The sequence below is a fragment of the Cnephaeus nilssonii genome (assembly GCF_951640355.1).
Source record: "Cnephaeus nilssonii genome assembly, chromosome: 5".
Classification (NCBI taxonomy): domain Eukaryota; kingdom Metazoa; phylum Chordata; class Mammalia; order Chiroptera; family Vespertilionidae; genus Cnephaeus; species Cnephaeus nilssonii.
The window spans coordinates 86,073,254-86,361,611 of NC_137076.1; the positions used below are offsets into that span (position 1 = coordinate 86,073,254).

Consider the following 288,358-nt stretch of genomic DNA (forward strand, 5'->3'; position numbering starts at 1 on the left):
CCACTGAGCCACGCCCGCCGGGCTATTATTTTATTTTTTTCTCATGTCAGATGGCTAATGTGCTGAAGTCCTAACAAGGTTTATAGGAGGCTCATCTCACACAAGATCATCATGCTTATGAACTACAAAAGGATCATGTCTGTCTCTTTTTTAGTATCAGAAAACTTGCATTTGTTAGGTGAAAACAGCTGCTGTAACAAACAACCCTCCAAATGCATAAAGGCTCCAATACAAGAGACATTTATTCGTTGCCCTTACAAAACCCATAATAAATGCTCCTGGTTGGTGAGTTCCACAGGGCGATACGGGTGTCTAGGTTTCTCCATTCCAGAGCCCTGCTACCTTCAACACATCGCTGCTCAGATTTCTATTCTTTTGGCATCAAGCCAGGGGAAGGAGACAGAGCATGGAGGATGAGAGCCGGGAGATTTTTATGAACCAAGCACATCTGACCACAAGCAGCCTGGGAAAGGTATTCTGGCGGTAGGTCCCAGAAGGAGAGGATATGGGTCTGATGATGCCTGGCAGTTTCTGCCCCTGAGCCATGTGGAACTCTATTCTCTTCTGGAAACAAAACTAGTCTCCATCATTTTGACATGTTAGTAAACATGTTTGATGAAACACAGAACAGGAAGGCATCTATCAAATAGATTTTTGGCAGCTTTACATGCAATGAGACTAGGAGGACAAGCAGAGGTCAAGGTTCATAAGGACCCAAAGGAGGAAAGGGGGAAAAAGAAAAGCAGTGTACCTGTATCACTGGCCTAGGGTGTTAGGTTGCATTAACCATGTCTATTTATAAATCCTTCATGTTCAATGCACTCAACAAAGAATCCATACTTTGGCATTGTTTCCTGTGAGAAATGAAGTAGGAAGGATGTGATTTCACAGATAGGGAAAATGGGATTTCAGAAAGGTTGAAGTCATGCAGTAAGGAATTTAGGGCAATTATGTGAACTTCCTTGTTCATTTGATGTCATTGCTAAACACCGCATTTGGGGTTTGAGGGTGGGTTATGCTTGATGCTCCCACCTCCCTCTTTCCCCCTATCGCTTAACCCCCCCTCCACGCTCTTTGCTGCAAAAGCTGGCTGGATTGGCCTCCAAAAAGGTTTATGAGACAGAATTGACATTTTCCCATTGTTTTCCAAAACTATTTCTATTTGGAGCCTGCTGGTAAACTGACCAATTGTGTTACCATTAAGTGATATTTTCTGTCTTTTCCATTTCTATTTTTACTCTCAGATCATGAGTCTCTGGTTTACAGACATTCACTCTTCCTCAAATTATTAGAGGCTGGGGCAATAAGCAGAAGCAAACAGAAAATGACATGTGTTTTTGCTTATAGGTGCTGGAATTTTCCCCGCACTCAATTTATTGACTGTTTATAATGGTAGGGAAAACAAAGGGATAATTTTAAGATTTAAACTACATGTTGGTAAGAACAAGTATTACTGATGGATATTAATCTAATATAAACAGGCATCCCTTTACCTATATACATTCCGATGTGGGAAATATTTCTCCATATTAAATGGAAAACGGAGAAATCTGTGATAGGTTTCTTTGTGATGAAGAAAGATTAGCCATCTAGGAATTAACAAATCACTCTGCTGATAAGCATTTATTTTTTATTTTTATTTCAAAAGCAATTAGCTAAGAAGTTAAATATTGGTTAAAAAGGGAAAAATTTGAAGTCAGTGCCACAGTTAGCACTGTGGCTCCTGCACCTTAAAATAGTGTGATACTGAGCAAGTTGTTTAACCTCTTTGCATCTCATTTTTCTCATCTGTAAAATGGGAATAATAATAGTCATCATTGTCGGTATCACCGTTACCTCTCAGGTTATTTGAATGATTATGAGTTACTAAATATAAATGCTTCGCACAGGAGCCTGGCACAAATTGCCTACTCTTTAATAGGAAAAGTGATATCCTCACTAATAGATTCTAATCTTGTATAATTCATCATCCCTCACTCCCCAACATCTACATACACATATAACAAACACACAGAAGGCAACAATACAGGTATGTTAGTGTTTGGTGTATATCCAACCATGCTTTTATCTCTATACACATATACATGTACATGTGCATATTCATATATTATTTATATGCCTTTTACTTAATAAAAATTAAAATGAGATCTAATTAGAAATCTTGTTCTATAACTTGATTTTTTCCTCCACTTCATAATTTTTAGCCTTTATTCTATTATAATTATCTATTTTTAAATTTTTTTCTCAGGATTCCATTGTATAAATGTTCCATTTACTTAACCAGTCTTCTACTGAAAGACATTTGGGTTATTTTTAAATGTTCACTTTACCACATAAAATAGTAAAAGTCCCAATTTTGATATATTCAAGGAAATGTAATGAAGCAGAAGTCATAGATGCCAATCTCTGTCAAGGTCATTTGTTGTTATTTTAAGGGTGTGGACACTGGCACTCAATGGCAATAGTACTTGTTCAAAGTCACATATCTAATAAGTACTGACATGAGACTCAAACCCAAGTCCCCCCATATCTTTCAGGACAACAAGTAGGGGTGAGTTATTGGGAAAGGTACTGGTTTTGGGAGTATTTTGATCTTAGGAACTAGGGGTCAGAGATGGTATGTGACTCACCCAGGATCACACAGCTAGCAAGTGACAGATGACCAAGATTCTCTCCTTGACCAAACTCTAGCCAGGCTCCCCTGAGCCCTCTTCTTGACTAGGCTTAAACCTTTGTCTTTAAAGACTTTAATAAAACACCAAAATAGTTTCTAACAGCTCAAGGCCACATCCTTAGGATGACCCTAAGCTCCCTTAAAGTGCCTGCCTAAGAAAACTAAAGGTTTCCATTTTTCACTTCCCTGACTCAGGTTGAGCTCCCTGCTCAATCCCCTGCCTGTTCCCTATTCTCATATGAAAACATTCAGTCACGTCTGTACAATTCAAAGTTCAGTTCAGTTCATGCTGGACTCTTTTCCCATTGCAATGATTAATCCTTACCACTTTAACTCCTGTCTGGCTTTGTTTACCTTTAACATGGAACAGGGCTGTTCTAGAACCCAGATCGCCCTTTCTAATCATGAGCTCTTCAGTGAATCCCAGGATTTTACCTTTGAGGGAATTAAAAGCAACCCAGAACACTGCTGTAATGCTGACTAAGTCCAGTGACTCGGGTTGCTGGGAAGCTCTTTGTTTTCTCTTTTTCCTCTCTGGAAAGTGAAAGCTTATCCCTGTGACTGATAGTTTCTATCCCTCTTGGCAGCAAAAACAGAAAAGATCATGGGCAGCTTTTACTGTGTTTGCTGTGACACCTATCTAAATATATCCTCCATGGTCTGCCAGGTTTCCTGGATTTTCCACATTAGCTCAACCTTTTAGGTGTCAGAGGCTCTTTATCATAGGCACTCATTAGGTCTTCTAAAAAACATAAATGGCCCCAGACGGTTTGCTCAGTGGTTGGAGAATCAGCCTACAGACTGAAGGGTCCCGAGTTCAATTCCCGTCAAGGACACGTACCTCGGTTGCAGGTTTGATTCTGGCCCCCGAAGGGAGTGTGTGCAGGAGGCAACCAATCCATGTGTCTCTTTCACATCGATGTTTCTCTGTCTATCTCCCTCCCTTCCACTCACTCTAAAAATCAATGGAGAAAATATCCTCGGGGGGGCGGAGGGGGGGATTAACAAACAAAACAAAAACCCCATAAGTGTATAACATTAGTTTTGGGGCAGCAGGATGGGAAGGAAATGGGCAGAGGGGAATTACTTTTGATGGAGAAGAAGAAAGGAATGTGAATTTTTTGATTGAATGAGAAGGAATGTCATGGGCAGCCGAAGTTGTGGATTACTTGTTTAGGTAAAGGGATTGTCAAATGACAAAGGAGGTTTCTCTCTGTATATCAGGCTTACTGAGATATAATCCACACACCATGGAAATTACCCATTTAAAGTATACAATTCAATGGTTTTTAGTATTTCACAGAGTTGTGCAACCATCACCACAATAAATTTTAGGCCATTTTCGTCATGCCAAAGAGACCATTTTACCCATCAGCATTTACTCCCCATTTTCCCCAACCCCTTCCAGCCTTGGGCAACCACGAATCTCCTCTCTGTTTCTACAGATTTGCAGGAAAGGAGGTTTTGTTTGTTTTACCATTTGACCATTTTTAAGTGTACAGTTCAATAGCATTGAGCACAATCACACTGTTGTGCAATCATCATGACCATCCATCTCCAAAACTTTTTCCCTCTAAAATTGACATTCTATCCCCATCTATAATAATGATAATAATAAAAGCGTAATATGCTAATTAGACCAGATGTCCTTCCGGACTAAGCCGGGGATGCGAGGATCAAGCCCCTTGCATGAATTTTGTGCATCAGGCCTCTAGTTGAACAATAATTTCCACTCTCCCTCCCCCACAGCCCCTGAAAACTACCATTCTATTTTTTGTTTCTGTGAATTTGACTACTCTAGGTACATCATGTAAGTGGGATCATATAAAATCTGTTCTTTTGTGACTGGCTTATTTCACTTAGCATCATGTTTCAAGTTTTATTTATGTTGTAGCATGTATCAGAATTTCTCTCCTTTTTAAGGTTGGATAATATTCCACTGTATGTATACGCTACATTCTGTTTATTTCTTCATCTGTCAATACACACTTGGGTTGCTTTCATCTTTTGCTTTTGTGAGTAAAGCTATGAATATGGGATCCACTTTCAATTCTTGTGGGTACATAACCAGAAGTGGAATTGTTGGATTATATGATAATTCTATGCTCAGTTTTGTTTGTTTGTTTTGTGTGTTTTTTAAATATATCTTTATTAATTTCAGAGAGGAAGGGAGAGGGAAAGAGAAATAGAAACATCAATGATGAGAGAGAATCATTGATTGGCTGCCTCCTGCATGTCCCCCACTGGGGATCAAGCATGCAACCCAGGCATGTGCCCTTGACTGGAACTGAACCCAGTACCCTTCAGTCTGCAGGCCGACACTCTATCCACAAAGCCAAACCAGCCAGGACTATGCTCAGATTTTTTAGGAACTGCTGTACTTTTTTCCCCAAAGGCTGCACCATTTTACAATCCTACCAGCAATGCACAAGGGTTCCAATTTCTCTACATCCTCATCCTTACTAACATTTATGGTCTGTGTGTTTTTTTTTTTAATAATAGCCATCCTAATGGGTGTGAGGTGGTATCTCATTATGGTTTTAGTTTGCATTTCCCTAGTGACTAGTGATAGTGATGCTCTTTTCATTGTGCTTATTGGCGATTCCTATATCTTTGGAGAAATGACTATTTGATAGAGTGTTGGGGTGGGATGAGGGTGACTGCAGGTTGGGTGGTCAAAAAATTCTCTAAGGAGAATTTAAGCTGAGGCCTGAATGACGATAAAAAGGCATCAACCCTGAAACAATCAGAGGAAACTATTCCAGAGTAAGAGAAAATGCGAAGGCCAGAAGTAGGGATGGGCTTGGCATGATTAAGGAATGGAAATAAGGCCAGTGATTCTGGAGAGGAAGAGCCAGGTTGGGCATGGGCCAGGTCTTACAGGACCCAGCAGGCATTGTAAGGCCTTTGAACCTAATCTGTGTACCAGGAGAGTCACAGAAGGGTTTTGAGCAGGAGAGTGAACTCATTGATTAAAATTTTTAATAGATCATTCTGACTGCTGTGTCAAAAATAGACCGTGCAGGGCAGGAGTAAAATCACCAGACCAGTTCAGAAGCTCTTGACGATGTCATCCAGGTTGAACTTGAGAACGGCTTGGTTCAGGCTGGGGCAGTAGAGACAGAAGAGGGGAAGTTTGGGATTCAGTGTTGGAGGTGGACCTGAAGGTTGCTTTGATTGTGATGAGATGACTGCAGGGGCCTTGGACAAAAATGCCACGATCAGACAAGAAAGAGTTCTATAAGGCAAAGAGACCCTTCCCTCCTCAAATGGCTTCTGGGGGACACTGACAAATAATGATGAAGATGTGGCTTTGAAAGAGATCAAGAACTTGAAACACTATGCAAAGGCATCACAATTCTGAGGGCAATGAGGAGTAATTAAAGGTTTTTAAAACAAAACAGTGATGGGAACCAAACTGTGCTCTTAGATCTTATCACCCCTGGGTCAATTCATAGACTTAACAATAGGAAGAAGAGTCCCAACAACAGTGCGTGTGAGCATGTGCGTGTGTGTACACATGTGTGGTTAAGCAGGGAAAGTGAGAGCAATTTGAACAGTAAAGCCAGCAGACTTCTTGAGAGGTTAATTTACTTCTCTGTTTATGGATATTGCTATGGTGATGCAAGAAAGCTAGCCAAGAGGACAGAGAACAGTTGACTCTCTCTGCACTTAATAATCTGATTTTATGTAAGACATTGAGAAAGAATGCAATAACTCAGGGCTTTTGCTGCGAGCATTAAAAGAAACCAGATGAGGCTGAGCTCACATCCTCCCTAGCCACACCAGTGCCCCTCCTCGGGGGCAGGGTTTCAGGCCCAGCTGTCCTGGCACTACCCTGCCTGACATTTGGAGGAACTCGCCCTGCATGTTGCCCCCTCTCTCCCTGTTGCTCCTTCAAACCGCAATGTTGCAAGCACTCCACAAAGTGAAATAAAACCAAGGAAATAGAAAAGGAATTCTGCCTATAAAAGGGGTTTGCAAAAGGAGGCTGGGTTCATTGGTGGGTGGAAGCTTCTCCCTGCTGGATAGTTAGCCAATACGGCCCTGCGCATGGGTCTCAGAGAAGCTGTAGATTTTTATTTAGATTTGGATTTTTCCACTTTCTTTCAGGAAGTCAGTGTTTGGAAGCTGGTGGTCAAAGTATCTCTCCCCCCTCCCCCGCCCCCAATTAGAAACATATTCTTTCTGTTGTTGTTTAGGACCAAAAAAAACATCAAGTTTTCACTTTTCTCCGTATCAGCATAAGGTTGTCTCTCTACGTGGATTTTTTAAATATGAGCTATAAAAAAATGAAAAGAGACCTCTCATCATTCTGAGTTCTAAACCCTGGGCATCCTTGATTTTTTTTAGTAATACCTTTACTCATTCCACAATTTTTGAGCACCTGCCATGAACCAGACGCTTAGTAGGAGTAAGAATACTGTATAGAGATGAGTACATGGCTCCTTCTCTAACTACCGCAATATCAGTATTGAGAATGATGGCCGGTATCTTTTACTCTTTGCTATGTACATGCCATTGTGGTAAGTCTGTTCCATGCATTGCCCCACTCTAACCTCCCAGCAATCATACAAAGTCTTAGTATTATCCTAATTGCTTAGATGAGGAAGCTGGGGCATTATTGCCTGGCATGGAAGCTCATTGATAATTGGGCATTATGTGTGGTATGATTTGAGGAGCAACAAGAAAGGCCACTGGCATTCCAAAAGACCAGAGACTAGATACCTAGTTCCTTAGTGTTAACAGTGAGATAAGAATTATCAGTCATCAGACTGGTGCAGCCACAGTGGAAAACAGTATGGAGTTTCCTCAAAAAATTAAAAATGAAGTCCTATTTGACCCAGTAATCCCACTTCTAGGAATAGATCCCAAGAATCAGAAACACCAATCAGAAAGAATATATGCACCCCTATGTTCATAGCAGCACAATTTACAATAGTTAAGATTTGGAAACAGCCCAAGCGCCCATCAGCAGATGAGTGGATTAAAAACCTGTGGTACATCTACACAATGGAATACTATGCTGCTATAAAAAAGAAAGAACTCTTATCATTTGCAACAGCATGGATGGAACTGGAGAGCATTATGCTAAGTGAAATAAGCCAGTCGGAGAAAGATAAATACCACATGATCTCATTCACTTGTGGAATATAATGAACAACATAAACTGATGAACAAAAATAGACCCAGAGACAGAGAAGCATCGAACAGACTGTACAACCTATGAGGGAAGGTGGGAGGGGAGGGGTGGGGGGTGGGGAAAGGGAAGACATTAACCAAAGTACTTGTATGCATGCATATAAGCATAACCAAAAGACACAGACAGTAGGGGGGTGGGGACATGTGCTGGTGGGGCAGGAGCGGGGAGGGGAAGCGGCCGGGGAGAGGTCAATGGGGGAAAAAGGAGACATATGTAATACTCTCAACAATAAAGAATTTAAATTAAAGAAATAAATAAAAAATAAAATTAAAAAAAAATATCAGTCTTTAGTATCTTCAACCAAATACCTCTCTAAAATCTTTTCCAGTTGCAATGTTGTGATTTATAAGAAAAACATATATTTGGTCATTCAGATAACCAAAATATAATTTTCATATAAATTTGATCTTTCTCCTGGATCACAGCCCAAAACTCTAAGTGTTGAGAGTGATAATTGTGTCTTTTGTTATACTAATAAGGTAACTTCTGGAAAGCACTAAAGGATGGGGGCTGGTTGCCAAAGGATTCAATCAAGTGATTTTAGAGGGCTGCAATTTTCAGTCCTACCCCCTGACCTTCAGGGAAGATAGAGGGGCTGGAGACTGAGCTCAATCACCAATGATCCATCAGTTAATCAATCATGTCTTTGTAATAAAGCCTCCATGAAAACCCAAAAGGACAATGTTTGAAGAGCTTCCTGGTTGGTGAATGTGGAGATTCAGCGAGTGTTGCACCTGATAGGGAAGCCTCCTATCCTTTCCCCATACCTTGCCCTATGCCTCTCTTCCGTCTGTCTTGTTCCTGAGTTATGTCCCTTTTATAATAAACCAGTGATCTAGTGAATAAATGGGTTTCCTGAGTTCTTTTAGCTGCTCTAGCCATTAATCAAACCAAGGAGAGGTCATGGGGACCTCTGATCTATAGCCCGTCAGTCAGAAGCACAGGGAACAACCAGGGCTTGAGGCTGACATCTGAAGCGTGTATGTGGGCAGCGGGCTCCTGTAGGGGTGAAGCCTTAACCTGTGGGACCTGAAGCTGTCTCTGCGTAGGTAGTGTCAGAACTGAGCTGAGTTGTTAGAACACTCAGCTGGTGTCTAGAGCATTGCTTGGGGTGTGGGGCAAACCCCTTTCCCACATTAAAATTGGTACCAGTGCTATTGGTGGAAGTGGAGTTCTTGGGATGCTGCGAGGAAAAGAATTTCCTGTGGCCCCCACGGGAGGATGGGGTTTCGTGGAAAGCTTTATTGACAGTGTAAAATTAAGGGGTTACCCTCCAAGGTCCCACCTCGTCTGTCTTGCCATGGAAGAAGTCCAACCATGTCTTCAGCAGGGCCAGATACCATCAGAGCCAGAGACTCTTTGCTGCTATGGCTGAGCAATGTGGGTGGTTTGTGTTCTGTTTCTTTTCTGTTTCTTTGGGGTGGAGGGGTGGGGGGGTGGGGGGAGGGTGTTGCCTCTGTTTATAAAATATTATCTATCTTAATATTTGTTGTTGTTGTTGTTGTTGTTAAAGTGCCCAGAATGTTTCAGACCCTCAGTGTACATGAATTATGACCAACATGAGGTCTGATTATTCACACGTTGGGGAGAAGAGCAGGCTCTTGTAACCTACACAGGGCTGCCCCCTGGGGGCCAGGAGAACGAGCCCCTTCCTGCAGGGAGTGGAGTCTGGCCTTTTAAAATGCTCGGGAGAGTTCCCTTCATGCTTGGTTGGTATCCCAGAAAACTTCAGTAATGGCATTCTATTGGGCTCTTTCATGCCAATTCATGGTTTCTCTGTGCATTAGTTTTGTTGTTGTTGTTTTTTAATCTCTTAGCTGGCTAGATTCAGTGATTGCCAAAAGACTAACTTTAAGAAATTAATAGGTGTTTCTTAAAGAAAGCTAATAAAGAAGAAAAGGACAAAATTGCCCATAATCTCATCACCAGAGAGAACATTTTCATTAAAAACCCTTCATCTTTATTCGCTGTGTGGATATACATGCCTATTTGCATAAAAATTTATTTTAAAATGGAATTATTCTAAACAAACTGCTTTGTAGCTTACTTTGTAATGCCATATGGTATCTTAGCGGCATAGGATTTTCAAATTTCACGCAGAACTTTTCTTTTTTATATCCCGAGTAATGCTATAGCTAGAAATGAATGCTCTCAGTTTGGAGTAGGTGGTAAGGTGGAATGAATGCCAGCCATTCAAACGGAAATGTGCGTATGAATCACCTGGGGATTGTGTGAAAATGCAGATTCCGATTCAGGAGGTCTGGAGTAGGACTTGAGATTCTGCATTTGCACTGGACTCTTTTATGCCGATTCATGTTTGTTTCTGTGCGTTACTTTTCTTACCCCTTAGCTGCACTGCTGCAGTTCTAACACGATCCCTGGGATGTTGCCATCTGTGGCCCACACTTTGAGAAACACACAAGTGTGGTGGAAAGAACCCCAATCTAGGAGTCAAAAACATGTCTCCGATTTTGGCCATGGATTTGGCCGAATTTTTAAACCTCTTACCTTTAGTTTTCTTGTATAAAGAAGGGATCGTAGCAATCTTTAAATGCTTAGCATAAAATATGAATTTATTGTTGGAATCATGATGTGTGTGTGTATAGTTATATGGGAGTGTAGTTGATTCGAAATCAGATAGATATCATAGAAAAGCTAGATGAGGGGAGAAGCAGAACGCTTATTTCATATCTCCTATTCCCCCTCCCACGTCACCAAAAGAATAAATCTGCTACCAATATAGAAAAGAATGTTTATTGAATGACTTTGGTGCTTAAAGAAGTCCTAGGCACTGGATTTAGAGAATGTTACAGAAACAAGACAACAGGCCCCCAATGGAGTCACTTATGCTAAGCCCTGCACCACCAAACCAAGAGGTACTTACAGTTTTGGCTCTCTCAGAAATGGAATCTCACAGTCAATCAGGAACCTCCCATCAGCATGAGTCCGGTAATCTGCCTGAGAGACCCAGGGTCTCTCTGGCCCCCTAAAGACAGGAACCTGCCATAACCAGCATGCCTTTTGTCTGATACTAACTTCCCTGTTCTCACGCCCTTCTGGCTATAAAAATCTTACATTTTGTACAGCTCCTCAGAGATCCTTCTATCTGCTGGATTGGACGCTGCCCTATTTGAATAAATTTTTGCTCAAATAAATTCTTATAAATTTTAATATGCCTCAGTTGATCTTTTAACAAGAGATAAATGGATCCATGTTGCCTTTTCAAAGTACTTAATAAAAAGGGACCTATGCCCTGGTCAGTGTGGCTTGAATGGTTGAGTGTCCATCCTCACATGCACCAAAAGGTTGTCAGTTAGATTCCCAGTCTGGGCATATACCTGGTTGCAGGCTCAATCCCCATTAGAGGACATGCAAGAGGCAGTCGATCAATGTATCTCTCTCATATAGTTGTTCCTCTTTCTCTCTCTCTCTCTCTCTCTCTCCCCCTCTCTCTCTCCCTTCCTCTCTCTTTCTCAAATCAATAAAAACATATTTAAGAAATAAAAGGGACCTATAACTCAATGTGACCGGATCCCCTAGCACAGCCTCTGTTCACCCATTACCAGCTTGAAGTTGATTCAATTCTTTTACAAATATACTAACATCTCAAATAGATGTCCAAAGTTCACAAAACCCACCTTTTCTATTTCTGTTTTTTTTTTTTCCTGTTTTCTCTGTCTAGGTGCCAGACATGTTCTTTCTCTCCCCCAAATCTCCTTTTCTATGGCCTTCCCATCTTGCAGGCTTCAATTTCTTTTCCCTCCCAGATCGTCCCCTCTGGACCCTCCACATTCCTTTCCTTAGGATGCTCTTGGCTGCTCTAGTTTGTATCTTCACATGCATTTCTCTGCTCACCAAAGGCCCCTCCCCAGGAGTCTGGTGGGACCTTTTGTTTTTTGTTTTTCTTGATACGATCATTATCACTTGAATTTTATTTTTGCATGGGTTCAAGAGCAGAGGAGTATAGCTAGACTTTCGCATTTCTCTTTTCAGACAAGGAACTTGCCAGCTATATTATCTTGTAACTCCTGATAATACTTTTTTTTTTTTTTAACAACAATAGACTTAATCACAGCTTGGCCTTCCTTACAAAGTTAGGAGCAAAGGGAGCATGGTTGTCCTGGGAGAAAGTATAACTGTACAACCAGGGGGTCCAGGCTGCCTGGCACTACTTGAGCCAATTAAGCAGAGACAGGGTTGAGTCATATATGAGCGTTTATTCCAATAATGCCGGCAGTGTGGGAGAGCGGCAGGTCATCCACAACAATCTGCTCTGCCTCTCCCTGTAAGCCAGCTGCTTATATTGGGTGATCACCAAAAATTAAGCAGTTCACATTCTTTAGATTGGCAAATACACTTACACTTTTGAGAGACATATTTCTTATTAAAAAAAACAAAAACATTCACTAACAGTTTCAGGTGTGTTTTCTAGCCTTTCTGTGATAAAAGGTCAAAAGTAGGCAAACTCAGATTAATTAATATTTCAGTATACATTTATTTCAAAATACCTAGATACTTAATAATTTCTACTAGTTAAACCAGCAGGACTCCAAAGTTTTAAGTTACCAAGGACTTTACTATTTTTTTTCTTTTCTTTACAAAGTGGGAGTGGCCCTGTCCAAGGGCACTTCCGCAGCTCGGGCTCTTCTGGGAGAGAAGCTTGGGGGTTTAGAAGGTTTATTTCCCATAATTGTCTTTCTGAGTAGACTGTAACAACATGGAATCTTGCATATAAGGAGAGATCTTATCCTATTTCAAAACAGAAACAAAAGCAACCCCTAAAGTAAATAGATGAGTACTCCCAAAAGGAGGGACTGGGACATGAGCCTTAGAATCTTAGCCTTGGGAGAAATCGGAGCCCAGCAAAGCATGTCATGGCCACATCCGGGTGGCTTTCTTCTTCCTTTCTTCCTCTTAGCCAAGCAGAGCTGAATAGATGGGCTCTTGGCAAGCTCATCATATCTATTATGTTCTGATCATTATTCAAACAAATAGTATTCCCTGGGGTCCAAGTCAGAGGTTACAGGACACAGGGAAGGCTTTTTATCAGTTGGCTGGAGTGTTCCTCCCATTTCACAAGTCTTCTGTGTTCCCTGAGGACCCCTCAAGTGTGGAAAGCTCACAAAGGAGTAGATGGACCTGGCCTTTGTCTGGGAAGGGACAGCCAGCCAGTCCCCTTTGCCCCTTTGCAGATGTCTTGACTCCTTTGGCTATTATCTATTCCTCGCAAATAAATTAAAAATCCTATCTAATAATAGACAAATATGCAAATTGACCCCATCTTCGCTATGCCCAAGCCACGCCCACCAGCCAAGCCACGCCCACCAGCCAATAAGGACGAATATGCAAATTACCCCAACAAAGATGGCAGCTAATTTGCATATCAAGACAGCATATAAAGAAGCCAAGAGCTGCAGAAGGGAGCAAAGCTGCGGAGAAGCAAGCAACCCCAGGGGAGGAGAAGGGAGGAGCGGAGGCGGGGCCGGGGAGAAGGAAGGAGAGCGGGCTGGCGGAGAAGGGAGAAAAGCAGGGGGGCTGGCGGAGAACGTGGGCCGGGGGACAAGGGAGGAGAGCAGGCAGGGCAGGGTAGAGTGCAGCAGGAAACCCTATTGCAGGATTTTTCCTGCAACGGGAACGCTAGTAAATAAATAAAAGCCTGATGAAATACACTGTTAAGCACTGGGGGCCAAAGTAGGAGTCACGTGCAGGTTTTTCACAAGGTCAAGTGTGATACAGTATCGAGGAGGGACATCAGGGGAGGTGCTGGTATTTCCACAACAGAGGGGGATAGGTGCCGAAAGACACTGGCTCTGCAGAGTGTGCCTCGGATTCCAGGAATTACCCACGTGATGTTGAAAAATGTCCTAACCTGGCAAGATTTAAATTCTTCATCTGTAAATGGGGAGAATAATTAATAGTGTTTTCATAGCATGGACTGTAGGGTTAAGTGGAATACTGTGTGCAACATGTTTATGGGCACATTTTGAGCTTTTATTAAACTCTTGCTTTTACAATTAGAGTTGGGGATAGATTTATGGAGGGAGGTGGTCTTGGGTCTTGGAAGGGAGAAAAATTACAGAAAGCTTCAGGCTGGAGTCCAGGGATTCATGGGTTTTGGAGATTAAAGGCACCTGAAATTTATCTTTTCACTCTAGGGTGCAGTTGGTAAAAATTTTACAAATCTGAAAGGTCTTAAGTAAGCTACACTGGTTTAACACATACACATTTGATTATAATTTCCCAAATCACATTCCCACAGAATAATAGGAATTTTTTTGAAACTGCCTCTCCAAACCTGGTTAAAAAAAAAAGGGGGGGGGGTGGTCCTTCGCTTGAATATATTTTAAAAGCTCAGACTACTTGGAAATTCCTAATAAACATTAGGAAAAAGGCTCGGAGCAGGTCCACATGAAAATAACATAATCCAGTGTTAACCAAATAAATGTGAATTTGAAACATTGGTTGTTTCTACTGCCGCTGCTGTTTGGAGTGAGGAAGCGGAAGTGTGTACATTTGATTGACATCTGAAGAACAGAGGCCCCTAGGACTTGCACTGGGGGATGGGCTTTCTGATTATTCCCAAGAATGGAGTTGGCTGGAAACTGGCTCACCCAGATGTGTGCTGTCAGCTCAAGTGTTTGCATCAGGGTGTTCAGTCCATCAAAAAAAAAAAAAATGTTCTTTGCAACAATTATGGTGACACCAGGCCTTGCTCTAAAGTAATGGCTCTAAAGGGCTGTAATTCTGAAGACTAAAACGTTGAATGTCTTAGCAGGTAGAAACAGGCAACCTTATCTCAGTGGGAAATAGTTTATGAAGAAATTCGGACCTCCCAGCAAAGTATGCCTGGCTTTTAATTAGCTGAGTTTCCACGATGTTTTCATTATCAACTTGTTTCTAAAAACTTAAGAAGCTTTACTCATCGAAGTTCTTTCCTACTGTGATATACAGATTATGTGAAAGGACAGAGCATTGGGAAAGATTGATGCCAGAAGACAATTCCAGCATGTCAGCAGGGCTGAATCATCTGGGAATGGCTAAAGGCATTTTCCCCAAACCTGAAAAGGATGCATAAATTGATTGCTTGCTGCCAGACAGCTGAGGGCATCTCATTCTACATGTTATTGCCTCCTGTTGGCCAAACACCTGAACAGCCGAAGGCAATTCCTCATTCTGACAATGGATTCTGTACCAAACCCTACCCTTTGATGTGTATATCTCCACCTTGCCTTAGGACAAATTGTGTTAATAAAAAGCAAGGGGTCCTGAGACAAGGAGAACTTAGCTCCTTTAGCCAAGCTCCTCTGGACCCCAAAATGCCTTTCAAAATTATGTTTCATCTCTGGACTCTTACTTAATTTATGCACAGCACCTTCTCCAAATTTCTGAACCCTTCTAGATGCTGGATGAAGACCACCGGCATTAGACTGAGAATGTAGATATTGGGGGGAAGGGTAGGGTAAGAAAGGAAGAGAGAATGGAAAAGCTATGGTCTTTCAATTTGAGTCTATGTAGACGCAATATGTAGATTGATATTATGCCAAACAAATAAGCCAGTCAGAGAAAGACAAGTGTCACATGATCTCACTCATACAAGAAATCTAATGAACAAAATAAACTGATGAACAAAATAGATCCAGAGACATAGAAGCATGGAACAGATTGAAGAATCTCAGAGAGAAGGAAGGGGGTGGGTGGGTGGGAAGAGATTAACCAAAGAATTTATATGCATATATGAATAACCCATAGTCACAGGCAACAGTGGTGAAGGTCTAGGGGTTAGGGGCGGGGGTGGAGTGGAGTAGAGTCAATGGGGAAACAAAAAGGGACATCTGTAATACTTTCAACAATAAAAATAAATTAAAAAATATATTATTCTTATAGTTAATCAGCAGCCATGTTTTAGATCTATCTAGATATATAGTTTGGGTTATGGGGGAGTGGAGAAGCCTGAAAGATAACTGATGGCATTTGCAATTTTCTTTTATGTAATTAACAAGCTACATAAATAGCCTGAAATCGCTTATGCTGAGCTTTTATGAATTATTTAGCATCTCATAGGTTGCTGGCACTGAATCCTGAGAATTTCCTGATTCTGAGCTTTTTTTGAGTCTGAACCCACCCGATGCACTGTGTCTTTGGAAAATCTCTTTACCTCATGTATTCCTTCCTTTCTTCCTCTGGAAATTGAGAATAATAAATGTGTTTCTGGGTTTTTATGAAGTAATATACTGAAGTCATTCCCATAACAGAGTTTTCACCAGCATATAGTAAAATAAAAAAATAAAAATAATATCAGCGTAATGATTGCTAATTGAATTTTAAAATGCAGGTAAGCTCTTTTGTTTTTTTAAAAAAATCCTTTATTTTATAAAATTTCTTTTTTAAGTTTCTCCCCATTCCCCCCCCTCCTCCCTCCATTTTACTGATAGTTCATGAAATCCCAAAGTCCCAGAAGTGATGAGCTGGTGCATAGAAACACTGGACCCCATACAGATATGAGTCAGTGTTCCTATGAATTTTGTTTTCTGTATGAAGTTACTCTCTGTCTAGCAGTAAAGAGAGAACACTTCAGATATAACTATTTTTGGACCAGCACCTCTCAAAAACAGTGTTTTTGAGGGGTTGCCTTAGAGATGTCATCGGAGCCCATGGAACCGAAGTGAGCTGCTCACAAGAGCATGGACCTCCTGGCTGCAGCCTCTGGCATTGGCCTTCCACAGACAGCAGCAGCCAGCAGGACGGGGAGAGAGCCGTGGGCTTTCTTACCCGATGTCTCTGGCCTCATCACAATGCCAATGCGCCCGATGGCCTCTTCGTCATTGCTTGGCATTTTCTGTGCCTCTTGCTTCTTCTCTCCTCTCTTCATGTTAATTGCTACAGGTATCATGCTGAGTATTTTAAATACTTTATTATCACATTTCTTTTTATTTTATTTTTTATTTTTCTTGATTTCAGAGAGGAAGGAAGAGGGAGAGGTAGAAACATCAATGATGAGAGAGAATCATTGATCGGCTGCCTCCTGCATGTCCCCTACTGGGGATCAAGCCCACAACTCGGCATGTGCCCTGACTGGGAATTGAACCATCACCTCCTGGTTCATAGGTCGATGAACGACCTATATGGACGAGAGGAAATACAGTTCCATGGCTCTGGGTGATTGCAGGGGAGAGGAGAGGAGAAGAAAGAGGCAGAAAATACATCACAATCCTCGAAGTCAACTTTTCTTCTTTCCAGTTGTACCTTTACTTAGTTTGTTTGCCCTCCTTCTGTTCTCCAGAGAATATAATATAGCCTCACTCGGGTTAAATATGCAGGATTTTTGCATCAGACAAACAGGGGCTGAAATCCTAGGTCCTTTGTTACTTCCTACCTATTTGATCTCTTCAAATTTCAGTTTCTTCTTCTGCAAAATTGGGATAACAATGATGTCTACCTCAATGGATTGTTCTAAGTATTACGTAATACAAATACATGCTTAGCACCATGCCATAACATGTTAAAATACTATTATTATTCCTTTCCCTACCCAATATACAAACTTACCTGTCCTGTATTCCATTGCCTTGGGTCCTGCTCTGTCAAATGAGATCATCTGCTAATATGATTTTTAAAAAATACCCCACTAACTACCTAGTAGGTTTGAGATGTTTTTCTTTTGGGGAAGTAAGAAAGATTTCAATTACTTTATACTTTAATTATGTGGGTGTATTACAAACTATATTAAATTACTTTCACTATTTTGGCATTTTAAGGGTTATTAATATGTGATAGAAAGGGCAAAAGTCCAGGAGTCTACAAAACTCCCTGGCCTTTTCACTTGCTCCCTGTGACTGTGAGCACGTGGCTTCCTTTCTGTAAGCCTTAATGTCACCGCTTGTCAAATGGGGCCAAAACACCAGTCAGGACTGCTGAACAGAGTTGCTGTGACATTCAAAGGAGGTCAAAACTGAGCATAGCTTTTAAAATTATAAAGTTTACTACATCTGCAAGACAATTGTATTATTTCATTGCAATACACAGCAAATTGAACTCTATGACAAATATCAAATATCATGAAGGTTGTACTATGGTTGGGAGAGCATGGGCAAAGTTTTAGCAAGGAAACAAAGCATGGAGTCCAATATAGAAAGCAAAGTTTTTCACCAAGGTTCTAAGATGTTTTGAAGGGTTAATGCTCAGTGTTTTTTGGCTTTCTTTCCTGAAACCTTAGTGGGCTGGCTTGCTCAATGCTTTCTTCCTCAGTGGTATGATCTTTGAGAACAGGAAATAGATTAACTTGACTTATAATTTCAAGGGCCTTAATTTTGGGGACAAAGAAATGGTTCGTTCAGAAATTCAATACTTCTGTGTATGTGTGTGTGTGTGTGTGTGTGTGTGTGTGTGTGTGTGTGTGTGGTAACAGCAAACTTATTTGGAGTTCACTGATTCTTACTGTTTAGCATCAGTGTTGTTTTTTTTCTTAAATTAAAAACACTTTTTTTGCAATTACAGTTTACATTCAGTATTATTTTGTATTAATTTCTGGTGTGCAACATAACGGTTAGGCAATCATAGACGTTATAAAGTGTTCCCATCATTATTTCCAGTACCCACCTGATATCGTACAAAGTTATTATAATATTGTTAACTATATTCCCTATGCTGTACTTTAGATCCCCATGACTATTTTGTAATTACCCATCCTTTCACCTTTTTCACCTAGTCCCCCAAACCCCCATCAAGTCCTTTTGTTAAATCCAAGTATAATTAAATTATTGACATGTATTTAAGAATAGGGTCTCTTATAGGACTCCATTTCCCTAAAAGTAGCCTCAACCTTTCCCCTTCCTGTATGTTTTCACAGAAAGATGTCTAGGATGATGTCCACCTAATGATGGACTAAGTCACTGGCTACTGGTAACTGAACTCAATCTCCAGCGCCTCTCCCCTCCCCTAGGAGAGGGGTGGGGGTCGGACTGAAAGTTCTAAACCTACAATCACATGGTTGGTTTTCCTGGTGACGGGCCCCTACACTTGCGGGGAGAGGGGTTCAAAAGTCACTTCCTTGATGTAACAAAACACACCTTTATCACTCTCGTCACTTAGGAAATTCCAAGGGTTTGGGAAGCTGTGAGCCAGAAACTGGCTGAAGACCAAATAGCTTATAAATCACAATAGGACACACAAGTCACTTACACAAGCCATCCTCATTCATACACGGGCACACATGGTGGCCGTTCAATAAATATTTGTGGAAAATGAAGGAATAAAGTTGAATGAATAAACAAATAATGTTTAAGGTCTCATCCAGGTCTTAAAAAATGACTCTCGTGGTGTACACAAATTAAAAAAAGTAGTTTATGCTCAAGTGAAAAGTTATTAGTAATGTCTGAATCAGCAATTTTCAACCAGTAAGCTGCAAGAATTTTTAAAATATGCAATACCTGATTATTTAATCAGGGGCACCGACCTTTTTCCCTTTAGATTATCAAATAAAAAAACAGCAGTGTGGTGGCTGCCAGAGGGAGGGGGGTGAGGGAAGAAAGGGGTCCCAATATGAGGTGACAGGAGATTTGACTTTGGGTGGTGGGCACATGGTCTTATATACAGATTTTGTAAATTAGTAATCCACACATGAAACCAATATGTTCATGTTGAGTAATGTCACCCTAATAAAATTAAAAAAAAATTTAAATGACAACAGCCAACACAACAATAGCCATCAGTATGACTGAATCAAAATTATACCTTTTTTTTTTGTCAGATGGGCAAATATATATTTTTGTGGTGGGCGCAGAATTTTAGTAATTAGTTTGTGCGCCATGAGATGAAAATGGTTGAAAATCGCTTGCTTGTGTCCAAGTCCTTGAGCACAAAAGTTCCCGATAGCGACGCCATGTGGTGAAAATCTGGTACTGCAACAATCATTGCTCCGGCTTCCCAGCAGTGCCTGGTGTTGGCATTTTGCCTGGGTTTGCCCTGCCACTTGTTTGCTCCTCCTCTACCACCCATCAACCCTAACCTGAGCAGGAAGACTCTTTCTTGGTCCTCTACATAAATCACTGCTTATTCACTGAGCAGCACAATGCTCTGGCTGATACATTTTGCTTGGCTTTGTCAGAGTGCCAGGAGCCAGGAAGGACTGTGAAGGCAGGGGTATCTCCGGTAAGAAGCTCAGGACCGTTCTTTCATACTCTATGTCCTTACAGTTATATTAACTTCTGCACCATACCCCATATTCCTACTAATAAAGGAACCGAAAACATAACCAATAATAAAAAAGTGATGTGTGAAGTCCTTTTATCGAACCCTTACGTACACATTAAAATTTTTTGTACTAATTTTGCTACGTATCTCATTTACTTCATACAACAGCCCAACAAGGGGACTGAACTTTCAAACAGTTCAGTTACTCACTCCATGACACGAACTTAGTGGCAGAGACAGGACTGGGACCCGGACTGCCTGTCTCTTATATACATGTTGCCTCTCATAACAGAGTAGAAAGAAAAATAGGTCAGAAAAAGAAAAGGCACACATAATTGGGTGCCTGCTTTCCTCCCATCAGTGATTAAAATAAAACTGAAGCCCCCGGCTTGTTTTGAACTGGGCTTCCCCATACCATACCCTATGTAACTGGGGCATCCAGCACTGAGAAGCAGGGATCCGTTGTCAATTGGAACGAAAAAAAAATGCTCTTCGTGGTTAAGAATGGCAGACTTGTGGGAAAAAGCTTATCTAGCCAACATTTTGTACAAACAACATGAAGTTATTGCTGTTTTCATTCTTGTACTCCTTGGGAGGTAAATGTTTTATAAGGGAAAAAACCCCTACTTTTCTCTAGAAATTCCTTTGAGAAACATAATATGTTTGGCAAAGATATTTAAAGCATAACGCTTATTAAAAAATTCAAGTGCATTCACAGTCAGAGAAACTCTAGACACAATAACATACCGTCCCCTGTCTGTTCTCTGGGGAGGACTTGCTTTGGAGGTAGACAATTAGGGAGTGAATTAATGAACTGCCTTGACCCCTTCTGTCTGGTGTCTGAGGGAGTCTGGAATATTTGCGTTAACTTAAAAAAAACAACATTCAAACCTGTAAAGAATTTTTGTGAGTTTATTTGAGCCTAACTGTCCACAACTGCCAACATACTGGGATAATGCCCCGGAGAATGGCAATTTTTCACCTTGTTTTATACATTACCATTAAAGGAGGAAGTGCTAGTGGTTTACAATAAATCATTGGTGATAGATTAGGGAGGCAGGAGAAAGCAAGGTGGGGGAGGGGAACCTCTGGGATTGGATAAAAAGTAATATGATAGCCCTAGCCCAGTGGTTGGCAAACTGCAGACTCGTGAGCCACATTCGGCTCTTTGGCCCCTTGAGTGTGGCTCTTCCACAAAATACCACGGCCTGGGCGATTCTATTTTGAAGAAGTGGCGTTAGAAGAAGTTTTAGTTTAAAAAATTTGGCTCTCAAAAGAAATTTCAATCGTTGTACTGTTGATATTTGGCTCTGTTGACTAATGAGTTTGCCGACCACTGCCCTAGCCAGTTTGGCTGGGTGGATAGAGGGTCAGCCTTCGGACTGAAGGGTCCTGGGCTCGATTCCGGTCAAGGGCATGTACCTTGGTTGCAGGCACACCCCCAGTAGGGTGTGTGTAGGAGGCAGCTGATAGGTGTTTCTTTCTCAGAAATGTTTCTAGCTGTCTACCCCTCTCCCTTCCTCTCTGTAAAAAAAATCAATAAAATATATTTTTTAAAAAGTAATATGATAGACACATACTTCTTTTAAATGGGTACAGGATAGTTAACAGTCAACAATTAACATAATAACAATAACAATGAAAGAATCTGTGGTCTCAGGCACATTTGGTTGTGCCCTGAGGGGTCCAGAAAAAGGGAAGTTACAGGTTATCTGGACATTTCATAGGTGTGTTATCTTAGATGCAAAAAGACAATAGGCTCAGTAAAGATGGAAGTTGATCTTTGTCAGGGAAGATTCTGGCCTAGGATGTGACTATCCACCATAGACTGCTTTTTAATTTAAAAAGTTTGATTTCAGACCATCCTTTGTGGATACTTTAGGCCTCTTGAGTCTGCAAGGCTACCACACAGGCCTTCCCAGAGTTAGTCGGGTTAGCATGTGGCCCCTTCCGCCCACATTTGGAAACTGTGTAATTGGTCTCCTCGTTTCCTGGGGCTTTCCTTTGTGTTTGCAAATGAATCTGCTGCCTGGGTGAGGGCAATACCGGCCTCCCTGAAAGAAGAGGCCGCAAAAATCGAGGTGGTGGAAAACCAAGCCAGGGGAGTGGCCAAGCCAGTGCTCCTATGTAGGTTACTGCTTTCTCATGAAGCGAGCCAGAGGAACACAAAAACAAGGGACACAAACCACGCCATCAAATCAGTTTGGGGTCCTCCTTGAGCTGACACTTATCCTGGACTTCTGCACAAATGCTCCCCTCCTGTGGTCAGAGAGCAGAATACAGGGGAGTGGAGACTACCAGGAGGATACAGAAGCCAGTAGGGATTGTGTTCATTTTTTTAAACTGATTTTTTGGGGGGTGACATTGGTTTGCACAACTATATAGGTTTCACGTGTCCAACTCAACAGAACATCATCTGCACACGGCATCATCGCCTGTCGCCCAAAGTCTCTTTCCAACCCATGCCCACCGACTGCCCACCCCCTTCCCTCTGACTCTCACCACTCTGTTGTCTGTGGCTAATGTATTATAAATGCAGTTTTGGGCATATATTTTCTGAAGAGCTTTTGATTTATGGGATAAAACTCTCCTTGAAAAGAAGAAAGGAAGGGAAGAGAAAGAAATAATAAAACAAACAAAAACCCAGAAACAACAACAAAATAACTTTCAAAATAAGTCCCCACTTCCACCCTCACAGAGCCTTCCTTCTTTTATCATCCAATCAAGAAGGGACTCCTCCCTCCACAGTCCAATACATAAGCAACAGAATTAGAATAATTTAGTGAGACTCTGAGGGTACTAGGAACTGTGCTAGATGCTGAACATGGCACAATCTCCGCCCTTAAAACAGCTCAGATTTAACTGGGGGTATAAGTGGGAGCGTACAGAAAAGTAATTTTCATAAGCACGGCAAATGACAAGGTAGGCGCACACAGAATGCTTTGGGAGAGCTAAGGATGTTTTGTCCAACTCCTGAAGAAGATTATGGCTAAGCTGAGCCTTCATTATGAGTACGGGTTTTCAGGACATAAATGGGCATGCTCAGAAGAGAGCCTGTACCTTATTTTCTAGAGGTGGGAGAGATACAATAGTGGCCCGGTGTTGGCTGCAGTGTCGTACCCCACTCCCAAGTCCCATGTTTGTTAGGTGTTTAATTCCATAAGCATTTGAGAGTTAACCTCAGGTAGATGTGGGAAACCAAGGAGGAGTTTTAAAGATGAAGATACCCTGGTTTGATCTACACATTAAATCAAACTGGGAGAAACATGATGCTCCTGATCTAATGATGGATTACGTCCCAATAAACCATGGTAAGTTGAAAATGCTGTAAGTAAAAAACGCATTTTCTACATACACATAACCTAGCAAACATCATAGCTTAGCCTAGCCCAGTGGTCGGCAAACTCATTAGTCAACAGAGCCAAATATCAACAGTACAACGATTGAAATTTCTTTTGAGAGCCAAATTTTTTCAACTTAAACTATATAGGTAGGTACATTGATATGAACTTAATTAGGGTACATGGTATTTTGTGGAAGAGCCACACTCAAGGGGCCAAAGAGCCGCATGTGGCTCGCGAGCCGCGGTTTGCCGACCACTGGCCTAGCCTACCTTAAACGTGCTCAGAACACGTACACTAGCCTACGGTTGGGCAAAAGCATCTCACACAAAGCCTCTTTTATAATAGCGCTGAGCACCTTGGGTCCCTGTGGAAAACCGTGCTGGAAGTGGAAAACAGAGGTTGTGTGGGTACTCACCATCAGCAAACAGCCGAAAGCACCCGGGCACACAGATGGGCAGGCAGGAGGGGATGTAAAAATACCAGGCCATGTCCAAACCACGCTGGCAACTCAGCACCCCGCAGAGGATGGGCTGTTTACCCTCGTGCTCACCTGGCTGACTGCGAGCTTAGGTCCAGCATCGCTAGCCTGGGGAAAAGGTCAAAGTCAAAACTCAAAGAACGATTTCTACTGAATTTATATCACTTTGGTACCATCGTAAGGTCAAACAATCGTAAGTCAAACCGGCGTTAAGTCAGGGCCCGGCTGTAGTTAAAGGGCACAACTGGGAGCAGTCTGTTTCATTAGGAAGCGGCTGGAAGAGTCCAGGTGAAAAGTGCTTAGTAAAGTGATGGGGTGGAGGACAGGCTGGAGAGCACAGATCAATAGCACCTGGAAGGACTGGATGGGGAGGGAGGGAGGGAAAGGCAGGAGAGGATGAAGCCAGGGATCCCTTATCATTCCGTCTGGCATCTGCCACCGAGTTGGGGACCACAGGAGCAGGTGGGGAAGGAAAGATGAGCTCAGGATAGTTAGTGCTTTGCGCTATCCTGACGGCTTTTACCATCCTGTTTTGATTTCTATTTCGTTGTTTCTGGGCTATATCTGTCTAATTTTACTTTAAGTTCATTGAGAGCAAGGAACACATTTTGTCTCGACATCTCTTAGGGTGCCCTTTGAGAAAGCATTCTTAACAAATTGTTAAAACTGTCCTCGTAAATATAAATGTGTACGTGCCAAAGTTTTATATACTTATAATTAAAACAGCCAGTAGAAGGACTGAGCTGATTTAAGGAGGATTTAAAGAATGGGGGGAAAATATGTTGAAATGAAGGCAATATGTTAGAAACAAAGGTGGTTGATTTGTATACAGGACAAAAATCTAATAGTTGGGTTTTTCTTTTTTTTAATCAAAGAAAAAAACAATACATCACATCTTATCAATTTTCTGTAAGCTAGCCTCTGACTTTACAGGGCTGTGAAACAGCTGGCTGTCATCAATTGTTATACTTCCCCAGAGTCAAATGACTTCCCAGTTGACCTATTAGAAAGCACTCGGGCCCTGGCCCGTGTGACTCAGTTCCTTGAACATTGTCCCATGCACTAAGAGGTCATCAGTTTGATTGCCCATCAGGGCACATGCCTGGGTTTCAGGCCTGATCCCCAGTGCAGGCGGCAACTGATCAATGTTTTGCTCTCACATCAATGTTTCTCTCTCCCTCTCCCTTCCTCTCACTCTAAAATTAATAAAAACTTATTTTTTTTAAAGTGGAATTATAAAGATACAGACACACTCATCGTTTTGCCTTATTTCCAAGCTTTAAATATTTTCCTACACACTTTCCGATAGTATCTCTAAGAATACTTAATGTGCATTTTTAAAATATTGAATTTATATCCAGTGGCTGTACAGAAATAGATTTAAGGTGGTCTAACCTCAAGGCAAAATTAAAGCAAGTTAAAGGTAAAACAATAAAATCAATAAGATAAAAAGCAAATAGAAAAAATTGATAAGATGCCATCATTACATTTTAGATTTGTTCATGCATTTCTAGGTGGTCAGCACAAAGTCATTTACACAGTAAATTATTTATCTTATTTATCTCTTATCATAAAGGAAGAAACATCCAGTTCTGAGGCGGTTAATATTTTGTTTTGTGTTTCCTCCTCCTCCTAAATGATAAAAAAAGGGGTCATATGGAGTTCCACATAAATGACAGATGTTGTGGGCCTTGTTCTCGGTATTTTTAAACTAATCACAGGCAAAGATTATCAATGACTATTTGTTCTGGGTTATTTGATCAAAACCAAAGACTTATAAGTGCATCTGCATGCAAAGAAAAACGCATTTGTTATAAACAGGTTTTTATTTGGAGCATTTTCAGTGGGAAAAATGCCTTCACCATTCACCTTCACATTTCATATGAAACTACAAAGTTGCTTAAATCAAGTAAGCATTCTTCATTGGCCACTTGGCACACAGTTTTACGACATTTAATTAAAGATGTATCCTTCCTCTTTAAGGGGTAGGTCAGCACTTCATTACACACCTGTAGGGCTGTGACTGCCCTGGCTCCCCTGTGGGTCCCAGGCAGAGCTGTGTCCTGAGCCCGTAGGAGGAAGCCCTCTGTGTGAGCTTTGTATGGAGCTTCTGGGTGGTCGCGGTCTCCCTGGCACTGTGGTAGGAAGTGTCCCCCACTCCCTTTTTGCGTCTCCAGAAGTCACAGAGGTCCTTTCCTCTGGAGCTAGAAGGAGTCAGTGGAGTTGTTGACATGATGGCATATTTGGGTTTTATACCAGAATTGGAGTTCATAACAGAGCTTTTCATTAATAAAATCAGACAATCCGTAACAATAACAGCCTATTTCATGGTAGAGTGATAGACGTGGTACCTTCCTCAGAGAGACGCAGTCGGTGGTAAATCTTCATCCAATAAGACACCCTCAGGGCCAGCACCATGTCTCACTCTTCTCTGTTTTAAAGATTTGGCCTGGCATGACGATGGTTCCTACAAATGGGTAACAGGACATTGTAATGAACCGATGAGCGACACTTTTTGCTAAAGATAAGAGGTTACAACTGAAAAAACAAGCAAAGATCCTTCTTTGCATGGATCTTTCAAGCCCACCCCCAGATACTATAATTATATTTAATAGTCTTAAGAGTGACTTACAGAATTGTGCCGTATTGGTCTTAATTTGTTACCTGGGTTGTTTCCCTCATTAAGGTCTTTGAGAGGAGACCCAGATGTTCCAGGCCATAGGAATGGGCACATACATAATGGATGCTCACGTGACATGTACTGGTTAACTTATTACAGCTAGAGGCTCTATAAGGTAGAGAAAAAAAAAGGTAGGTGGATAAAGGAAAAGAAGTCATCTCTAGAATAAGGATGGCAAATAGCTGGCAAGATCCTTTCCCAAACTATCCTCAGCGTAGGCATGCTAATGATCAGAGTTCTCTCCTTCTGAGTGTAAATTCTGCCTTGGGCTCCTCACCACAGTGCCCCCAGCAGTTCTAAAAAAAATTTCAGAGTGGAGCCATAGCTGGTTTGGCTCAGTGGATAGAGTGTCGGCCTGTGGACTGAAGGGTCCAGGGTTTGATTCCAGTCAAGGGCACATGCCCGGGTTGCAGGCTCAATCCCCAGTGGGGGGCGTGCAGAAGCAGCCAATCAATGATTCTCTCTCATCATTGATGTTTCCATCTCTCTCTCCCTCTCCCTTCCTCTCTGAAAGCAATAAAAATATATTTAAAAAAAATTCAGAGTGGAAACATGAGGAGAAACCCATTTACTACCTTCATGTGGAGCCTGTCCCCTGACATTATACTGATAGCCCTGACTTGCCTCTCACCCTGTTTTTCAAAAGTAGGTAAGAGTTCAGTTAAACACAAAACAGAAACCTATGAACAATGCCAGATAAAGTTTTTAAAAATGCAGCTTGTTTTATTTTTATAGAAACTAAAACACCAGAGCTCATCAATTCCTATATTAAATACACAAATTATAAAATAACCATTCATAAAACTTTACATACAATAAGCTGATTCCGATCTCTATGGTAATACATACAATACATGTATATCTTCAGTGGCTGCAGAGGATCACTCTGGTGAAACCCAGTCCATTTATATTTTTCTTCTGTTAGTAAACAAGCACTGGAGCGATATATGGAGTCATGCTAATGCGATGGAGAGAAGGAACCCCGGTTGAGGCAGTTGATTGTAGGAAAGCTCTGAGAAATTGGCCCCCTGGCTACATGTATACAGTAGACACCTGGGGAGTTGTGTATTCAAATACACTGGCTCTATACTTGAGTTCCCACAGAATTGGATCTTGAAGGTTAAAACATGCACGGACCCTTCTGCAACTGGGGTTTTTAACTGATAAACCTATGAGACTTTTGGCTCATATGAGTGCTGTAGATTGTGTTGGGCGTACTGTTGCTCTTCCCAGAAAACCATCGGCATCACAAGGCTGGTTTATGGGCCTGTGTAAAAAGAACCAACAAGTAGATCTTTGTCTCAGTCAACAGCAGGGAATAGTAATGAAAAGGTGGGGAGGAGGGAGGGAAGCAGGTAAAGAGAGGAAGAGCACAGACAGCAGATGCCAAACGAAAACATGGGTTACCCAGACGCAGGGGGGAAACCCTTCCTTAACTCCTCAACCCCAGGACAGAAGCACACACGTAGGAAGCACTCACACCATCATACTATGTACAGAATATATATGTGCATATATGTACATCACATATTTATAAAAGTGTTTGGATTTTGACCTGCCTCATTATTATGGTTAATGGGGAGGGGAGGGGAGGCACATTTTGTGAGATGCCAATCAGTGATTGCTGTTATTGGGGGACGTTGTGGATCTGCTTTTGGGAAATTACAACATCCACAATTTAGCAAGTTTGTGGAATCGTGAGTGTAGGCAAAGTTGGACTCAACGTTGTTTATCTATAGCACTCCCACCCTACAGAAGTTTGATGTAACAAGGATGGGAATATAAGCACGGGCACAGAGACCTCAATGCAAAAACACAAAGACAGAAGAAAGGGAACCTTGCGCCATCAACCACTTGTACTTCGGAGTTTGGTGTTGAATACAGCAAGTTATCATCCTTATTACTGCAGCATGGCCCCTTGAACTATATCTTCTGTCATTTTGATTAAACATTGGACTCAACAATACTAAACTGCCAAACTAAAGGTGGCAAAGGAAAGTGAATCTTGCCCTGCCCAGTCCTCAAATGGAATCACAGAGGATCAACGCCAACCTTCTATTATGTCTGAATCCTCTTTCCAATACGCCTGGAATTCATTCTCAAGACAATATGTTACATGGAAATGACAAGGCAGTTGAACAGAATGGAAGCTTTCATCCCTCAAGACCTTGTGACCTGCTTTTCTTCCTTTAGAAAGGCCTGGCCCATTCTGGAAGCATTAACTCATTACACACACAGTCATCTAGGACTCGCTTTGATTACTGATCTTTCAAAAGGTACATTATTCAATATAGTAGGCAAATATATATATTTTCTGTGCCACTCTTTGACAGATTGAAAAAAATGCAATCAAATATTTAAAAAATAAACTGTCTATGCTTTCCAACTATTTTCATGTAACATAACACACATGATCCAATTATTTGAACACCAACACAAAACTGATGGATAGTGTGTTTTACAGTTCCCATAAAGACCCAGGCAGGTTTAAAAGACTTGCTTCACTTTCAAACAATAATCTTATGAATTACATTGAGGACATTGAACGTATATAAATTACACAGTGGTTTTACAAAAAAAAGTTGACAATAGTAGGCAAAAAGGAACAAGTTTGCCCGAGATGTATTTTAAACTGAAAACACAGTAAGTTGAAATGAAATATTGTAGCAAAAATTATTTGACAAACCTTGATTTCCTCTATTCCTAGTGGAGAACGAATGCCCCCTTTCTGCTTCAGCGGTGACCTATGAGCCCTCTGTGTCACCTCTATCCTCCTGAAGACCCCGTCACCTGTGTGAAATTATTTGTGAGGGGAAGAAAAATCAAGCGAAATGTATTCTCCCTTCCCTAAAATCTCACTATTGGCAATAATTTCACTTATATGGCGTAGGGCAGTGGTCGGCAAACTCATTAGTCAACAGAGCCAAATATCAACAGTACAACGATTGAAATTTCTTTTGAGAGCCAAATTTTTTAAACTTAAACTATATAGGTAGGTACATTGTTATGAACTTAATTAGGGTACTCTTAAGCTGGCCTTTGCTAAAAACTCAAGGGGCCAAAGAGCCGCATGTGGCTCGCGAGCCGCAGTTTGCCGACCACTGGCATAGGGTAAAGGGGATCTTATACTTATTTTTAACAGATTCTAGTGTTTCCAAAAATAAAAATTGGGTGGCATTAAAAAAAGTTGGTCAATTTAGTAATAGATGCTTTGCAGTATTATAGCCAAATATAGTCTTCCATTCCCCCCCCCTTTACCGTAAAATTTTTCCTGTCTTGAATAACTGTGCTAAATTTGGACTTTTATTTTATCTCAAACTAGTGTTTACTATTGTTGGTTATCTTTATTTTCCAAGAGATGAATATTTTAAGAAAAATTAAGTAAATGGGCCCTGAAGAATGCTGTTCTGATGGCTAACCCATCGGCCCGATGTGGTGGGACAGTAAAGATGCAGAAATTAAAGATCCGAGTGGGGATTGTCTGTTCTTTGTAAGGAGTAGGGCCACAGTAAGCCTCTCCTCTATTAATAAGACACTCTCTTTTCTGAACATCATTTACTAGGGCAGCATTCATTTAGATATGATCCATTTCCATGGATCTATGAGTGACTATATCCGACAGTTACAATTTTGCTATTTTTTCTTGTAATTGTGGAAATGGATAACAGAGAGGTGTACCTATAAAAATATTGGACCTTATCCGATAATAATTGTGAGGATCATGAGTAAGACTAGGCAAAAATATCACCTTTTAGCCTACAATATAGAGAAATTTGCTAATTTCCTGGATCTGAAGCAACATATTCCCTAACCACATCTAAAACTGCTTAGATGTCATTGCTCTTGCATGATTTGTGTGTGTGTGTGATGCCATGATTTATAGCAGATAGCATATATGACCAAACCACATTATTTTTACAAATGTTTCTAATCATTTAAACCATAGCCAGTACTCAGAAGTAAAATTTAAACTACAAATTTCTTAGTGGGGAAAGCAAGATGAAGAGAAGGAAAGTAGATTTGCTGGAGGAGATGGAGTATGAATTTGCTCAGATGGATCCTGGAATGGCAATGAAGACAGTGAAAGAGAAAAGTTGAAGATACGGGAGAGTAATTTATCCTCTCCCATACGTTTTGAGGTTTGAAAGGGTTTGGTCACAGCCTGGAGGGCACCCTCTTTCACACTGTCTGCACAACAAATGTACTATTCAGATTTAATCTGGAACCCACCCAATTGAACAAATAACTCAGCAGGACAGTTATTTATATATTCCCAGTAGGACACATCACAGGACCTTCCCCCCAAATGGGAGGGGTGATCCGATTAATTATGTGATGCTATCAGTTCACTCCAAGCCTTTTTATGGCTGGCCCTCCTATGAGAAAGTGAGTTTTATATCCTGCCCTGCATCAGCAATGAGGAGAGCTAGGAGATCCTCATCACTGGAATGGCACACACTTCTCTCTTGCTCAATAACAGCATGAGATGATCTATTTCCTATGGGTTATTACAGACCCTGGCTCTGATCTCTCAGTCCTTATTGCTAGTAATGCCCCAGGTGGTTTGATGGGAAGGCTTCAGTGCTGCAGTATGTAGATCCAACCCAACCCAAGCACTATGTTGTTACACAGGGGACTCTCTTTCACAACAATACAAGAAAGTCAAATAGTATTAGCAGTCAGAATAATTACAAAGCACTTTGTGCTACTTTAAGCACCTCTTGTTCCAGAATTGCAAAAAAGAAACTTCATGAAAAAGCTTTTTAACCTCATTTTGCAGATGAGGAAACTGAGGCACAGAGAGGTTAAGTGACTGGGCCAACGATACCTGTGTCAGCAGTCGGTATAAAAACAAAAAGCGGACCCCAGCATTGCAGCTTTTCTTATACACTCTTCAGTGACTTGCTGGCTTTGAAAATGCCAGTGCTAAAACTGAAGAATAAGATACTGAACCCACGTGTGGGAGGACTTGGGAAGTATTTCATAGAAAGAGTTTCTGGCTCCCTATACACATTCTCTAGTCATGGGAGCTCTAGCCCTGTAAATAACACCTTGACGATTTGAAAAATTGAGGCTGTTTTGTTATCTACAGTAAATGAGGTGTAAAATTAGCTTTTCGGGAACATTTATTTGCTCTCACACCTGAATCCAAGACTCGGTATTACTTAATTTAGGAAAAGAACCAGTCTTTTAATTGTCTCTGGTAGAAAACAAACCTTATCCGTAACATAATGTTACTTCTATGTAAAAAAGTTAGAGCTATCTTGTTGCCATCAGCAATCTGGGAAAAACAAACAATGTTATCCATTTAAATGACAAGAGATCCAAGTCCTGGAGGCGTATCAGGACATTTTTTAAAAAAATCATAATTTAGATTTATATTCACATCCCTGTGGCAAACTCAAAAGTTGTTAGAAGTTTACTTATCGTCTCTATGGTGGTTTTACTGAAATCATGTGACATTTATTTGCAGGCAATTCTAAGCAGCCATTTGAAAAACCAGTGTTTTGGAAACGGGAAGATTCAGAGATGGTCTCTGGCCCATGTTCCCTATAGATATTATCAATAGAACTAAGTCAGGGAGCTAGTGACTTAGAGCATCGTCTTCTTCATTTTCAATATGAATGAAATCAGTCTCTTGTTCCTGGAGCAAGACAGATGTGACAGGAGGTCAAGGGAGCATCAAATCTGCTTCTGTGTCTGATGTCCCATTCGCCGGGGTCCTTCGCCTTGGCCGCCAGGGCAGTTGGGGTCACTGTGAGCCACGACTCCTCTCTCAGCTGTGGGGTGCACTCCACCTTTGGCAGAAAAACCAACCGGAGAGCGCTTTCCTTCCCACTCACATGGCAGAGGTCTCTGTTCCTGAGTTTTAAACAATAATAAAGACAGAAAAGCAAATCCCTGTAGTAAGAAACCAGACTTTTCAAATGAAACATTTTATTGTAAATAGCTCCTCATAGGTATTCCTCGTGCTTCATTCCCACCCACCCTAGTTTTTATTGTTTGTTTTGATGTTTTTTAAAATGATGTTTATTTCAGGACTAGTGTTTCCATGGGGTGTGGTGTTACATTAAAATGACCCCCCTGCACAGCAGGGGTAGAATGGTTCTTTGTAACTTTGGTTCCATGCCCAAGACACATCTTTGTGTGATCTGCTGAATCTGTTTCCATTGCTGATTTGTTTTTTGTCTTCACAATATATGTTTATAGTTCTTTTCTTCTGGCTTGACATATACACGTTTCATTAAATGCAGCATATATTGTAGATTTTTCACCAGGGTCATGTAGGAACTGTCAAGTAAGAAACCTTGAATAATGGCTTTAAAATACATAGTTGTAGTCCTGGCTACAGGGTAGTTCTTAGCTTTTGATCTCTCTCTCACTGCTGTAAACATTTCTGCCATCTTTGAAGGTTTAGAAGCATTTGTCTTTCTGGGGTCTTATCCGTGTTTTCGGTTACTCTGTAAGACAGAGGGAATATTCTTTAATCACCATTTCTGTCAATAGCTGAAACAGAAGAAAAAAACAAACAAAATGCTTTTAAGAAAAAAAAAAATCATTCTTTACCACCTCTTTGAGTTGTATGATCTTGTGCAAGTTACATAAAGAAGGTATCTAAGCTTAATTACATTAATTTTAAATGAGAAAATAGACTATCTATGTCAAAGGTTGTTGCAACATAATGGATCTAAAGCAATGAACAGTTCTTGCCTCACAGTAAGTGGCCTGAAACATTAGGTATCATTATTACCTTTTCCTCCGGGCCTTCCAAGATGAGGCCTGAAGATACTCAATTGAATCATCTTGCCCCAAATATTAACTTAAGATATTATTTTAAAAGCAGTTCTGGCCTGGACAGTGTGGCTCAGTGGTTGAGTATCAACTTCTGAACCCAGAGATCACCAGGTTGAAACCCAGTCAGGGCACCTGCCCGGGTTGTGGGCTGGATCCCCAGGAGGGGGCCACAGGAGGCAGCCAGTCAATGACTCTCTCTCATCATTGATGTTTCTATTTCTCTATCCCTCTCCCTTCCTCTCTGAAATCAATAAAAACTTTTTATAAAAAGCAGGTCTGTGCCTTTCAGAGACTTCATTTGATGTCACACTTCCTCCCCAACAACTGTATCCAGTGGCAGCCTCCGCTCTAAGGTCCTGACCTGAGGATTCCCCATGGAGTTTGTCACCCAGGTTTCTTGGTTGATCCATGATATGTCCCTGAAAAGGTACTTCCCTGGGCTATGCCAGTCAGGACTCCTGGCCCTGTTCCTTTTTAAATCCATGTGCCTGGGTTTCACTTGAGTAGAAGTTTAGGACATAGTGTTTTCCTTCAAGAAAAGCTGGAAATGGCGCAGAGGATGTGCTATTATGTGCTGTGTAAGGTCATGGCTTTCAGCGTCTGAATGACATGGACGGAGAAAATGGGATTCCCATGTTCTCACTGTATGGCTGTCCAAGGACAAGTTATTTAATTTCTCTAAGCCTTAACGTCCCCATCTACATAATGAAGATACTAATTCTGTAGCGGGATTTTACTGGCGCCCAGGAATGGTGACCAAGATCTGAAGTGGTGGCACAGGAGGCACTTAGTACTCCAAGGGCACTTCCGGCGCCCCATTCAGAGGCAAATTAAAGGTTCAGAGAAACTCCCACCATACGTGAGAGCCAGAAGTATTTGGAATTCCTATTTGCAGAGCCACTTGGTCTGCTCCAAAAGGCCAGATTCAACTGGGATAAAGGAGGGATAGAGCCCCAGAGGAGAACCAGGAGTTAGGAAGTGCAGTGGTTGAGGTGAGAGCACACTGTGGCAGGCAGGGAGTACCAAAAGGCACAGTGAGAGATTGGCGGTACTTGGAGACTCATGTTCTACCGTTCAAGTACAGAGCAATGCTCATCTTCCCTTGTCTATCTGTGCAGAGTACTGGAGGGGGATGATGGGCAGAGACGGGAGCAATAGCTTCCCCCCAGCAAGAAGCTGTGACTGGGACCACCATGGTGGCATCCGGAGTGGCAGTGGGCGAGCTGGGGCCTCCATCAGTCAGGGAACAGTGCAGTGGGCATGTTCTGCACAGCTTCTGAGGAACTCAGACCTATGTCCCCCTCGTGATCAGTCTTCCATCACCTCCCTTCAAAACCACATTGAGACCTGGTCAGTAATATCCAGAGGAGCGGCACTGACCACCATTGGAATGGAGAGGCATGTCCCCCTGCCCTGCTTCCTCTTCCCTGCCCTCCGGAGGAGCTGAGCCTTGAGGAGGGAAGGGGAAGAGCCAGACCAGGCTCCCTCCCCCGTTCCCCACCTCTGGGCATAGGGAAGAAGTGAGATTAAGCAGAGGCAGAGACAGAATTTTTAATCTGAGCTAGAATTCTTAAGAACTGAAAGGGACTAAAAATCTTGGGAACCAACCTAAGATTTAACGAAAGAGAGAAATAAAACAAAAGTCGAGTTTAAGCTATGTTTTGAGAAAAAATAGATTATCTTCATATTTACATCCCACTGTGATGAGAGTTCTAAACAACTGGTTACAGCTATAATATTCCCATATTCTCTGGTAAATAAGAAAACTGACCTCAGTGTATATAAAAGATACTGCAAGGTGTGTGTGTGTGTGTGTGTGTGTGTGTGTGTGTGTGTGTGTGTATGTATAGTGTATGTGTGCTTGTATACTTAAAATATGTATGTAAGTACAAAAGTCTTTCACTTGCAAACTTTCAACTTACACACTTTCAGAGATAAATCCTAAATTCTGTTTCAAATCGCACATGTATAATTTCTGTCTTCATGTCTGTCATGAAAATCCATTTGGGCAAAACTATGTTGGTTTAAAAAAAATGGATTTTCCCAGGCTGGGTGGCTCAGTTGGTTGGAGTGTTGTCCTATACACCAAAAGGTTTGGGATTTGATCTCTCAGTCAGGGCATGTACAGGAGGCAACCAATTGATTTCTCTCTCATATTGATATTTCTCTCTCTCTCTCCCTTCCTCTCTCTAAAATCAATAAACATATCCTCAGGTGAGGATTTAAAATAATCATAATAAAACAAATAGACTTAAAGGCAGTCTCCCAAAATGTAAAATTACTGTAAATTGAGTAACTTCAAGGCTGTACACTCTAAACTACTCAGCTGTTCTCCTGTGCATACTTTATACCACCCAGATACACTGCTACATTAATTTGCTATATTGTTATTAATACTGTTTTTTTATTCAACAGATAATTACTAAGTGTCAATTAAGGTCTACTCGGGAGGAAAAGCAATTCAAATCTTGTACAGCTCTCAAGGGATTACAAGGTATAGAGGGCCTTGTAATTTCAAAACCCAATTAGTAGGGAGTACCACACAAATCGCGGAGGATGCCTCTGGTTGCTGATATACATGAACATAAATGATGCTCAGAATGTGAGAGAAATGCCCTCTTTCATTTGTGAGGCAGTAGTATGGTGGTTAAAAGTGGTCTCTAGAAGGAGGCTGTCCAGGTACAAATCCTAGGCCTGAGAATTGTACTAGTAGCTGTGTGGACTTGGGAAAGTTAAAAGCTACAACTGGTAAAAAAAAATAAAACAAAAAATAACAACTAAAGCAACTAATTATGAGAATCAAATGAGATGATGGAAGTAGAAGTGCCTTGAATATCATGAAATTCTGCACATTTGGGGCAATTTTGCTGTTATCACCTGGTTTATAGGGGGTTTTGTGCAGATTTGTGTATCTGTTGCTTAACACAGTGCCTGCCACATAAGTGTTAGCCATGATTGATGTCCATGTGCAAACCTACTCTTTTCCTACCTACTATTTATTTACGAAGTTGGACTTTTCTTTCCTAACCCCCCATGTAGTACTTGTGTCTCATGAACTTTATTTGCCTGTTTATTTATTGTTCTTTGGGGGAGGGCTGCTTGTTTTTTTTTGACGCTCTGAATGTCTTGATCCTTTTTTAAAGAATCTCACCCATTTTACTTGAGATATTCTCATTCAACTTGAGAGACTCAACCCTCCTCTTTATGTGCTGCAAGGCTACCAGCCTTCATGTCAGATGAAGGATATTTGTCTGTCTGTAAAGAAAATATTTTGGATGGAATCAAGCCAGAGAGTTGGTTATAGGAAGACATAACTTTCTGGGCATATCTGCCTAACTCCTCCCTTGTGCATGCCGAAGCCCTTCTGCTTGTGTGTTCTGCCTGCAGGTCACCGAGTTGATTGATACCCATGGAAAAAGGAAGTGTCTCTCTTGCACTTACAGAAAAGGTTAAATAACATGAGGTCCAGGAAAGATCCTTGACTAACATAACTTAATAGGATAACCAAAGCTGTCACAGACCGTGATAAATGTATTGAGAATAGCAGCTAGCTTTTTCTCATTTTTAAGTGATGGTATTGAGATTTGTGGTCTCCATACCTGGGTGGATATCAGAATCACCTGATGTGTTTGTTAAAAGTATAGATCAACCCTTGCTCTCTATCTCTCCCACTATCTACCCAGGAATCTGCTTCATTAAGTTAAGTCACAGGAAGACCATGGGATCTTTATTTTAAATGGCATTGGGAATCACTGTCTAAGATTACTTAGACCTGGACTTGATTTAGCAACAATAAGACTATTCTATTTTTTTTCCTTCTAAATTGACATTGACAATAATCTTATTTGAAAACCCAAGATCCAATTTTACTTTCCTGCTTTCCTGAGTTTTGATGAAGACAGATGGGAAGAAAGGGTTTTAAAAAATCAATCATTTATTAGCTTGTTAGGATTCACAGATATCAGAATTTTCAAACTGGAAAAGAAACTGAAAATATATTTCTTCATTTTGAAGATATGGAAGCAACTCTCTATGTAATGATTATGATGAGAATACTGAGATCCATAGACATCGTGACTTCCCAAAGCAAAATTCTTAATTAGAAAAAAAAAAAATCTTGATTCTCGTTATACTTCTCCAATAAACACCCAACTGGATTGGATCTGTTTCTCATTTTATGGCATTTAAGCTACTCAAACCATGTGTATTTTTTAAACATGGGCCTAATAACTACAAGTATATACCTATGAGAACCACATTTTGAGAATTAAATGGAATCTTACCTTTAAGAGGCACCTTGACATCAAGGCCATAGAATAAAGGCAAGAGAGAAGAACAAGAATAGAAACAGAAACTGCAGAAGAAAAAGAAGAAGATTACGTAAATCTGAATTTCTGTAGTGCTATTCACGTAGTACAAACCTCAGCTTTTCCACATCGTCTGATCACTTCTCACATAACAGCAAATTCCTTTTGTTTCAAAAAACATACCTTTTATTTGTCTACTGGCAAAGCAACACAATGAATAACTAACTGGTGTTCAGCTAACATCGACTCATACATTTTAGAATTCTGAGAGGGTCTTACAGATAATTGGTGTAAGCCCTTAATTGTATAAGTTCAGAAAAAAAGCACAGATCATTTCATCAATAGACTAATTTCATGGCATAGTGAAGTTTAGAGCATGGACCTCCCAAGTCTTAATCTATTTATTATATGTTATTGTCTCATTTTTAATGCATGGAAGATTATTTTAAAAACACAAAATATGATCAGAGCATACACTTAATCACTCAATGCTGTCATTGATTGGTTAGTGTGTTAGGTTTGAGGACTAAGGCTCATTTGGAAGAATAGTAATATGTAGGGTAAATATAAGACCAATTAGCCACAGTGTGATACCCCAGAGAGGGAAATGGGATACTATCAGTAATTACACCAAGGCAACAGGTATAAACTGGGTCTGTCCTGCACCAGTGGGTCTGTGTGGCCATCCTATTGGTGTGACATCTTCCTATACATCAGTGGACACTTTGAATAATGAATATTCGATGCTGTTCCAGCCTTCATGCTTCTGAGATAGATCTCACTTTACCTGACCTACAGAAGTTAAATGAAGCCTGATTTGTTTATCTTCAGCAAGAATCTTCACTAGAGAAGCACATACCTGATGGACCAACAGATCTTATGTAGCACTAGTATATAACCAGCTCTATACTAATTATAAAAGGTCACAGTGAGGTCAGTTTTTTCCAATACTGATTTCTTTAGTGATTTACTCTTACAGAGGCAGGAAGTCTTTGCCTTGTCTTCAGTCTCCAGGAGCATTCTGTTGCACATGGCTTCCTGTATGGCATGTGCAGCATCCTCATATTATGGACATGTTATTTGCATATTTCCTTTAATGCCACTGGTTAGAAGGCTCTTGCTTCACTATGGCAAAATTACATGACCAAGTTGCAAACATGGTGCTAAGAGCCATGTATCAGTGACTATTCTGTTAGTCTAAAATGCAGAAATGGTCCTTTTTATTTCATTCCTTGAAGGTGGAGAGGGGTATGGTGGCACCTGTAGCAGGAGAGGATGGAGAAGGAGAGGAATGGGAGGCTTCCACTATTCCCAGGAGGTCAAATATCGGCACTGCCTCTTGGGCATGAAGGAGGAGATGCCCAACCACTCAGCCTGTAATGAGATTCTTAGTCTATGCAGTGTGGTGCGCAGACCTCCGGTCCTGATTAGCCATGGAGTGATTATACAATCTTGGGAAAGTTGTTTAATCTCTGAGTTATTGTTTTATTAAGGGGATCATTATTTTCGCTGTGTCTGAATCACAGAATAATTATGAGAATCAAATGAGATGATGGAAATGAAAGTGTTTGAATATGGTGAAAGCTGCACATTTTGGGCAATTTTGCTGTTTGCTGTTATCACCTGATTTATATTAATGGTGTGCATGGGAATTAGAAACAAAGAAAGGATATTTTATGTACCTTGAGAAAGTGTTCGAGTATTCCAAGGAAAAGAGTGGAGAGTATCTCTGACTTAAGTGATCTTTAGCATTTTTACTAGGCTTGTAGATGAGTAGAACTGAGGTTGGGTGAATAGAAGAATAGAAGGTGCTCATCTCTCATTCAAACTCTAATCAGAAACAAACTGGATTATTTTTGAAATGACTTAATTTACTCCTATATGTGGAACATGTTGCTTTGATAACTAAATAATCCACATTTTCTGTTAAGTATATTATCTCATTATCATAAACTAGTGACCCGGTGCACGGATTCATGCACATTGAAAGGATATTAATTGGAAGGTGACTGGCGGGGTGGGACTGGGTGAGACAGGCCGGACACACCCTGGAGCCAACCTCCTGCAGTCCCTCCCCAGCCGGCTGCACCTGGGGTGGCGCCGTGGCTTGAAGGACATCTGTGGAGTGAGTGGGGTCCCTCTGGCAGGTGGGGTACCTTGGACTGGCCTGCGAGGATTGGGCCGAAACTGGCTCTCCAACATCCCCCAAAGGGTCCCGGAGTACGAGAGGGCACTCTGCAAAGTTGCTGTTGTACAGGTTGTGGAACCCAAACACAAGTGTGCAATAAATCAGATTCGGGGCCTATAGTGCCCCAGCAACAACATAACCCACGGCCGAAGGTGGAATCGCGTGGCCCCATTAGGAACTGGGCTCCCTTTTCTCTGGTTTCGGAATGCGTCACCCGTGCTCATCATATCTACTGGCTGGTTGGACGGTCGCTTAGCCTTTTATATATATAGATGTTTAGGAAGGTCAGATCCATAAAATGAAAAGCTCACATGGAATTCTGAACTAAACATAATCTTAATCTCCCTCCTCCCAACATTTCTATGGGGTTTATTAAGAGAATGGCCACCGGGGTGACATTAGTAGATTAAAAAAAAAAAATCCTGTGTTTGTTTTCCTCAGTTGAATGGGAACCGAACTGAAGTTTCTGGGGCAGAACGATCTTAGCTGTGACTTTGTCCTTGAGCCAGCCCCAGGGCTGTTTAAGGATTAGCAGAGAATGACTAGAGCCAAGAACTCGCCAGCCAATAATGTGGAAACTGGAAGACATCGCGTGCCCTTTGACAACCAGGGAAGCTGTAGGGAAATCCTGCCTTTTGTGGGTCTTCTTGCCAAAAACTTGGGAAATTAGATTAAGTCCTTGTTTAACTTTGCCTCATTCAATCCTGGAGAACTAAATAGCACACTTCTGAAATGGGGAAAATTCAAATTTAAAATTTTGTAGAAGTATACTTTACATTTGGTAATTTAAAAAATTTATACTTTCAAATTTGACTTTCTTAGTGTTTTCACATGTTCACATAGTGACCTAATTGGTTCCTCATGGAGAGGAGGTGAATGCAAGTGTTATCATCCCTATTCTATAGACATGGCTTAGACACAGGGGGTCTTACCCAACGTCAAGTAAGTACGTGAAGACCGGCCTACAAAAGAATCCAGGTGGCTGATGGTCTGGCTAATGGCTCCCCACAAGCTCCATCTGAACTCACATATGTGGACAACTACAGAAGCAACTTAGGTTGAACCAAATTCAAACCATTGTCTCAGAAATGCCACATGGTTTGCTATTTTCTTCTTGGGTGACTATGGAAGATACAGCAAAGCATTATATTATTTTGCAACATAGGGATCAGGCAGCTACTTCCAGTCCATCAGATTGCAACTCCGGGAAAACCTCTTGCCATCTTCGCTGTGTTCCTCAGCAGGCGCTCCTGGCATCACCGGCAGGGTAAGTTTTTGTTGTGCCGGACTGTTTAATGCACTGCAGAGCTTGTTTAGCATCCCTGAATGAGTGCCCCTTCTCCCATCACACACACATCTGCAAATGTCCTCTTTAAGAAAGACTATGCTTTAACCCCCCAAAAGTGCTGGCTCGCTTGGAAGAAGCAGTGAGTTTTCCAGATCACTGGGGGAAATGACACGAGGAAGTGACAGGAGGGCATGATTATCATATGTCAATCTACATCTATGAATTTATTTTTGAAGTGAAACTGCAGTATCAGGAACAAAGGGCTTCTTATGAATAATAATGGGATTTTTTAAAAGGTGCTAAAATATTTTTGAAAGAAAGCAGAATAACAAAACTCAAAAGAAACGTTTGAAAAGGAAATAAAGATGAAGAAGGGGAAACTGAGGAAAGAAAACACTTACAGAAAAGAATGGGAGTCAACACAAAAGGCTAAGTACCGAGGGCAGCACCTACGCTGGGATCCCGGGGCCTGACTCAAGGTGAGGCCCACGTCTACACACCTGCCTACGCAAGGTACACAGTAACCGAGACGAAAGAAAGAACACACACAGTGAGTGAAACTGGTATTCATTTCTGATTATAAAGTAAAATTAAAATAGATGTTGACCTTAACACCTACCTTTTCCTCTAAGTCCTTTATCTGTCTTTTCTGGATGTCTGTTTTATCTTCTAAGTCACGGATTCTCTGCAGAAAGAAGAAAAAGGAAAAGCATTAGTGGGCATTAAGTTGAACAAAAAGATTGTTCACCGACCTAAAACAGTCAACTTTCTATAAACACATTAGCAATAGTATTAGCAGCTGGAAATATCACATATACATTTTCTCCTACCCATTGCTGCATTTTCAAAATCACCTGCACCTGTGGTGGGAATGATTTGCTAACCCTCTCTACTGGGTCTACCCTGCAGACCCTTTCCTTGTGAGAGATGTAGTCCCCACCCCATTGTCCTCGGGCTTGGCCGTGGGACCGGTGTTGGCGGGTGGGATGTGACTTGTGGAATGCTGCATCCTAGCAGAGACAGTGTGAATCAGAACTAGTGAACAAGAAACAAACATCATTATGAACCATTTGGATTAAGATTTTTTGGTTGGCTGCTACTACAGTTAAAACTGGATAAAGCTAACACAAATGCAAACAAGCCCATTGGTTTTTGCCAACCTTTCTTTTCAACCTTATTTTAACTCTGTTCCTGGGTGGAATTTCCTCACAAAACATGATTGGCCAGTTCTCATAATACACAGTAGAGATTACACTTCCATAAACATTTCAAGGAGGGAACTGACAAATCAGGGGAAAAGCAAACATAAGAAAAATAACACAACTAATCCTGAAGACAATAAAGTTCCAGGACTATTTTTGAATCTGTCTGGCAACTAGACAAATGGCTTCAGTGTTCCCTGTCACCTGGGGGAGTCTGTTAGCCACAAAGCTCCCGGCTGCACCTGAGGTGTGCTAAGTGTCAAGTTGCCCACACACTGTTCTTACTGATGTTATCAAATAACCCCTGTTCCTTTTCCACTCACCTTGATCTCTGATGACCACATGATTCCTTCTTCTTGGATAGCCCATCTGGGTTTTGTGCCAGCTGCTTGTTACAGCTTCTGAGTGCCAAATACTACATAGCCTGGCACTTCCAATTCTGAAATTCTTGTGGAATCTGCCTTTGACCTTTTCCTCACCTTCTAAGCTAAGACATAAACTAAGAGTTGGATGAAGAATTTGGGCTATAAATGAATATTGGGTGTCTATTTTGAACCTCGCTGGTGTAGATGAATCACAAACCACGCACAACTCAAGCTGCATAAGTCAGTTAGGAAAGTGGTTACGCACAGTGGCCTTGGAGTCCGGCGGACCTGGGCTGCAATTCTGGTTCTGTTGCTTACTATCTGTGTCATCTTGGGCAAACCATTCAAGTGCTCTCGTTTCAGAATCACTCTCTCTTAAATTGGGATATTAAGGATATCCACCTTCGTGGGCTCTTTTGTAGATTAAATGAAATGATGTAAGTAGAGCCCTTAGTTTACTTGCTGACACACAGCAAGTGCCAGGAAGCAAGTGGCATCTTCCAAGCGTTGTTGCTCTTGCTGTTTGTTCTGGGAATAAAGGGAAAGGCCCCTGTGTTCTTCCACCCCATTCAGATTGTGTGATCGGACTAGGTATGGGCTGGGCTGAATAACGGGAGGAAAGCATTATTCCTGATCTGGAGAAAGCCCGGCCTTCCCGCATACCAGGGAGAATCATGGATGAGAGTCAAAGGGTATTTCATGACAAAGCAGTTGCAGAAATAGTAGTAAAATGCAGTGCTTCTACAATGCCAATTTTCTTAAGATGGAATCATTGCAAAACAGTCCTCCCTTATCTAAACGTAGGTAGGAAACAAAAGTGACTTACTTTACTCTGAAAATAGCGCCTCACGCCTGGGCTTCTCCACACCCATACCCAGCACTGTGTACTTGGTACTGAGTCCCATTTGCTTAGTACCAACCCTACGCGGAAGTCACTCATCCTCACCTGGTGGGCTTGCTGCAAGAGCTCCATTCTCTCCTGAAGGATCTGACAGTCATATTCTCGGCTCTTCCTCAGCATCTGCCGCCGTAGCTTCTCTACCGCAGTCCTCAGCTCCTCTTGCTGTTTCTCACTCAGCAGTTCACCGAACTTGATAACAGTTTCTTGCTGCAGAGCATTGTACAAAGTAGCTTCTAGTTCCTGGATTCTCTGGCAAATAAAATGAGAAAAGTCTAACGTTGGAATTGAGCATTTTCTATGTGGTGTGTGAGTGAACACATATGTGTGTGTATGGGAAGAGATGTGTTATGTTAGTCTTACAGGATCATAGCAATAAAATGCATTTCATAGTTTATCCAGACTAACCACCCATATAATAATCCCCTTTATAAGAGTCCATAAGAATCATTCATCCAACATGTTAACTTCTTAGATGATGAGAAATATGTTATTTTTCTTGGATAACTTTCATTTTTTAAAAGTTCTTACTTTGTTATAATAACTGTACATTCTTCTATTCTGAAATGTAGCTGAAAATAAGTTTCTTTTCTCTTCCATTTGACAGCCCTTCAAATATTTAAAGACATCTATTATAGTGGCCATACTTTTAGAAATAAGCATTGAAAAGTGGTCAAAGTTGGAATAAAATACTTGAAATTAGAGGTAAATTTAATGCACAAAATGCCACGACTCTTTCACATGACAGACCTCAGTACCTGAAGATGGCTTTATAATCCCCATATTTCTTCTTAAAATAAAAATCAGGAAATATGATCTAAAAATGGCCTGGAGTCTCTGGAATTGGTCTGTTTTTAAAATATATATTTTTATTGGTTTCAGAGAGGAAGGGAGAGGGAGAGAGAGGTAGGAACATCACTAATGAGAGAGAATCATTGATTGGCTGCTTCTTGCACGATCCAATCCGGGAGATCGAGCCTGCAACCCGAACATGTGCCCTGACTAGGAATCGAACCGTGCCCTCCGGGTTCATGGATCAACACTTACCTACTGAGCCACACCACCTGGGCAAGTCTTCTCTTGTTTTAGATGAAGAGTCTACTCTTCCTTACATCCCAGTGTGTGTGTGTTTTTTTTTTTTTTTTTTTTTTTTTAGAAACATGTTTCAGACACAGTTGCCAAAATCTACAGTCTTGTTCCCTGTGACTTTGACAGAGGTAAACAGACATGCCCTGGTGAGGGATGTTTTCCTAACTCTTGTCATAGATTATGCAGATCTCATCTTTTTAAAGTTAAATACTGTTGTCTGAATGAGTATACACAGCTTAATTTTTTTTTACAATTTTATTTATTTATTTATTTATTTATTTATTTATTTATTTTTAATTTCCTCGTTGTTCCCATGCTTTCGGCACAGAGTCATCCACATGAAGAATAACCCTGTTTCCTAAGCTGGGGTTTAGTTTCAGCTCACCACTGGAATGCACCAGCCAACAGACAGCTTAATTTTTTTATGTACAGGTAGAGGAGGCAAGGATAAAGGGTGGGAAGAGATAGGAAGAATCGTTTCCTTCTTTATTCTCTAGTGACCAACTCATTCTCTCCTTTCCCCATCAAGTAATGCTCAGAACCTCTTCTTCATCTTGGAGGGGGAATACCAATTCATCTTTGTTATGAGCAGAAACTAAGTGCTTCACTCTTTTCCCAAAAGTGACGCGGGCTGCTTCCAGGAAAGCATTAGAAAAACCTCTACAAGCAACTCCCTGAAATGTTCCTCTTCTAAGTTTGCTCTTTTTCTCTTGAGTCATTGTTGTGAATTAATGATGGGGGGTTTGCATGTGGACAGGAGAAATGCAAGCTCTAGTCCAATATTAGGAATTGCTTGTTATGACTTTTGTACAGGGGAGTGGGTCAAGTGTGCTCCTCGCTCAGCATGACCTGTGGGAGAGAAGGTCCAGCCGATTTACTGATGCAGCTTTGCTTGTGGTGGCTGGATTATGGTAGTTAAGGCCACAATGTCTGCAGTCAGATCTAAACACTACCTACTTACCAGTTTGGGCAGATTCCTTTCACTCGCTAAGCCTTCATGTCCTCATATGTAATAGAGGAATAATATCACCTATAACTCTTGGGGTTGTTATGGGAAATAAGTGAATTAAAAATGTATATAACAAACATTAAAGACTTTATTACTCTATCACTAAATTAGGCTCCCCATTGGATTTAATTCATTTTCTCTTTAATCTACACTGCCATGCAGTCTGTCTTTCATTAAAATACTAGTGACCCGGTGCACAAAATTCGTGCACATTAAAAGGGAATTAATTAGAGGAAATAATTTAATATTGCCATTTGCCCTTTCTCTATAATAGAAGTGTCAGAGATGAAAGAAAATTAGTAAAATGTATATGAAAACCTTCCTCTTGTCAGAGTCTGGGGCTCACCACGGGACCCAGAGTCAAGTCCCTGCCCACCCACATGCACCTCAAAATTGCGTGAGACCCAGACCTGGCCCAGCACCGGGAGTGGGGTGCAGCCTCAGGTCCCCTGTTAAGCCCTGCTGGGCAGGAGCACAGCCTGAGTTCCACCAACCCAGTACTGGGGATGCACCTTGAAGTCCCCCATCAAGCCCCGCCAGGTGGGGCGCACGGCCTGAGGTCCCCCAGCTTGGCGCTGGGGTGGGGGGAGCAGCCTGAGGTCCCCTAGCCCAGCACCAGGACTGGAAGTGCACCTTGAGGTCCCCTGTCAAGCCGTGCTGGGTGGGGGGTGTGACCTGAGGTCCCCTGTCAAGCCCTGCCAGGTGGGGGGCATGGCCTGAGATCCCCTGTCAAACCCTGCCGGGTGGGGGGCACAGCCTGAGGTCCCCTGTCAAGCCCCACAGGGGCATGGGAGGGCATAGCCTCAGGTCCCTGCTGATTGCTCATTAAGGCTCCTTATGGGAACTTGGCCTCAGCTGTGGGTGCAGCCAACTTTGTGACAGAGTGATGGTCAATTAGCATATTCCCTCTTTATTAGATAGGATTATATAATGATATACATTTAATTTAAAAAATTAAGGTAAAATTAAATATTTATTAAGTATTATAAGGATATTATAACAAAAAGAGCTAGAGATATATTTTCTAAAATAAGAACTGGAAACCACTGAATAAATAAACCATTGCACACTGTGGTCTATTCAAGTATGTGGCATGAAAAATTAAATTGGATGTTTCCCTCCATAGTATTTGATATAAACCCTCTGGGTCTCTTGACTCCTTGCTGTACCTACCATATATGCTTGGTCCAGAGCTTGTTTTCTGTAGTCTAGTTCTTCCTCCAGATAGCCTTTGATTTTGCAGAATTGTTCCTATAAAAAAGGGCCATGTTGATAAATAGAGTCAGCTTAGTTAACCAGAAAGTGATATATAATCATATTGATCAGTGTTTTCTCTAATTCCATCACAAGACAAATCACCAGTATTTGTAAGGTCATCGATTTTGTCTGTTAGGGAAATAGTTCAACTTTCAGCGTCTCACACAGACAATGTGAAAATCAATGGAAAGAAGCACAAAAGACATAATGAACAATGCTTTAAAGGGTTTTTATGCCAATCCAAGAGTATAGATTTTGATAAGATAAATGTTCACTAATAAGTATATCTGTGCAAATATATTATGATAGTGTATTTTTGTAAGGATGTTATGAAATGTAATATAGCAGAGTTGGATAATGAAAAACTCATGCGATGTCATCTGTGTGTGATTAGCAAACACAAAGATAGATAAGAATTCAGAGAGTGGTGGCAATCCCACCCACCACCACAATGCTACTTAATGGGTGTCTGTTCCTGAGGCAGAGCCAGCAAGAACTGGTGATAAATCTAATGTTCCCTTGCAGTCCTCAGCTTCTGTGTGCCTCTCAGATTGTGCACATTTTCCCATTAGTATTTAAAAATATATCTTTGTGTATAATACAGCCCCAAGTACAGTCAGTTATTTCTTTGTGTATATGACTGCCTTCGGTAACATAACCACCTGCAAGACTCATTTTGCTGGTGACTGTCCTGAATACCTCTGAGCTCCAATGCCTAGAACGTGTAATTAATATTTGTGCATTTAAAGAGTTTTCAAGGGTATTTTCAATATAAACAGTTCTTGGAGACTTCTGGGAACTTCCACAGTGTGTACCCAAAATAATGGGAAGGCTACAAACTTTCATCACTGCCAAATAAAACTGGTAGAAAACAATCATTTCCCATTTGCCTGTTCATTTCCCATTTTCCTTTAATTTTATGATACCTCATCTTTGTACTCACCATGTCACTCTCCAATTCCATCATTTTCTGGTGCAGGGCAGCTTCTGCTCCTTCAATTTGCTGGATCCACTGAATAAGACAAAAGTGTTCAACATGACTCCTTGGTATGGTGTACTAGTATATGGTGCTCTCTACTGAGGTGCTTAGTCAGTTCCCCTTATATCTCAGGAAACAGACTAAGTACTGAAATGAAAACTTGGTGCATTTTATCTCTTAGTTCAGAAATAAGACTATAGTTTTCCATTCATTCATTCATTCATTCATTCATTCAACAAATGTATTCATTGATATCTACTATGTGCCAGGCAATGTGCTAGCTGTGATGGTAACCAACACATTTTTTTGCCCAGCAACACATTCTTGCCCACATGGAGAACACCATTGCAGGCTTTCTTGGGAAGTGACAATTGTACTGGAATCTGAACAATGTGTCAAAGGTGATTAGGCAAAAATGAGGGGCAATTTCCAACCAGAAGGGATGTCCAATTCTCCATGGTTGGAGGGAGCATGATGAAAAAAAAGAATGCCAAGTGAGACTGGAGAATTAGCAATTTTTTAATATATAAAATAGTACAGCTAAGTATTAAATAATCATTTTTGTTGAATAGAGACATTTTAAAGCACATAAAAAGAACTTAGAAAATTTTCTTAACACTTAAAACACATAATTCTGTTATGTGACATTGATGTTAGCATTGATCAATTCCCTGAATAAATTTGGATTTTGAATATTACGGTGTGAACCTACCACACATATAACTTAAAAGAACAAGTTCTTATAATGTGTCTCTACCAAGTTAAATATCAGCTTATCCCTTCAGGAGGTAATGGGGCATAATAATTAAGTCTGTAGATCTAGAAGCACACTACTTTGGGTATAAATCCCAATTCTAGCTCTTCATGGTTCTGTGGGCTTGAAAGGCTACCTGATTTCTCTAAGCCTCAACTTCCTTATCTGTAATATGAGATCAATAATAATGTGAAGATTAAAAGATGTATTTCATGTAACTAAGGAGAGCAAATCGCAGATATCATTTCACATGTAAATTCCTCAATATGTATCCCTAACAGATAAGGCCTTTTTTAATTAAAAAGAAAAAAAAAAGCATAACCACAAGGCCATTTCCACATTTTGCAAAATTAACATTAATTCCTTTTGTTGTCTGATACCTGGTTCATATTAAAATTTCCCCAACTGTCAGCAAAATGTCCTTTTTATTATGCTTGGTTTGCTTGAATTAGGATGCTGAAAAAGATCATTTCACTATTTCTTTTCTTTTTCCTAATCCTCACCCGAGGATATTTTTTCACTGATTTTTAAAGAGAGTGGAAGAGAGACAGAAAGACAGAGAGAAATATTGATAAGAGAGAAACACATTGATTGGTTGCCTCCTGTACACGCCCTGACCAGGGCCTGCAACCTGCAACCGGAATCAAACCCGGGGTCCTTGAGTCCGCAGGTCGACGCTCTTTCCACTAAGCCAAACCAGCTAGGGCAATTTCTTAAGTACCTTTTTATTTTATAGCCATTTTTAAAAACGTCTTTGTTTTGTTTGAGTAAGTTGACAGGCTCATTTGATTTGTAGAATTCCCTCATTTCAGATTGTAGTAAGCTGATTGCTTGCTCTTGGTTTCATTTAATTTATAACAAGCTTTATATGCAGTTAGGAATTAAGGAAGCATCTCCAGGGACGTATATAGTTCTCATTAGACCCAACCAAGTATACATGACTCTCAACTATGCGCTGATTTTCAAGGCACCCTGAAGACAGCCAGTTATCAGACTTATCTACCTGCTCTTTCCTCTTCTTTCACTCTTCCTACCATTGACCAGGTTTAGACACAAGGGGGCAGAGCACACTCTCAGGCTGGGCTTTCTGAAGGAGCCTGCAGTGAGCCACTACCAGGTCACAGAATCCTTTGGAAACAATTTGCATGTACACACCCAAGGAAAAGCCCATAAAAAGAGCCACATTCCAATTTACCGCCTCTCAATTGTTAACACCACAAGCCCAAAAATGGCATTACTTATGCTAAAGCCCATGATACCAAACCTAAACTTAACATCTGACCTAATTGCAGTTGTGACCTTTACCGGGAATATAATCTCAGTCAACCAGTCTGGGATTCTCTGGACATCAATGAGGTCATCTGTCCCTGGAGCGCTTCTCTCTTCCCCATAGGCTCAAGAGGCAACCTGCATGATAAAACCTTTCCCTGCCTCCCCCGCAAAAAAGATGTCCTGGCCTAAAAACACTGGTTTATTTTCTTTTGTTAATAGCTCCCTAGCCCCACCTTTCTTCCTATAAAAGCTTTCCATTTTGCACAACCTCTAAGAACACTGTTGTAGTTGCTAGACGGGATGCTGCCCAATCCACGAATCGCTTAAAAAGCCAAGGAGATTTTCAAATTTAAGAAAGTGCCATATGATTTCACTCATATGTGGAATCTAATGAACAAAATAAACTAACAGACAAAGTAGAAACTCATAAGTAGAGAACAGACTGACAGTTGTCAGAGGGGAAGGGAGCTGGGGGACTGGATGAAAAAGGTGAAGGGATTAAGCAAAAACAAAACAAAACATAACAAACAAAAAGAAACCATCATAGACACAGACAACACTATGGTGATTACCAGAGGGAAAGGAGGGTGGGAGGGAGTTGCCAGAGAGTAAATGGGGGTAAATGGTGACAGAAGGAGATTTGAGTTGTGGTGGTAAACACACAATGCAATATACAGATGATGTATTAGAGAATTGTACACCTGAAACCTATATAATTTTATTGATCAATGTCACCGCAATAAATTAAATAAAAAAATATTCAAATATACTCGGTTGAATTTCGTTCTAACAAAACCCTTCTTTATCAGTTTCCCATCTTGGTAAGGATTGCTTGAATAATGTAATTTAGAAGGTTTTCCGTTTTCAAAGAATTCTATTTTTAAGAGACTTCAAAGCAAGAATTATCTATCCACCACCCCAAATCAGTGTGTAGACTTTTTTTGGTGTGTGTTTTCATTCTATTTGAGCTGTCTCATCCTGAAAAATAAAATCTTTATTAGGTATTCAATAACCCTCCCCTACTTTTTAGGTGTTAAGGCAGGCACGGAGATGATTTGAAAGTCAGTACAATTTATTACCTTCTCTGCCAGGGACAGCACAGTGCTGGCCTGAATTATGGCCACTTGTTCTTCATTTCTTAAATTCTGTGAAAAAGACAGAAAAAAAATAAGCTGAAGACACTTCAGATATTTACATTTTCAGAAAATATTGCCTAAGTGCTTGCCACAGACACAAATTCATGGAACCTTAACATATGTTCTATTTAGTAATAATTCTTAACAAAGAGTTCATTGAAAACCTATAAAAAGTATATTGTGAATTTCTTATACCTCTCAAATACTGACTTGATTTTGTTTCACTATAAGAATCTTCATTAATAGTCATGTTATGAGAAAAGCATAAACCAAAATGAAATAAAGAGTAATCTCTGCATGGCAGTTTCATGCGATTTCATTGATAATGTTCTCTCCTTCGACAACTGTTTAAGGGGAAAAATGGTGTAACTCCTCAACCTACATGTATCATTCATCTAATATCTCCAAGAATAGTCCTCCCACTGAATTAATATGCCTGGACCCTGCCTGGAAGGTGTTTTTGAAAAGAAAAAGGACTATAGCTTCCAGGTCCATTTTTATGTGGCTGCCACCAACCCTACTATTTAGCACCATTTGCAACTGCATGACTGATTAATTTCACGTTGGATGCCTCCAAGCAACAGTCAGAAGGCAATCAGCTTTAACCACTGCAGATGTGGTTGGCATTCAAATCAGAAACCTGCTCATGAAAAGCATTTTACCAGTTCCCATTTCTGTCACTACCTTTCAGAGATCCTTACAATCCTTTAGCCAAGTTGTCTGATAAACTGTTGATTCTCTCTGGAGAGCTACATCTTTCAGTGCACATGGCCTCCCACCTGCTATTATTTCACACGTGACACATTGGCAAGGAATTCTTGCCTCTTGTTAGGAAAATTCATATCTTTCCTGCACTTATTTAATTCATACTTACCCCATTGTCACCCAAGATATCAAGCTGCTTGATGAGATCAGGGATGTTCACATCCTGCAAAATCAAGGAGATACACTCAAGTCAAAGACACAAATGTGGTTTACCATTCTTCCAGTCCCCCAAGCCTAATATAGAGAAGACATTTTAACCCTGTAATTCCTTGGGTTTTCAATCAGGCACGCCTGGTTTTAAATTTCCACTGTGCTTCTTACAAGCTGTGTGAACTTTGGAAAACTACTTAACAGTTCATTCTCAATTTCGCCAATTACAAAATGAAGGTAAAAAATACCTCCTTCATAGGCTGATCTTGAGGAGAAACAGATTATGTACAAAAGAGTCCAGAATATAGTGAAGGCTTGCATTAGCTGATTAACTTTTTTAAAATAGTTGTCCATTTTTTTCAGTCATGGTAGACTTCAGATATAAAGAAAAATAATAGGTAGTAAATATAAATAATGAGCCAACTTCATTCTAATTAATGGAATTCTGACTTGGTTGAGATTTTGACTGCCACATAAACTATAATGCAGTTCCTTTTTTTTCATTGAGCTTTAATTTCATCTTTTGGAAACAGCTGATTTTTACTATAATCCTGACATCAGATTAAAGCAAGTAAACTACATTTGGATATAAATGACATCCATTGGATTATGTTGTTTATGATTTATCGAAAGAAAAAAGTATCCAAGGAAAAGATGAAGCAAAGTACTTTCATTTAATTAGAGCTGAATAAAAAATTACTTTGCTTTACAAATTTTCATGTAGCCCAGGAAGGCCAGAGTTTAAACATTGTGAAAGTGGTTTAAGATGGAAGTCAAGGAAGCACAATTTTACTACCTCATCCCCTCCACCTACCCCACACTTTTTACCTCATTAGTACCACTTTCTCCTCTATGTTCAAATGCAGTATAGCAGATCCTACCACAGGGGAAAGTCTAGCTCATTCTCATAGGCAGAGAGAAGGCAACTAACGCAGGATATTTGGCAGCTCAAAGTGGGAGCAGGAAGGGCCATGCAGAAGGTAAGGAGAGGCCAGGAATAGCGGGGGCTTCCCAGCTTCACTTCTGGAATAGATATTTGCCATGTGATTTCATTACATTGAAGGACAATATTGATCCCAGGAGATGGAGCCATCTCCATTCAACCTTAATATTATTTTCAATGTATTCCAATATCACTACAGATAGAAGTATATTTTGTCAAATTGAGCACAATATGTTATAAACTTTCAAAAGAGAAATCTTCCCTTAATTAAACATACCTAAAGAGATGCTGACCTAGACAATTTCAAGGTCTCTTTTAATGCTGAAATTCCAAGATTATGAATTCCACAGCACTTACAGCCAACATCACAACAGAGGGACTCAACAAGTACATTTTTACCCACATACTTGAAATATGTTTATTGAAGTACTGAATTCATTGGATATTTCCTCTAGATAATTAAAGGTCATTATATTAATATTTTGAATTCATATTCTTTATGTTACTCCGTTCTAAATAATCATGGCTTCCTTGTTCTTTGTTGTTATATTTCACACATCTGTCACACATTTATTTTATGTTCTGCTGATTTTCCAATGGACATGACTACTTTCAATTGTTACCCAGTTTGTATCAAAATGACATCCAGTGACTGAAAGACAAAAGTCATGAGCAAACCCCTTTTCCAATTCACAGTTTTTCTACTTTCTTACAAACATAAAACATCAAATATCTGCCTACCTTGACACCTTCTTTCATACAGTAGATCTGGAGAGCACTCACACCATCTGAGAATGGGTGAATTTGTAGATTAAATGGAGGGGACCGTCTCTCTCTTTCCTTGAAATACAGTGGAGAATATATGGGCATTAAAAAAAAAGTAACAACTGATTAAACACTAAACCAGTTGTCTGCTATTTCAGCAGTGTATCAATATGACATTTGGCAAAAAAAGAAAAAAAGAAAAAAAAGAACTCAAGATGTTCATGATTAAATTTAATGGAAAGAACTGATTCGTCAACAAAGGTATGGAAGGGAATTTATAGATGGTGTCATCCTATCTTGCAAATTTTTTTTATCAGGGTAATGTGGGAAGTGGAGTTGCAATTCAAACTATCTGAATATTTAGAGCTTTCAGGTATCACAAAGAGTTATCTTTTAACCATGAAGTTTTATGGCAGCTAACAGACTTTTGCATATTCAATCCACTCAAGCTTTATGATTAAGATACTGTATATGGGCTACCAAAGACAATTCTTTTTCATTGAAGTATACTGACTGCTAACTCTATCCGGACCTAATTTGAAAGAACCTCAAGAAGAAATTTTTGGCAGAATAAGAGAAATAAAATATGAATGTTTCTTATCCTTTACATTTCAACATACATTCAACCAGATCCTAAGCCAGATTCTGCATGATACAATCAAAATCTTACTTGATTGATATGTTTTACTTAAAAAACAAAAACAACTCTGAAATTTGGTCAGATTAACCAAAGTATTTCCCAAAACAAGTTACCTTGCTTCTTAGCTTTTGGCATAAATGCATTATAGACTAAAAAAGTTGACTGATAAATTCAAATGTATAATGATAAAATAATTTTGCATATAGTACATTTTGAAATATAATTCTTAAGGTGACCTTTTTGGAGTCAGAATTAAATGAAGGATGGAAATTATTATTTAAAAGCAATGAATCATTGATGAAGTTTGAAATCGATTCTTTAAATTATTTAAAATCTATTCATTAGTCTTGTTCATCAAGGCATTAATAGTGCTGAAATAATACAGTATCAGGGCAGACATCCTGAATTGCATCAATGCTTTACCTCTCACTAATCACAGGACTTGGGCGACGGATTCAACCGTACTTGCCTCATCTATAAAACCTTGATTGTGGTTGTGAGGTCCAATGAGAGTATGCAGCTGAAATGCTTAATTCAGTACCTCACACAAAGCATGTGCTCCGTGTGTGTTAGCTGTTATGATTATTATCATCATTATGATCATCATTTCCTTACTTCTAGCTCTAGGTTTCGAAACTCCAGCAGTTCATTCTGGTCTCTGGCATCCTGCAGTTCCTGTTGTAACCGGTGATTTTCTGCCTCCTGCTTTTCTATCTAATAAAGTAAATCCTCAAGTTAGGAGAACATTGCCAATACAACTTTACAAAGCAAGCATAGACAGCATTCATTTACTCAGTGAATAAATCATCTAGAAAAAAAAATCCCAAGTAGATGTGACTATGGCAAGTATTTGGCTTTCCTTCTAGTTATCCTTCAGTTGAGTTTTTCAGGTCATAGAGGAAAACACCGGAGGACACCTCCATTCATTGAGATAAAGTCTAGAGACCCTATGAGTAGTGGATCTGAGGGTACTCATTATGGCCTTGTTGGGGATCCCAGAAGTAGATTTAATGGGGTAAATAATGGAAACCTATACCTCTTATTTCTGGAGTTACAAGTTGTCAGGAAAATAATTTTGAAAAAACATCTCTGATCATAGATAAACTTTGCTGAATTCTAGTTACCTTCAGAGTAAAGCCAAACTTCTCAATATGGAATTTAAAAACCTTGATATTCTGGTTACCAGGTAGCTTTCCAGTTTTAAATGTTACCACTCTCATCTCAACACATTCACACACTCACATGAACACATACACACTAGAATCCAGAAACCCAGATCTACCCCATGGACTGACTACTTCAGGGGCTGTCTTTGCTCATCTGTCTGCCTAAGAGGGGTCCCCCCACTTCTTTTCTAGGTGAGGAAATTCCACACTTCCTTGAACACCAAGCTCCAACATCTCCTACTGTAAGAGCTTCCATGTCTACCCATTCAGAAATAATAACTCCTCCTCTGTCCTGAGGAAGCATGGAATTAAGTTGGCTGTGTATGAACATGACTCACCCTATAGACAGGGTCCATGTCTACAAGGAATCAACAAATTTCATGATCTGCAAAGGGGTATGGGCTGCCTTTGATATTAGCTATGCGGGTAGACATTACTCACAGTAATTATTTAAAACCTTAAAGTTAAAAATAAAAAATAAAAAAAAACAGGGGCTTTTCAGCATAGGATGGATTTTATTTTCCCAAGTATACATACTTGAAGTAGGATGCTTTGCTTTATTGTTGTTTCAGTTCTGTTTCACTCTTAAAAATCTGAGCTCAACATTCTGCTTTTAGCCCAGAGAAATCAAGACCAAATGAAAACAGACAGAAGACATAATGGAAATTATTTTTTAGATGATAAAAAGATGTAACAGCATATTACTGAGCATCTCTGAGACCACTAAAGTCCTCTTTTTCTCATAGCCTCATGATATACAAAATTTAGAGGAAAATAAAGATGGCAAAATAGTGAGCTGCATGACATTAATTCAAGTCAATTCAAGTTTTTTACACTAGATTGTTGTGGTCAAGTAAATTTTTGAAAGTTTTTGAAGTTGACTTAGATCACAAAAATATTCTACTTTCTAGCATCTTGGATTGGGATTAGAGATGGGATATTTGGGGAAATTCCTGGTTCTGGTGTTTAGTGCTAGCAAGTAGATAATTGGTTTGTAGGTTGTAATTCACAGACCAGAGCCAATGTGTAATGAGGTTTCTTTGTAGGGACCCTTAACCTTTCTGAGAGTATGAGTTCTCAGTCCTGAAATACTCACCTACTTTGTATCTATCAGTCCTGTCTCTAATCATGCAGAAAGTGAGATAGGATGTCCTAACTCTGCCAGGCCAGAGGGGAAGGAGGACAAGTATCTTCTTTCCTTTCTCTGTGGTTAATTTCTATTATTTGTCAAAGCTAGTAAATATTGGCAGAAAGTATTCTAAGATAACTGCTATATAATTTTGGGTAGACCTACAGAATTATTTCCCTTATTCCAATGGGCTTTCAAATTCTGTTTTTGTCAAGAAAAATATAAAGGATTATGTTGCAATTTTTAAATTATATTCCTGGAAAGTGAATACCAAAGGAAAAGCCACCTTTCAACTTAAAATGATCAGTTATATTTCATTGCCCCCGATCAAAATAACCTATCAATTGGGACTAAACCAGCCTTTTGCATCTTGATTTGTTGAACAAAATCCTGGACATGAAATTTTGTGCTTTCGAGGAATCATTTCCAAAGTTCTTTTATTTAAAAAAATGAACAGCCAAGTTGAGCAAAAAAGACTAAAAGTGAAAACTGCCTGTGATAGGCTGCAGCACAGTATTGGAGTCATAACCGGTCACTTCCTTGCACAAAATAACAAGTCCTATTCACAGTGTGCTTTTTGTAGATGGACAACCATATAGGATGTGTGCACGTGTGGGGGTGTGTGTGTGTATATATATATATGTATGTACAGCATATATACAGTATATATATATATATATAGTTAACACATCAATAGGTGTCAAGGATCACATCCTTTTGCGTCGGCGCAATGCCCAGCACAGAGCCATGCACACGTGCCACTCCACTGATGGTGATGGCGGTGACAGGGATGCAGTCGAGCACGCAGCAGAGGAGAATACAGCGCCGAGAAGCCACCCCTTCCCTTGGCCCCTGTGCCACTCCTGAGAGGACCCCTGCTGCTCCTGGATCTCTCATCATTGTCTCCTCTGCCCCACTAGGGTATTGCGCCCAACATACCTTTTCTAAAAGCTCCTGGTTTCTCTTAATGAAAAGTTGTTTATCTTCTACCCAGTGTGAATCCTGTTTGACAAAGAATATCGCGCAGTCAGCATTTCAGAGTGGCACGAAAGAGCCCGTGTTGTCAAACCACTTTGCCAGAGCTGTCTTCTTTTCACCCAGTTTGTTTGCCTGCCAACCACTGGTAAATGACACCCACCCCTGCCAGCTCCTTATTCAAAGACACTGGGGCCAAAGTTGCCAGGAAAATTTAACCCCCTTTTCATTGTCACTCACTACCTCTACCTTTTTCAGTCTGAATAATCCAGGACCAGCCTTTTGGGGACTCAGAAGTGACCACACAGGCAAAAAGTGACAAGGGTCAGAATGCACACAGGCTAGATACATATGGATGGAAAACATTAAAATGCAGAACCATAAATGTAGCATAGAGGCAACGAATGCAGCTGCAGGGGTGGGTCTTTGTCTTAGCAGTTTATGACCACTCTAGGCTATCGGTACAGGGCTTCTCTTCCTCTGGCATTCTCCCTCTTGCCCAGCCTCATTCGCTGGTGTAGCTGGGTTCACGCTCTGGCCAGAAAAACACCAGGGACAGAAACATAGCGCTGAACATTCTGACACGTTTGAGAAAGGTCACTGTGGAGAGCCAAGCCGTGTCCTGGGTGTGGCCCATGCACAAGGGTGATCTAGAGGAAGGTCAGATCGAATTGCCAGCAACCAAATGCCTACCTGCCCTTTCTGAGCCAGGGTCGCTTCCAGATCTTCAATTTTGGCTTTATACCTTAGCACCTCTGCTTGGAGCTGTTCTTGAGCCTAGTGAAATAAAAAATCCAGAACTTAGTAAGTAAAATGGTAATTCAATATTTTTCTTCCCCTCATCTTCCTTGATTAGAACTCAACAAGGAAAAAAAGAAGAAGGATATTCTATGACCAAAGAATCCCTTAAAACTATTTTTATGATTCTAATTCTTGCTTAAGACTTTCAGTGGCTCCTTTTGCTATTGGGTAAAATTCAAGCTCTTTAGGATTTGAGATTTCCTGTTATATTTCCAATCTTTTCACACTGTTCAGGAACACTACAGTCCACCCCTTACTTGCTGGTGATCTCCCTGTCTCCTAAATATGCTTTGTGAGTCTCCAACTTGCTCTCATTTGAAAAGCCTTCTCCCATTTTGCCTCTCCAAAATCTTTCCATTCATTCATAGCCATCTTTGTGACCTAAATCTAAATCCAATTATTTATGTATGTATGTTTCCATGTATTTGTCAAGTATTACGTGTATTAATAGTTTTCATCACTGATCTTTTAAGGAATAACCCTACTTCATTTAGTGTAGTAATTTATTTTTAGATACTCTTGTATTTTCTCTGTTTATGATTCCATTTTCTGCAAAAATTAGGTTTTGTTTTTTCTGAACATACATATATTTTTCTCTTCTCTTATGATCTGCATAAATTCTTTGTTACAAAGGTGAATAAAGTCAGGAATGGTAGGTATTCTTTCCTTATTCCTTATTGTGAGGAGAATATTTATTTGGACTGTTAAATGTTATATTTACCTTTATCAGGTTAAAAAAATGCCAAGCTTAATTTTGCTAAGAATTATTTTAACTTTGAATGGGTGTTGAGTATACTCTATCTTTTTTTCTTGCATCGAAATAATTTTATCTTTTGTTTTCATTGATACTATTTCATCTATATTATATTGTCTATTTTTTTTATTTCTACTTCTTTGAATTTACTGTGCTGCTCTTTTTCCAACATCTTGATTCATTTTAGACTATTTTGCTTTGAATGTTGTGTTTTTTATTTTATTTTATTCTAATAGCCAGAGATAAAGCTAAACCTTTATTTAGATGGGAAAGTGAGGTAAGAGAAAGACAATTAATTTCTATATGACCAGCTCTCCAAAACACAAGGCATATGCTATTATTTTAATTGGCAATACTATATTGGTAAGAGTGCTTAATAAATGCTGATAATGAAAAGCACAACTATTATAGTTATAGGACATAAATATGAAGGCGCACACATATACCCCTTTCTGATGATTGCTTTTTTGTAAACATGTTTACTCTATATATGTATGTGCATGTATATATGTCACCACTTAAAAATATATAACTATAATATCTATTCTTTCCCACTAAGCAATTAACAGTAGGTCCTACAGCACCCCTCAGCATACTCTACCAGTGGTCGGCAAACAGCAGCTCGTGAGCCACATGCAGCTCTTTGGCCCCTTGAGTGTGGCTTTTCCACAAAATACCACGGCCTGGGCAAGTCTATTTTGAAGAAGTGGCATTAGAAGAAGTTTAAGTTTAAAAAATTTGGCTCTCAAAAGAAATTTCAATCGTTGTACTGTTGATATTTGGCTCTGTTGACTAATGAGTTTGCCGACCACTGCTCCTGACCAAGGGTGGGGAACATCCAGCCCACAGGACATATAAGGCCCATGGTTTAGCCTTCCCAAGGCATTAGGGTTGAGTTCATTAAATGTTTGACCAGATATATAGCAGGCTAATTTCTAAGTTGATGATTTTGTATGGCCCAGAAATTATGTTATAAATATCCAAATGGGCCCTTGGCAGAAAAAGGGCCTGCTCCAGACCCTCTAAATAGGAAGGAGGATAAAACCACTGAGGGATCACACTCCTTTTTGCCCCTTGTTAATCTATGGGGCAGTTATGACATGGTGGTTCTAACTCTGAACTCAGAAAGACTAGGTTCATATCCTAGCTGTAATCTAAGCTACATATTCTCATTTTAATTGAGCTAACTAAGCTACATTTAACTCTTCCTAAGATATTATTTCTACTCTTATAAAAAGAAGATAACAAAAGCATTTAATGCATAGGGCTATTTTAGGATTACATGATATAAATGTATATAACATGCTCAGCACAATGCCTGGAACACAACAAGCACTAAATAAGTGTTAAATGTTAGTATTGTGTGTGTTTATTTTTATATTTTTGAAATAGGCTTATGAGAGGCAGTTGTAAAAAATGAAAGGAACATCTGATCCAGTAAGACTTGAGTTGGAATCTCAGTTTCCCACATATTACCTGTGTGATCTTGGGCAATTCAATGAACCTCTCTCAGCCTCAAATTCCTCTTTTACAAAATACCTGCCTTTGGGAGCTGTCACAGGGATTAAATGAGATATTGGAAGAGGAAATTCTTGGTAGGCTGTCAATGTAATGCTGTGTACTTATTAACTAAGAAAAGAAACTGGCTAACCATTGCTTTTGAAAGATAAAAGCGGTGGTGTGTGTGTTTTTTTCTCAAGCAAGAAACTGAAAAAATGGATTATCAACATTCAATATTGTCTAGTTTTGAAAATGTAAGTTTTCAAATAGCAAGATACTCAACTATCTAAAAGAAACAAAAGCATCGATCCAGGCTGGTTCTAATGCCTCTAGATCCAAGGCTTGTTGACATAAAAGATACAACAGTTCAAAAGCCGCTGAGGAGAGGAAGGCACATGGAAAGCTACCCTATTGATATTTTTATGTCCGTGATTCTTTGAAGCTGCAAGGGCTGCGTAAAAAGCCAGTTCCGAGTACTCTCCGAGACATTCACTAACCTTGGCCTCCCTTTCAGCGTCGATGATGCCTCCAGTCTGCTCCTGCAGGAGGGCATATGCTCTTTGGAGGGCCTGGTACTCTTTTGTTAGTTGGCGAAATCGTAGCTCAGATTCTTCAGCTGCTAAACTCTTGAGGTAGAAAAATAAAAAAGCCAAAGAATAATTATGCTATGTTTAGGTTCTGTGTCCAATGTGAAATATTAACCTCTGTCTACTTAAAAAAAATTACCTTTACTGTTGAAAGTATTACAGATGTCCCTCCCCCACCCGCATTGACACCATCCGCCTCAATCCTGCCCCTCCCCAGGCCTTCCCTGTACTATTGTCTGCTCATGTGCTATGCATATAAGTTCAGAAGTTAAAGGTTTGTTTGATTTTGAATTCTGTGTGACTTATTCTTAATTCTAAAGTATGTGGATGGACAAAAATACTGTAGTACTTTAGGAGAGGGTGTTGGGGGCTGGGTCAAAAGGTGAAGGGATTAAGAACTACAAATTGGTGGTTACAAAATAGTCACAGGAATATAAAGTACAGCGTAGGGAATATAGTGAATAATATTGTAATAACTATGTATGGTGCCAGGTAGGTACTGGAACTATCGGGGCGACACTTTGTAAAGCATATGGTTGTCTAACTACTATGCTGTACACCTGAAACCAATACAAAATAATATTGAAAATAAATTGTAATTGAAAAATAAAATTTAAAAATATACTGTAATACTTTCAAGATGGATACCACAGAAATGCTTTACTACTTATTTTAATAAGAGAAGCATTTGTTTATACATTTCTAATTATTACCTCTTTGGGCTTGGGTTAACAGTCAATATTGGACCCAAATGAGAAGAATGTGTACCCTGATTATGGGTCCAAATTTGAAAAATGATATTCATAGTTTTAGTCTCACTTGTTTTCAATACATTCATATCCAACAACTTCTTCCCCAGATAAATTATGAAAAACATAGTTTTACAGCTTAAGATCTCAGACTTTAGAGCACAATACAATCACAAGGGAGTTCTGGGAAAAATGCAGATTTGGGGGTTCCACTCTATAGATCCTGGGTCAGGAGCTGTGTGGTAGGGTCTAGGTGTTTTCATTGTAATTGAACTCCTTAGATGGTTCTGATGAAGGTGGTTGACAGTGCACACTGTTTAACAGTGTCTCAGATTATATCTACAAGCTTGTTCCTTGGTTCACAGGTTCCCTCGCTGAAGAATTCGGGACAGTAACTTTTATTTTGAAAGAGGTCTTCAAGTTACAGAGCTGAACTTTAGAGAATCTTGTAAAAGGGCTACATGACACAAGTGAACTATTTTCTAAGAGGTATCAAAATCAAGTGTGCTCTCAAAATTGGTCTGAAGTCTTATTTCACTATTATGAAATCATTTTGTGCTGTTCAAAAAGGAGATAAAGAAGTGAAATGCTTTCTCTCCCCCTTAAAAGAAAGATTTGGTGACATTATCACCAAAGGCTAGAGAAAGGCTTACTTCATCTAAGTCATCATCGGGAGTAGCTGGTGTTCGGTCTGTTCGGAATGAGGCCATGGATGATGTCTCTGAGTCCATGGAGTCATCGTCATAACCAATAAATGGGTCCAAAACAGGCCTCTAATGGAGGGAAAGTACATATTTACTGACACAGGTAAAAGAGGGAAAAGTTGACACATTATTAAAGCACTGTCAACTGGCATACGTGCAAATGATTATAAACGACATGGATCCTTTAATGCTTCCTTGATGAAATAAAAATATGGAGATGACCATAATAATTCCAATGAATGTTTGTCCTATATTATTCAATTTCTGTTATTTTTTTGGAAAACTCACTAACATTGGCTCTCTTCATAGAAACATCGTAGCCTCTTTTATAGTACATTGTATACCATGGTGAGTTTATGTCATTTACTCCTTTCAGTATTTAAAACTAATCAAGGGACTCTGAAAGGCCAGGTATCTCTGTGAAGAGGATGATCAAATTGAAGTCTTATCACCTCATTCCATAACCAAATGAAATGATGTCCCCAATAAAACCAAAAATCAAACAGACAAATTAAACAAGACTTTGTGATTTTATCTGTATTATAAAAACCCAGTGGCCCTAACACCGTAAAGACCAAAGACCGGCACGGGTGGGCGGGGCTGTGCGCTTGGCGAGGCACACTCTGGTGGGTGCAGCTGCGCGATTTCGCGCGCTGAGCTTCTAGTTATTTAATAAGAGGCTACACAGATATTGGTGAATTGGGAAAATCATTACCCATAATACTGTGCAAGTAAATAATGAAAATAGATTAATCAGTGATAGGGTAGGTAACAGATGCTAATATTCAGTGAGGGACATCCAATCCTATGTGTCACTTGTACGTTCCTGGAGTATGACTCCAACTTGTCAGATAACCCTTTCTATGTCAAGCCTTCTGGCTTCCTAACTCAGAGAAAGTCATACTAAAGCAAACCTTTCCAGGTTAAAATGTCTTGGACTTCTGAAAACTGTCAAGAGAAGAGATTTTCTTCTAGTAAATAAAGCCCATGGTTTGAATTTCTCAGGAACATCTGACTTATCACATCTTTGCAGGAAGATTCCTTGGCAAGCCTCACTTCTCTGGCTGTGGCAAAGCCTGCTAACCTAGTTTTCTCATTACCTTAATTGGCTTGGAACTTCTTCTATGCTTTCTTCTGCGGATGAGCTTTTCTCGGTCCTGGAAAACAGACCAAGGACTTTTCAGACCTTGAATTGGTACATTTTTCCTTATAGGTTTTGTTGTTGTTTGCTTTGATTTGCTTTGCAAAGACAGAGTTGTTTTTCCCAGAGACATTACATATTTCTATTTAAGGTAAGATTATATTGCCCGACTGGTGTGGCTTAGTGGTTGAGCAGCAAACCATAAACCAGGAGGTCACAGTGCTATTCCTAGTCAGGGCACATGCCTGGGTTGTAAGCTTGATCCCCAGTGGGGGGCATGTGGGAGGCAACCAATCCATGATTCTCTCTCATCATTGATGTTTCTATCCCTCCCTCCCTCTCCATTCCTCTTTCTGAAAAAAAAAAAAAAAAAAGAGATTATGTTGTATAAAATTTAGGAACATTTGGGTTTGAAGCTTGAATGTTTTAAAAGTAAGGATACTCTACAACTTGTCCTAATAATCTATGTAGATCTGAGAGCCTCACAATGAGGAAGCACACTGTGTTTCTAATCAGAATCCTTTGTTTTACACTCGCTAATCAAATAGCTCTGAAAATAGTTACTCATATTCTCCCAAAGCACAATGCTGCAGTTTTCTCAAACCCAAGATTACTTTCAATTTAAATGTTGAAAAAATATCATTTCACAACAAAGGAAAGCCTATTCTTTCTTTCAATCACTTGACAGGCATAGAAAACTACCTTAGACTATTCTTGGATCCTTGTTCTCACCCACAGCCTCTGGAGATGGGAACAGTGTCTTGGTTGAAATCATTTAGTGCAGTGATTTTCAACCTTATTCATCTCATGGCATATATAAACTAATTACTAAAATTCTATGGCACTAAAAAATATATATATTGCCGATAAGACAAAAATAAAAAAGTATAATATTGATTCATTCACACCGGATGGCTATTGTTGTGTTGGCTGTTGTCATATTTTTATTTGACAATCTTAGAGGAAAGAAATCAGTGTCCCTAGTCAGGTATTGCATGTTTCGAAAATTCTTGCAGCACACTGGTTAAAAAATCACTGATCTAGTGGCTTTTGAAGGGTGGGGGAGGTTCTCATTGGAATTTTCGGGGAAGCGAAAGTATATCTAGAGATAATGATTTCTTGATTCATTCTTGTGAATAGAGATATCCTGGGAATTTGGTGTTCATCTACTAAGTACTTCAGGTATTTACTGTACAAATTCAAAGGTAGGTGAAGTAAGAGTCTGCTTGACATGCCTCAATGTGTCCAAATTCTGTAAGAAACTTTTAGCTTAAACTCAGGATACTTAAAACCAAACAAATCCCTCAAGCCCTCGACTAGTGAGCCTGTGAGATTTATATGTTATGAAGGGTGTGGAAGTGAAGGGAGAGGCATAGCATCTCAGAAGGCCATGTTTGATAAATAAGCTGGTTTAAGTCATTGGTGTTAACCTTTCTGATTTCTCACTTTTATGTGTAAAAATATTTTGATCATGCAACTTCAATACATCTGAAACTTTAAAAATGTATGCTTAGATTACCCTCCTAATAGAGTATATGCATTATAACATTTACTCAGCATAGAACATTTTAAAAGGGTAAACCACAAGTAATCATATACAAAAGTTATAATCTTTTCTTCCTTGGGCTCTACATCACCTTCCTCACCCTATTGGGAGACTATTGCCTAAAACCCCCCATCACTAGCTCCTCAGGACCTTGGCTTGGACCTGAAGTGAGAGTGACCAGAGGTGTCATTCACAACCTAAAGACAGAGAGTCAGAGAGGAAACCCAAAGGCATTAAAGGTCTTAATCCACATCTGTTGGTAACACGGATTTAGCCAGATGCAAATGGGAGTAATACTTGCTCTACCTGCTTCACCAGGAGTCATGGTCAGAAGATCTGGACTGCAATTTCAGCTCTCTCGCTACTTATGATGTGGCTGCTCAACAAATATTTATTAAACTGCAACTATGTGCTGGACACTGAATTAGGAGTTGGGAAACAAGAAGCATATAGTCCTGTTATTATTGTACGTGAAATATTTAACCTGTAGGTCTCAGAATCTTACTGGAGGCAATTATAAGATATACCCACATGTCCTACCTACTCACAGTACAATGCATTTGAAAGTTTGCAGCTATTATTTGCGTTACCAAATTAGTTAACAAACCAATTTATTATAATTACTGGTGATCAGATTATAATTAAGAAGGTATAAAACAGTTCAATAATATAAAGTATTTTTGGAATAGAGTCTATTGAACCTGTTTACATATTAAACACATGAACTTGGGCCTCTGGGGCTAATCCAAAATCATTAAGCGCTTCCAGTGTATGGTGGTGTCTTGGCGACCTGTCCTTGGGAACAGCTTAGGGTTCATCGATTGATCAAGACCTACCCTGGTGAGCTCATCAATAATGTTCTGTTGCTCAATGACCTGAAGTTTGAGAAACTCTGTCTCTTGTTCTTCATTAGCTTGATCGAGGTCATTCAGAGATTTTAATTTTTTCAAGGGTGGATGGGTTGTTATTTTTTCTCTCTGGATTGGAAAAGAGGAATGTACAGGTGGAGACTTTAAAAAACCCAAAAGTTAGTGATTAACATAAAACATCTATAGAAACTTTATGAGGCTCCAGCTAAATTTGAAAATTGCCCAGCTTCAATACACACACATCCCACCTAAAACTCTCAGGTACACTTTATCTGCTATAATCAGTCAAAATCATTGGCAATGTCTGGAGGTCTGGATAGCTGTAGTGAACGTCTGTGAAGGAGTGCACTGGCATATGACTTGTCCATGCATAATACAAAAGATGGCATCTATCCCCCCCACGATCGTGAAAGCTCTGAGAAGATGAGGGTACCACTGCACAGTTCTGTGAAGGGCACATTAGTGAAATTCTTGGAAGGAGGTGTCTGGCTGAGGAGCTCTATTGAAACTGCTTCTCTGTTTCAGACCTTTTGCAGAGTGTGTGCAGATTCCTGGAAGCACTCCCACTGTTCTGCAAATTTAGAAACTCTGTAAAGTCCAGAGCCAGCAACCATCTTTTGCCTTTTTTTCCCCTTAAAGTTTCCTTGCTTACATAAGAAAAACATCTGAGCTTTTATAAATAGCATTGTATTTAAAAAACAAAGCTGAGAGAGAGCAATAAGCCAGGTGACTGGGTAAGCTGAGAAAGGAAGCTGCGGTTTTAGAGTCTGGGACACCCACCATTTCGGAATTTTCCTTGGTAACGGCTTTCAGCTTCTCCTCCATGCGTTGCAGAGACAGCATCAGCTCATCGTTTCTCTTGGCGAGGCACTTGTTCCTTTCCAGGAGAGGTTTACACTGTTTTTCAGTTTCCCGCACGCGCTTTAACTGAGGAGGCACAAGTTAGTTTCCTTGAATGGCATTTCATCACCTTCTTCATAACCCTCCAACAGTCTATGATCTTAAAGGTGGTGCTGCCGAGATTCTGCCTTTGGAAATGTTCAGGAAGAGGACTTGCACACCTGTTCCCCTAGACTCCTCTAGCCGAGGTACCCTGCCCTGCTCAGCCCCAGCCCACCCTGCTCCCGCCCTGGGCCTCATTGGCGGGAAGAATCACACACACAGTCACTAAGTAGTACAACCAGGACCCAATCCAAGCCTGGTTGTCCCCAAAGCCCATTCTTTCCATCAGAGAGCTTGCCAAGTCTCCTGACTCACACTAAAGCTGTTTATTTTTAGGACAGTTTTATTGAGAAAAACAAAACAAACAAAACGTATTTCTGACACTCTATTGATATTTGTGTTTAAGAATAACCAATTCTCACCAAGCCTTGGTAAAGTATGGCTGTGCTGTTACCTAGCCACAGTAAACTGTGACCATACTCTGGTTGGCCTCTTAATCTAAGGCAGGGTTTTTCAACCTCTGCACTCTAGACATTTGGGGCCAGATTTTACTTCTGTTGTGACAAGCTGTTCTGTGGATTGTAGGATGTTTAGCAGCATCCCCGGCCTCTGCCCACTAGATGCCAGTAGTTCCCTCCCAGTTGTGACAACCAAAAATGTCTCCAGATGTTGTCCAAATCGCCTCTAGTTGAAAAATACTGGTTTAAGTTTGTAAATGTTGGCATAGGGTCATCATGAACAGTCTCCCCTTTTCCTCTCAAAACTCCCATTTGGATGACATATTTTATGGTCACCCTATACATAATATATTTCCATGTCAAAGTTCTCATGATTACTTCATTCATTTCATACTAATGGTTCTGCATGTGAGTATGCATTGGGGGCGGGGGTACCAAAATAAGGAACGGGGAGGGATGCATCAGAAATAGCTGAAAGGCTGTTTAAAGTACTCACTCTTGTTTATGAGAACCCACCATTTGGGGAATTGGTGGGATAGGAGACTTAGCTACCTATGAATACTTTAAAAAGCTCTAGTGATTCTAAAGCAATACCCCCCAACTCTGTCCTAATCGCCCTTTGAAAACTCCCATCTTATATCAAAGGCCAAAGCTGAATGTATATTTCCTGATAGAAGTCAGCGTAGTGGGTAACTTCAGAAGGAGTCACAAGAAGCAGAGGTCTGAGATACTGGTAATCTTCCCCTTACTCATCTGGGTGGGGTTATATGGGTATCTCACTTTGCGCATAGTTATTGAATTTACCTTTATTATTTGTGGATTTTTCTCTATTGTTATACATCCATAACATCATATATACTTCTATCACATAATGCTTAACCCAAAAATAAAACATTCTGATTAGTACTCACCAATTCATTTCGTTCATCTCCAAGCAAGGTATTCCTGTCTTCTAATTTTCTTATCGTGGCATTCAATTCAGCCATTCTCTTTTGATTTCTCCGCAAATCCTACATATGAAAGTTAAAATGGGTAATTTGTCAACAACACTATTCACAAAATTTTGGAATACAGTTTATAATAGTAATAGGTTTATGTCTTTTCATCTGGCTTATGAGGTGAGAGTAAAATGATCTCTTATTCAGAGAAGAGCAAATATTTACCCTTTTTGAACCCTCAATATTTACCACTTGGGTTTAAGACCAAGCCTAGTAGAAACTGCAGATGACTTTTATGTGGCAGCTACTCCCTGGAGCTTTGACTCCTGGCAGAGGGAGAGGTAGATGTCTGGATCAGCTTATTAAATCTGTGAGATGACGATTATGTTGTGATTACATGAGGTTCAAGGAGCATTCTTCTGTTGTGGCTACATATTGCTTCCCAGGCTTAGACAGTATCCTGCTATGAAACTTAACCAAAGAGCTCGGCTGGCATGGCTCAGTGGTTGAGCGTTGACCTATGACTCAGAAGGTCACTGTTGGATTCCCGGTAGGGGCATATGCCGGGTTTGAGGGCTTGATCCCCAGTGTGGGGCCTGCAGGAGGCAGCTGATCAATGGTTCTCTGTTATCATTGATGTTTCTATCTCTTTCTCTCCCTTCCTTTTTGAAATCAATTAAAAAAAGATATACTTTAAAAAAGAAACTTAGCCAAAACGGGGATAGAGTATCAGGTAGAAATGGGGTTTGTAAATTCCTGCATATTCCTGGAGAAGGTCTGAGTGAGAAGGTTGGTGCATGACCTTCACGCGTAGAAAGAAACAGACTATAGGATAGCCATTGCTGGTATATTTTGCTCAGGGAAACTGGCTTCCTAACTGGCATAATTGTCATGGATCAGCTTACACACAGCAGTCATGGCCTAATTCTATTCTCTAGAGTCCATAGGACCATTATCATCATACTCTTGCAATGCCATTATCGTCTTACATTTTGATAGTGCTGTATTGTTGACAAGGCAGTTTCACACTCACTATATCCCTAGATTCACAGTATCCTAGAGGATTCAGCGGAACAGGTAAGATTCAGGGAGGTCTAACTTGTTCAAGATCTCATGGCTAGTATCAATAAATCAATACCCAATATGTATTAAATGCTAACCATGTGCCAGATACTGTGTTCAACATTTTACATATCACGCCTACTAAACCTCAGACCAGCCTATGGATACCACTATTGCCTCTCTTTCACAGATGAAGAAACTCTACTAAGGTCACATTGTAAATGGCAGATCCAGGATTCGAACTAAAAGGTCTGACTCTAGAGCCCATTCTCTTGCTAATTATGCTACATTCCATGCAGGTGTCAATGATACAACAAAAACTTACATCTGCTAAATCCAATTCAGCAGTCTTTTTCACCACCTACTGGGGTATAGATATCCTGAATACCCACTCATAAATTATTCATTACTTGGTTCTAAGTACTACTTTGGAACCTGTCTCTGTTCCTAAATAATTCATTTTCATCTTTTTTGCAGCTAAATAATTTGAAAGGTATAAGGTATGAAAGTCAATTATATACAAGCTGATTTCTGTTGCTGCACTGCTGAAAATAATGTCTCATATAAAATGACGAACATCCACAGAAATAAGTGGCAAGTTCAATCAGACTGGAAGCATTCAGAGGATGATATAAATGCTTTAGCCTTTTATAGTTACACATTTTGACCCTGTAGATGATAACCATCTTTACCAATTTCCAACCCAATTGTTCACACAAGGGAAAATTACCAGTCTTGGCACGAGGCAAAGCATTTTCATCTAATTTATGATTCTTTATAATAGGCTGGAGTTTGAACAGATATTGATGGCTAGAAAAATTCTATGAAGGATTTTAAAAGATCTGTAATTCTCTTGTGATCTGCTAATGCAGTGTACACCACTTTGTTGTCTATGAGTTTAGAAAACCGTGTTCCCAAGGTACTAGCTGGTTTTATAGTAGGAGATGGAATTGATTTCTTTGTAGTAAACAGGAAAAGAGCTTAAGTGAAAAGTAAAACTTGGGAGCTAAATAAAAGATGACTCCTGTGTTCGTAACTTCAACTTGAACAGACTTACAGGGCTGCTGCAGTGCTCGGAGCCATCTCCTGCTCTCCCTGGGATTTCTCGTTTCGGGCTGCTCATGTTACACTCAGCTTCCTTGACCAGAAAGAGTTGCTCATCCAAAGCCTCCTTCTGCAGTTGGAGTTTCTGTACATAGCCTGTTTGAGTCTCCAGTTCCTTTTCCAGGGAAAAGATGATCCTGTCCTTGGCTTTGATTTCATCCATCTGAATTAAATGACACCCAGGACATTTTATTTAACAATGCTGTAATGAAATGCATTTTTACAATAGCTTTGAGTTGAACTTCTTTCTGCTGATTGCTACAGAACAAAGTCATGAGTATAACTAGTGTATTAAATTCATGAATAAGTCAATGCTGTGTAATGAAGGACTATCCTAGGCTAGTTAGGTATCAAAGAGAGTCTTTTTTTCTCTCTCTAGTATGTTCTGTGTAGATGCCTTGACTCAATATATTGTTTGAAATGGTTTGGGTTGGTTGAATATGGAAAGAAAAGGCTCACTTTAAAGTGGGGCATTAGTGTTCATAAAGACTGATGCTAAATATTCCACTTCAGTGTTTCCCAGAACAATATTGGATGTCACCTCCTCTTTGGGGGAATAACCTTTGAGTTCAGTTCAAATAGCAGTAGCCACTAGGAGTAGGTCATTTTATAATTGGAGAAGCTACAGACGTCCTAGGAGACTAGTCATTTCCAAAGGTCAGTATGTTTGCATCCAGGTTGTGAATCTGCAGTGAGGTCATTCCATGGTTCGTGTTGTCTAGCTCTTCCATTCCTACCCATGTTTCAGAGCGGCCAATTCTTAGCAACCATTTTACCCTTCCTGTCAGAAAGCCATGGTTGGAACAAGAATAGGGATGGAAAGTACCTGGTTTTATTAGCATTTCTTTCCCTCCTACTCCTGTGGGATATATTTATTGATCCTAACACTCATTTCTGCTAAGTCTGCGCATGGCCTCAGAAATATTTCTCAACTAAAGGCCTATAAACATTTGATACCAATTGTTCAGAGTTCCATTGGACGGAATGTTTTTGCCAGGCCTGGATGAGGGCAAGTGAAGTGAATTTCTGTAAATAAATTTTGAAGAAAGCATAGCTATCGAGTGAAACCTTTCTCCTCATTTCATTATATCCAGTGTGAATATTCAAAATGGAGATAGACAAAAGACATTTAATACAAACAACATTATACCATTATACTCTTCTCTTTAGAAAGATGTCTCCTTATAATAACAAATCACTCTGTATAAATCTTTCTTTGCTTTGCTCCTCAGACAAAAAAAAAAAAAAAAAAAGGACAGAAACTGTGTTATATACTCACGTATTTCCCACATGTAAATATCTCTGAGCTATTGTTTCAAAGACATGTGATTGCTTTTAGATTAATTTTGGGCTAAATTCCAAGTTACCAGATGATCCTGTGATATTGTCTGGTAGCTTGGTGAGAAATTGAACTGTCCTGTTAATTTGGAAATAAAAGCATGGTCTTTAGTTTCTATCTCCTGTAGAAGATTGACTGCAATGCTATTCTTTACTGAGCAGCACATTCATTTGCCAGACCTGTCACCTATGGTGTTATTTACAGTTTACCACAGTTCCAGATATGCATACCCCTAGCGGGTTCTGATGTATCATACCCAATTTGCTGGGAAAGTACCCCATTACCGCTCATATCATCATCCTCATCACCACCACCATCACAACTGAAATGTATTGATCTTTTACCACATTCAAGGCACTAAACTCAGAGCTTTACATACCTTATCTCATTTTATTAACAATCCTTTTATGTAGGTTCAGCTATCACCATTTTAGAGATGATGACTGTGTACCAAAGGGTTAATGTGGTTATAGTCATGTGGCTAATTGGTGAGGCCTGATTTTACATTCTATCTTCTGACTTTAGAGCCCACTCTATTAGATTCTATACTATACTGACTCCAAGATTATTTCCAGCATTTCCCCAGTGGTTTCCTGCAGGATATTCAGTAATTAGTGTGAGAAGGCTTTATTGTATAATAGTTATAAGAATAGACTGTGGTCTCAGAACACCAGAATTTTCCATAGTTCCGTTCTTAGTTGGGATGGAAATTTATATATGTGTGTGTGTGTGTGTGTGTATATATATATATATATATATATATATATATATATATATATATATATAATTACTTCCGTTTCTCTCCCCTCTGGTTCCAAAAATGGAGCTGGGGGTGAGGACAGGAATGGGATAAGAAGATAAACATGAAAAATGCATCTGTATGATTGAAAAAAGTTTACCATGTTATTTGGTTTATACCCAATTTTTGAATGATTCTTCAGGTAGCTTAGATTTTACAGTTATTAAGAGGAATTCACATCTACTTCATCAGTGTGCTGGTGAAAGAAACATCATAGAGAAAACAACACATCAGCAAGTGGATGTACTTGTAGATTTTACACTGAAAACCATCAACAAACAAAAATATTTAGTGTAAAGCTTTCTTCCCATTTACCTACCTGCTGACTCCAGAGTTCACAGATCTGATTCTTTATCATCAGCCACTGTTGTTTCAAAAATCAAAGGCAGGGCAGAGACCAGTATTTCTATACTGTGTTTGCTCTCCTTTGTCAACCAGTGAAATAGAATGAATTGCAGGTAAAGAATTCGAAAAGTGTAGCAAAGGTAACATTTTACAGTCACAATGTATTGCAGTACAAAGAAAATTACATGTTTAGTTTTTTTTTTAATGTCCTATGGTAACCACATTTTACTTAAAATTGAAATCCTCAAGATACCATCCAAGGAACATAATTAGAATTCTTGGAAAGAATTGCTTAGAATTGGGAGACACAAGAGGGAAAGTATAATTTTTCCCAAGAAAGTACTGTTCTTAGAGAAGTATAAAGTACATTCTAACAGGTGATATTTAATTTGATAAGATATAACTAATGCTAAACATTCCGAGTATATGCATGTAAATGTATCTTCTAAAATATTAGAAAAAGTCATCCTAGGATATTATAGCTTTCACACAATAATGATATTTGTTTTATTATTATTTTTTTTTGACATAGTGAGAGACCAATGGCTTTGGTCATATCTATTAAAAAGAAAGACCAAACTCTATAGGGGTTGAAGTAGGTCTTTGAACTTGGTAATAGCAAAGTTAGGAATAAGCTACTTAGGATTGACATCCAATTTAAAAATTATAGTGACCCCTGCTTATCTGGGGGGAAATCTATTTTAAACAGGACTGGGAATTTTATAGCTCTACCTACTCCTTTCAGGCACAGTTCCTAGAGAGAAGACTGGTGAATCACTCCGGATGTTCCCAGCAGCTGCCTTGTTTGAGACGTCTTGAGAGCCATAGACACTCTCCTTACCCCTGTGAACATTTTCACAAACGGGAAACACACGACAGCAGGCTGATTTTGGAAGCGTTCATAATTCAGAATACTTTTATAGACATCCAAGAAAACATGAGTCATCGAATAGATATTTTCCGTGTGTATTGGGCTGGAAGAATCCAGTTTTTTTATGAGAAAGGTGATCCAAAATCTTTTACATTTTTGACTGTGTCTGTCTGTCTGTCTGTCTGCCTACTACCTACCTGCTTATCGACCTACCTTGTATTTTGGATAGAACACGAGACAAAAGGTGGGCACTGTTTATAATCCACTCATAAGAAACGCCTGATAAAGCAAACCCCTGGCCCCCTGGCCCCCGGAACGAGAATGGTTCTGCACGCAGTTACTAACCAGCCTCCGGATATCCCGCTCGGACTCCCACTTGATCTTGGAGATGGCTTCCTGGTGGGACTGATGCTCACTCCTCAGGTCCCCGGCCTTGATTTTATCCGCTTGGATCATGTTGCTTAAAGCCTCGTCCACCTGCTTCTTGGCCGTTTTCAGGTCCGCAATTTCCTGCAGGAGCTTCACGCGCTCCGCATCGAACAGTTTCCGGGCCTCCTCCCGGGCCTCCATGGTGAGCGCTGTCCTTACTTTGTCGCTGCTGCCGTCCCGGAGAGCGCACAGCGCCGACTTGAGCCTCTGGATCTCCCCGTCCCGCACCTTCACTGTCCTGGCCATCTCCTGCTCGTGCTGCTTGATGAGGTTCTCCCTCACGGCCTGCAGCTCCTTCATCTTCTCCTCGTGGAGCTTGGCTTTGAGCTCGGTCACCAGGACGGTGTGCTTGCGCTGCTCCAGCTCGCGGATCCGCTTCACTTCTTGCGTCTTCTCTCTTTCCAGCTTCGATACCTAAAGGCGAGAGGATAAGAGAGATGAGCCTCAAAGGAAAGGGTGTGCTCCTAGGCAGGATTTCCAGGTTAGGGCCCTGGGATCTCTTAGCTCTTTTCAAATTCCAGGAGGGAAGGGGACCACGAGCTTTAACGCTGGGGATACAGTGTGTAAAAGGAGCAGATACCTAAGGATGCTAAGGATGCTTCTGTTACTTTGTTCAGACAAAGATGTGATGTGCTGGGGCCTTTCTGTTTGATGTGTGGTCTGCAGACAAGTAGCACGGGCATCACCCAGAAGCCTGTCAGAAACTGGGGCTGACTCTGGGGCTCGTCCCAGATCTACGAATTGGAACGTGCATTGCAACAAATCCCCAGGTGAGGGGCATACACAGGTAAATGGGGGAGCGGTGCTACAGTGGTTTCACCTCGGTAGAGAGGAGTTCAAAACGGACACCCAGAGAGCTTTTCGGACTACGCATCCCTAGCGAGGTGCGACTGATCGATGTCGGTGTCTCAAGATAGTTCATAGTTCATTATGATCAGACTGATAAATGGTGCCTAAATTATGACATATTTTCCATGTTTCTTTATTCTTTGGAAGAGAGGATGCTGCTACTAAGGGGGAAGGGAAGAATGAAGATGCGAGATAAAACCTCCACCTCCCCTTTCTTATTTAGCTACTTGGTTCCATCCCCAAACTTTATATGCACACACCACGCAAAAAACTCCGTAGATGTCTCTCTGCACGCTTCTCTATCCCCACTGTTACTTCCCTCTCTTCCTCCCCGCCTAAGCCAACTCTCCACGTAGTTTAATAAAGTATTTTTTCATCTTTTCACCTTTCAGGTGTTCTGATTTTTAAAAATCTGTGTTTTGCTAAATTTCAATAATAATAAATCATATAGGTCTCCTCATAGATCAGCAATGGCACTACCTTCATCCGGCTTTGAATCCGGCTCTGATTCAATGGATCAGAATGGAGCAATGGTTTTTGCAGCTTGAAAAAGCCTCGTGGCTCCTGTTGTACCGTTCTTTTCCTCCACCTCATCTCTGCTGCCTGTCTTTGTTCCTTTTTGTCTCTGTCGTGTGCATGGGCACACACACACACACACACACACACACACACACACACACCGTAACCTGGAAAAGGGGAGAATCAGGCAGCCTCAGGAGTAATATCTAGTTGAGTGATATTGCGTCTCTGCCATTTGTAGAATTGGAAGGTGTCATAAAATAATTGCTAAGAGGCTTTTCAGCTGAAAAATGTTAAGATTCAAACTCCTTACCGAATGATAACGTAAACCATTCAGTAAGGAGCCTGAGATTTACTTACCTTCACAGTTGACCTACCTTTAACTAGAGCAGAATTTTCTAAGTCCACATGACATTTTATGAACGTTATGTATATATTCTTCCAGCCTGCTCCCGTCCTCTCTCCGCAGGCCCTCACCACCCCATTGTCTGTGTCCACGGGTTATATGAACATTACATTTTAAAGGCAAAGCAATTATTCCCATGTTGGTTATTCTAAAAGAACTCAGGGCACTTGGAGACTCGGCGAAATTAGCAGCCAGGCATCCTCAAATGACTGTCCTTAGATCTCACCTCCAGCTTAGACCTAGGTCCCTTCCCGGATGCCTCTTAGATGCTCTAGAGCGGGAGTGTCCAGTGTGGTGGCCACTAGCCACATTGAGCACTTGGAACATCGCAAGTCTGCAGTAAGACTTGGTCTAAGTGTAAAATACACACTGGATTTTAAAAACAGTGTGAGGTAAAATATTTCATGAACAATTTTTATATTGATTACGTATCAAAATTTTAATATTTGGAGCAAAATAGGTTAAATTAAGTCTATTATTAAAACTAATTCTTTGTACTTTCAAAGTTTTGGTTATAAGAAATTTTAAAATCATACATATGACTGGCATTGTGGCTTGCATTATATTTCTCTCAGACAGCCCTGCTCTAAGGATCTCTGGAGGTTCATTTAATGAGCCCAGCTTTCCCCACACTGCTGGGGATTCTCTCTGAGTAAAGCCTAGTTATGGTCTGACTTACGTGGCTGCTCAGAAATCACCCAGGGCTCCTTTACACTGTGGAATAAGCTCCTAACACTTAGCCTCGCCTTTCAGGCTCAGGAGATTTGGCTAGGCTTCCAGCTCTGGTGTCTTCGTCTCCAGGTACGGAGGAGCACGCTATTTTCAGCACATGCCCTGCCTCTCTGTACCCATGTGCCTCCAGTTTCCTCTTCCTGACTGCCTTTCCCTCCTTTGGGGATCCTCTCATTCACATGGCTCAGCTAGATGTCCCCTCTGTGGTCATGCTACGGTGATCACCCAGGACAAAGCTCATTTCTCCAGCCTTTGTCTTCTCAGTGTACTTAAAAAAAAAATGATTTGAGAGAGAGAGGAAGGGAGAGGAGAGAGAGAGAAACATTGATATGAGAGAGAAACATCAATAGGCTGCCCCCTGCACGCCCCCGAGGATCGAGCAACCAGGGCATGTACCCTGACCAGGAATCAAAGGGGTGACCTTTTGGTGCATGGGATAATGCTCAACCAACTGAGCCACACTAGCCAGGGCTCAATGTACTTTGTTAATACCTCCTTACTTGTCCTGTCCAAATGTTTACTTATGCTGTGCATTTTTGTACACTTGTCTGTCCTCACCACATTCTCTCCTTCCCTACCCAGACTGGAAACTCCTAGAAGGCTGCCAATGAGCCTTGTTCATCTTTGTCTACACAGCAGCTGCCAGGCAACACATAAGAAGAAGCCAAAACGAATGTGTGGGAATAAAGAATGTATACCAATATGTTTCCTTGGCTAGCCATCTAATCAGAAGCAAGAATAATATACCCTGTATATAGTTTAGAGAAACAGGCTTCTAGGGTTACCCAGAGTAACCCCTTACCCATCCCTTCCCTATATAAAACAAGAACAAAACAAAAACAGCCCTAATGGATAAGAATTCCTACTTGCCCTCTGACGTTTCTCTCAGTCCTCCAGTAAGGACAACCTAAATTTTCCTCCCCATTTTTTAAGAATGAACTGAAATGGATATCTTCTAGCTCACAAGTAGGCAAACTATAGCCAAATGGGCCAAATCTCTCCTGCCCCCTGTTTTTGTGAATAAAGTTTTATTGGAACATAGCCATGCCTATTCATTTACAAGTTGCCTGTGGCTGCTTTCAGGCTATAGTAGAGTTGAGCAGTCTTAGAGATTACCCACAAAACCTAAGGCATTTACTATTTGGCCTTTACAGAAAAAGTTTGTTAATTCTTCTTTTACATGGAAAAGGAATTTCTTTGAAAAGGGGTCCTCGTTTTTCACTGATTTCCATCTAGGCCCTTGAGAATGTTAAGTTTAGCTCAAATAATAGGAAACTAGTTATTTTCCATTTCAGCAGGATGTTTTTACATTAGGCATTTGAAATAACATCATGATCACAAGGGCTGGTAACACGTTACTAAAGGAAATTTTAGCAATTCTTCCTAGAATAATGAAAAACTATAGTAAAATGGACAAAGAGTAAGGAATTCTGGGTTTGCATTTCAATTCCACCATCTGCTGTCTCTTAAGAAAGTTGTTTTATCCTCCTGAGGATCTTTTACTATACTTAAGAATACCTATGGAATGGTTATTTTTAGGGTTAAATTAGATAAGACATAGGAAAGTGGCTTGATCTATAAAGTACTATGAAATGTAAGGTATTATTATTGGATATAAGAGGAGATACTTATAATCTAAAATTACTTAAGTCAAATTCTCTATAGATACCTTAGATTGTATCACATTGCAATTCATTTCTCTCTAATTATAAACACCAATCTTTCATGTATAGACTGTAGAGATGAATAATAAAAACATGAAATTACAGGTACATGAAAAATACAGGGTTGGCAAAAGTAGGTTTACAGTTGTGAGTAGGAGAAACACAGTTTATTCTTGTATTATTATTTATTTATTATTGTATTATTTATCTTAGTATTATTGTTGTTATTTTAAATCCTTACTTATGATTTATCATTTAGGCTGGTAATTTAACCTACTTTTGCCCACCTCTGTGTATTCTAGCTTGAAAACAAAAACAAATACAAACACTGGCCTTTTTTTTTTTTGGTTACTCTTCACCTGAGGATATTTTTTCATTGATTTTTAGGGTAAGTGGGAGAGAGAAGGAAAGACAGAGAGAGAAACATCAATGTGAGAGAAACACATCGATTGATCGCCTCCTGCAGGAGCCCTGACCAGGGCCTGGGCCAGGGAGGAGCTTGCAACCAAGGTACGTGCCCTTGACCAGAACTGAACCTGGGACCCTTTGGTCCACAGGCCGATGCTCTATCCGCTGAGCCAAACCAGCTAGGGCAAAACACTGGTCTTCTTATTGGTCACTTAAATGAATCCACAGAATCAAAACAAAATTCAAAGGCATTGAATTATATTTGGTATTTTTATGTTAACTTATTTTGGTTGTCATGGAAACTGGAGTTTTTTGCAGGATTTCTAGGTATGACTTTTTTAAAGCTTGAGAGAAGTGTTTCACTATGAACGAAATACAAAGATGTGACTGACATTTAGATAAAAAGAGCTAATAAAATTTTGTAGTAAAATCGTTTTCTGAGCCCTAGTTGGTTTGGCTCAGTGGATAGAGCATCGGCCTGCAGACTGAAGGGTCCGGGTCTGATTCTGGTCAAGGGCACATGCCTGGGTTGTGGGCTCGATCCCCAGTAGGGGGCGTGCAGGAGGCAGCCAATCAATGATTCTCTCTCATTGATATTTCTCTCTCTCCCTCTCCCTTCCTCTCTGAAATCACTAAAAAAAAAATTAAATAAAAAAATCATTTTCTGAAAAATTTTGCAGCCCATATTGCACACCTCCTACTGGGGATCGAGTCTGCAACCCAGGCATGTGCCCTGCCCTGGAATTGAACTGTGACCTCCTAGTTCAGAGGTGGACGTAGATGTTAATATCTTGATGTAAGTTGTAAGAATGAGTATACAGAAAGATCAAGAATTATTCCTATGTAACAATGAAAAAGTATAAGATAATAATGCTTTGAAATGAAAAAAATTTACTTAGTGGAAAAAGAATCACTTTTGATTAGTGGAAATGTTTTATGGAGAACAATTTCAGCTGGATTACATAATAGCATTTAGTCAGGCACCTTTGAAAAGGCTTTACGCAATTCAGTACATTTAACCTCCTGGGCAGCTCTGTGATGTAGGTCGTGTCTGTTTCGTGTGAATTTCAGGTGAGAAAAGTGAGAAACAGTCTCCATCCACATAAGTGCATGTAAAGAGGGTTGATGACAGCCCAGTGTGGGTCAGGGGTCAGGTCTAGGTCAGAGGCCAGATCCCCGGTTTGCTCTGAAACCTTGGTCAAGCTGCCTCATCGCTCAGCCTCAGTGTTCTTGTTTGTAAACCGGGATTGGTGCTATCGTTCTCATATAGTTCTGAGGAATGATTTAGATAAGGTATCAACATACTTTGGAAAGGCTGGGAGTTTCTGACGACCTCACACAGCCACACACATATTTTCCTCTTCTGTCCCAATTCTAGTCTGGCCTTTGCCAAATGCCAGTGTAAATTCTGCCAAGATCAAGGTGGCAGTGATGTGAGCTCTCATGTGACCTTAGACATCAAGGATTAAAAATTGGACAGTCCCGTCAAAGGCAAGGAGGGTTGAGAGGTTATCAAGGCAAGACAAGCTAACAAAGGCTTTGGTTCGCATGATCTGCATCAGATGTTGCTGGAGGTCTAAACTCACAGTAGGCTGGAGGGGATTTTCCTGGGCGCTAAGTAAATCTCAAACAGCAGACGCCAAGAAGGGAAAAGCGGCAGCAGGTGCTTCTCAGGGAGATTTTATACAACCTGGGAAGCACAGGGGGTTCTATTTGTTCATGTCCTGATTTTAGCCACGTAGGCTTCCTGAAAACAAAACTAAAGATAGAAAAAGCAAGAAATACGGCACCCCAAATTTGGGCCCTGAACCTGGAGGCTCTAAAGCAGTCCCCGGAGGACAGAGAAGGCTGCAGATTTTCTGAGAGTGCACCAGCAGCCACAGAGCACCGAATCACGCCTGAGGGAAGCCTGGGTTCCCATTTAGGCCCCTGCACTCACATGTTACTGGGAACAAACGAGTTAAAGGGTTTCTTCCTCAGTGAAATCAGAATAGTCATTGCAGCCCTTTGGCCAGGCTCCCCTTGAGGATGCAAATGCTTTGCAGTCTGAAGGGCTATTCCAACAGTGGAAACTCCTGTTTGCAGCTGACACCCCCCTGACCCTGCACCCCAGGCCTGTTGCTCTCCCCACTGTGCCTTCATCCCATTGACATTTACAGAACACATTGCATAGAGAGCAGAGTCAGACATGCACATGTAATTACTATTATTATTATTTTTTGTAAATCGATCAAAATTATTTCTATTTTTGTAAGATCAGCAAAAAATAGATTTTGTGGTGTGGCACAGAATTTTAGGGATGAGTATGCATGTGCCATGAAATGAAAAAAATTAAAAATCACCGAGATGATGAATTAAAACACCTCACATGCTTGACACAAACTAACTGCTCAAAAACTAACACATGGAGATACATCCTTATGAAATAGACACCACTATGATCCCATCTGATAGATGAGGAAAGGAAAACACCGAGGGATTTCATAGTCTGCTCAGGGCCACTCAGGTGCCGAGTGAAAGGGCTGGGGTTATGTCAGGAGAAAATGCGTTTATTACAGTGTGTGACAGACAGTGAACATTCAGTAAAGTATAGCTATTTCTCTTATCAGCCCTAAGCATTTATGACTCTGCTCTCTACACACTGTGTTCTGTAAATGTCAATGGAATGACCCGTCTTTCCGGAAATACAAGTCATGCCCCATCGCCCCAAAGGTTTCCACTCTCTAGTCTATTCCCCAGGAGCCAAACTGCCATTTTATCATCATAGCCTCGGAACCAAACAGAGAGTGAGCGTTCCCATCTCCACGCTGTTCATATGCTCTCTCTTCACACCTGGGCCTTGGAAACACAAGCCTATTTATTTTAATAAAACTGCTTTATGACTTGTTTGCCCCCGAAATTCCCTTTGTTCTTCGGGGAAGGCTGCTGACAGGCGGGGAGGCTTTGCGTTAGCCCCAGTGCTGGGACTGTAATTAACTGCCAAGGAGCGGGAGACGGGGAGGCAGCCTGCAGAGGGGAGGATAAGGCAGTGCCTTTATTCAGGAGGCTGGCTTCCAGTCTTGTCAGAGAGCAAGGGGAGATTACGCTGACCTTCTCGATTTAGACACCAGTGCCAGGTCCTGGATAAACAGGCAGCCCTGTCCAGGCTCAGGTTACCCCTTTTAAAAGACTTGAATGTGTAGAAAATTGGCAGCAGCGGGGGCCCCCAGGGCCTCTGCTTCTCTGAAATCTCCTGAGTTTGTTCTCTGTAAGTCAGTGGCTGTCTACGGTTACCAGTCTCCAGGCCAACGCGCCTCCTCCTGTGAATGTCTTTCTGTCATCCTGTCCTGATTACAATTAAAGGAGTCTGCTCTCTTGAAATGTGACGTTGCCCCAGGGAAAGTTAAAGCCAATGGGATGTTCTCAGACTGTCAGAGGAGGAACAGCAGAGTGGAGTGTTTGTCAACAGGAAGGCGGAGAACGGCCTGCGTGGGGATTGCCTGCACTGTTTGTTACAATTGGAAATCGTGGTCCTCACTCCACCTATTTCATCAGAGTCCTGCGAATGTGGGCCCAGGGACTTCAATTTTTATTAAGTTCCCCGAGGTTATTCTAAGGCACAGTGAAGCTTGAGAGACAAAGATATGGAGAAATTGATGCAGTCATCTGAATTACAGATGGAGACACTGAGACACTTAAATTTGTCCCGGAGGAGAGATAAAGAAAATGCCTTGGTCTTCTGACTCGCAAACAGTTTTTTTTAAAAAAACAACAACATCATGTTCTTTGTACCTTCATGGGAACTAAAATATTTCCTTCACAAACTTTACACTGGAGTTTGTTTATCCAAGGTTAAGGTTTTGCCGAGATAGGAGGCAAAGGGCTTTGGGCGACCTAATATTTATTATGGCTGGCACCAGGAGAAATAGGTTTGGAGGAAAATAATTAAAATTTCATAGTAATGTCAAGGAAGAAGAGAGAGAAAACAGAATGAGGGTATTTGTTGGTTTGTGATCTACAGTTTGATCAAGAACATTTTCTGCTAAGCAAAGAATTATCTAGAGAAGGTAACGTAGTGCGGACATGGTTGTGCCCAGTTCGCAGGGAGCAGACATGCCTCAATGCATGTTGAAAATAAAATGCTCTCCTACCCATGACCCTGTGATATCCACACAGCTCTGGTGAGATAAGTGTTAGCAAATCCATTTATGGGATTCAGAGAAGTAAAGAGACATTCCTAAGTCCAGTTAGTAACCGATTCAGTGTAGACCATATTAGAGACAATATTACTATTAACCACTTTTTGAGAGTTTACTATGTGCCTGGCAGCTCTCTGAGCACTAGACATTAACTTTCCCATTTAACCCTCATAATCACTTTATGTACTTGTCTAACTTAAACCTCATCACAGCTCAAATCACCCTTCATTCATTCCTCAACTCATTAAAAAAACAGATGTTGAGCTTTTCCATTCTGGACATTTATTTGGGCTCTAGGGATACAAAGGTAAATTAAGTCTTTGATTTTGTAGAGATCACACTTGACTCAGGAAAGATAAGCATGAAACAAGAACATAAATAAATATATAATTTTGTATGAAACAAGTCAAGAATAGCCCGGCTATGGGGGAGAAACTGGGCATTTATTTAAGCAATAAGTAAATATATAACTTTCTGTGAAATGAATCAAGAATAGCCAGACTCTGGGGAGTAACTGGGCATGTCCTGTGTTAGAGACTGTGGTCAGATGCAGCTGACACCTGAGGGAGGTGAGGATGGAGCCTGGCGCTGACCGGGGGAGATGAACAAGAACAAAGGCCCTGAATGTGATCGGTATCTCTCTTGATTCTTCCAAGAGGTTGGAGCAGAGTGAACCAAGGGGAGGGATGTGGGAACTGAGTCAGAGAGAGCTACAGGAAATATCCTGTAGTTGGTAGGAAAAACTTTGATTCTGAGAGGCAGAGGGAGCCACTGAAGGGTTCTGAGTTATAAGATGTGGTATATTTTAGAAAGATTGCTCTAAATACCACAGGGGGAATACCCTATAGAGGGCAAGAGTAGGACTTGCCCAAGTCAACAACTATTAAGTGTCGAGGGGAGGTAGGGGTGGTTGGGGTCATTGTCTCAGTGTTTATTGTCTGGTTTCCTGAACCAGGCAGAGATCGGTCTCATGACCATGTTACTGTCACCTTCTGTGTATCCCTTGCTCAATCCCCTTCTGTCACACACAAGAAACCCTCCATGTGTACAGAAAGGCAATTGGCCGAAAGGAGCCCACTGAGGGGGGCCAGTAGGCAGAGCTGGGCCAGAGCCACTCCGCAGGCTGTGACCTCAGGACCTCACTCACCTTGGACTTCTCTTGGTGCAGCTCTATCTGGATGTCTGTGAGCTTGGTCCTGAGGTCTTCATTGGCAGCTTGAAGGGCGACGATGAGCGCCTCGGGCTTCTCGCCCTTATTTCGCCCTTTCTTGGACATTGTTCCTTTCTAAATGGAGTCTGTTGGTTTGTAATTCCTCTCACACGGGTGCTGCCATGTTCCTGTTTCTTATCCCGGAGTGCGATGTTTCAGCATCTACTGCGTGGTGGTCCTTGGTAAGGTCTCCTTAGCCGCTGCCCTGGACGCCCTGGGAAGAGACAGCCGTTACTGCTGTGGCAGAGACCGGGGCGGGTGCCTGACCGTCACTCTCAGCCTGAGCTGCCTCTCTGAGTCTCCTCGTGAGGGTTCTTGTCTCCACGATCTCCCATTCACTCTGCACATGAATTTCCAGCGATCTTTCCAAAGGGCCAGCCTGATCATGCCAGTGCTCTGCTTAAAATCCTTCAAAGACCCGTGACTCTATCTTTCCCGTCTCAGAGTGCTCTTTAGGTCTAACTCTGCCATTCTCCTCGCCTCACCACCTCCATTTTACTCACTTATATTCTAACCATAAGGAATGTCTTTTCATTTGCTCATTCTTGCTCCCTTCCCATAGGACTTTTCCTATTCTATTTTCTCTTCTCCATCCTCTGCCCAGCCTCCTCACGTGGTCCTCCCTTATGTCCTCATCCGCACACCCTGCCACACACACAGTGTAGGTTGACTGGCGTTTAGGACTCTCAGGTCTCAGCTTCCACATCAGTTCCTCCTGGAAACACCCCCTAGGTTTATTACATGCCCTTCTTGTTTAATTGTGGTCACCACCATGAAACTGTAAACTTGGTGAGGACAGAAATGTGTTGTTCTTACTTACTACTTGCTTCTCAGTATCCATCATAAGTCCTGGTACATACCAGGTATTTAATTAGTGTTTGTAAAAGGAAGTCACCTATGTGAATACCCCATGATCACCCCATAAAGAGCCCCAACTTTAAGATGTCTCTATAAAGACCTAGAATTATACAATAAATAAATAAACTGTGAGAAGTGAGGCTTAATTATACTGGGTTAATTGGGTCAATCACATTCATTCAGTCAATATTGTTAGAGTTCCTTCTATCTGCTATGCTAGGCACAACATGTTGAAATTGAAATAAGAGTCTCAAGGCCAAAAATACAACAACACACACACACACACCTCAACAAAACCTCTATAGTATCTATTTATCTATCCATCTATATCATCATCATCATCATCATCATCATCATCTATTTGATAACTGCCTTTAAAAAATAAACCAGTTGTCTCAGAGTATAGATAAGGTTTCTCCTTGGAATGGGATAAGGAAGGCTCCCTGAAGAAGGCTGCACTGGCCTGGAACTTCAGGAGTGAGTAGTATGTTAACAGATGGAGAAACAGGTGAAGCATCCTGGGTGAAAGAAATGGCAGGTGCTGAGCTACAGCAAATAGAAAGCACAGTAACTATTTTGTGGTTCAAATGGGGGCTTGATTAATTACAACCTAAGATATGATTTATGGGCACTAATGTTGAAAAGGTTGCCTGGAAATGACAGATTGCGGGAGACCTGGGATGCCAACCTTAGAATTTTGGAATCATTTTTTTTCCCCAATAAGCAATGGGGACTCTGTTGAAGTTCTGGGCAGGTGGATGGCATAACAGAGCAGTGCTTTGGTGTGGTTATTCTAGTGGCAGAGTGGGCAGAGAATGGAGGGAGGGAGCTGCCTATTAAACTTGCTAAGGTGGAGAATGATGAAGGCTTAATCAGAACAGTAGCAAGAGGAGAGAAATAAAGAGGGATGGTCTTGATTTACACATGCTTAAATGTTTCACAGGAACAAAGGAGGTTAGAAAAATATCAATACTAACCTATCAAAGTCAATGGAAAAACATGACAGGGTACTAGAGAAAGTTTCCCAGAAAATTGAGTATTACGTACATAGATGTGCTTCAGTCCAGGACTAAGGGGAATTCCTACTGATCACACATATGTTCGGCAGCTGCTTCTCTCTCAAGACCCCTGGTATTCAGCCTTGAGGACCATGCTGGTATCCTGGGCTTCCTGCCACCCACCCCCTGCACACTAGGGCCTTGCCTTTTGGATGTGTCCCCAGGGAAAGGGGAGAGGGAAGAGATAAGGGATAGAGAGAATAAGCCTGTCTCCAGTAGGCATGGAACTGTCCACCACTATCCCACCCTAAATTAGATGCTGGAGTTGTCCTTTGTGCTTGTTTTGCAAGTGTTGCCAAATCATTAAAGTGCATGCCTGGGAGACTTCTAAGAGGCATCATTCTTTGCTTTTAGAATTAAAATGAATTCAACAAGCATTATTGCAAATTTGTACGACAAACCCCACTTGACACAAAGATAAATAAGATAGCACTTAACTTCAAGCAGGTACCGAGTGAGGAAACCCACATGTCCATGTTCAACAGGTTTCTCGTCCTCTAGTTGGTCTCTAGATGCTACTGGTCTCCAGAGCTTCCTCAAAGTTATCTCCACTGTCCCCTATAAAGTCATGACTCTCAGGTTTATATCCATAGTCCTGACCATTCCCCAAACCGCAGGCTCACATATTCAACTGCTTACTTACCAAATCTACTTGAATATCTGACTGCATTTCAAACCTAACGTAACTAATATAGATGTCTTTATTAATTACCCCTCAGAACCTTATCCTCTCCAGGTTTTCCAGTATCAACAAATGGCACCACCCCAGGCCCAGGCATTCCAGATTTAAGCTTAGAAATAATCATTTCTCCTTTTCTCCCTCATTTATCCGGGCCACCAGGAAGTCCAGTTTGTTTTACCTATAAAATATGACGTACTTTGGTCAACTTCTCTCAAACCCCACACAGGGAAAAACATCAGTCACTTTATAGCCTTATAGTTAGTGTTCCTGAATCAAAAATGAGCTCTTCTGTTTGAGACAGAAGAGGGATGGCGGAGGACAGAGCTTGAGAAAAACTTGGAGTCACAAATTTGCCTATTTAGAGAAAGTTGTGAACTGGGAGAAGACAGCCAGAGGTTAGACTGCACAGGTTCCTGTATGATCCATCATTAGACTTAATTGATGATAACTGAATTTTATTATGTAGACATGAAGAAACATCGCAGCATTTGAATACAAGTGTAACAATAAAAGCTTATGGTGACTGAGTGCTATGAACCTGCCATTAGACTAAGCACTTAACATACTGCTTTCATTTGATGCTCACTAAAAAATGTGGGGAAATGATTCACAGGAAGATTAAGTAAGTTGCCTAAGATGACTGAGTTGCTATGTGGTGAGGCCCAGATTCAAATCCAGGCAGCCTGAGAGAGGCTGGGACCCAAGCTATTATCCTCTGGGCTGCACTACCTCATATTTGCATTTTAGAAGAGAACTCTGGCAATGTGGTGGAAGTGAAGGTAGTAGAGAGAGCGTATGGAGACAGGACATCAGTAATGGTCCAGGCAAGAAGTAACGCAGCCCTGAACCGGACCATGGCCACAGGGATGAACCGGAGGTGGCAACTCTACCACATGGAGATTTTGATGGAATCATGTCCTACTTTTACACATTATTACTGGTTTTAACCAGGGTCCTGTTCCAGTCTAAATAAGTACCAGCTCTCTGGTATTTCTTGCAGCAAAATATGTACAAGACAACTTTACATTTTAATGTATAATTCTTTTTTAAAGAATATAATAGTATGTCCTGACTTCATGTATTTCTTGGTCTGTGAATTAGTGTTAAATTAGTCCCATAAGGGCTGAGGAAAAGAAATTGGTTTTAAAAATGAAAACATGTTCAGGAGAGAAAAAAGCATCCCAGACAGTTACTGGTAGCATCGACTTATGGATATCGCAAAGTGAGCAGCTGCTTGTGAGTGTGGTCCTACACACCCCTCGGGTGGAGGGGAGCTTTCCAAAGTCTCTTCCAGTGTTGATGGGTGCCCAGCAACCTTATGATTCTCATATGTCATTTCACTACAATGCGCCGTCACCTTGGGCTGCCTTTTTTAATTTTTTTTTAATCTTTGGACAGCTTTCACTTATATCACAATTATGTCACACTTTCAAAGTTCATAATTCAGTGGTTTTTAGGATATTCACAAGGTTGTACAACTATCACCGCAATCAATTTTATAACTTTCCATCACCTCAGAAAGAAAGCCTATATCTATTAGCAGTCATTCCTTATTCCCCATCAAACCCTCCCAGTCCTAGGCTTCCAGCCTATAAAAAGAGAAAGCATCCTGGAAAGCAGAGACGGAGCTCATTGGTAAATGCTGTAGCTGAGAGTGCACGGACAAAGAGGAAGACTTGATGGAGAAGGTGACATGTGAGCTGAGCCTGAAGATGCTGCCCACCTGGCTGGGTTCTTACTCAGTGCAGGAACAATGCAAAGTACACTAAACTTTAGGAAGGCTAACCTATTGAACGACTCCAATGAACCCTTTCGGATATTTACTCTTCTTTCAGACAGGGAAATTGAAGATCAGAGAGGTTAGCTAAGTTGAAAAAACTTACACAGCTATGAAGCGGCAGAGCTGCAACTCAAATACGTCAGCCTCTAAGCTTCTTGACTACAACTCTCTTGAAGGAAGGGCAGGATTCAGCTCTGGTTGGCGGTAGTGTAATGAGATGGCAAAGCATGAAAATGCCAGCTGGGGGTCTATACAATGGTGGGATGTAGTCGTTAAGAGAATGGAATCTGAAATCGGAAAGACTGGCTTTGAATTAAACTTCCTAGCTGTATATTCTTGAGAAATTAAAATCTCTAAGCTTGTGTTTTTTTACTATAAAATGTGGAAAGGAATATGTTTATCTCATTGTGCCCTCATGAGGAATAAATAAGTCAAAGTGTGTCCAATGATTGGTAAATTATCATTAACAATATCATGGTTGTTATTTTTCTATGGCCCAATTATTTACTAAAAGCCATCTTAGATTTTAAAGGAGGAAAAATATTTATTACCCATTAGTGTTAATAAAAAGACAGGCCAAGAAAAGCTCAGAGATCCCTGGAAAGACTAAAGGAATTCATGCTTATGCTTTGGGGGAAATGGGACCAGCACTGACACAATCAGTTACCCAGGAGTCTTGGCTTTGTAGCTGGTTCTGCCCTAAGCTATAAGCTGAATAAAGCCATTATTAACCTTAGTGTTTCCAATAAGGTTGTTGCCTCTGAGATATGATTTGAAAAGCAACTGTAATATAAAATAGGTGGAGTTCATATGTATGAAGCTAAAGGCTACAAACACTTCTCCACAATTAATATTTGGATATGTGCACTCTACCAGAGTCTGTTCATTTAAGCCCTTCCCCCCTTCATTTCCAAAGATGATGCTTTAGACTCAGAAGGTGTTATTGTTTAAATGGAATGAATTAAACTTACTTTAGTCCTGGTAACCTGTGGACCATGTTGTCACTTCTTAAACGCTTCTTTGTGCAGGAAAAATGCCTCACTGTGCATTTATTAACTTGACAAAGCAATTTAATATAGAGGAGGGGGCTCCTGTGTAAGCCAGTCCAACCATGGAGTTCTAATTTCCCTATATAAAAATAATGTGGTGGTGTGGCTATGGAGTCTAAGGGCTTTGAACCCCTTACATATCTGTTAGAAGAAAATGAATCTGAAAGGCTGACATTCAGCATGGTAGTAATTATGCATCTTCAGGATTGTATTTATCAGGCTCGTATGTCCTTTTATGTTTGTTTGTCTCTCTTTTATTCTGTTGAATACCCTCTTTATCACTTAGTAATAATAGCAACCATTATAAATTATTTAAAGTCAACACGTTATATTTTTTCATATGAAATAATGCTATTATTCTTGATGGATTTGTTTTTAGATCTCAGGATTAAAACTTCACATTATATCTCATACAGTCTGCAGTAAGAGAGAGCTCTCGGCACACATACAAGAAACATCTAACTTCTTTAAGGGGGGTTGTCAGGAAGGCTTGGAGATGTCTAAGTTGAGACCCAAAGCAGGTTGGTTTCACCCAGAATTGATCTATTCTGGAAACCCTTGACTTTGATCACACATTTTATTGTTTAGCTTCCATTTCTCTCCCTCAACTCCCTAACTCTGTCCTATTCATTTTTTAAGGACCATATCCAATGTCATCTCATATAATTTTCCTTTATACCTCTTCACCATACCCTGATGCTAAAATAAGTTATTCCCTCACTTTGGTTTCCATTTTCAATCTGAAGGCACTTCTTACAATATTCATTATTCATTTTTAAATGCATTAATTTATCAATTCACAGATATTGATGAAACATCTGGAGGGCAGAGGATGTCTGTGTGAAACAAGAGACAGGGTCCCTGTCCTTCCCAGAGGAAGAATCAGCAATTTGATATAGTGTGGTAATTGGACATATCATAGGCTGTAAGAATCCTAAGGGTCTTGGTGGGTTAGGAAAGACACCTTAGGAACAGTAATATACTAGTATATATCTCAAAGCTCTGTAAGATTAGGAGGAATCAGCCGGCAAAGGGTTGGAGGGGGACCAAGGAACGTTCTAGGTCAACAGAATATTGAGTGTGAAAGTCTAGAAGCCAAAGAGAATATGAAGGATGCTCTGGAGAAAAATACAGACAAGAGTTTGGTGAGGAAATGAAAAAGTGGTAAGAGAAGAGCTAGCAGAGGCAGACAGGGAGCAGCTGGTAGAGACCAGTATACACTATGTTCATCCCCATAGAAGTGTGTAGGAGAGGGGAGTGACTAGATCACATTTTGGTTTTAGTAATAGTCCTGTGGCAACAGAGAATGGAATGGACTAAAGGGATAAACACAGATGTAGAAAGTACAGTTAGGAGGCTGTGGCTATGTTCATTTATATTATAATTATTCTTTAGGTGAATGACTGAATGCCAGTTAAGAGTAAAACCTTGTGTTGATTCCTCTTTGTACTCAGAGTATCTATCACAATGACCACCATGAAGTTCAATTTAATGAACATTGATCCTGATCCAAGGAAAATACTGAGATTGAGAAAATTTTTTCACAATGCCTTCACAATGTCCAGATCATTTTAATAAGGTTTATTATGGAAGTTCCCTTTACTTTGAGGGAGCCCTTGAATGACAGTTTTGATTTCAGGCAAAAGTTAAAGCTTGGTGTAACAATTTAACAAACAATAAAGTGAAATGAATTTTTATTTAAGCCATGTGTTGAGATTTCATAATCCTTGCTGCTATCCTTCATATTCCCAAGCTTAATTTCACTCCTTCACACTAAGTTATCTTGCATTGTACTCTTTTAGCAAAATAAATCTCACGGTGGTACATATTCTTATTTGCATTGTCCTTTCTTTTTGGATTCAAATTATTTTACAGCTGCTGTAGAATGAGAGTACCAACTTCATTGGAAATAGGGGAAGGGGAATCTCAAACACAGCGGAAAATAGTTATGTATTCAAGGTCAGACAGAGCAAGAAAAGCGAATCAGAGCCCTTGCCTCAAGTAGGCATTTGCTCTGTATGTACAGTTATTGAAAGCAAACCGACACATAAATACCCAAAGCATTTGAAGGAGTCATCTTCAGATAATTATATTTATAAGTGACACCAAGATTTTCTATTTTAGGTTAAGTGAAGCATGTATAACCTATTCTGTTGTTTCTTTAGTGACTGTTTTCAACGACGTTGAATTAAAAAAGGAAAACTTTTATAAAGGCATCTTTGCAGTGTCAAACATGAGCAGAAATTTCTATAAATAGGACATGCATAACATGTACCTGCTATTTTTTATGTACCTGCTATTTTTAAAAGGCAGAACACTTTCTGTATTAAGATTTACTCTGATCAATATTATTTAAGTAAAAGTACATAAAGTTTGAATAAAACAACTTTTAGATACACAATATGGTTCTATTACAAAGAAATGCATTTAATTTTCTACATGCTACTAAAAAGAAACTGGCTATCAATATTTCCCTATGTTATAATATGATGCAATATAATAAATTATAGGACAATATAGATTATTCCATTTTTTAACATTTACAATTCTGTTTTGAGTTTTGTCCCAGAGGCCAATGTTTAACCACCACCACCACCCACCACCCCCAGTTGATGGGATCTTTGAAGCAAGACTAACTTCTGTTAGTCAACCTAATCCCAATGTGAACCCTAAACTATAGGAAAATCATTTCAAAAACTGGATCAGCTATCTCTTGAACCATAATTATGTGCAAGGTTTTATGTTATAGTGGAAGATGATGCAGTATACACTGAGTGGCCAGATTATTATGATCTCTGAACGCATAATAATCTGGCCACTCAGTATATATATATTAGAGGCCCGGTGCATGAATTCGTGCAAGGGTGGAGTCTGGCCAGCCTGGCCAAGGGGATGGCCGGCCTGCCTGCTGGTCAAACTCCTGGTTGAGGGGACAATTTGCATATTAGCCTTTTATTATATAGGATATATACATTGAGTGGCCAGATTATTATGCGTTCAGAGATCATAATAATCTGGCTACTCAGTGTATATCTACCAAACAAGGCTGCATATACTATGTGCCAAAGGGGTGGGGAGACACACATACACATCAACCAGAGGAAGAGTAGCATGAGGGCAAGGACTGTGTCTCTCTGGCTCGTTGTTGACTCTCAGTGCCTAGTACAGTGCCAGGCATAAAACTGACTCTGAATAAACAAATTACTTCACAAAAAAAGAGGGGGCCTCGTGTTTAGGGCCAGGACAATAAAAGATGAACAGGAGGAATCAAGGAAAGGCATGTAGGTAGGACAAGTGGAAGGTACGTGTGAGGAATAAATTGTTGATCACAAGCCCAGTGTGGGAGGTTCACTGTAGGAAACCAATGGATGTACAGAAAAATAAGGTAAGGATAAACTATGCATGTCTTGAGTATCTCGATGATGAATTTACATCTTATTTGATAATTACTGTGAGTATGATAAGCATTTTTAAGAGAAGAGGCATAATACAATTTTAAAAATAAATATTAATCTTGAAGATATGCGTAGGGTGGAATGAAACAGAAAGAACTAGAGGTTAGAGGTCCAGATAGGCATCCATTGTCAATGTTCATATGTAAATACATGAAGTTTGGATTACGATGTAGAGTAGAAGGACTTTTTCTTTTCTAGGCTAAAGGAACTCTTATTCATCTCACCATCATCATCTTCTTCATCATCACTCAACATCATCTTGTTACTGAGCACTTAATATGTGCTGAGCACTGCATAAGGCAGCAATTTATGTCCATCCTTCCATTTAAAACTATGAGATATATGCAGGTAGTATTCCCTATTTATACACGAGAGAACTGAGTTGATAGGAGGTCAATTCTTTTACTCAAAGACACAGAGCCAGGTAAATGGCAGAGTCAAATGTGGTTTAGTCTGAAGCTTCTTATGGACTTAAACCCCAACTCTTCTCTCCAGCTGGTCTGTGATGTGTGAAGAATCCACATAATGTGCTGATTGTTGGGAAATAGGAAAGAGAGAAGAAAAGTTTGAAAATGACACCCAACCTTTGTGCATGGGACACTGGAAGGATGTGGGTACCATCAAAAAACTCACTTACTAGTAGATGAAAGGAGTCATATGTGTGCTTAGAAATAACAAGAGCTAATATTTTCAGGGTGATAAATTTAAGCCAGGAACAAATATATATATATATATATATATATATATATATATATATATATATATATATATATAATATATATATATATATTATATATATATATATATATATATATATATATATATAGTTCAAGCAATTTGTTAAAAACTTATCTTTGATATGTATAATATGCGATTTAACCCACATCATCATAAATATTACAGATAAGGAAAAAGAAGCCCTCAAGAGAAATATGGATCGTGCCTTACAGTAGGTACGTAAAAATAAAAATGTTTGTTGAGGTAAATGAATGGAGCCAAGTGAAATTTTCATTGGAAAGAATCAAGAACACCTTAACCCCACAAAATATTAATGCTGTTCTCCCAAATTATAGAAGGTATAATTCACCACTGACTTAATCATAATGTTATTTTATCCCATATTAAACTCTGTGCTATATTAATAGTACCTAAGTATTCAGAAATATAAGCAATATGCTTTCAAGTATAAGCAATTTACATATGCAGAACATAATTTTATCCTGTTTTTGTTTTGTTTTTTATTATCTCTTGGAACAGAAACCAGGAATTACAAATTTTCATTTAAGGTTTTAAATATTTCTATAAATGGTTTTGTTAGGAAAAGCAGTCTCAAAGGCTCTATTTTTTCCCCTCACAGGACCGTAAAGGGGGATTCTGAGAGCTAGTCTTTCCTCTTTGCATAGTAAGCAATCTTGGATATTCCAAAGCTCTGGGGTCCTGGCCTGTAATATTCTAGATCATAATAGCATGTGTATATATAATTATACTTCATCCACTTACTTACCTCACACTGTGACAGATGAATGCTACCACTACTGCTAATCGTCCTCATTATCATCATTGACCATTTACTCCTGCTGGCCACTGTGCTAAACTACTTCCAAGCATTATCTTTTTAATGCTCTGAGATGCATGTGAAAAGTCATCTAGCCCAGTATGGAATGTATGATTTATGAGTCCCCTCTACAACTCTCCCCACTGGGAAAGACTGACATGTAAATAATGAGCTGTAGGCCTGAGGATGTAATGAGAGCTGAAACAGAGAAGCAAACCAGGCAGGACTGGGGCACAGAGGAGGAGAGCCACTTCCCTAGGGGGATGGGGACCGCTGCCAACAGAAGGGACTGCTGAGCTGAGTCTTGAAAGATAAGAGAGGATTTGTCTTGTGGTTGAGGAAATAGGCATAATTGAATAATTATTGTATGAGAAGATTTGGTAGGAATTATGGGTGTACCCATACTCTTAATTAAATGGAGTTGGGGATAGGATGGAGGAAGAGGAAGAGAAGGAGGAAGAGGAAAGGAGGAGGAGGAGGAGGAGGAGGAGGAGGGGGAGGAGGAGGAGAGAATTTAGAAAGGGTTCATTTTTATATCTGCTATTAAGCTCATTTGTATTCTTACACTTTATGTAAAACATTAAATTTGGGAGAGAAGGGTTCCATATTCTGAACGGCACAGTGGAAAAAAACTGTTTAATAATAACTATTAAAATATTTCTATATGTCCAACACAGTAGCTACCATTGCACATATGTTATCTCATTTTCTCATTATATAAGAGAAGAAATTAAAACACTGAAAATTGCCCAATGTCTATGAGCTGTTCTCTGATTCAAATGTTTCTTGAGAACCTATGATGTGTCTGTCAAAATTTAAATTGGGTCAGCCTGATTCACAAATATTTGTTTTAACCATTACGGCAGTTGTCTCTCCAGGCAAAAAATAAATAAATAAAAAATAAAATTATATATATATATATATATATATATATATATATATATATATCATATCTATTATTATCTTGAAAACTCTCAGATGACTAAAAAACAAGTCCTGGTCTATAGAAATCAGAGTGTAAGGCGACGAAACACATTTCTTGTCCAGAGCATGACAAAGATTTAGCACAAGGCAGTGTATCATTATTGAAGCAATGCACTGAGTGCTGAGAGTTAATCACTTGCACTGATAAATCCCATTTTTCAGGGCACTTATGATCTAGCAGTTAACATTTTTCCTGTATGATATAGGGTAAGACAAGGGATTACTTTACTCTTGCAAAACAGTATGCACAAAATAGCTATTAAGTCTTAAATGATCACATGAGACAGATTAATGAAATAAGATGGGATTTGAAGCCTAAATTTAGGGCTGTGCTTGAAACACTTCTTATAGTGCTGACCTGGTTGCTTCATACAGAGTCTGACAAAATGCTAATCATGAATATTTCCCTTGATTTCTCTGAGATGGGGTAATAGAGGCCTAATGAACACAGATGATTGTTGACCTTGGGCCCAGAGCTGGTAAGCAATGGAGCAAGGACTTAATCCAAGCTGTATGACTGTAGAGACCATTATCTTCACTCCTTCACTACATACCTCCCTTGGGATGGTGGTGAAAATTACATGGAATAATAAAGGTTTTAGCAGGGTGTGTATCAAATAAGTGCTCTCTTTTAAAATCAGTTTCTTGGACAAATAGGTATTGAACACTCAATTGCTGCCACTGTTCTTGGTATTAAATAAAATAAAACATATATCTCTGCTTGTGGCACTAATCTGTTAGTTGGAAGAGACACAATGAGCATGATGAACAAGCAACCAAGTAAATACGTACTATGCTGCATGATCACAAAGTACTCTGGGGAAATGGTAATAGAGCACAGAGGTGACAGGAAGTGTCCAGGTGGGATTGCGATTTGAGATAAGGAAAAGCCTAACCAAGTCATGTTACTTGGCTCAAGGCTGGAAGGGAGTGCGCCATGCAGATGCCTGGAGGACACATTCCAGGCGTGCAGGGCAAGTACAAGAGCTCTACAGTGAGCACAGACATGAGTTCCAGGAACTGCCGGAAGCCAGCAGCCCAGGGCTGGAGGGAGTGAGTAGCTAGGACAGCAGCCAAGTTGAGGGCAAACATTAATGGAAGGGCAGCGTGTGCTGACCATGCTGTGCTTTTTAGGCCATTATACATCAGCTTGGGCTTTTACTCAGAGTGAAGTCCCACTGGGAGTTTTGACAGGAGGTGCCCTGATCTGAGGCTTCAGCATTTCACTGCAATGGGGACAGGAGAAGAATTTGCATAAGACTGGAAGAAAGGAGACTAGTTTGGAGGCCACTGCAAAACTCCAGCTTAGAGATGGTGCTGGCTTGGGCCAGGGTGGGAGCTGTGGAGGTGGTAAGAGGAACCAGATATAAGTTGCTATTAATCTTTTCAAATTGGTCTTTGGCCAAAATTACAACCAGTCAATTGTTGAGTTGAGATGTGCTATACTGTGTATCCCTGATAGTATTAAGCTCCCACTCTAAGAAAGGCATTATGCCAGGCACTGCCAATGGGAGAGATGACAATGACTATTCCTGCCCCCTTGAGAGCTTAATTCTAGTAAGAGATCAATACCTCATAACTACGCATGGAGGCAGAATGTAGTCATATGCATTCATCCAGTGAATATTTTTGGGGTGCAGTTTTAGGTTCTGGAGCTAGAGCTGTGGATACACAAGACAAAAATTCCTGCTTTCCTGGAGTTTATATTCAAGTAGTCAGGGGAAAGATAGCCAGATAAATATATAAATGATATAGCATCTTAAAAGGTAATAATGAGCGACTTCATAAAGATCAAACCCATACCTGCCCAACTCTGTAGTATTGAAAAACGAGGAACAATGCGAGATCCGCATAAAAGAAAGTGGTGTAATAAAGTGGCATGTCCAGGCTACAAATTAGTATGCAATAGTTAAACATACCTAAGTAGATCTGATGAACCAATGAGACTAGTTACACGTCAAGACATATTAGTCAAAAGAGCAAGATGATTAAATGAAGTACAAAGTATAATATCTCTCTCACACACACAATTCTATGTGTACATATATGTCCATAAGGCCATAATATATTTTGGAAAGATATATTGGGTGGCAGGTTCCACCTCATTCAGGGATCAAAAAGGCTGCCTAGACGTTTCACATCATTTGCTCCAAACCCTCTGGGGAATGTTAGCTCCAACACCTCCCATCTCAACCATAGACCAGTCTGCAGGTCATTCGCCACAGCAGTGCGGCTGTGTCATCCTGTATCATAAGCCTCACCTTGAGGACAGCTCCAACAATGACATACTGTGCTCTGTCTCTGGAAAAGCTGAAACCCTTAGAGCGGACAGGATTGGTCCTGGGTTAAAACAAGATTTCTTCAGTTTCTCTCCCATCTCCCAGGGCCTTCTTAGAAGTTTGGGGGTGACTGGAGGCCCCATTCTGGACTCCTTTCTCCTCCTCTTTTATCATCTTCTTCTTGCCCAGGGCTTCACTCCATTCAGCCTTCTCAAGTTCAGTAAGTGTGATACACTCCCCTGCCAATATGCTCGCAGATAAGGTTTGTGTTTACAGACTCGCCCATCCCCCTGAAACCTAAGCTTGATTTCAAAAAGAGGTTTAGGGCCCTAGCGGGGTTGGCTCAGTGAACAGAGTGTCGGCCCATGGACTGAAGGGTCCTGGGATGGATTCTGGTCAAGGGCACATACCTCGGTTGCAGGCTTGATTCCTGGCCCTGGTTGGGGCACATGCGGGAGGCAACTAATCGATGTGTGTCTCTCACATCGATGTTTCTCTCTCTCTCTCTCTCTCTCTCTCTCTCTCTCTCTCTCTCTCTCTCTCTCTCCCTCTCCCTTCCACTCTCTCTAAAAATCAATGGAAAAATAGCCTCAGGAGAGGATTAACAACAACAAAAATTCTATATAATAAAAGGCTAATATGCAAATAGACTGAACGATGGAACAACCGAAAAACAGGTCACTATGATGTGCGCTGACCACCAGGGGGCATGTGCAGAACATGGCGGGTGTTGGCAATGACGGGATGGTGGAGCAGGTGAGCGAGGGCGCCTGTCGCTGTCATTGGGGTGAGCCTCTGGTGGTTACTGAAAATTCTTTGGTTACTGAAAGTTCTTTGCTCCCGTACGCCGCAGTCCCATCCAGCGCTCGCACCCACTGCCCATGCCGGGCGCCGGTCCCGATCACTCGGCGCCATCAACAGGTGTGAGCAGCGTCTGCTGGTCCTGATTGCCCCTGAGGGCTTCTCCACCTCCCCATGCTCCTGAGGGGTGATCGGGGCAGCAACCACCACTCGCACCCACTGACTGCGCTGGCCCTGCTTGCACCTGCTGATGGTGCTGAGCGATTGGGGCCAGTGCCAGCAGTGGTGCGAGTGGGGCCTGCGCCATGTGGGAACAGCTGCGGTGGGAGCCAGGCTGCTGGCAGACAGGGGACCAGGGGCTGTAGTGGGAGGGGCTGAGACCTGCTCCTGTGCCTACCACAGCCTCGGGGCCCACAGTTCCTTTCAAGGTGCACGAATTAGTGCACTGGACCCCTAGTAAATAAATAAAAATGGGTTTAGGAGCCACAAGCATTGCCTGAGACTGTATATGGGAAATTCACTGTTACCCATAAGCCACTATACATAAATTCAGTTGTTAAAATGATTAATAGGAACTCTCCCACATTCTCCACTGTATGCAGATGAAATGTTAATGTTATTATGGACCTTCTCACCTCCTCCATGGTATACAGATTGGGAAATGCTATTAATATTAATCTCCCTCCTTCTGTCACTGGGAAAGCATTTGCATGAGCTGTGCTAGGCTTGGAAGGCCAAGGATTATTAATCTTCTCTATTCCTAGTACCATCTAACATTCTTACTCCTTATTTTACTACGTGTACTGGTTAATAATGCGGGTTTTTTTCACTAGATGGAGTTACACATATGTTGATATATATACGATTTAATATGTATGTTATTCTGTTATATTGACAGAAAGCTTCAAAACTTCATATGTTGCCCTAACTGGTTTGGCTCAGTGGATAGAGCGTTGGCCTGCGGACTGAAGGGTCCCAGGTTCGATTCCAGTCAAGGGCATGTACCTTGGTTGTGGGCACATCCCCAGTTAGGGGGTGTGCAGGAGGCAGCTGATAGATGTATCTCTCTCATCGATGTTTCTAACTCTCTATCCCTCTCCCTTCCTCTCTGTAAAAAATCAATAAACTATATTTTAAAAAAAACCTTCATATGTCAAATTTTCTGAAGGTGTTAATATCATAGATATTTTTATGCTTAAAAATGTCGAATTTCGTGCCAAAAAAGAGCATTTGTGGGAAGTTTTAAGTCATGACTTTATTTTGAAGAAAAAGTTCGGGAAGCTTATGGTGAACATGCTCCATCTCAAGATACTTGTGAACGCTGTTAAACGCTTTAAAAATGATGATTTCGATGTGAAAGACAAAGAATGTCCAGGTCAACCGAAAAAGTTTGAAGGCCAACAATTACAAGCATTATTGGATGAAGATGCGTGTCAAACTCAAAAACAATTTGCAGAAGGATTAAACATTGCTCAGCAAACAATTTCCGATCATTTATAAGCAATGGGAAAGATTTTAAAGGAAGGAAAATGGGTGCCACATCAACTGAACGAAAAGACAAATGGAAAACCGAAAAGTCATCAGTAAAATGTTGCTTCAACGGCATGAAAGAAAGTCTTTTTTGCATTGAATTGTGACTGGCGATGAAAAGTGGATTTATTTTGAGAATCCCAAACGCACAAAATCATGGGTTGATCCAGGTCAACCATCAACATCGACTGCAAGGCCAAATCGATTCAGAAAGAAGACAATGCTCTGTGTTTGGTGAGATCAGGAAGGTGTGGTGTGTTATGCGCTTCTAAAACCAGGTGAAACCGTTAATACTGATAGCTACTGACAACAAATAATCATTTTGAACCATGCTTTGATTGTGAAACAACTAAATGTGCCAGAAGACATGGCAAAGTAATTTTGCTTCATGATAATACACCATCACATACTTCAAAAAAAGTTAAAGACACCTTAAAAGATCTTGCCTGGGAAGTATTAACCCACCCGCCGTAGTCACCAGACCTTGCTCCTTCAGATTACCACTTGTTCTGATAGATGACACACGAACTTTCTGAGCAGCACTTCAAAACATACGAAGAAGTGGAAAACTGGGTCTCTGAATGATTTGCCTCAAAACAAGAAAAGTTCTATTGGGATGGTATCCACAAATTACCTGAAAGATGTGGGAAATGTGTAGCTAGCGATGGACGTTACTTTAAATAAAGCACTTTTGATGTTTCTCTTGAAATTACTGTGTTTTCTTTGATTACAAAATCCGCCATTATTAACTGGTACACCTAGTATAAGTTTACGAAGCGCTGGGACATGCTTTATCTCATTTAATATTCAAAATGAAACTGAGGCAGATGCTGCTCCCCCCACTTTGCAGATGAGAAAATGGGCTCAGAAGCGAAAAGTCACTTACCCAAGTTGTTGTTAGAAAGCTGGGATGTAACTAACCTAAGTCATCTTCTTCCAGACCCTGCTCATGTTTCACAACCCACGATTTGGCCCTGAAGGAAGCTTTAGCACATACACTTTCTTCCCCATAGGAAAGTGTCTCCCCTCTTTCTACTCAAGGGCACATGGCAGTGCTGGTTGACTAGAGATGCAGAAGGAGCACCTGAATTGGACTTAATCGTTTCGTGCTTGTTCACACCTTGTGTGAGGGGAGTCTATGTGGGAGCTATGTGCCACACCAGGAGGAACATGTTCTTGAGTCTCCTCGCTCCTATATTTCACTGCGTATGTCTGTCTCTGTGTCCCTCTAAGTCATCAGATACAATGCTCCCTCCTGCCTCAGGGCCTTGACATATCCCATTCCCTTTGCAGGGTCCTCTCATTCTAGTTTACATCTCAGCTCACATGTACTTGACTCAACGAAGGTGCTGTAGGTTGAGTTGTGTTCCCTAAAAATGTGGTCAAGTCCTAACTCGCAGCACCTTTGAATGTAACCTTATTTGGAAATAGAGTTTTTGTAGAGATAAACAAGTTGAGGTCATATTGGATTCGGGTTAGCCCTAATCCAACGACCAGTGTCCATTTAAGAAAAGGAAACTTTACACACAAACAAACAGATACACAGGAGAGAATGGCACATGAGGCTGGAGATAAAGACTGAAGTGATGCCTCTATAAGACAAGGAACACCAAAGACTGGCAGCAACCGCCAGAAGCTAGGAGAGAGGCATGGAAGAGTCTCTTCAGAGCCCCCAGAAAGAGCCCGTGCTGTTGACACCTGGATTTCAGACTTCTGGCTTCCAGAATGAAGAGAGAATAAATTTCTGCTGTTTTAAGATACCCAGTTTGTGGTAATTTGTTGCAGCAGCCCTAGCAAGCTAATACAGAGCCTTCCTGGTTTTTCCAGGACAGGACAAGTTCTTCTAGTACATGTTTTCATAGCATCATCAATTTTTTTCCTAAATAGCATTGTATCACACCTGTGGTAATATGTTTGCCTGGTTTTTTGTTAGTTTTTATCAATCCTTATCCCCATCATTAAAATGAAAGCCCTATAAAAACAGAGATAGTGTTGGGTTTTGTTCATCATAGTGACTAGTATAAAAACAGTAAAGAATGCAATAAATACTTTTTAAATGAAAGCAAGAGTGAATGAATGAATGGATGGATGGATGAATAGTAAGAAGAGAGCTTAGCACTTGTAATTTTGGCCTTAGGGTTAGGGGTATGGAAAAAGGGTCCATCTGAAAGCAAAACAAACATCTTCCTTTCCTCTTTCCTTTCTTGTTCTTTCTCTCTCTCATTCCCTCATTCTGCCCCTCTCTTTCATTCTCTCGCCTTTGTCAAGTTCGAGTCAGAGCATTTGTCTTTTTAAAAGTCTGTGGGGAATGGTAAGATTTATAAAACAGTTCATAACATCAGGAAAAACTGTCAACACCTACACTGATGATAAGTACTATAAAACTGTGAAAAATGAAAATAAATAATTTCTTTCTATAAGTGAGAGAATTTGGATGTTGTTTATCATTGTCTTCTTATCAAACAGCACAATAATTATTTGTACCATCAATTTTGCATAGAATCCAAAATAGTAGACAATTTTTATTTCATACAAACAGTAAAGATCATACTTTTTCTGTCTTTGGAATTAGCTATTTATAAGCATATTCATATACTCTTACATTTTAAAAATTACAGAAAAATAATGTTGCATAATGGTTACGGGCAAGATTCAAGACTTAAAGATCAGCTCTAACCACTTACTGTTTGACCTTGGACATATTACCTAACTCCTCTCTGGCCAGCTTTTAATTTCTGTCTCACGGGGTTGTCATTTGGATGGAATAAGCGAAATATGCAAGAGGAATTGGCACCTAGTAAAACTCAATACTTTTTAGCATTATTATTGCTATTAGACATATGATTTTGGAAGAGACCATGGTGAGTAGTCATTGAGATAATCTCATCTATCTATGTTGTAAGTACAAATTACAAGTCATTTTTCTGTTTCATCTTTCAGAATTAGAAAGCAATGAACAGCAAAGGGAGGTGAGTAATGGTGGAGTTAGGGATGGCAAAGGGATTTTGCAAACACATTTCTTTGAAACAAAAAATTCTGAAAGCTTAATTAATCTTTTTTATTTTTGGCAAGGGAGTAGGGAGCATTAAAAGTGTCAAAAAATAAATTAAAGTGCCCTATTTCCATTTTTTGAAGGCATTAATTTATTTTTATGGTAATTTTTTAAATTCAAGTTTTTGCACTTTAGTTACAGTCCTGTCGAGTCAAAATGTCAAAGGATTATTAAAAACTCAGGTTAACAGAATGGTTTAAAGACTCAGAATTACAATTAATTTGGGGGTTGAACTTGTGATCAGACAAATCAGATTTTAGGAGAAAATCAAATCCATTATGCATATCTGTGATGTTTGCTCCTTCTCAAAGAAATAATTCCTCCTAACAACAATTTCAGTAACTTCTTTGTTGAATTTTGTGGCCAATTCATATATTTAAATTCTTGAACAGAACAGCCACGCTAGAACTTCGTTGTTCTCTTGGTGTCAAATAGGATCACCGTCTTTCCATCTCAGATTTAAGGTTGAATTTGCTGGCAGTGGCTCCTACCTGCACTGGAAAAGTACTGAGGTTTAAAAAATTTCTTTAAGGTTCTATTTGGGCTAGAGAAGATAAAGTTCATTTTCCAGGGATGCCAGCAGCTTGCTATTTTTTTCTGGGTGTTTCCTATCTTGTCTTTGTGGCAAATTTGGGGATCACAGTCATATTAGGGGCAGCTAAAATAGAAACGGAGCTCCTTGATTGGCTGGCTACACCACAAGCAGGCATCACCCCAGGCCACAATGTCCTGAGATGGAGAGGCCATACAGGAGAACGAGCCACCCCAAGATTCCTACAGTTCCTATGACTGTCTTGTGAAAAGGATAGGAACATGCTTGTCAAAGCCAGTTTGTCATCCTCCCTCCCTCCCTCCCTCCCTCCCTCCCTCCCTCCCTCCCTCCCTCCCTCCCTTCATCCTAGAGGCTGGCAATTTCCACCTGCAGCTTCTACAGCCTGATGTGTGACTTGCCTCCCAGGCCTCCCTGAATGTGCCTTCCTGTTACGCCTCCTTGTGAGATTCTTTCCCGAACCTTTATCTCTTACTATTGCTCAGATTCATTCCTCTTTGTTGTTGTGAGCCAGAGTTCCACTTTGAAAAAAATACACTGAGGATGGGAACTACTGTCAAATGGAGAAAATAAAACACAGAGAACTAAGCGGTTCTGACAGGCATAGAAGTTAAATTTTACATCTCTTGTTCTTTTGACCAAAGTAATGTGGCTCAGAGCTTATCAAATTGTGACACATTCTGTGTTTGTTCAAGGGTCTACATTGGAGGCTGAGTAACTGGATGGCACAGGATCAGAGAAGCACATGCAAGCCAGCCAATTTGTTTTCTAAGTGACCGTTCTTAGATGCAGAATGAGGATTTTTCTCTCCTTATTCTAAAATTTAAACTGCGAGTAAGTATTCATGATCAAGTCAGAGTCGAACCAAGCTGAGGACATAAGTATTAAAACTCAGGATTCTTGTGGAGTGATAGTTGTACTAAATTTGGCAGTTTATAGATAGCTACCAATCCAACTAAATTACGTGCTCTTTAACACAAGCTTAAACAAAGAAAAAACAATAAATTGGCTGAGAGGATAAAGAAGGTAAAGCAAAATGGCACCAATTGAAGTTTGGTTTCCTCCCATACCCACACCACAAGGTAGAAGATGCTCAAGGAAGCACTTTCTTTCCTCAGACTCAAGGTGATGGACTTTATGATGGCTTCGCTCCACCTGCTGCTTGGCTGCAGTTACCATATTTCCTCTCTAGGGAGAGTCAGATGATGGGATTTCTCCTTATGGCATTATCTCATGAAAATAGCAGGGCTTAAACTACAGCAGCCCCAGCCTATGCCCTGGAACCAGATCTTTCTGTTGTTCTCTAACTTCTGACCATCAAAGGAAGGCTTGCTTCTCTCTTTTCTTCCCCTAACGTTACATGTTATAGAAATGGAGTTGTATCTTTGCGTGTGTGTGTGTGTGTGTGTGTGTGTGTGTGTGTGTGAGAGAGAGAGAGAGAGAGAGAGAGAGAGAGAGAGAGAGAGAGATTAGATAGCCAGAGACTTCCCCCCTCATTTATACTCATTTATTGCATACTGACTGATAGGCATTAAGGATTAATATTTGGCATTCTTGCTTGACTTGTTCAAGGGTCTACATTGGAGACATAAGTTATATAAGCAAAACATTATGTTGAATTATACATACTTCTATTATATTATACATTTTAAAGCCACAAAAGATGCCATATTTAAAATCTGAATATAAATATTATGATATTTGCTTCCATTTGGAAGGAGAGACAAAAACAAAACTATGTTCTACGAAGGGCTTCCCAATATACAGGTTGCTACCTGTCTTACTTTCCTTATCTCAACAAAGTTAGGTAATCACAAAAAAGAATGTTAAGGTATGTCCCTTTGGAGGTTGGACAAAAGTTAGTAAGCAGATACCAAATGCCAGGTATGCTCAAGATTCTGTTCTATGTGTATGAGGCTTACTGAGACTGACATGTTTCTGTCACTTGTGAAAGGACAACTACTGTCAAATACACTTGGGAAAATTTGAAATGGATAAAATTTGTTTGCAATAGAATAGGAGTTTCACAGGAAAGAACTTCCGAGATGAAGAGGATACCCAGGGAAATGCTTGCTCCAAATCCCATAGTCATTGAATGGTAGACCCCAGGCTCACACCCAGGTCTCCCACACTTTCTTTTCTCAAGAAGAGAAGGTGCTGGATTTCCCTTTCTCTCCTTGCTTCCCCCTACTGGGGACTTTCCTGCTAAACAGGACAACATCAGAGGAGGAGCAAGGTAAAAGGAAGACAACCAGGAGGGCTGGTTCATTCTCCCAGAGGACTAAATTATCCATTTATAGCCAATCAGCTTCTCCATGGGAGACCAACTGGAATCTCTGATAACAAATCAGCATGATCATATACTCAATAGTGAATTCTGGTGGAGGTCCCCCTTCCTTAACTTCTAAATATCTTTAGCTATCAATAATCATTTGTATTTGATATTGCTAGTAGTTCTTTTCTGTTATCAAAAGTTTAAAACAGAAAAGTTGGTAGAAGAGGTTATAGTGAGGATGAACAGTGATGGGAGGTGATTTGGGGTGGTGAATACACAATATAATATATAGATGATGTATTGTAGAATTTTACACCTGAAACCTATATAATTTTATTAACCAATATCATACCAATAAACTCAATAAAAAAGAAAAATTACATTTATTTTTCAATTATAGTTGACTATATATATATATATATATATATATATATATATATATATATGCCTACGTGACTGGCCAACCGTTCGACCAGTAGCTATGACATGCACTGACCACCAGGGGGCAGACACTCAACACACAGGCATGGAAACATGGAACAGAATGATGAATCTCAGAGGAAAGGGAGGAGAGGGGAGGGCAGGAAGAGATTAACCAAAGATCTTATATGCATACTAGAGGCCCAGTGCACAGATTTGTGCACCAGTGGGGTCCCTCAGCCTGGCCTGCTAGTATTTGGCCAAAACCGGCAGTCCAACATCCCCTGAGGGGTCCTGGATTGCGAGAGGGCACAGGTCAGGCCAAGGGACCCCACCGGTGCACAAATTTGTGCACAGGGCCTCTAGTATTATATGTTTCATGTGTACAACATAGTGATTAGACATTTCTATACCTTATGAAGTGACCACCCTGATAAATCTTGTACCCATCTGATACTATACATAGTTACAACAATATTATTGATTAAATTCCCTATGGTGTACTTTACATCCCTGTAAATATTTTTATAACTGGCAATTTGTATTTCTAAATCCCTTTCACCTCTTTCAGCCATCCCTCCAAACCCACTCCTATCTGGCAACCTTCAATTTGTTCTCTGTATCTATGAGTTGGTTTCTCTTTTGCTTTTTTATTTGTTTTGCTTTTTAGATTCATATCAGTGAAATTTCTAATAGATTTTACATGTAAGTGGAGTCATGTGGTATTTTTCTTTCTCTGTCTGACTCGTTTCACTTGTATTGCTGGCTATTCTGACTTTGAGAAAGGCACTGGTTGGAGTGAGGAGGCTTCCCTGAGGAAGCAGCATTGCAGGGTGACTGAGGCAGTCAGGGGCCTGGTGGAGGTGTTTGTTCACTTTTCTGAAGGATGCAGCATTTACTGGAGGGAGTAGAGAAAGAAAATAGCACTAACAACATAGCAGAGTGTGAATAACAAGGTGCAGGCGAACATCTGCACACAAATCAGTTGGGATATTTTTATCTTGTCAGCTGCTATCCTCAGGATGCGTGAAATCTCTTTGGAATCTGCTCACTGGTGCTGCAAGAGGGAGTCTTCTTTCTTCTCAAGGATAACTGCCCTCTTATTTCTTGATTCCTTGGGATGCCTTCTGCAACAGATAAGCCCGTTGTGAATGTATGCAATGACTTGTCTTGCTCAAGTTGGGTTTGAACCCCAGAGCTCTAACCTTTTCAGCACCTTGAGCAGTGGATTACTGGACCAGAAAAGAATTCTAGGAGTGCTTAACTCAGAGACAGTAAATGGTCACTTGTTACATAAAGAATATACACTGAGTGGCCAGATTATTATGATTTCTGAATGCATAATAATATGGCCACTTAGTGTATATCTTATATAATAAAAGGCTAATATGCAAATTGTCCCCTCGACCAGGAGTTCGACCAGCAGTCAGGCTGGCCAACCGCCATGTCCCCTCCCCATGGCCAGGCTGGCCAGACCCCACTCATGCACAAATTCATGCACCGGGCCTCATATATATATATATATATATATATATATATATATATATATATATATATATATACTGAGTGGCCAGATTATTATGCATTCAGAGATCATAATAATCTGGCCACTCAGTGTATGTGAGGTGCTGCATGACCCTTGGCAAAACCTTTTCCATTTTCGGCTTCACCTTCCAGGTCTGCAAAGTGAGGGAGTTGTAGTGAGTGAAATCTAAGGTCAATTCTCGGGCAGCAATGCTCTGACCCTCTAGCCAAAGGATAACGTGTAGAATTGGGAGGCTGGTCACTCAGTGTGACACAAAGCACTCAAAGAGCACAGAAGCTCAACATTATACATAAATAGAGTCAATTTAAAATGACAATTCTATGTTTTGCATATCAGAAAGCCTGATTTAAGTACACGGCTTTGGCATGGATGTGGGGAACACTCCTGTACTGCAGGGGAGTATAAACTAGCACAGCCTTCCCGCAGGGCAATCTGGCACCATATTTAACAACTGAAAACGCACACAGCCTTCTTGTAAGGCATGTGAACATGTTTACATGGAAAGCTAAACCTTTATACAGGCATTGTGATTTAATACATATTGGTTAATCTGAGGTGCCAGGCACTGTGCTAAGCCAAGCTATAGAGTCCCAGGAAGGGCAGAAATGGACTGTGTGCTCATTCCAGGTGTCCATGTGAGATGTGCAACCAGTATTGATAAATGCAGTGTTTCCCAAACTCCAGGTATTTGCATACCACCCTCACAATTTTCACTGTATGCGCATGCCAACTTTAATATTATTTAATTAATTTTTCTCTAAATCAACTCATTTCCCCCCCCTTAAAGTCCACCTCATTTAGCCTCAATCTAAGCAGACATATGTGTAGAACCAACATTTTGGTGTGCTAGTAATATTTTTCTAGTTTATGCTACAATAATACATCACTGCTGGGAAAAATCCATCCACGTCCCATCTAACATCCCACTTTGGGAAATTCTGGCTTAATGCCAGATGGTGGCAGAGTGACAGTGTCCCCCTCCCGTGCCCCATAAGATTTTCTCACTCCATTTTCATAATGCTATTGCTCACTGATGTGCAATGAGTAGCTACCAGTGTTTCACTAGCATTGGTATGTCCTCCCTGGTGACATATCCCACACCAAAACACACAGGCATCCATTTTCCATCATGCACTCTCCTTCCAAATGTTTGGCTCAGATTGTTGATATGATATGTAACAGTGGGTTTGTGATTCTGAAGCTGTAATGAGTCAGTGCTTGAAATCAGGTCAGAAATAGTAAGAGTCTTAGTAGCAAAATGAACTGAACAAGAGGTGGGGAAGGAGCCATGATGTGAACTGAATGCTTCCACAGGACAGAACTCAGGCTGGTTTGATGCAGGCTACATGGACTGGTCTAAGGAAAGTCAGAAAAAAGCTTCAGTCGGGGATGATTTCTGAGCAATGTTTCCTAAGAGTATAAGTCAGAAAGAAGGGAGATTTAAATTTATATTGTATACATATCAACAAATATTTCTTTTTTTAAAAAAATTTCCTTAGGAGACACTCTTGGAAGTGTGCAATTATTGAGAAGGAGATTATGAAAATATTTTACACATTTAGATACAAATGGCAAAATTCTAACAAACTAGGCTTCAAATGACAATAGAAAGATAGTGTCAACTTGAAAACAGTAAGACAAACAAATAAAAAAACAAATAAAATGAGTGTGGCCCAAAGAAGGATTCATATTTCCCTCAGCAGTGGGTGGCAGACATTGATTCTCAAACATTGAAGAGAAATAGTATCACCTGAGGAGTTTGTTAAAAATACAGAAGTTAGGTGGGCTCCCCTCCATAAATTCTGAATTAGGACCCTGAGGTGAGGACTGAGAATTTCCATTTGGGGCAAGCTCTCAGAGATTATGATGCACAGTGCAGGTCAAAACACTGACTTAATTGACAGCTAGTCAATTAATGTGGGCGGAGGAAGAGTTGGAATTATGATTGTCTACACATATTTTCAGTATTAGTTTAATAATCCATCTACAGAATAAATACCTCTTAAAACTAATTTTTCATTCAGGTTAACTTCTACTTCTTCTATTCTAATATAAACTCCCTTCTCCAGCCTTTCAATGTTCCTGAAATTGAGGGGCTTCTTAAAATTGACATATTATTTTTATCTGAAAAGGCATTAAGTCAATGTTACAAAAATATAATGAACTGTGCCTTAAAACATTACAACATTCACGAGTGGCCTCAAAGGTTCATGACATGTGGCCCTTTGTAATAGTGCAAATTTCTGGGTTTGAATTGTGAGTACTCTCAAACTAGTGTGTGGCTGAGGTGATTCCTGCTGTGTGAGCCCAGCAAATTGCCCAACAAGACAGCCTTACAAGACAGCCTTACTCTTCAGAAATGCAAGGACTGTCCCTAATTAGTAAAGCAAACACTACCACCGCAACAACACATTTTGTTTCCTTGTGAAAATCATCCCCCAATACAGCCAGTGGTCGATGCTGGTGATGGATGTAGAAAGGAAACCCTATTGCAGGATTTTTCCTGCAACGGTAACGCTAGTTTTTAATATAAAAAGAGGTATTTTGAATAAATCAGGAGTTGAACTGTGGCAGCAAATGAGATCGATTCAATGAGTCATACAAATAGTTTGAACTCATGGAGCTGTCCAGTGTCTAAGTGACATTTTATAACTGTATTATGAAAACTTAATTATATTATGGGAGTTAAGAAGATGTCAGATATTTGCTGAGACTTTTAGGGTCTAACATTATAAAATTGCTATATACACTTACATGTATTTGTGCATAAAAATAGACACACAAGTGAAATAAATCAGAGAAAGACAAATATTGTATGATCTCACTTATACAGGATGAAGTAAAAGTGGGTTTAGCGTTCTGAGTACTCAAAACACAGTTTATTCTTATATTATTATTTATTCATTATTGTATTATTTCCCATACAAACACCTGTAAATCTACTTTAGTCCCACCCTATCCATGGAATCTAAAAAAAAAAAAAAAAGAAAGAAAGAAAGAAAGCTCATAGAAACAGAGATAAGATTTGTGTTTACCAGAAACAGAGGTTACAGGGTAGCGGATTTGGGTAAAATTGGTCAAAACATACAAACTTCCAGTTACAAGTTTTGTGGATATAATGTAGTGCATGGTGACTATAGTTAGCAAGACTGTATTGTATATTTGAAAGTTGCTAAGAGAGTAGATCTTAAAAGCTCTCATCACAGGGAAAAAAATTTTTGCAACTGTTTGAAGTGATAAATGTTAACTACACTTATTGTGATAATCATTTCACAATATCAAATCATTATGTTGTACACCTTAATCTTATACAATTTTATATCAGTAAAACTATAAAAAAATGTCAAAAATTGTACATTGAAATGAAATACACATATACAACCCTTGAAAATATTTATATACACATCTACATTTATATATACTCACATGCCTATAATTACACATCCTATCTAATAAAGGGGGAATATGCTAATTGACCCTCACGCCATCACAAACATGGTGGCACCCACAGCCAATAAGGAGGGAATATGCTAATTGACTGCCACACCCTCAAAGATGGCAGTGCCCACAGCCACAAGATGGCAGCGCCCAGTTCCCTCAGCCCCGCTGGGGTGGCAGGTGCGGCAAGGCCGGACCTGCCCCCAGGTGGGCCCGGCCACTCTGTGTGCCTGCCTCTGGAGTCCCCTAGTCCCCTCAGCCCCCTAGCCACCCAAGGCCGCCCGAGGCTCAGGTAACCAGGGCCGGCCAAGGCTTGCACTGCCGGCAGTGGCAGCAGCAGAGGTGTGATGGGGCATTGCCTTCCCCTGATTGCCGGGTCACCTCCCACCCCTGAGGGCTTCCGGACTGTGAGAGGGGGCAGGCCGGGCTGAGGGACACCCCCCTCCAGTGCATGGATTTTCATGCACCTGGCCTCTAGTATATAAATATTTCTATACATGTGCACATGGATCTATAAGCATTGCTCCCTAGATATGTATACACACACACACACACACACACACACACACACACACACACACACTGATGTATATATTATGCATTTCAAGATACTTTAAAAGTATTTTCTGTGGTCTATCCCACAAACTAAACAAGTTGCATCTTAATGGCTTACCTCTGAAATCAATTTAAAGTAAATGGGAGTTGAAAATACTGTTCTATTCTTTCTCCTTTTGTTCTCCTGCTTGTACTTTTTTAAAGGTCCGGTTGCACTCTGCCTTGCATTTTATTCAACAATGTGTATGTATCATCTCTTCATTGTACTACAAATTATTTAAAGGCAATGATATTCTACTAGTCTTTGCATCCTTCTGTGTTTAATAGAGTGATCTGCATATAACAGAGGCTTAATAAAATCGAAGGAGTACTAAATGAATAAGTGAGGCAGGAGACATAAGCTCCATTCTGAGTTCTTACCAATGACCTTCATAAACTTGGGCCAGTCAGTTAATTTCCTTGAAACCTAGTTTACTCGTCCTTACAACAACAGGCTTGGTTTAGTTATGCCCCAAGGAATCTTGGAGATTTTTTTGTTTCACATATTAAAAGTTTTCCAAAATATGAATGCTTTATAACATTATGGTTATATATGAGTGTGTGTGTGTATTCTTATGTGACACACAATTTTATCATCTGTTCTGTCAACTGCATTATCTATAAAGTAAGAAAAGTCAAATAAAATACCTAAAATCACAAGGTGTGCATTGTATGTACAGTGGAGTGTCAAAAAGTAAAAAACACAACATATGATCTTTTGCAACTGGCTCATTTCACTAAAAAGTAAAACATCCCAGAACCGAGAACCGAGAAGGAGAGGAAGTAGGTATTGTCATCTTTATTTTACAGACCAGGACACTCCGTGTCTGTAAAATAAAGATGACAATACCTACTTCCTCTCCTTCTCGGGGTTGCTGTGCAGTCGACTAAGATAGTATATGTGAAAGCAGTGTATGTAGTGCGGTACAAATGAAGGCTGTAGTTTTATCCCTCAGTACCAATGTTTTAATGGTATTCCACTATAATTATGGCACAATTATTTTAAAATACTCCAAGGCTCTGCTAAAAAGAAACATAAAAATAAAATGATAGATGTGATGGGAAACAGCTTTGAAAACTTAATTACATTATGCAAATGTAAGGTAATATTTTATATCTTGATGCAGATTTCTGAACCAGTTATAGGAACACATTCCAAGTAGTAAAATGTCTAGGTAACAAATGAATGTCCCTGAACAGAGAAAAATAAAAATCTTTATACTATTTATTTAAGGCAAAAGTTCTCGGCTCTTACATCTTCCTGAAAATTGTTTGTGAATGTTGAAAAGATAGCATGTTAAATGGTAAAATTCTGTAACAATAGAGACATGAATGGATCTACCTTAAAAAATGTTGTCTTATAGTCATAATGAGGTAATTGCCAATTTACAAGAGTGATGATAAAATGGTATATGCTTTTTATTTACTCATTTATTAGTTCATTCAACAAGTATTTATTTTGCATTGGGTATGATGTTTGGAAATAGAGACTCAGTAGTGAATAAAAACTATAGGTTTCTTTCTTTCCCAGACTTTTCAATCAGAAAAGAAAAATAAAAGTTAAAAAACATGGAAACAGGGTGGCATACTGGTGAGAATGCAGACAGTTTAAAGAGACAGATACCTATGGACTCTGGGGGCAAATGTTATTAAGCCTTGGTTTCCTCAGGGATAAACATGGAATAGTACTATCACTAATCTCATGAGTCTTTTAGAAGATTAAATGAAACCATGGACATAAATCACAGTGTGTGATGCATAGTAAATTCTTATTAAATGGTAGACTTGAAGGTGTTGCTAAAGATTTCTTTACCAGCTATGCAACTTCAAACTACTCCAAGTAGGCTTTATGTCATATTAGAACATTCTAAGAGAGCCTTGCTTTATTCATAATTTAGATCTCAAAAATGTATGCCATGTTGCTTTTAGAGAAATAAAGTGTGACAATGGTCAGATTTTGTGGATAGTCCCTTCTAAAATCACGTGAAATTTGTTGTAAGAGTGGGCATACAGGCCAGAAAACAAATTTTGGAGTCCTTCCACTAATAATACATTCACAGGGCTTCATTCTCATCTCTTTGTGTGGCTCTCTCACACTATAAAATTGCATTGCCAATATCAGTTAGTGGAGGGGGGAGGGGACATTTTAAAACTAGGAATTGGATGTTTCACTTGGTTGCTCCCTCATCCATCTTAATTTAGACACCATAACCTCACGGCACCCAGCACCCACCCCTCCAATGATGGAAATAATGCCCATGCCCATGAATGTTTAAAAGCAAGAAACAGAAGAGCATCCATTTCAGCTTCAAACACAGAGACATCCCAGTCTCCTTCTCAAGTAAAACCCTAAGCAATAACCCTTTTAAGAATTAAGGATTGAAATAATAATACTCATTGTTATGCTGAGTTCATAAATCTAAGTAATTCTAGTTAGACAGGGTTCCTTTAAGGGATATAGCTAACATTTTAAAAATGTGTGTATGACAGGAGGCAGTCGGAATAAAAGGAATTGTCAAAACTGGAAGTCTTCAAAAATAAACCACATCCTGAATATTAATATGTTGCACAAACTTAATTTGTTGCATTTTACATTTAAGATAGTTCTAGCCAAGAATAATATAATGTAGCTGGCTCAGATTTGTTTTCATTTCAAGGATTGTAGAATTAGCATATTTTTATTATACTAATACAAAATTGCTTAACATTTGTTTAATTTTTTGAGTTTACAAACCAAGATGCTTTTTTATAAGTGTGAGACTTCATTAATATCAAAGTTCTATTTTTTACATGACGCTTTTTTTTTTTTATTTCAGAGAGGACGGGAGAATGAGAAAGTGATAGAAACATCAATGATGACAAAGAATCATTGATCGGCTGCCTCATGTACCCCCCTACTGGGGATTGAACTCACAACCCGGACATGTGACCCGACCAGAATCAAACCCAGGACCCTTCAGTCCACAGGCCAACACTCTATCCACTGAGCCAAACCAGCTAGGGCTACATGACACATTTTTAACAAACAGCAATAATATTAGAAAAAAAATCATAATTTTTTTTTTAATATTCCCTAAGTACCATATACTATTCTTAGGTTTTACATCCATCAATTCACTTAAAATAGTCTTTTAAAAAAGCAGGTAATCCTTTTTATAATTATGAGGAAATTATTGGTAGGAAAAATGGTAAATTTTTAAATACATTGGGGATTCTACTTAGTTAAGAGCAGACTAGATAACTAAGCAAACTAAAACCAACAGACAATTTAAAAGCCTGGAAAAAAATCCCCAAAATTTAAAAGCATTAAATAGCAACCAAGATTATAAAGAATCATCAGGCTGATATTTGGGGAGAAATAGAAACCTAGGGCCAAGAACACAGAGCACTCAGAGGCTTTGGTCTGGTGGTATCTGCTGATCCAAGGAAGATGGCTTAAATGCTGAACTAAGTTTTTGATAGACTAATGAGGTTAGCAGAAAAAAGTTGAAGTCCAAGTAAACTGTTCTTGCTTTAAGCTGGGACCTCAGAGTGCTGCATCGGAAAAGAAAATATGAGGCAAAAGTAAATGAATATCCATAAAAACTGTGATTCATCTGTTTGACCCAGAACATCTCAAACCCTAAATTTACATTAAGGTAATCCCAGATTGCTATTGTCCACAGGAGCCTGGGGAAGGCAAAAAGAAAATGACTTGCAGGGGCTCAAATGATTTATACTAACAATTATTGAAATACCATGTTCAGCACACACTCAAAAATGACCAAATACACGAGGAGACAAAATAGCACACATAAGAACCAGCAGAGACAACAGAAACATTCAAAGAATTCAAATACTGTAATTATCAGAAAGGTCCTGTAAAACAATTACACTTACTTAATTCAAGGAGATAAAAATCAAGCCTGAAATTTTGAAAGGCAAACTGAAAATATAAAAAAACAAATATAATAGATTTAAGAACAAAATTTGAATTATAAGAGTGAAAAAAAGTAGCAACCAAAATTAAAAATCAACAGATGATTTCATTGACAGTTTAAGTGCAATAGAAGAGAGAACCAGTGAATGAAAGTCAGGTCAAAAGCATGGAGACATCCAAAGATGCAAACGACCAAGATATGAAAGAAGACACAGAGGCTTTATATGACAGTCTGGCATATGTTCAACAGAGCCATGGAAAGATCCAAGAGACAGAATGGGGCAGGGCAATGTTTAAAGAGATAATGGCTAATTTTTTTTCCAGAATTTCTAAAACAATTCATAGATTCAAGTGGTTTAGTACATACTGGCAAGAATTCAAATTTTAAAAAATCTTAAAAATTGTAGACAGCTTGCCTAAAGAAAAAACAAAACAAACACTAGAGTTATTCCAATTGCTGACTTCTCAATAGCAACATGAGAAGCAGTAGACAGTGGAATTGTATTTTCAATGTTAATAGAAAGTAATGGCTAATTGGAATCCTGTATCCATTGAAAATATCCTTTAAGAATAAAGATAGATAGACATTACTGCAAAAATATTTAAAGGGTATTCTTCAGGCAGAAGAAAAATAATACAGAAAGGAATAGGAACAGGATAAAAATCTGGACAAATCTAAATGAGCACTAACTATTTAAAAGTAGGAGTATTTCACCGAAACCAGTTTGGCTCAGTGGATAGAGCATCGGCCTGCGGACTCAAGGGTCCCAGGTCAAGGGCATGTACCTTGGTTGCGGGCACATCCCCAGTAGGGGGTGTGCAAGAGGCAGCTGATCGATGTTTCTAACGATCCCTCTCTCTTCCTCTCTGTAAAAAATTGATAAAATATATTTTTAAAAAAATAAAAAAAATAAAAGTAGGAGTATTTCTTGTGAGGTATATAATTAAAATTCACCAAAATAAAAGCACATAATTTTATAATTCAAGAAGAGTAAATAAAGTTTTAAGGACTTGTAGGAAGCTAGATATATGGATTAAAGTTAGAATGACTAACTCAAGAATATAATTACTAGGGTTAACACTAAACAAATTTTAAAAAGGAGTCTCTAACTTCTAAATTAATAAAAAAGAAATGTCTTGATTATAATTTTCTTATCAACATAAAAGCAATAAGAGGCAAAAAACCTATATAGAAAAGTATTTGACATTTCAAATTTTTAAAGCCAGTGAACTGAATATTTGTAAAATCATTTATAGCTATAACATTTTTAAAAAATCAACTAATTGCTGTTTGTACTCTCTATCCAACTTTGCTGCAAATGACGAATCTTAGTATTTTGTTTCTGGTTGTAGTTCTCACCCTGACGGTTTTATAAATACCTGTGCAATCTTTAAAAGCTGCTGTTATAAATCTTTAAAATCTGCTATAACAGATTTCAGGTTAGGCTGCTTGCTCTTTTTATTTTTACTGTATTTTTAAAAATATTTTTTTATTGATTTCAGAGAGAAAGGGAGAGGGAGAGAGAGATAGAAACATCAATGATCAGAGAGAACCATTGATCAGCTGCCTCCTGCACTCCCCACACTGGGAAACGAGCCACAGCCTGGCATGTGCCCTGACTAGGAATCCAACCGTGACCTACTGGTTCATAGTTCGACACTCAACCACTAAGCCAGGCCAGCTGGGCTGCTTGCTCTTTTTGATTATTTCTCCCTTCCCTTCTCTACCTTTCTCTTCCCTTTTATCTCTCCCCTCTCTCCCTACCCACCTTACATTTTTTTTATTGTGTTTTGTGGTTCCTTGTGTAAGAAGTGGCTGTTTCCCGACAATTCCTCATAATGGTTTCCCAATTTTCTAACTCTCTGATGATTTCCATTAATGATCAGCTCCAGCAAAGTATAGCTAATAAAAGGGTAACATGGGACAATGTTAGTCATAACAAAAAATGTAATATTTTTGTTACATTACAAGTGAAATGATGAAACTAAATCATCTGATGCTGAAGATGTCAAGTTTGGTGTTTTGTCTAATAAAATAAACGTGCAATTTACTGCTCTGTTGATGCCATGACAACTAATTTTTTCAAAGAATTATCTACTTAAAAATTGAAAGTGGAATATAGGAGAGTTCATTTTTATTTGCATCTTTCTTTTCTTTTCTTTCTTCCCGCTACCCCATTTCATGTCATTTATTGCAGGAGAGATTGTACTACATTAACATAGTTACCCAGCATTAGCAAAACATTTGTGGGATAGGAAAAATAATATTATGCAATTAATTACATATTGAGTTTTGGAAAATGTAACCATGCATCATTAACACAGTATTGAACTGAAAGGAAATAGTGGGAATTTTAGAATATCATCAATAAATTTTACATTTTGATAGGGTAGTCTTTCTAAGCTACTTGGATTTTATGCCTTGTTACTCTCATTTTAATATCAGACTTAGAGAAAAACAATATCATACATTATACATAATCAAAAACACAAAGTCCAGATATATGTGTATTTTATAAGCATGATGATTTGCATGACATGTAATATACTAGCTATACATTCTATACTCTTGCAAAAATACTGTGTTTTAATACCCACTTCCTAGCTTAGATAAATCTTTAAAAAACAAAAAGTTTCATTTCCCACACTTAATCTGGGAAGAGAAAATTTCATCTTTAGAGGATAAAATATAGTTAAACTAAACAAATTAGCAACCTCCCACATATGTTAACTAGAAGACTTTTAAAACTAGCCTGGAGACCATATGAAATAACTCTCCTCAAAATAGGAAACGCTCCCCAATATAGGAAACATTTGTGTGATTAAAAAAACAAAAACTTTTCAAAGAGGGTTGAGGAAGAGTTTAACACAATGACCCTGTACATTCTAGGTGGTGTGTTCTAGTACAATGTCCCCTTTGGGTTAGTAACATTGACTTTGGATAATACCCTGGGATGAAGGTTGCTTTCTATTGTTGTCTTTTTAAAGAACATCTTTTCTTTCATACTGTGTGTTCAGTCATAGGCAATTTTTTAAAACAGGTAAAAATTGATCCAAATATAGTAAAAAGCTGATACTCCTTAATATTCACCAGATGATTCTCTCTACTCTTCCATGCCTTTTGATGTAGTTATTTTTAGCAACAACAGCTCTGCCTGTATCTCATTTATTATGCAGCCTGTATAAACCATCATTGTGCATTACAGAAAGAACAGCACATGGCTTAAAAAGTACTCATTTTTTTCTTATCCACCAGCTATCATAAATAGTTGTCTTTTCACAGTAGCCTGGGGCTAGCAACCCCAAACACCTCAGCTCTTTAAAAAATATAATGAATGGTCTAAAACCCAAAAGAAGAGAGGCATAACATATTTGGAAGACACTGTGTTGAAATGATCTTATAATTTCCCACATGTCAAAGGGTCTTCAATCAAATTCAACTCACTATCTAGAAGATACTATCCTATATAATAAAGATGTAATATGTAAATGGTCGTTACGCTGTAAAGCGTAACGACCAACCGCATAACAACCAGATCATAGATCAGCAAGAGGGTGGGGCAGCAAGCTACAAGTGGGCAGCGGAGAGCTACAGGAGGGGGCAGGGAAGCAAGCTATGAGGGCGGACGGCGGGTAGGGGGGAAGGGGAGCTACAGGAGGGCAGGGCAGTGGGTGGAGAGCTACTGGAGGGTGGCAGCGAGCTCCTGGTGAGCTACTGGCGCACAGATTCATGCACAGGGCTACTAGTTTATTATAATAAAAGCCTAATATGCTAAGTGTCCTACAGTTCAACCAGTTGCTATGATGCACACTGATGACCAGGGGAAGATGCTCTGACTGGTAGGTTAGCTTGCTGCTGGGGTCCGGCCAATGGGGACTGGGTAAGATGGGCCAGAAATGCCCTGGAGCCCTCCTGCAGTCCCTCCCCAGCCTCGATCATGCACCGGTGGGGTCACTCGGCCTGGCCTGTGCCTTCTTGAAATCCGGGATCCCTTGGGGAATGTCAGATTCATGCGCCAGGCATCTAGTCCTACCTAAAAAAAAAGAGTAATATGCAAATCGACTGCACCTTCGCTACATCCAAGCCACGCCCACCGGCCAATCAGGGCGAGTATGCAAATTAACCCAACAAAGATGGCGGTTAATATGCATACATAGGAGCCCTGAGTGGACCCCCTGCCCCGGATTGCAGGGAGCTGGGGTCTGCTCCAGCCCCAGGCCGAAAGCCTCTGGTGGAGGCTTTCGGCCTGGTGCCGGAGCAGACCTCTTGCAATCAATTGCAGGGAGCTGGGGGTTGCTTCGGCCTGGTGCAGGAGTGGACCCCCTGTGATTGATCGCAGGGAGCGGGTGTCCGCTCCGGCACCAGGCCGAAAGCCTCTGCCGGAGCAGACCCCCTGCAATCAATCGCAGGGAGCTGGGGGTTGCTTCGGCCTGGTGTAGGAGTGGACCTCCTGTGATCGATTGCAGGGAGCTGGGTGTCCGCTAAAGCACCAGGCCGAAAGCATCCGGTGGAGGCTTTTGGCCTGGTGCTGGAGCAGACCCCCTGCTATCAATCGCAGGGAGCTGGGGGTTGCTTTGGCCTGGTGCACAAGCGGACCCCCTGCAATCAATTGCAGGGAGCTGGGGGTTGCTTCGGCCTGGTGCACCAGCAGACCCTCTGCAATCGATCACAGGGAGCTGGGTGTCCGCTCCAGCACCAGGCAGAAAGCCTCCGGCAGAGGCTTTTGGCCTGGTGCCGTAGCAGACCCTCTGCAATCGATCGCAGGGAGCTGGGGGTTGCTTTGGCCTGGTGCAAGAGCAGACCCCCTGCAATCGATTGCCTGGGCAGGAGCTGAGGGTCTGCTTTCGGCCTGGGCAGGAGTGGACCCCCTGCGATTGATCGCAGGGAGCGGAGGGTCCACTCCTGCCCAAGAGGCTTTCGGTCTGGGCAGGCCTGGGCAGGGACTGAGCCGGTGATCAGAGGGAGCTGGAGGGGCCTGCCCAGGCCTAAAGTTTCGGCCAGAGGCTTTAGGCCTGGGCAGGGCCCAGCCCTCGATTGGTGTGAACTATAGAGGAAACACTTTTTCTGACTGCACTTTGGGTAAGCTTCCTGTATGCCACTGGTAATATTCTTAGTAACTTGGGTAATAAGAATCCAAAATGGTGATCTAGGGTTTTTCCACCACACTTCTGGAGAAAAAAATGAAGGTCCACTGCTGGAGGGCTAAGAAATGTCATATCCTGCCCTAGCTGGTTTGACTCAGTGGATAATGCCTTGGCCTGCAGACAGCAGGGCCTGGGTTCGATTCTGATCAAGGGCATATACCTAGGTTGCCGGCTCCTCCCTGGCCGGGGCCCAGATCAGGGCTCATGTAGGAGGCAACCAATCTAAGTGTTCCTCTCACTTTGATGTTCCTCTCTGTCTTTCTCTTTCTTTTCCACATTCTCTAAAAGTCAATGGAAACATATCCTCAGGTGAGGATAAAAAATAAAGAAAGAAATGCATATCCTATGAAAGACACATCTTGAAAATGCCAAAGAAAGTTGTCATTTTTTTCTTGGTGAAGGGACTGGAGTCCGTGTTGATGAAAACACCTTGGTGGCTGCAGTGACTGGCAGTGGCTGCAGCAGCAGGGTGATGGGGCTGGTGCCTTCCCCTGATCAGCCCGGTTGCCTCCCACAAAGGGAGGCCAGACTGCAGCTTAGGCCCGCTCCCTGTGGGGCGCAGGCCTAAGCCATCAGTAGGACATCCCCTGAGGGCTCCCAGTATGTGAGAGGGGGCAGGTTGGGCTGAGGGACCCCCGACCCTCAGTGCATGAATTTTGTGCACTGGGCCCTTAGTTTATTATAAAGAAAAACAATCCACTTCATCAGATACTTAAGTGAGGACTTACTTTGTGGCAGGCTCACTGAAAAATGATCAGATTACAAAAACAAGTAAATTAGTTCTTTATTCATAATTCTCTGATTCTTTTGAACACTTACTACTAGTATATTTTACACACTGAGCTAGGTCCTGAGGATAAAAGACATTTGACCTACAATTCAGTTTTGTGTTGTTGTTTTTAAATGTCTGAGTGCTTACAGTGCAAGGTAGTTTTCTTTTACTAATATGCCATACACTCATCAATGAAGGCCCAGGTAAAAATGACAAACTTACATTTTCTAGCACCATTATTTTTGTCATCTTCCTCTTATTTATTATCACACCTGCAGCTTGGTATAATAAGACAAGGTGTTGTATAGCAGACTCTTACTATGTCTTTCTTGCTCCCCAATAACAATAACAACAATAAATAGAATAACATTTAATGTGCTGTGTATTTCTTATGCGCCCAGAATTGGGCTAGGTCTTTATAGACATCAACTCTTTAAATTCATCTCAAATACTCTATCAGATAAGAAATTGAGATTTGGAGTGATTTACTAACTCTCTTGAGCCAACCAAGCTAGTAAGAGGCTCAGTTCAAACTCAAACTCAGATATGTTACATGGAATGATGATAGAGAAGAAAGATCTTCCTGTACTTGCTCCATATTCATAAAGTCTTCATAAGTCTGGGCAGTTTGAACTGATTTTTAAAGGAGTTGGATCAGTAGTTTTCTTTTCCTTGTTAATCACTGTCCAGATATAGATTAGATGGATGGATGGATAGATAGATAGATAGATGATAGATACATACATACATACATACATACATACATACATACATACATAGCTCTCCTGTATAAGTCAGGGTTTTCCTGATGCATGACATTGGCTTGGCCAACACATTTAACCTTCCCAAGTTTGTTTTCTCATCTATAAAGTCTAATTCCATCCTTGCCTAGCTTAACTCCTCCCATCTTTCATGAGGACCGAGTGAGAGGATGTTGAGACAGCATTTAGGAAACTGAAAGGATGCTCAAGTGTCATCAATAAAAACTGGGGGGAGAGGGAGTATAGAGGACAGAAAAATCACCAAGTGTTACGTTCTCTAAAGTGTTATAATTTCCAAAGGCTAAGACAGGGTTAGATACTGTCAAATAAAAAGCTTTGTTCTATGAAATATTTATTCCCTGGAACCGTTTGCCAGCCAGCACAGCAGAGCAAACATGAAGGTTTGTCCTTACAGAGGAAGTAGTAGAGTGCAGTGGTCAGGGAAGCTGACTTCAAGGTCAGCTGTGCCTGGTTTGAAATAGGCTTGGCCATTTCATTATCTACAAGACCACAGAAGTGGTTTAACATTCCTAAGTCTCATTTTCCTATCTACAAAATAGGAATAATAACAGCGATCTGAAATACGCTTTAAAAAATTAAAAATAATGTATGCAAAGTGCATGGCATTGTGTTTGGCATCATGCCCGGCAAATAAAAATGCTCAATAAATGGTCTCTGCGCAGTGATATGCTGGGTGATTTCCTACCAGTGCACTTGTACTTGTTGTTTTTTTAACTGTAGGTTAAGCCTATGTGATTTCAGGCCATTTTAGGTTAATAAAGAATACAAGCAGAGAGAGGGGATAGGAAGAATTAAAGCAAGTTTGTTAGACAGGAACAAAGTGAATAAACAGGAAATGAGGGTCAGTGTCCAAGGCCAGATGAACAGAGACAATGGGATTATTGGTTTGAGCCCTGGCTTGGTAGCTTAGTTGGTTAGAGCGTTGTCCTGATACACCAAGGTTATGCGTTTGATCCGTGGTAAGGACACATACAAGAAACATCCAATGAATGCATAAATAAGTGGAACAACAAATCAATATTTCTCTCTCTCTCAAACCGATAAATTTAAAAAAATCACAATATTTTTTTAAAAACCAACAATATTGGTTCTATTTTGAATGGAAGGATGTTCAAGGAGGCCTCGAGGATCTAGTTTGACAGTAAAAGGAATTGCATAGAATTTTTAGGAAAAGACATCATTAAAGATGAAGAAAATCCTTTGGGGGATATCAGATGGTTTAGCCTTCTGAGAAAAGCAATGATACTATTCCAGTCTGCTCAGGACAGACATGCGTCACACCCGCTCTTCTGGTGTAACCATGAACAGTGCTCTAAAAGTATCCAGGTCCAGACAACGAATTCCACACAGTCCCCCTATTTCTGAGGCCTCACAATAAAGGGGACTCTTCGGAGGGCTTCTGGATGAGGCTTTCATGGGAGTTGTGGAAGCAGCAGATCCTTAGGACCACGCTGTTTGCTTCAGAGGTTTTGTACTGTATCCCCAAGTCCTGGTCACGTTATGGTTATGTTTACCGAGAAAAAACAGCTTCAGATGTAGAGTTCCAGAGAACACAGCAATGCTCTCCTCTTTTTATTTTTTATTTTTTTTAATCTAGATTATTTTCCTCCAAATTACTCGCAACAATGGTTTTAAAATATAGGTCACCTAGATTTCAAAACTATTTTGTTTTGAGCCATCTGGGGCGGAGGCTGATTTGGAAATGAGCCGCTCTTGGTATCAGGGCAGAAACCCGGCGTAACACATTTATTTGCACATCTGCCATTGTGGCAGCATTGTTCCGGGTACTTGGTATTCAGAAGATGTAGCAAGAATTTGAACCTTGCAGAAACAAACGACTCAGCATTTCAATTAGGATCAGTGCATTGTGCATACAAAGGATCACTACAGAAAATCTTGGAACATGGTTGGAGTACGTGGGTTTGCAAAACTAAATATCACTGAGCAGTTGCAAGCTAAATTATACGTGCAGGGGTGATCTCTTCCCCTGTCCCTGAGTTTGCTCTAAGAAAGGTGGTTAATACAAAATCGTGATTTGCCCCTCTAAATTCCTACCATCTTCATTTTCTAGCCAATGTCTAATAAATTGTTTTCAGCACATTTAATTGACTCAGTATAAAGCACCGATGAAATGGCATCTAGGAATGCAGAGCATGTGACTCCATGTATTTCCATTCATACCCAATATAACTATAAAAAAGATTAGTGGCTTCATTTGGAATCACTGCCATTTTTGTGCCCTTCTCCCATCTTGCTGTAGTAATTCTTAATGTTCTCATTCAGCATGTGTTTGTGGGGCCCCTAGCATTCTATTCGTAGCTGCTATTATCAACACAGAAAAAAGAGATGGCTCCATCGCTTCTAAGAAGTGGAGTATGTGAGAATTTAGATATGACTATTTCCCCCTGTCTGAATTGGTCGTGGATACAGGAGAAAACATAGGGCTTGCTCTGATCTTTTAAATAATAATAATAATAATAATAATAATAATAATAATAGTAATAACATACTAGCACCACTACTACCACTGCTGCTCATAATAATGACAAATTCTTATTGAACATTTACTAGGTGCTGAAGCCTTTACCTGCATCATGTCATTAATCCTCACAAAAACCTGATGAGGTCAGTACTATCACTCCTGCAGAGTAAGGAAACTAAGGCTCAGAGAGGTTGGGTACGTTGCACCATGTCACAGAGCTGGTACTTTTTCATGAGATCAGGATTGAAACCCAGATCTGTCTGACCTCTGAAATGTGCTCTTATCTCAGGCGATGGCATTTCTCTTTCACAGTATGAAGTTCTGACATATCCAACACCATCCTGCCATTATGATCTTTCAATGTTTTATTAGAATCCTTCTGTCTTGCCAACACCTTCAAGGGAATATCTAAAATTAAAATCTTTAAGATGCTTACAGAGTTTAAAATTGATAGAGATCGCTTGTGTGAAACTGTTACTCATAATTAAATCATGGTTTAGGTGAGGATTTTTAAAATCCATTAATCTCTGAGCATCTTAAGAGGAGAGATGGTATCAATCATTTCATTTCCATTGATGATCACAATAGTTGACAGGTAGATGTCACCGTGTAATGCTTATAGAATGAATGCAAATAAAATAGAAAAAAACAACAACAACCTTTACTCATGATCATATCATTCACTTTAGTTGTGAGAGCAGATCAGCCACAGAAAAACTGAAATGGGCACCTTCAGTCCATGCTGGGCTCTGTATTTGACAAAGAAGGGAAGGAACAAAGGAGAATTATCTGCCGTTACCTTTATGCCATTACCTCTATGCCGTTACTGCACTACATCAGTGTTGCTGGTATTTTCCATTCAGTTCCATATGCCCTTTCGTATTCCTATTTATTCCTGATATAGTTTCCATCCTTCCACTGCTGTTTCAGCATCTTTGTAGGTAAGGCTATTGACAAATTGATTTTGGGGTAAGATTTACAAACTACATGCAGATCATAACAAACTGCTAATAAACTGCTTTCTCTTTCTAATGAGTGTGAACACAGAGCCTGATTTATCCTCTGTGTGAAGGGAGGGGCTGGAGGGGGCACCCTGAGGCCCTTTGCAGACATCTACATGAGATGAAAATTCTCTACTGAAGGAAACACAGCAAAATCCGCCTCCCAGACAGCCTTCCCACTCGTTTGCAAGGCTCCATGCAGAGGGTCAGAGTGGGAATTCCTGCAAATGGATTTCTGCGGTTCTGCATATGCTGGGTCAGCACTCAAAATAAGGGCTCCCCCAAGATCCTTGCTATTCAGGTGTCTCTATTTTAAGGTATTTCTCATCTGCCAGACCTCAGGTTGAGTGCTGGCTCTGCCAACAATGTCACTTTGGTCAAATTACTGCAACTGCTTTAGTTTCCTTACTTGAAAAAAGTGGGTGGTACGAAGCTCACATCAACAATTTACAGAATATGAAAGTGATTTTCAAACAGTAAAGCTGCCTCCAATGTTGCTTGCTATTATTACTGGGATCATCTTTCAAATATTTCTACCAACTTAATTCCCATGTTTAATGATTACCTTTCATTAATAATTGGCCATCTCGGAATTCTGTTAGGGTGGTACTAAATGTTTTTAGCTATTGTACTTTCTAGCAATCATTGCTGATTGTCACTCAATGTAGGTACCATTTCTATGAAATAATGAAGTTAGCACGTGGACTAGAATGAGTACTGGTTTAGCAGTCAGGAGTTTCATAGTTCTGGTCTCAGTCTGTAGTCCAACTTATTACTATTTTGGGTGAGTCATCTCCTCCTTGAGCCTCAGGCAGATTAAATGAGGCAATTCCTATAAACTAATGCTCCTTCCCACTTCTTCTTCCTTAACCTGGCTTAAGAAAGAAATATAATACAAGTCTCAAGAGATGAGGTTTGCCCCAGCCGGTTTGGCTCAGTGGATGGAGTGTCGGCCTGTGGACTGAGGGGTCCCGGGTTTGATTTCGGTGAAGGGCATGTGCCTTGGTTGCAGGCACATCCCCAATGAGGGGTGTGCAGGAGGCAGCTGATCAATGTTTCTCTCTCATTGGTGTTTCTGGCTCTCTGTTCCTCTCCTTTCCTCTCTGTAGAAAATCAATGGAATATGTTTGAAGAAAAAAAAAGATGAGGTTTTCTAGTTCATTTAATTTCCTGATTAAAATTAAAATTTTGTTTCAGTCATTGCAAAAGATAAATCTATTTAATTTAAAGAACATTAGTGGCAACAGGGTATCTTAGAGTTCACTTAATCAAAACCCTGTATTTTCTTTTTTAATTTTATTAATACGTTTTTATTGATTTTTAGAGAGAGAGGAAGGGAGACAGATAGATAGAAACATCAATGAGAGAGAAACATCAACGGGCACGCCCCCTACCTGGTCATGTACCCCAATCCGGGCATGTGCCCCAACCAAAAATTGAACCAATGACCTCTTGATTCATGGGTCAACACTCAATCACTGAGCCAAACCAGTTAGGAAAAACCCTGGATCTTAAAGATATACGGTGTGGAATAGGATGTTGAATCTTTTATTCAGATTTTGTGTGAGCCCTGTATTGTTTCTGGACATATTCAGGTAACTGGTAGCAATTTAGGAAATTTAAGGTCAATTTTTCACACATATCTGCTGTGTATTACTATTTCCTAACTGAGTTCCCCAGGGAAAAGAAAACTTTACTAGAAGAGACACTATGGCTGAAAGGGAGAGATGTGAGGTATAAGACCATATAAGTGTTCATTTACCTTTCTTACTACAGAAATAGACATTTGTCCTATTAGGTAAGATATTTGCTGAGTATCCGACATCAGTCCCAGCAATCTCTATTTAAAAACACAAAAATGGAGGGGGAAAAATTCAGAATATTTCCAGAAACAGTCATTGCAATAACTAATTCTGAATGTTATGTTTAATTTTGATATATTTGATGTAAGCATCATCTGATCTTGTAGAATGAAAATATTTCCCACATAAATGTCAAAACATCTCCTAATAAAATTAATTATAGAGCTGCAGCATATGATTACCACTAAATTTTTTAGTTGTGCCTTGTTCTAGCCCAGCTATAACTCAGCTCTTTCGGTGTTATAAATCAGTATTATAAGTAAAGAAGGATTTCAATTTTCATTTTTTACATTTAAGTACTGTTTTCCCAGAGGCAGGGAGAAATGAAGAAGAAATCCCTAATATATAGCACTGAGATTTTAATTTCCCTTAACTGCAATGGTGACGATATACATTTGGAATTGAAGTCCTCAAAGGTTGAAAATGTTACAGCTTTTTCCATCATTCTTCTACTTTTGTTATCTTTAAGGTATATATTCTGACCAAGAATGCATTTAAGCTTTAATAGACTTCTAGGTATAGCTAGTTAAAGTACCATCCAGGGATTTGTTCAAATAGCTGCTGACTGATTTTGAGATTCTTGCTCATGAAATATGTTCATTCTTCTATTGGAAAATAACATTCTCATTAAAAGTAGTCAGGATTCTTTTTTTTTTTTATTGATTTCAGAGAGGAAGGGAGAGGGAGAGAGATAGAAATATCAGTGATGAGAGAGAATCATTGATTGGCTGCCTCCTTCAGATCCCCTACTGGGGATGAAACCTGCAATCCATCTATGTGCCCTTCACAGGAATCAAACCAGGGAGCCTTCAGTCTGTAGGCCGATGCTCTATCCACTGAGCCAAACCGGCTAGGGCTGTAGTCAGGATTCTTGATGGATTAATTTGAGTGACTTAAATGTCTTAGTTGATACAAGTATCTTATTGAGCACATACATATACAGATATACTTTTTACAAAACACTAATATAATGGGTTTAAGTAGTTTCTATTTTATAAGAAAATTCGAGGTATGGAAATTCAATACATAGGTCAGGCAGATGATTACTTAATAGTGAACACTGAAATTTGAATTTCCTTTATAGAACTGTTAGATTCATAATGACAAGTGTGTTAGTAAATATGAGGTGGATCATTAAGAGCTTAGGCTTTAGAGGGAGAAAATCTTAGAATCAACTGTTGGCTCTGCCACTTATCAGATGTGTGACCTTGAGCCCGTTACTTTGCTAAGTTTTACTCTTCACCTTGGAAAAGGAATGATGAGTGTCCACTACCCTACATGACTGTCTTTAGGATTTAATGTGATCATGAGATGATCACGAGTAAAAGAGTGCTAATGTTAAAATTATAACCAAGGCCAAGGATATAATAGATGCTGAAAACCAAAGAGATATGCCAGATCAAAATATAAGTTTCCAGTGTATATCCTGAGAACCAGTTTAATGACTCTTGAATCTCCACCCAAAGATTTTAAACAAGTTGTAGGATATTTGTTAGAGGGTAAAGAGGAGAAGGGTTTCATTTAGCTGATTTTGGAAAAGAGACTTCAGAAGAGGGTATATCACACCTGCTCCTTAATCCTCAAGGGGAAGGGATCCTGTCCTCTCCACAGAAGCCTCATGAGGGCCTTTAACGTGTGACCTGGGTTTCCCGGAACCTTAAGAGGCAATGGACTTGAGCCTGACTTCCACCATGGAATTGGGACAGTGGATGAGACTTCATCCTGCAACCAAATTCCCTCTAAGGGCAGGACAGAGAATATGTGAGTTTACCCTCAAATTTAAGCCATATGGAAGGAGAAGCTGGCTAGGGCCACTTTCACTCATCCAAAGAGTACCAACTGGAAGGGGCAATGGGACTCTATCCATGAGGGTCCACGTGGAGTGTGCTCCCCAACTACCAGCAGCGGCGTGAGGTGGTTGCCAAAGGAGGAACACTGCCCGGTTCATGAGAGTAACTGCTCCAGGGGCCCACACAATATCTACACAAAGAACCCAGAAAAGTGTCTACAGGATGAAAGAGTCAACTTTGAACTCTTTTCTCCTGTGAAAAGAAGAAGAAAGGTCCATGGGAGAAGACAGCATGAAGTCATCGTGAAACAGTACCAGTTCAAGAAATAACTACTCCTCTATTCTCTTTTTCCAATGCTCCAACCACGGAGAGGGAGTTGGTAGGTGAGAAAAAGACAAGGACACACCCCGCGCGCGCGTGTGCGCACACACACACACACACACACACACACACACACACACACACACTGCAAGAGGCTAGCCTCCGTTGTGGGTGGGGGGAAATCCAGCCTTAAATCAAATTCAGAGTTGTGATCATCCTCTGGGATGAGATAGTCTCATTTTGAGACTACCTGTAATTTAAAGAGAACACAGGGCTTTTTCTCTTACCTAAGATGAACCACAAAAGTCATAGCCCTGCCTTTCCTATCCAGGGTCATAGAAAGACCATGCCTAGTATGTAAATTTTAAAGGGAGCAATGAAAAATAAAAATAAGTGTTTTATTGTGTTCCATGAGCTGTACTTGTTCCAAGGACAACTGACTATTGGATATAAAAGCTCACCTCCTCATTTTTGTTGTTCTTATTTGCTAGATACCCGACCCGTATCCATACAACTGTATGGTGCTGTCTTGAGTCACATGTCTAACCTGCTTTCCAGGCTTTAGCATGTTTGTTATGCATGCTTTATAAGGCAAATATATAAAAGTAGAAATGTAGGTAGCACTAAGTTCTAAGGCCTAATTATATAATCAGAATGCATGATACACATTAATTACACAGATATAAAAAAAGAAATTGAGAACTGATTGCCATTACATATATATGCTTATTTTACATACATACATATTTTTGCATATATATTATCAGTGCTTTACGAAGCCAGATTAAACATTACTGGGGAAGGGGAGGGGTTAGGGTGGTAACCATGGCAGCTGTGACAAGAGGGTATGGTCATAGTCTTACTTCTAAAGGACAAGCCAATTTCATAAAAGTTCTTTTTTTTCTGCAAGGTACTAAGAACCTTCCCAGGCTAGAACCTGGTAGTCTCAATGAATCTTCCCTACAATACCAAGTCTTTCCCACTGGTGTTCAGCATATCTGCATTTCTCAAAACTTTTGGACAACTTAGAAGTAGTATGGGATGGTTGCAATAATCCCAAAATCTTTACAGGTTTTTCTCACATCTTCCAGGTATCCCTGGCAAAATGAAAAGGGCTAAAGCTAGAGCTCTGATATCAGCCTTTATCTCCACAACCAACCTTAGCACACTGTTTAGTACTTAGTATGTGATCAATAAATGACAGTTGGGGGAAGAAGTGTCTCAGCATTACTGCAACCCATCTTCTTTAAAGAAATATATTTTAATTGATTTTTACAGAGAGGAAGGGAGAGGGATAGTCAGAACATCGATGAGAGAGAAACATCAATCAGCTGCCTCCTGCACGTTCCCTACTGGGGATCAAGCCCACAACCAAGGTACATGCCCTTGACCAGAATCGAACCCAGGACCCTTCAGTCCGCGGGCTGACGCTCTATCCACTGAGCCAAACTGGTTAGGGTGCTGCAACCAATCTTGAAGCGAAAACCTCATATATAAACTTGGTGAAGAGGAACATTGTCTGTAAAATGAGCTGTGGGTTCCTTTTATGTAAGGAGGAATTTTAATATAATCATAAATCATTAGAGTTGGAAGGCCCAATGAGATGATTTTTTGCAGCCCTTTACGGTACCCTAGACAACTAACACTTCACATAGGACAGACGTCTTAGGAGGAGTTGATCAGTACAGAACACCCTGTCCATTAAGGCCTGGAAGAGGATTACAGCTATATCCTGCTGCAAAAAAAACCCAACTAACTAAAACACAAACTTGTTCATAAGCTAAATTAGGTATTAGGATATCACTACATAAAATAATATCATAAACCTTACCTGCATACTAAAATAATTTCAGTACTTCTCTAAATATAAATTTAAAAAATATTGCACAGGGTATGTTTAAAATAATTCTGATAACTGATTGCAAAAAAATTATCAGATATATGATTTTTAAAAGATATACCAATTCCAGTTTCAGAATGTGAACGCCAAAATTCTACTTTAGAGAGTAGAATTGTGGGTGGTATTTATTACGTATCCATTCCTTTGACTTTTATTACTTTACTAGAGGTCCCTCGGCCTGGCCTGAGCCCTCTCGCAATCCAGGACCCCTCAGGGGATGTTGGACTGATGGTTTTGGCCTGATCCCCCCAGGCCAGGCTGAGGGACCCCACCGGTGCATGAATCCATGCACCAGGCATATAAGATTTTTGGTTAATCTCTTCCCACCCTCCCACTCCCCCCTTCCCTCTGAGATTCATCAGTCTGTTCCAGGTTTCCATGCCTGTGCATTGAGTGTCTGCCCCCTGGTGGTCAGTGCACATCATAGCTACCAGTTGAACAGTCAAACGGTCACTTAGGCTTTTATATATATAGATTTCTAAAATGAAGAACATGACTTATTTGATATATAAGGAGGTAAAAGTTATATAAGTTTATATCTTTTCCTAGAAGCTAGGAAGTTTGCTCATTTTCCTGATTAATTCACCAGAAAATGAAGAAATGTTTGTTTTATTTTCTTATCATCTATAGAATTTGGTAATATATTTATTATTTGGGGAAAGAAAATACTTATTCAGAAAACAAATAGAGATGGGCAATAATTATTCTAGACATGAAGTAAAGGAAAATAATTTTCCTTCAGCAATGCATAAGAAGGTTTTTCTTCTTAGTTTCAGGGAAAGTCTGTGAACTATAATTAAATATTGAATTACTGCTACTAGTTTAGAATCAGTGGTCGGTATGTTCGGTACCTGAGCTTGAAATGTGAGTATGTGCATCAGAAAACATACAGCAGTTAAGATGAGCTCCATTTGCTCCTGGAGGTCATCTAACCTTAGAAATGAAGGTGACATTAGAATTAATGCTGACCAAATTATAAGGTTCAGCTCAAAATTTCATTTGAACACACATGTGTGTGCACATTCAAACACACAGGCACACACTATTAAAAGACAACAGCTTTGCCACAACTGAACCACACTGCCAAACAGGGTATTGTTACTTTGGCATTGCATTATCTGTGACCTTCATCTCTTAAGCCATGTGGATCATATATTTTATACTATTGTATTGTGTTTTTATACTCTTGTATTTAGTACATTTTTATGGGAATTTGGTGGGATGGCAACATGTTTCTTAATGCTAACTAGAGACACCTTGATCTGTCATAAAGCAGGGCCAGTCAATACTGAACTACTGGCTCAAAAGTGCTTATTACTAGTATACCCTGGTGCTTGTTTATGCAATGCAACTAAGGTTCAGAGCAGTGCCCTCTCAACCTTGGCCTCCCGGGATCATGCCCTCTAAGATCTTGCTCAGCCACAGTAAGCTGACTAGCATATGTCAACTTATTCTTGAGCTTATTCTTGCTGTGATAAGAAGCAAGTTTGTTTTCATTCATTCATTCATTTATTAAAAATATTTATTGAGCATTTACTATATGCTAGATGTGGAGTGGACAACCAATAAAGTTTGGCTCTCATGGAACTTACAGTCTTTTGAGGGAAGACAGACAATAACAAAAGAAGAAGAAGTATGCAGTATGGCAGGTAACTAAGAAGAAAAAGTAAAGCAGGGTAAGGGAGAGAGAGATGGGGCTTATTTATACAGCATGGTCAAGAAAGTGCATTGCTGTGCTCCATACATTCTTGTTGCATAAGTACACAATCCTACATTTGTTCAATTAGTTGGTCCTTCAAGAAATAATGACCCCCCTCCCCAAGGCATTTTCTTTTAACTTATTGAGCCGTTAATAAGCCCTATAATACTTTCCTTTTAGTAGCAAATTAATTATTGAAATATAAATATTAATGCCTTAGAAAAACGTCTAGCACAATGTTTGGCATAAAGTAAGTCTATTACAAGGCTTGCTGACTTACAGCATTGATAACCTGAAATAGGACTGGATTTTTATTCTCCCTCTAGAATTTTACACACTATCCTAATCCTCAATGTTTGGCTTTTTCTCTGTGAGAAAACCCTTCAAATAATAATCATAATCATAATTGACCTTATTGAGTGTTTACTGTGATAAATAAATGAATTGCTGTGTTAATCCTTCAGATTATTTTGTGAATCCTCACACTGACACGAGGAGGGACTTATTTGTTGATCCTTTTTCTATGGCTCAGAGAGGTTAGGTGAATTGCTCTGCATCACACAGCTTGAAGGAGGTATGACAGACTTGGAGCCAAGGCTATCTCATTTGAGCTGAGCCAGCATTCTTCATCACTCACACAGTCTAAATATACCTTATATTATCCATTTAATTTATAATACTTTTCATGTAGTAGGCAGTTTGATCTGTTGTAGATACAAAAATTGCTTGATGGCACTTAAATAATAGTACTTGAGTCAGTGGAGGAGAAATCCTTTTTGTTTTTTTCAAAAAAAAAAAAAGGAATCTGTGTATCTCTCACAATAAAGTGCAGGCATTTGACTTTGATCTCAAAGAAAACTTATAGCTCAGATATTGTTAAAATATCTTCTGTTCACTGGTGGGATGAAGTCCAGGTTGAGCACCAGAGAAAACTGGGTTAGCAGATCTTTTTTTTTTTTTTTTTTACAAGGGGGTGGGGCCATGTGGACAGGTGAACGTGAGAGTAGGCACGTGAATGGGTGAGGACACGTGAACACACGGGATGGTCACATAAGGATGGCAGAGGGGCTACGTTAAGGTAAGGTGACCAGAAGTCCCACTTTTGGCGGGACAGTCCCGATGTTTAACAATTTGTCCCGCGTCCCACGGCGTTTTAAAAAAGTCCCGATTTTTGGAAAGAATGCACGACAAACTAGGGAACGGCAGGAGAACGGGAAGGGAATATACGGTTTTCGGTGGCCATGTGGCTATTTAGCCAGGATATGAGTTTTATATTATTTTTGTTAATTTTATAATGTTAAACTTTAATAATAACAAATAATTGTTGAGAACTGATTATCGAGAACTGCTTATCAAAGTTCGCATTGTTGATCAGTTGTTAGAATTCGACCACCATTGTTTGGACTTAATGAACAATGGCATTTTTTGGGATTGGCAACGATGAAAACATTTTGTAACTGTCTCTCAGACGATACACATAGTACTGTGTGCTAGTAAGCTAGTTAAACAAGTGATGTCATTACAAATCAGCTATTCAGATAATTTAGGTAAGTAATTTATTTATTTATTTCATAAATACATAAATTTTCTTGAATTTAGCAGACAGTACTCGTATTATTTATATTTTATTGTGGCGGCAAAAAGTCTAGCGCCAGCCTTGAAAGTGACACTTACGACTTACGTTACGGCAAATTCAGAGGAAAAATAATACAAGTTAGTATTATTATTTAGAAAGAAATATAGGATTAAAATTAAAATAATTTTTAAAATATAGTTACTTTATAACAATCAAATTAATTTAATCCTATCCTATTTTATTGTTCATAAACTAACAATAAAATATGTTCATGTAATTATGTACCTACTTACCGTGTTTTTAAGCAATATGTATATAATAATTTATAATATAATTTTAAATTTTTTTTTTTAGATTTTTAACATAATGAGTAAGAAAAGAGGATGCAAATTCAACGATGATCTAAGAAGTGAATTTCCTTTTATTAAAAAAAACAAAAGCGATTACAATATAGACCAAATTTTTAATCAAGACCCCCTCCCCTCCCCGGTCAATGGTGTCCCGCTTTACCAATGTTAAAATCTGGTCACCTTACGTTAAGGTGGAGGCTGATATTGAAGGGATGCGGCCAGGAGCCCCCAGAAGCTGAAGAGGCAGGAAGGACCCTCCCCTGGAGCCCTCGGAGGGTCAGATTCTGGCCCCAGAACGGGGAGAGCACGTGATCCTGTTTGTTTAGGCCAGTCTGTGGTCATTGGATCAGCATCCCCAGGAAGTAGATCCCTTCTTGCCCCTCCTTTTGGGGCTTTGACCGGGTTCTGGGAACAGCTGGGCCCTGTGCTCTGGCAGGGGAGACCCCCCTAGACCTCTCACTGCAGGGCTCACAGGGAGATCCATCCCTGTGTCTGTGCCTCGGCCCTGTCTCCTGCTCCCCCCGCCCCGCCCCGCCCCCGGACCTCCTGGGTGGTGATAGTGCAGTGGGCACACCAGGGCAGGCTGCTTGGTGCGAAGTGCAGGCTACATGGCTCAGGGACTCCTCGCCACCTTGCTGAGCCCCCAGCTGCAGGATGATGCAGGGCACTCCCCAGCCCTGCCCTTACCTCCCAGGCCTTCCCCCTAAAGAGTCCAGCCTGGGCCTCGGCTTCCTGGAGCACCTGGGTTGACAGGTACCTACAAGCAAGTTGTCGTGCCCATATTCTAGATGACAAAACTGAGGCTCTGAGAGGGGGAGTAGAGGTCCCTACTCCCAGTCCACCTTCCCCTCAACTCAGCCCACCTCACCAGCAGATTATCTTTATTGTCTCTCCATTATCCTAGAAAATAATTCATGGATAAGCTACCTGATTGAACAGTCTCATGCTTCTCTCAGTAGTTCAGAATGTGCTATAGAACCTAATAACCTAAGGAATCTAGAGGATGTGTCTTCCTTCTCTTGTTTTTGATCTAGGGTATTACATTTGAATTGGCTCTGATTTCCTTGTGAAATCTTCAGAGCTACCAGAAGGCTCTGGGAACCCTTAACCTCATAGTGGTGTGCTTTTCCAAAAGGCTCAGCCTTAAAAAATAGAACTAAAAAGTATGCTCCTCTGTGGAGGTTGGCATTCTTCCAAGGTTGATCATAGCATGAATTCAATATTCCTTCCCTGCCATATCAAACCATTTCTTCTTTCTTTTTTTCTTTCTTTCTCTCTTTCTCTTTCTCCTCCCTCCCTCCCTCCCTCCCTTCCTTCCTTCCTTCCTTCCTTCCTTCCTTCCTTCCTTCCTTCCTTCCTTCCTTCCTCTCCCTGCCCCCTTCTCTATTTATTCCCTCCCTCCCTTTCATCTTTTTTTTTAAAGCAAGTTGTCTCATTTGTTTTTCAAAGAAAAAACCCACAAATAAATGAAATAAATGAGCCAACAGAGGGAACTGGCCTGTCTCTAAATGTATCTGCAAATATCAAGGAGAGGACCTAGGATGGCTAATGAAAATTTTTACCAACTATGGTTGGTAAAGAAAAATAAGTCTCCCCCAACTTGTCATGTCATGTTTTGCATGATAGAGGACACTATGTTTATGATAAGGAGTTCCCAGGTTCCAACCTGACCCTTTGTATGACAGTATTAGGAACATGCTAAAATTCTCAAAAATTCACTGGAGAAACATAATTTTTATAAATAAATTATCAAAAACTCTCAAAGGTCAATGTATTAAAAAAATAAATATTTAAACAATTCCCCCAAAGTTATCTTAAATAATAAAAGGCTTATATGCAAATCGACTGAATGGTGGAACGACCGGTTGCTATGATGTGCACTGACCACCAGGGGGCAGGCGCTCAATGTAGGAGCCAGGCTCATGGCCGCCAAGCACAGCAGCAGTGGTGGCAGGAACCTCTCCCACATACGCAGCAGTGCTAAGGGTGTCTGGGAGCAGGCCTAAGCCATCAGTTGGACACCCCCTGAGGGCTCCCAGACTGCGAGAGGGTGCAGGCCGAGCTGAGGGATCCCCTCCTCCCAGTGCACAAACCTAGTTCAACGGGCCTCTAGTATATTATAAACCTATTAAACAGCATTGCATCAATGCTGTTTCAATGAAAAAGATGTAAGACAAAATAACCGTGCTCCTCACAAAAATAAAATAATTACAGTATTATATAATACTAGAGGCCCAGTGCACAAAATTTGTGCACAGGTGGGGTCCCTAGTGGCTGCTGGCTGCTGGCTGGGGTGCCTCCCTTGCCCTGGCTGCCTGCTGCTGCCAGCCAGGGAGACCTCCCTTCCCCCTGCCACTGTCAGTGCCACCCCTGGTCAAACTCCCAGTCGAGAGGACAATTTGCATAATAGGCTTTTATTATATAGGATTAATCACAGTTCATTAAAGCCATAGGTCTTGCAATAGGACAAAAATTTTAGACTTTTACGGTGGATGTTTTCAATCCTGTCAAGGTGTCTCTGTGACTGTAAACAGAGCCCCATGTGGACATAGCATCAAAGTTTAAATATGAGATTCTCTTTGGAAATGAGTTTTGCCCTCAGCCCCTATTATAGGCCCATTGAGTGATTCCTGAACAGAAGATTCTATAGGAAAACACAAACAAGTCTTGGGGGATGAAACTGAGATTTACAATAACAAATACCAATAACCTGAAAACAGCCCATCAGTAAAATATTTGCCAGTGCTGGAAAACGAAGACTAAAATTGTCTTAAAATAATTTGGATAACTCAAGACCTATTATTTTAGATTTGCAAACTTGTAGATTTTGTTATATTCTGCCAGATTAACCACTTCTTGCTTTAATAAACAGAGATGACCAAGAGTAACCAAGTCTTGGCTTGCTTGCAGTCTCTGCATCCATCATCACTATATTGACTAGGGACTGCCATTGCTGCAGCTAAGTTATTCCTTCAGTGTCCACCCAGGAGGACAAAAACACCATCCTTCCCTCATTGCTCCAGATCACCATGGAGGGTTCAGCTCTTATGTGTAATTGTTATGGCCTTTTGTATTCTCCACTTTTATTGTTAACGATTATATTTCTCCCATCAGCTATTGAGCCTGCAAATAATAGACTCTCCTCTGCCTTTTACTTTTCTTTTTTCCCTGTGAGTTTAAAGATTAAAGGACCAACTTTGTTGGCTGTGTCTAAAAATAAAACACAAACATCAATCTGTGAACTCTAAACCTGTGCTCTTATTTTCAGTAACACAGGTAAACTAGTTGTCTTTGTTTTTAACCTGGTGAGTTTCCTGACTGAGGTTTGAACAATAATAGCAACAACGTTTACTGAATACCTACTGGGTGCAAGCACAATACACAACACTAATTAATTATCTCATTAACTAGAATCCCGGTGCATAAAATTCATGCACAGATAGGGTCCCTAGGCCTGGCCATAGGTGATCAGGGCCAATCAGGTTCCCGCCTTCTCCTTCCCTCGCCACCCACACACTGCCACCATGCAGTTCCCCGCCTCCCGGCCTCCCCGCCTCCTCCTTCCCTCGTTCCCTCAGCACCCTGCCGCTGCTGCTGGTCACCTGCCATGTTCTGCGCCAAATCCCTGGTGGTCAGCGCACATCATAGCGAGCGATTGAACTCCCAGTCTGCCTGTAGAACTCCCAAGGGGTCAATTTGCATATTAGCCTTTTATTATATAGGATTATCACAGCAGACTTAGTAACCAGAGACTACCTTTATCCTCATTTTATAGAGGAAGAAATGTTCATTAGAGAAATTTATTTAGTCACCCAGCTTGTAAGTGACAGAGTTAGGCCTCAAACCCTAACTCTGATCTAAAACAATATCCTGCCTTACTTTTAGTTGAAATTATTCCCAACTCCACTGTTCTCTTTCTGTATCACTGGGTACTTTATGAGTTGTGCTTATGTTGGACACCACCGCCAATTTGTCAATCACCTGAAAAGCAGGACCCTGCCCCATTCATATTGCCTACCTAATAGTACCTTCCAAGTAGTAGATGCCTAATAAATGTAGGGCTGAACTTCATATTGGAATTTGGATCATAAAGAATCAAATGTTGCATAGAAAATATCTTGCATACATGCTGGCACTTTAAGTTATGATGACAAAGGGCTTGAGTCCAGTCCCACTAAGAATGACTAATAAATGAGAAACAACTTTACATTAGTTAAGAGGTTCAGCTTGAAATTGGATTGAGCTGGAATCAAGCCCCAGTTTTATCTATAAATAAAATATAAGAATAAAACCTCCCTGTTAGGGTTTTTGATGGGATTCAATGAAAATATTCATAAAAGCTACTTAGCATTATGACTCCTATGTGGTAAGCACTCAGTAAAGTTTGCTTGATAAATACAAACTAACTATTTTTTTAAAATTCAAATGATTAAAGAATATTCTTTGATCACTCAAGCAATTGCTCTTTTACCCAGATCTAAAGTCTTCCTCAGGAAAGATCACAAATATTGTGAAATAAACTTGAGTGAAGATGAAGGAACAGGAAATAAGTGACTCTCTAGGAGCTCTGAAAGGGCCATGCCTGTGAGAATCAGCAGGAAGAAGGACCCTTTTGTGGTAAACAGCTTCCTTCTCAACCCAAGAGACCCAATCCCCAGAGGGTGCCTTTGTGTTGTTACTGTGTGTGAAAAAGGCCCCACGGTGAGGGATTTCCTTTGTTCTCCAGTCACACTGACAGAGTAAATTTCACATGTAGTAATCACTTATTTGAAATCTCTGATCTCCAATTTATTAAGAGTTGCAAGATTGACACTGGCTGTAAGGTATTAGAGCTGACAAGATAAAAACAGTAAGCACACAGAATTCCCAAGGAAGGTATCACTCATGTTGTAGGTAATTACAAATACATGTATTTCCACTTTAATCAATAAAGAAGTAAATATTGCCCGGCTGGCATGGCTCAGTGGTTGAGCATCGACCTATGAACCAGGAGGCTGCGGTTTGATTCCCTGTCAGGGCACATGCCCAGGTTGTGGACTCCATCCTCAGTGGGGGTCTTGCAGGAGGCAGCCGATCAATGGTTCTCTCTCATCATTGATGTTTCTATTTTTCTCTCCCTCTCCCTTTCTCTCTGAAGTCAATAATATATATATATATATATATATATATATATATATATATATATATATATATATATATTTATTTAAAAATAAAGAAGTCTATATTACTGCAGTTCTTGAAGGGTCCTGACTGTTATGGACTGATCTGTGTTCCATAGGTGAAAGCCCAAACCCCCAACTGACTGCATTTGGAGGTATGGCCTTTAAGGAGGTAATAAAGGTTAAATGAGGTCATTTGGATGGGGCCTGAATCCAACAGAACCAGTATCCTCTTAAAAAGAGGAAGAAACACCAGAGCTCTCTCTCAACATGCACAGAAGAAACACCAGGTGAGGGCAAAGGGTCCTAGGCAGACAAAGACCAGCCACACAGCAGAAATCAGTGTAAACTTAGCAATGATACTGGCTCTTTGTTACATGGATTATATTCTTTTTCCTTCTGAAATTTAAATTCTTTCTCGTTTAAGAAGGTGAAGAAGGTGGCCTTTTACAAATCAGGAAGAAAGGTCTCACCAGAAACTAACTCTGTTGGTGCCTTGATGTTGGACTTCCAGCCTCTGGAATTATGAGAAAGTGAATTTTCTGTTGGGTAAGCCCCCCAGTATGCAGCATTCCATTATGGCAGCTGGAGCAGACTAATAATAACAGTAATGTTTATATTAAATGATTTCCTGTCCTCCTATAACAATAATGGTTATTTTTTTCAATAAAGAGTAAGGACAGCTTATCAAACAAAGAGCTTTTCAAGTCAAGGAAATCCCTTTGGGAGATGTAGTTAGGATCTTCTGGCCTTTATACTTCAGACAAAAAGAGAAAAATATTAACACCCCACACATAACACTTGTTTTGTAAAGTATCTCTTTATTAGGGATCTTTTCTCTAAGTACCTCCCTCTAGACATCGAGCATGGGCAAAGGGTCCTAGGCAGACAAAGACCAGCCACACAGCAGAAATCAGTGTAAACTTAGCAATGATACTGGCTCTTTGTTACATTGATTGTACTCTTTTTCCTTCTGAAATTTAAATTCTTTCTTGTTGAAAGGGATTTACAATTGCATCCTTTTAGACCAGCCCCAGTTGTCCATTGTGGATCAAGGAGAGAACGAAGCTGGGGCCTGCACTGACTGATAAGGCTCCAGTGGCCTTTAAAGGCTGCAGGCTTAAAGTGCTGCTGTGATTCACACTGATCGAGAGCATTTACTTAGTTTTCATTGTAAAAAGTCTGTTTGTAAGGCCTGCTCTGTGACGGGTACTGAGCTTACAAACTAGCATGTAAATATAGACCACCATCCAAAATGAACCAAATTAATAAATATTTTCTGATGATGGTAAATACTGAAAATATAATAAAAGATAGTAATGGATGACTTTTAATAGTCATGAGAGGTGAATCTGAATTGTGGTCAGGCCATGCTAAAATCTGGGAGGAGAATTCGGGGACTTGGTGCAATGACCTATGGCAGGAATTAGCTGGGTGTGTTTGAAAGTCAGAATGAAGGATGGCGTGGCTGGGGTAAAAAGGGGCGCTAGAGCAAGAGGGCCATGCAGAACATGATCAGGAGAACTGAGGATGTACTCTTCGTGCTTTGAGATATCTTTGCAGAGGTTTACATTAAGTGAGTCTAACTACAATAATGACCCAAGGCCGAATCCAGCATGTAACCTATTTCTGTAAATAATGTTTGAATGGGGCACAGCCATGCCCAGCAGTTTAAGTATTGTCCATGACTGCTTTTGTGCTCTAAGAGGAAAATTGAGTGGTTGTGACAGATTGTATGGCCCACAACAGCTAAAATATTTACTATCTGGCCCTTTGCAGAAAAGTAAAGGAGTGGAAGCAAGGGGCTGGGGCTGTGCAGTCATCCAATGGAGAGGTGATGGTGGCTCGGACCAGAGTGGTAGGTAGCAGTATAGAGGTGGGAGGAAGACAGGTCTCCGCATGCTTTCTAAGAAGAGAAGACAGAATTTGCTGATGGATTAAACATGGTGGGGATAGAGGAAAGGATAGAAAGGAATCAGAGAATATTCCTAGCATTTTGGCTTGAACAACTGAGTGAATAACAAGGTCATATGCTGAGACAGAGAATTCTGGGAAGCAGCAGCTCTATGGGAACAGTGAGAATGAAGAGCTGTTGAGGAGCCCTGGCCAATGTGGCTCAGTTGGTCAGGTGTAATCCTGTCACCAGGTTGCCGGTTCAGTCAAGGGCACATACCCGGGTTGCGGGCTCGATCCCTGACTGGGGCCAAGGAGGCAGCCAATCAATGTTGTGCTTTTATATCAATGTTTCTCTCTCTCCCTCTCCTTTCCTCTCTTTATAAAAATCAAAATCAATAAACTATTCTTTTTTTTTAAAAAAAAAAAGAGCTATTGGGGAATGTTTAGTTTGAAATATCTTTTAATAAAGACTGTCTGGCTCTAGCTGGTTTGGCTAAGTGGATAGAGTGTCAGCCCACGGACTGAAGGGTCTCGGGTTTGATTCTGGTCAAGGGCATGTACCTCAGTTGCAGGCTTGATCCCTAACCCTGGTCTGGGTGCATGCAAGAGACAACCAATCGATGTGTCTCTGTCATATTGATGTTTCTCTCTGTGTGTCTGTCCCTCTCCCTTCCACTCTCTCTAAAAATCAATGGAAAAATATCCGAGGGTGAGGATTAACAATAAAAATAGCCTGTCTGTTGCTTTTCCTTTCAGTTCAGGGCAGTGATTCTCAAAAGAACCCAATGACTTTTTCTCCCTCCTTGTTCCATAACACAAACAAAAGCCACGTAGAATGCTAACTGACATTTCCCTGGATGCTAAACCGTACATATACTCGAGAGGAAGGACCCATGCCTGTATTGCTCACGATTATATCTCCATGCCTAGCCTAGTACCTGGTACACAGTAGGAGCTTAATAAATACAGATTTTCAAAGAGAACTACAGAAACAGGTAGCAACCATTTACTGAGAACTTACTATAACACCAGGAACTTGGTGAGGCACTTCATATGGATTACAGTATTGAATCCTTACAAAAGCCCAACAAGCGAGTTGCTGCTATAGCAGTTCTACAGATTTGGAAACTGAGGTTTAGAGCAAGGGATCAAAAGCACAAATGCCCGTCCTACTGAGCTGAGGCAGGAAACATAAATGGCGAAGGGGAATACAGGGCAACAGCCTTCCTCAGTGGGCAATTGCTTCTTGGCTGACGGTGAGCCTTAGTCTGCAAAAAAGCAGCCATCCAATATTGCCAGGTCTGATTTTTCAAGAGAAGCTGGAAATCTGTCCAATTGATTTTATAAATATAAAACCTCTGAATTAAAAAAAAAAAAGACTTTGTCCTAGAGCAAACATTAGAGAATCCAATCATTGCAGGCATTTCTCATACTGTCCTTTGCAGACTTACCACCTTTTTAGTGGGGAAAACACTAATCAACTCCTTAGTAAATATTATTGGTGAATCTGGTGTAACTCCCTGTCCCTGTGTGCTCAACCAACTGTCTTTTTTGTTGAAGATGTTTCTTAGAATAGCTAAGGGTTGCATTAGGCACTTGCTTTTTGTGTCTAGAACACGTAGCCATTCTCTAATGTTTGAACATCTGCTTGATGACTAGAGTGAAACCCCAAATCATATTGTCCATGTGGCTAATGAATTCATATAGTCCTCCTAATGCAATGATACAACTACGCTGACCTCACTGTGCCAACAAACTCTGAGGTTTTAGAATTAAAGATATCAAATGCTTTATTTTTTTTTAAGATTCATTTCTTGGTTTTTGGAGACTGGATATCATTTTGATGGTTCCCACTGAAGTTAATTTCATAACAATGGGAGATTAGAAAATGCCATCACTGGCTTACTGTTTCAATTTTAAGTTCAATAACCTCTAAATAGTATAATGAGGAGGGAAATGGAATGTTTAAAGAATCAAAGAAATTCAATTGGTGAGCAATTACTGAATGGCTGTTATATGCCAGGACCTGTGCTAGGTCCCAGGATACAAAATGAATAAGCCATTGCCCCTGGCCGTGAACACTTAGGTTCCAGTAGGGGAAACAGAACCATAAATAACAATAGATTGAGACATATGCTATAATGGGATTACAAAACGCTCTGGGAACATAGATTAAAAGGATAGTTAATAATCACTCCATGTGGGGCAGAGCTGGGAGAAGTCTAAGTCAAGGAAAACTACCCAGGAAAGGTTACAGCTCAATTCTAACTTTAAAGATGGCTAAAGTTTCAGAATTCAGGTATAAAAAGGTGCATTTTGTGTAATATATGCATATTAATACATATCAAGAGTTTACCATGAGTACACTTATACCTGATTCTTCACAACAACCTAATAAGTTAAACCTATTTTAAATTCCCATTTTTCATATTAAAAGACTGAGGTCCAGAAAGGTAGCTTCATAGCTAGTCTTTGGAAAAATGTGCATTCAGTTCCATGTCTATGTGACACGAAAGCCTGGGCTTTTAAACCTATACTCTATCATCAGGTAGGGTAAGCATCATGTAGACATAAAATGTTTTTGCTTGAGGCCTAGAGATTCGTTCGTTGCACTCATATGTGTTGGAGTGGGGGTTCAGGTAAGGAGCAGCTATAAATATTTTTATGTAACACTTGTAAATGAGGTCTGAAATTTACAGATTTGGAGCTTTACTCCACTGACTGCAAGGACTTTTTGAATGCTTGTAAGAATCAGATGAACATGATCAAGCATGAGCTTATTAGATAAATCCAGGAACATTGAAGAAACCAAATGCTAGAAAACCTCTTAAAAGGTTACTGAAATAATCCAGAAAAAAAATAATGATGGTCTAAACTTGGTTACTGGCAGTGGGAACAGAGAAGATAAGGATGCATCAAGATGTGGAAGGAGAATCAGCATGATTTTAGAACGGATTAATTAGAGGGATGAAAGAGAGGTATCATGGGTGAAACTAGGGATTCATGCTTGAATAACTGGGTAGGTATTGAAGTGAAATTTGTAACATAAGGGGAAGGTCCATGGATGTTCAAGTTGGTAAGTCCAAAAAATAATTGGTAATATAGAAATTTGTCTTGAAAACACAGATATAGTGCAACTGGACAATCAATGGGTCCGTGCTGCCTGTCACTAGTTGAGCCAATTAAGCAGAGACAGGGTTGAATCATACATGAGTATTTATTCCAATACTGCCAGCAGTATGGGAGAGCATCAGGTCATCCACAAAAATCTGCTCTGCCTCTCCTCGTAAGCCAGCTGCTTATTTTGGGTGGGACAAAGATTAGATGGGGAAGTAGGCAAAAGGGTATGCCAAATGGGCAATTAACGGGTAATGCAGGCTGGAGATTTGCAAAGGCCTGTGGATATGCAAAGGCTGGGGGTCTTCAAAGGGCTGGCGGCTCTGGTTTCTACAACAAACTTGTTAATTTTCCCATGATAATAGGCAGCTCCCTGATGGGGAGGATGGGCTGCATTTCCAGGTGAGCTTCTAGATCCCATGTGTAACTCCCAGCCAGGTTAGAATGTGCCTTCTTTAATCAGAACAAAGCAATCACAGTTAACAGAGCATGATTAATATTTCTTATAGTTCTAGCTGATCCCCAATATTATATTTCTGCCCCTATCAGTAGGAGCCTAAGAATGGGGAGGTCACATGCACTCAGGTAAAGTGTGGGAATGAGAAGAAATAAAGACCTAAGACACAATAGCAATACCAACAATAGTTGTATACTCATACATGGATGTTTATAATAAAGTTTATTCTGATATTAAACACTATTCTTCCCAGTGCCTCTGTAATTTTTTTAAATGTTTAAAATTATCCAAGGCAGAGTAATTTTTTAAATGTATTTTTAATTGAATGTATTGGGGTGACATTGGTAAATAAAATTATATAGGTTTTATGTATACAATTCTCTAATACATTATCTGTATATTGTACACTTGACTCAGCATGGTAAAAAACATAAATGTTTATTTATTATAATTATTTTAGAACTAGTCCACGTACAAGTATTTAATGGCTAGAGAGACTCAGCATTCACTCATACTAGCATATCAGTAAACTGAACATTTTCCAATTGGGGGCCCACAATGAGAACTGAGATAATTTAGTTAATCAAAAGATGTATGTATATCCTATATTGCTTTAACAAAAAAAAACAACAAAAAAAACACAGATTACTTACAAACATCCATATAAAGGTATCATAAACAAATGAATCTATCAGTGCAACAGGAAGGACCAATTATTAATATTTAAATGTTTTTTTAAAAAGGAATAGTCACAGTGATTACTATTGCTGCAACTATAATGAATTAAATGAAAATACAGTGCTTTGAAAGAATTATTTTTTAAAGCATCTTACATTTTTTACTAGAGGCCTGGTGCACAAAATTTGTGCACAGGAGGGGGTCCCCTCAGCCCAGCCTGCACCCTCTCCAATCCGGGACCCCTCGGGGGAAGTCAACTGCCAGTTTAGGCCCGATCCCACAGGGATCGGCAGTCGGACATACAATCCTAAGCCGCTGGCTCCTAATTGCTCACCTGCCTGCCTGCCTGGTCGCCCCTAACTGCCCCCCCCCCCCCGCCAGCCTGGTCACTCCCCAACTGTCCCCCCCCCGCTGGCCTAGTCACCCCTCACTGCCCCCCTGCCAGCCTAATCACCCTCAAATGCCCCCCCTCCCAGCCTGGTCACCCCTAACTGCTCCCTCACTGGCCTGGTCACCTCTTACTGACCCCCCTACCAGCCTGGTCACCCCTAACTGTCCCCCCTGCCAGCCTGGTCGCCCCAGGCAGCCTGCTTGTTCAGTCATTTGGTCATCCCTCCCTAACACCCCGCTGGCCTGGTCGTAGGCAACCATCTTGTGAGGGCATGAGGGTTAATTTGCATATTTCCTCTTTATTATATAGGATGTAGTGACTGATGCATCAGAGAGAAGAATTGTATTAAAGACAATTTGCATTTGTGTTGTCTTTATAGGAGAAATAATTTGTCAGTAAAGGTCAATAAGGACAGGGAACACGAAACGTTCTCATGGTTATAAAACATTAAACAAAAAACTTGTCCAGCATGATGTGTTGTATTTATATGTCTTTTTGTTTGAGGAATCAAAAAGCTTTACAAATAAGACCTAATAAATCTCCTTAAGACAGTTGCTTGTTGGGACCGCTTCCCCACTCAATGGAAACTGGGGACAGGCACACAGAGAACAGGGACTGAGAGGAGGAAAGGGGGGTGGACAGGCACCCAATCATCTAGTCACCGAAGAAGTGCAGGGCAGCACACATTTGTCCTCCCATAAGACTTGTCAATATAAACAGCCAGCGATCTACCCTTCCTATGTGGTAACCGCTGTTTCTAGACTTTGCCATCTGTTCACCCAGGTGAGCAACAGCAAACAAAACATCAGAAGGGCAGAGGGTAGGGAGGTGAAAAAAGGAAGACAAGAAAAAGGAACAATAACGAAGTGCTTTCCGTGTTCAGGTAACTGTGCTAGATGCTGTCACATTTATAATATGCACTCAGTAAGGACTTGGCTTCTTCCCTAACCTATGCTAATTTAATTCACATGAGGAAGAGGCTAGTGGAATTTCGCATATATGCTATAATTTATGCTACTTGATTAAGGAGACTGGCTTTTGTGGAGAAAGAGAGTCCCTGTGAATTAAAAAGGCATGAATCAAAAAAGGGCAGGCAGAGTGGTGGGTTAAGGTTGGCTGACATGCTCTGTATAGTAATTACACCCAGTAGGACCCATTCCATTCACAGAAAATATTACTACCAAATAGGAAGGACCCAAAAGACAAGGGAATAGAAGTAGCCACTAGGACAAAGAATACAAATTATCCACAGATCTTTTCTCTAGTGGGATGGACTATTGAGGGTAGGGGAGGACTCTTAGAAATGGAAGTCCTTGCCTTAGTTCTTCACTGTGATAGCAGAGCAGAGGCTGTAATATGTAGCATTAGGGAGACATCATCTTATTCCCTCTACCCACAGGAGTAAACTTGGTCTTTAAATTTTTATGAAAATCTAGAGAAGATCATTGAGAAGTTATAGATATTATGAGACAAGTCAACTAAGTCAAGGATCATATTCCAGTGGCTCTGGGAGTCAGATGGCCTGGGTGTGCATCTAGCCTTGGTCACTTAACCTCAGCCTAGTCATGTAAATTCTGGACCCTGGTTTCCTTTCCTATGAAACCAGTGATAATACAAGCCATGACTTTGTTTAAACTCACACATAAGCTATATCGTGTGTTATTTAACTTTAAAGGATAAATTTATCTATTAAAAGGTTTTCATCACAGATTTTATTTTAGGTACAATAGTCAGATGCAGTAATGAACAGTTTAGTAAAGATTCAGGAATTAATACGGTTCCCCCAAGTTTGATTTCTCCAATTAAAATGCCACTAGACCAATAACGAGAACACAAAAGTGCTTGGGCATTGAAAACATTGCCCACTATTTCACAATTTACAACTTTATCTAATCAGTTATAGAAAAGTAGAGGAACAGAAAGTGGAGCGCATGAGGAAGAGACTAGGAGAAGATGGCATTATAGTGGTATGCAAGGTCAATGTGTAGTGGTAAGGAGTTTGTCTTTATTGATAATTTTGAAGTGAAAGTTATGATCTGACTAATGTTTAAAAGGATTGCTCTGTTTTCTGTGAGAAGAATTTGCTCTAAGAGGGACAGAAGCAGACAGTCTCTGTAGCATTATTGAGGTGGTTCAGGCAGGAGAAGATGGTGGCTTTAACTAGAAATAGAGATAGGAAAGTAGATCAAGTTAGGGAATGTTCTGAGGTAAAAGTAACAGGATTGTTAACAGATTGGATATGGGGTATCAAGGAAAGAAATAACTCAGGGGAAGTTCTGCAAATTGGTTTAAAATGTTTAGAGGATTGATGTCATTAAATAAGATGGAGACGGGAAGGACAAGTTTGTGTTGAATGTGACATGCAGATAAGTCAAGAGTTCTACTTTGTCTCTATGAAGTTGAAAGATCAGTAAAAACAATAGTGCACATGTTAAGTAGGTGACTGAGTATGAGTCTGGACTTCCCAGAAGTCAGGACTGGAAATGACATTTGTCATCCTATGGATGAGAATGCATGAGATTACTTGGGCTTTAAATAAGCCAAATGAAGACCAGCAAAGTTGTCCTGCTAAGTTTAAAGCTGTAATGATGCTGAAGGAAAGTCACCAAAGTGATTGCATCGCCCCCATCAATGGGAAAAGAACCAAGCTTTCTTGATGTTCTATCCTACCTAATAATAGACAAATATGCAAATTGACCGTACCTTCGCTATGCCCACGATTGGCCAGGAGGCGCAGGGGGGCGGGACTTGGGGTGGCCGGGGTGGCCAATTGGGCCGGCGGGACGCTGAGCTCGCGTCGCCAGCGGCGTCTGCGCCATGGCTGTGCTGTGGCACAGAAGGGGCCTCTGGGGCAGCGAGCTCACGTCCAGCCACGGACCATCAAAAGCGGGGGAGCTGGGTGCCTGGTGCACCAGCGGACAGGCACCCAGTTCCCCCGCGATCGAAAGCTAAAGCATGGGAGCTGGGTGCCTGTCCGCTCAGGCCTGGTGCACCAGCGGACAGGCACCCAGCTCCCCCGTGATTGAAAGCGAAAGCGTGTAGGGGACCCTACACGTGCATGATTTAATCATGCACTGGGCCTCTAGTCTACTAATAATTATGAAAATTAATATTGGCGTCATCTCTCATAACACAAGTATGAAGGAAAGTCACTGTGTCACACCAGGTCACCCTAATAAAAAATGTAATTAGAGTGCTTAAGGAGGCTGAGATTGAGCCTTGGTAACTCAAATACTTATAAGTGGAAAGTAGAAAAGGAACCAGACACAAGAAAGGAAAAGACGAAGCTAGTGAAATAGAAGAAATAATCAATGAGTGTAGAGTAATAGAAACCATGAAGGGAAAAACCAGTAAAAAGGGACTGGTCAACAGTCTTATCCAAGAGGTCGAACTAAGAAAAGATCAAGATTTTTAAAAAATGATTAAATAGCGAGAATTTTGCATTACAGAGGTTCTTGGGGATTTGACAAATGCAGTCTCAGTGGAGTGATGGGAACGGTCTCAGTGGAGTGATGGGCCCATCTAGAGGGAATTAAGGAGAAAGTGTGGGGTGAGTAGGTGTGGATGGCATTGAGACAGCCTTTTCAACAAGTCTTGCTATGAAGGGTAGAATGAAAATGGGAAGTAATTAAAGGGGATGTGAGGTCAGAAGAGGAATTTTTGAAGATGTGAGACTGAAGAGCATATGTATATGCTGATGCCAGTAATTGAGTTAACAGGGGCAAAAAATGGATGATTCAGGAGAAAGAGAATACAATTGCAGGAGAAAAGACCTTGAGAAGGTGAGAGGGAATGGGATTCAAAATCCACAGGCTCCTCTCTGGCCTCCACAGGTACAAGGACCACTGTGAAAAGCATGAGGCCCCACACAAAGGCATATACATTCCAATTATAACTATGACCTCAGGTTTGTGTTAGGCAGACTAGAAGAAAATATGAGTAATTGAAGAGTTACACGAGGACATGGGAAGGAATCTTCCTCTAGTGTTGCTTAATATTTGTTTAATAATAAACAGAATTTAAATACCTGGGCTACTATATTTGACAATGTGCTGCTCCTGATGATTAATACTGTATACCAGCCCCGGTTTTAATTCTTCATGGAGTTAATAAACACCTACAGTATTGCCATGTGTCAGTACTGTTATAAGATTGTATAAACATGGTTAATTTGGGGGCAGCTCTGAGGCTGTCTCCTGCTTCCTGCTAAGCTAACACAGTTGAAGGGGAGCCTTTTCCTACTCAGCATTCTCTGTAAATATTCTGCTGGCTCTCTCCTCCTGGAGTCAGGTTACCTCAGGCTTCTGAATATCCTAGAGGCACTGCAGGAAATACAGACTGGAATCATCGCTTCCTCTTCATTGCCTTTTGTCTCTGGAGTCTGGTGCCTCCACAATTGGGGGAATATTTTCATTTGGAGGCAGAGGGGAATCTCAAATTGAAAGAGAGAAGATAGGTTGTTTTCACGCAGGGAAGAGAGAGAGCTTAGCCATGTATTTATGTCTTCAATATTGTTCCCAGGATAGAGGAGCTGTTTAATGAATTGGGCACTTTGAGGTTTAATGCGGTCTTGGTGTGTGGAAAAAAATATCATAGGGAAGACACCAAGGAAGGAAAAAACACTTGGCAGGAACAGGGAAGGCCATTTAAAAGCAAGTGACCAAAAGTTGATTATATTTAAGGTTTCTACCATTACATTTTACCTCAACTATGTCAACAAAGCAAGAGTATGGAAAAGTAGAAAATGAAATAAAATTTTAAATGAGCTACCACATTAAAATGACCTATTATCGACCACCAGACAATATGGTGAAATGGAGACTGAGAGGCAGATGGCTCTGACACTCACCAGCTGTGTGGCCTCAGGAAAGTAGGCAATCTCTAAGTTCAGTGACCGCCCGTGACATATGAGACTATTAATACCAACTTAACAAGAGTAGTTATCAGGCTTAAATGAGATAACATGCAAAACACCCATCATAGTACATGACATACAGGATTCACTCATAAAACAGAGGTTTCCTTCCAGGAATAGAAAAAGGAGAAGAATAGTAAAATTTTTAAGAGCCTTTCAATGCAGCTGTGGAAACAGAGTTAGAACATTTGAAACAAGGAGAACAATTATGCACTAAACAGTGCGGTAGTGATCACAAGTATGAAAGGAATTCAGACAAGGGGAGGTCTGAGTGCACTGGACTAGCCTGCCAGGCAAAGATTTGTCTTACATTCTGGGTGTCTGGGCTAAGTAACATAGAGCAACAAGTTGAGGAAAAAGGACATGGGAAGGGGTCAGGAGTCAAAGTGGATGCTGTGGCAAAGGCACAAACAAATGATAGAGACATTGAATAAAATTAAGCAAAAGTGGTAAATGAAACTCTTCAACTGATCTATAATTTATGGAAAGAACAATTAATGCTCATAATAAGTACATTAAAAATAACTATAATAACTAAAAAGGATTACATTATAAGTATATACTGAATAATTACTAATAGATGACAATATGGTTTATCAGAGTTCATTTTGTAAATTAAGAAAGAGATCCACGCACCTAAACTAATAGGTCCTATTTTCCCCCAAAAAGAGAGATTACCCCGATATTAACTTCCATAATTATTAGTAGATAGAACATCAAGAAAGCTTGGTTCTTTTCCCATTGATGGGGGCAATACAATCACTTTGGTGACTTTCCTTCAGCATCATTTCAGCTTTAAACTTAGCAGGACAACTTTGCTGGTCTTCATTTGGCTTATCTAAATCCTAGGGTTTTCATTTTCTGCATATATTTATAGTTAATAATTATCTTAACTCCTGTTAAATCCAGGATTTTGGAATCCCAGTTTTGTGCTTTCACACTGTGTCACACCAGGTCACCCTAATAAAAAATTGCAGATGGGATATGTGAATTTGGTACCAAGACAGGGAAATGGGCAAAGAACACCTGTTAAAGTCAAGGGATTCACTGATTTTGCAAGAATTTCTACTGACTCGATATACAACAGCAAAAGGTGTCCTGAGAAATGGGAGAGAACCAAAAATAAAAATCCTGTACCCTGTCATTTGATTGTTTCTTTTTTCAAGCAGAGCTACATTAATACCTTGATTAAAATATTACACATATGGCAAGCTGGCTTCCAACATGGCCTCTAAAAAGATATCTAGAAATTGACTTTCTGAATGTGTATGAGCAAATATTTTATAGGGCAGAGAATATTCCTGCCTTGGGCGTCTACTTACCATACACTCATAATGTTGAGTGGAAAGAGTCCTTAAAAAAAAAGTGATATAATCCCTTAAATAAGTCAGAAAACCTGCCAATCAATCATTCACCTGGTACTTGAACATCAGTACTTAGGGATCCAGTATCTGGACTGAAGACAAGAAAAAAAGTAAACTTAACACTTTTATGTATTGGACTGACTAATTAGTCCAGCAGTATACAACATTATATGGCTTTTTAGATGTATGGTTTGGATTTAATGACCTTTTGCTAAACTGAATGGCAATATTCTCTCTCTCTCTCTCTCTCTCTCTCTCTCTCTCTCTCTCTCTCTCTCTCTTTCTCACACACACACAGAGACTTAAATGCAGTGAAAGAGAAAAATGACAAAAAGCTGACATTGCTTATTTCTTTTTTTTTATTGTCTAAAGTTTTACATATGTCTCCTTTCCCCCCGATTGACACCCCCCACCTAGCCATTCCCACCTGGGGTAAGCCCCCACAGCCCCAGTGTCTGTGTCCATTGGTTATGCTAATATGCATGCATACAAGTCCTTTCATTGCTTATTTTATTTCTTTAGGAAGCATTTATTATGACACAGAACTGCCAGCAAATGTGAGGGACAGTCACAGTGTCATAAACATCTTTATAGCTGGAAGGGCCCTTATTATAGCTAATGTAGCCCAAGACTTTCTTTTTACTTAAAGAAAAATAAAGCGTTCAAAATATTTGCCAGTTTTAAAGGTTTCTGCCTCAGTGGCATTTGATGAGAGAGAGAGAGAGAGAGAGAGAGAGAGAGAGAGAGAGCGAGCAGATTATTTACTGCAGAGGCTGGAGTACTGATAATCATAGCTCAAAGAAAGAAAAACAAAGTGAAGGCAGGCGAATCAGAATCAATACATCATTAAACACTCAGTGACCATTTTCCCTTCGGATTTAGATTTTTTCCTCACCTTCTGGGTTACTTTTTATCTATTAAATGCAGAAAAAACAGTAATGAAAGAGTCCCTTGACTGTTAATGGAATCAATGTATCTAACATGACTTCCAATACTTACTGTGGGTATGGCCTCATTATATTCCCATACTAGGAAGGGTTTAAAGAGGAAATAAATTGTTTACTTGAATTATAAAGACAATTTGAAACTATGGTTATCCCCAATTCTTCTAAATAATATAGATAAGTCAGCATCAAGTCTAAAAAAATTTTCAGATTGACCCAAGGGAGAGTGCTGTTTTGCAAAATTACTGTCTTCTGAACAAAACGCTTCTCCACTATTTCATCAGCTACTCTCAGTCATAAAGATCCTTACATTAGTCAAACAGCATTTAAGGACACCAAGAATGTGGTAAGTGATGGCACCATCTGAGCTGAGAACCAATCGATTCTGCTTAGATTATAGTTGACTATACAGCCAAAGATCGATGTTTCAAAGCAAGAGGATTATATAAAATAAATCTAGACTGTTAATGTTTTCAAACTATACAAATGTTAGTGAAAGTTCAGTAAGCAAATGACCAGTGACTGATTAGAAATATTAATCCTGACACTTTATTGCATTTCAGGGATGGTGGCTAAACCATTTAGGTTTGATTTCAAAAACCTTAAGTAGAATGAAATAAGAAAAATATAAAATCATATACCCACAGTTAGAAGAGTTTGGACAATATGTGTAGTCAAACCTGTCCAGGTAGGAGCATTAGTATGACTCAGGCATGTTTAAGCATGCATTTAGAGATTGAGCTCTATAAAGGATCAAAACCTGAAGGTCGTACAGTGGTAGAAAAATCAATTTCTATGTTGCAGGCTGATATTTTCCTTTCTCTTGTTTCATGGTGTAGCCTTGTACCCTGTGAAGCCTAAAATACAATCTAGCAAGAAGAGAACAAGATACCTAAATGTTCTTTTTAAGCAAAATTGACTAGAAGTAAAGGGTTTCCTGTTACTTCATTTTTAAATATTAAGTTTTATTTTTAATGATTACTAATGTTTTAGGCACCTGGCTCAAATTACTATAAATTCTAAATTTTATAAATGCTTTTATTGAATGAAGTGATTTTCAAATAAAAATAAGACATAATTCAAATGTTTTCCTTAATACCAAAAAAAATTCACATTTTCTAAAATTCAAAATTCATTTCATGGTGAATTAACTACCTTTTAATTCCTCCTTAAGAGACACAGGGACAAAGACTGAGCCAATGGAGTAGGAGTAATTCCTTCCTCTGGGCCTAGGTAAACTAGAGCAGAGCAGAGGATAGAGAAACCTCAGTGATCCAGAGTACCCATTTTCATAATCTGAATCATCTAGGAAATTCATAAAAAAGCAATGGGATCTATAATACCTTCAAGACACCTAAGTCCTTCTCTCTGTCTTGTCAGTGCCCATTGGAAGAATTAGTATTTTATGAATTTTCATGTGAATTCAGTGTTAATTTTTAGTATAAACTCTCCAGATTGGTTATTGTTACATAAAAAATATTGTCAATTATCTTGTTATTCTTTCAACATGTTAAGTGCCATGTCAGTCACTGGTGACTGACACTATACTTTCCGTCCAGACCAGTCAGTCACTGGTGCTGCCAGCATATCGGTGAAATCAGATATTGCAGGCTAAATGGAAAGGAAGACAAAACAGGCTTGGCGCTTAACATGTTAATAATTTATTGGTAGAATGACACCATATCCTAAATTTTATAGAATGATGCTATTTAAAGTACTAGAGGCCTGGTGCATGAAATTCGTAGACGGGTGGAATCCCTAGGCCTGGCCAGTGATCAGGGCCTATCGGGACCATCTCGCCCAGTCCTGATCAGGGCCGGGCCGGCTGCCATACAGGGCCTTCCAGCTGAGGCCTGCTGGATGGGGCCTGCTGGACAGGGGGAGGGACCTTGGGAGGTTGGCTGTGGGAGTGCACTGACCACCAGGAGGCAGCTCCTGCATTGAGCATCCGCGCCTTGGTGGTCAGTGTGCATCATAACGACTGACTGACCAGTTGTTCCGGTCATTCGGTCGTAACGGTCGCTTAGGCTTTTATATATGTATAGGTTACCTCTAATTGTTTCCATCAGTATTCTTGCATTTTAAAAAACAATTTTTGTTTTGAAATATGTGTTCAAATTAGGTATATCTGACCTATGAATAGTTTATGGGACTTAAATATGAATCAATAATGACTATAAAGTAAGAGCTTAGCTTATTTTTGGAGGTATCTCTTTCCATGAAATGCTGCATAAGAAAGAGCCAGGTAAGAAATATAGGTGAGGAACATTTACTTCGTTTACATTTTCACTGTTTTGTAGTGGGTAGCATTTTCCAGGGGACATTTTCCAGTTTGCAGCAGAAGGCATGATGAAAATATCATCCTCTTAAGCACATGCTCACAAGGCTTTTTTAGATTCACAACGATCTCAGCAAAATTTCCTTCCTGAAAATAATACCAATGAATTGTTTTCTGATCAAAGAGTATCAACTAAACTTAGATTTGATTTTCTATGTAGATTTTAACTGCAGTTGGATTCCAGAATTTCAAGCATTGCAGTAAAAGATCTTGATATAGATTCCAGAAAAAGAAAGGGAACAAAGACTTTTCCTCACACTTAAGTTACACTGGATCAGCAGGTTAGGCACCTAGAGAGGTGGCTGTTCCCACTGGCTTGAAGACAGTCCTCTGTATTTGCCAAGGATACCTCACTCTTCCAAGTTACTCTTTTGATATTTGATTTCAAAACTTTCATGAAAGCAAGATGCTGCTTTAATTTATCTTTTGAGTGAGGTTATTACTTCAATTTGTTTCAGCTTGATTTTTAGATATAGAAATGAATAAATGATTTATTTATGATTAGTGAATTTATTAGGGTGGGTTTCTAGAATAGCAAAATAGCTATGAGTGTGTATTAAGTAATTTGATGCTAATATTAAGTTACTAATTTATTTTAATTAATTACACTGAAATCAATGGTTTTCTCTTAATGGTGTCACTATGTCTGACTTGCAATTCCCTTTGGGAGGGAATTAAAGAAACCACAAGGGAAGAAAAGAAATGTCCACAGCTTTCTTATTTATGTCATAACATATAGTAGTGTACACCTTTTAATGATGGATTTTGAAGTGGTGTGATTTGTTACCTTTTGAGTTTTGATTTTCTTTTATCAAAATTTAAAATCCTGAGATCACATATCTGAATACAAAATCCATTTTATCTTCACAACCAAAATAAAAGGATGAGAACAGTGCAAAGAACTACTAGTAAAAGAGCACTTCTACAATCTTAAGCCAGAGGTGTTTCAGGGGACAATTCATTCATTCATTCAGTCAGCCAGTATTTGCTGAGCACATATATTGTGCTAAGCCATTTGCTATTAATAGTTTAATTTTTCACCCTCATAGTGAAGGGTAGGGAAAATCAAGAAAGCAAACAAAAAGCTCTAAAATTACAACTTTGATACATGCTGTGAAGGAAACACACAGTGTACAGAGGGTAATAAATATATATATACTAGTGGCCCGGTGCAAGAAATTCATGAACGGGGGGGGGGGGGGGGGGGCGGGTGTATCCCTCAACCCAGCCTGCACCCTCTCCAATCTGGGTACCCTTCAGGGGATGTCCGACTGCCGGTTTAGGCCCGATCCCTAAACCGGCAGTGGGACATCCCTCTCGCAATCGAGGACAGCTGACTCCTAACCACTCACCTGCCTGCCTGCCTGATCACCCCTAACCACTCTGCCTGCCGGCCTTCTCGTCCCCAACTGCCCTCCCTCTGCCGACTTGATTGCCCCCAACTGCCACCCCCGCTGACCTGATCACACCCAACTGCCTCTCCCCCCGCTGGCCTGCTTGTCCCCAACTTGCCCCCCTGCCGGCCTGATCACCCCCAGCTCCCCTCCCCTCCTGGCCTGATCACCCTTAACCACCTCTGCCTCGGCCCCACCACCATGGCTTTGTCCGGAAGGACATCCGGAAGGTCACCTGGAAGGACTCCCAGTCTAATTAGCATATTACCCTTTTATTAGTATAGATGGACCTCTACAAGGAGTCATATTAAAGCTCAAAGTTAAAGTATAAGAAGAATCCAACTAGTCTTATTTTAAAAGGGGAAGAGTCTGATGAGAGTGAGCTTTCATTTAAAAACTATATTCATATTTAAAACAAAACATAAACACATTCATAGATACAGAGCCAGACCGGAGGGAGTGGGAGGAATGGATGAAAAATGTGGAGGGGAATAATAGGTACAAACTTCTAGTTGTTGTTTTTTTAAACATAGCTTATTGATTTTAGAGAGTGAGGAAGAGAGAAGAGAGAAACATGGATGTGAGAGCATAACTAGGCATGTGCCCTTACTGAGAATCAAACCAGCAACCTTTCGGTGCACAGGATGATGCCCAACAAACTGAACCACACTAGCCAGGGCACAAACTTTCAGTTTTAACATAAATAAGTCATGGGGATGCAATGCACAGCACAAGCAATAAAGTCAGTAATCCTATATAATAAAAGGCTAATATGCAAATTGTCCCCTTGACTAGGAGTTTGACCAAGGGGCGTGGCCGGCTGACCAAAGGCCTGCAACCCCTCCCCCTGGTTGGCCCCACCCCCGATGGCCCGGATTGGGGCGGGCCAGCTGGACCCCACCTGTGCACGAATTCGTGCATTGGGCCTCTAGTATCATAATAACTTCATTCAGTGACAGATGATTAATAGACTTATTGTGGTTACATCATAAGGTATGTAAATGTAGAATCACTATTTTATACACCTGAATCTAATGTAATATTGTATGCCAACTATACTTTAATTAAAAATATATATATATAAAATATAGAACAAATAAAAATATACACAGGTTTAAGGGATATATATGCCAAAAATATATTTCAGTTTAGTCTGAGAAGTCATGTGACAGCTAATGTTTGTCATTGAAATACTTTTTCATAAAGGAGTTGAGTTGGTTACAGAGGTTAAGATTGCAGGATGCCACTATCATACAGAGGAAAAATAACATAAATCTGAAAGATATTTATTATTCTTTTTTTTAAATTATTGTTTATGCATGCACCTGCTGAGATTCCCAGTGTTTCAAACAGGGATTTCACTGACTTGGGCTAAAAAGTCATTCATTATTAGCAGACAAGAGATGACCCAGGTTAATTTAATGCCCATTGTGAGAGGTAGTAGCAAGCCTGGGTAACAGATCTTGTATTTCCTGAAAGTAATGCTTGACTCACAGCTGCTGTAAAGCAGGAGGCTCTACCTGTACCATAAGAAGTATTTAAAGCAAAGTGTAAAGAGCCCCATGTGGGGGAAAAAAACATCTTGGATCATCAAGAAAAATGCACAGTGATTAAAATTTTAGTAGAGACATATTTCATTGACACAGTAAAATAACTATAAAACAATGCTTAGAGTATGGTCCCATTTATGAAACACTATGCCTGAGTGTGTTTATAGTGTCATATAGAAAAGAAAAATCTAGTGGGAAATATTCCAAAATGCTAAGAGGTATTATTTCTTGATGGTAGACTTATGGGTGACTTTCTTTTTAAACATTCCTGTATTATCATTTTTTTCTCTTAAAATGAGCATGTATTTTTTACATGTGAAAAAAAAAAAGCCTTTCAAAGACAAACTTTAACTGTACTGGTGAATACTGATTTAAAGCAGAATGTCGTTAGTGAGACAGATCTCTCTTGCACCGCAAGCTAATGGATGTGGAATGACAGTTCAGACAGCACAATTTGCTCTTTGGCCAGCACTGAATTACCAGTCAGACAGAGTGTATGCTAGGGCATTCGCAAAGAAAGGGAGGCACCAAAAATTAGAATATTCTGGAGAAAAGTACTTACTTGACTTTCGATATTTCAGAAAAGTATAAAAGTGTTTATTCGGGGAAAATATCAGGAAGTTGTTGAAGCTATGTACACTTGTTTATTATTTAATGCCCTTTTTACTTTTAAGAACATGTAGGTGGAGATATGCTTAGGACATATAGGTAGGAGGTATGGCTAAGTTTTTTCAAGGTCCAAAGCACAGAATAAAATTATGTTACCTTCCAAACTCTCATTAAAAATAAAAATAGTACTTGGTCATAAAATAAGTGCACAGCAGTCCAACATAGTTCTGACTTTTCCCTAGAGAAATGCTTTTGTGTTTTTCTGAAATATCAGGAATCCCAAAGTTTTTCCAAAATAATTTTGTGTGCACCGTTTTTTTTTGGTCTGATACCCGAACTGTACACTTAGTCTATGAACCAATTCAACATGATCAAAGAGCAAATCATGGCACCTGAAATATTCAAATAAAAATCCAAATAAAGATGAGCCACATTTAATGCAGATCTACTATATTTGATATTTAAAAATTCAAATTGGCAAGGTAATTTGTTGCATTTTCTAATATGGCACAATTGGGCTCATGAGATTTAGAATCCAGCCACAGTTAGACCATTTTTCTAACCCAAACTTGAACAAATCTAGCCTCTCTGAGACTGTTTCCACTTACTTAAAATACTTATAGTGATAGAATTGGGGGGAATACAAGTTTAAAATACAACAATGTAAAATGAATGAGGACTACAAAGGATTATATTAATACTAGAGGCCTGGTGCACAAAATTCATGCACAGGTAGGGTCCCTAGGCCCGGCCAGCGATCAGGGCCAATCAGGGCCTTCCAGCTGCTGGCCAGGGCCTTCCTTCATTCCATGCCGCCCCCTGGTGGTCAGCGCACATCATAGCGAGCAATCGAACTCCCAGTCTAACTCCCAAGGTGACACTTTGCATATTACCCTTTTATATATATAGATAAGACGTAATGACTAATATAAGATGCATTATTTTGTCATTAACTTTTCACATGTGTACATCTTAAATCCTCCAAAATATTCTATGTGCTAACACATGCAAATGTTGCTACTCATATAAGTGCTCTACAAATAGTAGGTTTGCAACTAATTAATTCATCTCCTTTGAAAACACATTTTCAGTTGTAACTGACCTCTCAGAATAACACCCAAGTATAAATCTAGTTTATTTCAGTAAAAGCCTATTGTTGAATTATTTATGTTAAAACTTCCACGGTAAATTTGGTTTTCTTTTAGGCTGCAACCATGGGAAACAAGCATTAATCTTTTGATAGACCTATGAGAAGTGAAGAAAATGGTTTTGACTCTCCTTCTAGTTCATCCTGGTTGAGACTTGAAGCGTATACATAAAACTGAAATAGGTTTTGAGATCACTTGAGGAAATAAGGAACATCCTATCACAAAGTGAGAAATTGGATAATGTCTTATTCAAATTAAAACAAGTTTTACCTAAGTTTAAATACCCGTCAAAATATTTACTATCTCAATCAGAATGGCATTTTCAAGATAGTGCTTGAGGAAAAGATAACTAGCTATTAAATGGTTCATTTACACAAAAACTTATATGTGCCTTTTTTTTTTTTTTTTTTTTTTAAGAGAGAGAGAGACAGCAATGTGAGAGCTTAACATCGACTGGCTGCCTCCTGTACTCCCTCCATCAGGAATAGAGCCTGCAACCCAAGTATGTGCCCTGACAGGCAATTCAAATGGCAACGTTGTGGTGCGTAGGACGAAGCCCAACCAACTGAGCCACACCAGCCAGGGTTTGAATGTACCTTTATATATGGTTTGTTTTGTTCTGACATCAATCTGACGGCTTTTGAATTATTTTGTATCTAGACCCCAATGAAACCCATTTCATTTTTCAAAATTAGCCACACAGAAGGGAATCATTTTAATATGGCTATTAGGCATCACACTCCACGGAGTTACTGGGAAAGGACTCTCGTGAAACGGCCATTGTTCAGTTCCCTGCATCCTGACAAGATGACATATAAATTTCTTCCTTCAGATGATCACTTGATTTCTTAAAAATATAACCAGATTCTGTCATTTAAAAGCCCATTACAAAATGGAGTCTTACTGTTACAGGTCTAGAAGTACATGATATGAAACACTCTTAAATGGACAGTTGACTCTAGAAAGTCAGAGAAGTTTTTGAGAAAGAATCTAGTCCATCCCAAATAAATTCATGTCTAGGTCATATTTACGGAGGTTTTGATGAGAAAAGAAGGCACTGCCCTAGCTGGTTACCCAGTTGACCACTCCAATTTGCCATCAGAAAGTTCTACATTTTGTATTTATAATCTCCATTCTTCCCAATGCAGTTGGATCCCATTTTCCATTCTTTAGGTTCCCCAAAATAGGCAAGAAGCAATTTCCTACGTGCAAACCTTCAGCTTCTCTGAAGCAGGTAACTGTCACCTCTCAGGTTTCTCTAAATGTAATAATCCTAGTTTCCTTATCCTTCCTTAAAGAGTTCAATTTGTAGTTCTTTACACATAATTCACATTTCTGTGGCTCCTCCTCAAAGGCTATGTAATCATCTCAAGTTGTGGGACCACAATCTAGACCTGTATTCGTATCAGGGTCTGACCACATAGCTGAAACATATGACTGTTAGTTCTATATCCGTGGCCTACAGTGATTTGCCTCTGCTCAAATTGTACCAACATCACCTATAAAACCATATCCCCAGGAAAAGTCAACACAAAGGAAAGAAAACAAAGCCCCAAGATACCTGTTTTCATTGCATAAAACAGGGTCAACTATGTCTTAATTCTTTAAGGCTTACAGTCGATATATCTGAAATTGTAATTTTTGGAGGTCAAAAGTTGTCATGAAAAAATTCAGGATGCACTGTGTTAAAATTCTGATATGACATACAAGCCCAGGGATATTTCCTTGCTTGACTTTATGTAGTTGTTATAATTAGGCACATGGTAGCAAGACTTTACAGAGTTGTGCATCTATATAATATATAATATGCCATAAGCATATTAAATGCATTCTCTCCATTAAGTTGCTGAAGAAGTCTTCCCATATATAAACCAAATAGGACATTTATTCTCAGAGAAATTAAACTATAAACCTAATTCAAATACATATAAAATTTTAAATGAAAGGGAGCGATGGGTAAAATAAAATGAAAGATTAAAACCAAAAATACTGATATTTTACACTGTAGAAAATGCTTGCACTGACAATGATATTGTTAGAGACCAGATCGATGGCTGAAACTAGTCCATGTGATGAATGTAATACTACTAACACACTTTTACCTGCAAGGATTTTTCTGGCTTTAATTCAATGAAATCCATTATCCTGGGTGGTAATGGAGGCCTGTACCCTACTCATCTTAGACATCTTTAGTCTCCTGCGCTGCCCTAAAGCCTTGACATAATAAAAGGTCAAGCAGATCCCAGTAAGCATTTGTAAACTACAATACCCACCCCCACCCCCATTTAGGCTGCAAGCCACACATTCTTTTGCTAAGCTTTGCTCTCTCTTATTTCATTTCATTGTATAAGCAGATTAATTTGGAAATGACTAGGGTACTTAGGAAATACCTAGATTTTTCAAAACAATCTCACTTTCCTACTTGACCACGTAAGTAAGTGAATCCAGAATACATTTCAGAGAACTCTAAAATGGTGCCTGGATACTGAAGGAATGAACAGCAAATAGTATCACTATTAAATAAAATGAATGCATCTCACCATCCAGCTTGCCTGTGCTTTCTGGGACACAAGGCACAAACATGAAAGGGATGGGGTAGAATTCCAAGAAAACTGATTTGCTTCCACAATCATTTGGCAAAGCGCTGTACACAAAATAATACCATAAGCCACCTCCCTTTCCCATCATTGTCAAGTCAGGGTTCTCCAATCACCCCTCACAAACCTAATTAAAAATAAAGAAAAGAGGCAGGCTATGAATTCACATCTGGGGCTACGATACATATTAAATGACAGGCATCTGTCCTAATTGGTCACAACAAAACTGATGGGCCATAACAAGAATAAATCTCACATTAATCCAGATGAAGTCAATGAATAATATTACAAACCAGAAGCATACTTTCAAAAATATCCAATTACCTCCAAGCAGGCAAGGGCATTGATAACCCATAAAAATGACTGCAAAGAATGCTTTGCAGATAAATATGTTTCATAAATGCACTCTAAATGCTAAGTAATGTGTATATATGTTATGCATATCCATCGAGTATACATTTGTATATTCACAATGAAATGTATGCACTAAAAATGAAACTGTACCCAGCAAATGGTTTCTCCACAAGAGCACATAAGAATCCGGAATAGAACGCTCAATTCTGGGGCCACCTTTCCTAAGCAAAATCACCTTATGATTAGACAGAGAAGCTTATGAGGCACCGAATGTGGTTTTGAGGAAGGCCCAGCCCTGTATGTGGAAGCTGCAAATGAAATGATTCCTTTCAATAACACCCATTTCTTGTTAGCTCTTTTGCCACCCCCTGATTCTGTTGCTAAGCTTGGAAGGAAAGGAACCAGGTGGTTCACTCTGCATTCTAAGCCAGTTAAGGTAAAATCAGAACACCATTTCTTTCTTTCTTTTTTTTTTTTAACGGGAGCGGATGCCTTCTTACTTCTCTCTTCCTGGCAACCTTCCTCTATCTCCATCCCCATCTCTGTCTCTACATCTTCTCCCACTCTAAGGGAGTCATTGTTCCAGGGCAGGCCACAGATGCATACACAGGGCATTTGGGAACAAACTAATCCAAGAAGATAGCTCCACGGGGTCTTACTCACCATGCTGAGACCTTGAGAAGCTGTTGAAAGGAGGGAGAGGTGCAAACTGAATCCATTTTCCTTGTGACCGAGTCGGATGCAGCCTCCGAACCCAACATCAGCAGCGGCTGCTGGGATTTTTTTTTTTCACCCTCAGTCTCTGGCTGGCGATGGTGCGAAGAGGAACCACCCTTCCAGCCCCACTAGAGTATCGGCAGTCCAGGCGGCAGCAGCACCAGCAGCATCACCACTCGGGCCTCCTCCCTCTCGGAGGATGGGGTGAGCTCAGAAGCAGCCAGGAACTTGCAGCAGACACCTCCTCTGGCTCCTCCTCTCCTGCCCCCTCCCCCACAGCCCCACCCCTGCTGCGGTAGAGGCTGCCCGTCCCGGCAGCTGCTGGTTGTCATGGTAATAACCAATGGTAAGGCATCAGACTAAGGGGGAGGGGAGATGGGTGAAAAGCTGGAGGAGCTGGAGGGGAGTGAATTTGTGCGGCTGCCCTCTGGGATGCTCTTGGTCTCTCTTATCTTGGACTCTGGCTCTTTAAAAGTGGGGCAAGGGTGCATAGGCACGGGAAGAAAACAATTTAAATTGAATCAAAATCTAGACCCTAACATACCAAACAGCTCAGCTGTTTGTGCATTGGATATGGTTTTCCCAATGAAATGTATTAAGTGTGAGATCAGAGGGGGAAAAAATGGAGAAAATTATGTCGTATAATAGGAAATTATTATCACTCCAAATATGTTTGTCCTTTGTAGCATCCTTTACTCAATGCCACTCAAGGTTGTTATGAAGCAAAATGAGGGGCTGGACTTTGCAATAAAACAAGAATCTGATTCCTTGGCACTAGTCTCCCTTGTTCTTTTCAGGTGAGTTGCTTGGTCTTACTGTTTTCCCAGCTCCCCCTGTGAAGAAGTCCCAGCCTTCATTGGCATTACCCTGTGGAAAAGGAAGATGGAACAGAGGAAACAAATTCCTTGAGCAATCAGGATTCTCAGTAGCACAAGTTGGTGGATAGTTACAAACCTTTTTAGTTCATTTGCTGCAGTAAATTCCATGCCATTTTCATGAATGCTATTTTGGAGGTCCCAAGAAGTGAGGTCAGCAGTATTGAGCTCTAGGTGAGTTGTTTCTGGCTATAAATTATAGATGACACCAGTATTTATCTCATGCAGTAGTTGTAAAGATCAAATGGGACAATGCACTAAAAGCACTTGGCATGTAGTAAGTGTACAATAAATGATTACTAGTAGTAGTAGTGGTACATTGTGTTAATGTCTTAATCCAAGAAATTAAAGGAATAGCATGGCAATTACAAATATGGGAAAAAGCAAGGTGAGAAAACACTTAATACATGTGATCTGTGATGATGATGATGATGACAATGACAAATATAGGGAGGCCTGAGAGATTAAAAGTACTCTAAAGTGTGATAATGGAGGACGTTCTAAGCCCTAAAGGAGTTGGATAAATTTCCCCAGTTCACACAGCTAATAAATGGCAGGGCCAGAATTAAAACTCTGGCTCTTCTAACACTAACATCTGCTCTTGTTTAACCATTGCAGTAAACCCTTGATTTTTCAGACCTTGATTTAACAGACTTTAGATTTGACAGACAAATTTTTCGCTCTGTATGTTATGTGTGAAAATTAACACCCTGTTAATTTTTAAATGCTTTTAACCAAGATTTGCTTACAATTAACAGGTTATTTTTTGTTATTAATTCACCGTTCTTTTAAACAAATTTTAGTGAATAGCCCATATGTTGGACAAAACATTGCAGTAATTTCACCAATATAAATAAATATTACATAGCTACAACTATAGTCCACGTATTAAAATCCAAGAGTCACCTCTTGTAAACAATGTTCGGGGAGTGATTAGCACGTAATCACACTGTATCTCGGGGTAATTGATTTTGTTGTCACGTGGTGTGACTTTCTGCAGCAGTTTTAACAGGTGCTGGCCAATGTTTCCACGTGCGCTAAGCCATGCCCCAGCTGCGTGCATTTGTTTACTTACGGCGACCGGTGAATGCACACGTTTATTAGATCTATTCAATATAAATTAAAAATTATATTAATACATATAGAAAACTTTTATGTGAAATTAAAATTTTTCATACATACTTAATTACACAAACATGTCTACGTAAAAGTAAATTAACTAATATGTCAAATTTTTAGCATACAAATTCGGAAAACCTACTTTATTATATAGGAATTTACAGCTTTAATAAACACCCCCTTGCCTGAATTAGTCCATTATATTGAGGTTTTACTATACCACTCTGCCAGGAAATGGAGATACTCTGTTCTTAACCCATAGGGTTATTTATAGGTTCAAATGGGATTAATACAAGTTTCAGAGCCAGATAGCCTGGGCTTGATTTCCTATAGGTATGGCGTCGGGCTTGTTAATTAACTTCCCCGAACCTATGTGTTTCACCTGTGAAATGGAACTAATCATAGAACCTGACAGGCCATCATGAGAATAAACAGGATCATGCATATAGAACATTAGCATGGCTAGTACATAGTAAATGTTCAGTAAATATTAACTATAATCATTTGTTACTCATTCTTACGTAATTAATATTAACGTGTGAGAGAACTTCCTGCATGGAAAAGGCCTTGATGCTAAGGCCTTATTCTGACAAAACTGACTTAAAGGTATTTCACTTGTGGAGAAAAGGGTTACAACTTAACCTCAGCACTCCTGCTCTGTGCAGCTAGTGGGCCCTACCTCCCACCAGAGCCTGAACAATCAATCACACAGTCTGCACTCACTTCCACATTAGCATTACTGTCTGGGACTTTCACCACAATCACCTTTGCCACAGCATTTTTGCAGCATCACTAATTGGCAGTAAGGAAATTGTGTCGTAAAAGACACTGTAACCAATTGACAGTTTAGGTGTGTTTTTGTTATTTATTTATTTATTTATTTTTCGTGTGTGTGTGTGTGTGTGTGTGTGTGTGTGTGTGTAGGGGTTCATTTCTCCATTGATGAGTCCATCTCCGTAAAAATGAAACTAACTGGTTGACAGTTTGGTTTTTTGTTTTGTTTGGTGGGGTTTTTTAGTTTGGACGAATTTCTCAGTTACTCCATTTGTATATTACATATAAATCTTAGCTAGCCCTCGTAATGGTCTACACAGTTACCAGTAAACATGGTGCTGGTGGTCTTAACATAACATTTCTTCCAGATGATGAGGATTTTCCCCACGAGTTGGTGGCTTGTTATTTTGAAACCCATCGTGTTGAGAGAAGAGAGGCGAGGGCCCTCTGAGGGCAGGGTTGACCCACATTTCCCACAGAAGGAAGATGCTTGGGTACAAACAACCAAGATCAGTTATTTGAGTGGTACCACCTTGAAGCTACAGGCAATTAAAAACGTATTCGCATACTTTGTATTTTGCAATAAAGTCTTTAATGTTGTTATTCACTTTTTCATGTTTCATTCTGTCCTTTTTAATCTCTCCCCTGTATTTGTCGTTATTTATCTCTTTTACGGCAACATTGCCTTACGGCCAAGGCCAAGTAGTTATGCGCGGGAGAGGTTTGCTGCAAAGAAGCCTTGGGCCGAGGTACCTAAACCAGGCGCGCCCAGTAAGTGAAGGTCTGTAAGCGTAAAGGGATGGGTTGTGAGGATCTCGGCTCTTTTGTATTTTTCATCCTCCGCTGTCTCCGCAGAGGGGGGCTTGTCAGGAAGCGGAGAAGACAGCTGCAGGCGGCGGGAGCGCACCTGTTCAGGTGACAGCCCTCCGCGGGCCCAAGGAGGAGCGTTCTAGGCCCAGCGCGGGCCTGGTTGGGGTGAGTGGTTCTGGTTTCCTCTTACCATCAACACAAACAGAATCCACTGCGGGAGAGAAAATGTTCCCTGTTTGGACAATCCCCCAGTTTAAACATTCAAATACTACTCTCTCGTTTGCCGTATCTGTGCAGCACCGTTATCGTTATTTAATAATATTTAATGATTATTTAGTCATTTCTTTAGATATTTAATCATGCGGAAGTTATTTTTATTTTATTGTTACTTATTTATTTTAAAATGAAGTTTGTCTCTGGCTTTAGCAGAACAATAAAAATAGGCACGGTAGAGAGTATCCCCAGTGAAAGGAACTTAAAGCAAAACCATTCTTTTTCTTTTTTTTTTTGTAAAACAGAAACTTCAACTGTATTTGTAATGATTTTTATTCAAAAGGTTAAACTTTAAATTTTATTTCTTCTCTTCATTGCCATCCTCTCTCTTACCACACTTTATTTTTCCATAGTTTTTATCATCTAATAGATTATTTATTTGTACCTTAACATTTTTAATCTGTCCCCACTAGAAGGTAAGCTATGAAAGAATAGGGATTTAACAAATTTTTTTCAGTTACAGTTGATATACAATGTTATATTAGTTTCAGATGTACAACACAGTGATTAGACATTTATATAATATATAAAGTGATCAATCAGCCTGATAAGTCTAGTGCCTATTTGACACCATACATAGTTATTACAATGTTATTGACTACTAGTATATTCCCTATGCTGTACTGTACATCCCTGGGACTGTTTTTATAACTGGCAATTTGACATATTAATCCCTCCCCGTTTTTTACCCATTCCCATCTCCCATCTGGCTATCATCAATTTGTTCTCTGTATCTATGAGTTTGTTTTTGTTTTGTTTGTTTGTTTTATTTTTTGGATTCCACATGTAAGTGAAATGATGTAGTATTTGTCTTTCTCTGACTTATTTCACTTAGCACCTTATCTTCTAGGTCCATAATGTTGTAATAAATGGCAAGATCTCATTTATTTTATGGCTAAATAATATTCCATTGTATATATGTAGTACACTTCTTTACCCATTCATCTATTGATGGACACTTAGGTTGCTTCCATATTTTGGCTATTGTAAATAATGCTGCAGTGAACATAAGGGTACATAGGTCTTTTTGAATTAGTGCTTTGGATTGCTTAAAATAAATAACCAGAAGTTTTGCTGGGTTATATGGTGAGTGTATATTTAATGTTGTTAGGACCCTCCATGCTGTTTTCTATAGTTGCTGCACCAATTTACAACCCCACCATCAGTGCAGGAGGGTTGCCCTTTCTCCACATCCTCACCAACACTTGTTGTTTATTGATTTATTGATGATAACCATTCTGACAACTGTGAGATGATATCTCATTATGTTTTTTATTTGCATTTCCCTGATGATTAGTAATGTTGAGCAACTTTTCATATGCCTATATGCTGAATGTATGTCCTGTCCTCTTTGAAGAAATGTCTAGTCAGGTCTGTTGAAAGTGGAGGGGGAATTTTTGTTCATTTATTTGTGAACTGTGCCGATCCATATTAAATGTTCAATAAATATTTCTTGAATGAATAAACCAGTAAATAAATATAATAGCAAGGAGTTCTGCATTGAATTATGGCTCTATAAGTTATTATAATATGTTTTCAGTTAGATATTTTTTATATTTCTCAAAATTAAAAAGTAATAATTGTTTTATTTGTATACATGCATATTAGCATGTCTATCTAATCCTAATCTTAAATATACATAGCTATTAAAATGGAAATATTTATGCATGCATATTCAAAGTCATCTAGCTTATTACCAGTAGTGTGCATGGGTTCTTTGGGAAATACTGATTTTGTACTAAGAGTGTCTTCCCAGTAGTACAAACAGTTTCCAGACTTGTCTACCTCTCCTGGGACCTTTTCAACTTTCACTTCTGAATTCTATGAGATTTCTAAAAAAGTACAGGGTGTGGGTCTTGGCTCCAAAAGCAGCATTAAATTTTCAGGAGGAACCACAGCATAATGGAAGGAAGCTGCAAAGTGTGGGCTCTGGAGACAGACTGCTTGGATTGAGTCCATACTTCACCATTTGTTTTCTGAGTGACCTTGGGTAAATCGCTTAATCTCTCTGTGCCTCAGTTTCTTCATTGTATGACATAATAGCATTATTTACTTTATTGGATTGCTTTGAAGATCAACGTCCATGTGTGCAAAGAGTTAACCAGTATCTGGCATGTAGTAAGTAAATGGCAAGTAACATTAGCTAATAACAGTATTAATATAATAACTATGATAATGCATAGCACATTTTTCTGGGTGTTTTCAAAACACTCGGATCACTCAGGGTTATTTTAAGAACTTGCAGTTATGACTGCAGACCAGCTTTCAGCAGACTATGAGGATTTCTGGAGATGTTTATCTCAGAGATAGGCCAATGTTCTGATTTCCCCAAAAAATGAGGCAAAAAAGGGAGGTTTTCAAGTAAACTTGTTTATTCCCTGTTTACTCTATTAGAGGTTATTAACATATTACATGTTTACGGAAAACATTAAATGTAAGCAGTCAAGATCTTCTTGAGTTCACTAAGAAGGATAATACCTTCTGACCGAATTGCATATCCTTTATCAATACTATCAGTAAGCAAGTATGTTAGAACTCTTTTGTGAACTCTACACTCCTATGGCCAACCTTCTTATGGATGACTCCTTGTGTAAGCAGATGGACACTTTTGCCTTTGTTAACCCCATTCCCTGGAAATCCCCACTCTTCCCCAAACTCTTCAACCTTCAAGATTTGTCCATCACCACCTTCAGGGAGTCTTCAGTGATACCAAGATAAGCATTAGAACTGAGGTTCCCATTGACCCCTGTCATGTCTTTATTACTAAGGATGTTGAATGGTAAATATTTGTCTTTCTCTCCTACTTGAATGTAAGCATTTTGAGGTCAAGAATACTGTTTATTCATTTATTGATACATTAATATTTTTTGCTAGCTACTAATGGGTACTATACTAGGAACCAGGGACATAGCTGTGTAAGGTAACAAGCACTGTCTTCATGGGGCTTATAATATGAAAGGGAAGTGAGACTACATAATTACTTAAAATAAATTAAGTTGAAGGCTATATTAGAGAACTGTAGGAAGCTCTGATAGCATATAAAAGGAGGATGTAACTAAGTGTGGGAGCCCAGGGAAAATATTGCTGGAGAGAATGTGGGGTGGGGCAGGGAAGGTGATTTCAGACAAAGCAAAGGAAATGTATGCAAGTCCCTAGGTATGGGAGAACATGGCATGTTACTCAATTTCTGTTTAATGTAGCATAATACATTATGTGCCATTTACATGTTTGTTGAAAGAATCCGCATCATTCCTTTCTAAACAAAGAACTCCTTTTCTCCATATTTTCCTTCTGTTAATTTATTTGGGGGATTAGAGTTTGTCAATAGCTAAGGAGCTGGCAGGCGTTGTGGAATGAGAAAGCAGGAAGAAAAGCCAACAGATTCAGTGTTCTGTATGGTAGAAAAGAGATGTAATGCTAACAGTAACCACTGTTCCATTACAGATTTGTTAAGTAAGATTTACATGGTAATACAAGCATTTGCTCTGATGTTGGAACAAGAAACACTTTTTCCTTTCAGGTCCTGTGCGATTGTAGATTACCCAGTGGCAGACAACACATTGGGTGAGGTTACCAGCAAATCGGGGACACCAAAGAAATGAGACAAGTTCTATTTCAATGATCTTTTCCAAATTTTTACAATTAGAAAGTCTACAAAACTTGTGTACATGCAAGTTTTATTTTTAATTTTAACTTAGTTCTTTCTTTTCATTGTCTATGGGAGACACTGTAATTTTTATAGTGCTTAGGAACTCAAAATGTCTTGTCACATACAGCACAACAGTAGAAAACATGGCCCAGGTAGTGCAATAAACACATACATCCCACAGTGAACAAAACATAGTTCTTGTCCTGATGGAGCTGAGCATCTAGTGGGTGAGGAGCCAAAGAACAAGAAAACAAAACACCGCAATCATAGCAAAATTTTACAAGTGTTGTGAAACAATGAACAACTGAAAGGAAGTTAAGGTCTGAAGGTAGGGAGAGAGAGAATGACTCACTGTGGGGGTGACATTTAAACTGAGGAATGAATGGATTATGCCAGTCATTTAAGAACTAAGAAAAGAGAGTTTCAGATGGAAGGATGAGCTCAGAGGAGAGAGCTCAGGAATGAGAAATATTTCTGAAGGTCAGTACAGCTGGATATGGTGAGCATGGGGAGCAGTAGCATGAGAGGCAGTTGGGAAGGTGGGCAGGAACCAAATTATGCAGCACCTTGGAGCCCACTGACAGGCATTGAAGAGACATTGAAGAGTTTAAACGTGGTTCAAAGCATTGTGGGAAATGAATTGGTGGTGGACAAAAGTGGGTGTGGCATTTGGCTAGAGATTTTATAGTGGTTAGATGAGGGTGGTGGCAATGGATATGGAGAAAATTAGGCTGTTTTGAATGAATACATTTTAGAGGTGGCATTTGAGGACTTGCTAATGGATTAGATGTTAGGACTGAGGGAGAGGCAAATATTAAGGATAACTTTGAAAAAGACAACTCTTCTGTTTTGAAGATCTCTCTGTCAAGGTTTAGTTCTCTCCTTCTGTAGTGAGGAAAGGCCCCAAGGCTCTGGCTCTGGGAATGTGGGGGGGAAACCTGACAGGTTTTGGGGCAGCCAACATTCAGGGGCCTTTCCTCCCTTTCTCCCCAGGCCTAGCATTCTTGAGAATTAGGCATTAATGACCAATCAGAGTGTTGGGAGACTCATCCCTGCGCATAAGTATCTTGGCTGAGAAGGGATCAATGAGGCCTGGAAGAACAGCAGGATTTTTGACTAAAAAAATCCCTCAGCCTTGAGAAGTGGCTTGCCAGGAAGAAAAGGCCTTCCTCTACTCTGAGCCTCCTACATATTCCAAACCATATTCTCTTCCACAGCTACTGGTTCCTAGGGCTACTGTCCCCATTCCACCACCTTCTAATCATGAGACCTTGTAACCATATCTTCTCTCAGCCTCATTGTTTTATCTATGAAGCCAGGTTAAAACTGCCTTTGTCTAATGAATGGAGATTGAAATGAATTATGTTTGTAAATTCTTTACACATGCCTGGCATGAAGGAGGATCTCTATGAATTTCAGCTGTTCTATTATATTATCCTCTCCCCTAACTGGAACCTTCCTTATTAAAGCCTTTAAAGCCATTCTTTTCCTTCCAGCCCCCAAATGTTTGAAAAATGTCCCTAATACCCCCCACCTCAAGACCCCCAAATGATCCCTCAGGTCCCTCAGATGGCCGAGTACTTTGTATTTTCCTGTGACAGACATAGCAGGTGCAGAGGACTGAGAAGGAGGAAAGGGTAGTCTAAAAGTGCAGCTCACAGATTTCATGGTCTCATATTTATGAGCCAACTTTCTTTAAATACTTACATCCCATATGTACATTTTATTACTCTTTGATTTGTTTCTTATGATTGGTCTGAAGTGTGAAATTGGGAGCCCTGGAGCTTGCTATTACTTCCATATTAGAAAAATATATAAATAAGAAGTTTGAGTTTTGTGGGAGTCCCTCCCCCACCTACCAAGGAGAACCAAACTTCGTAAGGAAATCTTTGAGATTTCTTGCATCTGCCCACAGCCTTCTTCTGGGGGACTCTTGCTTAACATGCCCCTGGTTCTAACTCCTGCTACAGCTGAGGAGGTCTTTTCTGAGGAGTCAGACTACCACTCTAAAGCAAATGGTTTGATCCTGAGTGGGGAGATGGAATGAAGGCAGGACCCAACCCAGAGAGGAGGAGTTCCATTTCAAGAAAGCAGCTTTTGTCATTTTAACTCTTTTTAAACCTCTTTTCTTTTACTCTAAGTCCAAATTGCTTCTCTTTTCTGAGCATCTATTTCGCCTTCTAATAAATTTCTCAATCCTTAACAAAATCCCAATCCATCTCTCAAATAAATCTGTACAACTCTAAACTCCTATTGAAATAAAATTTTTAAAATGATAAAATCAGGACCCTCAGGCAAATTCAAAATGTGCATACCAGTGATTGATTGATTTTTATCAGAGGACCTGTAATATGTTAACACTGTCCCAAAGAGCATTTGAGAAGCTAGATATTTATAGGCAATATACAAAGGAAAGGGTAAGAGTGGTTTTACTTAAGCAGTTTCACTTGAGCTTCAAGCCTTGAGATACAAATTTTATGCCAGGATTGATCTTCATGACCTTGAATAAACTAAGCTAGTGGTTGGCCTTTTGTAGGTCCTAAAAGCAGCCCTTATATCACCTGAGTCAATGGGAATGGCCAAGAGGAAGAGCAGAGCTTTGTATCATGTGGTGTCCTAAATTCCCAAAATTCTCTGAAAAATGACCTGGGTCTGAGTTTATGCAGAGATCTACTAGTATATGGAAATATTATAGAACAAGAGTAGGTTTGTTTCAGATACCTTTCCCTAAAGGAGGAAGAGTCTTCATGTCCCAGACCTCAGTATGGGATATCAAACCCAGAAAGATTATGTTATGCCTAACTGGCCTCTGTCACCTGTACTTTGTGCTCTGCTTTGTGTTGGCCCTTTTTATGTCTCCCATATACAAGGAGGTTGGTGGGCAGAAATTACTGGGAAATACCTGATCTGTTTTTCTACTGAGAGCTGCAGAAAGAACTTCAATCATACTGTTATAAACAAACAAATAAATAAAATGGAATAAGTGGGGAGAAGGAAAATCTATTATGGGAAAATGCCAACTAATCATTATAAATGGAATGATCTATCATTTGGCAAATTGTTATTTAGCAAACATCATCATAATATTTTTAGGCATGAATCATCAACGGATGCTAAAACTAATGAGGAGACATTTGAGGAGGAAAGGCTATCTAGATTTTCAACCTATTTTCCCACAAAGTTTCTATTAATTACTAAGGAAAATAGTGACTTTACAGTGAAGAAATCTGGTTGATAATCTCCTTAATCAACTGATTGAAGTTAGCACCAAGAATATAAGAAAGAAATCACGTGCCTCTTAACATGTACTGTAAAGAACATCACTTCTGCAGCATTTCCACTGAAATGCTTTACTGATTCTAATTCACAAGGAAACGGCAAACACATCCAAGTTGAGGGATACCGTACAAAATAACTAGCCTGTAACCTTCAAAAATGTCAAAGTCATAAGAGGCAAAGTAGGACTGAGAAAATCTTCCAGATTGCGTATATTAGAGATGATTATTAAATGTTATGGAATCTTGGATTGAATCCTGGGGAACCAAAACAAAACAGTTTTCCATAAAGGACATTCATGGCTTAATTGGCAATATTTGAATAAGGTAGATTGAGTACAGGGAATTATATCAATATAGTTTCCTGATTTTGATCATTGAATTCATGAAAGAAATTGTCCTTGCTTTTAGGAAATACACACGAGTATTTAGGGGAAAGAACATAGTGTCTGTAACATTTTTCTATAGGTTTTCTCCTTTTCCTCTCCACTGATTCTCTCTCAACCACCCCCATCTCCCACCCACTCCTAGTGTTGCTGGAGTGATGTTCACAGAAACCTCAAGCCCATAGGATACAAATGGGAAAGCAAAATCCCCTTCCCCCTCCTACAGTCTTCTAGTCTCCTTCTAGCATTCTCTCCCTTTCCCCTGCCTCATTGGTTGGCTGACTGGTCAGACAGCAATGAGGTTTGCATAGTTTCACCCCTATTATCAAATCAAAGATACAAGGGTGGATTTGAAGCTGAGGCACAATGCTTTCTTGTATCTTAACCCATCAAGAGTTTTCTAGGATGTGCCCTCATGACTTCTACTTCAGTATAAGAGCCTGAGCCTGAGAGAGGGAGCTTCATGCTGCTTTTCAGGTAGGCAGGACTCTGACCTCTGCCCACTCAAAATTCTTAGTGTCATTTTCTTCAAGGGGACATTTTATCATGTGGGAAGTAAGCCATATGCTTTATTCTTGGGACTAGAAGTTCCTATAAAATCCTCAACAAGTTTTTTACAACACCAATATTGGGATCTGTAGTTGAGAATTAACTATTATGTGTTCCTTCTCCAGGGAAGAACATTTAGAGATTATCTAACTTGCTCCTTTAGACTTTATTGTATGTAAAATACTTCCATTCCATGATGAATATCTCTCCCTCCCAATAGCATAACCAGATCTCTCTGAATTTGACCTTCAGGGCTGAGATGTTTTGTTTATTAGATTATGTGAGCTCTCTGGGGTCTCTGCTCTACTGTCCCTCCTAAGAGCCTTAACTACTGGACAGTACCTGTAGGTCATAACCAACCATGGGCAACACATCAACTTAAGTGGAGTCTGGAGGAATGCAGTTGTCATGACTCAGTCTCAGCATGGATGAAGTAATAGAGAAATATAGCAGAACTGTGGGTTTTATTTCAGACACTTTGCCTTTTCTTTGCCCAAATGAATAAAGCAGGAGCTAGAAGAGGTAGGAAATGAAATGTAATCTGTCTCTTCCCTTTGTCTCCTGAGGACCTGTTCCACAGTTCTCTTGTGATAGGAGTGCTCAGTTGAGTGTTTGAGGACTGGGGGATTATCTTAGCCTGTACCTGGTCCAGTAATAATTCTCATGGATGACCAATTTAATGATGTAATTATTCTCAGAGGGAGTACAGTTCAAATGCTCTATAGCAGGGGTCCTCAAACTTTTTAAACAGGGGGCCAGTTCACTGTCCCTCAGATGGTTGGAGGGCCGGACTATAGTTTTAAAAAAACTATGAACAAATTCCTATGCACAGTACACATATCTTATTTTGAAGTAAAAAAACAAAACGGCAAAAACACCTGCATGTGGCCCGCGGGCCGTAGTTTGAGGACGCCTGCTCTATAGTGTCTACTTATATAATGTGTGGCGAGCCGGCATGGCCATGGCATACTCAGCCCCAGGGCGTCTTATGTGCCCCGCCAGCTCAGCCAGGTTCAGTGACCCTGAGAGGGGGCGGTGAAGGATTGAGAAAAGACAGACAAGAGAATGAAAGCTGGGTCTGGGTGGGACGCTGCCTCTCTGATGGACTACAAGCCGTGTCTTTATTTTATAGCCAGATGCCACGAGGCAAAGTAAGGGCTTGGTCAAGATGTTTACAATATTCTCGTGGGTTTCAAATCTACTCAATTACATGCACCTGATCAAGCTTTGTTTACTTGTAGCCTATATCACTTAGGCACGCGGGGCCACGTGTTCGGACCATAGGTTGACGCTTACAACTGTAGCTGTTGGCTGTAATTGTGCTGGGAGGCCTCTGCCCTCCAAGCTGGGACTTGCACGTGGCCATGAGAGGACTGTGCCCTCTCATCAGTCCAAGGCTTGAACCTGTCCAAATACTGTAGCCATTCTCCACAATAATGGAGTTATTAAACAGCCAAATTCTGCCTTTCACATCCTCCTGCCTCACAGTTCTCACTGCATTGGCACTGGTGTGATTTTCTACCAGCCCTTACTGAAAGGAAATACCTCACGGATGGTGCAGCATTAGGAATATGTTCTCTGAAATGGGAGAGAGTTCCCTGCAATTAAGCATTTCGGAAGGGAGCCTCAGGTGAAAAGGGCAGTGAGAGCAAGACTAATCAGAAGGTCAAGGTAAGCAAAGGTGGCAAGAACGAGTTAAACATGGGCAGGTTTACCACAGGATCCAGATGATCATACAGGAAATGTTAGCTCTTTAGGAAGAAGCCTTTTATTCAGGCTCTCCCATTCATTCTTAAGTAGTCTTTTAAGCCCGAGAACCAGTATTTTTCATTACAAAATCTCTCATAGACTTCAATGCATGCATCACCCCTGGTTTAAGTGGTGAAAGTTAGTAATTTTGTATTTACTTAATAACTTAAAAAATTCCAGGTTTTATATAGAAGACCTGATTGATTCGTGGCCTAATATTAATACTAAAATATAGGAGGTCACTTAAATAGCTCTGTCTCATTCCAATGAAATGTACTTTCCATTGACTGCACGCTGAGAAATGTAGCAAGCAACACTAATGCAGACTCCTTTGGTTACATATGGTGAGAAGCAAAACTTGGCTCATCAATCATTCTTTCCCAGTGGCTTCGAGTAAATGAATGCAGTGCTCTGTCTTAGAAATGACTCCGTCCCAGTTTTCCTGAAACATCAATTTAAAAAAAACACCCTTGTTTGCAGCTAGGAGGACATGCTCATTTAAATGAAGTTGATCTGGGGAGACAGATGGACATGTCTTAAACCTGGTCTGCATGGGGCAACAGATACATTCAGCCAGAAATACTGAGAACACAGCAGTGTAAATAGGTAATTACAAGACTTAGAAGCTGGGTCGGGTGAGTGCCTAGGTTAACCTGGGACTTGACAGGGAAGATTGAAGAGCTTTTTTGGGATGGAGAGAAGGGAACACTAAAAATGGTCTCAATATGGGTATGATCTGAGCATCCTACCCTAATGCTTGATTTGTTTTCGCTTTGCTCCTCCCTCCAAATCTCAGGTACCATGAAAAACCTTAGTCACTAATGGGGCGTTAGCTCTGCTGAGGAATAATTAAAGCTGAATACAGAGGCTGTTCCACAGCTTAGTTGAGAAAATGTAGCCTTTTTGGTTTCCTTAATGATTCGGAGCCTCTTTGAGAAAATTGTGTGTCACCTGAAATCTATACTCTTAAGATAGAGGGAAAATCTTAAGACTAAATTATTTTCTGCCAGATAGACAGCTCTTGGAATTCTTACACATGTGTACCTAGACCACTGCCAGGTACAATAGATGCTCAATTAAATCCCAAGGAAAACCTAAAGGAATTATTTCATTAGTGAAAGGTGATAGGTGTTGAGTAACATGTTTCTGGACTAGTTTTCCACCTGTTTCTGAAAATGCTCTCTAGTCCTAAATGTATTGATGATCAACTGTGTCCTGTCACTTAAATATCTGCAGTCATATTTCCTAAGACAGCGTCCTCAGAATGTGAGGAAGATAGGGAAGCAAAAAGTACCATGAAGGAAACCCTGTCTGAAATTACTGGATTGCTGGATTTTTATAAACTTGGTTCTCTGTCCCCACTTTAGTCAAACATGCCTTTAGGAATAAAGTATATGGGAACCACAGGAAGTATTTAGATGCATTTTATTCAACAATCAGGCAGTGGGTATCATGGTGACCTTACAGGATTTCAGAACCTTGGTTCTCAGCAAGGCCCATGTTTTTTAATGAGGACAGGAACCTCGCGCTTCCTGTAGAAAAGATTGGGAAAAAAATTAGTTTAACCTCTGCTGACAAAGTGACGATGGGAAAAAAATAATGAAAAAAGTTTAGCTTTATTTAAAATAAAGGTTTTTTAAAATGTATTGATTTGAGAGAGAAAAAGAGAGAGAGAGAGAGAGAGAGAGAGAGAGAACAACTTTCCATTGATTTATGCATTCATCTGTTGCTTCTTGTATGTGCCCTGATTGGAAATAGAACCAGCAATCTTGGTGTATCAAGGTGAGGCTCTAACCAGCTGAGCTACCTGGATTGGTTTGAGATTTATCCCCATTTCTCTTTCTTTCATTCACTTATTCATTAATTCATCAAATATTGATTGAGAACTATTACATACACTAAGAGTATAGCAGAAAGAAAAAAAAAATGTGAACCTCTGAAATTAATCTCTAATCCATTGTTGCTTCTTTTGCTCCTGATGTCATTGTCCTGACCACCATGTTTCCAGGTTGAGAAAGTGGGCTCTGCAGGACCTTCTAACTGATTGATCTTTTCCCTTAGAATGCTGGCATTCATATTTGTGAGATCTCACAAAAGGAAGTCATCTGTCTGTCCCATATGTTACCTGCTAGCTCTAAGCATCCTCCCTTCCAGATAAAGACTTTTCTGCTCCCCCAGCCCCACACCACCTTTCCCAAACTAGTTTCCTCTTCCCGGAGCCAAATATTTATAAATATTTAAATTGTTCCTTGTGAGATTGTGTCCAGATCTCTTGTCTATCTATTCATCCTTTCCTTCAATATACTAGCTTATAAAAATTCTTCTATTTCTCTATTACTTGAGGACATCTAACTAATATATCTTTACAAATGTATTTATCTGAATCTTGCTGATTCTTCATTTTAAGAGTTTTTGATGCTTTCTTGTTCCATAATTATTAACCACTCATAATACTTGTAGCATATACAAGCACAAGCATCTAAACAGAGGACCCTAGTTCACTTCTTTTCTCTAGCTGTGCTGTCCAGCACACTAGACACTATCCATGTGTAGCTATTTAAATTTAAATCGTTAAAACTAACTGATATTAAACTTCAGTTTCTTGGTTGTATTAGCCACGTTTTAAGTACTAGGGGCAGGGGCTTCCATATTGGATAGCACAGATGTAGAGCATTTCTGACATTGCAGAAAGTTGTGCTGGAGAGTGCTGAAAAGAATGCGCCAGTACAAAGTCCTGAAGAAGACATAGAAGAAATAGGAAAAGGACCTTACTGAATATATCTTCCAGGAGCACAATGATCAAGGAGATAAAAGCCCTGTTTGTCTCCCCATCACAAAACCCAACAACTAGGGCAGTGGTCGGCAAACTCATTAGTCAACAGAGCCAAATATCAACAGTACAACGATTGCAATTTCTTTTGAGAGCCAAATTTTTTAAACTTAAACTATATAGGTAGATACATTGTTATTAACTTAATTAGGGTACGTGGTATTGTGTGGAAGAGCCACATTCAAGGGGCCAAAGAGCTGCATGTGGCTTGCGAGCCGCGGTTTGCCGACCACTGAACTAGGGGTTAAGTTGTTAAGTATACATTTGTCTGATGCTTTTAATGGGCAATAGAAAGGCAATATGTACATTTGAAAAGATGTTGCATTTAAGAAAGCTACATTTTCTCTGTAGACTTAAAAATACAGGCAGAGAAGTTATATTTTCTGGCACTCAAATGTTCTTCCCATATTTACATATTTTTAAAATAATAGAAACAGTAAGCAGGGCTAGTGAGTTTTAAAATCTAAGGGAAAAGGGTGGGTGTCCCAGCCCTGTGCTCATGTTTTCTCAATATGTTTCACTCTAAATACTGGGCCTTTTGGTTTGGAACTTGGAAATTTCCCAAGTCTCAAGGCTGTTCTATTGCTTGCTCCTCCCCTTGGATAGAAACATGATGTTTGACCTTAATGCCAACAACTTAGGTCATGAGAAAATTAACAAGTGGTTTAAAGTTCCTCTTAACAATTTTTTTTTACAATATGTTTTCATTGATTTTAGAAAGAGAGGAAGGGAGGGGGAGAGAGAGAAACCCTGGTTGGTTGCCTCCTGTATAAAACCAGGGATTACACCCAACCAGGGATTGTACCCGCAACTTGGGTATGTGCCCTGACTGGGAATTGAACTGATGACCTTTCAGTGCACAGGACGTGCTCAACCAACTGAGATACACCGGCCAGTGCCTCTTACAAGTTTTTAAAGTGGAAATAAATTCACCACAAAGCCAGCACCTAATGTTTTAGGTTTAAAACTTTAGGATATTATTTCTGTCTCCCTACAGGAGGGAAGAAAAGGACTACTTCCACAATCCTTCTTAAACACTGAGAATTTTCTGAAATGATTTAAAGCAGACCAAGAAGAGGGTCGTGTTATAGGGAATTTATACAGTGGAATAATGGACATGTATGTAGTCACTTGAGCCTAAATCAACGTTTTAATAGCAAATCAGTTTCATGATAAATGAGTCTTCCAGGTCACTTGTGGGATATCTGTTGTTTTGATCATTTTACACCTTTATTTAACCTGAAATACTTTAAAATATATATATATATATATATATATATATATATATATATATATATATATATATAATTTTATTTTATTTTATTGATTTTTTACAGAGAGGAAGGGAGAGGGATAGAGAGTTAGATCAGCTGCCTCCTGCACACTCCCTACTGGGTATGTGCCCGCAACCAAGGTACATGCCCTTGACTGGAATTGAACCTGGGACCCTTGAATCCACAGGCCGACGCTCTATGCACTGAGCCAAACCGGTTAGGGCTACCTGAAATACTTTCGTTATACTACTAAAATTCAGAGCCCTGTTGAAATAATATCCCTTTCATGGATCCTTTCTTGACCCTTTTAGTAAGAAGAAATCTGTGTCTTTTCTTCTCTCCTATAGCAGTTTGCTCATAGCTCATGTGATGACATTTGTCACAAGTTGCAAGAAGCTTCTTTGTGCTCATGACCTATTTTCTCTTATTCATAAGCACAAGAAGAGCAGAGGTGACTAGCACAATGCCTGGCACATGTTAAGTGTTCAGAAGCTGAGTAAGATAGAAAATCTATGGCAAATCTGTTTCTCTGAGTGCTTGACCCTGCTTCCCATCACTGACCTATAATCACTTCAGAAAATGAGCTTCATTGAGACTGGCTCTCAAGTTCATAAATAAAAACATTACAAAAATATTTTCTGGTCACCTAATCTATATAATTCATACTTGAATATTTAAGGTTTTAGTAAACACAATCATTACTATCATCCAGAATGACATTTTAAATTTAAGGGTATTTTGAGTATATGAGTTTTTAAAAAAATCCAGATTATCTACTATTTTGCTGTAAAAGCATGAGTTTTTATCACACAAGTGATTTTTTAAATTCATGAACCATTCAAACACCTTTCCTCCTCTATTTCATTATCCTTAATACATTTTATATTGTACCATATTATTAATTCCTGTCTCTCTTTTGTTCATTTCCCCCCTTCTTATTTCTCTCCTTTATGGCATAAAGAAAGCCTCCAAACATTTCTAAACCCTAGCAGGCATAATTCGTTGTTTTTAATTTTCTGCTCTCAAGCATGGTGCTCAGCACTCTGTTAGCATTGAGTGTAAGTGAATCGAGAGACGAAGCAGGTTAGCATTTCTTCTGTATCTCACAAATCCTCAGTCTGGTACTTGACTTTGCAGCATGGCGGGAAGAACAAGGATTAGGTCCCAGCTCTGCACTTACTGCTGGTGATCTCAAGCAAGTTATGTAGAGTAAAACTGAATTTCACTTTCTCCATGTGTATAATGGGCTTAGTAATATCCTATATAATAAAAGGCTAATGTGCAAATAGACCGAACAGCGAATGACTGGTCGCTATGACACGCACTGACCACCAGGGGGCAGACACTCAATGCAGGAGCCAGGCTCATAGCTGGTGAGCACAGCGGCTGGTGGCAGGGGTCCCAGATTGTGAGAGGGAATAGGCCGGGCTGAGGGACCCCTGCCCCCCTTTGCACAAATGTCGTTCACCAGGCCTCTAGTTTACCTCATGGAGTCTGTGTGACTATTAAGTGTCTAGCACAATGTGCGACAATAAATATTTTCCATCCACACACACACACACACACACACACACTCCCCTATATATATATAATCATACCAGATACATAATAATAAGAAAAAAATATTGAAAATTACTTTTGGAAAACTAGATGTTTTGTTTCTCTCATGGTAAGATGGATGATATTGGTATATTGTTTGGGGCTTCAAGGGATAAGATATATGAAATTTGAAGACAAGCAGCTTAAAATAGATTTTAAAAGAAATTTAAGTTTGTACTCACTTGTTTTCCATACATAACTCGCATTCATTAGGATAAGTCTGCCCATCAGTCCCACAGATGGGGTTATATATCTTGGTGCATCCATTCACATTACTGTTACATACAGCCTAAAATGGAATTAAGCAGAATCATTTTCCATTCTTTGAGTTTATAGCAAAATCTTCAAAGTGCTTTTTACCTCCCTGGAGTTTCTTAGCTTAAAGATGAAAGCATGATTGTATAGGGAAAGTGATAATAAGAGAAAGAATTAAAGATTTTGAGTCAGAAAGCCTGGTTTAAAGTAATGCCTATGTTATTTACAAATTGTCTGACATTGGTAAATTTCTTGGTGTCCCTGAACCTCAGTCACTTTATCTGCGAAATGGGAATGAAATTATCTCATAATGGTTTTTTTGACATTTTAATCAGGTGAGTGAATAATGTTCAAGTTTATAATTACTGCAGCTGCTAGCTTCTCTCAGGTCAACCACACCTTGAGCATGTTCTTCTTTGCACACTGTAGTCCATTCTCTTAGTCACTTGAAGACACTAGGTGTCTTCCACCCTTGGAGTCTTTGCACAGCCTATTTCCTCTATGTCAATAAGAACTAGTAATTATTGAATGACTACTAAAGGCCAGAGACTGTCGTAAGTGCTTTTCATTTGTTATTCTATTTAAAAACCCACAAGTATTCTATGAACTTTTTATTATACTCTTCTTCCAGTAAAGACAATGAGGCACAAAGATAAACCACCCTTGGCCACACAGGTATTAATTCCTGGATCCAGGATTCAAATCCAGTCAATGTAGATCCTGAGCTTTAGCTCTTAGCCACTTCACTCTATCACAAGCATGTCAAACTCTCGTTTATTTAAAAGGAGGCATGCGGCCCGCCAGCCAAGAGTTTGACATGCTTGCTCTACCACCTCTCCTCACCAGTTACACTTTGCTAACGCTCATTTGTCCTTCATGGCTCAAAATAAATCTCTCTTAGGGGCACTTTCCCTGATCACTCTAACTAGGCTAGGTTCCTAATGGTACCAGAATTTATAACACTTATCAAAAATGTAGTAATTTATTTACTATGTACTTTTGGTTTGTCATCTATCTCCCCACTAGGTATAAATATAATGGGAAGAGGGACACTTTTTTCTTTAAATATAGAGACAGAATATTTGTAGATGTTTGGATATAGAATACCTTTTCTAGAGGAAGAACCTAGTTTATTATATTCCTCTGTTATTATTAATTAGAGCTCCACCTTGGAGATCTGGAGCTTTTGGAGTGAGGATAATAAGGCTTCCACTCCAAAACCTTGTCCTTATATAAAAACCCCTTCACAGCAAGCACTGTGTGACTACATAGAAACTGCTTGTATATCAGTGAATTTGTCCTTTAACATGAGCCTCTGTGGGGGAACTACTGTTAGCATCTGCCTGTAGTAGGTTAAGCCTTGCTAGCATTCATACTCCTCATCTTGACTTCAGGCTAAACTGTAAGGTGACCACTGGAGCGTTCTTTGATTGGAACAAACAATTCTAACCTGAGAAATAAGAGATTACAAATTGTCTTTACCTTTGTTCCTGGGACATCAGCTTTAGCGTTACCTAGAAAACAAGTCAGACATGGGAAGTTGAGTCCTGAATCGGAGAAACTAGATCTATTCTATTCAAAATTCTCTGCTTCCTTTGAAGACAATGACTTCTTTGATGGCCTCTTTCACTCCCCACTCCTTCTTATTCCTATTTTCTCTCAAGGACATCTCATTGGTGGCCACTCACTCCCTGCTTGCTGAAAACTGGAAAAATTAAGCAAAAATTTGATTATGACCAAAGTATCCTAATTTGGTATTTGAGAAAAGTTGGCTCATTTCCTTGAAAATAGAAATGATGTGTTTACTGCTTGAAATGTATCAGGCATTGAGCAAATATCTTCTGAATGCTCACTGACTTTCCCACAACCAGTTATTTAGACTTTGATCTCACTATTAGTGATATAGGATGTATAAGTATCTTTATCTCAGTTTATTGGTGAAGTTCATATAGCTAACTGTGAAACAGCTACAACTAGCAGTAACCAGGTATTCTGATGCAAAACTAACTTTTGCAATTCCATTTAAGTCTCCTTTTGTAAGCAATGTTTAAGAGATGTTGTCCTTATTTTATATTAAAATTCCTCTTTCTACAATTCTCATCCAGTGAACTTATTTCATCTCATTGGGACAGAAAGCTCTGTTCAAGCTTAGACTCTAAGTCCAGAAGGTAATGTGCCCAGTAAAGCAACAGGTCAAAAGCTTTTATTCAAGTCAGAAAAACATACAAAGATACTTACCAGACAAACTCAACAGGGCCAAGGCACTAAGAAGAAAGATGGCTGTTATCTTCATGGCTGAAGTTTTGGGTCCAGAGCTCAGCTGAAAACTGCAATGAACTTACTGCTTCTCTTCAGAACCCTTGGACTGGAAAGGTTATATAGGCAGTGGCAACCTGGGCTCCACCTGCTGCCCTGTGTCACAGGTCTCTTTGGTTATTGATTGACTTCGCAGTGTAGCCTAGCCTCCAGGTTTGGGTAATGTCACCTGTGTACGAAAGCTGAAAGGAATACCATGGGCCTGAAATGTGCAAGGCCACAATCCTGTCAGGAAAAGAGTTCTGGTAGGTAGTTGCTTCTCTCCCTTGCCTCCTCTGTGATTTGGGAAGGCATTGTCTTTCCTCGGCCCCCGTTTTTTCTTCCGTTAGGTGAACTCAAAGGTCCCTTGTACTCTGTAGTTCTGGATATCTGAGCAGCTGTGGATATGTTATAAACCCTCTCCATTCTTTTTTGCTTTTCTTCAGCTTTTCCCTTTTTTATTCTTTCTCTATTTTTCTGTCACCCATTCACAAAGCCTAAAGTAGCTGACAGAAGGACAGGTTAGAGACAGGAGGACTCAGTTCCTTGAGGTGTGTGTGTGTGTGTGTGTGTGTGTGTGTGTGTGTGTACATGCGCGCACATCCTTGCCAGAGACACTTACTAGCTCTATGATATTGGAGATGTAGTGCACTTTTGCTGTGTCTCAATTTATTCATCTGAGAATTGAAATAATAATAGCACCTAACTCAAAGTGTTGACCTTTTATTCAAAAATATGTATTGTGTCTACCATGTGTCATTGAGAAACAATTCTCTACTCTCACTCATGTTTCGCTTGTCTTGTGAATAGAGGCACTGGCTGGCTGCCTGTGCTTCAGCCCACCTTCTCAAGAGTGTTTGTATAACAAATGGCCTTGGAGAGTGTAATAGTGTACCCTCTGTAATAAAGAGGAGGTTTGTTTACGTTTAGTGTAATAAAAATGCTCTTTCCCTCCATGGCAAAGCTTAAGTAGCATAGTGCACTTTTAAAAAGATTAGGGATTTTTAAAAACCTTGGCATCCTATTCTTGTCACACACTGCACTTTCTGTTCAGGTACCGCTGGGCCCTCTTCACATCACCCTGTGGAAATGGGGGCTTGGGAAACTAGAACAAATGCTGACGCTCTGACTGTTGCTATTGAATAATTAAGTCCCTTGTCCCTGACCCAGGAGTTCAAGTCTTCTGCCAGCATCCATTTAACCGTGCAGGTTAATTTGCTAGCTTTCAAGTAGGATAACAACTCAGACCCTCCCAGATCCTCACACATGTCAAGAGCTGTACTTATTGCTGTGGATACGTCAATGAATAGAAATGACAGTCTCTACCCTCATGGAGCTTCCATTGAATTTTAGATGGGGGAGACAGGCAATACAAAATAAATAATTATAAAGTATATCAGATTATGATAAATATTATGGAGAAAATGGATAGAGAGGGTAAGCATACTAGAGGATTTGGGAGACGGTTATAGATTGGTCAGAGAAGGCCTTGCTGATCAGGTGACATTTAAAAAAATGTTTTTATTTATTTCAGAGATAGGAAGGGAGAGAGAGAGAGAAACATCAATAATGAGAGAGAATCATGGATCAACTGCCTCCTGCATGCTCTTCCTAGGGATGGAGCCCGCAACTCAGGCAGGTGCCCTCACCAGGAATCAAACCATTATCTCTTGGTTCTTGGGTCAATGCTCAACCATTGAGCCACACTGGCTGGGCTGATTATGTGACGTTTGAACAGAGACATGAAAGAAGTGAGACATTTGAACCATGTGGATATCCAAGAACAAGCACTCCAGACAAAGAGAAATAATAGCAAGTGCAAAGGTCCTGAGACAGAAACTTGCTTGAGATGGACAAATATTCAGTATGATTGTCTGGAGCAATGTGATAGAGAGAAACAGATGGTAAGATAAAGGAAGCAGTGGGGGCCTAAATAATAAAGGGCCTTTATTTTCTGACCAAAGAGAAAGCTGTTAGAGAGTTATGGAAGAGGAATGACATATGATGTTTGTTCTAAAAGGTCACTTTATCTGTGCTATGAAAATAGACCAGGAGGCAAGCGAAGCTATTGTAATAGTCCAACCAAGAGATGAAGGTGAAAGCAGAAGGAAGAGGTCGATATTGCACTTAGATGAATTAATACCTGTGAAGCTTTTATAACAGTTTCTATCACATGGTAAACACTTGGAAATATAATTTATATTGTTGTTACTTTATCAGTATTTTTAATGCTGTTTCATCTAACCAGAAAGCTCTTCTTTACGCTTATACTGAATAAATTCTTCCTAAGTCTTTAAGACTCAGTTTGAATGTTGTTTCTTACTTGAAATATTCCTTAGATCATTCTGGGCTTCCATGGCATTTTGAGCATGCTTGGATATAACATATGACACACTGTTGAAACTCTTTGTGCTTACAACTAGTTCCCCCATCTTCCATTTATGCTTCAATCTTCACATTCTAGCTTCCTCCTTTATTTCTGCTAGTGACTTGTTCTTATTTAGGTCCCCAGGTTGATTAATTCCTTGCAGATTCTTTCAGAGCATGTGGCCTCTAACTATTCACACTTGATTACATTTGATATCATCTTTTTCCTTGGGTTTCATGACTGCACAGCCCCCTACATCTCCTCATATCTTCTCCGCCCTGGTTTCCTCTCCATCCTCTTTATCCAGTCTTCTCACTCTAATGTGTAAAGACTTGGAGTCTCTCAAATATTGGCCCTGGGCCCCATTCATGCCTCACTTTTCATTTTCCTTAGGTGAGCTCATTCATTCACATCATAAGTTATATATATATATATATATATATATATATATATATATATATAGTTATATATCATGTATTGCATATTATATATATACTAGCGTTCCCGTTGCAGGAAAATTCCTGCAATAGGGTTTCCTGCTGCACTCTACCCCACCCTGCCTGCTCTCCTCCCTTGTCCCCCGCCCTGCGATCTCCGCCAGCCCCCCCTGCTTTTCTAACTTCTCCGCCAGCCTGCTCTCCTCCCTTCTCCCCCGGCCCGCCTTCTCTGCCAGCCCACCTGCTTTTCCTTTCTCCCCCGGCCCCGCCTCCGCGCCTCCCTTCTCCCCTGGCCCCGCCTCCGCTTCTCCCTTCTCCCCTGGCCCCGCCTCCGCTCCTCCCTTCTCCCCCGCCCCGCCTTCTCCGCCAGCCCGCTCTCCTTCCTTCTCCCCCGGCCCCGCCTCCGCTCCTTCCTTCTCCCCTGGCCCCGCCTCCGCTCCTCCCTTCTCCCCTGGCCCCGCCTCCGCTCCTCCCTTCTCCCCCGGCCCCGCCTCCGCTCCTCCCTTCTCCCCTGGCCCCGCCTCCGCTCCTCCCTTCTCCCCTGGCCCCGCCTCCGCTCCTCCCTTCTCCCCCGGCCCCGCCTCCGCTCCTCCCTTCTCCCCTGGCCCCGCCTCCGCTCCGCCCTTCTCCCCTGGCCCCGCCTCTGCTCCTCCCTTCTCCCCCAGCCCTGCCCCTTCTCCCCCGGCCCCGCCTGCTCAACTTCCTTCTCCCCCGGCCCCGCCTCCACTCCTCCCTTCTCCTCCCCCTGGCTTGCTTGCTTCTCTGCAGCTTTGCTCCCTTCTGCAGCTCTTAGCTTCTTTCTAGGCTGTCACGATACGCAAATTAGCCGCCATCTTTGTTGGGGTAATTTGCATATTCGTCCTGATTGGCTGGTGGGCGTGGCTTGGCTGGTGGGCATGGCTTTGGCGTAGTGAAGGTGCGGTCAATTTGCATATTTGTCTATTATTAGATTAGATTATATATATCTCCAAAATATGTATCTTTTTCCTACATCTCCTCTGATCTTCAGACCAGATATTAAGTGCCTTCTTAACAATGTGGACATCCTACATCACTTAAAAATTAATATGTCCTATACTGCTATTTTGATTGCTCACAACAAAAAATTATTTTTAGTCACCCCATTGCTTCTCTTTCTTCCAACTGGTTGGTCAAGCCAAAACCCAAGTGTTCTCCTTGATACTTCCCTCGGCCTTACCATGTACCATCTTCCACACCTAATTTATTACCAAGTTCTGTTCTTGAATCTGTGCCCTACATAACCTCAATTCTGTACACTTCTCATCACCTTACACTGTCATATCTACAAAAATGCATGTCATAATAATTCATTTGGTGTGAGAATAAACTTTGAAAAGTAAATACATATTGTACCAAAGTATTATCCTCCATTTCACCTGGAAGAATAATTGCTAGCTGTAACAATGTTATTCTTCCTTCCATGGGTTGGTATAATGGGAAATCCATTTAGGCTTCATAAGCTCAATGTCTTGACAGAATAAAGACTGTTTGCCTTATGAGATGGAATGGGTATAGATTGAAACAACTCTGCTCATGTGCTAGACTCTTAGTCACATTTAATGTGTTTACATGACCTAGCTTTTCGTAAATCCTCCCTCTTTCTTCATTTCTCAGTGTACATATCTATGTGTGCATATCATCAGGAGCTCAGGCAAACATATTATGACCCATTCCTCTCTGTTTCAAGGACAAATTATTCACCTGACTAAAGAATGATGACAAAACTTAAGAGAACTGTTCTAATGGCTGCTGATAAAACTTGCTGGGATGGGGATGTTTGTTGGGCACCTGTTGATTTTCACATCCTGTGCCCAACTTGTATTTTTATTAAAGTATAATTGATGTGCAATATTATATTCATTTCAGATGTACAACATAGTGATTCAGCATTCATATACCTTAGATGTGATCATCATGATAAGTCTAGCAACCATCTTTCTCCATACAGTTATTATGATATTGATTGTATCCTCTGTCTGTACATTACATCCCTATGACTTACTATTTTTATAACTGGAAGTTTGTACCTCTTATTCCCCTTTACCCCTTTCAGGGACATGCCCAAGTTTTGACTAGTAAGAAAAATTACAGAAACTAGAGATATGGAGTCTAATGTATCTAGCTGACATTTGAAGATCTCTTTGACTTAGCTGTGTCTTAGCTCTTCAATCTTATTATTATTAATAGAATTTTATGACTTTTCTTAATAACCTCTTTTCTTTTATGCTTACTCTCCAAACAGGTTCCAGTGGTTTTGCTTGTACCCATCCTTTATAGCCTGGCTAAAATATCTGGTGCTTAAATCTGTAAAAATTTTATCTCTCATTCTAATTCATAAAGCTATCATTAAATAATTATGTTAATTACATAATCATATAACTATAATTTTAACCACTACTGCTAAAAATTGTCAAAAGTTTCTATGCCAGGCACTGTGGTACTTTATTTTCATTATTTTTAATCCCCACTGCATTATTATTTCCATTTACAAATAAGGAAACTGAAACACAGATATTTCAGTTGTCATATTTCTGGTCACAGAGATGAAATACTGGCATATATATTTATGATATGTACACATATATAAAGATATACACACAAATATACCTATATACATATATAAATGTATATATACGTGTATAGACATATACACGTATATATATGCACATTCTTTATACACACACACACACGTATGTGTGTATAATATATCCCTAACTTCATGTCTCTTGTTCATTCTTCCTAATGTATTTCATTATGTTCCAGCACTTTTCACTTGGAAACAGTTATTTAAGTGTAATGACATGGTTAGAGCACTGACTTAAGCTTCAGGAGGCCTTGGTTCCTAATTTAATATTGCCACTGGCAACCGTCTGATGTTTTGCAAGGTCTCTTTACTCTGCCAGCTTCAGTTTCCTTCGCTTTATGTATTACAAGTATCTTCTTCTGAGTGGCTTACTTTCACCCTCTTAATGGCATCTTTTGATGAACAAAGATACTTAATTTTAATTGAGTCCAATTTAGCAATCTTTTTCTTTATTGTTAATGTTTTAGGGTAGACTTGTAACATATTTAAGAAAATATTGCCTGCCCCAAGATTATGAAGATATTCTATATCATTCTAGAAACTGTAAAATCCCTTGTAATTAATTTTTATAAATTATATAAATAGGTGTCAAGATTCAGTCTTTTTTCAACATTGATTTGTGGATAGCCAACCCATTTTCAGTTATTGAAATTACCATTTCCCCTCATCACGATGCAATGTCACTTTTGAAACCAGTGGGCTATTTAATTGTGGGTGAGTTCCTGCAGCTTGTTTTCTTTTGTCTATCTTTGCTCAGATACTCTACTGGACTTTTTATCTAATATGTTTTTCTCTGTAACCCCTACTTGCCTCTCACACTTTTGTTTACCATTATGCACAGTAGGTGGCAGCCTTTCCCCTCTCTGATGTCTGTCTTTGCTATTGGCTAATGTTTCTTGACTTGGTAGAGGCTCATCCCGTGGGTATGGAAAATTCACCCTGACCTATCTCAGTCCACCTTGGTCTCATTGAAATAGGTATTTAACTGATGCCGCTAAAAATATAACTGGAGTTGAAATAGTCCTCTCTTTCTTGGACTTGCTTTTTTATAGTCAAGGAATGTTGGGGAGAGTGGAGATGAGCACTTGCTGTGTGTTGTCAGTGGGGGACTGAGCTTAAGTGCTCCTCAGTATTCCAATCAACTGGTTGTTTTAACATCATATCATCATTACAGACGTCTCATAGTTAACCTTAGGGAATGCAGATACAGTTTTTCACAATACGGTTTTAAGGCAAAGTGAATGTCAGTTGCCTGTCTCAACACTACTTTCCAGGGTTTGCAATTGTTCTGTAGAATAACTATGTTCCTCACAGGTCTGGGAAGGACAAGAATCACCTTTTCCAACTCTCCATCTGATGTTTACATTTCATCTATCTATTAGTGGGCCTCTAGCCAATGCTTAAATACTTCAGGTGATAGATAGGGATTAGCAGTTCCTGTATGAAGCTGAAACCTGTCCTGGAATTTTCATCTGTTTATCTTCATCCTTGACTTCAGAACAATTCTGTTTTTTTTTATCACTTTTTTTGATCCTACTTCAAATATTTGTTCATAATCGATACAGTTCACTCTTAGTCTTCTCTTGGTGAGATAATCTATCAACTACCTCTCATTTGATACTGCTTCGTTTTTCTTCCTCAGAATGGTTGTTTGGTGCTTTTTAAAGGGAACTACCTAGAATGCTACTTCAGGACTATTTGACCAAGCAGTGGGATTGTTACCCCCTCTCTCATCTGTGCATAAATTCTATTAGTGATGTCAAAAATCTCATTAATTATCTTCTAACTCAATGTTATGCTTTTACTTACTTTACCACACAGAATTTGCCTACATCCCTTTTCCCTCGTGTGATGCTGCTAAGTATCTTTTCTACTTCTGTCCTTTTGCTGACACTTAGCTTATCAGGTCATCTGGGCAACCAGGTGGGGAAGTGCCTCAATCTCACCACAGGGAAATGTTATGACTGGTGTATTTTTTTATTCAACAAATACTTATGTAGACTTATTATTCTTTAGGTGTTGATAGAAGGAATATGTAAATTCCATTTAAATTAAGTTAATAAGTGACAGAATGTGAGAAGTAGAGACAAAGGGAATGCACCTATTTCAAGAAGTTTTGCTCTAAAGAGAATGGGAAATACAGGCTGTTGCTGAAAGTGGACATGGGTTTGTAAAGGATTTTAAGATGGGAAATAATGTACTTCAAACCACTAGGCCTACTCCAAATACTCTTTTCTTTAGGATCAAAATTCTTAGTCCCTTTAATCATTTATGAGAGTGGAAAGAAAATAATGTCATAAACCCTTTGTAGAACCTTCCAGTATTCAACACATAAAAGGCAAGTGATAAGTATTTACTGCGGGTAATAAAAGAAGGTAAAGGCAGATCTCTCTCTCTCTCTCTCTCTCTCTCTCTCTCTCTCTCTCTCTCTCTCTCACACACACACACACACACACACACACACACACACACACACACACACACACACACACACCTTCGCCCTCTCTTCTCAGGTGTGTTTTCTTTACCTTTCTTTCTCCTAAGCTCCAAGGACCCTTCTTTTGCCTCTGTAACTCATTTCCTATGTTTATGCAACCCAACTGGCTCACTTTTTCTAGTTCTGTGACTTTCTAGATAAACTGTTGCTTACATTTGAAAAAATAATAATAAAGGAAGGTAACAGCTTGAGACAATCATACTTTTGAATATAGGACTGCTAAGAAAGATCAAAAGCAACTGAAGCAAATGTGGAGCTCAAGAGAGAATTTCTTTCAGCATTGAGAATCCTAGCAGTATATATCCAAATAATAATTATTGAACAAGCGACTTTTCAGTTTCATGTGAAGATGGTCTTCCCTACTTTGATTGCCCCAGCAAATACACAGTCAGAATAGTGATATCCCTGCTAGGGAGTAAGAATAGCTCCCTAATCGGTGCAAACTCTGCCCATGTGCATGCTTCTATATAGAATATTAAACCAGGAATTATAACTTTTCATTTTCTTTTTTCTTTTACTAAATTCCTGCAATAATGACCTTTTTTTAAAAAAAAAATTCTCCAGAGTTAAACACTATTTAATATAGAGGGACCTGATAAAATGGGAAAAAATCCATTCCCATTTAAAAAATCTAAGCACTTGTGGGTATAGTAAACTTTAATAATTTTGCAAAGGAATGATGGAAGGTATTACATCAGACACAAGACAACAAAACAACACATCATTCTTTTTAGATACTTTTATTTGGGAGTCCTCCTTGGTCATTTCCACCAAGCAGAAGCCAAACCCACAAATGTTTGGTTGCTTCTTTGCCTTCTTTCTCTTTTCTACTCCCTCCACTCCAGAATGAAACACCAGTTTCTTTTCTTGTCTAAAGTGGAACCAAATGACCCCTAGGTCCTTAGGCTACCACACCCAATACATTCTTTTATTTTTAAAACTAGAGGCCCCATGCACGACAATCGGGCACTGGGGGTGGGGAGTAGGGGCGGCGCTCTCAGCCCGGCCTGAGAATCTCTCAGTCTGGGATCCCTCAGGGGATGTCCATCTGCCCTCGCTCCTTAACACCTGCTTGTAGGCTCCTGCCATGACTGCTGCACTCACCAGCCATGAGCCCGGGCTTCTGGCTGAGCAACTCTCCCCCTGTGGGAGCACACTGATTACCAGGGGACAGCTCCTGTGTGGAGTGTCTTCCCCCTGGTGGTCAGTGTGTGTCATAGCGACTGGTAGTTCCACCGTTTGATTTGCATATTAGCCTTTTATTATATAGGATTTTATTTATTAATTTTTAGAAAGAGGGACAGAGTAACATTTATGCATTCATTGTTTGATTCTTATGTGCCCTGGCCAGGGATCGAACCTGAAACCTTGGTGTATCAGGATGACACTCTAATAAATTCTTGCCAGGGTATTTTCCCCAAAAGACAGTTCCTTCCCTAAGATAAATTCTGGTATCAGCAGTTGAGTTAACATTTCTAGTGATTGAAAGGCCAGTCTCTGGAGAACAACAGACCTGCATGTCTTAGAGCGAAACTTCACATTATGAACCTCAGTTTTAACAATCTTTTCTTCAAAACCCCTGGTGCCAGATGACTTTTATATTTCAGATTTTTTTAAATTTCAGAAAAGTCATATGATGTACCATCTAATCTAAGAGCTAATATGCTAATTAGACTAAACAGCAGAACAACCGTCTGGGCAACCTTCCGGTCGAAGCCAGGGCTGCGAGGGCCGGCTGAGGCTGGGAGGGGCTGCGAGGGCTGGCCGAGACTTACAAAATAAACCAAAAACTGGTTTTCGTAATTCTGTGGGGTTTGAAATTGTGAGTTAGGGACTCTGAGCTTCTACCTACTTCATGGAGTTGTCATGAGGAATAAAGAGAATGATGCACATGCCTGGCCAGTTCAGTTGTTGACTGTCAACCCCTCAACCTAAAGGCCACGGGTTTGATTTCTAGTCAGGGCATGCCCTGGTTGGGGACTCAATCCCCAGTAGGGGGTATGCGGGAGGCAGCTGATTGACCATCTCTCTCAGTGATGTTTCTATCTCTATCCTCCCTTCCTCTCTCTCTAAAATAAATAAAATTATATTTAAAAAGAGGATGATGCATGCAAAGCTCATACTCAAACCATGACAATAAAAGCTTAATAAATGGTTACCACTGCTATTGCTGCCATACTTTTAGCTCACCTTAAACTTGGGATCAACTTCCTGCCCTTTCTTTTCCCTCTTATTGGTAAAATGTTTTGTAGTATATAGGGCATTTATAGGAAATTTCTGAGGTGCTCTTATATTAACTATTTTTAAAAGAACAAGCCACCAGCATTGGAAATCACCACCGTTGGGCCCAGACAGTTGAGAGCACCTCCCATCCAGGTTTCTTTGTTGACAGAGCCCTGAGTCTCACTTCCAGAAACTTTGTTCTTCTCCCAGCCTGGCAGCAATTCTTCTCTGGCAATAATTAACTCAATGCTCAAACAAGAGAGAAGGAAACATTTCAGTTGAGAAATGTAAATGTTTACTGGAAGAACAAAAAATGTTTTTGTGACATATGAAACCCGCCCCCCCCAAAAAAAAATTATAGTTAATGATAGAGGCATACACAGTACTTCGAGGCAAAAGATCAATATATAATTAACCACTTTTCAAATAAGGAAATAAGGAAATATAGGATGGGTATGGAGCAACCACAGCAAGAGAAAGAGAGAGTATGGGAAGAAAGTGAAAACAATTGGAGCAGATTCTGGTTTCTGGTCCTACTACTTTTAAACTAATCTCTCACATTTTATTAATGAATTCATTCTTGACAATTAAAATTATCTTTTTAGTCTTTCTCTCATCTCTAGAGTCTCCAAACTCTCCCTGTCATTATTCTATCTAGAACATTTCTACTGACACCTTGACATCATTTCAAGCATACTTTATAAAACAAATCTGATAATCTTTCTTGTCAATCTTTCTGATCTCTGAACGCATAGTAATCTGGCCACTCAGTGTGTGTGTGTGTGTGTGTGTGTGTGTGTGTGTGTGTGTGTGTATACACACACATATATACACACACACACATACACACACACACATACATGAGGCCTGATGCATGAATTCGTGCATGGGTAGGGTCTGGCCAGCCTGGCCAGGGGGAGAGGACATGGGCGGTTGGCTGACCTGCCTGCTGGTCGAACTCCTGGTCAAGGGGACAATTTGCATATTAGCCTTTTATTATATAGGATATACACTGAGTGGCCAGATTATTATGCATTCAGAGAACAATAATCTGGCCACTCAGTATATATATGTACTAATTTTAGTAAAGTGTCTACCTCTGAAAAGGCACACTACATTATTGGTAATTCTGTAGTCTAGAAACCAGAAGTAACTCTTTTTCATTAATAATAATGGCAAAACCAAAAAATAATTATTGATAAAAGCCCCAGTAGAAATAAAACTTTATGGCAAATAATTAAAAACAAATAAGTAATAAAAAGTACTCATTGCATGCCAAGAACTATGCCAAATATCATGGAGCTCATTTAATGCTACAAAAACACTTAAAGGACTATCATTAGCCCCATCAGCAGATGAGAAAACCAAGGTTATGTAGGTTAAGAACCTTGCTTGCCACATTTGAGTCTACGTCATTAGAACTAGCATTCAACAACAGATCTGAATGAGTCCACAACCATTTTCTTCAGCATGCTAGAAACCATCTCTTCCCCCCTTCTGCCCCCCTTCTTAATATTGGTGCACATGAAACATTTCTGTGTGTCTCTGGAAAATTGGTTATGCCTTAATCATGTGAACATGATGTTCTTTTTCTGTATTGGAAAAATATTAAGGAGGAAATCTCTAAAGAACAGTATGTTAACCCTTTGCACTCGCTTGCTTTTTTCTTGATTCCTTTATTCTAATGCTAACCGTGTCGAGTCACACTCGACATCCGAGTGCAAAAGGTATTAGGTTGGAATTTGCTCAAAGAGTTCCTTGGTCAAACACTACCTTGTCACTCAGTGCAGGACAAAGACTGGTGCCAACGAAGAGTGTTAAAATCCCATAAATCATCTGCTGAACTTTACATAGAAACCTTTAACAAACACCATTAATCCCATGTTTACCAAAGGAAAGAACTTTTTGTAAAGATGTTTATGGGAAGGATCCAATGTTTAAAAAACATTTTCAAAACAGGTTTTAATTTTAAACCATAAAACATGTTCATGATAGAAAATTTGATAAAAGAAGTATAAAAAGAATATTTTGTTAGAAAAGCCTTCCTTTTTAAGCTCTCGTGGATCATCTGATTTCTATCCATTTGTTCCGGCTCAGGCTTCTGACAAAATATGGAGCAAGCCCACCTTCTTTTCCTTTTAATGGCCCACCATATACCTGAGGGCAGTGACCCACTCTCCAGGCTCCTTGTCAAGCTGGGTCTTCTCTTCTACAGTGTAAATAGGATAATAATGAAAATGTGTTGAATTGAGGATTTGGGCTTTAAAGGTACAGGCACCCTCTCAGGGGAAAAGGTAATGTATTAGAAGGGATTCAAATTGGTGCTAGAAGTCTCATCAGAAGCTGAGACTGCTTTGGGATCAGCTCTTCTTTCTCTTCTCTTGTGGGTCACAAGGTTGCCATCTTTTAAAGCAACTTTGCTTTCTTTGTTCTCTTTCTCTTCGGACAGCAACTTCTCTGTATCGTTTCTCTTATCTTAAAGTTTCTGCTCACTATAATTTCACCTTGCCCTGACCCCTGTTGACTCAAAGCAGTCTTTGGTTTTCAGCTTCTACCACCCATTACTCCATTTTCTTGTACTAATACTTTCATGTTCCTAAAATAAAAATCCTGACCTAGCTCGAGCTTGCCTCTCTCTCTCTCTCTCTCTCTCTCTCTCTCTCTCTCTCTCTCTCTCTCTCTGTGTGTGTGTGTGTGTGTGTGTGTGTGTGTTTTAACCAGGTCACTCCGCAGTTCTCAGGCCAGTCTGTAGGTTGACTGCCATGGAGCTAGGTACATAGTCCCTGGATAAATCCATCATTGCCTTGGGATTGGCATTCCCAAGGAATACCAACAATGTGAGGCAAAACTAACTGAATTGGTCAACTTCATGGTCAGGTAGTAAATAGGTTGTGAGAGAAACAGCTTCCTTTCATCAGCACAGCACGCATCCTAAGGCTCTGCCTGCCCAGCAGAATCATAATCCCTTTCATTTCCTTAAAGCTCTTCACGTACAAAATGCCCTCAAATAACATGACTTATTTATCACCAACACTGTGAGGCAGCTACTGTTTCTAATTTTAAACAAACAAACAAAAAACAACTAAAATGAAGTATCTGGCTCCAAGCCACCCTGTTAACAAGAGTGGTCTAGAATTGAGGTCTGTCTGATTTTAAGACAAGTGTTCTTTCTTTTATCTCAGAGGTTCGCAAAATTTAACATACATCAGAATCACTTGGAGGGCTCCAGAGTTTCTGATTCACTGGGTTTAGGGTAGACCCAGAGAATTTGTTGACAAGTTTCTAGAAGAGGTTCTTGTTTCCAGATGTTGTTTGGGACCATACTTTGAGAATCACTGTAGTATATAAATGGCTTCATCTGAGGCTCTCACTAATAAGCAAGTGTAAGGTGCCCTTTGTGCATGTCTATTACCACTCTCCCTCTACTTAAAGAAGGGGAGCGTCTCTTCTACACGCCAGACAGTGAGTTACTGCAGGCAAAGACTGTCATCCCCAGCCCCTGGCACAGTGCTTTCATGGTTCATAGCACTAGCTTTAACTGATACTAGTACTTCTTTTGCAAAATATACTTATTATTAAGCATTTATTTCTCACCACACTAATAGTTTCCAAAAATTCATTGAAAAGAATGTGGCCTTTCAATGCTCTTAGTCTCATTTAATATTTTTGTTTTTCACGCCTTGTTGAAGAAATATTTTTAAAATAATGCATTAATCCTTGTTCCTATTTATTGTGTAGAGTTTAATGAGCTTACTTTCTTTGATGATGAAACACTAGCCAATTGTTTAGGACTGGGGTTAGGGTGAGGTGAGTGAGGTTGAGTCATTCAGTGGCAGAGTTGAATCCTATCTCTATTTAAAGTTTTATATTTTGTTTATCATGTTTTTTTACATTAATTTTGATTTAAATAAAATATTACATTATTTATCTTGCTGCCGAATTTTTGGTGTCCCCTTAAAATTTGAATCTAAGGTGAATGTCTTTCTAATTTCACCCTAGTACCAGCCCTGCTAGTGTTTTGATTCCAAACACTATTATTTTAGTTGTTTCTGATACAAATTTGACTGAATGTGGAATCCCACTGCTACCTGAGTTTTTATGATATTTCCATGGAAGCTTATTGAGATAGTGTAGTTGGAATTTATGCATTTCTTGCCTCCTGCTGTACTATTTGCCCTCACCCACTTTTACATTCCTAGGTTCTGCCCATTCTTTAGGCCTGATCAAATTCCCACTCTCCATGAAGACTTTCTCATACGTTGCCTGCGGGTCTCATCTTCCCACCCTGGGAACACTTATACTAATTCCCATTCCAGCAATCAACAGTTGTTTTAGCTGGACCCTGACTCTGCCCCATTTCTGAGTTCTAGTTTTTCAGGATTTACTTCTATCTTTGAATTACAGATTTTCAAAATGTTTTTCTAGATCGTAACTTTAAGTATCTGAATTATGCTCAAGCTTGACTATGCATTTGGTTATCATAGTTTCCTTAAAAACAATATCCTGTGGGGAAAACCTATGAATGTGATTTTTCCTTTTCTCTTTTGTAGCAACATCATTCCAGGTCCCAACCTCTTTTTAGTTATTAGTGATGTTGTCTGCAGTAGATTTCCTGTTGTCCTCTGAAAGTTTGCCTTTGTCCGATCAAGGGCTCTTGATATTCTTTTCTGATGTTTTTATTTCCTTAGTAATAAGTCAGTTCTAAATTGGAAACAAATATCATGATCTAGTAGTTAGTTCATTGAATTTGGCCCAGAACTTTTCTCTTTTGCCTCTGAAATGCTATATTGCAATCTTTATCCCTCCATATTTAATCAGTCCTGGCAAGGTTCTAACCTTGGGACTCTTACCCAGGTGTATCATTCCTGATATGACAGGGTTCTCTTTGAAATGGCAAATGTCTTCTCTCTTAGTTCCTGCCCACCTAGTAAGGAATTAGGTCCTCATTTTAGTATCTGCTTTATTTTCTCTCTAGGTCTTTTCTCTGTATGTGTTTAACAGAAGCAAAAATGACCATCTGCACCACTTATCACTTAAACAGGAGCTTTATTCTTTATAACCCAGATAACAGAATATGTATACTAGATTATTACATACATAATCTGTTACACTGTGTATGTCATAAATGTTAAGCAGGAAAGGGCTATTGATTTAGTCTTGCAGACTATTACTTGCAGACTATTCCCCTCCATACCCTCTTCAAACAAAAGTTATTTAGGAACCAGTATCAGACTTTGGCAAATAGCCATAAAATGAAATTTGGAGCCTTGTAGCCTGATCCTATATGGATATACTGGATAAATCTTTATACTGATGACTCTCAGTATTTTTTGTTGTTGTTCTGATCAGTTTTGTGTTTCCTGTAGAAATAGAAGACTCCCACTGTCCATTTATTTATTGTTTGGGACAAAAATGGGACATAATCCCTCTTCCACTTGTATGAGATGGAAGGGGTAGTGGCCACAATTACCATGGTAGCTGACAGGGAGTGAAACAAGTGCTCCTAGAAATCATGCCCAATGAAGGAATAGAGAGCCAAGTTGAGGCAGCTGTTGATAAAGGCCATAGCTGATATGAAGGGGTCTATAACTAAGGCCACCTGGTGTAGGTCCTTTCTGTTCTCTTGATAGGAGGCAAAGTCCAGCCACACAGGGACACTTGTAAAGACAACAGCAGAGGAAGAAGGCAATCACTGTGGTTGCAAGGACCTGCAAAGGTCAGCTGAACCTGGCCAGCTGGCTTTGTTTTAACTTAAAGGCTACAAGGATATAGCAGCAGGTGATAATGGCCAGAGCCAGAATGAAGCCAAAGACAAAATGGCTAGAGATCAGCTTTTGTTACTGCAGAATAATTATTTCCTTCAACAGTCAATGACTTCCTTGAGTTTTCTTTCAAAGGTCACATTGTTTGAAGCAATAGGTAACCCACCATAACTATTTCCTTGAAGATTAAGTAGGGTGCATAGAAGGAGATTGCCAAAAGCTATGTTCCCAAAGCTCCCAGAGCTACTTTAGCTTGTGTGTAGTTGTTCCAGGATTGGATTGGCCAGAAGATCATAACACAGCAGTTCATGGAAATGAGGGTCAAAAGAAAGACACTGAACAGAAAGTAAAGAATAGACATGGTGCTGTTGAACTTACAGAGCAATTGGCCAAAGAGCCAGCAAGATGAGCTGGAGAGGCAACAAGAAGATGATGGTAAAGTCAGCCACAGCCAGGTTGAGGTACCACACCGTGTTGACTGTGCAGGGCATGTGGAAGCCAGCCACCCAGATGACGAGGCCATTGCTAGTCAGACCTAGGAAGAAAGTTACAGACTATCATGGAAGAGATGTCAAGAGGAGGCTTGACTCTCTCCAAAGAATCATCATAATAGTCTGATATAGGCATAGAACTCTCCATAGCCAGCAGTGATAACATAGATATTTTTTCCACACCACTATAAAAAGAGCCAAGGTTTAGTTAGACTCAAACTTCCACAACTACACACATTGCTTAAATTCTTACCATCTCCCTTCTTATAATAACTACAGAGAGCTTTCATATCCCTGCTCTAGAATGCATATTTCTTTACCAACGATATTTCTTCTCCTCCTTGGTCTGCTCCCTCCTCCTCCTCCTGTCCCTTCTCTACCTCCTCATTTTATTTTTATATTCAGTTTTTTCACTACATTTACAGCACTTATTCTATGTGACCTACTTTCCATATTATTGCATATAATGATTTAAACACCTATGAATCCAAAGCTTTGCTCATATATTGCATTTAATTTATTACTCATAACAAATCTGTGATATAGAAAGGAATTATTATGGATGAGGAAAAAAGGTTTAGAGAGATTAGTAAATTCCTGAAAGTCAAAGATCCAGTAGCTAAAAAAAGAAATGCAGAACTGAATTTTGAGCCTAGTTCTGCTTAATTAAAGATTCATATTCTTGACACTGTTCTTTGATTCTCTCCTCGGTGTCAGGGGGAGGCTCATATTTATTTTTTCAATTTTGTTTACAAAGGAGCTTTCCTGTACTTCACAGTATTAATAACTTCCAAGATGCAATGCTTAGCCAATCATGTTTTATTATTGATCTCATTTTACATATATGAAAACAAGGACTCCAGGAGGCTGCTTTCATGTAGCTCATGACACTTAGAACTAGCAGATCTGGGTCTTGAATGAAGACCTCCGGATGCCAAACCCTATCTTTTCCCCACCTCATCACAAAGCTTCCTTATTATGGGGAAAGGGTATCTTGAAGCTGGTGTCTAGAGGTGTTGGACTCGCTCCCAATGAACCCCCAAGTTCTCTTAAGGGACTAGGATCCCATCAACTGCATTTAGGAGCTAGATATAAAAGTAGCATTCTTATGAATTATTGCTTTCTCAGTTTCTTATGGAAAATTCAGTAAGTTTTGCTTCACACTGTTGGTATTCTTGTCTATTTCTGTTTTGCTTTTTTCTCTGTTTCAATTGTTACATTCCTTAAGCTGTGGGGATGGTCTTCAATCCTATTAATACCCTCATGTTTTGCTTACGCTGTTCTCACTGCCTAGAATGCCCCGACCCTTTACTGTCAGTGAAATCCTGCACAAAATATTCTAGTAGATTTCTTTGCATCTTCTTCTGGTTGCTCCTAGGATTTGGTATCTGCTTAATTCCAGCAGTAATGCCTATTTATCAGAAATCTCATCAATATTCATCATAGAAGCCACATTTTATTCTGCTTCTATCATTTAACACCTTAGACAATAGATTTACCCTCTATGAGCTTTATGTTCTTCCTCTTTAAAATGGATATATAATATTTATACCTCAGAGGGTTGTTGCCAAGCTCTAAAGGAATAATCCCATGAAATATTTGGAAATATCTGTGACACATCAAAAATACTGTTGATAATGCCAGTTCTTATTTTTGTTGATGTTATTGTTATTACTTTATTCTATACATTTGGTTTATAGTAGCTGTTCCATAAGCATTTATTTGTTTATTGTAGTGCTAATCAAGATTAAATGAGATGATATATGTAAATATGGATTGTAAAATCTAAAGAGATATATAAAGCAGAACCCTTCTCCTAGAAGGCACTCATTTCTTTCCTTGTCTTATTTGCTTATTTATTTAAGTGAAGTCTCTCTTTTCTTTTTTTAAATTGACTTCAGAGAGAAGAAGGGGGGAGGGGAGAGAGAAAAAAGAGAGAAACATCAATCAGTTGCCTCCTGTACACGCCCTGACTGGGTATCAAACCCTCAACCTGCGTATGTGTCCTGACTGGGAATCAAACTCGCCACTTTCTGGTGTATGCCCCAACCAACTGAACCACACCAGCTAGGACAAGCCTCCCTCTTCTTGACCAATCCCTACCCAGCTTCCCACAAGCATCTCCCCAAAAGGCTATCCCCAAACACCTGTTGAGCCCTCCTGTGCCTCTGTCAGGGGGGAGCCCACACACACTCACCTTGGCTAGCTTGGGACCCTGCCTCCCTGCTGGGGCTTTTGAAACAGACAAATCCTTCCTGGAGTTCTTTCCACTGTATGGGGCTGTGGGAGTCTAAGGCTTCTTAGTCAGTTGTCGGGCTGGAGAAGACTCTACTAAGGACCTAAATAATACAATGGAAAAGTTGAACTTAAAGATATAAGCGTGAAGGTTTGTCTAAAAGCCTAGAATTCTTTCACAATGTTGTTTTTTTTTTTTTTTTTTTTTTTTTTGTTTTTTTTTTTTTTACTCCTTGGGGACTTGAGTTCAGTGGTGATTGGTCTAGGTCATTGAAACTTTTAGGAGTCCTGACCATTTTGGCTCAGTGGATAGAGCATCAGCCTGCAGACTGAAAGGTCCCAGGTTCGATTCTGGTCAAGGGCATGCACCTTGGTTGCGGGCAAATCCCCAGTAGGGGGTGTGCAGGAGGCAGCTGATCGATGTTTCTAACTCTCTATTCCTCTCCCTTCTTCTCTGTAAAAAATAAAAAATCAATAAAATATATTTTGCCCTGACAGGTTTGGCTCAGTGGATAGAGCGTTGGCCTGTGGACTGTAAGGTCCCAGGTTCGATTCCGGTCAAGGGCATGTACCTTGGTTGCGGGCACATCCCCAGTAGATGTGCAGGAGGCAGCTGATCAATGTTCCTCTCTCATCGATGTTTCTAACTCTCTATCCCTCTCCCTTCCTCCCTGTAAAAAAGTCAATACAATATATATATATTTTTAAATAAACTTTTAGGAAATGTCAACCTTATCCTTGATGGAATTTGTGTCTAAGCTTTTTAAACAAATGTATAAAAATAATTCCAAAGCACATGAGCATAGTAAAGCTTGATGTTAATGAAAACAGTAACAGCTAACATTTATGGAGTGCTTAGTATAGGGCAGCTTTCATCTCTTTTGTCTGTACTTTGGCAAGAGCAGTATGATGTGATAGCATTCTGAAAGACCACATCAGAAAATGTCTTATGGAGATGGAAGGGGTGATGGCTTCATCACAGATGGCAATAAAATCACTGGACTTCAAAGGCTTTTGAGTCTTAATTTTAAGACCAAGCTGTAAAATGAACTTAACCTCATTGAGCCTTAGCAATAAAATTAGTATTGATCCTTATAACTTAAATAGGTCCAGTTAATTAAAGCAATTTGACAACCAGAAAGCATACTATAAATGTGTGAATTATTACTTGATTTAAAATAGCTTGATGTTATAAAGATGTAATTTTGTATTTGGAATAGCCATCTTCAAGGTAACACTTGGGTAGAGGAGAAAACTGAGGCTCAGAGAAGTTCTCTCTGGCCCTAGCACTGTTGAGATGGCTCATTCATTGCATCTTAGAAATATCTAGTGACCTCCCCTACATGCAGAAAGTCGGAACTGGATACCTCCCCAAAGGTGAGAGGGGTAACTTTGTGGGAAGACTGAAAGGTGAGTGAATTTTTAAAATTGGAAGATAGGGGAAGGGATAGCATTAGAAGTAAAAGTTGAATATAATTCTGAATTTAAATATTGAATATAAATATATTAATATAAATTATGAATATGAATCATGAGTCTGCTGTGATAAGCTGTGACTGTATTTGCTCATCTGTCTTTCCTGTCTTGGGGGCAGCAGTTTGCTACGTGTCTTCCATCTCTTACAGATCCTAGAAGAGTTATTGATTTTTTTTTTCGTCTGTTTAGCTTTTTGCTTATTGTTAGGACAGAATGGCTACTTCCAAGCTCCTTATATGTGGAATCAGAAAACAGCTCTATCCTTCCTCAGTGCTTTCTACTATTGTTGGAAGTCCTGCATTTGGCATCCATGACATAGGAATGCCAGGAGGATTGAATATGAATGTAACCTGTGTTCACCAGAATGTCTGTTTATGAAAGTTTTCACATGATGGCAGAATCCTGAAGCTCTCCCTCTGCACTGCTGAATATCTAAGGCTGCTGTGAAAGCCTCTTAGGATCAGAGGCTCCCAGTTACATTAGTCAGTTTGACTACCTGCTGTCATTCTGTGTACCCCACCCTACACACACACACACGTGCACACACACACATGCACACGCACACACGCCCAAATCCACTATAGTTTCCAAACCTTCTGCTGCATTAGACAGTATTTCTTGTAGCTGGATTATCATCTGAGAAGTGAAAAAAACAATAAGCCTCCACCTTCTCCTTTTTGACTTTACAATTTATTTTTTCCTCTAGTATAGAGCCTGGCACACAGAAGATTCATAACCAATTGTATGTTGTTTTGCTTTGTTTCATAGACAGGCTGTAGACCTCTAAACTGGTCACAAGAGGGCACTTATAAACCATTTTGGAAAATTTTCATGTTCAACATAAAATTTCACAAACCCTAATGGTTTAAGTACAGTTATGGAACTTCTAAACCAAAGAGGCATATCAGCCATAATCTAATCCAGTTTGTCAATCTGGTGAGGCATTGCAAATTATTTTAAATATTTCAAAAAAGAAAAAATTTAAGTATTTAAGTTAGTATTGAAGATATCAAGTGTCTTTGCTTTTGACTTAAGTTATTATAGCTCCACTTACTTGATAGGCAAAATCTTAAAAAATTGGAATTTTTATGGAAAAATAATTTGCATCAGTATTTACTGAGCTGGAGACTGCTTGTGGTACAGTTCTAGAAATAGTAGGAGAGAAGCGTAAGCAATTTTAAAGTGGTTTACTGCAGTCTTGAGCACTTTTAGAAAAATATTTTTTATTTAATTAAGAGAGGAGAAGGGAGAGAAACATTAATTGATTGCATTCTTAACATGCCCCACCCAGGGATCGAACCTACAATCTAGGCATGCACCCTAACTTGGAATCGAACTGGCAACCTTTGGTGCACAGGATGACACTCAACCATATGAGACACATTAGCCAGGCATTGAGCACTGTTTTAAAAAAATTAAAAAGTTTTAGGCTAAGGAAGCTGTCAGGACCTATGATCATAGAATTGGAAAGGGTAATGAAAATTATTTAATGCATCCTCTTATCCATTATAAGAAACTTTTCTACAGTAAATATGACATTAGTCCACCTCTATTTGTGGGTTTCAATACTGAATCACTAAACTGTACATTCTTATAAGTTCTAATTACATTTTTTAAAAAACAGCCCTCAAATTCTATTCTCTATCCAAGTCTATTCTTCATTGTGATAGCCCTGCAAGTATTTAAATAATATCTTAAGATTTCCTTGATTCATCTTATCTCTGGCTGATGTTCCCATATCCACTAATTGTCCCTCATATAATTCTTTGAAAGCCTGGACACCCTTTTTAAAAGACGGGTTTGCTGTGGTTAAATATGGCCTGTATTGTTTGCAACTCCCCCCACCAAGAGGTAGAGTCTATTTCCTCTCCCCTTGGATCTGGACTGGTTCTATGGCTTGGTTGGAATAATAGAATATAGCATAAGAGATGCTGTGGCTCTTTTGAGGCTAAGAAGTAGGACATCTACAGTTTCAGTTTTCATATCTTGGAATGCACTTTCTTGAACTCATGGAGACAGCTCCTGCTGAGCTCCTAGCCAAAGCCAACCACAAATGCCAGTTTTTATAATATAAGTGGATGGAGCTAGTACACTGAGATGGATAGGGACCGAGCAAGTGCATTCACTGGAGAACTGACTTGTATAGGAGAGGCATCCATGGGTTTGGCCTGGCATGGGAAGTCAGGGCCCAAGTAGAGTATGAAGGGCATCTTCTGAAGGGACAAATAACAAGAGAATCCAAGCCCTTGCAGAGTGAGGAAGACATTTACATATATACACATATATTCAATAGCTCTGTCTACTGAGAGGGCTTTGGAACTGGATACCCCAATCGAAATGAACAACCTAGTACATGGATTATCTCAATATTACTCTTATATTAAAAATAACTAAGGCTCACTTTTGGAGAGAGGGAATCTTATAGTGCCAGAAAGCAAGGAAGTTTTCAAAGAATGATGGGAACCCACCAAAAGGCAAAGAGAGGCCAGCTTTAAGGGGCTCTCATTGGCAACAATTGGGTCAATTTTGTTATCAAATAAAACATTATAATGGATTAGTCATTTAGTAGAGTAGGAAAGCATGAATCCATCCTGATATTTTAAGAACTATTTTAACTTGAAAGTTTGATTAGGAATGGTATATTTACATAGCTTCAAAGTACGTTCCCACAAAATACTTAATTACACAGGACAGAGTACCATGGAGAAATCTGGCAGACTCTACCTTAATCAAGTGATCAAGATGAACAACTTAATTTAGTAAGGGGACAAATTCTGTGCCACTCCTAATAATTCACTGAGAACACAGATTGGGTTCTTGCATAACTTTAACCTAGTCATAAGGAAACATCAGACAAACCCAAATTGAGCAACAGCCTACAAAAACGCTAAACACTGGCCTGTAATCTTAAAAAATGTCAAGGTCATGAAAGTTAAGGAGAGAGCAAAGAACTCTTCCAGACTACAGAAGACTAAAAAGACCTGACAACTAAGTGATTCTGAACTGGATCCTTTTGCTATAATGGACCTTTTGAGACAAGTGGTAAAATTGGAACTAGGTCAAAGTCTTAGAGTTGGTTATGTTAGATCCTTGATTATGTTCATATAGCAGAATGTCTTTGCTTGTAGTATGCACTAAGTATTTGTGAGTGATGGAGCATTGGACCAGCAGTTTACTCTCAAATGGTTCAGAAAAAAAAGGTGTTTTTTTTTTTTTTTTTTTTTTACTATACTCAAATATTTTCTGTAAGTGTGAGTTGTCTCAGATTAAAAACCTTATACCATAAAAAATTCTCCATTATTTTTTACTTAATACAGTGGTTATCAACCCCCCTTCTATTCTATATAGCAAGCCAAAGAAATATGAAATTTATTGAAGAGAAAATTATAAATAAAATCACTCAGAATTAAATAAGAAGTAGTGTTCATGAATGTGTTGGTAATGGTGGTTGCTTTGTTTGAGGTTATGTTTAGGAAGCTGGAAATGAAAAGTAGAGATGGAGATGGTGGAATAATAATAATAATGAATAATAATAATGATTTCATCTAACACAGCAGTCGCCAACCTGTGGTCTATGGACCACTGATGGTCCGTGAGGTCTGAAAGGTTGGCGACCGCTGATCTAACATATACCGAATGCTCATTCTGAGGTACTAATTTTTGTAAGCATTTTGTGTTTGTTAACTTACTACTCCTCATTACAATCCAATAAGGAAGATATTTTTGTTAGCCTCATGTTAGAAGATGATAAAAACAGGCCCAGACAGGTAAATTAACTTCCCCCAGGAGGAGCTGGGATATGGATGCAAACAGGCTGGCTCCAGGACCAGTACCCTTAATCACTAGAGAAAGAATAAGTACATTCAAGGAATAAAAGAGCAGCCCAACCCTGGGAAGGTTTGGAGAAACTGGAGACATTGCTGTGCAAACATCCTCTACTGTGCACATTTGTATGAGACTTGCCAGAAGCCAACATGCCTTAAAAAAAGGCCTCCCCACCCTGTACTTCTGGCCAGAAGAGTCATAGTATAAACCTTTGGAAAGAGGAAAAAGGATTTATAGTTGAGATACTGAGTGAAGACCTATAACATGGCCAAATACACCATGAGCTTTCGGTGTTCTTCTTGGAGTCACACCCACATGGAGAACATGTGGTCTGGCTGTGTATTGACAGCATGTCAAACTCACACATACGGGACAAGGCAAAGCCAAGGCCTGATTGAAAGGACTGCTAAAGACCCAGCAAACCACTTTTAGATTTAGACACTTTATCACTTACACAGTCAACAAAGAGGGGCATAAGTCAGAAGTGCCAGTTCCCTGTCCTCTTCTTTGTTCTCAGTGAATTTGGTTTTATATTCTGCTTCCCTGTCCTGAGATGGGGAGGGCAGATAATCCCACACCTTGTAGAACCTGGGAGGCAATGAGGAACGTCTATGATAGCCTCTCGGGGAAGATGGGAAAGAGAGTGGAAGATGGCTCATAGCTCTTACAGGCCTCCCATCTCATGTTCCAAGAATATCACAAGGTGTTCTCCTAAGTCTCAGAGAAGCCATGGTCCCACTTTTTGCCTCTGTGGATCCCTACAAGGTTGCCATGGTTCGTGGTGAAATCATTCCTCTATAAAGGGCAGTGGAAGGCAGGACTTAAGACAGGATCATGGCAAGGAGAGTGCTTACTGGACATTGAAGAGCTGTCATCTGTGAGGCTTGACATCTTGCTGGAAGTAAGGGTAGCAGATGCTGTCCTGGTCCCCTCAAAAGGCAGTGAATTAGCTGTGAATGCGGGAGTAGGCCATGGATTGGCAGTATGGCCATCTGGGCCCAGAGTCCAGGACACTGAAAGGCCTTTCTGCCTTCCTTTACATTAATTTGCTTTATAAACTCCTATGGCCAGGTTTCCCCCTGCTCAAGAACCCATATAGATCAAATCTTGCCAGATAAAACTTAGAGTTTAGCCTTTTGTAGCCATTCTTTCGCATCAGATTCATCTGACACAACTCATTGATTGTTTGATTGTGAACTAAACACGTGTTTGACACTTGCTGTGGTCAGATAGTACTGGCACAGAAAGATAAAAGACATACTGTCCATGCATCCTTCTTTTCAGCCCACCTGATTGTCTCAAATTGTTTTCTAATATAAAACATTGCAAATACTGGTTTTATTTCTCATCCTCTCTGCTTATCCAAATTTTTTAATTCAAGAACCACTTGAATTCATGAAGTCTTCATTGGAAAATCAAGCCTGGACTGATCACTTATATCCCTTCTGATGTTCCCTAGATTATGCTTCTATTGGGTCTTGGTCATTTCTTGTATGAAATCCTCCTGTGCTCACATTCCATTTGGATTTCTTTGCAGTGCCTAGAAAAGGAGCTAAAAGTTAGCCTCAAATGACAATGGACTGATTTGCTTGCACTAAATGGGAAGCGATCGATGTGGAAAGCATCCAGGAACATATAGTTTGCTTTTCTCCAAGCTTTATGAAGTTGATACACTGATCTGTGGCATTTGATTATATGTTATATGCTTGTGCTTTTAAAGACAAATTTGAAGACGATTTTTCCCCTTTCATATAGAGTTAAGTTTGGGTCACTTTTGACTATCCAATTTGCAGCAAGTAAAGAAGATACGAGGCTCTAGTTTGACATTTCCAATGACCGTCTTCTTTCAGCTAGAAGGAAGAGAGTTAGATGAAATCTTAGGCTGAGTTTTTTTCTTCTTTTTGATCAGTGTCTTGCATCTATATTCAGGTGACCTCTTTATAATTGCCATTCCTCTTACAGAGGAAAAAAATAACAGTGTCCATTAATTAAAACGAGACAAGATCCATGCCCAAGTTGCTACTGCTGCATTCCAGAATCTGCCACAGAGCCAGATGCACCAAACATGCTCAACAAAGAGTTGTTGAATGGGATGGCTAATTGAATTTCCACTCGCGATTATAAATTTAATCTCCACAAGAAATCCATTCAAAAAGCACATCCAAAATTAATTTAGAATCACTGACATTCATTTATTTTTCCTTTCATTTCTCTTCATAAATTAATTTGTTTCACAAATGCTTACTGGAAATGCATATTAATTAAATGTTTAAAGGTAAAGAAATACAAATCAGAAAAGAAAGGACTCAAGTTCTGGCTATGTTATTTATTGTCTGAGTGACGTTGGCAGTTAATTCATTGCTTCCAGCTTCAGACTATCATGTATAAAATGGGAGGAAAGCTCTTGTTTTCTTTGTTTTTGTTTGTTTTTTAATATATTTTATTGATTTTTTACAGAGAGGAAGGGAGAAGGATAGAGAGTTAGAAACATCGATCAGCTGCCTCCTGCACACTCCCTACTGGGGACGTGCCCACAACCAAGGTACATGCCCTTGACCAGAATCGAACCTGGGACCCTTCAGTCCGCAGGCCGATGCTCTATCCACTGAGCCAAACCGGTTAGGGCTGGGAGGAAAGCTCTTATCATCAGTGGTTTTGTGAGAATGAAATGGAAACCATAAGCAGAATGTAGTGCCTAGCACAGATTAGTGGTTCCTAATAATATTATCAAGTGTGTAGGATCCAAACATGAACAAGACAAACCCCCTCAAGATGTTTACAAATGAGTCCTGGGAAAGAACACATTCAAATAATTATGCTGCAAAGAGAGAAAGCATCAGTACAAGAAAAGGCTACGTGGCTGTTTTAAAATATATTTTATTATTATTCAGGCTAACAGATCAGGAGATGACTGCCATTGCCAAGTTTGTTAAAATCACAGATCCCTAGAAAAGGGGGCGGGCATGCCACACAGGAAGCATCAGGTTTGTCACGAGGTGGGGCAGGAAGTGGGCACAGCCTATATATTGTGGTTCCCATGGGAAGGGATGGGAGAGACAGGGTAAGCAGGGTTAGGATAGGCTAGTTTGAATAATTTCAATGGGTTCAGGATGAAAGGGCTGTTCCTAGTTTTCTGGTAACTGGCCCTGGAGGCCAGGACAGAGGGATAGTGACCTAGAGGGTCAGAGCTCCATAAGGGAGGGGGTTGACAATGTGAGTTTTGGATTGGTGGGTTTGCATTTGAAAGGTCACTTCCAAATGCATTGTTTGCTGTCTCTAGGAATTAGCTAGCCCTGCCAGGGGCATTATTCCCAGGGTCAGCAAGTCCCCAAGATAAAAAGATGTGATTAATACAATGGCTCAGTTCATACAAAGGATGGAAGTAGCCATATTAACGGTGTCCAAGTCTCTTTTTAAATCGGACTGGACTCCCCATCAACTCATTCTCTAACATAGCATCCTATTTGCTTCTTCATAGCACTGACCATTAGTTCTTTTCTTTGTTTACCTGTTTATTGTCTGTTTATCCCATTGCACTTTCAGCTCAATGAAGGCATGAAGTTTGCTTGCCTGGTTTACTCCTCCAGCTTTAGTTCCTGATATAGTGCCTGGCACACAGTAGGTGCTCAGTAAATATTTGTTAAATGAGTGAAAACTAGTGCTTGAAGACTTTCCGGGTGTATTTTGTGTGGAGCAGGTTCTAACCTTTAGTGTAAGCCATCAAGTCTACTATTAGGTTTTGGCCAAAACCGCATGTCTACTTGATAGGCTCATCAGAACTTTATTAGCAAAGGAGTCTGAGGAGCTTCCTGGGAAAGAACTCACTCTGGGACCAGCAGACAAACTTGAGACAGTACAAAGTGCTGCAGAGGTTGGGAAGGAGAAACATCTGTATGTGTATAAAGCTCTATTTCTCTTGGTTAAGTTTTGGCCCTGCCCCTCATGGATTCATAACTTGGTGCTTGTGAGAGAGAGGCCTATGTTTAAAAAAGGAAAGATCTGTTTTTACCAAAAGTTCTACAGTATTTTAGGATGCTTCATTAGTTAGAGTCCAGCCAGGAAACTAAAACCTTACCAGGTGATCAAACAGGAAAAATTTAACTTGGAGGATAATTTACAAGATGTTAGAAATACAGTGAAAGCAATGGGGCGGGGGTGTTAGTGGTGGAGGTGAGTCATTCCTAAGGTTAGAAAATGCTGGAGGCTGCTCCTGCTTCTTGGCCTGGAGGAGCAGAGTGAGAAGCTGGGGCCAGAGCTGGAGCCACCCAACAGAAACTGGGACAGTGATGGATCAGCCTGACTTGGGTGGAAGCACAGACAAAGGGCATTTTTGGAAGGAGTGGGAGCCGTGGGGAAGATGCAGTCTCCACCAGTGCCTTCCCTTATCTAATCCTAACCAGACACAGTGGACAAGGAAGTCTGGAAGCCACAGTATGACCAACTCAACTTCCGGTATAGAGCAGAGCAAAAGAGGGGAAATGTAGGGAAAGGAATACAAAGAAAACTTGCAAATGACAAGCAAGATGAGGGCAGTGGTTGATTAGTGTCCCATAAAAAGATTATAACATACAAATAAAGATGGAATGGATTCACCACCACTGTACCACACAACCTTGCTTTTTGAGGGTTTGGGCACATCAGCATACCTGGTGGAGGGGTAATACCCAGGAAAAACAGAAGCCATCTCTTGCAGAGAAAGCAGTAGAAGTGGCAGGACTGAGTATGAGTGGCAGTAATACTACATGATCTCCTTCATGCAGTTTACAAAGCAGAAGAAACATAAAGAAATAGCCATGGCAGCTCAGTAACTTATAGGAGTTAATAATAGGAGAGACTTATTAAGTGTTAATCTTGGTTTGGTTCATTTGCATCCTTTGTCTACGTAATTTCATTAAATCCTCACCACAATATGACATCCTCAAGTTAGGCCCCAACCCCTAGCCTTGCACCTTAAGGGGACTGGGCCATAGCATACCTTCCTGAAAGTGTTCAGAGTCCTTCCTTAATAGTGAGGGTTGCTGGGGCCATTAGTGCCGTTTGGCCAGGGAACCCTGATCTCTATTTCTTGCCTGCAAGGTTCTTTTTTCCTCTTCCTTGCTTATGAGGCACCAGGTTCCCTAAGCAGCTCCAGGACTTGGGCTTCCTAGTAGGTTCATCCTGAGTCCCCATGGCTGAGTTCTGGTTCAGGAGGGCAGCCTTTCCGCAGATTGTTTCTGTGGCCAGCCCAGCTTTCCTTTTGCATGATTGCAAGGGCTTGAACTGCCAGGTGGTTCTAATAGGCATATTTCGGCAATTCATCTTGTTTATATAGATAGGGTCTGGCAAAAGAAAGTTTTTCTTAGGGTCACGTCTTTGGGACTGTCCTGCTGTTAATGTCCCCATTTTAGATAAGGATACTAATACTATAAAAAAAAAATGTCTAATCCAAGATTACACAAAGAGCAAATATTGCATCCCAAGTTTTTAAAAAGGCATTTTTGTTTTAGATCCTGGGCTTATTATTCTATCTGAGGGCACAGAGAAGGCACACTCTAGGGTTTCCAAAAACAACTGGAGGCATTAGCAAAGGTCGAAGATCTTGCCATAGTAGATGTGTGAGTGGAGCTGGGATGGGTGGAGGTAAGTTCTACAGAAATATGGCACTAGATGTCATTAAGCTGAGTCCATATTATACCACAGCCCATGGGACCTCCAGATGGCTTCCTCAACTGGGTAGTTCATTGGGTAATGCGAATCTCCAAACTTTAAATAAGTAGAAAGGTGGAGGAATTCAACAGAACTTTCACGCCTTCTCATGTCAATGCAAAACCTTCCCTTCTTTTTCAATATTCTTTCAGAAGAAGGATTCTTAGAGCTCTTTGCCTCCCACCCTGGCATCTGTTTTGTTTTGCAAGGGCTTGTGCAAGAGGTCCTTGAGAATGCTTTAAACGAGGGCTTTGTTTCTCATGGGAACATGAGAGAAAGCGGAAAAACCTCCCATTTGTTTAAGTGACAAACATGACCTTCATGCTCCTCATTGCTGCAGCGAATCAAGTGGCAGTGACTGAAATTCAGGTCCTCGGTAGGTGTATAAATATGCGTGTGTGCAAACGCCACTGTTACACTTGCTGAAGCACGTGAGACCCCTGGCTTGGCAGATTTACTTTTTCACTCCAGGCAGATATCACAGATAACCTGCCATGAAGCTGGTCACTGTGCTCCTGCTGGTGACCGTTGGCATTTGCAGTTACTCTGGTAAGTAGCCTGGAACGTATGACATTTCTCTACCTTTCTCTTCATAGGACACAACTAGTAAGCCAAGGCTAAGGTATATGGTGGAGGGAGTTTTAGAATCACGGTATGGTAAGGTTGGAAGGGTTTTCAGATGTACTCCACTTAACACAATCTAAACCCTAGCCCAATACCCCTAGTTCATGCTACATAAGAAGTTAGCCAATTCCCACTGAAGGTCAACAGAGATTTCATTGTTGAACATTGATCACCATAGTTCTCCTTATCTTCCTTAATCTTTAGTCAAAACCTGACTTTGCAGCTTCCTCCTTTTATGCTTTTGACACTATATGGAGTCATTCTTGCTATCATCTCTGATCAGTCAGGTTGCAAGCTTGATTCTCCTGAGACAGTTACACTAATCTGTTCACATGCTCAGTGGCTATCTATTGAATGGCTACAACCTGTTGGGCACTGGATTAGCATTGGAAGATTCAGAAATGGATCAGACATCAATATTGTTCTCAGGGTGCCTATAGTGTGGCAAGGGGGATAAGACTTCTGTAGAAATGAGTACAGTGGTATTCAGCTAGAGCAGTGGGAGAGCGGAGGGCGAACCATTCAATGTCTGGGTGGGGTACAGAGGCTGGCTTCTTGGAGGACAGTGGGAACTGACCCATTCAGTGATGGCCATTGCTCATTCAGAGAACAGAGAGCATTGCAGAGATATATAAGTATTTAAGTACATACAGAGGAGATAACCAAGTGTTTAAAATAAGAAGTAAAGAGATCAGTCATGAGAAACTAAGTGGCAGCTTATGGAATTTTTGACAAATTTATAATTTCATCAGTTTCAGCTATTTTTGTTGTTTAGTTTCCAGGGACAAACATCCATTGGCAGAGGTGACCACTGAAAGATGGGTGGAGGGAAAGAAATATCATTCACTGGAAGAAAATTCTGGAGGGAAAATAGGTGGTAGAAGGTGAAGATAAACAGACTCAATTTTTATGATTTGAATGGGAACATGAAAAGGATTCCAGAGGAAAATGAACTAGGGCAGGGTCTTAGCCAGCAGGAGAATATGAAATAGGAATTCTTAAGAATCTGTTCATGCACAAGTATGTTTACATATCTGCACGCATTTTACAAAAATTACATATTTTTCCATTCTCTATACTTTTCTACTGATTCGTTTTCTATATGAAAGTTACCTTTTTTAAACTGAAGATACAAAATGCAGTTGTCTCATAAATGCCTTGATAGCTTCCCATTGCTCTCAGGAAAAAAACACAAAAAACACCTCAAACTCGTTAGTATGTCATTCAAGGCTTTGAAAAACCTGACCTCACCTGAAATTTGCAGCCTCACCCCCTTTATCCCTCCTCAGCACACCCCACTGGAGTTCTGCACTCCAGCCATTCTGGGCAGAAGACTCACTACACTGCGCATACACTTTCATTTTAATATCTCATGCCTTTGTTACTTTTGTTCTTTTTAAAATTCTGTTCCCTTATTTACCTTGTGATGCTGGCATTTGCCTCAAGACACAACTCTAGCCTCTGAGAAGATTCCTGCAACACTCACCCACACCAGAATTAGTTATCCCTTCTTTCGTATTTCCATAGAGCATTGCCCATAATATGCAGCACTGTGGTGTACACAGATCATATTGTCCACCAGACTATGTGAGCTCTCAGAATGGAGTGTTCTTATGCATCTATGTAGCTACATCAACTGGTACAGAGTCATTGTTCAGTTATTTTTATAGCATTGAGTTAAATTGGTTGGGAACAGTTTCCTGGGCTGTGATTGGATCCATTCCTGTCTCCAAGTTGAGTTTGCTTATGGCATCTCAATTTACATGCAAAGTACATCCCTGTTCAGTCAAATCACTAGTATGGTTTAAGTGCTTACTACCTGCCAAGGTGCAGTGTGGTGCGCTAGGCATGGGGCGCAGTAGTGAGTGAAACATAAGTTCCTTTCCTCATGGAGCCTACATTCTAGTGAGAGGAGAGAGGCAAAAACAAAAAGATTTAATATTCTAGGTAGTGGTAAGAAAAAATAAAGATAGAGGATGACAGGTGTGCCATTTTTTTGATACCTCTCTAAGAATGTAACTTTTGAGGAGAGACCAAATAATGTGAGGACAGACCAAATAATGTAGCTATCTGAGGAAAGAAAGTTCTAGAGAACTGGGACAGCAGGTGCAAAGGCTCCAAGGCAGAAGTTTTCATGGGTGATCAAAATGAGCATGGCTGGAATGGAGCCGTTGATGGACAAAGTGGAAGGTGGTGAGGTCATAGACAGGAGCAGATGCTCCTCTTTCACTCGGTTTCCCTTTTGCTCTGCAGCTACCGCCTTCTTCCTCGGCAGTGTCAAGAATGCCGTACCTTTACCTGTGGATGCCCTTCCCCTTCTGGATCCACTCAAGCTTCTGCTGCAGACTCTGGGCATTTCTGTTGAGCACCTCATAGAAGGGCTAAGGAAGTGTGTGAATGAGCTGGGCCCAGAGGCCTCTGAGTCCGTGAAGAAACTGCTGGTAACGACAGCTTGTGGGGTAGTTTGTCACAGGCAGGGCTCAGCTACCCTGAATGCTTACGCGTCTCCCACCTCACCCCATTCTCACTTGTGAATGTGTATTTCCCCCTTACTGATGGCTCATACAAAGTTTGCATGGTCAGTAATCTTGAGAAAAGTGCAGTATTTACATTTCCAGTAAGAATATGTGAATAACAGAGACCTGTGGGTTTAAAGAAAAAAAAATTAATGTATATATTGATTTTAGAGAGAGAGGAAGGAAGAGGAAAAAAGAAAGAGAGAGAGAAACATCAATTTGTTGTTTACTTATTGATTCATTCATTGGTTGATTCTTACATGCACCCTGACTGGGGATCAAACCCACAAACTTAGTATATTAGGATGATGCTCTAATCAACTGAACTTCCTGACCAGGGCAAGACCTATTCTCTAGTTGTGACTTTGCCATTTACCAGCTCTGTGATCGGACTTAACCACTTTGAGACTTTGATTTCCTGTCAGTAAAATGGTGGCTAAGTAGGAGTGACTATTTTTGGAAACGTGCTAATTACATGTAACCTGCTCTTATTTTTATTACTGTCGTTCTGCCTTTCAGGGGGCCCTTTCACATTTGCTGTGATGACAGGATAAAGCGAGAATGGAAGGAGGAGCATGGTCTCCTGCTCCCTGGCTGAAACTCGTTCCATCCTAAAATGTAGTGACTCCTGGAAAGAATGAATAAAGCAATGAGTAGATTTCAATTTGTCTTATTTTTCTTTCTGGGCCCTCTGTTCAGAAGGGCCTTAACTAGATAACCTTTCCCTTGGGTCCTAGGCTCCAGAGAGCCTGTTGTTCTAAAGGTAACTCACCTTTTCAGTAAGACATGATTCCTTATCTCTAAGGTAAACATCTCCATTGTTGGTTCTCTGATACTGTTTCCAGACCCCTTATGCTCCTATCCCTAAAGAAACTTTAAAGCATGCAATGAAAAGCATTTTCAGAGTATTGTCTGACAAGTCTAGGGCCTCACAAACCTCATTGGTTTGGAGACTACACCAGCAGAATGTGACTCTCCATTAAGTTTGTAGTTATGGTAGGACCACTCCAAAGCTTCACTGACCCTTTCACCAAGTTAGGCCTTTACTACATCAGCCTTTGGCAAAAGTGTTCTAACCTGTCCTTCCCCACCCCCCATGATAACATCTATAACGATGCCAGCATTTTCTTTTCAAGACATAATTTTGGATATATATGACCACCTATAAAATAGACTTCAAGCTCCTTAGCGTGGCATGCAAGGCCCTTCATGGTCTTATCAATATCCCTTTCTTCACATGGACTCCAGTCACAGCCATGCTAAAAAGATAGCCAAATCTCTTTGCTGTTAACACTTCTATGCTTTAATGGAAAATCAACTTTTTTCCCCTACCCAAAATGTCTGCCATAGTCTGCCTTTAGACTTGATCTAGTAACAGCCTTGGGGCTGTTTGCCCTCAAACTCATTCCCCATTGTTCCTCTACTCTGCTCTGGGTAGGGCAGACAGAGGGCATGAAGCTGAACCCTGCAGGTTGACTTTCTCAGGTTCCAAGGTCAGCTGACTCTGGGCCTCTGTTCTGCCCCTGGGAGTCCCAGGCTGGAGATAGGTGGTTGGAAAAGGGGAAAGCCAGAATGTGGCCTCCTCTCCCTCTCTATTTGGAAGATGTCTCTGGAAGTGTCTGTACTGTGTCTGAGCTGCTAAGTCCTGCTGGATAGATCTGCATTGGTTCTAACTTTTGTCAGTTGACTCCAGTCTCTGGCTCTGGTTATACCCCCCTCTTTTCTTTCTTCTCAGCTGAGTTGCTAGTGGCTTCCTCCTGTTACCAGCTTCTAGGTTACCTCACCATCACCGATTTGACTTTTTAGGTCTTCTGTCATTTATTGAATTAGACCATAAGTTCCCCTTCTCAACATAAAAATAACAAAAGGGAATCCTATATAGACTGAAAAAGCAGTGAAGTGAAAAACAGCGGTTTTAGGCTTGCACAGATTTACGTTCAAGTTCAGGCTTTAGGCTTGCACAAATTAGTAATCTAAGTGATCTTGGACAGGTTCCTTAAACTTCCAGGTTTTCAATTGCATTATTTCAAAATGGAATAGTAATATTTAATTCTTGTACTTGTTGTGAGCATTCAATGAGGCAACATTTAGAAGGACTAAGCATGAAATATGTCCCAATAATCATTATCATCTTAGGTAGCTTTTGCAGGGCCATCTTGGAATGACAAGCATTGCCACAGGCTAAGCTTTGACTTAAACTGTCTCTTCCAGTTGAATTGTCCTTACTCCTCCTTTTCCGGGTCTCTAAATCCTTTCTCATCTATCAAGATGTAGCTCAGATATTATTACCTTTGAGAAGTCTTCCCACATTTCCCAAGGGAGCATTAATGGCTCTTTGTCCTATTTACCATGCTACCATCTCTGTGCTTCAATATACCAGGTCATGCTGAATGTGATTAATTGATCACATGCTCAACTAACATCAAGATTGTGAGCTACTTGAACACAAGAACCATGAGATGTCCCATGTGCATCCTTACTTTCTTGTTCTCAGGTGGACATTCTGTTGTTTAATTTCTTTACTTAATACAGAATACAACAAATATTTATTGATCAGCTGCTCTCTGCTGAACACTGTTCTAATTGCTCATGATTATACCAGTAACATTGAACAAAAGAGGCAAAATCTTTCCTCATGGAGCTTTACATTCTATTGGGAGTAGAATTCCAAGGAGCAAAGTTTTTTTTTAAAAAAAAAAGTTTTAACACTGTGTTAAAAGATGAGTGTGTTAGGAGAAAAAAACACAGCTGCTAAAGGGGAAAGAAATGGTGGGCCAGGGTGTACAATTTTAAGTAAAAGAGTGATTTCAAATAATACAACTGTAATTTTATTTAAAATTGCCAACAAAGTTCTCACTGAGAAGGTCATCTCTGAGAAAGAATTGAAGAAGTGAGGGAGAAAGCCACTGGCTATCTTGGGGAAGGTATTTTAGGCAGAAGGAAGGGGATATGCAAGGCTCTGAGGAAAGAATATGCCTGAAGTATTTGAAGAAAGGCAAGGATTCCAAATGGCTGGAGAAAGCAAAGGAATGAGGAGTAGAAGATGAAATGAGAAGCAGGTAGCTCAGATAGGATTGATCCTAGCCACTGTTGTAAGGATATCTATATATATATAAAACTCTAATATGCAAATAGACCAAACAACAGAACAACCAGTTGCTATGACGTATCCTAACCACTAGGGGGTGCGTGTGGAACATGGCGGGATGGTGGAGCAGGTGAGTTAGGGCAACGGACTAAGGCAGGGCACCGGTCGCTGTCATTGGGGCGAGCTTCTGGTAGTTACTGAAAGTTCTTTGCTCCAACATGCCACAGTCCCGCCGGGCGCTTGCACCTGCCACCTGTGCCAGCCTCACTCTTACCCACTACCGGCACACAATCGCTCAGCGCCGTCAGTGGGTGCAAGCAGTGGCTGCCGGCCCCAGTTGCTCCTCAGGGCTTCTTCACCTCCCCCTGATCCTGAGGGGCAATCAGAGCTGGCAGCCGCCTCTCGCACCTGCTGCCGGTGACGGCCCAGCTTGCACCCACTGCTGGCATTGGAGCCACCTCTTGCCCCTGCTGCCGGTGCCGGCCCCATTCACACCTGCTGCTGGTGCCTGCCCCATTCGCTCCATGCCATCAGCGGGTGCGAGCAGGACTGGTGCCGTCAGCGTGTGGGAGCAGCAGCGGCGGGAGCAGAGCTGCCAGCAGATGGGACCAGGGGCTGTGGTGGGAGGGGCCAGGCAGGGGCGTGGAGGATGAGCCGAGAACCGCCCCTGTGCCCACTGCAGCCTCATGGCCCACAGTTCTTTCAAGGTGTATGAATTCATGCACTTGGCCCCTAGTTGAATAATATAGCTTTTTCTCAGAATGAGATGGGATATAGTAGAGTGTCTTGATTTAATTTGAATTATATTTTAATAGAAGTACTCTTTATGCTTAGCATCTCTGTAACATGAAAAATGTAAATTTCCTTTAGGACTGATGCCATGGTAGGAACTTTGGGATTGGGGACAAGAGTAGTGATGCTGTGGATTGTGTCTTCAGGGTGTTATTCACAAAGGGGTGCTGTGTTGGAGGCTACACAAACCTGATTAGAGTTCCCTCTCAGCCTACACTAGCTCAGGTATTTTCATGTCAATTATTTTTCCTGAACCTCGCCTGTTATATAAAGAAAATAATGCCTGACCAGCGTATTTCAATTTTATTGCAATTATGGCATTACTAGAGGCTGGGTGCACAAAATTATGGCATTGGTGGGGGGGTTCCTCAGCCCGGCCTGCACCCTCTCCAATCCGGGACCCCTCGGGGTGTGTCCAATTGCCTCTTGCAATCTGGGATCACTGGCTCCTAACCACTTGCCTGCCTGCCTGATTGCCCCTAACCACCTCTGCCTGCCTGATCGTTCCTAACCACCTCTGCCTGCCTGCCTGCCTGATCACCCCTAACTGCTCCCCTACTAGCCTGATTGCCCCTAACTGCTCCCCTGCTGGCCTGATCGCCCCTAACTGCCTCGGCCTGGCCCCACACCTGGTACCCAGGATTTACTCCTCCAGCTGGTCGCAGGCACCCGGGACCCGGGCTTCCCTCCCTCTGTATGACTCCAGGCACCCAGGACCCACGCCTTCTTCACCTTGCCTGGCCACAGCTGCAGGGGATTGTGGGTGGGCAGCTTCATCCTCAGGCGCTGGCGCCTGGGACCATGGGGCAGGTGGCTTGCCCCTCTCCCAGGCCACAGCCTGGCTGGTCCCCAGTCCTCTTTCACGAGCTCATTTGTGCCTGGCTGGTCCCCATTTCTCTCTCCTCAGTGTAGCGACAACCATTTGCATATTACCTCTTTATTATATAGGATAGTGTGATAATAGTGTGAAGTGTTCATGAAAGAAAAACACTCTGTAAATGCAAGAGATTGTTAATCTTCCAAAACAGGCTGTAGAGAAGGGTCTTATTGGAGGACAGGAAGAAAAGGTAGTAAAGGGTAGGAAGGGCAAACATGTATTGAAATCTTCAAAATCTATTACGCTGGAGATCTTGGATGGTTGCTTCTTAGTGGTGCATCCAATCCAGTACTGATTTGGTACCTGTTTCTATTGGTGTGTTGTTGTTGTTGTTTTTTACTACCAACATGGAAGAGTGATTTCAAATTGTACAACAAAGAGGTGAATATAAAGACAGAGAAACTCTGATAGGACATGTTTTTTAAACCTAGGTAATATGATTACTACAGTTACAGTAAATGTATTTCCCAGGCACAGTTAGGCACTCAGTATATGAAAAGAAATTTTGGGGGATTTTTGTTAGGGAAAAGCAGTCTGTCAGAACTTAATAGAGTAATCTTAAGTGATTTTGCTTACGCGGAAGTAATAGTTGAAATTAGCAGTCTCAAAACAATCAACAAAATAAAAAGGGAATCAATGGAATGGGAGAAAATATTTGTAAATAATATATATGATAAGGGGTTACATAAGAAACTCATACAGTTCAATAATAGAACAACTTAATTTAAAAATGGGCAGAGGACCTGACTGGACACTTTTCCCTAACCCCTCTGCCTGCCTGCCTGATTGCCCCTAACCACCTCTGCCTGCCTGATACAAATAGCCAACAGATATATGATAATGTGCTCAACATCACTATTTATCAGGGAAATGCAAATCAAAATCACAATGTTTATCAGCTTACACCTGTTAGAATGATTGTTATCAGAAGACAAGACCTAAGTGCTGGCAAGGATGTGGAGTAAAGGGGACCCTTGTGCCCTGTTGGTGGGAGTGTAAATTGCTGCAGGCATTATGGAGGCTCCTCAAAAAAATGTAAAAATAGAGCTACTATATGATCCAGCAATCCTACTTCTGGGTATGTATCCAAAGGAAATTAAAATCACTATCATGAAGAGATCTGCACCCCCATGTTCACTGCAACCATAGCCAAACCATGAAAACAACCTAAGTGTCCATTGATGGGTTAAAGGATAAAAAATTGTGAGATATATAATATTATTCAGCTTTGACAAAGATGAAAATCCTGTCATTTGTGACAATATGGATAAATCTTGGAGGGCATTATTGCTAAGTGAAGTAAGTCAGACAGAAAAAGACAAATACTGTATGATTGCATTTATATGTGGAATCCAAATAAATTGGAACTTGTTAAAACAGAGAGTAGGTTGGCAGTAGGTTGCCTGAGACAGAGGGTTGTGCGTGGAAGGAAATAGGTGAAAGTGGCCAAATGGTAAAAACTTTCAGGTATAAGATCAATATAAGGTATATTTTGGGTAATCTAATGTGCAACATGGTGACTGTAATTAACAATGCTGTATTATGTACTTGAAAGTTGCGAAGAGAGTAGATCTTAAAAGTTCTCACCACAGAAAGTAATGGCAACTATATGAGTAATGGCTTTGTTAACTAACCCTATTGTAGTAAATATTTAGCAATATACAGCATACATATAGCAAATCATCACTTTTATACTTTAAACTTGCACACTGTTATATGTCAGTTATATCTCAAGAAAGCTGCAGGGTGGGTTGGCACAGTCTCTGGGAAATGCAGCGTGTGGGTTGTCTGAATTTGTTGTAGAAAGTAATATGCATTTTCCATTATTTAGTAGGTGTTCACTCTTTGTTTAGTCATTTATGTTATTAAAAGGACTTTGTGTTGCATGAAAACCTATTGTGGCTGTATAAAAAGAGGAAGACAGTCAAACAAAAGATTTATTGGACTTATACCGGAGTTGCTTTCAGATTCAAAGTGCTGGGGAGGACAGGACTCAGGAGGACAGCTCTTGAGAACTCAGTAGCAGAAGCATGTAGATCTTTTATTCCGGACTAGAGCGCAGCCATAATTGTCATCATGCTCTTTGAATTCAGTCTGGTCTTACTGTGCAGATTAAATAATGCTGGGAGAATCTTTCTGACTCAGCTGGGTCAGGTTTTGCAATGGTCCGATCCTCTATGACTAATTGGCAAGAACCACAGCAGTGGCCACCAAGGAGCCACCTCTGTGTCATGAGGTGGTAGAAGCAGTGACAGGGCTGCACTAAGACTTTTCAAAGATTTCCATCCAGACACTCTGCTCCTCTATGAGAATAATAAAGCCCCTGTGGAACAGCAATAACCTCATTCTTTTTTTTTTTTTAATAAGTCATTTTTTCATTTACTAGCCCAGGAGAGTGGGCTCAAATAATTTTTAAAGACTTTCCAAAAAGGATATATGAAACTTTTATCTCTGAAACTTCATGCATTTTGAGGGGTTAAGAAAGTATTCTTTGGAGTCAGATTAAAATCTTTTTATCATTTACTGATCCTGTGACTTTGGACTTGTTACTTTATCTGGGCTTTAGTTTCCTTATTTTGGACCATTCTTTGGTTATTCTTGCTAATAATAATTCTCATATTAGTTAACATTTTTGCAGCATTGAAACTTTCAACATGATTAGGGAAAATTAGTACTGTCAATAAATATGTTCTCAATGAACTAGAATGTGACCCCAAAGAGGACACATTTATCCTGACTTCTAGAAGCAAAAATGCAAAATCAGGGTGTTCAAAATGAGCTGCCTTTGGTGGAAGCCAGGGCCTGAATCCTGAGACTGTGCTAGGAGGTGCTAGGAGGTGCTTTGAGGCCTCCAGGACCTGTGGAGCAGAAGAACTGGAAGAACAGGAATTGGCTGCTCTTGGATTATTCTGGAGCCATGGAGGTGTGTCCTTAGAAACACAAGCCAGAGAGAGGAAAATTTACCAGCTAGAGAGGGCTTAGGATTTAAGAATAATACAAAGATCTTTTCATCTTTTAGATGTTTATGTCTCTGCACTTTAGAATGTGAAATTATTTATAGTGAAATTATCCTATCTAATAAGGAGGGAATATGCTAATTGACTGCCACACCCTTAAAGATGGCAGTGCCCCCAGCCACAAGATGGCGGCGCCCAGTTCCCTCAGCCCCGCCAGGGCCACAGGCACGTGGCAAAGCCGGGCCCGCTCCCAGGCAGGCCCAGTGGCTTCGCGTGCCTGCCTCTGGAGTTCTCCAGTTCCCTCAGCCCCCCAGCTGCCCGGGGCTGGCCGAAGGCGCAGGTAACCAGGGCCGGCCAAGGCTTGCCCTATCGGCAGTGGCAGCAGCAGAGGTGTGATGTGGTGTCACCTTCCCCTGAGGGCCCCCTCCAGTGCATGAATTTTCATGCATCGGGCCTCTAGTAATACATATTTAAGGAAATAGGCAACAACAACAAAAAAATGCAAGATAGGCAAGAATGAGCAACAGGGAAAAAGTGCAAATTCTCATAGGTTAAACATAGGCGTACATTGAGTCATCAGTTTCACTTTGAGCTTACAGATAGAGAGGAAAACAAGAAACAGGTTAAGTTACATAAATATTATAATCAGAAAGGAGACAATCCTTAGGAAAGGCAATTTGTTTTTCCCTCAAAATTCGAAAATTCTTTTCCCAGAAGACTTCATAGAGGGGCTTTTGAGTGATGTCATGCCCAACTTCAGTTTTGCTCATCAGTTGCATGTGAATTACCTATTAAATTTACTTTCCCCAAGGCATGATCAAGGCACTTTTATACATAACTTTTGATATGATGAGGCAATTATCATACAAATGAAACTTTTAAAACTACTGATTAAATGCACAGTCACTGGGATTTAAAGAGGTACATCTAATGAATCCATCCAAAATTTAATCTCTGTTTTAGAGGCTTCCTTCTCTCAGAACCCAGTTTTTCTATGTCCCTAGATTGAGCCATTTCTCCTTGCCCATTAGGGCCCATTGTCTCATGAATCTAGTCAAAGCTTCCTCGATACAGCTAAAAAAGAAATTCCTGCATTAGGAACCAGGAAAATTAAGTCCCTCACATTTTTAATATTAATAAGAAGGAAAGGGAGGCTCAAGGAGGAGAAGTGACTTCCCCTTGGGCACATAATCAGTAAGCAGCCAAGTTAGAAGTGGGTTTGCTTCTCCTCTATGCCTTTTGCTCGTCCTATCTCCATGTTGTCTATTATACTGCTTCATACATTGAATCTTTAGAAGGGCACTCCAAGGATTTGGCTGGTGGGTACTAACGAGTGGAGGTATGTAACAGCAGTCTGAGTGAAGGCAAAGGTTTAGGACATCTGCAACAAGAGGTAGGCTGTTCCCTGAGAAGATGGGAATGGGAAAATGCAAACATGGGTGTTTTTAGGAGCTTAGCTGCCTTTGGGGTGAGAGTCAGGAGTGTCAGAAGGGAGTGTGTCTTGATTCCAACGCCCAAGCCTGATTTCCACCCTTCAAAGCTTATGGAAAAGGGTGGACTAAGTCCAGGGGTAACATGACAGTGGCTTTCTGAGCTTACACTAATCACACCCAAGTTGTGAAATGGAGCCAGTGGGGAAGAGGCGATTTGCCGATCAGATAAGGAATGGCAGTTGGGAAAGGCCATGCTTTCTGGAGATGCAAATGAGGTAACTCAACTGACCAAAGGTGTAGTGATTTCTTTCTGTGGGCACCTTGAGGCATGTCTCAGGTGAAATAGCTTAGTCACTGTTTCCTCTGCTTTCTCCTACGCTGTAGTAGCACTAGGGCTTAATGAGAAGGCTAAGACTCTGCAGTCAGGCTGCTTGAGTCAAATCCTTTCCTCCTCCCTTGTAACATGGCCCCATCCATGAATATCTCTGAGCCTTGGTTTTTCTCGTTTATAAAATTTAAGGCTAACAATACCTATTTTAAATAGGGACATTAGCATTAATTTAGGTAGCACATAAATAGCACTCACCTTAATGCATGAAACAGAGTAAGTCCTCAGTTCGTGCTAGGTGCTGATATAATTACTTTTCCAGTGCTATATTTATGTTTTTGTATTTTACTATCCATTTCAGGAGACAACTGGATAAGAAGACAGCAAATATTTCTGATTCCTCAAACCATATTGTTTGTACATAAATGTGAATGTGTGGGATTCGAGAGATTGCTAGTCTTCCCTCCTGGAACTAGGTTCAGAAAGTGTTACTCTTCTTGTGGGTGACTAATAGCATGATTACATGGGCCCTTAGATTTTAGTGCATATAATCCCCCCAGTTCATAGGCTGGATGTGCACAAAACAAGTTCCTAGCAAAGTGTGACAGGAACTAGGTCTCCTAACTCCCAGTGCTTACTTGGCTCACCCCACATGGTACCTCCTCCCTTAATCCTTATGTTATCATCTTCTTTAAGATAAAAAAAAAAAACCTCTTTAAAATTAATCTAAAAACTCCAGCAAAACAAAGTAAAGACAAAAATAATACACTTTTTCTGTTTATAGATAGGCATGGATGTCCAAATTCGTGAAATAAAATCAGACCCTTTTTTCTCTGTCCCATATACTACTATTTGAGTTATAAATTGTAAGTTAAAATCACCTGGGAGATCACATTGATGAATATTCTCAATTATCATTAAGTTCCAAAAATCCTCTTGAAAAGAAAATAATGAGAAAAAAAAGAATTAAAAATTAGACTAAACAGAAATGCTAGAAGCATCACTAGGGTATCTTATAATGTTTTAGCCACACTTTTTTTCCAGATTTTTCTATGTCAGAAAGAAATAGGATCTAAGATTTCTATAATAGTTCATAGTTGAAAAGCCATTTATACATAATTATCTCTTTAAATATACAAACTAATCTATTAATTAGGTGTCCATTCATATATATATATATATACACACACATACATATACATACATACTTCATATATACATATACTTTTATATGTTTGCTCAGTACTATATCTCCAGCACCTAGAACAATGCCTGGCATAGTATAAATTAATAAATATTTATTGAATAGAAAAATGAATGATTTTTCTCTTTTTACATATAAAATACCTCTGAAGCTCAAAGAAATTAAACATCCTGTCCAAAATTAAATACCGTTGGTGAACTGCAAAGCCAAGTGTAAAGCTCATATATCTAGAATCATTAATTAATGTCAGAATCCTATAGTCACAAGGTTTGGGTATGGAATAGCTGCTGAGAAGGTGAAGGAGGACTTAAATGTGATCTGTGAGGAGGTTACAGTCTAGTGGAGAAAACAAGCATTGAGATACAAGTAATTTAAAAAAAAGGGTGGGTGGGGGGAGTGAGGAAGAACTCTGTTAGGAAGGATTCTACAAAGCATTAGGAAATCCCAGAGTATGAATACCTGAGTTTTTACATTGTAGATATCTGTGGTGTCTCCAGAGAGCTTGTCTTTGATTTGGGCTTTAGAAAATGATTAGACTTGTCAGCTGAAGAGAATGGAGTTGGGGTTGGGGGCCTACATTGCTGTCAGAGAGACAAGCCTATGCAAAGATATTGGCAGTTTATACAAATACTAGAGATCTGGTGCATGGATTCCTGCACCAGTGGGGTCCATCAGCCTTACCTGTAGGGATTGGGCCAAAACCGGCTCCCCGACATTCCCCGAGGGGTCCCGGATTGCGAGAGGGCAGTTCTTGGGTGATGCACCCTGGAATCGGGCTCCCTCCTCTCTGGTTCCAGGTGCATCACCCGAGAACCACAGCTGCCAAGTCACCACAGCTCAGCATCTCCTGCGTTGAGCGTCTGCCCGCTGGTGGTCAGTGCACATCATAGCTATCAGTTGGAGCGCCTGCCTCCTGGTGGTCATTGCGCGTCATAGCTACTGGTCGAACAGTCAGATAGTCGCTTAGGCTTTTATTTATATAGACTAGAGGCCCAGTGCACCAAATTCATACACGGGTGGGGTCCCTAGGCTGGAGATCAGGGCTGATCAGGTTCCCCACCTCCCCACCTCCCCACCTCTCCACCTCCTTCCCTCGCTGCCCACATGCTTCCACCATGCGATTCTCCATCTCCCCGCCTCCCCGCCTCTCCCCCTCCTCTTATCCTCACCACCTGCACGCTGCCACCTCATGGTTCCCTGCCTTTTCCCCACCTTCTTTTCTCACTGCCCACATACACCACCACCCACCCTAATTCCCCATCCTAGCCAGGGGCCCAGCCCTGATCAGGCGATTGGGACCTGCCAGCAATGGGGAGGGAGTGGAGGTTGGCTGGCAGGCCCCATTGGCAATAGTGGCCTGTGGGCTAGGGCTGCTCCTGTGTTGAGCGTCTGCCACCTGGTGGTCAGTGCATGTCATAGTGATCGGTCGTTCGGGTCATTCCATCATAATGGTCGCTTAGGCTTTTATATACATAGATGACATGCCCTGAAACAGAAATCATTTGTCATTAGGGCATTAGGGCTTGGCTTCAGGAGTGAGAGAGAAAATTGAAGGATATATTAGCATCATTGAAGGACCTTTAATGTCAGCTGAATGATTTTGTAGGCAAAGGAAATTCATGAAAGGGGTTTAAGCACAGCAGTGATAGAACCAAATATGTGATTTTGTTCTATTACTCTTATAGTAGATAGAGGAAGGATTGAAGTGAGTGTGGACAGAAACAGGGAAACAAATTGCAAATCTAACTCAAAGATTGCAGGAAAGAAATGATGAAAGACTTGACTAGGCCAACAATTCAGAGGAGTTAAAGAAAAGGAATGGCATGGGGAAAAAGGTCATGGGTAGAATTTTTAGAATGGGATGAAATTGGTGATGAGCAGGAAGGATCCCAGAAGACCCTGAGGTTTCTGGATTTTGGGTGAGAGGGGATGTGACTTACAGAGATGAGGAACATGGGAGGGGGAACAAGTATGTAACTAAGACATTGGTCTTACATTTAGATCAGTTGAATTTGAGGTGTTAATGAAAAATCTAGGTGGGGTTTTGTAGCAAACAATTAGTCATTTTAGTCTCTAGCTTAGGAAAAAGAGTGCAATAGATGTCTGAATTTGGAACTCGGTAGATTATAAATAATATTCCCAATGTGGAAGCTGTGATGTGACACCAGACAGGTTACATTTGGAGTGTGGAGGGGCAATGATACTTAAGGGGCAGATGCATGGATAAAAGTCAAATAAAGAAAAGAATGACTAGAGGTAGGGAGAGAACCAGGAAAAATGTGTCATGGAAACCCAGGGGTTGGGGGTAAATTCACAAGAATCGAAGGCTTCTCAAAAGTGACCAGAATCCAGTTTGTATACCTCTAAGCTAAGGTAATCCAGAGGGCAGCATAAGGAACAGGTGGAGGGAGTGAGCTGGTCTATTCACTGTCCTAAAAGCATATATCTAGCATTTATTATGTGCCTTATATACTACTTAGGCATCAGAGATATTGGAGTAAATAAAGCATTGTTTTCACTTTATGAAGTTTTACCATTCCTGTTATTCTCTCTAATCAAATCTCTTTGAATCCTTTAAGGCCCAGATTTCTCACCTTCACCCTAAACACTCCCCTAAGCATGCTGGCCCCCGAAAAGCTCGTTTCTCTAGAAATTACCTGCAATATTTGGCTGACATTTATATTATTTAGCATTTTAATTATCATTGCATTTTCTCATGTCATCTCACCATAACAACTGCAAATTATTTGAGGAGAAGGGGTTTATAGTCTAGATTTTTCCTTCACAATTACTGCCCCTACTTTTATGTATTAAGTGCTTAGAAATACTTCTGAATGGTCTCCTCCCATTCTCCATCCCACTTTATAGTATGGTCTTCTTAGACAGAGGGAAAAGTCCTATGCTATAGCAATGAGCTAGATAGATCTAATCCCTCCTGTCACATTAAAAATATTTGATATTTTATATTAAAAATAAATTATTTGAGATGGTAAAATATGTTAAATGACACTATGATAAGGTAAAGTGATAGAAAAAAACCAGGAAATGAAAGAAGACAGTGAGCAAGAGTGGTTATCGGATAGTTTTCTGAGGAGGTGACTTTTAGATGAGCTTCAGGACATAGAACTAGCCATGAGAAAAGCAGAAATGAAAGCAAGGACAGAGGGCCTGAAATGTTTTTAAGTTCCAGAAACAAAAAGAACATTATTTACTCAGAATATAATGAAATAAAAAGATAATAGAAGATAAGGTACTGTTTCTGCACTCAGAGCTGGCTGCAATCCTTTAGTATTGCAGATAATCAACTTTCAGAGTTAACAGAGAAAAAAAATGCTATTTTATATCTAGAGAATTCCCCAGGAGAGTAATAAAAAGAACTATTATTGTTCCAACCCCTTGCATTGCTATTGTTGTGATTCATAACAATATGAAATCAACTGGGTTTTAATCTGTACTTTGTACATAATGGGTGTTACTCTTATTGTTTGTCAGTTTTATCCTTGTTTACATTGATAACCATAGGGACACAACAGTTGCAAAAGCAGCCACAATAGAAATAATAACAATAAAAAATACACATCTATAAGTTTCAACATTCTTGCATGAGGATTGTATGTAGACTCCTGCCTGTCTACATAGTAATATATTTACTTAAGCAAATCAGAGATTACAAAATACTAACCCTGGTTACTTCACTACGAAAGTAATTCACAATGAGTTATTACTTTCAGAAGCTAACAAAAGTTAGAAGCAATTTCCCTAGAAAAAAATGCAAATAGTCACATTTACACAAAATATGAATAAAAATTTAAAGGCTATTTAACAACCAGCCATGTAGCTCAGAATATCTAACCAAGAGCTGTCAACATCTATTGTACTAGAGGCCCAGTGCATGCAATTTGTGCACTAGAGGAGTGGGGTGGGGGGGTCCCTCAGCCCGGCCTGTGCCCTCTCGCAGTCCGGGACCCCTTGAGTGATGGACGTCCTTGACAAGCGGACATCCCTCTCGCAGTCTGGGACCCCTTGCTCCTGACTGCTCGCCTGCAGCGGAGGCAGGAGAGGCTCCCTCCACCACCGCTGTGCTGTGCTCGCCGGCCATGAGCCTGGCTTCTGGCTGTGCATCACTACCCCTGTGGGAGCGCACTGACCACCAGGAGGCAGCTCCTGACCCTGGTGGTCAGTGCTTGTCATAGCGACTAGTCATTCCACCCTGCTATTCTGCAGGTTGGTCGATTTGCATATTAGAGTTTTATTATATTGGATATCAGAATCACCTGAAAGCTTGTTAGAAAGCATATCCTTAGCCTTGGCCCAGGAAGGTACAAGGTGAAATGGAGGAACTTGCATTTTGTGTTCTCCAGGGAATTCTAAAGCAACTAGATAATAGATTAGTTTTCCAAACTTTGCTTAGGGGTCTATGAAGGAGAGAATTGGAGAGCAGAGGCTCAGAGAAGTGGAAATTGAAAGTACCTGGAAATTCAAAATGAATTGGATCCTGGAGAGCTGAAATTGAGGAGATTAATAAATAGGGAAGAATGAACAGGGTGAAGTCGAAGTAAAAATCAGAGCTATGTAGACTGGAGTAAGATGCATGAGAAGTTGGGCATAGGGCCTTGAAAATAGATTGAGAACATTGGGGGGATTCTGAGGTGTGTGATCTGCCACCAGGGAAATCCCTCACAATCAAAAAAACACTCATACAGTAGATTGTCTATGAGGACAAATGAGTTATTGTCTCTAACCCTTTTGAGTTACTCCAAGGAGAAAATAAAGGCAGGAATTATCACAGCTGTAACTGCTGAGCACACCATTACCCACTACCTTTACCAAAGAATTAGTGTCTGCATTGGGGTGGTCCTGTATTCCCTTAACTTGATAGATAAGCAAACTGAAACACAGAGATCACCTAATGCAAAAAGCACTTGTTCAAGACCAGAACCTGGCTTTCTGTCTACTGATCTGGTGATCTTCCTTACTTGGTCCTGAGATTTAAAAAAATATTTTATGGAATCAGTTGATATGAATGTGCTCACCCCAAAGAGCTCAGGGAAATTTCATTCAGGTGCAAATGGGACTTAAGGGAGGGCAACACTTTTCAATTAAAATTACATTGGCATGCACCAACATTTTGATTCTCATTCATTTTAATGCAATGTGGTCATTTGCCAACAGCGAACTGGACAAAAGCAAGACTTGTCTCAGTGCTTACGCCAGTGATGGGCAACCTTTTGAGCTTGGTGTGTCAAACTTCGCCAAAAAACTGAGCATAACTCGGGTAGTGTGTCACTTTGAGGAAAAAAACATTATTTCGCGATATTTATAGTTTAAATAACATAAATGTATAATTGTTATATATAATTCTATTTAATAAACCAAAAACTAAATATTTAGTGCTGACACGCGTGTCATAGGTTCGCCATCACTGGCTTACGCGTTCCTCTCTATGGAGCGGAGGATGAATGCCACTGCATTCTCAATGATTTCCGTGCCCAAGAGGTGTAGGAATGTTGGCATATCCGGCTCTGGTTTTTTGCCTGAGGCATCTGGCTTGTCATCTGGCTTGTCATCTGACTTGTCATCTGGTTTGTCATCTGAAAAAGACAACAGAATCTCAGAGGTGATTCTCAGCAATAAGTACAGAATGTCTCTCTTCTTTGTAGGAAGCACCTAGCGCCCATTGTACCCCCCTAAATAACTTAGGAGTATCTTATAGTTGCATTTACTCAACACTTTCTGCCCAGTGAAAGTCTTCTCATGCTTTATATCACTTATTCCTAAAAACAATCAAACAGACCAATAGGCATTGATCCTTTGGTTCCCTTCCTGGAAGAGAAGACTGAAATTCATGGAGGTTGAGTAACTTGGCCCGAGTGAAGCTACTATATGATTGAAATACAGAATGCCTGGTTTCACTTCAATTACATGGTCTCTCTCTCTCCATGTAATCCCTGGGCCCATGGTAATGATAATTATGAAGATGAAATACTAATGAGTAGCATTTGTTGACCACATACCTGTGATAGGAAATCCACATACATTGTCTCATTTTTAAAAAAATATATTTTATTGATTTTCTTTACAGAGAGGAAGAGAGAGGGATAGAGAGTTAGAAACATCGATGAGAGAGAAACATCGATCAGCTGCCTCCTGCACACCCCCCCACTGGGGATGTGCCCGCAACCAAGGTACATGCCCTTGACCGGAATCGAACCTGGGACCCTTGAGTCCGCAGGCCGACGCTCTATCCACTGAGTCAAACCGGTTTCGGCTACATTGTCTCATTTTATTCTCACAACAAACATATGAGGTAGGCAAAATCATTATACCGATTAAAGGTAAAGAAATGGAATTTGAGGCAGGTTTAGAAGCTGGTTCACAGCCACAGTGTTAGTAAGTGGCAGAGACAGAATGCGGTCTCCTGTCTGTCTGGTATTCACATCTGGATCCTTAAGCACTCAGTGATGAGCTGCATGGTCTTTGACAGAAAAGTTGTGATCTAACCTCAAATGTGTTATAAGATTGAAGGTAGTATAATAATGATGACAAGGAGAAATTCTATCACTTGTACCTTATCTATCCAATAGTTCTAAAAATAATGGTTTTACAAAAGCTGTGTAACTTTACCCTTGATCAGTCTTATGGGGTATGTATATTTTTGCTCATTAGACCAAGAAACTGAAAAGATTGGATGACTTGCAGAAAATGAATCGAATGCCCTTTAGAATGAGGCCAAGGATCTAGAGCATTTGTTCTCAACCTTCCTAATGCCGCGACCCTTTAATACAGTTCCTCATGTTGTGGTGACCCCCAACCATAAAATTATTTTCATTGCTACTTCATAACTGTAATTTTGCTACTGTTATGAATCATTATTTCCAATGGTCTTAGGCTCTACAGCAGCAGTTCTCAACCTGTGGGTCGTGACCCACAGGTTGAGAACTGCTAGCAGGGTCGCCTAAGACCATTGGAAAACACGGATATTTACATTACGATTCATTAACAGTAGCAAAATTACAGTTATGAAGTAGCAACGAAAATAATTTTATGGTTGGGGGTCACCACAACATGAGGAACTGTATTAAGGATCGCGGCATTAGGAAGGTCGAGAACCACTGATCTAGAGAGTGAGATTGGAGGTTGGTGACATGCAAGTTCCCTTGGGGGTGGGAGGTTGGCTTTACTTAGTAGTCTAAATGATCAGGAGATTTGATGGAATGAAAGAGGGGCAATTAGCATCACATATGGCCTCCTCACTGGACCCTGGTGACAGAATGGAGTAGGATCTTTATCTTTTTGTTTTATTATAGCCTCAGGAGTAGTGCTGACAGATCTGGTAAATCAAAACACAGGATACCCAGTTAAAGTTGAATTTCACATAAACAATAGTTTTCAGCATAAGAATGACCCATGCAATATTTAGGACATACTTAAACAAAACATTTATTCATTGTTTATCCAATATTCAAACTTAACTGGGTGTCCTGTATTTTATCTGCAACCCGCCACAAGTTTTGACTCAAGAAGTCCCAACTACTGGACACTGTACCCAAGGACTCTGAATGAAGGAGTTGTAACTAGCTTTTGTGTGGAGATTGTCAAATTATGTGAGAAGCCTTGCATCTATATTGTATCCTAAAATAGAAACTCTAAGTAAAAAGATGTGGCTTTCAGTTCTACAAACATTTATTGCTTATCATGCCATAACAAAAGATTGGAGAGGAGCACTAATCTGGGACATATTACCAAAATCAATATACTAATCACCAAGTATTCATTCATTCATTCATTCATTCATTCAGTTGTTGGGGTGTTTTTCTGTTGTTGTTGTACAACAAGGATATTTGAGCCTACTATTATATACATAGCATAGGCTAAGAGTTAAGGTAAAAGTGGACATTTATGGACATGACTCTCACATAAGGTCCAGGGCAACCACAGTGACCAGAATAGCTTTGTTTTTATCACGGGGAGGAGAGGAAAGAGACTATGTATTTGTTATGCTGTGCCTGTTGCACAGGGGCTGGGATAGTGCTTTCATAGCATGCCTTAATCCTTATTCAGGCCAATGATGATAATACAGTGTTACAAGAGAGAAAACAAGATGCTCAGAGAAATTAGATGACTCACCTAAAATCACACATCTAGGAAGTGGCTGAGTCAGGTTTTGACCTAGTTTATGTTTAACTCCACAGACCTTGTTACTTATATGATATAATACAGCCTTCAAGCAGTTATCCCCTGAAGGCATTTACCAGGTGCAAAATAGAGGTTCCTTGCATGAAAAGTGAATTCTTTATTTTTCTGTGTTCCTATCTGCCTACTGGCATAACCAGAATTTTTATTTTAATGTGACACCAAGTGGTAGCTTTTCAATATTCAAGGAGCTCTGGGTTGGAGTGTGTGAAGAGCAGATCCTTGGCTCCAGTCCTTGGACCACGTACATACTGAGTGGTATTAGGGACCAGTGGATAATATGTTTTAGAGTCCTACATACCCGAGTTTGATTCATGTGTTCAAAAATTAGCCATGAAACCTTACACACAATATTTAACCACATTCTCAGTTTCTTCATTGTGTTATTATAAAGATTAAAAGATATTGCATATGTCTTTCATATATATCATATATGAATGTATATGTATGTGTGTGTATATACATATATTATGTTCTATTATATCACTTACAGCACTAGCCCCAAGGTAAGCTCACAGTAAGTTATTGTTATATTATTATTACTATTATTAATAATAATAACAAAATGGTTCATAGTAGCTTTCTCCTCTAGTGCTTTTGGAGATGATGCAAATTAGAAAATGTTGTTAAAATATTAAGAAATTTGAAAGTGTTGGAAAACAAAACAAAAATACATAACAATTATAAAATTAAGAAATGTGATATACTAGAAACAAATTATCAAAGCCAATAGTTGAATATTTTTCTCTTTTCAAATATAGGATAGCTCTTATTTAAATTAACTACCTTGTTGAGTTTCTTAGTCAATGAAATAATAAAGTTCTGAAAAAATACTATAATAGTGATATATGTCCAGTTTTTATAATTTAAAAGTGATTACAAAAGCTTGTTCATTTGATCTGGTGAAGTTTATAGTTACCTCATTTTACAGATGAAGAAACTGAGGTTCAAAGCAGTGAACTGATTTAACCAATTTCAGAGTTCATAAGAGACAGAGATGGGACTGGCTTTTATGATATCAATCTCACCTTTCACTTTACCAGGGGGATTACTTTAGGAGTGGATGGACACAGTAGTCTCTGAGACCATCTCTACAGTAATTCTGTTGGAGTGTCTGCCTGTATGTTGTGCCAATAGACAATGGGTGGCTGAGGGTGTGAGTTCTGTTGAGTTGCATTTAGAACAATTTCAAAGGCAGTATTTGCTCTCTCTGTGTTTTCTGACCATTCTGAATAGAGAGGAGTCATGAGTTCACTGTCTTCTACAGACAAAAAAAGAAATTCATTCATGAAAATCCTGCATGCTACTTTGTGGTTTTCTATGTGCTTGAAACAAACATGAAATAAATAGATGCTTAGTTATAACGGGAAGAACTGAGGGCTTTAGGTGTTAGTGCCAAGTGTGCCACTACTCCCAGTGTCTATGATCAAGTAACTTTTCCTTTGCAAATGGCTTATTAACCTGCAAAAAGGGCAGTGGTGAAACTGTGCATGCTTACATAAAAGGATTATTATGAGAATTAAATGAAATAATACATGATAATAATAGCTAATATTTACTGGTGCTTATTATGGACTCATACTTTTTAAATTTTTGTCTCTCATTTAATTTTCATGATAAACGTATGAGAAAGTTAACTATTGATATTTTATTTAACATGTGAGGCCCAGAGAAGTTAAATAAAATACCTGAAGTCACATTTCTGATTAGTCGTGAAGTCAGACCTAGGAGTCTTATTTCAGAGTTGATACGCTTCACCTTTAAGCATTATTAGTTATAATCATCAAAATTTATAACATAATAGCCCTAGCTGGTTTGGCTCAGTGGATGGAGCTTTGGCCTGAGGACTGAAGGGTCCCAGGTTCGATTCTGGCCAGGGGGACATGACTGGGTTGTAGGCTCTATCCCCAGGAGGGGGCGTGCAGGAGGCAGATAATCGGTGATTCTCTCTCATCATTGATGTTTCTATCTCTCTCCCTCTCCCTTCCTCTCTGAAATCAATAAAAATATATTTTAAAAAGTTTATAACATAATAGTGTCACTATATCACACAAGTATATATAAAAAAGCAATCATTACAAACTTCATACATTCACTGAGGACAGAGGCTGTAACTGAAGCACATTAAATAAAAATCCTACTTGCTTTTTGCTAGAAGATCTGTCTCTGGTCTCCTAGTCCAGTGCCCAAAAGTCCCTCCCCATCCCTGCCCTTCATGTTCTGGAACAGTGCCACCAACTTCCTCCAACCGTGGCTAACCACTGCACGAGCTGTCACTGGAAGCACTTACCAGCATGGCAAGTCAGGATCAAGGCAAGCAGTCCCAGGACAGCTGTCATCCGAAGCACTGAGATGGCCATGATTGCAGCTCTGGGTATTGGTGCAGATAAAGCGTTCCAGTGCACCTGTAGCCTTGCTCCATTTATAAGTCATTTGCAGGTGACATCACCTGCTATGGAATTTAGGCTATTGCACATAATGTCTCCACAGCATGCTCTGGGATCTAATGAGCCCTGCCCAATCTTTCAAACCTGAAGTTTTTCACATGGGGGAAGAAAAGCCCTTTTTGGTTTTTCTAGTGTATATTTATCAATGGCATTATAATAACTCCTTTGGAGGCAGTTCCTATGCCAGCATTAACAATTAGATGGGTATCAGGCAGAATTATTATTCAGTGCCAAGAAGTAAGTATTCAATCAGATTGGTGAAGTGTCCTACTTTCATCCCTGCACACTCTGCTTTTTTCCCCATGCTCTGAGCTAATTACTTGTTCCCACTTGGGCATGCCCATTCATACCCCAGTGCCTCTGTTCATGCTCTTTATTTTTCCCCATCATCCCTCCCCCCCCCCCCACACACACACCTTGGAATATTCCTGCTATTCATCAGGCTCTGGTTCAAATGCCCCACTTCTCCATGAAACTTTATGATGACCCTTCCACCGTACCCCAGAGAGTTAGTTGCTCCATCATCTGTCATATAGAACGCTCACTTGGACTATTTTTGGAGAACTAAGTACTTTAATAGCTCTCTTCTCTTTCAGCCTATGGATCTCTTAAGGGTCAGAATGTTTTTTTTCAGTCCTGAATCCTCCAGGAAAATAATATTGTGTTTGGCATTGGCCTTAGCTTTGAATTCCTTGGGAAACTTGCATGGTTTTTCCAAAAAGAACTAGGTGTTTCTCTCCTGTGCCTAATAGACAGATTATATGTCTCCACCAATAGGCTGTAGGCTCCTCGAGGGCTAGATTGTCTTTTTCAGAGTTGAATGCACATTACTCTTGGCATACAACAAACAAATAATAATAATAAAATTACTGCACACAATAAAAAGAAATATTGTTTTTGAGGTGCTGCTGTGTATTTCAGATGTAAATATCCTTCCTTTTGGATATAAACACTCAAGGGGATACAATTTGTTCAAGTCTAGATACTGGTTATCCTGAGGGATGTTGTAAGTTCAGTGAATTGAGATGAGGACTTGGGGGTTCCTAAACTTGTAGCTTGACCAAAACTTTTGTAACTGTGAGTGGGCCCTTTTAATAAATGGTGAAATTACCTGAGGTCTGGGAAAAGGAGGCTTGTCTGGTGTCACAGAGCCAAGATGAGAACATGGCCCTCTTACTCCCAGTTCCGGACTCTTTTCAAGGCACCAAGCTGCACTTGAAAGCTCTGCTTGGATCCTTCCAGTCTCTCCATTTTATCTTCTCAAGAAAACTCTGATCCGGTCTCTCCTACAGAGGTGTGATCTGGAGATAGTGATCCATGGTAGGAAGTGTTCAGCAAGTTAGAGGGATGCCATCAGAGTCGCTTAGACTTAAGTACTGCACATGTCCAAGTAGCTAGTGCAGAAATAACATTCAAGTGTCCCCTGACTTATGGCTTTGCTTACCTGGGAAAGGGTAGCAATACCTCTTACTTTGCACCAGCTTTGAGCCCTCAGGGTTTAACCCATCTTGTGGGGCATAGTTTTTTAATTCCCTGTAAGAACACTGTACAGGCAAGCAAAAGTTCTGGCTGTTGCAACCTAGGAGAGAGGGCTGCTGGCTTCTCAAGGATATCAGCTACAAGGGGCAGGCAGAGTCCTGAATCAGATGCTCTAGGTGGTCTGGTGTCAAGAAAACAGCACCAATACCGAGGGTAAGGGTAATCCTGTCAATACCATGACTCAATGGTGACCTGACCAAATACCTGCCGGCCTGACACTCATTTTTCACTGCGGTATTCTCTTCCCATCCCTCCATTTACTTTTAGCTTTAGATTTCAGCTAAAATGTCTCTTTTTTTGGTGAAAATTTTGTGACTCACTAAGATCCCTCTGTTATAATCTTTTATACACTTTGTATTCTCCCTTATTTGACACTTTAATGTCTCTCTTCCCAAGAGATGTCAAAATCCAGGGTGGAAGGACTCTTCTCTATGTTGTTCATGAAGACAGCTCTTATTTCTAGGATAGTACCTCACACACACAAAATACCCAACAAATATTACTGAATAAAAGAATTATTATCAGTTATTATTTGTTATTAAATGACTGATACCACTCTGAGTCTCAGTTTGCTCATCTGTAAAATTGGGGCATATTATTATTTCCTGCCTACTTATCTGCACTATTTTAGGAATATAGGACATAACAGATACATTTTAAAGAACCTTTAATGTGTGCCACATTAATAGAAGGTAAGAAGCTGTGGCTTTTCTTCCATTAGCACAAGCAAGTGAATTTGATTTAAAGTAGAGAAACTAGATTAAGAAAGATGTTTTACCCAAGCTGGGGAGAGGAAGTGAGGATCTTCTTCCTGAATGCCATTCTAGTTTGATAAGAAGATATGAGAATGAAAGGAATATGGAATGCTTTAATTCCCATGGAAATTTCCATGTGTAATTGAAAGTCACCAGAGTTCTTTCTTAGGATAGTAAAGGATTACAGTCTGTGTTGGAAATTGCATAGAGAGATTTTGAAGTGTGTGTCATGGTTTAAAGCATGGGTATTGAGATCAGACAGAACTGTGACAAACTCGTAGATAGAGAGCAGGTGCGGGGCGGGCTGGGTGGAGGGGTAAGGGATTGAGTAAAAAAGAAAAAAAATAGAGAAAAAAATGCATGGATATGGACAACATTGTGGTGATTGTCAGTGGTAGGGGAGGTAAGGGGTGGTGGTGGAGGTATATGGGGGATAAATGGTGATGGATGGAGACTTGACTTTGTATAGTGAACACACAATGTATAGAATATGTGTTATAGAATTGTGAACCTGAAACTTGTATAATTTTGTTAATCAGTGTCACCCAATAAATTCAACTGGAAAAAAACAACTGGGTTTGAATTTCAGATTTGCCACTTACAAGTTGTGTGACCCTGTGAAATATTTTCTAATTTCCTTATGCATTGAGTCCAATGTTCACAAAACAGAAATAAGGCCATCTCTCGGAGTTATGAGGATTAGTTTTGAAAATACATGCAAACAATTAGCACGGTGCCTTGTACATGCTAAGTGAAAAATAAATGGTAAACTTATTCTGTTCTGTTCTGTCCTGTCCTATCCTATTCTGTTCTATCTTGGGTTGTCCAAGAGGAGGGATTGATAGTTAGCCATGCAAGCACTATTAGAGCTAATAATAATAATAGTAACAACAATCCTATGTAATAAAGAGCTAATATGCTAATTAGACTGAACAGCAGAACGACCGTGCAGACAACATTCCAGACAACTTTCTGGATGAAGCTGGGACTGTGAGGGCCCAGCCCCTTGCACGAATTTCATGCGTTGGGCTTCTAATCTATACTAATAAAAGGGTAATATGCTAATTAGGCCGGGTCGACTGGACATTTTCCAGATGTCGACTTCCTTCCGGACAAAGCCACAGTGGCGGGGGCCGAGGCAGAGGCGGTTAGGGGTGATCAGGCCAGCAGGGGAGCAAGCAGTTAGGGACGATCAGGCCAGTGAGGGGAGCAAGCAGTTAGGGGTGAGATCAGGCTGGTGTGGGGGAGCAAGCAGTTAGGGGGCGAGATCAGGCTGGTGTGTGGGAGCAAACAGTTAGGGGCGCAATCAGGTCGGCACGGGGGAGCAAGTAGTTAGGGGCAAGATCAGGCTGGTGCAGGGGAGCAAGCAGTTAGGGGGCGATCAGGCCAGCAGGGGAGGGCAGTTAGGGGGTGATCAGGCTGGCAGGGAAGGGCAGTTGGGGGTGATCAGGCCAGCAGGGGAGCAGTTAGGCAGTGATCAGACTGGCAGGGGAGCGGTGAGGGGGCGATCAGGCAGGCAGGTGAGCAGTTAGGAGCCAGCGGTCCCAGATTGTGAGGGGGATCTCTGAAATTAGAGAAGGTGCAGGCCCGGCTGAGGGCCCCCCCTCCCCCGTGCACAAATTTTGTGCACCGGGCCTCTAGTTAATAATAATAGGCTACTGGTATTAACTCTGGCCAAGTATCAAACTAGATGCAACATATCAACAAAGTGTTGGGAAGCTGCCATAATTATCCTAATTTTATATAAGGAAATGTAAGCTTGGATAACTTAATTTATTTTTCCTGGGCCACAAATCCTGTATGACCTAAAGCAGGGGATCAAACTTAATGTCATGTAACTTTAAAGTCTGTGCTCTTAATTATCACATTATATTGTGCGGGCACATGCTCATTGCAGCTACTGGCAAAAAGCCTGGGTCACACAAGGAATCCTGCACTCAGGCCAGTGTGTCCACAGATTCATCTGTGTCTCCTCTGTTTTCCCCATTTGTCTCTAGAAATCCCATTGGCCTCTAAATGAAGGTCTAACCCACATCGTTCACCTCTGTTTTAGCTCAGTTTGATGTACAAAGTGCAGGTTACAAGTGCCTTCATGTAATCCTTGGCAAAAAGAGAGTTGGAGATAGGGCTGCAGAATAAAATACAAGATGCCCAATTAAATTTGAATTTCAGGTAAATAGTGAGTTATTTTTCACTATTACCCAAATATTTCTCTTTATTTGTTGAATTGGGCAACCCTATCTGGAGAGGCCCTCTGGAGTGTTTTCTTGCATTAGACCTCAGATAAGGAGTGAAGGACAGGAAAGTCAAATGAATGATTGAAAGATAGTGTGTGAAAAGTTGAAATTACATATGGAATGTGGAAGTTATTGAAGGGCCCAAACTTATCTGTGATACTACATCTGGGGCATATTCTCCCCCCTGTATTTCTTATGAGAAAATCATTAGTTCCTCTCTTGTTCTTGGTTTACTCTAGCTCAAGTTTCACGCCAGCCCTGGAAGAGGTGCATGTGGCTTCAGGAAGGCCTCCCGTTTCCATGGTGCCATGTGCTAAGGAGTGGCCACAGTCTTTGTCACCCTGATCACCTTTCTACATATAGCTGATAACTTAGCCAATTCTCATGTCACTAAACAATTTATTAATTTCTTATTCAGTGGATATTTACTGAGCTTGCAATATTTGTCAGGTGCTCTGTGAGGTACTGGGGGCAATATACAGATGATGTGTTATAGAATTATATACCTGAAGCCTATATAATTTTATTAACCAACTAGAGGCCTGGTTCACGAAATTCGTGCACTGCGGGGGGGGGGGGTGTCCCCTCAGCCCGGCCTGCACCCTCTTGCAGTCCAGGAGCCCTCGGGGGATGTCCAACTGACAGCTTAGGCCTGCTAGGAGCGAGCCTAAGCCGGCAGGTGGTCATCTTTAGCATAGCTGCAGAGGCAGGAGAGGCTCTCGCCAACTGTGAGCCTGTGTAGAACATCTGCCCCCTGGTGGTCAGTGCGCATCATAGCGACAGGTTGTTCCTCCATTTGCATATTAGCCTTTTATTATATAGGATGTCACCCCAATAAAGTCAAGTAAAATAATAATAAATTAAATTAAATACAAAATAGCAGTTCCTGACCTTGCCTCTATTGCAGATGCAAACATGTAACCAAATAATTGCAATGAACTGCTAGTGGAGTTAATGAACAGATTCCTTTGGGAGACGATTAGGGAATGGTTCACATTGCCTGGGGAGGTAATCATGGAAGTATCATTTGTTTGGAACATTGAAAATTGGTTTAGCAGGTGTTCCCTATGTGAGCAAGGTGTGGAGAACACGCTTGAGGTAGGAGGAATGATATCTGCAGGGCACAGGCGTGGAAGAGCACAGCATATTTCTAGGAATGAACCCTCAAATTCTTGGGTATTGATATTAGAAGTAAAAATTATGGTGTGCTAACTGAATCTTGAACATTGTTTTAATTAATGAACTTGCTAGGAAGAGATAATGAAGAGATCTACCCAGAACCAGGGGGTAATCAAAACAAAATAAAGCAATTATCTTGCACGCTACTAGGCATCCTGCTTTCTGTCTCTCTTGATTGAATAGCTCAATTCAGTTTAGAAAGAATAATTCTCACTTTTGAAACCTCTCCCATGTGAGAACTCATACATTTCTCACAATTACCTACCTAAAATATAGGTCAGAATGGGTATAATTATCCTCATTTTGTAAATTATTACAAAGAAAAAACAAAAGCAATCTAACAGCAACAATGGCAAAAACTGAAGTGTGGACATTTTAATTCCCTAATATAATGTCACTCTACTATTAAGGGACAGAGCTTAGACTTGAACTCAATTCTATCTGATGCTAAAACCGGTGATAAGGATGTACTTAACGAGGTTCTAGTCTGAAACATGGGAACCTGGTTACTCCTCATATACTTATTTATTCATTCCTGCATTTACTCATTTGTCAAAAAATAGTTTGTGACTTATACTCAAAGAGAGGACTTCACATGAGCTATAGAATTAGGAGTCATCAATGAGACATAAAGCCATGGAAGTAGACGAGACTAGTCAAGGATAGTGGGTAGAATTAGAAGAATTAAGAAGGAGTTTGAGAAACTCCAACATTTAAGGATGCTGTAAAGCAGGTGTCCTCAAACTACGGCCCGCGGGCCACATGCGGGTGTTTTTGCCGTTTTGTTTTTTTACTTCAAAATAAGATATGTGCAGTGTGCATAGGAATTTGTTCATAGTTTTTTTTTAAACTATAGTCCGGCCCTCCAACGGTCTGAGGGACAGTGAACTGTCCCCCTTTTTAAAAAGTTTGAGGACCCCTGCTGTAAAGCAAGAGAAGCCCTGTAGAAGTTTAGAAAAAGCTATCGGAAAGACAGAAGGAAAAAAGAGGATATTTAGATACTACGGAAATCAAGGGAAGAGAAGCTTTATGGAGGGGATCTGATCGGCTGTGTCAGATGCTGCTCAGAGATCAAGGAAGGTCAGGATTGTGATGTTATTAATCTAACAACGAAGAGGTGTTTAGTCACTCGCAGGAGTGTTAGTGTCATATTGTGCCATGGTGTGGTGGTGACAAGCCTCATTAGATGGTGTGAGTCAAGACAGGAGATTCCATGGGGATAAGCATCTCTCAGGGTGGATTGCCTTATCTGTGAAACACAGGTGTTGACAGCCCCTCTCTACTTCAGATATATATGAAATTTAAAAGCCTCTAATGTAAGGCTGAAGGTGATAAAGTTATGATCTTGATATACAGAGGAAAAATCATATTCTGCTCTTGCTAATTCTGTTTCTCCCATCATAAATGTACTGGTTAACCCATCATTGCATGTTATAAAATGTTTTAAAATGTAAAGTCTCATGTGATTGGAAAGGCTAAAATCAGAGTTGTAATTGTTTAAAGATATCATTCAACTCCTCATCATCTGCTTAGAGCCTCATTCTATCGTCCTGCCAAGTGTGCATGCACACGTTGCTTTTATACTCTAAAGATGGGCAGTTCTCAGAACAATTTAGTGCTGCATGGCATAGACTCTGAAGTCAGACAGGACTAGGTTTAGATGCTTCTCTTCCACTGATAGCTTGGTCAAGGTACTTAATCTCTCTAAATCTCAGTTTTCTTATCTGTAAAATAAAGATTATAATATCTAGCACAGCCTCGGGCACAGATATGTTTAAAAACTGAGTGATTTTTAAGAAAACACATTGTTTTCTTTTTGACAGCGTTGACTAGTGGAATAGTTCTTACTTGTTTTAGTCTAAAATGTTTTCCTGTAATTCCCATATATTGGCCCTTGTTTTTGCCCTTGGACCTGAGCAGCAAGTTGAATCCCCTTTTCCCTAACAGCTCTTCTATCATTAAATTTTATCACTTCCATAGTAAACATCTCAATTTCTTTAACCTTTCCTCAAAGGCCATGTGTTTAAAGCCCCTCTCCATCATTGTTGCTATATTTTGAATTTGAGGAAGCACCAAGCAAAGATCTGAGGTGGAACATTATGGGATATGTCCAGAGATAATGAAGGGTTAAGCTGCAGTGAGGCTGTGGAATTGGAAGTGTTTGAAATTAAGCTTGAGAATATAGGTTAGGTGAGATCAAGGAGAGGCTTGGGTGCCTTTTTAAGGAATGAATTCTATTCAATTGACAACAGTGATTCCTTAGTGTTTTTGGAGTGAATGTGAGCCACAATCATAGTCATTTGGCACATTATTCTGGAAGTGGTATATATGGTTGACATAAGAGAAAAGAGAGAAAGAAAAAAGGCAATGACCCCTGTGTGAGAAATGAGAACCAATCCTAACAGTGGCGTGACCAGGAAGAGATACATGTACAGTCTATGTAAGTAATTCATAGGAGCAGTATAACTTTCTCTGATTCTCTCAGTATCAAGTATGGACACACTTGTCCATTTTTAAAAAAAGATACTTACTAATATTATTTAGTTTTACAAAACATTATTTTAAAATGCCAGGAATAAGAAAATAGAAGTAAAACATTGGAGAAGTTTATAATGTGTAGTGTGGTAAAAATCTTCATAGAACAGGATATATTTAAACTTGACTTATATGGATAGCTATGTTTCAACTATGTGAGGAGAGACAATAAGGCACTGCATATGAAAATGACAAAGTAAGCAAAAGAAGGTGGAAAGAAAACTGCAGGCTAACATCCCTGATGAACATAGCAGTGAGTAGAGTGGTGGATGCCAGGGCCTGGCGGTAAAGGAAATGGGGAGATAGTGGTCAAGGTGTATAAAGTTTCATTTATGCACGATGAAAAGTTCTGGAGATCTGATGTACAGTGCCGAAACTATAGTTAACAATACTGTATAATACATGTGAAATTTGATGATTCAATAGATCTTAAGTGTTCTCACCACACACTAAAATGATTATAACTGCCTGAGATGATGGATATGTTATTTAGCTAGATTATGTGATCATTTCACAATGTATCTGTATATGAAGTCGTTAAGTTGTACACCTTGGGGAAAACACAGTTACACAAAAAGTAATGGCTTTGAACTATTAAGGAAAGATTAATGAGAAACTTAACACACAATATATACACTGTCATAAAAGAGTATGAAAATAAAAACCATGACTATATGGCTGAGATTTATTATCTACTCCTACTCTCCAAACTATTCATGTGACATAATAATTAAGCACATAAACAAATTTTTAAAAGAATTAGTATGAAAATAATCAACTTGACATTCAGAAGAAAAACTGTTGCCTTTTTATATTATGGGAACTTTTTCCGTTATCTTAAAAGTAAGTTTAAAACATTATGAACAAAATTACCATTTCACCCTGAGTAAATCAGTCATGTTCTTAATTGCTGGCTAGTAATGGCTAACAAGAATTTAAAAAATGAGAAAAAATTAAGAGTCCAAAGAAGTTCTTAGGGAATTTGCCAATGGGATCATTAAGGTTTTTCTCCACATCTATACTAATAAAAGGGTAATATGCTAATTAGACTGGGTCAAGGAGCCATCTTCCAGATGTCTGACTTCCTTTCTTTCAAAGCCATGGTGGTGGGGGCCAAGGCAGAGGCATTTAGGGGCGAGATCAGGCTGGCAGGGGAGAGCAGTTAGGGGCGAGATCAGGCTGGCAGGGGAGAGCAGTTAGGGGTGAGATCAGGCTGGCAAGGGAGAGCAGTTAGGGGCGAGATCAGGCTGGCAGGGGGTTAGGGGCGAGATCAGGCTGGCAGGGGGTTAGGAGCAATAAGGTCGGCAGGGGAGGGCAGTGGGGGCAAACTGGCCTGCAGGGGAGGGCAGTTGGGGGCATTAGGAATGGCAGGCAGGTGAGTGGTTAGGAGCCAGTGGTCCTGGATTGCAAGAGGGATGTCCAATTGCTGGTTTAGGCCCGATCCCTTGGGGATCGGGCCTAAACCAGCAGACAGACATTCCTCAAGGGGTTCCAGATTAGAGAGGATGAGGGCTGGGCTGAGGGACACCCCCCCCCCCCATGCACGACTTTTGTGCACTGGGCCTCTAGTATAATATAATCATTAATGGCTAATAAAGCTTATTTTGAATCAAGACAATGTAAAATAACAAAACACATAATTTGCAAGAGATTTGGAAATGAATGAAAAGGAATATGAATATACTACTCACTACCAAAGAAAGCTGTAGAGATTAAAAAACAGGAAAGGAGTCCAAAAAGGTAGAATGCTAACTTTGCTTTCCCCTTCTCATTCATACACATTCATAGTCCCATTCCCTTCAACAGTAGTTCAGAGACTGAATGATTTGTTAAGAAATATAATCATAAATGTAATTTTGGAATATTAATTTGATGGTCATGTGTGTATATTGGACTAGAGAACAGAAAAACAAGAATCAAGAAATTAAGTAAAAAATTATTTTATTAACCCCGGCAATAAAAAAATGAAGAATTAAACAGCAATCTTGTCAGTGGGAAATGAGCAGAGGATATGATTACTAGTGGTATCGTGAAGCCAGGATTTGTTAGACTTGACTTTGGGCCTGTGTGATTAGCAGCAGAGCAATGGTGACTTCATCATAGAAAGGAATTAAAGAAGGAAGATGAGGGGAAAGATGTGAAGTTTTAGTTGGGCACTTACTGACATTGAAGGGTAGAGTTTCTGCATAGCTAGATGGCAAGTGGAACTAGAGGAATCGAGTTGAGAGTGAATCCCAAAAATAGGATGGCTAAAGCCTTGAACAGATAGAACACTTTGAATTACCAATTTAAAAAATTATTATATCTAAGGTGAGATACTGAAGAATGAATCTGACAAGAACCAGTAAAATAATTTGCAGGAAAATCCTTAGAGGCTGAAAAAGAATAGAATTTAAAGAGGTAAGGGATACCTATCTTTTAAAAGAAAGGAGTGAAACTGTTTGAATGGATGCTGAGAGCCCAGGCAAATGAAGACACACTTCTTTTCCCTGGACAGGAATGTGATCTAGTTCTAGGTAAAATATGCAGGCAGAAAATAAAAAGCACCCCATCCTCATTCTCTCTTTATTTTCTTGACATTTGTTCCACTGTGGGTAAAAAAGGAGGTGGAAATGAGTGTGGCCTGGTCTCTACACAGTCAAATGCACTAGATAGTATCAGCTTGTCCTAAAACCACCCTCTGCTTTTCTCTACTCTGCTGCGTGCCCTTTGAGGTTGGATTGTATCAGTGGGCTTCCCTGACTCCTGTTTTCCTGTTGGCTTTGGCTAACGGTGCTAAGTGGTGGGAAATCACTGAGCAGTAGGAAAGTGTTGTGGGGTATTTTCGCCCCACTTCCTTCCATGCTATGTCATTTCGTGTTGGCTATGTCCCTTTGTGGTGCCTTGTGTGTAGCAGTGAGCAGTGGGATTTTGGACTAATTTTAGCTCAGAATAGTGATATGAGAGCATCAACAAGTAGCCTAAAAGAGAGCACTTTGTGATATCTGGGCTTCATATTTTTAACTTGATCACCTAAGTTTTCCCTTTAAAGCTCTGGCATTATATGATTGTGGACTCGTGCTTTGCTATTCAAAGTATAGTCTGGGGAATCACCTTCCTTACCACCAACACACAGAATTAGAATCTACAGTTTCAAAAAATAACCAGGCGATTTATATGCACATCAGGATTTGAATAAATACTGAGATAATGCACAATCATAGTTACTTACTAGCTGTATGAATTTGTGATAAATTACAGTCCTTTTCTGAATATCAAGTTTCTGATCTGAAAATTATAATAATAATCTTAGGGTTGTCATGAAGAGTCAACAAGACAAACTCATTCTGTATTGTAGCACCTACTCATTAAACCAAATACTGATGGATACTTTCAATGTGCCAAGCTAAATGTTAAATAGTTAAAAAAGTAGAGTCCCTGGACTCATGAAGCTTACATTGTTTTTGAGTCCTGTGGACCAAGGTTGTTCCTGTTCTGGACTGTGGCAGCATGGTGCTATGGATTGATAATTGGTATCAAAGGTGAGAGTACATGGATTTCAGCCTTCCTTCTTTTATTTATTTTTTCCAGCTTTATTGAAGAGTAATTGACAAATAAAATTGTATCTATTTAAAGTGTAAAACATGGTTATATACACACACACATACACACATATATAATTATTACCACCATCAAGGTAATTAATACTTCTGTTACCTCACATAGTTAATGCTTTTCCGTGGTAAAAATGCTTTAGAGCTGCTCACAGCAAATTGAAGTATACAGTGCCATATTGTTAACTAAAGTCATCAAGCTGTACATCAAGCATGTCAAATTCAGAGGCTAACATGGGCCAAATAAACTAGGCATGTGGCCCACGGGCCATGAGTTTGACATGCTTGCTGTACATTAAATCCTCAGATCTTATTCATTACTTAAAGTTTGTATCCTTTGACCTACATCTTCTCAGATCTTATTCATTACTTAAAGTTTGTATCTTTTGACCTATATCTTCCCAATTTCATCTGTCCCTAGCTCCCAGCAACCACCATTCTACTCTCTGTTTTGTTTGTTTGCTTGCTTTAAATTCCACATAAAAATGATGCTGGGCTGTACTGGTTTCTCTGTGTCTGGCTTATTTTACTTAGCATAATGCCCTCCAGGCTCATCTATGTTGTCACAAATCAGTTCTCCTTCTTTTAAATGCACACTGTAAGACCTTAAGCAAGTCATTTCAGCTTTCTGAACATTGCAAATCAAATCTTAAGAATATTGGGCTACATTAGCTATCTGAACTTCATAAAATACTAAGTATATGCGCTTCTCTATGGAGGGAATAAAAAAGATAGTTGTGGCCAAATAAGTTGGGAAACTTATTTCCTTACTAGTGGCCCGGTGCATGGATTCGTGCACATTGAAAGGAAATTAATTAGAAGAAATATTTTAATATCACTGTTTGCCCTTTCTCTATAATAGAAGTGTCAACCAAATTCATGATTGACAATGACAGATCAAAACACACGCGTGCAATTGGCGCCAGTGAGAGCTTTATATATATCGCACATGTGTCAGTCAACTTAGCCCTTTATATATATAGAATACACTTGCTTAATTAGACCTGCTTTCTGATTTAGCTAAACTTTTTCCAGCCCACTGAAGCACCCCAACTTCTCTTTCAGGTAATTGTCAGCAACATAGCAGTAAATATCAACACAAAGCAGATTATTATTATAGATCACGCAGGGAGAACAAAGGGTAAAATATTTAACTGCAGCAGTGTTTGACTACATTCTGCACAGTGAGAAAACCTGAAGTCATTTTCAAGGTCCACCATTTCTTCTTTTCAGTCGGGTCAAGTTTCTAAACTTTCTAAATCTCTGTTTTCCGTCGGGTCAAGTTTCTAAACTTTCTAAATCTCTGTTTTCCAGCTAATGAAAAGAAAATAGGATTCTACCGAGTCTCCTATCTACCTATTCCAAGACTTCTGTGAGGATCAAATGAGATGAGGCATGGAAAACGCTTCACAGACATTTGGTTAAAATATAAAATGTTGCCGAAACCGGTTTGGCTCAGTGGATACAGCGTCGGTCTGCGGACTGAAGGGTCCCGGGTTCGATTCCGGTCAAGGGCACGTACATTGGTTGCGGGCACATCCCCAGTAGGGGGTGTGCAGGAGGCAGCTGGTCGATGTTTCTCTCTCATCGATGTTTCTAGCTCTCTATCCCTCTCCCTTCCTCTCTGTAAAAAATCAATAAAATATATTTAAATATATATATATATATATATATATATATATATATATATATATATATATATATATATATATATATAAAATGTTTGCACCTGGCTATAAAGCAAGTCGTGTTCCTGGGCTGAAAAAACTGCAAGGAGGTGAGTCGCTAGTGAGATGAAGCTGGGCGTTGCTACATGACATCATTACCTGGTGCCTACAGCGACCATTTCCAGGCTGGGCTGGGCTGTGGGCCGCATTTTGTTCCATGGGGTCTCCACAGCGTTGGCTGTGATTTGGTGGGCTGTCACTCTGGGGTGGTGGTGGGGCCTGTGTCCCACTTGGGGGAAGTTGAGTGTTGCTTTGTTGGTGCCAGGTCCGCAGTGCCATTTCTTTGTAAATGGCCAGTGTGTGTCATGGCAGCTCCTGCATTGAGTGTCTGCCCCCTGGTGGTCAGTGTGCATCACAGCAACCAGTCAGATGGTTGTAGGGACACTTAGCATTTTAGCCTTTTATATATTAGATTAGGATGTCACGATACCCTTTTACCACGTTAAAGGCTTAAAGAAGTATCAAGTAAAACACTTCTTTAATTTGGTGTAATTGAGCATTTCTGACACTTATTAATAAAGATTTCTTTTTTCTTTCCCTTCCTTCCTGTCACAATAATTTGGGGACACTCACATTGGCTTTCTGAGGCCATTTATAGATATGATCATTTGTGGATTTTTTTTTTTTAATATGGAACGCTTCACAAATTTGCATGTCATCCTTGCACAGGGTCCATGCTAATCTTCTCTGTATCATTCAAATTTTAGTATATGTGCTGCTGAAGCGAGCAGTGTGGATCTATTTTAGAAAGATAGAAGGGAAGGAGGGTTTTGCCTAGGGCAGTCCTCTGAGCTGCTGGTCAGGACAACTCCCTGGGTTTGCCAAGAGGAAGCGTCGCATTTTAATAAAAGGGCAGGGGATTAGGAGCACAGTCCTTAGGAGTTGTCTGACATTGAGCAAGTCTCTGGCTCTCAGTTTCTATGTCTACATCAGGGTGTGGGGATCACTCTGGTGACTCTGTCATGTTTTGGAATGCTAGGGTTAGGTTTGAGCTGTGTAGGAACTTAATATTGAGAATGCCTACTTCTATTGGGTGAGAAAAGAGCCACTTTTTGGCACCCAGGAAATCCAGAGGTGAACTCTAGTGCTCTTGATGTTTGACCTGGAAATAGTGTTTTCCCCAGTGAAAGCTGGGCTTGCTCTCCCCATGTAAGAATTTTTGGAGAGTCCTACATTTGGCCTACAGAGAACCTACTGACAGCTTAAGTGCCCAAACCTGTTCCACTTGCTAAGAATGTGGGTTTCAGAAATATGGCCACAATCCAGAACAAAGTCCAAAGCTCGTCTCAACAGGTATTTTGAAGTTGACTCCTCTTCTACATAAAGTCCCCAAGCCTTGAATGTGAAGGAAAGAAGCATTTATTAAGTTCTATTTTCTAAAATTTACTTTCCTGTATATTAACAAATGGAAACTTCATACGTGAGTGTTTCCTGGTTTAGTGCAGTGGAAAAGAAAGAGGATGGTGATGCACCAGCAATTTCGGACAGGCGATTCAACAGGTGAGAGGGAGTAGGCATGGAGAAAAGGGTAATAGAGGAAAGGTTTGTGTCCATTAAAGGAGAAATTCTTCTATCTACCTAGATTTGAGACAGGCTCAGGTGAAAGTCCCACTTATCAGAGCAGCACAATGCAGTTTTTAAGAACATGGACTCTGAGGAAGACAAGTCTGAGCCTGCTGGAGGAGATCATGAGAGGATGTGACTCCTAGTTGACCCTTGAGCTGGATCCAAGCATTCTGAGACTCCTCACCCCTCCTCGGTCCTTGAAATGTACAGTCTGTCCACCATCCCCACACTAAGACCATTTTCAAGGATAGGTCCTTGAGAGAGTAATGTGTTGTTGAGACTGAATGGTATGCATGACTGAACTCTGCTCAAGGCTTCTACGGAAACGTTTAAGATTCCGATGGGCAGGTACAGAAATCTCCTTGTCTTGTCTTAAGCCCTATCTGGAAGTTCCTTTGCTTATTAAAACTGCCACCTACCAATATAGAGAGGTCTCTTTCTTTTATATGGATTCTCATATTTTGATAATTCAACAAGAGGTTTTGAAATATGGTATTGTTGAAAAATAATTCGTTTGATCTGTGTTCAAATCCTGGTTCTGCGACTTGGCCAGTGTGAGAAAGTTATTTTAACCTGTCTGAAACCTTACAAGATTATGGAGATCAAATGAATGTCAAACATATTGTCTATGCCTTATATCATCCTTCAATAACAATAGCTATTATCATTGCTAATGTAAGATATTGGAGTTCTAATATATAAACAGATGAAAAGGATGATAAATATAGGACCAGAGTGAGAAATAACTTGTCCAAAGTTATAGAAAGTAGGGAATGGATCCAAGGCCTCCAAGCTCCAAGCCAAATACTTTTGCCTCTACATACTCAGCAATCTTCATGAAGTAGTACTTGAAGCACATTTGTCCACTAGAGGAGTGTGGTGACAAGTGTCAGGGAGCCCTGTGCACTTGCAGTTGGAGATGAAAGTTAAAATCCTTCTTTGCCACGTACCGACTGTGTGACCGTGGGAAAGCCAGGCCATGTCTATGAGCCTCCTTTCCCCCATCCTTTAAAATGGTGATAATGACTCTTGCTTCCAGGAAGGTTGTAAAGTTCAAATGAGATGCAAAGGAAGTTTGAAAACTGTAAAGAGTGGCAGGTGTATAAGGGATTTGTTTTATGTTACGTACTTACAGATGGCAGGGGGCATAATCTATAATAAAAGGGTAATATGCTAATTAGGATGGACGTCCATCCAGACAAAGCCACAGCAGCTGCGAAGCCCGGGGCTCAGGAAGCCATGGCCTCAGGCAGCCTTGAGCCCCGGTGGCTGTGAGGCCCGGAGCTCAGGCAGCCATGAGCCCCGGCGGCTGCAAGGCCCAGGGCTCAGGCCACACAGCCGCCACGGCCAGTAGTGGCAGCAGCAGCGGGGTGATGGGGGCGGTGCCTTCCCCTGATCAGCTCGGTTGCCTCCTGCAGAGGACATCCCCTGAGGGCTCCTGGACTGTGAGAGGGGGCAGGCTGGGCTGAGGGACCTCCCCTCCAGTGCATGAATTTTTGTGCACCAGGCCTCTAGTCTATATAATAAAAACCTAAGCGACCGTTATAGCAGAATGATCAGAATGACCAGTTGCTATGATGCACACTGACCACCAGGGGGCAGATACTCAAGGAAGGAGTTGCCCCCTGGTGGTCAGTGTGCTCCCACAGGGGGAGCGCTGCTCAGCCAGAAGCTGGGCTCATGGCTGGCAAGCGCAGCTGCCACAGCAGGAGCCTCTCCTGACTCTGCAGTAGCACTACTGAGTGGCGGCAGCAGGTACAGCGGGTCGGGATGAGTGCAAGCAGCGTGGCACGCAGCCCTGATTTGGGCTCCTCCCTGGCCGCCTACCACTTGGCACACTGCTACATCCCCCGAGGGGTCCCGGACTGTGAGAAGGATATCTGACTGCTGGCTTAGGCTGATTCTGGTGATGTTCTCTGTAGAAGGCAGTCTTAACAACTCAGTGACTCAGGGAACTGCAGTGAACTAAGGGTGAGCCTGCCTCTGCACTTGACTCACCCACTTGATGGAGTTCTCAGGACAGACCGTGGTGGCCCAGCCTGTGCATGTGCTGCAGCTGCTGAAGCTCAAGCAGCAGGCCTTGCAGCCACAGAAGGCCATCCAGCCACAAGCCAGCAGTCGGACATCCCCGAAGGGTCCCGGACTGCAAAAGGGCGCAGGCCAGGCTGAGAGGCCCGAATTTTATGCACCGTGCCTCTAGTTTATTTAATGTTGGTTTATTGATGTAAAATGATCTACATGACTGGTTCTGCTTTGGGACAGGAGAATAATTGCTCATTCAACCAAGGTGGGTGGATGTGTGTGGGTGCTGGTAAGGAGTGTTGCTGTACCAGAATTAGCCTGAGAACTTTAGCCTGCCCAAGTTCTCTGTGCATCCATCTTCAAAGAAATCAAGTTCACTCTCCAACGGTGATTCATAGTGATTCAAGTCTTGAATCTCTTGGCAAACATCATTAGAGATGTAATTCATACTCAATTCTTCTACAGTTCTTTTTCCTGCCCCTCCCTATCTTCACACCTCTCACACTTTATAGCCAGCCCAAGACTTTATGTTAAACCTTCACTATTTTGTTGATGGTTTCCTTTGCTGTGCAAAGCTTTTTATTTTGATGTAGTCCCATTTATTTAATTTCTCTTTAGTTTCCATTGCCCTAGGAGCAGTATCAGTGAAGAAATTCCTTCGGCATATGTCTGAGATTTTTCTGCCTGTGGATTCCTCTAGTATTTTTATGGTTTCGCGTCTTATATTTAAGTCCTTTATCCAAACAAGAAAGCCCACTGCATGGGAGAACATATTTGCCAGTGTTATCACCGATAAGGATTTAATCTTCAAAATTTACAGGGAACTCATACAACTTAACAAAAGGAAGATAAACAACCCAATCAAAAAATGGGCAACAGACCTAAATAGATACTTTTCTAAAGAAGACAGAAGAAAGGCCAAGAGACATATGAAAACATGCTCAAAGTCACTATTAATAGTCAACATTCACTATTAATCCTCCATAAAACTCACTTTGATAAAAATATGAAACAAAACAAAACTGATTCTTAGGGACTCTTCATTTTTCTTCTCTTATTTTAAGCTCTATATTTTATATTTTAATTGACTAAATGTTTGTTTTATGTTGAAAATTCTCTTTTCACTTCTCAATTCATCTCTCTTCTCATGTACCAATACTATATGGGAGATATTTATAATACTATCAACAATAAAACTATATTTTAAAAAATGGACCAGAAGCAGAACTGGAACACTCTGAATCAATTTTTTGAAGTTGGGTAGGGATTGAGGTCTAGTAAAAAAGCCAGAACAATTTTGAATATTCTTTTTTTATGTTATTATTTTTATTTTCAAGAAAAATGATTTTAAATATATTACATGCAATAAAAATTAATATTTCAAGAAAAAAGATTTTAAATATAATAATATTACCAAAACTGTACTAACATAGTATAATATCACAAAAGTTGTAGGAAATACTAAAAATCTGCAAATAACAGGATTACTTCTATTATATTCTAAAGCATTTTCTTTTCCTCTGGCTCTATTTTGGTTCATCAGTTTATGTTGTTCATTATATTACACAAATGAGTGAGATCATGTGATATTTATCTTTCTCTGACTGGCTTATTTAGCTCAGCATAATACTCTCCAGGTCCATCATCCATGCTGTTACAAATAGCAAAAGTTCCTTTTTTTTTACAGCAGCATAGTATTCCATTGTGTAGATGTACCATAGTTTTTTAATCCACTCATCTGCTGATGGGCACTTAGGCTGTTTCCAAATCTTAGCTATGGTGAATTGTGCTGCTATGAACATAGGGGTGCATGTATCCTCTCTGATAGGTCTTTCTGACTTCTTGGGATCTACTCCTCGAAGTGGCATTACTGGGTCAAATGGGATTTCCATTTTTAATTTTTTTGAGGAAAGTCCATACTGCTTTCCACAGTGGTTGCACCAGTCTGTATTCCCACTAGCAATGTAAGAGGTTTCCTTTTTCTCCGCATCCTCGCCAGCACTGGTCATTTATTGATTTGTTGATGATAGCCATTCTGACAGGTGTGAGATGGTATCTCATTGTCAATTTGACTTGCATCTCTCAGATAATTAGTGACTTTGAGCATGTTTTCATGTGTCTCTTGGCCTTTCTTCTGTCTTCTTTCGAAGAGTGTCTATTTAGGTCCTTTGACCATTTTTTGATTGGATTGTTTATCTTCCTTTTGTTAAGTTGTATGAGTTCCCTGTAGATGTTGGAGATTAAACCCTTATCGAAGATAACATTGGCAAATATGGTTTCCCATGCAGTGGCCTTATTGTTTTGTTGATGGTTTCTTTTGCTGTGCAGAAGCTTTTTATTTTGATGTAATCCCATTTGTTTATTTTCTCCTTAGTTTCCATTGCCCTAGGAGTTGTATTGGTAAAGATATTGCTACAACATGTCTGCTATTTTGCTGCCTATGGAATCTTCAAAGATTTTTATGTTTTCCTGTCTTATGTTTAAGTCCTTTATCCATTTTGAATTTATTTTTGTATATGGTGTATGTTGGTGGTCTAGTTTCATTTTTTTTTGCATGTATGTGTCCAATTTTCTCAACACCATTTATTGAAGGGACTATCTTGACTCCATTGTATGCTCTTGCCTCTTTGTCAAATATTAATTGAGCATAATGGGTTGGGTCGACTTCTGGGTTCTCTGTTCTGTTCCATTGGTCTATATTTCTGTTCTTGTGTCAATACCAGGCAGTTTTGAGAACAGTGGCTTTGTAATATAGCTTGATATCTGGTATTGTGATCCCTCCGCCTTCGTTCTTCTTTCTCAGGATTGCTGCAGCTATTCGGGGTCTTTTTTTTTTATTCCATATAAATTTTTGGAGAGTTTTTTCTAGATCTGTGAAATATTCCGTTGGTATCTTAATGGGGATTGCATTGAATCTATAGATTGTTTTGGGTAATATGGACACTTTAATGATGTTGATTCTACCAGTTCATGAACACGGTATATTCTTCCATTTGTTTATGTCTTCCTCTATCTCTCTTTTCAACGTCCTGTAGTTTTACGAATACAGGTCTTTTACTTCCATAATTAAGTTTATTCCTAGGTATCTTAACTTTTTTGTTGCAATAGTAAGTGGGATTGTTTTTTAGTTTCTCTTTCTGTGAGTTCATTATTGGTATATTAAAAAATCCATAGATTTCTGGTTGTTAATTTTGTACATTGCCAAATTCATTTATTAAATCTAGTAGTTTTTTGATGGAGTCTTTGGGTTTTTCTATGTACAATACCATGTCATCTGTGAATAATGAGTTTTACTTCTTCTTTTCTAATTTGGATGCCTTTTATTTCTTCTTGTCTAATCGCTATGGCTAGCACTTCCAGTGCTATGTCGAACAGGAGTGGTGAAAGTGGTTATCCCTGTCTTGTTCCTGTTCTTAGGGGAAATGGTTTTAGTTTTTGCCCATTGAGTATGATGATGACTGTAGGTTTTGTCATATATGACCTTTATCATATTGAGATATGCTCCCTCTGTTCCCACTTTGCTGAGAGTTCGTATCAAAAATAGATGTTGGATTTTGTCTAATGATTTTTCTGCATCTATCAATATGATCATGTGATTTTTGTCTTTCAATTTGTTTATGTGGTATATCATGTTTATTAATTTGCGAATATTTTACCAGTCTTGCATCCCTGGAATAAATCCCACCTGATCATGGTATATGATCTTTTTAATATATTGTTGGATGCGATTTGCTAATATTTTGTTGAGGATTTTAGCATCTATGTTCATCAGGGATTTTGGCGTGTAATTCTCTTTGTAGTGTCTTTATCTGGTTTTGGAATTAGGATAATGCTGGCCTCAAAAAGAGTTTGGAAGTGTTCCTTCCTCTTGGATTTTCTGAAATAGTTTGAGGAGTATAGGTGTTAGTTCTTCTTTGAATGTTTGGCAAAACTCCCCTGTGAAGTCATCCAGACCTGGGTTTTTTTTTTTTTTGGTGGGAATTTTTTGATTATTGCTTCTATTTCATCAGTTATTATTGGCCTATTCAGGTTTTTTGATTCTTCCTGATTTAGTTTTGGGAGATTGTATTTTTCTAGAAATTTTTTATTTCATCCGCATTTTTCAGCTTGTTGGCATATAGTTGTTCATAGTATTTTCTTACAATCCCTTGTATTTCTGTGGTGTCAGTGATAACTCCTCCACTTTCATTTCTAATTTTATTTATTTGGGTCATCTCTCTTTGTTTCTTAATGAGCCTGGCTAATAGTTTATTATTTTTGTTTATCCTTTCAAAGAACCAGCTCTTGTTTTCATTGATTTGTTTTTGTTTTTTTGTGTTTTTTTTTTTTTTTTTTTTTTTTTTAGTCTCTGTGTTATTTATTTCTGCTCTAATGTTTATTATTTCCTTCCTTCTACTTACTCTGGGCGTTTCTTATTGTTTGTTGTCTTTCTAGTTCTTTAATTTATAGGGTTAAATAGTTTATTGCTGATTTTTCTTATTTTTTGAGGTATGCCTGTAGTGCTATGAACTTCCCTCTCAGGACTGCTTTTGCTATGTCCCAGAGATTTTGGGTTTTTGTGTGTTCATTTTCATTTGTTTCCAGGAAATTTTTTATTTCTTTCTTGATCTTGTTGGTAATCCATTAATTGTTTAATAACATGCTATTTAGCCTCCATGTGTTTGAATGTTTCTGGGTGTTTTTACTGTAGTTGATTTCTAATTTCATATGCAAAAGCTGCTGCATACATCTTGGGTGGGATTGTAAATTGGATGAGGCGGGATCTTAGGGAATCACCAGGGCAGAGCAAACAGAAATGTCCGCCAGTCAGCCCTGCGATCAACCAGGGAGGTCCCAGCATAGGAACAATAATCCCCATGAGCACCTCTGTCTGGGAGAAAGCCTCCCTTGAGTTCTGTCCTGATGCCAGATAATCCAGTTCCTCCTCATATGTGTCTGTGTTCCCCATAGCCTCACCCTGGTGCTGGAGCTCAGAGGAAAGTGGACCTTGTAAGTTAAGTTTGTGGTGCCAGCCTTTTAAGACAACAGCCCCAATCCGCACAGGTTTTTACAGCCCATAGTTCTTACTGCCCATAGGGACTTTTTTCCCCAGCTCTGGGATTCTGAGCTGGGGTTCTGGTGTGGGGCTGGGACCCCTTGCTCCTCCGGGTGGCCTCCACAGAGACAATCTCCCTCCCAATTAAAAAAGCAGCACATGTGGGTTCCTGACCAGCCCGTTCTGCGCCTCTGCACCTCCTACCAGTCTCAGTGTGCTTTCTTCTTTACTTCTCTAGTTGTAGGACTTCTATTCAGCCAACTTTCCAGCAGCTCTGGATGATGGTTGTTCTGTATTTTAGTTGTACTTTTGATGTGGTTGTGGGAGGTGGCAAATACAAGCATTTAACCTACGCCACCATCTTCAAATCTCCCCCCAGAATATTCTTTAATACATTGGGAAGGATAAAAGATAATGAAAACATAAATTAATATATACATAGTTTAAATTTAGTATAGCTTGTTTTCATCTCTCCAAGGGAATGACTGAATTAAAATATAGATATGGGGATGTGAAATTTGTTATGGGACCAGACAAATTATAGGAAGTCGCTTATTTTTTGGTTAACACTCATAAAAGTTTTTCCATCATATTTTTCTAAGCATTTAAGTGGATCTATTGTGTCCTAAATTTGTGCTACTGATAAAATCACCTATCTCTCCTACTTCTCATTATTATTTTACTTTAAAATGCTGTATGAAATACAGAATTATTAACTATAATCACTGTGCTTTACATTACATCCCATGACTTGTTTACTCTCCATAAATACTGCTCTTGGAGGAAAATGTCTTTGTCAAAAATACTGGCTCTCCACCATGGGCCTCTCTTATTGCTGAGCGCCACCGTGTGGATAAATAATGAGCTACGATGGTGAAATTGGCATGTTCTAATTTGGACTAGAATTCTTGGATTAGAATTCTTGCTCTATGACCTACTAACTTCGTGACTGTGGGCAAGCTACTTAAGCTAACTGTGTCTCAGTTTCCTTTGTAAATGGTGATAATCCACCAATCTCATGGTGTCCCTATATATCATAGTTTGAGGGCATTGTCAAATAAGAGTAGATTGTTAGATAAGAGCAATCATAATAACAAGTATTAATATTATTATTAATAAGATAATGATGGCTATCATTTACTGAATACCTACCTGTAGAAGGCACTGTGGTGTGTTCTGTACATGAACTATTTCAATTAATCCTCACAATAGTTCTTTGTAATGAAATACCCTTATGCTCAATTCACAGGTGAGGGAACTAAGATGCTGAGGTAACTGATTTTCCCATAGTTACATTTCTAACAAAGGCAGAATTGAAATAAAATGGAAGTCTGACATTAAAACGTATCATCTTAACTGTTCTAAGATGATTGTGAGAGGATTGGGCAAGGAAATATTTCTTAGGGAGGAGACAAAGTGTATGTGTGTACATGTGTGTGCATGTGTATATATGTGTTACACACAAAGGGAGCAAGAGGAAGGAGTATAATAGAGTTATGGTAATTATCTTCAAATTGTTAAATAGTCTCATAGGGAAAGGAATACCATGTTTTTTCCCCAAATGACTCCAGATGTTGTAATATACAGGGTGATTAAATTTTTGCCCAATTACACAAAATTTTAAATAATCAGAATTGATTAAATATGAAGTGATCTGTAATTGGAGATAATAAAGTCACTATTAGAGTTTTTTAAACAGAGTCTGCTGATACTTGTTAGAAATCTTGGAGGGATTGTGTCTCATTGAGAGGGATTATTAATATATTTTCTAATCTTAGGTGTCAATTTTTTTCTAATACATTTCAAAGTGCAATCATTTCTCTAGACTGCAGTAGGCTTTAGGGCAAAAGCAATCTTTCAGCTGGACTTGTGCACTAGATAGTACACTTGGATTACAAATCATAGAATAAAAACTAGCTTAAGAAAAAAAAAGTTAATTATAAGGGATAGCTGGTGTCTCAAGAAATCCTCAGGCAGGAGAAAAATAGGGTTTGGAATATCATCTGTTTTCTCTCTCCATCCCAGTGACAGATCATACTGTTGTCTTCTCTAACTTTTCTGTAGAACAGTTTTCTCTCTGTTCCCCTGCCCATGTGGTAGGCTGTAGATACCCATTAGATTGTTTCTGAGCTGACATGTCACAGAGGCTGCAGTCCTGACAAAGAGAGAAATTTTATTTTTGGTTCTAATTCCACCATATTTTGGTTGATGCATCTTTTTAAAATGGAGATAAAATTCACATAACATAAAATTAACCATTTTATTTATTTACTAGAGGCCCAGTGCACGAAATTAGTGCATGGGGGGGGGCTGTCCCTCAGCCCAGCCTGCACCCTCTCCAATCTGCAACCCCTTGAGGGATGTTTGACTGCCTGTTTACAGGGATCAGGCCATTGGGGTATGGCCAGCCTGTGTGAGGGGCTGATGGCTGTTTGCAGGCTGGCCAAGCCCCCCAGCGGGGACCCTCACCCGAGGGGGGTGTGGCCAGTCTGGGTGAAGGGCTGAGGGCTGTTTGCAGGCTGGCCACAGCCCCTTCAGGGTGGGGGTCCCCACTGGGGTGCCTGGCCAGCCTGGGTGAGGGGCTGATGGCTGTTTGCAGGCTGGCCAAGCCCCTTAGCAGGGACCCTCACCCTATGGGAGTATGGCTGACCTGGGTGAGGAGCTGAGGGCTGTTTTCAGGCTGGCCATGCCCCCAGCGATCCAGGCTCCCAGCCCCTCCTTTTTTTCTTTTGTATTTTTTTTTTTTCAGTGCCTCCTTGAGCAGAGGCCAGGGCCGGCTGGAAGCAGGTATCTGGGATTTATTTATCTTCTATAATTGAAACTTTGTAGCCTTGAGCGGAGGCCAGGGCCTGCCAGGGCGGGCAGGAAGCTTGGCTTCCTCCATCACCGGGGGCAACCCAAGCCTCCTGCTTGCTCCAGCTCCATGGCCACCTCCATCTTTGTTGGGTTAATTTGCATACTCACTCCTGATTGGCTGGTGGGTGTAGCAGAGTGATGGTCAATTTGCATGTTTCTCTTTTATTAGTGTAGATTTATTTTTGAGATGAGAGATTTTATTTCCGGCAAAAAGAGAAAAGAGATCTTTTCTTGTTGTTTTCTCATTTTCCTTTTGTATATATTTATATTTTATAGTCAACAGAGAGTTATAAAAGTCATGGAATTATTTAGTGGTTTGACCTAACAGTCACAGAGTAATACCAGCCTAGTCAGAATTATTAATCTTTTATTCCAATATACATTTTAAACTGTGCAACTCAATGGCATTTAGTACTTTCACAGTGTTGTGAACCATCACCTCTATTTTATTTCCACAGAATATTTTTATGACCTCCAAAGTAGACTCTTTACCCATTAAGCAGTCATTCCCTATCTCTCTGCCCCCAGGCCATGCAATCACTAATCTGCTTTTTGTCTGTGCATTTGCCCATTCTGAATATCCTACCTAATAATAGACAAATATGCAAATTGACCATACCTCCAACACACCCACATGCCACGCCCACCATCCAAGCAGAGTGAGTATGCAAATTAACCCAACCAAGATGGCTACAGCCACAGAGGGCAAGGTTTCCTAGGTAACAGAGGAAGCCAAGCTTTCTGCCTGCCCTTGCCAGGCCTAAGCCTCCACTCAAGCTACAAAGTTTCAATTATAGAAGGTAAACAAATTCAAACGGAAATGGCAGCAGAATGGAGCTTGAGAGAGCAAGCCAGGGTTGCCACCAGCAACAGGGGAAGCAAAGCTTTTCTCACACCCTGGCTGGGCTCACCCGCTTAAGGCAACAAAGTTTCAATTATAACCCCAACAGAAATGGCTGCCGGCCTCGGAGGGAGCCACAGGCTTGGCTCCACTCCAGGCTACAAAGTTTCAATTGTAGAAGGAAAATAAATTCCAGATACCAGGGCCTCCGCTTGGGTTGCCAGGGGGCGTGGCTGGCCTGCAAACCACCATAGGCCCCTCGCTCAGGCCGCCCCACGCCCCAAAGGAACCCCCACCTCATCCGGGACACCCTTCAGGGCAAACCAGCTGGCCCCCACCCGTGTACCAGGCCTCTATCCTATCTAATAAAAGAGTAATATGCAGATTGCTCATCACTGCAACACACAATATAGCTGCCCCCCCTGGTCAAAGATCCTGCCCCCATGTGGACACAGGATAGCCACCACAAGATGGCCAGCAGATTCTACATAGATGTGATACCACACAGTATTTGTGTTTCTATACCTGATTTATTTCACTTAGCATAATGCCCTCAAGGTTTATCCCTGCTGCAAATGGCAGGATTTCCTCATTTTTATGACCAAACTAGAGGCCCAGTGCATGATTAAATCATGCATGTGTAGGGTCCCCTACAAGCTTTCGCTTTCGATCACGGGGGAGCTGGGTGCCTGTCCGTTGGTGCACCAGGCCTTTCAGAAGCCTCCACCACGCAGTGGAGGCTTCTGAAAGGCCTGGTGCCTGAGTGGACAGGCACCCAGCTCCCACACTTTCGCTTTTGCTTTCGATCGCGGGGGAGCCTGGTGCACCAGCAGACAGGCACCCAGCTCCCCCGCTTTTGATGGTCCGCGGTGGGACGTGAGCTTGCTGCCCTAGAGGCCCCTTCTGTGCCACAGCACAGCCATGGCACAGACACTGAGCTCGAGCCGCCGCTGGCGACACGAGCTCAGCATCCCGCTGGCCCAATCGGCTACCCCGGCCACCCGGAGTCCCGCCCCCCTGCGCCTCCTGGCCAATCGTGGGCATAGCGAAGGTACGGTCAATTTGCATATTTGTCTATTATTAGGTAGGATAATATTCAATTGTTATATATACCACAATTTCTTTATCTACTCATCCATCGATGAGCATTTAGGTTATTTCTGTGTCTTGGCTATTGTAAATGATACTGCTGTGAGCATGAGGATGCACATATTTTTTCAAGTTAGTGTTTTCATTTCCTTTGGATTACTCCCAGAAATGTAATTGATGAATCATATGATCTATTTTTAATTTTTTGAGGATCCTCCATACTGTTTTCTACAGTGGCTGCACCAATTTACCATCCCACTAACAGCACTTTTTAATGTACTTGCTTGTCATTTATACATATTCTTTCTTGGAGAATTGCCTCTTTATTTAAGTTGGTTGCCCATTTTGTTGTTGAGTCATAGCATTTATATATTCTGGATGATAGTTCCTTATCAGAGAGAGAGGTGAATCTCCTTATTTACAGATTCTATATTTGCAAATTTGCCTACTTGGTAAAATTTATTTTAAACCCCCAAATCAGTACAGTTTTTTAGTCATTTTAAGACATGCAGAGCAGTGAAAATTTTAGTTGCCGGAGGTGCTCATTCCCAGGTATCACTCTGCCATCCAGGGTGGAGCAATGCAGTGCCAAAACTCCAATGGGTCCAGTTGGACGAGGTTTGAACCTCAATTTTGGTGCCTATTAGTAGGATGGTCTCCAATATAAGTCCTTTCAGTCTTCTGAACCTTGTTTTCTCTTTTGTAAGACAAAGAAAATAAAATCTGCCAGGATGAGTTGTTCTTATGATCTAAGAATATAATCTATGTGATTATATCTCTTCTTCCCTTTTCTCTCTATATATTATATACATATATGTACATAATTGTATATATGTGTGTGTGTGTATATATATATATATATATACACTCTATGTATATGCAATGTTTCAGTTTTTTTTTCTAATTCGGTGTTTATAGTGTCTTTTAGAATGTAAATACCACTAATGAGAGGAGACTATGATTTGTAAATATTTTCTCCCATTTGGTAGGTTGTCTTTTCATTTTGCTTGATGGTATCCTTTGATATATAAAAGGTTTATATTTTGATGAAGTCCGATATGTCTATTTTTTCTTTGTGACTTGTGCCTCCAGTTCCAACTGTTGAGGGGATGCGACCTTGCTTAGTTCAATCATAGATGAAGCAACTATACTTACGTGTGTGGGGTCCCACTTATTGATAAACTATAGGCCCAGTGCATGAAATTCATGCACGGGTAGGGTCCCTAGGCCTGGCTGGAGGTTAGGGCCGATCAGGGCCTTCCGGCTGCCGACCAGGGCCTTCCTTTGTTCTGTGCCGCTCTGTATGGTCAGCGCACATCATAGTGAGCGATAGAACTCCTGGTTGAACTCCAGAGGGGACACTTTGCATATTAGCCTTTTATATATATAGATGGCTGCAAAAGTACTTAGGAGAGCAAGTTAATTGATTACCCACAGTTATACAGCAAATGAAGGGGAGAGTTGAGAATCAGATTCACCCTGAAAATGAAACGTGTAGACTTAACTGCTCTAATTATTCAGAGAAAGGATCATTATGGTGAACTAAAGAAAAATTAAAGGGTGATCAACTTTCTCTCAAAGAGTTCTTAGTATTTAGATAAAGAGAAAGGAAACGCTTTTGTCTGTAGAGGGTTCATGTTTGTAGAGGATGTGTTCAATTAGAACAGATCAGTATAAGTAAGAAATAACAAACCCTTATCCTACCTCAGATTCTTTGTTCCATGCATTTCCCACCCACTGCCTTAGGCCTTATTAGACATTCCTAATAGTTAGTGGGCATGACAGTTGTGATTACTAATTATGGACACAAGAGGGTGCTAAAAGATACCTGTTCTCCTGGTAATTTAGGCCCAGGTGTAGAAAATCCATATTCTGTTCCATTAATGCTGCGGAAAAGGACGTAGATTACAAAACTCAGGAAAATCTTAATAGAAATAATGAAAATACAGCCTAATATACAAATATTTAGATTAAAGATAAACTGTAGTCCCAGAGTTGTTGACAATTTGGTACTCTTTTACGTGAATGTGGTAAAATTTCAGAACTAGAAAAAGCATTTGAGAGCACCTCCTTTTCTCCCTTCCTGTTCCACATCTTCTCTACCTTCCCACTTTCCTCCTGGGACTTTGTTACCTGCAGTCTTTCCAGCTTGGAAAACAAAACAAAATATAAGTAAAGCCATTTTCCTTTAAATGGAGGTAAATTGCTGAAGCCCAGTCTCTGATCTTACCTTTGTACCATGGCAGGTTCAGAGGCATGTCTGGGTACCCCACTGTACCACATTAAAGATTTTGAAAAATCATTGCTGAAAGTCAAGTGGTTGGAAAGCTACATTCTTGGATAAAATTCTGTCCCTCCCTGGTTTTGTACAGCCTGCGAGCTAAATGGTTTTCACATTTTATATGGTTGTGAAGAAATCAAAAGAAGAAGAATATTTTATGACCTGTGAAAATCATGTGAAATTCAGTTTTAGTGTTTTTAAATAAAGTTTTTGAACATAGAAATGTTCATTCATATATTTAGCCAACTCCACTACAATTACAGTAGAGCAGTTGCGATAGAATCTATATCTCAGTTTTTTTAATATCCATAAAATTATATAAGGTAATGATTGTAATAGAGTAATGTTAGATTTTTAACAGATATGTAATATGCATAACAATAATAACACACAAAGGTTAAAATATAGAGCTTATAGAAATAACATTTCTATGTAAAGAAATAAGATGTTGCCTGGCCAATGTGGTTCAGTGGTTGAGAGTCAACCTATGAACCAGGAGGTCACGGTTGGATTCCTGGTCAGGGCCCATACCTGAGTTGTGGACTCGATCCCCAGTGGGGAGCATGCAGTAGGCAGCTGATCAATGATTCTCTTTCATCATTGATGCTTCTTTCTCTCTTTTCCTCTCCTTCCTCTATGAAATAAATAAAATGTATATATAAATAAAATAAATAAGATGTTACTAGATTTATTTCTGACATAATCAATTAAGTATATTTATCATTCAGAAAAAAGAAGAAACATTTCTATAGCTCACATAAATTATTTTAGTATAAATCTGAAGTAGATTGTGATAAATTGAAATGTATACAGTAACCCCTAGAGCAACCAATTGAAATTATTAAAGGAATTAAAATATTACATTAGCAAATATTCACTGAATGCAAAAGAAAGCAGTAAAGGAAGAAGAGGAGAAAAAAAAGATATGAGATATATAGAAAAAAGCAAAATAGCAGATGTAAAACCAAGTCTATCCATAACATTAAATGTGAATGGAATAAACAATCCAGTCAAAAGGCAGAAATTTAATCCAGTCAAACTGAGTTAAAAACCAAGATACAACTATATTCTCTGCCTATAGGAGACACACACTTTATTGATTTTTTTAGAGAGAGAGAGAAACATTGATGTGAGAGGGAAACATTGATCGGCGGCCTTCCACTGGCCCCCTATAGGGGATCGAGCTTACAACGTGGGCATGTGCCCTGCCAGGGAATCAAACAGGCAACTTTTTGGAGCACGGGAAGACACCCAGCGAACTGAGCTACACCCACACCGGCCAGGGCCGGAGACACACTTTAAATTCAAAGTTGCAAATAGGTTAAAACTAAAAGGATGGAAAAGGATAAATTATGCAAAAAGCACTATAAGAAAGCTGGAGAGGCTACACTAGTATCAGACAAATTAGTCTTTAAAGCAGAGGATGTACAGACTACAAAGCCTAAAATACTTACTATGTGGCCCTTTACAAAAAGTATGCTTCTGCTGCCTACTCTAAATGCTTATTTATCATGATTCACTGGGATGAAGCAAAATACATACATTAAAAATCTAATTATTTAAAAACATTTATTTGTGGCATGTTTTATACTGTACATAATTTATTAGAGCAGTTCATTTATACTAGAAGCCTGGTGCACGAAATTCGTGCACAGCGGGGGGTTGTCCCTCAACCCAGCCTGTACCCTCTCCAATCTGGGACTCCTGGAGGGATGTCCGACTGCCCGTTTAGGCCCGATCCTGGTGGGATCGGGCCTAAACGGGCAGTCGGACATCCCTCTCACAATCCAGGACTGCTGGCTCCCAACTGCTTGTCTGCCTGCCTTCCTGATTGCCCCTAACCGCTTCTGCCTGCCAGCCTGATCACCCCCTAACCACTCTATGCCAGCCTGGTTGATGCTTAACTGCTCCCCTGCCAGCCTGTTTGCCCCCAACTTCCCTCCTCTGCCAGCCTGGTCACCCCTAACTGCCCTCTCCTGCAGGGTTGATCACCTCCAATTGCCCTCCCTTGCAAGCCTGGTCCCTCTCAACTGCCCTCCCTTGCAGGCCGGGTGCCTCCCAACTGCCCTCCCCTGCTGGCCATCTTGTAGTGGCCATCTTGTGTCCACATGGGGGCAGGATCTTTGACCACATGGGGGCAGCTATATTGTGTGTTGCAGTGATGATCAATCTGTATATTACTGTTTTATTAGATAAGATAGAGGCCTGGTGCACGGGTGGGGGCCAGCTGGTTTGCCCTGAAGGGTGTCCCGGATCAGGGTGGGGTTCTCTTGGGGTGTGGGGCGGCCTGAGCGAGGGGCCTATGGTGGTTTGCAGGCGGGCCACGCCCCCTGGCAACCTAAGCGGAGGCCCTGGTATCTGGGATTTATTTTCCTTCTACAATTGAAACTTTGTAGCCTGGAGCAGAGCCAAGCCTGCTGTTCCCTCCGGGGCGGCAGCCATCTTTGTGGCAGTTAATTCACCTTCTACAGTTGAAACTTTATTGCCTTAAGCGGGTGGGCCCGGCCAGGGTGTGCTTTAAAGCTTTGCTTCCCCTGTTGCCGCCAGCAACCCTGGCCTGCTCTCTCAAGCTCCATTCTGTTGCCATTTGTTTGAATTTGTTTACCTTCTATAATTGAAACTTTGTAGCTTGAGTGGAGGCTTAGGCCTGCAACGGCTATGGAAAGCTTGGCTTCCTCTGTTACCTGGGAAACCTTGCTCTCTGTGGCTGTAGCCATCTTGGTTTGGGTTAATTTGCATACTCGCCCTGATTGGCTGGTGGGCGTGGCTTGGCTGGTGGGTGTGGCCTATGTAGCGGAGTGATGGTTAATTTGCATATTACCATTTTATTAGAGAGGATGATTTATAAATAATTAAAACATATATACTTTCATGTGCCTATGCAAAAATGTTTTTCTGATCAAAATATGTAAACAAATACTTTTGGAAACCACCCTCTTCTAACCGTATTGTTTCACAAGTGGGAAAACTAAAATCAACAGGGGAAAGTGATTGTTCAAGGTCCCAAAACAAGTTATTGGCAGCGTTAGCTGCAGGCCCCTGATCGTTTCACTATATCATTTTACAAACATGCCCACCCCATCTTTTACTGCCCGCCAGCCTGGGGTTTCTGAAGTAAGGCTCATCTGTCTGTTGTGAGTTCAGATTCTATCACTAGACCTATTACTATGGAATACATTTTTTAAAGTTTTCCTAATCTTTTCATGGGTCTTCGTACATTCTGGCCATGTGAATGCTCTTTGGGCTCTAGAGAGAGGTTGAGGCATGCCCTAAATTGGTCCCAGATATCTTTCTGAGCTTGCAAAAATCTCATAGACAGATGCAGTAGTCTGCATCCTTCACTTTAGGAGTGTGGTGCCAGGGACCACCAGATTGGAAAAGATTCTATAGTTGACTTTGAACTTCCCTGGTTGGAATGACAGATAATTTAGGAAAGTCACAAGTCAAGAGGGGCACACAAAAACTTGTGTCTATCCAGAAGAAGGGCCAAGATAATGACAAACAGGAAACATCATGCCTATGAAAAAGAAACTGGGTGGTACTTAGCTCAAAGATGTCTTAGGTGTCAAAGGAATTATCTTCACGTGTCTGATGACTGTCCTGGGAAAGGAGGAGTGTGGCTGCTCCACAAGCTCAGATCTTGGACCTATGGGTAGAATATGCTGGGATTTAGAGTTGGGCTTACTAGTCAGAGATGCCTAACGATGGATTGGTTGTCTAGACATTGACATCAGAGAGATGTGGGTGTGATGCCTGGCTTCATCATTGGGAATTATTGTTCTAAAGAGGAGTAATACTTTGGAATATTGTTTATATAGCTTCTTCTCCCCCCCCCCCCTTTCTTATGTAACCTTCCTTGTACCTCTTGTTTTCACTGCCAGCCTATACTGTCAGGAGTTTGAAACTCAAGGCTGAGAGAATAGTATGAGAAAAAGAGTTTTAAGTACCCAAAGTCTGGTTTTTAGAATCAAAGGCCAGAACATCTGGAAGGAGGTAGAACATAAAAAAATGTGCTAAAACAAAAGGTTTGGAAATATAGAGTGGGAGTCTCGCTATACCGCCCCCCCTAAGACCAAATAAAAATTCCATGGGCTAGAGGTTAAGGTGTGGAGGAAAGATAATGTTGAGGGAGAGGGCTCTGTGCCTGGAGGCTCTGTGCCTGGAGGAACTAGGGAGAGAGCAGCAAAATCAGCATTAAGACTCAACAGCTCCCAGTAGGGAAACACCATCTATCACAAGGTGGGAGTCAGGTTATTAATGAAGATCATGGGCCATGTGTTGTAAATCATCCATGCCATAAAGCTATATTAACTGTCCTATTATGTCCTGTGAAGACCTCCTGCTGAGCCACCAGCAGAGTGCTGCTCATGTCCTGTGAGAGTTATAGCTCCTTGGAACCTAAATTTTGCTCCGCTCCATCCAGCTTGTCCTGTGTGGAAACAACTTGTTCACTAGGTATATTCTAAGGTCCCGCTGAGATGACAGGAGGTGTCCTGAACACCTACAGGAGGAGTGATTATATAGAAGGGTAGCTTCACATCTATGCCTTGGTAGGAATGAATAGAACTGGTTTGAGGTCCAGTCGGTTCCTTTCCAGTTGCTCTCAATACAGCAATCGTGTTACATGTTAACCACTGTTTTACCCTTTCCATCCAGTTACAGTTAACTTTTCTAGACAGTTTTTTCTTTTGTAGATTATAACATTTATAAGTATTTTACAAGGTTGCTCTGAGGTTAATTGTCATAATGTATATATGTTAACATGTTGATTGTCTTAGGATATGTTCAATAAATGGAAGCTATTATTATTATTCAAGAGATCATGAGATCATAATCTCTTTAGGTGTTCCTGTGAAACTGAATAACGACTTGATGTTTATGGGGTGAAGAACATTAAATTTTCTGAATGGGGTAGTGGTCTCAGTGAGTGCTTTGTTAGATATGACTCAGTATTTTTTAACCTGTTGTGCATGGGCCAGTATAGGCTTGCTGTAGCAGGATAGCCTGGGGTAGCTTTAAAAAAACACAGAAGTCTGGGCCCAAATCCAGATATTCTGATTTAGTATATCTAGAGATGAGTTCAAGATTCTTTCTTATTAATAATCTGCTTCCTTCCGGAGGATCTAGGAGAGAATTCATTTTTGTGCCTTTGCCAGCTTCTAGAGGTGACTTGCATTTTGGTTCATGGCCCTAGTTCTATTTCCATTGTCACATCCCCCTTTCTGAATCTGACCCTCTACCTTCCTCGTATAAGGAGCCTTATGATATATTGGGCCTTCCAGGATAATCCAGGGTAATCTTCTCATCTCAAAATTCTTAATTGCATCTGCAAAGTCCCTTTGCCATGCAAAGTAACATTCACAGATTCTGGGGGTTAGAATGTGGACATCTTTGGGAGGCCATTAATCTATCATAGACAATAACCTGTGAGGTTTTTTGTTGTTGTTGTTGTTAGGGCCATAAAGTACAGAGAAATCCTAGTTTATTTCATTTCACCTAAATCTACATATGAGCTTTTTCTTTTATACCATCACCTCTCTAAGTGCCCATTTCATTGGTGTACAAGTGTCCTAAGAGGCTCATGAAGAGCTGGCAATTCTAGCGTAAGACGGATAGGAACAGACAATCTGAAGAATGAGGATATGAATGATGATCACTCCTGCTAGATGATCAGTGGGCTAGGTGCTGACTTCTGTCAAAGGATGACCTCACCATAGCTACTCAGAACAGGCAACATATAAGACGACATGTCTGAAGGCAGTAGCTTCTATAACTGGCCATGGCTACACTGGTGCACACTTAAATGGAGACTAGTCATTCTCTAGATGTTGACTCAATACTGTCCTCATGCTCCCAATGACTCTTGACTATGTCCCCTCATTTTTTGTCCAACCAATCTTTAAGTCTCTTCTATCCCTTACTTCTCAGCCTTGGGAGTCTACCCTTTATCTTGAAGGTAGGATAATTTTCTCTTATCAGTCATATCATCATCATAGCACTTATTCTTTCAAAACCTCATGTTTCTGTAGCTGAGCCATAAATGTGGGTTACTAAATTCAAAATCCAACAACTAACTCATTTCTCTGCTTTCTGCTGTCAGTTCATGTCTAAGGCAATGATAGAGAAGGCTGACTGAATGAGGGAAGAAACAAAGGTTGAAGCAAATTTTGGAAACAAAAGCATATCAATTAACATTTCATAGTAGTATCCATCTTCATGATTTTTAGGACTCGTTCCAGCATTGACATTCAAAGACACAGTTCCTAAGTCCACGACTAGGGCTTTTTCTGCTAGACCACATCCCTCTATGCTGTCTTTAGCTCATTTATTTCAACAATTTTTTTTCCCCCAGAAACAACTTCAAGACCTTGGATTTCCAAGTTGGCAATGACATAGTCCACCTCCTCCAATATACACCCACTGTTACTACATCTCCACTCTCACTGTGTGAGAGCATCCTGCTCTTCCACTCCTGGCAAAGGCTGAATAGCAAGAGCTCTGCACCACCCTGAGTTAAGCTGCTGGTCTGCCCTTTCACAACTTCCGCCAACTCTCTCTCTGACTCAGCTCACTGCCTACAATACCAGGCAAAGACTTGTAGGCAACATCTCTTACTGCTTCTCTTCTCCCAGGGAGAATAGGATTAGCGTGCAGTACACCGAGCACAGGGCAGCTCCTTTTCAGCTTGTTTATCTGGTATTAAAAGGGGATGGGAACTAGCTTAAGGTCTGAAATGAGTTCCTTCCCACAGATACCTGCCCACCCTCTAATACCCAGGTACAAGTCAAGAATGTGGACTCTGCATGGCAGTTCTACTGGTCCAGCTTCCTTAATGCAAGTGGCTGCTTGTCTAACTCTGTCTCACCATTCCAGCTCCTCTATTTATTTCATAATGAAGTAGTCAGTACAGGGAGGCAGCCTAGATTAGTGGGTAAGGTACTCTGTGTTTGCATCAGAAAAAATGTGGATTGAGTCCCAATTCTGCTTCTTACTAATTTTGTGACCTTAGGCAAGTTATTTAACATCTAAAACTTCTATTTGGTCTTCTATAAATCAAAACTGAAGACATCTACATCACTGGATTGCTATAAAAATAAAATAAAATATGTAAAGCCCTTAGTGTCATGCCTGGCACATGTTACTCCTTAAGTGTTAGTCACAGTTAATTCTGTTTTATTTAATGAAATTGTGCTGGGCCCTTATGAAAAATACCAAGCTTGGTACTATAGAAGTAGATGAAAAAGGAGACATGGTCCCTGTCCTGAAAGAACATTGCAGACTAATGGAAGAGGTAGGATAATCCATAGTAAGTAAAGGGAATGGATGAATGGGGATAAAGTTAGAAGGAAAGAACTGAGTGGAGATGAAGTTGGAGCTACACACTGCAGCAGGGAGGGTTCAGAGGAAACTTTATTGCAAAGATATAGAAAAAGCCAATTTGATAGCATGTCCCATCCTGTGGTCACCTTTTTCCCTGACCCCATGGTTGAGACTCTTCTACTCAACAGTGATGCATCAGGGCTATGAAAATGTATGCCTTTATTTTTTCTGTGTTTTGGGGGATTGCCATGGGTTAGAGCTACAGTGAGTTAGGGGCATCTAGGAAAATGAACAAAGAAACATCTCTTTATTCCTAGTCCACCTGTGGTTATCTGGTTCATAATTAAAAAGCTTAGATTGTTTTGGCTAGATGACATTTAATCACATAATTTACTGGGTAGGTTTTAGCCATCTCTAAAAGGTGGGGTAAAATGAGCTAAAGTTTATGTATGTCAAGCTGAATGCATGGGTCCCTCTCTCTCCGAGATAAAGCATGCTGATTCCCTGAATGCCTGACCAGATGGTCATCACGTGTGTGGACTGAACAGCACATGGGGAGCTGGCTGGCACAAAGTTACAACATTCCCTTGTTCCCCAAATGTCAAAAGGAGGAAGTGGAGTATTAGAATGGGGATGGGGCAACCATAGTATTCTAGTGCTAGCCCAGCTGTGACAATTGTGTTGGAAATCAGGCAAATGTTGGTGATTGCTTTTTCAATAAGCAAAAGAAATGACATAATTCTTGCCCATAGTTCTGTAGTACACAAATGTAATTTTCTTAGCAGAATTGGGTACTTTTTTACTTATCATATGGTAAGAAATGATAACTTCAGCTTGGACCACTTCACTTGGATATTGTGAAGATCAGGGATATAAAGAAAATGTACTGGCAACTTTGTCTCCAAAGCTGAATTGTAAGTGTCTGAAAAGATTGGCTATATTTCCATTAAGATTTTTCCAGGTTGGTAATTTTCTGTTCTTTCGACCTCTTAGGACCTAGAAAGGTCTCTGCAGACCCTCCTAAGCTGGTCCCTCTAGGCTGGTGAATGGATTGTTATCATCCACCACATATGTGTTTAGCAGGACTTTAATCAGCCTCAGGTTTTCCAATTCTAGTAGGGAGGCAATAGGAAAGGAAGTGTCTCCCAGGATTTGAGTTTCTCCAAATGAGACATTTTCTAAATATGACAACTACGTGTCAATGTACGTAAAGGATTCTAATGACTTCTCGGACTTGGAAAAAAAAAGTCCAGGTTGTTACCAAAGACTGTCAGCATTCACATGCTCTGGCCCTAGCCTACCTTGGGCAACCTGCATTATGATCTGATTACATGGGCCTTCTTTCTGTTCTTCATGCATGACAAACCCATTCCTGCCCTAGGGTTTCACTACTGCTCTTCCCTCTGCCCGCACAGCTCCCCTCCTAGATTTTTGCATGGCTGGCTCTCATTCCTTTATCCTTATTCTTGCTTCAACTCAAATCTCACTTCCTCAAGGGGGCCTTTCCCGATCATGCTATCGATGATTTCCCCCTCCACTCCCATCACCAGCTCATTCCTTTATAGCTCTTATCACAATCTGCAATTGAATTATGCATTGTGTCATTCACTTGCTTACTCTGTATCTTCTCCATAGAATGAAACCTGTTCTCCTTGAGTGATATTATAGATATTCACTACCAGTATCACATGGCACTAATCAGCCTGAGGTGACACTGGCCAAAGTCCTGGAACAGGGTTTAGGAAGCTCTTCTATCTGCCCTTTATCCCTTAAGTTGCTGGTGTTTGGGGAGGTCTAGGAGTCCTGAGGGAGGGGTTGGAATAATTAGGGCAATACATGTGAACAAGGAAATTCAGGAAGTAGCAATGTACCCATTAGTATGAAAATATTTTAATATTTAAACAATCAGTATGGCCTCTAGTTTATACCTGTTGAATACCATCCCAACTTATCTCCCACACTCAACACTCTATGTCAGGGTCTAGAACAGTGACTGGACCATGACAGTTCTTCACATGATAAATTACTTGAGCATCATCAAGTCTTGTCCACATACCACTTCCTCCATCATGATGTTTTCTAATAGAGCTGTAAGGTGCCTTGGGTTCTTAAGTTACCTTAGGCCATAGGGTCTGCTTTAATGATAACTAATATCTGTAACTCTTCATAAGTTTATAAAATCGATACATCATTTGTCTCATTTTATCTTCATAATCATCCTGAGAGGCTAGCAAAACAAGAATTGCTAGACTCATTTTTCAGTTGAGTAAACTCAGGCTCCTGTAAGTTGACTGATAGCTAAAGAGTGGGCAGAACTGGGGAATAGCTCATGTCTTCTGGGCTGGAACTATGTTCTTTCCACTAGACTGGCCTCAGTCCTGGATAGAGCAAAACCTGAGCACAGAAGCAGCTACTGGATGTAGATGCAGAGATTCTGGAAGTTCTAACTAGGTTTGTATATGCCCTTATAGAACAACAACTGTGGCTGGCTACAAAATAGGGTATTTCAAGCAAGAGTGACCAGCCTCTGAGGGTCTGGAGAAACCTAGAAACCCTGTCCAAGAGGCTGGAGGAATGGGAAATCTCTAGGTTGGTCATTAACTAGATATTGACAATATCTCCTAAGTGGAGATATAGTTAATTTCCTTAGATACTTAAAAACTAGTCTTGACAATAAAATTGCCAGGACTTGCCCTCAGAAAGCTCACAGGGCAGAGTTAATACCAATAGTAAAAAATAATTACATAAGTCAGATTTTTTATTAAAAATATGCATTTAAACATGAGAATAATATAGCTTAAGACAATATTTACCATACTATATGATATAAAAAATGATGCAAGAAAGGTGTTTTTACTTCAAACATGGTTAAACATTGGAAAACTTTTATTATGAATTTATTTTAACATATAATAGGGAAAACACATAGCTAGTAGATAAATTTTGTGATTTAAAATATATAACAAGTAGTTAAAGTAGGTATTTTTTAATGAAACAGGATAATTTACAGAGAAATTTTAAGTGTGTATTAGTAAAGACGATTCTCAGACATATTACAAAAAGAATGATAGATGTGGAAATAACATTGAAAACTTTTATTTGTGAAAATCATATTTCTTGAAGCACATTCTATCACTTTGCATGACCTGGAACACATTCTTAAGATTATGATGCTTAATTTCCTTACCTGTTCAATATGTTTGTGGAAAGATTTAAGTGTTCAATGCATGGAAAGTATTGAGCACAGTTTGGCACATAGGACACAGTTAATGTCCTATGTCTTTCCTATTTATCAATAACAATGAGTATTTTCAACCATGGAAAGCCTCCTTGTGAAGCAGAGAGCTCCTCTATATCGAAGAAGTGTAAACAAGACCAGCTGGGCATTTGTTAGGTGCTGCATCCAGCACGGCTTAGGTTTCAGGATCTGAGAAGGGGGAACACACAAATGAAAACACTAGACAAGAAATATGAATTATTAAGGGTGGAGGGCCAGGTGGAAACCTCTCTCTAGGAGAAGCTCACTGAAATCCTGGCCTTGTCAACTTTTATTCATTATTCGATACAAATCTTGCCCTCAGTTAAGCACGGCAAACAGGTAGCAGACAGATCATCTCAAAGGTCAGTAAAGATCAGTAAAGATTTACTTTGAGGCTAATAGGTCAGGAAATTGCTTGAATGTCGCATCCAGCATGGCTAGGGTTCAGGATCTGAAGAAAGGGTCATGCACAGATGAAAATACTAGACAAGAAATATGAATTTAGAAGGCATGGGGGGCCAGGTAGAAACCTTCCTCTTGGAGAGTCACACTGAAACTGAGTCCCTTCTGCTTTTTTTTTTAGTTTTAGATACACATCTTGCCCTCAGTAAGCACAGCAAACAGGTAGCAGACAGACTGTCTCCAAGGTCAGTAAAGATCAGTAAAGATTTACTTTGAGGCCATCAGGTCAGGAAATTGCTTTGAACCATCACTATCTCAATGGAACAATGGGTGCATAGCTTTTAGCCCTGCTAAAGCTCAAGGTTCATCAGCCTTCCGAGTTCCTTGATGCACTCTCATGCTAGCATTGACAATGGATGGCTTCCCACAGTTAGGGATGCTGCAGGGGACATACCTGTGTGGATGGGAGCTCAGCTGGAATTTTGAGGTGATTCCAGCTTTTTTATTAACTCCAGGAAGTAGGAGGGACTTGGAATTAGAGCTTGCCTCCTACATCTTGGGAGGACACAACTTACTGCTCAGCAGGGTTCAAAGAACCATTGCTCTGTGAGCACCATTGTTGGCTATGACTCCTGAGCTTGGTCTTTATACCAACCAAGTCGCTGTCTAAGAACCACACAGCTATTGTCCCACAGTTCTTGCTCAACCAGGAAAAACTACTGTTCGTTTTGTCCTCACATTCTTCCTAACAACCGTGGGAAAGGCTATGAGGATCTCTTATGGGTACAGAGTGTTCCGTCCTAATTCTTACCCAGAACCTGACCTTTTTCAGGTGACTGTTGACGGGCAAGGAGTTCCACCATGAAAGCTCTGGGTATGGAAAACCCTTCTTTAAACAAGCCGAAATATGTTTCTCTGTAGCTTTCATCCACATGCCCTAGTTTCATCTCCTTGAACCACAAAGAACAAGTGTCCCCATTACCTCCCATGGGAACCCTTCAGAAGGTTGCAGACTGATGGAGTACTTGCCCCATGGTTGTTGATGTCTATGTCATTCTCCATTGTTCCCATGGATACACTGTTCCTATCCAGCATATAGTTTCAAGTTCCCTTCCCTCCTAGTCATCAACATCAGTTTCTAATACGGTGAGCCTCTGTTCTCATTGAAGGCCAGCAATTGTGGAATATGGGCCCCTTTTTCTTCATAAAGGGAGCTGCTCTCAGTAACAGTTCAGTTACAAAGGATCTTGTAAATGTACTTACGTGAAGCCATTCGTAATAGATCATGGTGTATTGGATACTCTTCAGAGCTCTGTCCCCAATGTAACCACTACCCCAGCAGCTAACACCAGAGATTTCTCTTTTCTGTTTTTGAATTTTAATTAAGTAAATTCATAGTGTGTGCTCTGTTTGTGTCTGGCTTCTTGCTCTGCTTTTATTCTCTATTGTTTCTATATATATATTATACACTACTAGAGGCCTGATGCATGAAATTCGTGCAAGAGTAGGCCTTTGCAGCCCCGGCTGCCTTGGCCACCTCGCAGCCCCGGCTTCATCCAGAAGGTCGTCCCGATGGTCGTTCTGCTCTTCAGCTGTTAGGTCAATTTGCATATTATGCTTTTATTATTATAGATTGCATGTAGCAGTTACTTTGTTCATTCTCATGGCTATATAGTACTACATTGTATCTACATTATATTTTATGACTATATAAAATTTAATGTAAGGATATGCTACAATTTATTTATTCCTTGTTGATGGATATTTATACTGTTTCAGATCTTTGATCTATGAACAATGCTGTAATGAACAACTTTTAATTTATATCATTTTGTGCATATATAACTACAGAATAAATTTCTAGAATTATAATTGCTGGGCCAATAGATATAGGTATTTATAATTTTGAAGGCTATTGACAAGTTATCCTCTATGTAGGATAGTCCCTTTGAGCGTTTATTTTCTTAGCATGTTAAAGCTCAGGGCTTAGAGACTTAAAAACTTCATTGTAGAGGCCGCTCATCTTTCGTGGAAAGAAACAGAAGCCCTTAATGGTGAAAAGACTTGCATAAAGTCACAGAGCAAGTTAATCATCACCCTCAAATGCTGGTCTTGTATATCAGAGAGAACCAACAGAGCCTCACACATCCTGTTCTGCTCATGGCTATTGGCATGCAGCCTTTCTCTCCACTACCCTTTCCCAACTGCCTCCAAAGCACAACAAGGCCCAGCCACACAAGTCAGGGCCACCAACCTCAGAGATCTCCAGTCCAGTGCTCTAGTTTCCATCCACAGACTGAGGCCTCTAATACCTGATTCTAATGTATTTTCTTTCCTGAGTTCCAAGATTGGATATAGTACCCTCCTGGATATCTGTGCATGAATATCTCATAGGTGTTTCCGTCTCACCAAGGTCAGAATTGAACTCATCCACTTTCTCTCAGTTTCTTCATCTCTGCAATGAGGATAATAATAGTGCTTAGTTCGAGTGTCATCCTGTGCACTGCAGGGTCGTGGGTTCGATTCCCGGTCAGGGCACATACCTCGGTTGAGGGTTCAATCTTAGGTCAGAGCACGTCTGGGGAGGCAACTGATCCATGTTTCTCTCTCACATCGATACCCCCTCCCCCTTCCTCCCTCTCTCTTGAAAATAATTTTAAAAATAAATAAATATTAAAAATAATCATACTTGCTTTATAGTTTGTTATAAAGATTAAATGAATAAATGTGCATCTAGCCCTTAGGATAGATTTACTATGTACATTGTTATTATTGGTGGGCATGGAAATAAAAACAAATAAAATATGATATGCTGAATGCTAAATGGTGATGTGGGGGAAAAATTAAACAGAAGAGGTGGAGAAGTGCTTGTATGAGGATACCACAAGGCAATTTTGGAAAAATGATTGTGTTTCTTAGTGTCCTTCTTGTGGGAAATAAGTGTCTGAGAAAATTCTTGGTAAATAGGAAAGGTTCACCAAATATAAACCATTATGGTTGTCTAGTCTTTCTGAGGGTTTCCAAGTTGATCAAAATGCTTAGCATGTGGCACCTTCTGCCCTATTGCAAAATGCATGGAGTAAGAGTCTTGGAATAGCTGATTTTTAATTTCCATTTCAGCTTTTAAGATGCCACAATCCTAAGAATACTAAGTAATTTTTTTTAAAACAAAAATTAACTGAGTAAAACCTATGCCTTGGTTTTCAGCCAAATAATCCTGCTTTCTGGTAAAACTTAACCACAACATAGATCTGAATGTTTTTCTTCAGGTCCCCATAAGAAGCATATCATTTTCTTTGGGAGATTCTCTCCCAGTCTGGCATCCTGCACTGATCTCCTTTTCTTGCTGCTCTTAGGTTTCCTCCTTGAATCCAAATATTTTACAGGGAAAACCTTCCTATGCTGGGTGTTCAAGGACTGATGATCTTGAATTTGCCAAGAGTCCCTCTGAGGATGTCCTCTGAAGAAAATCTAACAAGCCAACATTATAAGGAATTTGGGTTTTATTCTAGAGTAATGAGAAGACATAGGATGAGGTTAAGAAGAGAAGTGACATGATATGGTTTATGTTTTCAATATCACATTGGCTGATTTTTAGAGATTAGATTATAGGGGGCAAGAATGTATACAGGGAATAGTACAGGGACGAATGTAGCAGTATCGGCAGGCTGTAATGTGGTTTGCCTTAAGGGACATAAAGAGTATCGTGCTATCTAGCTTCTTCACCGTCCTGGCAGTACCACAATGCTGAATTGCTTATAGGTCCTAGCTGTGGCTTCTCTTGCTGGATTGGGACCATAGTTTTTGTTTGTTTTTTAATGGGGGTATAGGCAGTAGTTTGTAGGAGTTAACATTAATTCACAAGAAGTCATAGCTTGGAATTATTGCCAAATGTCCCATTCATACAAGTACATGAAATCAAAAAAGGTGCAGGTAAAGAGAAACTAGACACAGGGTGTCAGAGGGGAAAGGCCTTCGATCCTTCCATCTCTTCTATTTAAAAAACAAGTAACAAGTCCTGGCCAGTGGTTTTCAGTGGTTAGAACGTCGGCCTGCAACCCCAAGGGTGGAGGGTTTGATTCCTGGTCAAGGGCACAACCTGGATTGCAGGTTGCTCCCCAACCCCAGTCAGAGCATGTGCAAAAGGCAACTGATAGATGTGTTTGTCTCACATTGATCTTTATCGTTCTCTCCCTCTCCCTCCCTCCTTTCCACTCTCTCTGAAAAATCAATGGAAAAAATATCCTCGGGTGAGGATTAACAAAACAAAACAAAAAAAGGAACAAAAGTGCGGCAGTGTAGAAGCCAAAAGCCATCCCAGACAAAGTGCTGGCTTAGTGGGTTCTAGGCCCGGGGCTACTGAGAAGCTGAAGAGGCCTGCTTTTGTACATCAAGTGCCTTCTGTCACGCAGACCCTGCATTAGCTGACTCAGCATTAGAGGGCAGTGAGCCATTCAGCACATTTTATTTTGGACCTTATCCAGGGGTTTCACAGGGAAGTAAAAGACTTAGTTGAAAAATTAAGGACACCATCTAGGTAAAAAGCATTCTTGTGTAATACATTTGATTGAAGATTTCCATCTGAGGAAAGATTCTACTCCGCAGTTGGTCAAAATCAACAACTACACATGGAAGAGAATAGCTTAGGGTGAGGAAAGATTCTGGGAAACACATGAAGGAAAGCAGGGGGAAGTGATGGCTGTAGCCCAGGTTTTGGAGTTCGATTCAATTCCCCACTCTTTCCTCTGCTGGCTTCTACCTTCAGCTTCTTATCTAGTTATCAGAGGCTTTACTACCTCTGCAAGATGGGATCATTGTGCATCTCAGGGTTGATGTCAGAACATCTAATGAGAACTAGATGCAAGTTTTGTAAACTATAAAAAGCCACAAACATTTTGTTTATAACAATAAGGCCTCCCCTGAATTGCATCAGACTATATCAATACTATTTGTGGAATTCATGGGGCTTGCTTGGTCACAGCACTGCTAAGTGAAACTTGAAACACACTGTGAGAAAATACCTGTAGGTGTGGAATTGCATAATGTGTAAATATGGTGCTTTTACGTGTATGCATGCATGTGTGTACGTGTTTGTACTATATCAGTGGTATATTTACGCTCAAATATTAATTCAGTTTTGATGAGATGGCATCAGAGGTAATATGGGACAAAGGTTAGAGCAAGAGAGTTAGAGTCAGAAAGCCCAGTGTTCCAACTCCAGCTTACAGGCTTGGTGACAAAATTACTTAATTTGTATGAGCTTAGTTTCATCATTTGCAAAATGATGATAGTATTATCTAGTTTGTAATGTGGATGTGAGAATTAAATAAGATAAAGAATATGAAACGTTTACAAGTACTGATAAAAATAGAAGACTCCCATAAGTGCAAGCTGTTGTCATTGTTGTTCTTATTACTAATAGTAAAGTCCACTCCACGTGTGTGTGTGGATGGGTGGACTTCACTATTAATAATGAGAACAACAAGTCCACTCCATGTGTGTGTGTGTGAATCTTGCCTGAGTGACAGTCCCTGAACAGGCAATCAAGTATGATCGCCTGTGTGAGGAAGAAACATCATTGCTGGAGTCTGCCCCTCCCTAGTTTGTGGAGGAAGTTCCATAATCAGAACCAGGATTTGATACTCTATATATCTTTCTCTCTAGCTTCTTCTAGAAATGAAAGAAGCTTATGGGTTCTAGGAATTCTGAGTGAGAAAAATAAGGAGTAAAACATTTTTCTATAGCCTCTTCTAAAATCATGCAGGGAATTAAGCAAGACCAGCAAAGAAGGCAATAGTAGTGATCCCATTGAACAAGGGAGTGGAGAAATGACACATAGACATAGTTAGGACCGTTGGTGGGGCTGTCCTTAGTGATTAACATCAGGCAAGGCTGGGTTCAAATTCTTGTTCTATCACTAACTATGGGTAGTTGGGCAGGTTACTTAAATTCTCTGTAAAATATGAAATGGAATAAAAATAGCAACTTTCTCATTGAGATGAGTTAAAATATGAAAAATGTTTGGCAAAATGATAATATTTTTGTTACTTTCAATAGCTAAGAACCAAGAAATTTCTCCGTTCAAAACTTGTTTAATTTTATTCCTAAAGTTATTATCTTATTTTCTTCTTTTTTTATCTTTATTGTTGAAAGTATTACAGATGTCCTCCCTTTTCTCCCATTGTTGCCTTCTAGCCTGCACCAGTCCCCCTTCCCTCCCGCCACAGGTCTTCACTGCACTATTGTCTGTGTCCATGGGTTATGCATATGTGCATACAAACTCTTTGGTTAATCTTTCCCCATCCACCCCATATCTCCCCCAGAATCGAACCAGGGACCTTTCAAGTCCGCAGGCTGATGCTCTATCCACTGAGCCAAGCCAGCTAGAGCATAATTACAGCTCTTTATATGAGGTTAACAAGTAAGACAATGGTACCACCATGCTAATATAACCTCAGCCTGTGGTCTACTCTCTTCTGCCCTGTTTGGGTCAAACTAGTGATTCTTGCAAGCCTGATTAAGTGGTCTTTCTTTTGAATTAGTGTTTCTGGTAAATTTAATACTCACTTTTCTCTTTTAAATGCATTTAATTAAAATTCTCCTAACCTAGGCATTCAAAGTAAAATTCATTATTTTAATATTTTGATTGTTTATACAGATACCGGGTTAT

At 40.2% G+C, this 288,358-nt stretch overlaps 4 protein-coding genes across 6 annotated transcripts; 1 reads left to right on the plus strand and 3 right to left on the minus strand.

The window, feature by feature from the left end:
* Positions 1–32,290: 32,290 nt before the first annotated feature.
* On the minus strand, positions 32,291–165,876 carry JAKMIP2 (janus kinase and microtubule interacting protein 2). Of its 3 annotated transcripts, XM_079773099.1 has the most exons (22): positions 165,624–165,876; positions 84,482–84,758; positions 74,495–74,992; positions 70,749–70,958; positions 68,603–68,701; positions 67,072–67,218; positions 66,259–66,399; positions 63,836–63,892; positions 62,685–62,804; positions 61,193–61,321; positions 58,334–58,417; positions 57,605–57,667; positions 54,986–55,084; positions 53,707–53,805; positions 51,982–52,035; positions 51,051–51,116; positions 47,910–47,978; positions 46,883–46,960; positions 43,660–43,863; positions 41,766–41,831; positions 37,647–37,717; positions 32,292–33,029 (listed from the first exon to the last, which is right to left on the minus strand). In XM_079773099.1, the coding sequence occupies exons 2-21, from the start codon at positions 84,608–84,610 to the stop codon at positions 37,667–37,669; spliced, it is 2,463 nt and encodes an 820-aa protein (XP_079629225.1). In that variant the 5' UTR covers positions 84,611–84,758; positions 165,624–165,876; the 3' UTR covers positions 32,292–33,029; positions 37,647–37,666. The 3 variants fall into 3 exon arrangements, with proteins under 3 accessions (XP_079629227.1, XP_079629225.1, XP_079629226.1); XM_079773101.1 differs by lacking the exon at positions 53,707–53,805 and having other exon boundaries at positions 32,291–33,029; XM_079773100.1 differs by lacking the exon at positions 37,647–37,717 and having other exon boundaries at positions 32,293–33,029.
* A 14,667-nt stretch (positions 165,877–180,543) lies between these two features.
* SPINK1 (serine peptidase inhibitor Kazal type 1) lies at positions 180,544–187,441 on the minus strand. The gene is made up of 4 exons (XM_079772458.1): positions 187,333–187,441; positions 186,577–186,608; positions 185,022–185,128; positions 180,544–180,668 (listed from the first exon to the last, which is right to left on the minus strand). Exons 1-4 carry the CDS (start codon positions 187,385–187,387, stop codon positions 180,623–180,625), a joined length of 240 nt encoding a protein of 79 aa, XP_079628584.1. The 5' UTR covers positions 187,388–187,441; the 3' UTR covers positions 180,544–180,622.
* Positions 187,442–217,418: 29,977 nt separating this feature from the next.
* Positions 217,419–220,780, plus strand: SCGB3A2 (secretoglobin family 3A member 2). Its single transcript, XM_079771576.1, has 3 exons — positions 217,419–217,542; positions 219,871–220,058; positions 220,653–220,780. The coding sequence occupies exons 1-3, from the start codon at positions 217,488–217,490 to the stop codon at positions 220,674–220,676; spliced, it is 267 nt and encodes an 88-aa protein (XP_079627702.1). The 5' UTR covers positions 217,419–217,487; the 3' UTR covers positions 220,677–220,780.
* Positions 220,781–236,239: 15,459 nt separating this feature from the next.
* Positions 236,240–241,365, minus strand: LOC307099089 (uncharacterized protein C5orf46; the record flags this gene model as incomplete). Its single annotated transcript, XM_079770282.1, has 2 exons — positions 236,240–236,403; positions 241,296–241,365. 2 exons carry the CDS (start codon positions 241,363–241,365, stop codon positions 236,240–236,242), a joined length of 234 nt encoding a protein of 77 aa, XP_079626408.1.
* Positions 241,366–288,358: the final 46,993 nt, after the last annotated feature.

Excerpts from the sequence above, each read along its gene's own strand:
- SPINK1 (XM_079772458.1), bottom strand. The coding sequence starts at position 187,387 with ATGAAGATAACAGCCATCTTTCTTCTTAGTGCCTTGGCCCTGTTGAGT. Across the intron at positions 186,609-187,332 it reads GGCCCTGTTGAGTTTGTCTG|GTAACGCTAAAGCTGATGTC; the intron begins GTAAGTATCTTT and ends CTTGTTTTCTAG. Across the intron at positions 180,669-185,021 it reads GAGTTATGTATGGAAAACAA|GAAGCGCGAGGTTCCTGTCC; the intron begins GTGAGTACAAAC and ends TCTTTTCTACAG.
- SCGB3A2 (XM_079771576.1), top strand. The coding sequence starts at position 217,488 with ATGAAGCTGGTCACTGTGCTCCTGCTGGTGACCGTTGGCATTTGCAGT. Across the intron at positions 217,543-219,870 it reads TGGCATTTGCAGTTACTCTG|CTACCGCCTTCTTCCTCGGC; the intron begins GTAAGTAGCCTG and ends TTTGCTCTGCAG. Across the intron at positions 220,059-220,652 it reads AGTCCGTGAAGAAACTGCTG|GGGGCCCTTTCACATTTGCT; the intron begins GTAACGACAGCT and ends TCTGCCTTTCAG.
- JAKMIP2 (XM_079773099.1), bottom strand. The coding sequence starts at position 84,610 with ATGTCCAAGAAAGGGCGAAATAAGGGCGAGAAGCCCGAGGCGCTCATC. Across the intron at positions 61,322-62,684 it reads CCGATGATGACTTAGATGAA|AGTTTAGCAGCTGAAGAATC; the intron begins GTAAGCCTTTCT and ends TTCTACCTCAAG. Across the intron at positions 46,961-47,909 it reads TGGAATTGGAGAGTGACATG|GAACAATTCTGCAAAATCAA; the intron begins GTGAGTACAAAG and ends CCTTTTTTATAG.